The sequence below is a fragment of the Ammodytes marinus genome (assembly GCF_949987685.1).
Source record: "Ammodytes marinus genome assembly, chromosome: 16".
In the NCBI taxonomy this organism is placed as follows: domain Eukaryota; kingdom Metazoa; phylum Chordata; class Actinopteri; order Uranoscopiformes; family Ammodytidae; genus Ammodytes; species Ammodytes marinus.
In genome coordinates, this window is record NC_137220.1 from 19,418,514 (window position 1) to 19,691,114 (window position 272,601).

At 41.5% G+C, this 272,601-nt stretch overlaps 15 protein-coding genes across 21 annotated transcripts; 11 read left to right on the forward strand and 4 right to left on the reverse strand.

The window, feature by feature from the left end:
* Positions 1-9,824: 9,824 nt before the first annotated feature.
* On the reverse strand, positions 9,825-67,513 carry usp43b (ubiquitin specific peptidase 43b; the record flags this gene model as incomplete). The annotated part of the gene is made up of 16 exons (XM_080044116.1): positions 9,825-9,869; positions 10,464-11,609; positions 12,787-12,960; positions 13,436-13,594; positions 14,332-14,683; positions 16,645-16,774; positions 16,888-16,965; positions 19,353-19,456; positions 25,770-25,881; positions 28,546-28,708; positions 33,505-33,649; positions 34,000-34,135; positions 39,582-39,674; positions 46,260-46,363; positions 59,827-59,970; positions 66,887-67,513. The coding sequence occupies 16 exons, from the start codon at positions 67,511-67,513 to the stop codon at positions 9,859-9,861; spliced, it is 3,678 nt and encodes a 1,225-aa protein (XP_079900242.1). The 3' UTR covers positions 9,825-9,858.
* Positions 67,514-95,008: 27,495 nt separating this feature from the next.
* ntn1b (netrin 1b) lies at positions 95,009-137,282 on the reverse strand. The gene is made up of 7 exons (XM_080043514.1): positions 137,186-137,282; positions 135,973-137,018; positions 111,582-111,770; positions 107,023-107,172; positions 105,156-105,209; positions 102,915-102,989; positions 95,009-97,394 (listed from the first exon to the last, which is right to left on the reverse strand). The coding sequence occupies exons 2-7, from the start codon at positions 136,985-136,987 to the stop codon at positions 97,075-97,077; spliced, it is 1,803 nt and encodes a 600-aa protein (XP_079899640.1). The 5' UTR covers positions 136,988-137,018; positions 137,186-137,282; the 3' UTR covers positions 95,009-97,074.
* A 3,576-nt stretch (positions 137,283-140,858) lies between these two features.
* LOC307262499 (phosphoinositide 3-kinase regulatory subunit 5-like) lies at positions 140,859-151,169 on the forward strand. 2 transcript variants are annotated; one of them, XM_080043395.1, is made up of 17 exons: positions 140,859-141,126; positions 142,480-142,580; positions 142,692-142,760; positions 142,995-143,133; positions 143,518-143,587; positions 143,771-143,948; positions 144,041-144,218; positions 146,119-146,187; positions 146,307-147,163; positions 147,665-147,790; positions 148,405-148,539; positions 148,660-148,753; positions 148,880-148,956; positions 149,070-149,163; positions 149,279-149,361; positions 149,456-149,574; positions 150,549-151,169. In XM_080043395.1, the coding sequence occupies exons 1-17, from the start codon at positions 141,018-141,020 to the stop codon at positions 150,694-150,696; spliced, it is 2,646 nt and encodes an 881-aa protein (XP_079899521.1). In that variant the 5' UTR covers positions 140,859-141,017; the 3' UTR covers positions 150,697-151,169. The 2 variants fall into 2 exon arrangements, with proteins under 2 accessions (XP_079899521.1, XP_079899522.1); XM_080043396.1 differs by having other exon boundaries at positions 148,408-148,539.
* Positions 151,170-151,589: 420 nt separating this feature from the next.
* On the forward strand, positions 151,590-158,414 carry pik3r6b (phosphoinositide-3-kinase, regulatory subunit 6b). The gene is made up of 19 exons (XM_080044588.1): positions 151,590-151,692; positions 151,800-151,892; positions 152,103-152,206; positions 152,387-152,452; positions 152,559-152,694; positions 152,802-152,871; positions 153,002-153,185; positions 153,349-153,496; positions 153,580-153,672; positions 153,784-154,120; positions 154,340-154,436; positions 154,520-154,639; positions 155,248-155,358; positions 156,708-156,810; positions 156,933-157,006; positions 157,093-157,183; positions 157,285-157,337; positions 157,470-157,570; positions 157,657-158,414. The coding sequence occupies exons 1-19, from the start codon at positions 151,656-151,658 to the stop codon at positions 157,799-157,801; spliced, it is 2,163 nt and encodes a 720-aa protein (XP_079900714.1). The 5' UTR covers positions 151,590-151,655; the 3' UTR covers positions 157,802-158,414.
* Positions 158,415-159,155: 741 nt separating this feature from the next.
* Positions 159,156-162,743, forward strand: mfsd6l (major facilitator superfamily domain containing 6-like). The gene is made up of 2 exons (XM_080043402.1): positions 159,156-159,263; positions 160,671-162,743. The coding sequence occupies exon 2, from the start codon at positions 160,706-160,708 to the stop codon at positions 162,554-162,556; it is 1,851 nt and encodes a 616-aa protein (XP_079899528.1). The 5' UTR covers positions 159,156-159,263; positions 160,671-160,705; the 3' UTR covers positions 162,557-162,743.
* Positions 162,744-165,020: 2,277 nt separating this feature from the next.
* Positions 165,021-175,309, forward strand: LOC307263440 (bMERB domain-containing protein 1; the record flags this gene model as incomplete). Its single annotated transcript, XM_080044589.1, has 6 exons — positions 165,021-165,102; positions 167,605-167,725; positions 169,865-169,938; positions 171,867-171,981; positions 172,453-172,523; positions 175,188-175,309. 6 exons carry the CDS (start codon positions 165,021-165,023, stop codon positions 175,307-175,309), a joined length of 585 nt encoding a protein of 194 aa, XP_079900715.1.
* An 8,481-nt stretch (positions 175,310-183,790) lies between these two features.
* Positions 183,791-191,575, forward strand: tom1 (target of myb1 membrane trafficking protein). Of its 4 annotated transcripts, none has more exons than XM_080044361.1 (16): positions 183,791-183,945; positions 185,307-185,391; positions 185,521-185,599; positions 185,749-185,898; positions 186,122-186,256; positions 186,366-186,503; positions 186,663-186,779; positions 186,999-187,132; positions 187,222-187,264; positions 187,363-187,501; positions 187,591-187,645; positions 188,659-188,728; positions 189,499-189,564; positions 190,015-190,077; positions 190,647-190,686; positions 190,878-191,575. In XM_080044361.1, the coding sequence occupies exons 1-16, from the start codon at positions 183,894-183,896 to the stop codon at positions 190,970-190,972; spliced, it is 1,461 nt and encodes a 486-aa protein (XP_079900487.1). In that variant the 5' UTR covers positions 183,791-183,893; the 3' UTR covers positions 190,973-191,575. The 4 variants fall into 4 exon arrangements, with proteins under 4 accessions (XP_079900487.1, XP_079900488.1, XP_079900489.1 ...); XM_080044362.1 differs by having other exon boundaries at positions 187,002-187,132; XM_080044363.1 differs by lacking the exon at positions 189,499-189,564.
* A 903-nt stretch (positions 191,576-192,478) lies between these two features.
* Positions 192,479-198,340, forward strand: gcat (glycine C-acetyltransferase). Its single transcript, XM_080044781.1, has 9 exons — positions 192,479-192,731; positions 193,371-193,501; positions 193,641-193,742; positions 193,841-193,987; positions 194,485-194,639; positions 195,296-195,378; positions 195,798-195,969; positions 196,908-197,029; positions 197,561-198,340. The coding sequence occupies exons 1-9, from the start codon at positions 192,512-192,514 to the stop codon at positions 197,710-197,712; spliced, it is 1,284 nt and encodes a 427-aa protein (XP_079900907.1). The 5' UTR covers positions 192,479-192,511; the 3' UTR covers positions 197,713-198,340.
* Positions 198,341-199,168: 828 nt separating this feature from the next.
* Positions 199,169-206,601, forward strand: mcm5 (minichromosome maintenance complex component 5). Its single transcript, XM_080044434.1, has 16 exons — positions 199,169-199,476; positions 200,165-200,291; positions 200,409-200,537; positions 200,668-200,840; positions 201,207-201,362; positions 201,464-201,633; positions 202,033-202,204; positions 202,309-202,420; positions 202,589-202,732; positions 203,319-203,384; positions 203,487-203,663; positions 204,080-204,192; positions 204,304-204,432; positions 204,538-204,680; positions 205,751-205,878; positions 206,240-206,601. The coding sequence occupies exons 1-16, from the start codon at positions 199,304-199,306 to the stop codon at positions 206,339-206,341; spliced, it is 2,214 nt and encodes a 737-aa protein (XP_079900560.1). The 5' UTR covers positions 199,169-199,303; the 3' UTR covers positions 206,342-206,601.
* An 88-nt stretch (positions 206,602-206,689) lies between these two features.
* On the reverse strand, positions 206,690-209,671 carry hmox1a (heme oxygenase 1a). The gene is made up of 6 exons (XM_080043147.1): positions 209,566-209,671; positions 209,420-209,471; positions 209,183-209,294; positions 208,874-209,089; positions 207,811-208,083; positions 206,690-206,969 (listed from the first exon to the last, which is right to left on the reverse strand). The coding sequence occupies exons 2-6, from the start codon at positions 209,467-209,469 to the stop codon at positions 206,802-206,804; spliced, it is 819 nt and encodes a 272-aa protein (XP_079899273.1). The 5' UTR covers positions 209,470-209,471; positions 209,566-209,671; the 3' UTR covers positions 206,690-206,801.
* A 1,263-nt stretch (positions 209,672-210,934) lies between these two features.
* foxred2 (FAD-dependent oxidoreductase domain containing 2) lies at positions 210,935-216,649 on the forward strand. Of its 2 annotated transcripts, none has more exons than XM_080043383.1 (10): positions 210,935-211,076; positions 211,879-212,093; positions 212,221-212,526; positions 212,621-212,872; positions 213,261-213,578; positions 213,762-213,928; positions 214,174-214,339; positions 214,988-215,214; positions 215,307-215,477; positions 215,811-216,649. In XM_080043383.1, exons 2-10 carry the CDS (start codon positions 211,882-211,884, stop codon positions 216,044-216,046), a joined length of 2,055 nt encoding a protein of 684 aa, XP_079899509.1. In that variant the 5' UTR covers positions 210,935-211,076; positions 211,879-211,881; the 3' UTR covers positions 216,047-216,649. The 2 variants fall into 2 exon arrangements, with proteins under 2 accessions (XP_079899509.1, XP_079899510.1); XM_080043384.1 differs by having other exon boundaries at positions 210,943-211,076; positions 211,876-212,093.
* Positions 216,650-216,911: 262 nt separating this feature from the next.
* ankrd54 (ankyrin repeat domain 54) lies at positions 216,912-221,039 on the forward strand. Its single transcript, XM_080043538.1, has 8 exons — positions 216,912-217,553; positions 218,085-218,132; positions 218,224-218,322; positions 218,973-219,044; positions 219,283-219,330; positions 219,625-219,749; positions 219,851-219,958; positions 220,071-221,039. The coding sequence occupies exons 1-8, from the start codon at positions 217,160-217,162 to the stop codon at positions 220,143-220,145; spliced, it is 969 nt and encodes a 322-aa protein (XP_079899664.1). The 5' UTR covers positions 216,912-217,159; the 3' UTR covers positions 220,146-221,039.
* A 275-nt stretch (positions 221,040-221,314) lies between these two features.
* On the forward strand, positions 221,315-227,069 carry hmgxb4a (HMG box domain containing 4a). 2 transcript variants are annotated; one of them, XM_080043361.1, is made up of 13 exons: positions 221,315-221,368; positions 222,076-222,180; positions 222,424-222,560; positions 222,680-222,755; positions 223,067-223,654; positions 224,067-224,270; positions 224,798-224,982; positions 225,147-225,228; positions 225,325-225,389; positions 225,494-225,590; positions 225,714-225,877; positions 226,061-226,183; positions 226,376-227,069. In XM_080043361.1, the coding sequence occupies exons 2-13, from the start codon at positions 222,144-222,146 to the stop codon at positions 226,418-226,420; spliced, it is 1,803 nt and encodes a 600-aa protein (XP_079899487.1). In that variant the 5' UTR covers positions 221,315-221,368; positions 222,076-222,143; the 3' UTR covers positions 226,421-227,069. The 2 variants fall into 2 exon arrangements, with proteins under 2 accessions (XP_079899487.1, XP_079899488.1); XM_080043362.1 differs by having other exon boundaries at positions 224,067-224,255.
* Positions 227,070-227,885: 816 nt separating this feature from the next.
* Positions 227,886-231,843, forward strand: LOC307263324 (GTPase IMAP family member 9). The gene is made up of 3 exons (XM_080044456.1): positions 227,886-228,013; positions 228,455-228,603; positions 229,419-231,843. Exons 1-3 carry the CDS (start codon positions 227,989-227,991, stop codon positions 230,301-230,303), a joined length of 1,059 nt encoding a protein of 352 aa, XP_079900582.1. The 5' UTR covers positions 227,886-227,988; the 3' UTR covers positions 230,304-231,843.
* A 24,416-nt stretch (positions 231,844-256,259) lies between these two features.
* foxd7 (forkhead box D7) lies at positions 256,260-257,312 on the reverse strand (the record flags this gene model as incomplete). Its single annotated transcript, XM_080044802.1, has 1 exon — positions 256,260-257,312. Exon 1 carries the CDS (start codon positions 257,217-257,219, stop codon positions 256,260-256,262), a length of 960 nt encoding a protein of 319 aa, XP_079900928.1. The 5' UTR covers positions 257,220-257,312.
* Between the last annotated feature and the right edge of the window lie 15,289 nt (positions 257,313-272,601).

Genomic DNA, 272,601 nt, shown 5'->3' on the forward strand with positions numbered 1-272,601 from the left:
GCGGTCTTCAAGCAGCGAGTTATCTAGCATCATCTCAGATCCATAAGTGTGATAAAACATGATACAAACCATCAAAACAGACATTGGGAAGGATTTTTACCTGCTCCGCCATTGTAGGCGCACAAACATTCACCCATCTGTTGCTCTGGCGTGCACCGGCAGTGAGACCATGAGTGAGACGGGTCTCGGTTTGTAGCGTTCTCTCTTGTGATTGGATAAACATTTCGGGATCCTCCAATAAGTTTATTTGCCGATTACATGCAGAGCAGCTGACTGAGAGATCGGCTTTATGAAACGCGCACATTATGTAAGTGATCACTGTATGAATAAAGAGCGATTTAACACTTATATTAACATAAATAAACCGCTTACTTCACCTTTAAATCGGGACCACTTTTGGTAGGTCTTGACCACTTTGCTGTCTGGGACCATCCCACAAGACCTGCAGATTTGGAGATGCTGACCCAGTCATCTATTCTAGCCATTGCAATATGGCCCTTGACGCTCAAATCCTTGCCCATTATTTTCTGTTTCCAACACATCAGTTTCAAGCTTAAAATATTCCCTTGCTTCCTCAATACATCCCACCCACTGCCAGGTGCCATTGTAAAGCAATCAGCAATGCTATTCACTTTACCTGGCTGATTGGTGTATGTGACAACCTGAGACATTTCAAGGAAACGTGATATTGAGTCACTCACTGTTACGACCCTGTGCCGTATGTTTCTAGTTCTGTTTTGTTCTGTGCTGTTTCCCTTTTGTTTTCGTCTGAGAGTGGTTTGTGGGAGTGAGACCTCTGTGCGTGCATGAGCTTTTCTATACAGGTGCAGGTGCGAGTGATTGGCTCCATAAGTGGCGGAAGCTGATTGGCTCACTATCAGCCTCCTCCGCGGGATTTACTCAGCCGGTGGCATGATTGGCAGCAGCAGCTCGCAGATTCCCGAACCACTTCCTTTGTTATTCACTATGTGTTAATTATTATATTCAGTTGTGTCCGGTAGGGGTGAGTTGCCATTTATTTTCCAGAGTTTGTCTCATTTGTTTATTCTATGTTAAGGTTAGGGGTTTTGCTCGCTTTTAGTTTTAGGTTAGGTCTTTTTGGCAGTAACTCACCCTGAAGCTTTGGTTGTTTTCTTTCATGACTGTTCAGTTGAAATAAAAGTAATATATATTTTACTTTCGTAAAGTCGGTGCGTGGTGGTTTGGGGATCGGGGAGTGGGCATTTTAGTATTTGTGTTGTGTCTCTGGGTTCCCCTAGACCGGGGCATAACACCCACCCCTTTTATTAAAATGACAATAGAGTATAAAGAGGGACTGAGTGCCCCTTGGTCTTGACTGAGAGTTAACACCTTGATAAGTAATTAGTATGCCTGTGTATAATTGCTTTAAGTGGATTTGTGATTTGTGTTTATGACATTATTTATGAATAGCTTTTAATTGTGCTCGCTGTTTTATGTTGCAATCTGAGTTATTTTGGAAGTTGTTGCGTTTGTCCTTTACACAGTTTGACACTGTAAGTGACTTTGGCCCAGAGACTTTGACCATGGCACTAAAAGCTGGCTATCCTCTGATCAGAATTCACCATATCTGCTCTTGTGTTTCATTGTAAATATCATGGAATCCATCTGTATGGCCTCAAGCTTATCCACACTCACTGTGCTTTGTTCGTGTTTTAATGGTGTAATTCTATCTCTATTGTAGCGGAAAAACTGTGGTTATTAAAAGACCCCTTGGTACTTCACTGCTTGCATGTTTTACACTTCTGAAATGTCAAAAGAAATGTATTCAAACAGCTTCAGGCTGTGCTTGTAGTAATTAGAGAGTGTGTAACAAAGTCACAATACACTCTATCGAAGTGGCTTGTGACCCAGTTATTTGTCTCTGTCTGTTCAACTGGGCATCTTTACTACTATGAAGTTAACACTGAAAGTACTATGTGACACGTGTATTGTAACTTGCTGCATGTTTTATTTGTTACATTGTAAGACCAGTAAAATACTGACCGACAGATATTCACATGATCAAAAGTGATGTCCTGTTTTCGTCATTGATTTAAGGTTGCGAGGACATCCTTATTTGTTTTCGTATCACGTTCTATGAAGAAAATCAGTCAATAAAGTGTTGAATTAAACAGACGGTGTGCAAGGCCAGCTGTCAAGTGGGAAACATAATTTCACCACCGGAAAATAGTAAAATCTTAGAGACTTAAAGGTGTAATCTGCTGCATTAACATCAGATTTATTGTCTTTTAAGTTCCTATCTATCAAACAAATAGTGTGATTGAGCATATGACCCACTGATAAACGCCTGTATTTGCTCCTTTGCCCTGTTACTATTGGAGGGGCTATGCCGTATTAACCGTGCTGCAGCGGTGCATTCTTTTACTCAGGACATAGGAGCTCCAGACTCAGTAGTACTGAGTTCAGACCTGTTTGCATTCCAGTACATCTGTAAGTTTTTTTTTTTTAATTTATTTTTATGATTTAAATACAGTCTATGGGTTGTATAAGACTTGCTCCTAGATCCCATGTTTTCAAAATTGATGAAAAGGTCTTTCTGCACGCTGTATGTGCTGCAGTGTCTGAAGTTCCATATTATTTACGTGCAATCGAACACAGTAGGTAAACCTGAGCGAGTGCTCTCACTGCATGTGGCAACGGCTGTAGAGATACAGAATCGCTCTGTCTGCACTTCTCATAACTTCTGGTTCACAATGTTGGATCAGAACACAGAGAAAGCATTCTGCAGTTAAGAACTGCCAATATACTGACTTCATAGTCAACAATGTTCGGTTTTGAAAGAAAATCTGTCACAGAAGTGCCTGCGTACTACAGTTACGGCTACTAGGGAGCCGGATTAAAACCTTAAAAGGGTGAAAGCAAAATGTTAACTTTTGTTTTTCCTTCAGCCTTTCACAGTAGAAACTTTTTTTTTAACTTATTTTAGTGGTTTTACATTTTTTTTTTTTTTTTTACATACGGACAAAAAAACAAACTAAGTAAATACATAAACAACCCCCACTACCTCACATAAACAGACAAGAAAAAAAATAAAAAAAAATAAAAAAACTAAGACAAAATGATTAAGAAAATAAGCTATAAATACACAAGAAACAAAACAAAGCTAAAACAAAAACAAAACTGGGGCAAACCTCACACATTTTGGTTCCCTATATGCTGCAGCACTGGGCTATATATAAATGTTTTTTAATCAAAGAAATGTATAACTCGACATATAATTTGTGGAGAAAATTGCATAATTCAACACTTGCATTTGTTGTAAGATAGAAAAGTGTGATTTAAAAAGCACGTGGATAGTTTAATTAAACAAATAGGCACATAAAATAACAAGTAACATAAATGCAAGATTTGCCCAGAATGGCCAGTACATACTGGCTGGCTCTTGCTATACAAATAGATCTAGCTCCCCAAGCTCACTTAGTGCGCCGTATTCTCTCAATTTCCATAAAACTGTAAATGCCACTATGAACTTTTGAACTAAAAGAGAGCAGCAGCAAGACAAGACATATCCCTGAGCTGAGATCAGATTTCCTATTCCTGGCTTGTTAAAAGTCATAACAAAAGCATACAATGCAGCAAAAGGCCCTGAGGCAATGATGTTGAAGTTTAATGAGCAGAGCCTCTGTTTGAAGTGATATAGCTGGTAATTTAGTCAACAACAATGAAAAACACAAAGAGAAGCAAAAGTACAAGGGACAGAAAACCTGACACATCCATTGCTAAAAATAATGTAATAATGTGCAATTATGGTAAATATGCACCCTGAAAAACACCAAAGAAGTTTGCACAGCGGAAACAAGCTACTCTGACAAAAACATGGATGGGTGGATTGATGACCACAGATATCCACCTTGTGATGACTAAAAGAAAACTATTTTTGCACAATGCACCTTCCAGTAGAATCCAAATTATATAAACATTTATGACAGTCTCTTGTCTCTGTAGTCGTTGTCTCTAATTTATACTTAACGGTCATTGAACACCCACACACCGTTTGTGAACAAAAACTAATTTGGAGCCATCCCAGACGATCAATAAACAGACAAGGATGTTAGTGCACAGTGTTGCCCATCTCTCACTGTTGAGCCAGAGTGATGATGAGAAATGTTTTTTGTTTAATATGCAAGTGCTAAACATGAAACCTAACAAACGCACCATTATGACATTATGTGATGGCTGTCTGCTTCACTTCACGCTTCATTGAAATAGATTTTAGAACATTCCATTAGGGCTCTTGCTGGAAAGACAAGTAGCTGTCCGCCTTCCATTGGATTTTGAATGATTACACCCTTTGCTGTAGGCGGCAACAGCAGCAATGGTCTCCAGATAGGCTATACTGTATATACCGCCAGCCACCTCGCTGGTCTCTGCTTGAACAAAGGCAGCAATTACCCTTTGCAATAATGAAATTGTTCCAAAGGCAGGAACTGTCCAGGCAGTCCTATCCATATCAAGATGACTATAGGCTTTTCATAACACAGATGTGTTTCTTTGGAGCCATAAGGTAATTGATGTTGCACCATGTTATTAAGCCTGGCAAGCTGTGTGTGGATGTTAAAGAGATTAGCAAATGTAGAATTCCAATCGGTCCCATGATATATTCTTCCTTTTAAATTCAGATAAGTCTGGTTTTGGCCTGTTTACCCGTCTCTTTAATGCAACATGCTAGCATGGGGCTGAATCTCATTTATAAGATGGTTTTATTCTTCAGGATTCCAGCAACAGGCGTCCACATTGCTTGCACGATAAGACATAAGTAAACATGTTTCCAGTCTCATGTCTGCATGAGCAATGCACAACAAAATCCACATCCGATACTAGAACCTCTCAAGCTCAAAATAACACATTATATCTAGTTTGTTTTATCATTGTAAAAAATAAATGCAAAAACAACAATTTTAATGTTTGACAAAAGCCTATGTGCTCACTAATTATCGCATTCATTTAAAGATGTTATCTGCGGCATTAACATCTAATTTATTGTCTTTTAAGTTCCTATCTATCAAATAGTGAGTTAAAACAAAGGTGATTGAGCGTATGACCCACTAAGGAGAACGCCTGTATTTGCTGTTTTGCCCTGTTAGACTATTGTAACATACCCTCGGAGAGGTAATTGTCAGAGGCGCGGTGCATTACGAAACATGTCCCGTGCACGGGAGCCGGTAAACACCCTGCGTTCCTTTCTTTTTTCTATTCTAAGTAATACATCTGATCATAAAAATAATCTAGGATGCAGTAGGCATACACTTTGGACATACTTATACTTATTTCTTTCATCATAACATTGCGCCTTAATCTTGCCTCAGATTTTATATCCGTCGCATCCCATTTGTTGTCAATGTGACGTCACTTCCGGTTTACACTGGATTGTGGGTCAGAATCGCCCAAATAGCATGCTGTTTTCAACACTAAAAATCTCGGCCGGATGTAGTAGACATCCGGGTATTTCTAACCATACTTGTGCATTTTATTTATAAATCCATCATGCTAATGTTTTTTTAACTTTAATGTGCTTGCATCTCATTCCATGTTTCTCCTTTCTTTGCAGGATGAGTCAAATGGATGGCTCTTCAAAAATATGTGGTCACATTTCCAATTTCTTCTGTAGTTTTTTAGAAACAAGGGGTGGCACTACCTCCCCGCTGGCACAACTCACCCCACTCTCCCCTACAGTCTATGGTTTGTATAAGACTTGGTCCTAGGTCCCACATTTTAAAAATTTATGAAAATGTCTTTTTGCACGCTGTGTGTGCTGCCGTGTCTGAAGTTCCCAAAGTCTGGGCGATTGCTCTCACTGCATGTGCCAAAGGCTGAAGAGATACACAATCTCTCTGCCTGTACTTCTCATAACTTCTGAGTCAAAATGTTGGATCAGAACACAGAGGGGAATCATTCTGCAGTTAAGAACTGCCAATATACGTAGATAGTATAGACTATAGATTTCATACAGTCAATAATGTTCGGTTTTAGAATAAGCTCTAACCCAGAAGTGCCTGCTACTACATTTACGGCCACTAGGGAACTATAAGTGATATGCCAATCACTGACAATATGCAGACTGAAATCTAATCAAATCATTTTCAAAATAGTCCGGCACAATCAGCCCAAACCGGAAATGTAAATTTAGTTTTTAACAATCACACAGGACACAACCTGTAACTCAAACCCCAATATGAGCTCAATTAAGCTAACCTTACTAGCCGCCAGCTCTGGCTTCAGATGCATCGTGCTCCTCTCGTCAAACTCAGCAACAAAGTGAGCAGGCATATTTAAAAAATGCGAAGTTTTCCCTAGTTATATTAATTTACATTATATTAAAGTGTGTGTGAAACAAGTTGTTTGCCACAACACTTAAATGTCACATATTAAGACAATTTCAAAGTTAAAATTTGTAATTTGGGTTTTACAAGAAACTGTTTTCATTGTGTGGTTTCCAAAAAACCTTTATATTTCTCAGAGTGCCATTGCTGAACTCCTCCTCTGAGCCTCTGTCTAAAACGCTCCATTTGAGAGCCTGTCTCTTTAAGCTCCGCTTCCCAAAAGGCCCAGTCTTCTCTCATTGGCCCTGAATCTAATGCCTCTTTTCCACTGAGCGGTGTGCTTCAGGGAGACACGGCATGGTTTGAGTCAGTTTGGTGATGCTAGACCTGGCTTGCCTCTCCATCGCCACCTGCACCTTTACTTGGTAGGCAGGGTTTATGCCCGACAGTGATAGCCCTGGCCAGAATATGAGTCAGACCATCGAGCCATTGAACGCCACTGAATAGTACCAGCGAGACACGCAGTGTATTAACAAATGTATTCTGATGGTGGTGCCATTAACCATGACATTTATTTTGAAATGTATTTGACATATTTTTTTGACATTCATGCTTTTTAATGACTCTTAATAATGAATTTACAATTGATAAAAATTGCCCTCTAGGGTCCTGTTGAACCAATGGCCCCCACCTTTTTGCATAAATAAAATTAGTGTTTTCAATTGTATCTTTGGTTAACCATTACTTTTCTTCATACAATATATATTTATACAGATAAAATTCCTCTAAGGTCAGAGGTCAGCTCAGGTGGAATGATATTTCATATATTGCACCAGTCTTGGGCACCAAGCGTACCAATGTTTTTGGTCTGAGCTGAACGCAGTGAACCATAAGAACCTTAGAGTGAAAGGAGATTATCCTTTTTCTTCACAGCTGACCTCACAGTGTGTCCTAAAAGGCAATAAAGCTGAACTATTGTCTGAGAAAGGCAGACACATAAGACAGGCATTTTTTTTTGCTGGCATACGTACATTGTCAATTTGATAAAGAAAAAGAGTGATAATGATGGGGGCGGGACCTGATAAGCCTTTGGCTTCTTCCGTCACCCTTCGGACAACACAAAGTAAGATGTATGAAGATATGAAAGAGAAAATTGTGTATTGGTGGAATTGTCCGAAAGAATAATAAATAAATAAATAAAAATAAATAATCAATATAGATAATATTCCCTTCTTGTGTGTAGCTTGTTGAAGACATGTAGTGCATGGAGGTGAAAGAGGGTACCTATATCCATTGTGTTGGTTGTCCTTGTACTGCAATGTTCTTTTTCTGTATCCAACACCTATTCCCCTGAGCTTTTCTGGGTGTGCACACGCCTACTCTAACCATTTCGGAAGTGCTAATGTGAACGTATAAAAGATGTTGTTTGTAAAATTAAGTGGTAGGACGGGTAACCTTGTTGCAGTAAAATGTTTTAAAGCTGCCCTTATGTTAATTTGGGACAGTGCAAATGTGGTGTTAACACCTCACCAGTTTTGCAACATTTGTGGAATAACTGAAGTGGTTTTGACAATGCCCCCATCTCCCATTGGCAATAAAGTACTATTTACACCATCCATTCAATCACCATGGCAGCATATCAGACAGGAGCCACACTTCAAAAACCAATCAAATCGCTCAGTATTCTGGACACATTTACCCTTGTTTCAGGGCAAACAAGCCACCACCAGAGCAACTGTAGCCTGACAAGTTTTCTGACTTAATTAAGAAGGGAAGCCAATCAACTCGGAGTCGGCACCATAGATAGTATATAAAACGTGTCTTGAATCCTAACAAAATACCGCAGCAGCCTGACGTGAGATAAGAAGGATGAACTCTGGTCGTAAATCATTCAACTCCAACAAATCTGTTCGTGACAAAAGCTGTGTTTAATTTGCAATCCATAAAATTTGCAGTACATTAAGCAGACATTATAGACCAGTCCAGCACAGGGACTTTCTCTGTGTGTTGTGTCCAATTCAACCCCACTTAGTTAAACAGTATGTATTTATCTGATCTTATACAGCATCCTGAAACATACAGTTTTAACCTGGTACTAAAATTACATAGTTACACATCAGGTACAAAATGTAGACTTTAAAAAAGTTAATAATAAAATATAATCTAGCCACATTTCCCCAATAATGTCTCAGAAACATCCTTTGTTTACTGTCATTTTGTTTTGGTAAAGAGTGTTGTTAGACAGTGAATGTTAAGTGACACAACTTGAAAAGGTGAACACAGTGACATTGGATTTTTACATTCCCTCAATAATCCCCATATGAGTAAACAAAAGAGCGCTGTGCAGATACAGACATGGTGAATATGGCTAATGTCTGTGTTTTCAAAATACATTACATACATCTGTGGTGGCTGCTTTATAACAGTTCATGTGACAACAGCTCTAGATTCTCGACTGTCATCACATTCCAGTGGCTGCAGAGAAATAATGAACGTATGTGTGTGTGTGTGTGTGTGTGTGTGTGTGTGTGTGTGTGTGTGTGTGCGCGATATACAAACAAAAAATCCTTCTTTCATTGCTCTGCAAGCTTTTGGTGGTTAAAATATGTATTTTTTTCTTGTATTAATTGGCAAAATCCCACCTACTGTTCTTTATGATGTAGCCAAAAAAAAAATCATAATTTATTCAGAGAACAAACAAACAAACAAAAAAATAAAAACAAGGTAAAAGGAATTTCGAGGGAAGTTTTTTTTTAAACCACCAGTTTAAAAGTGTTGAATGATCAAGCTGAGTTAGTAGGAGATTCTCCTTACATGTTACATCTAGCGTACATCCAAAAACAAACAGTTCATCAATCTGTTGGTTACGAGTTGTAGATTATCTTTTCAATAAATATCCGAAACACAGGGAAAAAAACCCTGTTAAAAATCCTTCTTGTTGCCAATTTTGATTGTAATTACTCCTACTGTAGCATTATGAGCGTGTAAGCTCTGGTTGTGTAGTATACGTAGTCGTGTTGTAGTAATATGGATAGAAGGTGCAGTGGCATTATAACACGATAAAGCAAATGACGTCTGTTGTTATGGCAGCCAATTTACAGTGCAGGTGTTAGTATGTTTTTGCAGTGTGTGTGACAATTTGACAGGTTTTAGCCAACGGGTTATGGTATATCCTGAATGGACTCCAATGCATACCACTCTAACCAACCATGTGTTTCCCTTAGGTTCCTACCTTCGGACCAGATGTTGGTTTACATGAAAGTACAATTGGCCCAAAACAAGCAAACTCACCGAATCACCCTCCACTCTTCAAATAATAAACTCAAAAATAAAATCATGTATTAACAGTAGACTGCTTTGTAAAATTAAAACAAAACGTCACATTGCAGCAGTATATCCCCTTCCTAAATTAAACTCTGCATAGATTTAGTTTAAGACACACACAGGTAAGAACTTAGAACAGTACTATGAAGGGGAGCGAGAAAATGTACTTTCTTTCTGCCTTTTGCTGGGAGCTTCTCCAGGTGCCATCCAATCAGTAGAGACGTCCTTGTGTTCACCAATCATTTTCGGGCTGTCACAGAGGCACTTTAAACCAAGAAAAGCAAACAAACAAAACACACAAACGAGGACATCAGTCACATGGTAACCAGTCACTGAAGTAACCACCAGTATTTAGTTATTTATTCTACTCTACTTTTTCGTCGCCCAGAAGGTGCATTGCCGGCAGACACCCACTAAATATAAAAACGTGTAAGACGGTGATGTTTGCCCATTTTCTGCTACTGTAGAAACATGGCGGTGTATCTACGTAGGTGGCGTGCCCCGCTCCTACGTAGATACAGTATAAAAGGCTAATTCTAAGGTCATTTATAAGAAAAAAATTACACTTATTAAACACAGATACATTTTACAGACTTTACCTTTAAAGCCTCCCACTTATTCATTGTGGCTGGGTTCACGCCACAGTGTCAAGTACTGCAATAGTTATGGAAGCAGCAGGGAAGCTTCATAATCAAACTCTGTTTACATTGTCGTCTATCCTAACGCTGAAGCTAAACTTCCTGACTAATGACTAATAATAATCTTCAACAGCTCCTATAATTCTGTATCTATCATTGTGACCAACTTAGCCTGCACTGCAGCCTCACAAACAGGCCTTGGGAACGTGTGTGTGCCTACCCAGGGAGGTGGTGCTGTATCGTGTCCGCTGCAGAGTGGCGTAGCTGGGCTTTTCCGACAGCAGGATGCGGTGAGCTGGAGGGGCCACTATTTCGCCGTTCCTCTGCAGGGAGGCGCACCTGCGAAAAGTCAGATCCAGCTTGGTCTGGATGTTGCTGGAGCTGTGAGCTCGCTTAATGTCTACCGGGTTGTGATTCCCAGCCTTCCCGTTGAGCAGCTGGACTTTGCAGTTGTGGGCATCGCAGCCCGGGCTGACGCCGGCCCTTCTCTCTTCTAGCGCTGCAGTGGTCAGTGTTCCATTGGAGAGGGACAGTTTGGCCAAATGACATGTCGCCGGCTTCCCCAATTGTCCGTGTCTGCCGTTCAGATGCCTGTCTTGCCCCTTGATTGGCGACCCAGGAATGTCTTTTTTCATGAAACCGGGTTTGAAGAAGGACAGTAGGCTGTCATGGCTGCGTCCCTCCTGTCCCTTATGCCCCCTCCTGTCCTCGGGTTGATTGACCATGTTTAACATGTCTTTCTGGGCCCTGGACGTCCCCACTGTCGGCACCTTGGCCCTTCTCAGTGTGGAGTCCCTGCTCGGAGGTGCACTGTGGCTGATGTGACCCTCTAGAAAGGCTCCTCTCAGAAACTGCACGTGAAGGTCCGGGGTCCTGCCCTGGTCCTGCCTTGTTCTCTTGGACGACCTCGGCCTCAGAGACCCATAATCCCTTGCTTTGAAATTGCTGCTGTTACACACTCCCTGGATGATGCTCCTCTCCAAACACGCTCTGCTCTGTCCCTCTGGTACTTTGGGAGAGTAACACGTGTCGGAGCCGGGTCTGTCCGTACAGCTTAGGCTGCTACCGCTCGGTGAGCTGCAGTCCTGTCCTACTTCCAAGGCTCTTCCATGGGCATTCCTTTGCGGTGGAGTGGCCACCAGCGTTATGATAGGGTCTTTGGTACATCGAGGTCTGCGCCCAGACTCCAGGTACTCCACCAGCTCTCCGGGCTGGGTCTGGGCTGGGTGTTTGATGCGGTCCTTGGAGCCAAAAGACCAGCGCAGAGGCAGAACTTTGCTCAGAGTCTCCTTGGGCTTGGTTGGTGATCTCATGCTGACACTCCTGCCATGGGTCCCACGGGCAAACGGCTTAGCTTCAAACCCATCTGAAGAAAAAGACATGATCCGTTAACACCAACTACCTACTGCTACTTCCGATAGCTACTGGAGTGCTGGCATGTTTCTAAGCAAATATATAAAATGAATGGAATATTGTTAAAATATCTAAATGAAATATTTCACGACTAAGGAACATTTTAAGTAACTTTGATTTAAGAACAACATGTAGTATTCGATCAATATGACATTGTTAGAAAGGATACCTTGAATTATTGAATTTACCAAGCCATACACATACAGTAATAAAATATGATATGATATGATATGATATGATATGATATGATATAATATGATATGATATGATATGATATGATATGATATAGCCTTAATGCTTGTTAAGGGAAAACGTATCAATCGTAAGGCTTACATCCTGAAATCAAAATCAGTTTTGATTACGTACTCTTTTTTTCCTTTAAAAAAAATAAAAAAAATATCAATGTTTGTATTGTTCTTTTAATGTTTCCTGTATTTTATTTGTAAAGTGTATTGGGACCATGCTGCTTTGTGATTCTGAGCTTCAAATAAAGAATGATTGATTGATTGACTTCTAGTTGGCATTTTGTCAGCAATAGCATTCAATGGATTTCAATTCTGTTGACATCCGCCACTCGTTCCCTGGATTTAAATTGTCTTCACATGCAGGAGGGATCCACAGGAAATATGACGCATGTAATCTGGTGTTACTCTTAAGTAGATTTATCTAATTTATAATAACCAAGCTGTTTACTGTTCACTCTACAACAGTACGGGAGTTGTATCTGTTACCAGCCCCAAGTTCTACTGCTGCTAATTCACATTAAGCGCATTTAGATAATGAACCATGGGGTGGCTCTAATGTGAAACAGTCATAGGAAACACAATTGATTTTTCTGCATTTTTTGTAAAGGGCGTTATAGACTAAGAAGGAGCAGAAACAGAGAGCTGTTAGAAGAGTTGCACACCTCCCTCTACTCAGCCATAAACCCAACTATAATTTGCCTTGCGACTGTGTGAAAGACTTATCACAATGTGTGCAGCATGTATTGTTGTTGCCAAATCAGCCAGGGGTGTAACAAGGATTTCAAATACTTGCATTGCTAATACAGAACAAATGTAATGATGTTCTATACACAGCAGCATCAAGACAATTAAAGGTGTGTATGCTACTCCTGATAGTATACCCACTTGTGTCTACTGTTTTGGGGAGCTCGTCTCCAAACACTGGCAGCTCGGGTGACTCTGGGGCCTGTATGGGCCCCGTTGGTCCAGGTACCGGTTCTGCTGACACCACGCTGCCCCTCTCACTGCCCCCCGCCAGCCGGACCAGCCAGTGGTCAGAGGCAGATGAGCTGGTGGAACCTGCAAAAAAATAATATAAAAAATAGAATAGGATTTGAATTTGAATTTTTTTGCACATCATGAATTTATACACATCACCAGGCTTCCCATGGCAAACTTCTATTTTCCTCACAAAAGTCAAAGTGAGAGCAGGGCGACAATCCTGCATCCACACACCGCAAAATCAAATCAAATAAGACGACACAATGCAATCATCATCGCCATTCATCTGTGAATACCCTCATTCTGCTGACACAATGAAGATAAATGCCACTGTGATCCCAGGAAAGGCTGGACTTGGGATACGACATGAATAGCTTTTCTCTACAGCCGTAGGGAAGGCTAAAAACAGTTAACTGATGCTGCTTAAAAGCAGTACAATCAAACAATACTGGAAGACTGAAATAACAGAGGGGAAAAAAGATTTGTCCCAAACGATAAAGTAGATTGGACCTGACTGTTCTCAATACAAAGCAGAGGATTAGAAAGGACTGACCGGTGACTGAGGAACTGGCAGACCAAAGAGGGATGGTGTTTCTTCTCTGATAGAAGAGGATGTAGGCTCCACGTGTGCACACCTCTGCATCTGGAACCGGTTCAGCACTGCTGTCATCATAGCTGTACCACTGGCCATCCACTGAGTTCCTACAAAAGGCTGCAATACAACAACAATAGAAGGAGATTACATAGACTTAGGACTGGAGTGAATGATTTTCATCTTATCATTTGTTGTCTGTATTATCTCAATTAAGCTTTAAAGAAATAAATAAAAGATGTTTTTCCTAAAAAAAAAAAATCTACTAAGTCTAATGTCCGCGCCGGCAGAGATTTTGTTCAAAGTTTGCACAAATGTCCACTCTGACTGAAGAATGAACTGATTCGATTTTGGAGGTCATTGGTCTACGTTTGAGGTCACTGTGACCTCATGAACGCAATATCTCAAGAACGCTTTGAGGGTTTTTTTCAAACTCACACTTAGGTCCAATCCCAATGTAGCCTCAAGCCCTGAACCCTAACTGATATAAACTGACGTCATCTGTAGTGTTTAAGTACTAGAGACTGCAAGGGCTCAAAATGGTAAAATTGGACAGCACTTTGAGACCACGCTACCTTGGCGCCAACAAAATTCTAGCAAGCAAAAAAAAGAAAGAAAAAATACTATGTACAATTTTAGCTTCTTCGGACCTTTACCTTCTTTAAAGCATTGGCTACCACAACTCTACCTCCACCATTCGGGCAATTGGAAGTATAGGCGGTAGTTCTATTTGACTTTTAATTATATTTATTCAATATTTTTTAAATATCTTGTTTGGTTAATGTCATAAATAAAGCAATTTTTATTATTATTAGCCTACAATAGGTCTCTGGAGGTGTTAGTCAAGTCATTCAGACCTGTGTAATGTCCGCCGTGCATGCCTCCGTGGTGGTTGCACACAGCATACAGATCGTACAGGAAGTCTGGAGGAGCCAGGTCGGGTCGTCGGGCCGGTTTCCAGCCGGGCTGCAGAGGGGGTTGGTGGTGGGGAGGGGCGCCCTGGTTGCGGTTCACCATGTGGGGCGCCATGTCCAGGCCGGCCAGCGGGAAATGCACACACGTGGTGAGCTTGTTCCTGCGCTCTCCCACCTGCCTGAAGCGCTTCAGGTGCAGGATGAGGATGTCCGGCAGCGTCCACAGGTTCATCTTCACTGTGCCCTGCTGCAGCTGCTTACAGTGGGGGCACTTCCAGGCGTCGTCTGGGGCCAGCTGGAGAAAAGGAAGACAAAAAAGGAGGACACATGAGCCTTAAAAAAAAATCTAAAATAATTTAAAATAACAAAATAGCTTCTTCACCTCTCCTGGATAAATGAAAGTGAAGATGATGCACAATGGAGATTGGGCATTTTACTCTCCTTATCAGCTTCTCTTGAAACAAGAAGTATTTCATATGGTTTTTATGGAGACTTCCTATTAGGCCTTTCCCTAGAACTGTGCAGTGGTGAATCACTGTATGAAACAGTGCTACAGATTGGCTTTGGTTCTTGGCAAAAATAATTTTTCTTTCGTCAGGGCGAATCGCATGTGGGATACAGTAAGTGCCCAGTGAGTGCAGATATCACTGTGTGTGTGAATGCATTAATGTGGAAATGCAGGCTACCTCCGGACTCAAACTCAAGGAAAAATGGGGACAGAAGCTACTATTTATTACATTATGTACCTCATCTATTATGGCTTTAGATTAAACACAGAAACTTCTCACATTAACGTGAGTGATGTGCCAGTCTGAAAGGTTTCCTTCAGATGTCAGTAGCGGAGAAATGCTCTCGTTGGGATTGCAATATTTATGATTGAATTATTAGATACTTGCTAAATTTGGAAAATACTGCAGCTTAAAAGGTTCAAATGAGTGAATACAGAAGGCTGGTTGCTTTACTTAACAAACACTATTCCCTCCACTTACTTCCCTCTGCATCATGGCACTGGACAGTGCTGCCCTTTGTCACACCTATTATACGCTATAAGTAGTCGAGCTTTTAACAATTGTGTTTCGCAGTGAGACTGATATAAAGGGAATTCAGAGAACAAGGTATCCGTTTATGCTAAAGGCATGCTTTTGTACTTGTCCGAAACCATTAATTAGCCTTCCAAGAACACTTGATCTCCTGAAGACATTCGGCAAATTATTAAGCTACAAAATCAACTTAACTCAAAAAGCCAGTGAAGACTACCGCTGAGCAATTAGGGATGGGGCTCTGTTGGAGCAAAAGTGTGGGTGGCGGTATAATGTATTTATTTAACTGCATCTCTGAAATCTCTATGATTTCTTTATATACCAATAAAAATAGCTTTGTCACAATGTTGAATACAAGTAGTAGTTGCCTAGTAGGTCCTTCATGTGCATGACTGGACTAGGTGCAGACAGACAGTTGAGCCTTCCTCGTGCCAACAGTGCCACTGGGTGGCGACATGAGGTAACAACCATCAGTCACACAACAGCGGTGAAGTTTTTTTTACTCTCAATTCTCTTGGTATATAGAGAAAAGTGTGTAACTGCTGTATATGTTGCTTTCTATATGTATATAAACAAAAATGTGTAGAATAGTCCCTCATTCATTCATTAATAGAAGTATATGGTGGTTTGGACCACGTTGGGGTGATTACTTATTAGTAATGTGGAATGATTTTTAAGACAAGATGAGTAACTATTTAAACCAAAGCTGGATATTGCATTATAGGTTTTCTTTTTACTTTTTTTTTTTAAAACTGAAAACGTATAAAGACGTAACAGAAGGAGTAAAGGCTATTGAAGTACTAACCAAATACGTTTTAAAAAGAAAAAAAATTCTGACTGATTCCTGATGAGAACCGCTAACACAAATGGATGGTTTTACATGACAGCTGTTGTTGTTGAATCAGTAATATGCCACTCAAAACCTGTCCAGCTCTGTCCTTTGCTGACTAGAGTGTGTTCACAGTCTTCATCAGTCAAATCAAGCTCTATTCATCTTAATGATTGTCCAAACATAGTGGAACTACAACCTATCCACATACCTTTATGTTACAAGCTGTCTTTCATTTATTTATTTATTTTCTCTTTCCTCAACATCCATTGTGTACATTGTACATTCATAGCAAATCTACACTGTCCCTAGGTCTGGATAGTATGGCTCAAAGACGCTAAAAAAAGGTGTCATCAAGAATGATTAAGGTGATATCAGACTGGCTACCTGTTCCTCTTTGGTGTAGAGCTGAAAGCACTCGTCCAATGTGCAGCTGTACTGTTGGACGTGCTGCTGCTGCTGGTTCCTCACGCTCTCCGCATCCTTCACCACCTCCTCCTGGATGTTACCAAACAGGCTGTGGGACAGGAGGGCATGGGTTAGTCCACTCAAACATGCAGAAAGTAGTTCTATGTCAGGTAATGACTAGAGTAAATAGGTGTCAGTATGTAACAGATAAAAGGTACTCACCAGTCTTTAATTCTGTGCTCCCACTCGACGATGAGCTTTACGTGTGGAGGTCCCCCTGATCCGCAGAGCTTCAGCGCTCTACAAGATGTAAAAGGTCAAAGGTCAGAGGAAGGAGCCCCTCCACACATTTAATTGACCTGTCCTACATCACCTGTTTGACTTCAACCATGCAAGTCCATGCAAGTACAAAGTTGCACCTGCATTGATGCTTTCTAACCACTTGGTGTCATCACCACCACAGTAAATAATGAAGCATGGACTGCTTGATATACAGGCTCAGACAAGAGACAGATACATGATATGATAAGGCAACATTGGATAATATTTGTCTGTTGCTCATATCTTAGTGTGTGTGTGTGTGTGTGTATGTGTGTGTGTGTGTGCCCATGCGTGCGTGCGTGTGAGAGAGAGAAAGAGGGGGATTTTGTGAGATTGTATTGGGGATATACACGTGGATGTTTTAGATAAACAATAGTTATGAGCTACAGAGAGGCAAACTCCCCTGATTTTGGTTAGAGCACTCAACAAACTCACAGTTCACAGCTGAGCTTCAACACATCAAAAGTAAATAGTCAAAAAGATCCAAACTCAACCTCGTTTCAGGGGTTCTCAATCTTATCTCATGATCTCAAGAGCAGAGATTTACCAAAACAGGCTCCATGTCTGTTAACACAATGTTTTCACTGAACTTTTTCAGTTCATTTCGGCACAATTTAAATGTCTGGGCAATCCGCAGATATGTTTTTGGACTTAAAGACATCATCATACTGTAAAGGAAAACATGTATGTGTGCGTGCCTGTGTGACAGATTGGCCTGCGCACTTGGCAGATGAGTTGCTTAGAGACCCAAGGGAGTGCTGTGCCGAGTGGGAAGTTGTTTGGATCAGTGGCTCTTTAGAAGAACTGCAAGAGCCTAGCCAAGAAGGACAAGAGTGCTCTGCTACCAGAACAGCGCCAAATGACGTGTGAATGGGCACTCTACTCTTGTTTCACTCAAATTCATAGATGTGTACAACATGGTGGCGCTAAAAAGGTAAAAGTATGAAGATCACCAAAGTCAGCACGAGGAATCATCTGGGGACCATGAGTATATGTACAAAAATGAATGTTAATCTATCCAACAGACGTCTGGACCCCAACTGACCTACATCCATAGAGCCCTGCTGCATTGACCAAAATGATCAAATTATAATGAGTCAATTTTGGAAATATGGCATCTGGTATGATAAACATAGTAATGTATATGACACTTCACATAGACATCAACAGTTTACAATGTGTACTAAAGCACTTTCACTAGGACATTCTTATGCTGTTTGATGTGGGTTGACTTGGGAACAGAGCATATCTCCCAAATCTTTAGAGTTCAAACACTCTCATTACATATGCTCCCTAGGATACAGTGTGCTTCACATTTGTATTTCAAAGATTTTCAAAAGCATTTGCCTCCATCAGCACCATTCAAGGAATGAACAAGCTCTTCTTTGCAACTACACAAATGGGAGTCCTTTCAAGACCTTGCCAAAAGGCCCCTTTTGAAACAGCAATTCACTTCTGGAACTGAAAGTCATCCGATGTGCAGTTGCGGAAAGGGATAAAGTGTCTGCCTTGATTAGTCAATACTGTAAAATAAAATTGTGTCTAACTTTAACAGTTGGTACGATATATATAAATAGATCAGCTTCAGAACATCTACAAGGACCGTGCGTGCCGATCGTCAAAACATGCAGGACTTTACAACTTTAACAGTCCTACTCGTGTGTAATGTGTTGTTATGCCAAAGTGTCTTCAGTGACTGGCTGCGAGCCTGTAGTTGTAGCTAGTTGTTCTCAAGAAACACTATTAGATTAGTGAAAAATTGCATTTGAATTGATTACATTAGATCAAATCTGAATGAGCCTGTGGGAACATTCGGTCATTTCAGTGTTGAAAGTGTTTTGACCATAATATCAGTAATTCTACAACAAAATAAGTTACAACACATTAAGGTAATCTAATAATCCTTTAGTCTAATCATAGAAGAGCGTAGTGTAAAGACTGTCAGTTGACTCAGTGGAAAGTGTTTGCACCTGCAGAAATATCATTTTGCAGGATATACATACATGGACGTAGGATGTGTATCAACTCTAGAAATGTGTCCAAAAATAAACCATTTGGATAAGAGGACTTTTTGCATGAATGGTTATGCGCTTTTATTTGGTATAACAGACTTTCAGGATTCAGCGAGTGCAATCAACACCCCCCGCCCCCACCAAAAAAAAAAACTCTTCAGAAAAAAAGCTAATAAAAGTTAAGAAATGCCAATTATAAGCATCTTGAGCAATGGTGATATAGGATGGGAAAATGAATCAGGTCGTAAAGGGCAGCAGAACTTCTTTGAATGTGTTTGGAGACCATGAGAGCCAGTGTGAGCCACTACTCCACCAGAATTAACTCGACGTGTGTTGTATTTTCGACACCCTCACCTGTCGACAGCAGGGTGGTAGAGCGGCCGTCCGTCCTGAGGTGACAGGTAGCTGTAAAAGGCTGATCCTTCCACCACACGCACATTGAACAGCACTCTTGTATTCTGAAAGAGGGGCACAGCAAAAACAATGTTAAGCTATAGACATTGCATCAGGGTTTTTTTATGCTTTCTATAAATACAAACAACAACATTTTAAACTTCCAGGGCTTAGATTTAGTTGATCACACTTTTAATAGTAACTAAACAACACTGGTCTGACATGTCAGATTTATCAAGTGGTTTGATGGACTCCCTGATGCTTTGCTGACAAATATTTGCCCACATAAACCATTCAAACTTCTAATGTGGTAGGGATTTTCCTTCATAATGTGGTGTCAGGTTTACTAAACTGCTTCTGCGTTATATTTAGCCAATGCTGCTAATAAGGCTTTAAAACTGGCAATGCTGGCTGGTCGCTTGATCAACCACTCCAAGATTGAAATATCTCCGCAACGATCCCATGGATAGGATTTTCTACAGACTTTACAACTTGACTTTTTCCTCTAGCACCACCTGGAAAGTCTCAGCAACTATTGTAACATCGTTGTTACACTTGGGATGAATTGGAATCAATTTGGTGATCCTTCGATTAGGTTAAAGATTTTATGATACTTTGCTTTCTGACCAAATATTTGCAAAACTAATGGCATTCCCATCAGCCTCAGCTTTGTAGGCAGTGCTATTGGGAGCGTGTCCATGTTACCACAGCCTGTTGGTTTCACAGCCCGTTGGTTGTATTTAATCTAACTATATATATTAGAGAATAGTATGTCTGTGTGTGTGATTGGATGTGTGTCACTCCTATTCTAACCTCTCCCTGTCCACTTCCCCTAACCACCCAGCTGTGATACCTGAACCTTATATCCAATTTCAGGAACATCGGGCTGTGGGACCATAAGGCTGTGGGACCATAGGGATGACCCCGTGCAATTTAAGAAATCTTTGCATGCGAAAATATCATTTTCAGCATGTTAGCATGCCGCCATTAGCATTTAGATCAAAGCACCTTTCTGCTTAAGCAAAGCCTCACAAAGCTGCCATCGACTTTGAAGTAGAGTTATGGTCTACATGAGTTCTGCCACCACAAACTCATTCACCGCAGCAAGTTACAGTATGTGTAACGTCACTTTTTGTTGTTTGGTGTTATTCACCCATCATGATTTCACAGAACTATGATGTGATGGTTGTTATAATGACAAAAAGAGAACACATAGCTAGGGGTTCTGAAGAAGCTGCAGCAGAAGCAGCAACAATGACTTTTACTGTGCTCAGTAAAAAATGACTGCTCAGTTTGGAGACCTCAGACCATAAAAAATGTGGGCTGAAATGGTTATATGAATGCAATATGTGTGCCCAAAGGAAGATTGACTGCCACTGTTAAGTTTCATATGCTCCCTTTGATAAAGAATGGGCCTTTTTTAGATCTAGATCTCCCATCATAAAACCTGACAGGTCCCATGGGACTTCAGACAAGTTGAGTGATTGGTTTTCTGCAGAAAATAATTATTTCAAACATTTAACCAGTAGCATCAGATTAGCTGGGGAATGTCTTTTGTCACATTTATTGTCCCCCATGATCAAAGAGAGCGACCAGCGATCAAGTTTTGGTCAGTCAATCTAATGATTTGTCTCTTTGGCACACAGAATGTGGCCTCAGTATTGGAATTCTGTGTTGATTCTTTATGGGCATTTTTATGCTTTTATTAGACAGTTTGGAGAGACAAAGTTGAAATGGGACAGAGAGGGGAATGACATGCAGAGAGCGACAACAAGCCGTCTCTGAACCTGCGATCTGCTGCTTCTGAGGATAGAGACTCTATGGTTGGGCGCTCTAACCACTACACTGCGAACCCCCCATACGTAAGCAGAGTTTTACACAGCTTCATATTTAAGTTTTTTGACACAGGCTAAAGCATCACAGAGACACAAGAGACCAAAGTGGGCCATCGAGAAATATAGGCCAAGACCAGCACCTGAAATGTTGAGCACACAGCAGTTTAGCTTGAATCAACATGTAGCGCCTCAATGTGGAGCATGGAGTTAAAGTTTTGTTTGCTTTCAAAGTATCATTTCACAGCGAAAAGAACCAAAAACTCATACCATTCTCAATTGGAACGCAAAGCCCAAAGATAGAACAAATAAGATCCTAACATGCTTTGCTTTTTCTCCTCCTTGAAAGCATTCTTATATTACACCGAGATCCACTAAGCATGGAGGAGCTTTAGGAATAAATGAGCGCTTTGCAAAAAATGAAAGTGATCTACTCTTGTTCCAGTGAAATTTAGTGTGTATGCTGCTGGCTGAGCTCAAACACAAACACCCACTCTGAGTCCTTGGAGGACCGCTCGATCCGGCAGGATCTTTTTGATGGGAAGGAGTGCACCAAAGCAGACAGCAATATTGATATGCTGAACACATGAACCCACTGGAATGCACAACCCTTAGGGGAGGGGTGGGGGGGGGGGTTACACAATGCTTCTGAATTACTGCCTCACATTTGCAATATACAGTACTACTTAAAGTATCAGTGTTGTTTGCACTTGACCAGAACTACTAGATGTATAAGTAACATTTTTGCTTGGGCCTTCCATTTGAGTAAACATGATGCAGGGCGTTGTAACTGAGCTATAGTATCCTCTCTTCATTGCTTCAGCCTCATGTGTTTATGGACACTGCAGGCAGCCAAAGTGCCTGTGGCGCCTAGGTGCACTGTGTTGCTTTTTCAGAGAACTCATCGATGTTCCTTTTCAACCTGCTGTGTACAAAAACAACAACTGAAATACCTCATGATGAGAGTAAACCCAAAATAAGTTTTCTTATCATTACAGACGTGCTTGGGCTGGGCTTATTGTGAAGGTAAAAGGTGAAAGGCTTGTGTGTACAACCTGCAAAGAGCACCGAAAGATTCCTATCAATTACGACTTGGCAGGAATAGGGTTTTCCTGGATATATAATGTATAATCTGTAACTACTACTATATAAGTATATAGTAGTTCTTCATTCGTTACCCAGTAACTACCTACAATTTTGTGTACCTTATTGTAAAGTGTTACCGCCTCATTTTGTTTACCTCTGCCTGCAATCAAAGACCCAATGTTTAAGAAAACCCGCCATGAATTATATAGCAAATCTAAAAAAATGCAAACTGCATAACCAAGTGAGAAAGGAAAGCATGACACGCAGAGCAACAGTAAATTATAAGGTTGCGACTGTTGTGTTGTACTGTTGTGTTTTTGTATCCATGTTTGTGTGTACATGTTAATTTCCTACCCAGTAGCAGATGAAGAGGAATATGTGAAAGTAACACCAGAAAACACATTATTGTGTGTATGTGACGGACAGTAAGTGAGTGTGAGTGAGAGGAAAAATGAACAAGCAAGCATCTGAGATCTGGCTGGCATTGAGCAATGTCACACCCGTTGGCGTGACTGCATAGAAGGGAAGGATAAAACCTGTGAAAATCTCATCTCGGCATCCTGTCGGAAGGAGTGTGCGAGCTCCACGCAAACTGGTGGAGACTCAAACATTTGTAATGTTTCCCCCCATGGGATCGTCCTGGGTCTTGCTTTCAACCAAGGGTAATCAGGTCTTGTGTTCAGCGAGGCCGGTGTGAGGTGAGGAATGTTTGCGGTATTGTTTGAGCCTGACAAGGCAAAAGATCTCCAATTACAGCCCATGCAAAGAACACAGAGTATAATTATTATTCATTGTGAGTTTGAGCATTGTGCATTGTGTGTGTGTGTGTGTGTTTGTGTGTGTGTGTGTGTGTGTGTGTGTGTGTGTGTGTGTGTGTGTGTGTGTATACACTGAAGAGGGATTTCAATTTTTCTGTGTGTGCAATGTCTGGGTCAACACGGGGGGGCCGGGTCTTTGTTTTTGAATTGCATCTTTGCTGAAGCTAAAATTAGACAGAGGCGGAAGAATCCACTTGTGAGTGTAATTCATTGAAAGGAAACTTGAGATTCTATTGAGATGAAAGATTCAGAGCAAACATCTGCTCTGAGCATTGCTCCTTCCTTGGCAGAGTTAAGCTCCGGCAAACTGATTATACAGTACAACAAGCCTGGTTTTAATTAAATGGCTGACAGCGTGGAGCACAAAAGAGACCACAGATCTCCAACAGAGTTACTGAAAATGCTGCACCTGACTCTTCTCTCCCTCTCCTCAAAGAACACTGAGTAATGCTTGCAGAGTAACAGCAAGCTGTTAAACTGTTTGCTTGTACCACCCATGCGCTCTATACGGCTATGGCATTAAAGTTGTGTGTCAGCTTGCTCCACAAAGAGAGAAAGAGAGAGAGAGAGAGAGAGAGAGAGAGAGAGAAAGAAAGAGAGAGAGAGAGAGAGACGCTGATTGGAAATCTGTTTGGCCACATGATTAACAGCATACTACCGCACACGATTACATTGCTCTAAGACAGGCAAGTTTACAATACAAGCAGAAACAAGTTAAAAAATTGTACCTTTTGGCAAGAGTGAAGTAAATAATTGATGTGACACTAGCAGCAGCATACAGTAGTGGTGCATCTAAACACACTATGCTGTTTGCATTTCTATCATTATGCCCACATTTTATAGTAGCAACAACAGTAGTGGTGAGCTAAACAAGCCAACCATGCTTCTTTTTGGCCATACATTCTCATTAGTACATGCTGCCGGCCCAACAGCCTGTCACAGCAATACATATAAAAATAATATAATACTGTATAAAGTGAAAACAAAATCAGGGCACTATCTCAGGATACACAAATATTAAGAAAGGTGTAACATGTAATTGTTTGACCATACAAATGTGTACAAGTGGACAAACATAATGTTCCCTTGACAAACAGACAAAGTGGTTTTCTTGTCCTCAAGGAGAAGCATCTTTGTCCACCATCTATCCATATACAACAACTTCACTCTAAACATGAAAAAGTGAGGAACATTTACATTTTCAAGGTAACTGACTGCATTAGATTTTAGACTATAACGATTTGAGGAAAACTGCCAACATTTAACATTTAAGACAAATAATTATCTTTTGCTGAGATAAGTTATCATTAATATGTAATGAAAATGTATCTTTCATAATTATAACAACTTAAATTTTGAGTTTGTGCCAACTAATTCTTTGTCATACACATAAACAAAACAAGTTGGTCAGAATGTTGATTCAGAAACAGTGTTAAAACTTTCAAAAAGTTATATGATGATAAGATCTAGTGTAGACAGTAGCTTTGAAATTTGGAGCTTCATAATTTTTGAATTATGATCTCTGTCTGTCTTTGAGTGTCTCAATGTGTATCACTGAGTGAGTGTCTCAAACCAGTTAACCAGACTCCAGGTCCAGTATGCCAACGTGTGCAGACAGATTCCTCTCTGCCTCCAGCTGGCCCTTTGAGCTTTTCCATGTGTACCACACGGTGACCTTGTATGGGCATGCTTTGTTCTCTCCCCAGCATATAAACCTGACGTGGAACAGGTGTGCCAGCCGGCACGGCTGGAGGGAACCATGTCCCCTGTGTGGCCGCAGCCGGCACTCAAAACAAGCCCGCCCACATGACACGGCTAATAAATATAAGTTTTACAAGCACCGTGGAACACTTTGTATCGGCTAATTACACAGGACTGTACTGTAAATTCAGTGCAAAGGTGTTCTGGTTGTGGTTGCAATGAATAAAACAGAATACATTAAAACAATTATAACATATAATTATTTCCCTCACTCAGTTGTTGATGTGGCAGTTTCATAATTTACAGTAGATGTCAATGATGGAGTAAACACAGGCCGTTGTCCTTATGACCATCTGTATCCAACTGCATTAACCTGTATATCCTTTCAGCTGGGTATCATATTAAAGGTCACCTATTTGCAAAATGCACTGGTTTATCGTCAATATACGGAGGTCCCAAAAGTATGAGGAAAAAAACCCTCCTACTTATCATCGCACCTCCAACTTTCTGAAAGCCTGTGTTCAAAAACCCCTTCCGATTTCCCTCACCTTATGACGTCATAAGCCGTTATGAAGTCACACACTCCGCATAACTAATCTAACTTAGCACTACCTCGAATTGTGATAATCACTCCCCCAGATACTACCTGGCAGTTAGATCCAGGGCCGATCAGAGCAGACTGGGCTTTAGGGAAGACACCACAACATGAAAACAGTTTCTAGTAGAAACCCAAATAACAATTCTGAACCTGAAAGTGGCATACTATGTGACCTTACGTTTTTTGTCCCTAAGCTAAATTTGACTTGATCATTAGGCAGGGTCTAGGCAGAGGATATGGGTTCTCAATGTGAGTCCCTACAGACAGTTTAGATAAAAACCTTTTCCTGTGTGTGTCCTTGCATTGAGCCAGTATCACATTATTAGTAGTGGCTGTCCAGTACCTGCACTGGCGCTCCATTGATCATCAGGTAATAAAGCTTGCTGAGGATGCTCTGCTGCAGCTGGTCCCAGGAAATAGACCGGTCCTCCCTCATGAGAAATGGAGGTCCAAACCTTGAGCAGGAACAGAAAGTATTTAAAATGACCGCTCACAACACCCCTCCACATTACCTCACGCCTCCTCTTATCCTATTTTAATATATACAATTATCTATAAACATCATCGGCATCGGAGCAGAAATCTCATTACAGCCTCGCTATAGGAGGACAGAGGGAGACAATAATGAGGGACAACCATCCCTCTGATATAATCACAGACCACAGGACGCATTAAGCATGATACACATTTAATTGAGGGCAGCCCTCCATTGTGTGCTTGAGATTTATTAGTGCGAGACCACGTGTGTATACACGTGCGTGAGGAGACAAACAAAAGACACAGGCAAATACACAGTTACTGACAATGGGGTGCTATAAAACGGTAGATTAATCATCAGCGGTAATAGAAGGGTAATTAATGAAAATTAAGCTCTGTCACTAATTTGTAATAGTCTCCCATGATTTTTTTAAATATAATTTAAGACAAAACAGTAACAAATTAAACACATCCGCAATGATGCAATTTCCCAATAACATCCTATGTAGCTACAACAGAGACACTCAAAATGAATAAGGTTGATTTCTTTTTCAGGATGGTAACTATTAACATTCAGTGGTGGTTGACGAGAATGGCTGCAGGGACCAAAACACGGGAGGAAACATTATACACAACAAAATGGGAATGAAAGTTACATTGGAAACTGCTATGAACCAGAGACAAAACAATTCCATACTTTGTGGTTTGGTGCGAGACAAATGGATTTCATTCAAAGGCCTTGAAGAGTTTGTTGGCAACTATCTCCAACCCTCATTTCTCCCAAACTTAGAATGTGTACAGAATGCAGTGAATACATTTAGTGTGAATTTTAACTATTTTTCCTCCCCTTATGAAAGAGATTTTTCATTTGATCATGCATCCAAATCTATTCTTTACACTTGTTTCCTCAAAAACGAGCTCCAGTACTAAGTAAAATGCCATAAAATCAATACAAATCTAATTGTTAACTTTCTAGTTTCACAGGTTTACCAAAGGAACGAAATTGTAGCACTTTCAGACTTTGTTGACTTTCAGAAATGCACCTGGGATGGTATTCCACAGAAAAGCAAAGCGAGAAAACAAGTAAGTGACTCCAATGTCATTTTGTTGGCGCAGACAAGTCCTCCAGCTGTCATCGGATGAGAGCGAGAGAGGGGTGTGTGCTTTGATCGACGACGGAGAGGAACTGAGACACGGATGGGATTGGACTTTCCCCCACAGCCCATGTTGGCGAGCTCACCAATCTTGATCTCTCTGGACCCTGTCAGAGAGACGAATGTCTGATCTCTATATCGTGCCAGATGTCCGATTCCTTAGCCGATTGATTTGAAACTCATCTTGCAGCGAGATGCGAGTCCTTCTTTCTGTAACGGGGAGCTATCATGACCTTGACGCGCTCCACCAGAGCAAGGCTGGGTATAATTTGGATGGAGCGACTGTACATTGAGCTCACATCTGCTGAGAAACCGAGGAATTAACAGTGAAACCATCTAAAAGTGTTATCGCCGACGAGTCAAATAAGCTAAGATTTGAAATTCTGTTAAGCTCCTCAACTCTCCTCAAGTTAAAGATGACCTGTCATTGCTATGCTAATTGTCATTCAACCTTGATTTATACTCGAGAGACCATTGAGGGGTGACCCTCATTTGCAATGATGTTGAGTAAAAAAATAAATAAAAAAAATAAAAATAAAAAAAATAAAAAGCAAAAGCAACAACAACTGATGCTAAAAGACGAGGGCAAAAGCTGCATTTCCAATGCAAAAACCCTCATCCTAACAAGCTGACGAATAAAAGAGCAGCATCAAATCTATAATAGAGCAGGACAGAGCGGCTAATGTTAGCTTAACACAAAAAATATTGTAATGTTGGATTACTATTTTAACTGCACTCATAAACCATGAGGAATATTAGTAAAAAAAAATGTTTAATATATTTAGTTAATTGTAGTTAGATAGTAGTTACTCAATTACTAAATATTAGTTACTCAATAACTACAATTTTGTGTACCTTATTGTAAAGGGTTATCCATTTTTCCTCTGATGACCATTAATGACATGCAACAGCAAACGAGACCATCAGTGCAAAGAATGCTATTTTTATATAGTTTTTCTTCTTCTTGTGGTTCTTCCTCTGTCCGGGTACGCTCACCCAGGAACAACAGCTGGTGTCTTAAAAACACTTGTCAGAATATCTTATTGCAACCTCTAAAATTTCTGTCTAATAAGTATCATGGGAAGGTTATGTCAATAGGAATGGACGTGGGATCTGAACGGGTTAAATGCTGATAGCAGCACCTTAGTTGCCTAAAAGTGCAGAACCTGCACCTTAAGGCTTTGAAGATAATGCTGAGTTACTAGTTACTGTAATTGGTTAGCCAAGCAAGCTAACGTTTGCCGCTTACGTCAGAGCAACTAAACACACAGCTTAATCTTTTCATTACAAGGTAAAAAGGTTAAAAAATAAGGAAAAGACACCACCCTCCAATCTGTTGAGGTACACGAGTAACTCTCTTATTAGTGCCCCATGCACACCAATTTAACATGCAGAGAAACCCAAAGCTTAGTTACGGTTGCTAAGCTATGAGTCGATGTCCACTGTTTGGTAGCGGGGTTTGGCAGAGAGTCCAGTTGACATAATTACCTAACGGTCTGTTGGCCCGCGCCTGCAGCGTTGCACACCAACAGCAGAATCTTCACAGGGACGCCCTGGTTGAGGAACTCTGACGACAACGTCCCAGATGGAAGTAACCTCTGACCCTCAAGACCTGTGGCGTACGGGGACGATGGGAGGCTGTGGTGGTAACCTGGCAAGAGAGAGTCAGAGAAGGGTCGAGAACGCAGAAAGAGACACTAAGGTGAGTCATATGAAGAACGAAAAAGTTTGTTTTTAGGTGCATATACAATCACCTTCTTGATAAATCCTGCTGATCCTGTACCAAATGTAAATTAGTTTGGTAGACAACAGCGTACTTATAAAGCTAAAGACCAATTCTAAAGATACTGATACCGACTGAGATTTGACACACCTGACACGGTATTGCTACACCCTCTCCTCGAAATGAATCGATTGCACGTACTGAAAACTGTATGGTTAAAACTCCACACCTCTAACATGCTGCAGGAGTGGGATTGAGATGTACAAAGTGGCGAGACAGCAGCTTTCTATTTGGGGAACAGTGATTCAGAGGGGAGAGCAGATGGACCAATGGCTGCCTGCACTCTCAGCAGGAGGCATTATCTGATGCATCTTCAGCTCCACATCCTCTGCTGGTGGGGTGCCAAGCAAGCGCCGCTTTTCTCTCCCGTCCCCCCTCCCCCGTCCCCCACACACACACCCCAAAAACCACACACACACACACAGACACAGCCTTTGCTCTCAGGAGCAGTGTGACTGAGCCAAAAAAAAAGTTCTCGTCAGACGGCCCCGCGACCTCCGGGCCCCTCAGAAGTCTGCGGCAATAAATCAAACGGCGAATTAGTCTCGTCGACACAGATGAGAAGGTATTGATTGACCACGGTGGCTGTGTTGTCCCCAAACGTTTCATACCTGACGCCTGATTCATCACTGACAAAAGCAAATGCCACTGCTGAGAATCCCCTGGCAAAAAGCAGCAAGCCTTCTGCGATGGCACATCCCTCCCTCTTCCAGAAATAATTGGGGAGTGAGGAGGTTGGGCTTGTGCACTGCATGAAGGGCGAGACCTATTCAAATCAAAGTCTACATTCAAAGCGCCAAGGCTTTAATGTTAAACCCCCCGCGATTGCTGTGTCATGACCCCTGAGAAGTAGAGTCATGGTAAGTATGCAAAGCGTTTCATGTATTAATGTCGCTCTAACGAAGCGAGTGATAAAACTTGCCTAAATCACGCGCTGCAATTTACATGAGCAGCAGCCTTTGACAGCTGTGGGAGTGATTTATGGGAGAAAATCTAGTTTTAAACGCCCAGTGAAACATGTTCATGAAAAGGCAGTTAAGATGCAGAGATCACCTCCTGGCCCTGTCCCACTAGGATTTATACAGGGATGCAGGGGAGGGGACCAACCTCTCATGACTCATCTATTTTTTTATGGCTTGCTCTCAAAAAAACGGTATTGTTTCGAGAGTCGTCTCCCCCCCAAGGCTCCTGTCACTCCTTTACCTTGTTTACAGGATGAATAATGGTGGCAGTATGAGATGTTAGGTGTGTGATGGTTTATTTCAGCTGCTGTAGTCGTATTTTAACACTATGTTACAATTCCCATAGCTGTACCAAAAAAAAGGTACAACAAATGAAAAAAAAAAACATGTGAAAATGAATATCTCGCACACACATGCCAACGCCAAAACGCACACCACAACAAAAGTTAACTTTGTTTAGCATATTAGCATACACACCTGTTGATCATAATATCTTATTATCAAGAGAGCCTCGAACTAATTATAAGGAACCACAGGAGCCAACTTATCAAGTAGTGTGAATTGAACTCCTCTGCGTCAGACTGAACACAGTCAAACTATAAAAGCCCATCATTAAACACCTATTCAACACGACTACCCCCACAACTAAAGTACCTTGCCCCCAAAATAACATTAACTGTCATATTCAAGTCTTTCAACAAAAAAGACAAAACCAAAAATACTTGCACATGTTATCTGACTATCAGCTTATTTTCATTTTCTAATGAAGACTTATTTTTAGATATGACATAATATTTAATTGGTTGGAAAAACATAATTTATGGACTGAGAATGTGATACATGATATGCCAAAGGAAAGATGAGTGAGATCATGTGATTTAATAAGCACTTGGGTTAGAAAGGAAGGTGTATGCTTTTTGGATCTGTACTCCAAAGTAAACTATTACTCGCTGGGAGATGTGAGGGTAGACTTCATTTTAAAGCTTGGTGTGGGCTGCTTCTCATGTTTGCCCTGTCATTCTTGTGTAATCTTGTCTGCCAAATTACTTGAATGTCACATTTCATTGTTTTCCTGTTTGAACAGAGCAGAGCATCCCCCGTGGGTTGGCTGGATTACACGTGAAAAATCTTTCAAGCACAAATTGGCAACGTTAAGATAACAAATTCTTCAGATGATATCGTAATATTGCAAGATATTTGATTTTATCGCTAAACAAGACTGAGTATACGGCTAGACCTGAGACTACTGAGGCTGACAGTGGGGCTAAATGCTAGCATGCTCTCGCATGTAACATGCTAATGTTCCAAGTTCACGTCTTAGTTATGCTTGTTAGCATCCTAACAGCATGGACATTATTGCTTTTGGGTACTAAGTCATAAACCAAAGCATGGGACAAGTTGAAAGTGTGTACCTAGTGGTGCTAGACACAAAGTTCCCAACGTCACTGGGTTAATTCTATGGACACCTTGAAGGTCAGTTTTGGTGTGAACCAAAGTGGTGGACCGACTGACAGATTGATAGATCAATTGTACTAGCAGGGCTGATCAAAATGATTAGGTATCTTCAACTCATTTAGTCACCTTAGTAGTGGTGCTGCCAAACTGCCACTCATCAAACATGTTTTATACATTAGTTGGACCTGAAATGTCCATATTATTTGGAAACTAAAATGGCTAAAACATACATTATATAGCAGTAGAACTAGATGAAGCACCTCATGGCAGGGATGGTATGGTGGGAAAAGCTCAAGTCAACTTTCCTCTATTTTTAATCATAGTATGTACAATTGTTGAGCAATAAACTGTCCTTAGAATAACAAGCAAAACCCAAACTACAGTATGATAATCAAATTTTACTGACAAGTGACTGAAGAGGAGTAACAACCTGTTCTCTGTTTGTAAGAGTGATTTAAAAAATGTGAAAGCCAATGATCTGTTTCCATATATTCTTTGGCAGGTAGTTCCATATTCAAGTCTCGTCCTTGGCACCAGCACTCCCCCCACAGTCTTGTGCTTATTCATGTCTTTCAGTGCACCGTTGAGTACCAAACATAGAAAGCAATCTCTTTTAGATGAAACTTGTGAACATGGCCTTAAGGATTTTTATACAAAATAATTGTTAACCTAAACCTGGAATAGTTGATGCAGATGGTAGGCACATGAAACTGCTGTAATCCAAATATAACAAAAATATCCCCACTGTCCTGAGGTCACATGGGAGAAACGAAGGGTGTCAAAGTAACGTGAAATATGGCACTGCGGTTCTATAGGAGCCACGAGATGCTGACAGACAGGGTTTAGGACATATAAGTGACCTGAAGGGAGAGAAAATGGCACCTGACATCCATTATGTATAACTATTTATAACCTGAAACTGCAGCTTTGTCCCACCACCATGTATCGAGCTATCTTTGGAAAGTGCTGTCTTTACCCTTTGCCTTTTTCAAAACTAAAAACTCACTAGGAAAGGTGTAAGGAACAGATCAAACAGCGTGTTTATCTGCTCTGATGTAAGCAACATTTGTGAGCATGCCTCGTCTACAGTTTACTGTTTACAAAACAGTCTTGTCATCTCACATACTTATAATTGTAGGAGTATACCTGCACAGTGTATGACAAGAACAATGAAACAAGAAAAATACGTTAGGGAACTTAAAATGTTGTCTATGAAGATAAACAATTTAAAGGTAGCAGTGTGGGATAGAAAGAGGGTTTGGGGGCACAATAAGCCTGTTAGGGAGGTAAGATTGACTGAAAAGGAAGCACGTTCCCCGAACATAGCAAGGGGCCTTTAAAGATTACAATATCGCACATGTATTCTCACGGGGCAAACATAGCAGTGTGACAGTGCAATCTGCAGTGCACAGAAAGTGATGAGTGCTGATGCAGAGTCTCCATGTCAACCTCTGAAGGCTGAGCTAGTGAGAACCCCAGAGGTTTTAGACTGTGCTTGCAGACCAGCCAGACAGTCCTGTCAGGCTGGGCCTCCTTTAAGGAAGCACTGCTCTGGCCGCTCATTGAGAACATAAATTGAAGCACTAAAAGTCAGTTTTTTCGGGGTGCATCAGCAGTGTTGACACAGCACTGGGACTATACAGCCCTGTGAGAGAGGACAACAGAGCAGAACCTATTTGTTTACACCACAAAGCAAGAGACAAGGGGGGATACTATGCGCTGAAGTACACATTTTATATCACTAGCTTAAAGAAGGATGAAATGAAGACAATCAATCTGAGTGCATGGGGGATCTGCACAGCGGGGGAATGTAATTCAGAGAGCTCTGTGTGCAGCTATGTACTTCTTAATGTGCTCCCACAGGGCCCCCCTGCAGTAAGGTGCATTCCCAGAGGGTTTCATTAAGCAAAGTACATTAACAAAAGTGGTTTGTTTGCTTACAGAGCTGTGTCTACAGCCACAGTAAAGTAGGAAAACATATGTGTATAATGTAATGTATGTTATGTTGTGTTGTTGATAAAAGCCTTGTTTCCACTGAGCTGTTGAGTACTGCATGGCACGCATTTATATACGTTTCCACTGTCAAAAGTTGGGAAGGGAACCAAATTAAGCTAATCAAATCTACAGTAGAGTTGCCGTTTCCGTTCTGACCATGCCGTGCCGTGCTGAACCGAACCGAACTGTGCTGCTCAGTGAAAACGAGGCAAAATAAATATTGTTGTACAGGATGTCATGCTTTGACCTCACCTAAGATCCGTGCAGAGCCTCCTCTGATGTACAGGGGCGGAGCCTGGAAGGCGTAGATGACGTCATTCTCAGCTATGCTGGTCAGATCCTCCTCATCGAAGAAGGAGCGATGGAAGCCTGTGGAGTACACCTCTGTCAGGATCACCTGGAGACAAATACAGACACATGTTAGTTTCCTTATTACACTCTACATCTTATATGCCGTGAGAGGGAACTTTGAACCCACTTTATGGAACACCTTGGCAGTATTATTACCCCTAATATCCCAAACAGCTTAATGTATTTCCAGCCAAGCGAGCAAGCGCACATTTCGAGCCAATGGCAATGCAAGGAAAATGCAAATCACTGTAATCACACTCTTGTGCCTGTCGATGTGAGCTGTGCTGCTCTGCTACAGCAGTCTGAGGCTTACAATAAGTAAGATAATAGTATATTATCGTATAATAATGGGAGGAATCTGGGTCCATGCTGTTTGTTCTGGCTTTTTAATGTTACCTGTTCCGGGGAAAGTTTGCCCTCGTCCGCCACCATCCTCCTTAGGAAGCCCACGGAGCCAAAGAGAGGCACAGGCAGCCCAACCCGCAGGTACCTCTGTCCTTTGGTGCTGAACACCAGAATCACACACAACGGCCTGCACACAAGACACACAATCAGAGACAGTGGGAATTATTATTTTTTTTTTTAGAAAAAAATAGAAGCAAATTAAAGAGAGGGGAAAAGAACAAACTAAGAAAACACACAAAACAAGCCCGTACGTAACCGTGCCATTCCTACAGCAGCCCCCTCGTCCACGGCAAGGGAAGGGACAAAAGAAGCCTTTCATGAATAAATCAATACATTTTAACATTAATAATAGATCATTAGAGGCTTCGTTTTTATGTGTGCCAAATAATGGAATCTCTATTGCATTTTTAAAAACGGGGAGCACTTGGCTCCGACCTCTGCAGAGGCAGTGCTGACATGAGCAGGGTGCTGGGACATAAATGGCTTCTTTGAATTACAATACACTGAGGAGATACAGAGGAGCCTTGCCAGGTACCTGTGGGAGTCTGTAGCCAGTGGCGCAGAAAGATAGGGACAAGAAATGTTAATACAGAGAAATTGATTTTTAAGAATTTTCTTTGCACCTCCATATGCAGTTACTCACAGTGTCACAAATAGAAATCCCTGTAACTTTTGAATACAATTAATGCAAGGCTGTAGACCTTTTTATCTTGGAAAATAATGAATACGACTGCAGTCATTCTGCCACACTAACTCAGGATAACCTAGTCTGAAGCCAAGTGCGTCGTTATGTATGTTCACAACGTAAATCCTCTAAATAAGGCATAAATGGAGGCGCTCGTGGTATGGTCGGTATCTCTGTAATATAATGAATGCATTTAAATTATTTAAAAATTAAAATGGCCATATTACATTATATTTTTAAAATGTGCTGCGGGCCAATCAATCAGTTGTGTCACTCCTGCACTAGTGGGTTAACTAAAAAAAAAAAGAAAAAAGAAAAGGCGGGCCGTAGTTTGGACACCCTATAGGCTCAGTCCTCATCGCAGCAGACCCGGTTCGAATCAGACCCGTGGTCGTTTCTCTGCATGTCCTCCCCTCTCTGCCCCATTTCAACACTGTCTCTTCAAATCTATCTAATAAAGCGAAAAACGCCAAAAAAGAATATAGGCATAAACACACAATCTACATGGTTTGTCACGTGTCGGAATTTCAACCTGCAAACTGGTTATGTTTTAGCTGCACAAACTGTCAAGTGACTAAACCAAAGTCAAGCAGGCAGGTTCACTGTGTGGTTCACCCACTACTACCTGTAGTGGTTGGGTTGTTTCTCAACCATTTTTTTCAATATGGGCCGTTTTATTTTAATTAACAATTTCATTGCGAATGGGCTGACTTGTCAGGGACAAGAAGGGCTGATTGTAATTGTTCTGGAAGCTTAAGTCTAAAAGGTGGTGGTGGTGGCTGGCGGGGTCTCCACTGTTTGCAGGCTCACGTGCATGTTCATGTGACTTTCTTTCAGGCTTGACTCCTCTCTCTCTCTATGTATCATCCAAACACACACGAGGCCTCACTCATTGAGACTGAAAATTGACTTTATTTGCTTTGTATTATATTTTAGTTTCTTACTAAATAAATATTTTTGCAGATAGATCTCTCAGCAACACTCTGGTGCTGACTTTATTCCATGTACTTCTTCTGAATGCTGAAACTGGGTAATGATGAGGACTGGTTACCATGCATAAATATACTGAAAATCATTACATTGTTTGGCACTGACTGATGTTCAAAGGTCCGGTACTTGTCCAAAGACCTGGGGTTGAGAGGCCTCTGATTTAAAGGACCAATAGGTTTATATTTCTTTAAGCATATCAGAAACATATTCTGGCCCTAAGCTATTCAATAATGTTTAAACTATCAACAGGCCTTTGAAGTTTGCTCTGTAACCAACTGGGAACCAGTATAAAGATCATAAGTCTACTGCTTCTTGTGAGGCACACCCAGTATTGTTAAATCTGAGTCTCCGGGGCGGAGGGGCGTGCTTAATCCTGTACCACTGATTTGGGTTGGGAACAGGAAACTAAGAAGAGCAGAGTAATTGGCGGTCCTGATCCAGCCACAGCTCAAAGAGGTAGCCTATCCTCCAATTTAAGCTCGATTCATTTTTTATACCAATATGGATGGACCAAACAAATCACTGTAACTGCTGAACCACCCTATAGACGGACTGGATTACTGTTCACCAGTATTCATTTGAGTCAATGATATCTTGCCTACATTGCTTTCCAAATTATTATGCAAATTATATTTTTAAATAGTCGATGCAAATGACAGTCAGTATAATTTTCAAGTCATCAACCGTTAAAGTATGATTCAAATTTTATTGAACAAACAAACCTCCAAATGATAACGGTATTTTTTTCAAAAATAAAAAACTCAAACTGCACCGTTCCAACAGAGTTTCAAAACATTTTATAGGTTGTAAAGAAATAAAAATTGTCATTTGTTGAATTTGCAGGATGTGAAGGTCATATTTAGTGAAATCAAAAGCTATTTCAATCAAAAACATCTTAACAGGCCAAGTTACATGTTAACATAGGACCCCTTCTTTGATATCACCTTCACAATTCTTGCATCCATTGAACTTGTGAGTTTTTGGAGAGTTTCTGCTTGAATATCTTTGCAGGATGCCAGAATAGCCTCCCATAGCTGCTGTATTGATGTGAACTGCCTCCCAACCTCATAGATGTTTTGCTTGAGGATGCTCCAAAGGTTCTCAACAGGGTTAAGGTCAGGGGAAGATGGGGGCCGCACCATGAGGTTCTCTCCTTTCTTCAATGCACCATCTTTGCAGCATGAGATGGTGCATTGTCATGCATGAAGATGATTTTACTACGGAAGGCACTGTCCTTCTTTTTGTACCACGGAAGAAAGTGGTCAGTGAGAAACTCAACATACTTTGCCGAGGTCATTCTCACACCGTCAGGGACCCTAAAGGGGCCTACCAGCTCTCTCCCCATGATTCTGGCCCAAAACATTACTCCGCCACCTCCTTGCTGACGTCGCAGCCTTGTTGGGACATAGTGGCCATTCACCAACCATCCACTACTCCATCTATCTGGACCATCCAGGGTTGCACGGCACTCATCAGTAAACAAGACTGTTTGAAAATTAGTCTTCATGTATTTTTGAGCCCAGTGCAACCGTTTCTGCTTGTGAGCATTGTTTAGGGGTGGCCGAATAATAGGTGTATGCACAGCTGCAAACCTCTGGAGGATCCTACACCTTGAGGTTTGCGGGACTCCAGAGGCACTAGCGGCTTCAAATACCTGTCTGCTGCTCTGTAACGGCATTTTAGCAGCTGCTCCCATAATCCGATGAATTTGTCTGGCAGAAACCTTCCTCATTATGCCTTTATCTGCACCAACCCGTCTGTGCTCTGAATCAGCCACAAATCTCTTCACAGTCCGATGATCACGCTTAAGTTTCCGTGAAATATCTAATGTTTTCATACCTTATCCAAGGTATTGCACTATTTGACAATTTTCGGCAGCAGAGAGATCCTTTTTCTTTCCCATATTGCTTGAAACATGTGGCCTTCTTAAGAATGTGGAACGTCCTTCTTAAGTAGTTTTTCCTTTGATTGGGCTCACATGGCAAACTAATTATCACAGGTGTATGAGATTAAGTTCAATGATCCAAGGCGCCCTGAGACACAATATCATACATGAGTTTAATTGAAAAACAAAAAATGTAAAGTTTATGACACTTCAATCCAATTTACATAACAATTTGGAACACGGTGTATATATGCCTACAGCCCTAGCGTTTATGCTCCGATAATGAACATGTATATGCAGCAAAAAAAGATCAGTGTACAGTTCTGCGCTTTACATACAGTGTAAACTAAAATAATAACAACATTCAAAGAGCACATGGTTGCCAAGGGACAGAGCCCAGTGTTTGGATTTCTGGGCACAGAAAATGTTGGTTTGGTAACAAACAGTATGTGTTTATGGCTTACAGACATGACTTGGCTGGGAGTGAGCTTGAACCTTTCACACACAGAAATGCATTAAACAAAATGCTTAAAAAGGAAAGAAGCCCCATCTGTTTTCTCCTAAATTTATCCCTTTAGAAGCGTTTTCTCGCACACGGTGTGTCACGCAGTAAAACGGTTACTAAATACTCTCCACTTGATAAACTGTCAGAGCCAGGCTTTTAAAAACTATTTCCCAAATTAGAAAAGATGTCGGCTGAACTTGAGTGAACCATTGCTAAGACTAAAATTAAAATTAAAAGAACAACCACTAACAAGAAGAAACCATGGAAAACCTTTCATCAGCACACCTCTGTGTCAATCACAGCATAGTTGCAAAGCATTCGCTGTGTAAAGGGCACATTTTAGCCTAAGAAACTCTGCCATATGCTGATATTAAGATTGTGATGGTGTCCTTGAGGTTAAGAATGAGCTGAACATTTTTACACCGCTCTCACATCTGTTTGTTCAACCTGTAGCAGAAGCTTGCAGCCAGTTAGCTTAGCGCAAAGAATAAGGAAACAGCAAGCCCGGTTCGGTCTTAAGATAACAAAGCCTTAGCCTAGGAAGCTAACTAATTAACACATGACATATTGCTTGCTAGCTGTAGACTCATAAAGAAAGTGCAGAAATGAGAGGATTCATGATCTTTTCATCCAACTTTCCCCCCCGAAAACAAAGAATCGAACTTCCTAAAATGTTTGAAAAAATCCTATTTTAAACAGGATACATAGTTTTGGGGTATGTTGACTTAATTCATACAATGAGAGGTCAAACGTGTAGAGAAATGCTGATGTCCACTGCTCTAAAAGAACAGAAATCTGAAAATGCTGGAAACAGATACAATGATCCTTTATCAGTTGTGTCTGGTAGAAGTGGAGGAGGTGTGTTATGTTGTCTGTCAGTGTGGGTTTAGGAGGACACTGCAATCTGAGTCTGTTTCGGCGACCAACAGCCCAACTCCAGGGGACACGACTGTGGGAGACAAAATCAGTTTCCACAACATGGGGACCAGAGTAAAGACTACAAACAAGTAATGTAAGCATGTTGTGAGTACTTTGGCGAAAGCCAGTGTTTGGACTTCTAAACAAAAGGAAAAAGTTTATGTGTGTTATTGTGTGTGTTCAAGAAAAAGAGACTACTACATAATTAAAGTGAGAGAGGTACTTTAGTTGGTTGGAAAAAGGGTGTGAATGGGGTCTCCCTCCTTGAAAATGTCAGGATTTCCTGCGTTGGCTGACCCTCGTCGACCTTTCATGGCGGCTAATTGGTTGTTGTGATGTAAAATTGAATAAAACATTGTTCAATCCTGAGAGGGTTTTCCCATCAGCTTTTCCTTCTTGATTCCAGGCTTCCAGCTTTACAATTGCTTGTGTCGTTAGTGCATGAACAAAACTGGGTGTTGTCCGGCCTATTTTCTTATTGTATTGTACCCTTTTTTTAAATGCACCAAGCTTAAAAGCTTGACCATTTTCATGAACAATCATTTCAGATGATTCACCCAAGTGCGGCGTGAAAACGTGGCAGTGCTCACCTGGTCTGGCGTAGAGGAATGGGGAGTGAGATGCAGAGGAACGGGTCAAAGGTGTTGCTCTGTTTCAGACAGTGGGGGCATGTCAGTGAAGATCTGAGGAAAAAGAAAGTTACGTTAGCCTTAAAAAAAACCCAGCTGTTCTGACTTGACTACCAAATTAATCTTGGGAGTCTTCCTGAATAAGTCTGACAGGAAAGGAGACGGCTTAATCTTGTTACACAAGTGAACAACATAGTTTAAAAAAAGGGAACTCGGCGTTCCACAGAGAACCCCTTGATCCCACTGTGAGAACGGAAAAAGATGGAGTGATGTAACTGGTGAGAATGAGAGAGACAATGGGTGAGGGTTGGGTGTGAGTGTGGTAAGTAGTAGAAGAAGCCCCCTTGGGTGATAGTGGCTATAAACAGGAGCCAGATGAAGTGCTTTCTATCTTGTTGCATCACCTTCACCAGTGCTGCTAATGCTCATGTGATGCCATTACGGAATCAAGATCAGAGGAAAAGTCGGGAGCCTTCCTGACCTTTCTTCCTCGTAGATCACTGAAAAAGGATATGTCAATGCGCAGTACAGCAGTGACTTTCTACGATCACACATTTCCGTTCAGTCCCTTGTGTTCATGATTACACAGTTTTACAATAGGGAGCAACTTATTCCATTTAGCTAATTGTCTGAACAATGAGTCAGTCAGAGAGCTCACTGAGGTTAATGGACTGATTGCTGGAAGTGATTTTGTAAACTGTCCAGTAACTAAATTAAAGCCTTGGTTCAGTGTTTAGAGGTAATCTGTGTAAGATTTCCTGGATAAACACACAGCGATCAAGTGAATCTTCAACTGGTGCTTTCTATCAACTGCTTTGATTATATGAAGGAGCGTCATTGTGTGTAAACCAAAATGATTTTGTATGGATTTGACATTAATCCGTCAGACAGACAAAGGATTCAAATATACAGCTATATTTAAATAAAACTCACTATTGGCCATCGTCATTTAAACCAGTCATTCCCAAACAGGATTACTTGGACCCCGAAGGGTAGGCTTCTCCTTCAGTTGTCAAGGGGTACGAGGAATGATTGGAATAGCTCAACGAAAAAATATATCCTGATATAAGTAATCTGCAACAAATCTGTAAACACGCTAGCTATGTTTTGGGCTCTTGAATAAGAGCCAATACTTAATGATAGATGGTAAAAACAGACAGCAAGAAGTCACAGAATAACATAAAATAGTTAGCTTAGTAATGAAAGATAAGTTAAGATAGTTAGCTTAAACTAATGAATGATGATACAGTTAAAGTTAGCTTACAGTAATGAACAGGCTAATAGGCCTACGGGAAAATAAACATTTAAAAAAGATAGGCTAAAGGTGATGAATAATAAATGTATATAGTCAGCTAAAACTAATGAATATCAAGTAAAAATAGTTATCTAAAACTAATGATAAACAGTTAAAATAGTTAGCTAAAAGTGGTGAATAATTGGTTGATTTAAATTCATGTCAAGTCATCTACTGTTCCTATGGAAACACTGTCTCTTGCCATCCGTGCACCAACAATGAACCCTCTTTCAAAGTCACTTAGATCTTTTTGTTTGATCTAAAACTGAGCCTGCCCAGAATTTGTATACCTGTCACCGAGCATGATTGTATGCCAATTGCTTAATTGTACAATGCAGTATACCTGTGTGAAAGCGTAGTTATGTTTCTCCCCTCATTTATTCAGGTTTTTACTTTCACATCTTCCATATCTTTAGAATATGATTCACCACTGCTACTGTAATTGGCAAGCACCATGCTGTGCATAAATTGGTAATAGGCCGGTGTGAAGCACAGTGCAGCAGCAATAAAATAGATAGAGTGAAATATTGAGTGTGAGGAGACTTGAACCTCACAAAGAAAAATCAAGAACATTAACTGATTTATTTCAAATGCCAAATTCCCTTTTAGACCATGTCTAATAATACTCCTTCTTTCTCCTAATCCACATACTTTTTACATTGAGACTTTAAATCCCCAAGCTTATGAGTGTTGAACGTTTATGACCTTCACACGCCACACTACCACGGGAAATGAAGCCACAGATGAACTGTTCAAATGTGTTTTCCTTATAGGAAGGCACCTGACAGACCCAGTGGGAGGGGGAGGACGGAGGAGTGAATAAAGCTCTATTCAAGGAAGCCCAGCTGAAACTGGCTCTTAGTGGATCTATCCCTCTTGGCAGAGTAGAATGGCTGCCCTACGGATGTCTTATTCTCGCCAGGAAACAGTGAGGGTAGCTGCACTCCATGCATACAAATGCCACTCAGCCTCCACTAAAACATAGATGTGGCCTGGAACTGCTCTAAAACACTTAAAAAGAGAAAAGGAGTAAAAGGGAAGAGGTGATATTCTGGTGATGCTCTAATGGAGGAAGCGTGCAAAGGTGGAAAGGTATGTGGCCCCCTGTCTTAGACACAGCCAAGCTGAAATGACTCTGAGTTTGATGCTTTGCACCGCCCACAGCCTGCCAGAGCATTGAGTAATGCATCACCCAGGTATCTTTGTCTAATTGATTTAAACAATTAAAAAAACAAAACGTCTCTATAGACTTAAATCAAATAGACGGGCAGTTTAGTTGTCTGACCAGGCCTGGCAGCAATCCTCTGTTGGGGGATGAACAGTAGTTTATTCAACTATTCCTAAATGGAAAAGACATAAACCTTAAAGTGCTCCTCATAATTTACTTATTGAAATTACAATAAAACGGCTGGGCCTGTACACTCCAAATTACCGGTTACCCAGTTCTGCCCTTCAAACCGTAACAAATAAATCAGGAGATATGATCTAAGCAAAGGTCAGACGGTCCGACCGATTCAGAGAGATTAGACGTGAGGGTCCCTGAGAGAAAGTGGCACCGCGGTAAGACGAGCTGCGCTCCCTCTGAAACTGCACCACGTCTGTAATCTGAAACGCTCGGCTGCCCGTCACTTGGCTCTGCCTGCCTGTGATCAAACAATGCTCCACAGACAGGCACCTCAGCGCAGTCCCCACCGACCGACTGCAGCCCACCCACAACATGGACAAAGATCACAGTGTTTGATCTGATTTCAAGATTTACTTAAAAGTGGGTAAAGAGCAATGATTGAATAAATTCTGATCTTTTGAAAAGAGCCGTGTTTTATACTCTTCTTAAAATGCCACTAAATGTAATATAAAATGAAGCCTGGGTGACTGATTTCTTGCTCAGCTTCAGCATGTGATGACAGATAACATAAATAAATTAAAATCGAATAACTCTCGGCCTTGGCTCGCTTAGATTTAATTTGTTTGAACATGCATAATGGCCGTGATGATTGCATTGTGACAAACAGGGCTATTACAAGGATAATTCTTCGCTCTGTCAACCCTACATGTTGTATCACATCGGACACTGAATTGCCAAGTTTTACGCAGACTCCGGCAGTGGTGTGCCCTTGGGACACAGAGGAAGAGAGAGGGACAGGAGTCAAGAAATATTTGTCAAGAGTCCAACCCCAGCAGTGTTAATACATTTCCATTTAGACGTCACAGTCATGTTATGCATTTGAATGGTAAAAATGTACTTCCCTCCGTATCATCTCACCCAGTCAACCTGTGAGAGTAACACATCTCTGCCTGCCAGACAGCTGCTTCCCGTCTAGACACACCCAAGTTGTCATGGCTGAGACATTTAACAGTGAGGAGGGTAGCAATTAAAGGATGCTCTCAGACAGATGTATTACGGGCAGTTGCACAAAGCTGCCAATTTTCCCAGGAATTAACAGATGGAAGATGGTACTGAGAAACAAGATATAAGCAGTTCAGTCTGGAGGGACAAGTAAAAAATTAAAATAAATAATTGATTAAATAGATTGAATTTTTGGTTGATGTTCGATAATCAGTCCTTGGGGTCAGTGGTCTATGGAGTCCAGATGGTGTTAGAGCTGGATACAGAAGGTACTTCTGAAGACAGAAAGATTGGAACGCATTGGTCTAACTGAAGGGATGAAGCAAAGCAAGAGGAAGTGGCCTATACATTATAAAATGACTGGATAAAAGAGTACGCAATTAATTGCCTACGGAGTGCATTCCCCACAACGTCCAGATAAATAGCTGTGAGTACTTGACCACTGTGTAAATGGTTTTCAAAATGACCGCAACAAATCTGCAGTGCAAACTTCCCAATGTTTTCTCGGACCAGACATGGCGCACTGATGTCTTGTCTGGACAAACCTCGACATCACCCAGAAGGCCCCAGCTGACAGATTATGTATGTACTTCTTATGTGAAAACCTTAAATGCATGTTCATCTCCCCTTAATGTAAGTCATGGAACTTCCAGCTGCATAAAAAATGACAATACAGTATGGATGAAAAGCCTTTTTTTTTGGGGGGGGGGGGGGGGGGGGGGGTTACAATGCATCACCACAGTAACCAATAGTAACTGGTTTATAAAAGAAAATACCTTTTTAAATTCTCAACAAAGTACAGCGGTAATAGGTGACCACTGGAACAGCTAATAACCCCAATAACTGTTATTCATACCGCACAAAAGGTAAGACCTTGAAATAGGTGCAAGTACTAAAGGGGCTTTTGTTTCCCTTGGAGAGCTACCAGGGGAGGTTTTTCATCAGACCTTTAGATTATTACCGCTCTTCACTGCTTTGTAATTACTGGAGGGCCTGGGCAAAATTGACTGTTCTTCTAGCCAGGCATATGTGTCTCAGGGGACCTCTGTGTAATAGAAATAAGGACATCTTTATGACATCAGCTGATTAATGAAGCCTAAATACCATAAATGCATGGCCAGGCTTTGTAATGTGTGGTGGACCAGTCTCTACGCAGGTGTCACACAGATATATATTTCAGTCACTTATCCAGAGCAACAGTGTGTGTGTGTGTGTGGGTAAAACATGTTAGACAAAACACAGAACTCTTAGTGGTGGTTTAGGGCTGTGACCTTTTCAAGAGCAGGGCAGTCTGACATTTAGACCATCTGACAACACAACAGTCGATCTGTTGTACAGTAAACACAATTCACAAGGCAGTCACTGAGAGGGAATATGCTGTTTTCCTCCAGATAAAAGTACATCAACATCAACACAGACTGTCAGCAAATTACTAACATTATTTTGTCGATGTTGTTGTGAACAAATCTGTATTAACAAATGCCACAGAGAATGACAAATAATTTAAAAGTTTGTCCATGGCCGCTCTCCCCGTGATGGCATTCCTCTTTATAGCCCTCTCCACCACCAACGCCAGGCTCTCCACTGCACTGCTTAACCATAGTTAATGAATAAGGTATAAAGTATAGTGTTCCTCTGCTTATTTCCGGTGCCCAAATCCCCAAAGTGGAGCTTTATAAATTGAGGCTTAAATATATCAGCCTTTTTCCTGCTGCTAACATCAGGAGGCGGACAGTCTTTGGCTGTAAGGCGTCCGAGATGGCATATATTATAGTTTGTACTGTATTTTTCTAGCATGAAGCCTGGTGACAGGAGAATACTAAACTTTGAGACTCAGCAAATTATTTATGCTGTCTAGAGAAAAAGGAAAATAAATCCTATCATAACCTAAAGATAATGGGACAAATACAGTACAATATAATAAAAGAGGCTTTACATGTAGGAGGGGTACTCGTGTTGTAGTGGTTAGTCATTCCCCTCTATGCCCCATTTCATCTCTGTCCCTCTGCACTGTCAGTAAAAGCATGAAAAATGCAAAAAGAATAATCTTAAAAAAAAATAAAAAACATGGTTATGGGAAACACAAATAGCTCTTTGTAATGAAAAGACCACATTTCGAGGCAATATTTCGACGGAATTGACTACTATTGCTTACTGATTTAAGACCGCTGTAGCTTCTTAGCTAATTATATGTTAGCGGAATGAGTTGGTTAAAAAAGCTTTCTGGCTAAATTTGTAATGTTTCAAGCCGAGTCGATACGAATTAAAACAAATATACCAATAGGATTTAAGTATGAACTTAATGGCTACATGATGTTACGCTTAAAGATTTTCAATAAGGCTGCATCACCAAATAAGCATCCTTACCAGTTGATTAAACATGTAGAAGACAAAAACAATATTATTTTGCAGTGCAGTACAGCTAGTTATTGCTTGTTTTATAACGTTTTTATTTTAAATGTATGTTTTACTTTTAAAGGAGAAAGGCTTTTATGATTGCTAATTAATGGGTTTCGCTAACATATCGCTATCACGAATAATGAGTATAGCTACTAGCTAGGGTTTGCTGGAGTGTAAACTTCCTCCAAATGAATAGGCCTAGAGATAGAGCAAAACAGATCCGCTAACTTTGGCCTACATTTTGATATGGTAGCCTACAAAACAAATGAGTTTCAGAAGAGGTCAGTAAGGCTAATGGAAGTTAGCTGGGCCTGCTAACATTTCCTTCTTAGGGCAAAAAGACATCCCTTTTCTAACGTATTTGCTCTCGTATTTTTGGCTTTGGTAAAAGCAAACACCATCCTCCAAACTCTTTTAAATACAGAGTTTAACTTAAACTTCAGCCTCATCCACACAGCTTTGACCTGCAGAGGAACCCAAAGTTTGACAGTTCTGCCTTGCTGACTGTTGCAAAGATTGGACAAAACAGGGGAATTGCTATATTTGTGCAGTTTTTCGGGCAGGTGTGCGTGTTGTATGTGAGGGAAAGGTGACTCACTTGTACTGTGCCTGGAAATGTTCCTGGACAAAGCTATGCTGGACTCTGGCCTGCTGGGACTGGGATGGGTCAGGAGACAGCACCTCCTCAGCTCCACCAGGACCCTGCATCACAGAGGAAGAGGCCATACATAATAAACACAATGCTGTCACACTCTCAGAGATCCATCACTAGTCGTCATAGTGAGAAGAAACTTATACTGCCTGTAGTGATGGTGCAACATAGAACAACATTTAAAAAGTGGTGGAAAGCACAGACCCAAACATAACCCCCTGGGAAGCCCTCGTCTATATTCTTTTATTGACTCACCTACAACAGAGAGGAAGCTGGCCTTGGATGAAGATGAAAGAGCAGTGGGAAAAAACTAACAGAGATTGATCAATGAAAGACTTACAAGGTCACAAAACAAATGTGTGGGATGGCACACACACTGAGTGTCCCACAAACACTGCTGTGAGTTAATGACACAGAACTAACGGAATAACCTTCAGCAGCAGTTTAACAGAACAATAATGAGGTTTTTATTTATTTTATGACTTACGTATATGAGCCGAGCGACTTTCCTCTGTTAGCCAGTAAGCTATGCTAATTGGCTGATCTGGATTTCGCTCTTTCCAATTTAATACACAGACGTGAGTGTGGTTTACATTTTCTCACCCAGCTCCTCAAAATAATTACTTTTCTAAATGTCAATTTCGTTCAGTTGTGGAACGGTGGCTGTGCAGAGGTCCAAAATCTGAAAGTGCTCAAAGTTATAATAAGCAGCAGTCATATCTCCACTTCACACTTTGTCAGGCGGGGAAGAAAATGTCCTGGAAAAACTTCCTTGCAGTTACCTTGTTCTGCATAAGAGGCCATCATCTGCCATACGAGCACCTTGTTAGCTTGCACGCCATCCGCCCCATAATAGCCCATCTACAAGGCAGGTACTTGAGAATGCATTAAGTCATCATATCACTTCAGCTGTGCTTTTACACCGGGGCCGGCCAGGCCAAACGGAAATGCACTCTCCGAGCCTTCTCTATTGACACACGCTCTCGCTCTGTTTACTATTCCTCTTAGTGGTCCCAGCTCCTGGTCCCATACTGGCTGCCACTGTTCCCAGGCTGGCAGCTCGACCATGACCTCCACAAACAGAGCTGAAAGGAGGTTTACAATTTCTGGAGGGGACTCGGGAAGTTGAGTGTGTGTGTGTGTGTGTGTGTGTGTGTGTGTGTGTGTGTGTGTGTGTGTGTGTAATCATTGTTGGACAGTGACATGCAGAGAGACAGGATGAGTCCTTTACAGTTCGCCACCATTTTCAAATCCCGAGGCTATTCTGCAACGAAGCATTTGAGCTTTTGCAAAGGGCCGAGCGCGAGGAGGACTGAAAGCTGACCTGCTGCACCATGCTCCGGCAGACACGTACAAAGACAAGATCTCCACCCCCTCGCTCACCAACCATTCCCTCTTTTGCATGGATGTCAGGGGATTTTTTCTATCCCTTAGTCATATTCTCCCTACAAGAATGTCAGGACTGACAAAAGGAGAGGTTAGACCCCAGCTGATCTTCTTTTTACTGCTAAAACATGCAACATACAGTGTTAGGAATGAGGTGATGAGGTTAAGAGTACAAACCCCTTCAGACTTTTCTAATCAAAGGCACTGAAATCAGGCCCAGCATTTCACTCCCCTTTTTTCCCTCCACATACTTGGTAATGGATTCCATTGCTATCTTCATGTAGCGATAACAAAGCAACACTGTGGCCAGACACAGTGCAGACTCGGTCGGTCTTATCACTTCTCAGAAATCCATGCCAAGCTCTGCTGTCAAAAGACGACAAGGCGTCAGCGGTGTAACAGTAGCTGTTGACGATGTGGACATTAAAGCACAGCGAGAGAGTGGGTTGGGCTACATCAGTCACTGACATGTGGCTGTGATAAGGCCTTGCCCATCTAAGTGATCGTAGCCAGATAGCAAATCCTGCACTGTGACAGAGCAGGGGTTCCCTCTCAAGTGGTGCCATGTGCCCGTCTCAAATTAAGATGTAAACGTTAAAATTGGTTGTCAGAAAAATATGCCAACTTCAAACTGATAAAAAAAAGCGATTAAACAGGTAGGCGATAAAGGGAGGGGGGGAAAAAATCAGATAAGTTCTATTTAAAGTAAACAGAAAAATGTGAAAAGCTTACGGTGGGTAAATCCTTTTTTTACAGTCGCACATTTTGCATCACATGCTGAAACATATAGAGGTTTGTTATTTGGTTGGTTGGTCTGTCAACTTCTCCTCCCACAACTGCACCGCACACTACATAAAACTTTGATGCAGCTGACCTCCACACCTAAATCATCTCCAGTTTTTGCTCTGCGTTAATTTAATTAATAAGCAACTGCTAAGGTAAGGTCATTATCACTCACTATGAGCTGTTTCGTGATGATTGGGGACTTCTTCCGGGAAATAAATATTTTAGGAGTTAGGTGTGAATTAGCTTGTGTTGCCACCTCCCATGCCAGAAATAGGGGATGCTGATTTGGTTTATCTCGGGGGAGTGAGAGTGTAGATTGGTTTGTTTTATTTTGGCATAGATATTTTGGAGCTATTCACCAAAGTGCTTGTAGCAGCTTTCCATTAGCCGCTAGGCTGCATGTCGGTATGGTGTTTGACGCGTGCCGTGTAGCCTACAGTTAACAGTTGAAACTTTCGAATGTCCACTCGTTCCATAGGTTTTAATTGCTTACTTTTATTCATAGGCTCATACAAACTGCAGGTAAGACTTGTACACACAACTATCATCTGTTTACCTCTTACAGTGCTTCTATTTGTGCCACTCACGTACTTTCCTTCAAGGTAGCTGGTTGGATAGGGAAGCATTTGGTGCCTGTTTGGCTGTACTTAGAGTATATTAGGGTCAGTTCGGGTGAAGGCACCTTTTAGCAGCGGGTAGGGTAGCCCACCTGTGGAGCAGTGAACGTGGGTAGAGCTGTAAGAAGCTTGCCAGCTCTTCACTCCACTCCACTGGTACTTCTCTTATCACCAACTGGCTAACAGTATTGAACAAAGACTAGCCAATAATTGTGTTTCATTTGAACTAAAGATAACTGTGGCAACAGAGTGTAGTAAAAGTGTCAGCAGCTGGTGGAGAAATACTATTTGCCATAATGAGGTTTCTAGAATTTTTATATGTATGGAACAGTTAAAGGCTAATTAAGGTAATGGCCAAACAGAGAGAACCTCCTAAAACCAGCACTATTTTCCGGTCAAACCATAGCAACTCATGTATGAAAGTTTAACACAGAGTAATGTAAACACACATACAATCGCAACTGCTAATATCCAAGATATGTAAAGCCAGAGAATTGTCTACCTTTGTGTAATTTGTCAGCCTCAAGCCAGTGCCCGAGGAGCTGGGAGAAAATTAAAACCTAAATCCCTCACCCTGGCACCTTGGTGTGCTGTAATTGATTTCTGGGATTTAGATAAATGACTAAGATACAGCTCACAACCGAGTGGTGGGCCGGAGCCCGGCCACTGGCTCAGCACCGTCTGCAGGAGGCCAGAGTTCACAGGCTGGGATTTCTTTTTCGCGAGAGGAAGCGCGTCAATTGAATATGCACATAAGTACAATAATGACTAAATAAGTGGTAAAAAAAAATGCTCACGCTTGTTGTTTTTCCTTTTATTTTGCTCAGAGGGGATTCCCCAGCGAGATCAACGTTATTAAAAAGAGATTTGGCAACCGTGGAAACAGCATTGCGTTTATTCATTATCAATTTCAGCAGCGAGGTTGCAAAAGCCGACAGGCCCAAGTCTTCGTTAAAAATCCGAAGTTGTTGACTCCTGGACATCCATACTACAGAGTTGAAAGCCTGAAAACGCAGAGATTAACGGGGCACTCTGTCCCATGGTGGGAGGCTTTCAATAATTCACCCCCAAAAAATGTTGCCGGGAGTGATTTGTCTCTGTGAGTGGACCCATCTCTAAAGGAACTCAGGCACTTTCACTCTCACTGTGGTGAAGATACAGGAAATGTGCCCTCACAGACCACCTGTCTCATCCTGGATGGTGGTGGAAGATAGATTGTAAATGGGGGGTGGGATTGGGCAGGTCACAGTAATGGCCCTGATGTGAATAATTTAAACACGCTATGGAAACACACAAGGATGGACATGTGCTGGAGAAAAGCACTATAAAGAAGTGATCGAGAACAAGAACCAACTGTAACAAAGAGTGAGAGATGGGAGAGATGCTGCATGTGTGTGTGAGTGTGTGTGTCAATAACGTCAGATGGAGATGGAGCGAGAGACAGGAGAGTGTTATTGAGTAACTGAAAGACTCAGAAAGTCAAAGTAGTAAACATATCTGACGTACAGCGCTTTGATAAATAATGGACAGTCTCCTTCAACGCTGCCCCCTGTCGCGTGAGTCCGTCTCTATAAATAGCTTCCAATGATAGAGACGATTTAAGCTATTTTCCCCGACCCCTCGGCCCATTATCCCCTGTGTGCGATTGCTGCATTTGTATAGACATGCTAAGTGCCTGGAGATCGCTGCATGGACTCAAAGTGACCTCTCGGTTGAAACGGAATGACTGCTGTGCCTACAGGAGCTGTATAGTACAGTCTGCGGGGCTCAGTCTGCTCTAGTTTTGACTGAGAAGATGTGGCCCTGAAGCAGCTGGTCAGTTCACCTGTCTAGATAGCAGACACCATTAAGGTCATAGATGTTATACAGTGAGACTTGTGTTTTCACTAAAACAACTGGGAGAATACATGTATGTATACAGTATATCCATAGTCCATCTTAATCACCTCATGGCTGTCAGATGTTAAGTTTGTCTTAAAGTTTCACTATGGGAAAAGTATTATTTTGGCATTATATTGCAACCCGTATCCACCATGGTGATTCCCTGTGTGCAAGCATCGGTTCTGATGAACTGTCTTTGATCAAAATACAAAGTTCTCCAATGGCTCCGTGGATCCTGTTCTGTGCCCTCACCTCTGAGCCAAGATACAATCAACATAATGGATTTCTGCCATTGTGATCAATAGAGTGTCACAAAGTCAAGTTTGTTCACAGAGAAAAGGTGACTTGCCCAGCAGTTGAGGCTTTTTCAGAATAATGGTACGATTGACCATAAAATATGGTATGTGGATGCCGTTGAAAATCTTGTTTGCTGCAGGATGAATTACTTTCACTTTGTTGACCCCTTACATTATTTTAGCATCTATGGCCAACATCCATCGGCCTGAGCTGAACTTTATCTTTTGTTCTAATAAGCAAATCTTAGCACCTAACACACTAACCAAGGCAGTGAATATTAACTGCTTAAAGGTGATGTATACGATCTCCAGAGACCGTTTGTTTGTTTTTACTCAAAAACAGGGGCAATATTTGACGCTCAGAGCGAGTGGCCCGGGCTGTCCTCGAAGCATCCATCCCCGACATACTGGTTGGCTGCCGGCTTCAAGCAAGGCGCTTAGATTGCTGTTGACGGAGCCGAGGCTGTGTATAAATACCCAGCTATTTTTCATAGTGCACACACGATGGACAGGTAGAGAATGGTGAGTAGATATTTGCTGATTTTGACAAAAAGGGTTCTGGATTACGATCTCTGAGCATGCCTTTAACATCGCATCACTGTGTCAGTATTGTTAGAGTAATTGTGTTAGCATTTGAAGAAACATTTCCAAGAAATTCCAATTAAATTCCAAGAGAAGAGAAATAAAGTACATTTTCAAAAAGATTGAGTCTTTCTGAGCAACGCATCTGGCGGAAATGTTCAGTATGATTTAAAATCATGAAACTGTGAAGCGTCAGTCAAAAATAGAAATGAAGTATGAAAGTTTTATCTTTAGTGGTAGCTGTGGTATCTTGTTTTATCATGTTAGGCGAGCCACAAAAGGCTCCTCAATGAATCCTACCCTTAGTGTTGTTTATGCTGCCTCTTCAAGCCTGAGAGCAAGAATCTGAATGACAAGAGAGCGACGGCCTCAAAATGGATTTCATCATTGCCAGATGGAAATGAAATTCTGAAAGCTTTTAACAAGACAGATGAAATGAGACAGAGTGAAGGGAATAAAACTGTGATGGATCAGACAGACATAGTGACAGGAACAGAGACAAAAGGAAGCCAAGATGCAATCGTCAGGGAGGGGGCTCTGTTCTCTGGGCCTAATAATTCTTGATGCTCCGTCAACACGCTTTCTGACAGACTGTGTGGGTGAGAGTTGCAAATAGCCCTTTGTTTTGGGATTGAGCCACATTTTAAAAGGTAGACATAAGCTGAGCGTTGTGATTGATGACTGTATATGCCATAGACTTGAAGAACATTTCTCTTAACACCCAACAGATCTGACCTAGGACTGAGTCAATCCATAGAGGTAAGAGATAACTTACTGAGAATGTGTCTGAGTAAATATAATGATTGTGCTAACTTCAGACATGGGAACACTATGATGAATCTTGGCAGCTGGCCTCTCTAAACCTTTTCCTCTACACCCTTTCATTTTTCTAAGAGCTATTTGTTCTCAGTGGATATATACTCACAGTAGGAACAACCAAGACTTTATTACCTGACCCCTTTTTCTCTGTCTGAGTAAAGGCACTGCTGGGTTTTCAATGTTTCTTATCACAATCCCATAAAAAAATAAGAGCCTTCTGGTATTCTAACTGTGATGGACTGGCGCCTTATTCAGGTTTGTATTTTGTACAAAGGCTGCAGTTGTATGAGTTTGTAATAAATAAGTACTAATTTATGGAATAGTTTGAGTTTTCTTGCAGTGTAAGATATGTTTGACACCAGTGTTATGTCTGTCTGTATGGTAAATATGTTGACTCCAGCAGCTGTTAGCTTAGCTTAGCACACAGATTGGAAACAACAGGGGTCTTGTTGCCACAGCAAGGTTGTGACGTAACCAGCTGATAAAGTAAGAGCTGTGTGTCCTCATTTTCAGAATTAGTGCTAAGCTATGCTACATTTGGACGTGGCTAACGGTACCCAAAGTTTACTACTAATAGTTTTTGTACTTAAGAGTAATTAAACAATCATGCTGAGTGATTATTTTAGACAGAATATATTTTTTATGAAGATCAACCACACTTGATAAGAGAAAACAATTCTTGTTAACTTTGAACATTTTGCCCAAATTAAGCAAATTTAAGCAACATACTGGAAGAGTTACAGTTTTTGCAGGTAGGTTTTGGTTTCGGGGGTAAAAAGAATTTGAGCCCGAAGTGTCCAGTGGAGTCAATCACTGCTCTCTGGCTCCCTGTTTATTTGCCTCTGTACAGTACAACAGTATTATGCTCAAACGGGGGGCCCAAACAGGGACTGTTTAAACAGCATTCTCTCAATATCCAGGAACAAACTTGGGAGAAATTTACTAGAAAGGTTCTTGCAGTATGTGACTTTGTGAGATGTCTGAGAAAACGCATCCCGTCTTGAAGAGAGCAAAAGGAGAGGCTGAGGTGGAAATTAATTCTAATGAAAGCGGGGTCAGCCTCCTGAGCTGATGAGGTTTGTTATTACCCTCCTGTTTCTGTGGCTGCCACTGATGAATGTGGTGCCACAGATGAGAATGAAATGACTACACACATCAATCGACTGAGGCATAAAGGAGTCTCTGGTCTGCCTCGTAGGTAGAGTTTTAATGGATACCACAAATGGCAATAAACAAGTTCAAGAAAATATTGAAATACAAACTTTGCTGTAGGTACTTAATCAAAGCTCTTTCTCTAAAACTGGCATTTGTCGGTGGAGCTGGATAGATAATTATAATTTATTTTTCAAATCCATTTATTTTCAGAGGCAGATTCAATTTAACCCTAGATAACACATTAAAAGTGGACCCGGCGTGACATGAAGGCCTCCCTGTGTAAATTATGTCTATCAACAACTGTTTAAATCATCTCAGTCAGCCTGGTTTCAGGCAATTGAATTGACACACTCTCTGGAAAGCCTCCACTCAGCAAATCCGAATCACTTAAATTGTTGGGGTCTGCCAATCCAACACAGCAGGGTTGGGAATAATTTGTGTGTGCGGGAATTTCTTTTTACTAAATAACGAATCAGGCTGCTGATTTAACGACATTTCTCTGGAAAACAAGGTGCGGAGTTTTTTTATTCTCCTCGGGCAAAGCACACATGGCGAGAAATCCTTGAGAGTTCAAACAGTGACTCATAAAGCTTTGCGTGCTGCTGATTTATAAATTTGAACTGACGGATATTTAACTGTTAAAGTAATTACACTTACGTAGCCTCTCTGAGGTGTCAAAATCCCACAAAAGCAAATGGTAATTTGGTTTCCTTTTATTTTTTAAAAGCACTTCACAACTTAATGAGAATGAAAATGTTTTCCGGGCTGGGCTCCCTCTAGAGCGTGCAGTTTATAGAAATGTCCATTAAGTGTTCTTTAAACTAGTTGTGATGTTGTCTGGAGCAGTCAGACAGTTGAGGCTTAATTGTGTCTGTGCCACAGTTAGCCAGCCCCTGACAAATAAATCAGCATGGTTTATTTGAGAGAGAGTTATGTGGAGCTGATAGGCTTAATCAACTTTTCTGTCAACCCATTTGGCAATTGGCTTGAATGTAACTGACATTCATTTATACGAAAGAGTTACACACTATAGCTTTAAGGCTTTCAGCCAATCAACACTGACTTGGGTTAGAGGTGGGACACCTCAAACAGAGCAGTCATATTCTAACCCTTCCTTCATAGCTGCTTTTCCAGCTGGGTGGCTCTGAGCCACAGGAAGCCATTTCAGCTTGGCAGGGCGGCCAGAATCAAAGGCGGAGCGGAGAGGAAACATACACAAAGCAGGAAAATAATACAAAATTCACGAGAACCATTCGTGTCCAGCAGGGTGGAGTTTAGAGGTGCATTTCCGGGCACGTGAATAAGAAGTTTCAGACCTTGGTACAATGTCTTGATTGCCGTCTGGATGTAAGGAGAGCACACTCAATGCACAACAAAGACGGCCCCTATCGTGATTGTTATGCTGAAGGAGGATGAGGAAGCAGCTAATCCACCCATATCAAGAAGTCAGTCCTGCATTACTGGGAACATACAGTACAGACCTGCTGTCTCTGAGAGCTAATGTACAGCTGCACTTCATATACATTTGGAAGTCAATAAATAATCGAATATTGGTTAATCGCCATTATTAATTCATCATGACTGTGTAGTGAGACATCCGTCCAATCTGGAAACGTGTTTACAGTCACTGGGCCGACATGAGACTCAGCGTACAAACAGCACTCACCCAGATCAAACTGAACTCAGAGGTTGGTGTAACCCATGTAATGTTATGTACTATAGGTATTCAAAGCTACAGCCCTTGTTTGTTGATCCAAGCAAAATGTTATTAGAATATAATGTGATTGAACTGCCCAGCATGTTCATTCTCATCTAGTTAATGTCCTCCAATCCAATTAAGCCTCTAAATTGAGCAGCAATACAATGTTTTACACTTTGTCTGGCCTGTTTGTTAAAAGTAAATACACTCATTTTCTTGTACTTTCCAGTGATTACTGGCCAGATGAACCACCTATCGATTGCTAACAAGTTCAATAATCCATTATAATAATCCTTCCGCTGTCACCCTACTATAGGTGAGCCCTCATAAAGTGACAATAATTCAATTGCAATTCAGTCTATTAACCTGCTCCCTCAAAAAAAGACATTGCCACACTATTGCAGATAACTCTGTCTCACCTCTCCCTCTCTGTACTATGGGTGCACAACAAGTGTCTCTTTCTTCCTGCCACTTACAAAGAGCCACATTCATAGAGAGAGAGAGAGAGAGAGAGAGAGATAGAGAGAGAGAGAGAGAGAGAGAGAGAGAGAAGGAAAAAAGCAAGATTCGCATTTGCACTGTGTCTCCTAAGTGAAAAACTATCAACAAACCAGGAGAGAATGTGTGCTATCTGAGCCATGGGGAGTCAACGGTAAATCATCGTGAATGTGTGTAGTAGTGTGCATCTTCTTTTGCGTGTGCTGGATTTTGAACTGTCACCCTCCATTACAAAAACAAAATACTTTCGCTCCAACAACTCCGACACTCGCGAATACAAAGCCAGCCCAAGCGAACATAGAACAGGGCTTTTTCACCAAGCTCCGTCTCTCCCGTGCTAAGTGGTAACTAACAACACATGCTTAAAAGCAATTAGCAGAGGCCCATGGGCTCCTGAATTAGCTGCGGAAGAGGATGGAGTTGCTGACTCTTTGGCTGTGAACGTGCATGGACTGGTAAACGGGGCTGACGCCTCCCATTGGGCTGGCTGTGACCCTGGATGACTCTGCAAGCATCACTGCAGCTCCAGCAGGGGTGGCAGCAGAGGAGATTAACACTGAGGTGAACCAACAAACAATCACAGACTAAAAAAATTATCCTGTGTGGTACTTTTAAGTTTCAGTGGAGTGCGATTTAAGCGGCTGCCCTTCTCCTGCCCTCAATGGGGCCCTCTCTCTGCCCTCACAAAGCTCCTTTTGTGGGTGGAGCACTAACAGTGGACTGCATACCACAGCTTTACTGTACATTCTTACAGAGGTACAGTATGCGAAAAGTTTGAAGGAGACAAATCAGAGAATAAGGCAAGGAGTAGACTGTGATTCATGGGGAGACGGAATTACTGGAATCATTTCCCTCCCGTTCCTGATACTGAGCAGAGGCCTATCTGTCCGCATGTTTCCTCACTGATAGAAACTAAAATCCATGACAAGCTCGGTGTCTGCAAAGAGCCCACACTGGCGGATGGCACATGGCCTGGACGAACATAAGAGACAACTGTCACAAGACATTTGCTGCTCTGGACTGAGGCCATGGAGATTCTCTTCCCTTCCTTCTCCCTCTCAGACTGTAGGGGATATTTATACATATACAGAATTTTCTATCACAGCACTATATTATTGTAAAATAATCCCCAATCAAACATGTCAGAGGTTTTACAGTGCCGTAAATTGACACAACGTTTACCAAGGGAATTGACTAATCATAGACTATACAAAGCGGCTAAGATGACTGTTTCATATACAGTAAAGCTGTACCTCCAGCAATTAAGACCAAGAGCTTATTACGGGCATCTGCTGACTCTTTAAGAAAGATACAGCATGTTGCTTTTAATGCATCATAAAATGCAATCATGACAGACTTTGCGAACTTAGTCAGCACAGTCTGACTCATTTCATCTCAACTGCCTGTATCTGACACGTCTTTTCGTCAAAAGATTTAGTGCAGGTTACGGTTTGCTGAAGCCAAAAGGAAAACATCATCTGCAAAGAGAATACCACTGACAAACTAGACAATCTCTTCTAGGCCTTAGCTGTGTCTTGATACCTTGTACATGAAAAAGAGTCAAACTACATCATATGAGCATTGTCAATGTGAGCATGCTAACATGCTGATTAAATCAGGTTTCATTTTTATTATGTTCGTCAACTTGGTTTTAGCCCATTAACGTGTTAGACATTTGATAATTAGCAATATAGATAATTCTGTTGAGAATATTGTTAGATTAAATATAAACCAAAGTATTTGAAAAAATAAAAATTTGACCTGATGATGAGGCGCATGTGTCATGCCAGTCCTTCTATAAGATATTTCATGGGATAGGTGCAAACCTAAACGTACTGCTTGTGCTAATTGGAAAGGTCAGGGGTTCACTTACGTCATTAGGCCTCTAGGCTATGTGGATATCTATACCTAATTCCATCCAACCTATATATTTTTTAATTCCAACCTCAAAAGTTTATCAAATGGGATCAAATATGTCAGTGGGGTTGATCCTCTGGGGACAATGAATGTCAGCACAAACAAATGGTTCTGAAAACATCATATCTCAGGTTCCAGGATAAAGGTTATTGAAAGGCTTGTGTCCTCCACACCTCAAGGGTGTTAAAAGGTGCAATGACAATTTCTCAGGGTGCTGCAGACTCATCATGACAGGCCTTATCAACAGCTCTCCAGTCCCAACCTGCTGTGATGTCCTCTGAGGAGCCATGTGCACTCAAAGACACATTCCAGCTACTCCACTACTCTCAAAACCTCGCCCGATCATTCATTCTCGTACCGAATTAAGGGCCAATGGAAGCTTAGTTTATGCATATCAGAATATTCTGTAGTTGTGTGTAAGATTTGCATTGATACAGGGGAGCTGGAATCCCACAGAGGATGGCAGCGAACATTGTCCACACGATTCCTGTTAGACAGTCACACGCACACAAGCGTGCGCGCACACACACACACACACACACACACACACCCACACACACACACACCGTATCACTTCCTCTTAATTTGTCTCCCTGCCTCATTTAATCACCCACATGCTAATGGAGGGATTGAGTATCAACCGTGTTGGAATAAACTAAGCCAGAGACTAGGGGCTGGGTGTACTTCTGCAGACTAGCCAAAACTTTCAATATGACCTTGAGTGTTATTCTGTGCTGACGGTGCACTCCTGTTCCTTGTAGAAAATATTTTCTTCCTTTTAGTTGATACAAGTATTCAATACGGAGACAATGCATGTGGGTCATACCAATTTCATTAAAAAAGAAATCTTATAATATCCTATGTAGAGCCTTGGTAGTGTGAGACTTCCTGGTCTCGATACCTCCCGATCCAACATTGATGAAACAACAGAATAAATCGTTAGAGTTAGCGCCTCAGGGAACAAGGGGCACCAATTTTGAGTGGATGTATCTGGAATGACTCACGAACAGCCAGTGTAGCACTGCTCATAAATTATGCCGCTGGTTATTGCCCCGATAGAGCCACAAAAACGTGGGATGCCTAATTCAAAAAGTAAAAAACATTTGTTTAATAATACATGCAAATTCTGCCTTGCTCGCTCACAGCAGAGTAGTTTAAAGTTGCATTCAAGGATTATCAGGACGGGTAATGCGTTAGACACAGTGCGATGCTGCCCACATTGAATTATCACATTGGTGTGTAGATAAATGAAAACCGAGCACTGCAGAACAAATTTTGACACCAGGTGCTAATCTGGAGAGAGAGAGAGAGAGAGAGAGTTACTTTAACTATGTAGAGGCTATCTGTCGAATTATCAAAACATTTCAAGATGTCCTTATCAGTGTGGTTAGAATTTATTATTGATGGACATTTGTGATTTGAACGACTGGAAGAACAACATCTGTAAAGATTTGCCAGTGTCTACTGTTCATCTTAGAGCATCTATCATTGGCGACATTGCAAATACAAGAGTGGGGAAAAGTGAGGAAATGCACTGGCCTGAGAAACTTACCCTTTTAAAAATAATATAATTACATGTTAATTAATGTGTGCCTTAAGCGTGATTTAACATTAAGAAAATGATGATCAGTTAGATATCATACAATCGCTTTGACTAACAATAGCTTCGCCATACATCACACCAAAGGAGTTCTCGATATATTATGCATTAATTCATGTATCTAACCCTAATGAGTCATGTATTAGTTATGCATCAATTGGGCATGCAGTTTGAACCTTTATCATAAAATATTACAATAGGGGCAAATATTTCCAATGACAGTGGATGCTGTTTTTAGTGAGAAGCAGAATGATTCAGAAGCCTGCTTGGTTCTCACCTTTCCGGGAGCCTTGGTCTTGTTGTTTTTGTGGGTGGCCAGATTGACGTCTTCATGGACGCGGTCCAGCAGCCACAGGAGAAACTCCAGGGCGTCGTGTTGGGAATTGCCTCGAAACTGTGATCCATACTTGGACACTATAGTCTAGAAAGGGGAAACGATTAATTGATTAAAGTTTCATCTTTCTACAGCTACATAATTATGAGCAATCAGTTCATTAGGTTAATTTCATAAGCAAGGAAAATGTGTTGTTGCCGTCACACTGACACTGATATCCATTAATCCTATTCTGATAATCCCAAATTTGACAAAAAAAAATAAGTATTTTTTTTAATTGCCTTTTATAATCTGACAGTTTGTCAGAATTGAAGATGTCGTGGCTCCCTAAAGAAGCCAAACAAAACTGCCTTGCTCAGATAAAGAATTATCTCTCTCTCGAAAAAAAACTGGGAATCTCAAGCCTTCCTGTTTACTGGTTTTGACAGCTCGGGTGTGCTCGTTAGGCAGCTCTAAACCTGCCTTTCACACAGAATGCTGATCAGAGGAATCCTAGAATTGCAAATGTGCGCTAATAGTCTTCATGCTCCCCTTGTATGCACCTGGCCAACGCTTTGAGTGATGCTAGAGTCATTTCAGATATGCAAATCAAGCTAAATTTGAATAATTTAGAATTAAAAAGGGAGTTGTATATAACATTATTCTTAAAAGTGGGTTGAAGACTACTTAAACTCACACACAGTATTATGTGACTTCAGATGTGATGGGCACCCAAGTCAATTAGGCAGGAATTAGCCGTCTGAACCGCATCGCAGGCAGTGATGAGAGATTATACCAGAGGGAACAGCAGACTGTAATCATTGCTTCATAATCCACTAATATGTGATATGGCTCTTGTAGCCGTTACACTATAACGTGATTTCTGACGACGAAATTATAGGCCTGCCACTGAAGACCTTGTGCTTCAATTCACAAAAACTGTCCTAGAGCAATTCATGCAGCTCAATATTTCTCCAGCTCAGTGCCACATCAATAAAAGTAAATTAGAAAAAACTCAGACTGAAGTCAACTCTTCTTTCAACACATTACAAAATATAGCTGCCCAGTGTGTCCAGAGTAGTAAGTAATTGAAAGCAGAGACTACAGTACATGACAACATAGAAATTCATAAAAAAGAAAAAAAAGATGCTGGTGAAGTCTTGGCAGAGCAATAAGGTTCTCTTATCATCTTGACTGATCTTGTCATGAAAGTGACAGTGCCCTCTTAGTTTATAAAGTCAAAAAAGTGAGGAGTGTTCATCTGGAGCCTCACAATCATTCTAAAATAAGTTGGGTCACAAACCACAAAAGAAAAAAGTAAGAGCTAACAAATAGGAGTATAGTGTTTTAGCCAATGCAAGTGGACAGCTGTGTGTATCTGATGACCAATGTTTTATTACATCAAGAGAATTTGAACAAAGAGTCAGTCATTGAGACTTTATGCCCACACATGTATTTTTTCCTTTCTTTTAAATGTTACAATTCTGATTTTGGGAAGTCTTAGGTTTGCTCTGAATGACAGAATATAAAATTCATACAGTATGTGTTTACATATTTTCCAGGTATTGTGGATGTATCTTAAACTATGATCTTGACACACACAAATAGTCTATATTGTTCAATATTGTAGAGTTTGATAGTTTGATCATGTGTAACATTTACCACTGATTGGGGAAATGTTCAACACATTTTGATTAAATTGATTAACTTTTAAAATTCTGAATTGTTTCCTATAAATGCTCTGACATTAACCATGAGAACCATGGACATGTGCGAGCCTAAAGCTGTTGTGCAGCAAAGTAATAACAGTAATTAGCATCGGCCTCTTGAGGGGGCCAATTGTCTCAGTGATATAATTGAGGTTGTGGGGAATGCCTTGTTTTTATTGCTCTCTGTGGCATAATGGCCACTGGCCAGTTTGTTAGTGTGTATCATCTAACTAGAAGATAATGACAGAGAAAGTAAACTCTCCATCCTATTTCAGCCAATGTTTTTATAGCGTAGTATTTATCTATTAGCCTATTTGTAGCTATTCCAACTGTGTTTTGAGCTGGATAGCTATTTATTTCAAACATTTAGGCCTACATTAGCTTCTTTTACTTTTAGCTAACATTATGCCCTCTTAAGGAAATTATTTTCTAAAGATGGCGCAACTAGGCACAAACTTTGCGCTCCTTAATTTTCTTTGAGCCACAAGCCAGTCACTTTGCATCGTTTTGTGGAATTCTTGGTGACATAGGAGTGACCAGCCATGGGAAAGGGAAGGGTCAAAAGTTTAGTTATTAAACGCCTACATTCTGTCTCTTGCCTCCAGTATTATACAAACATAATATGAAGTGCTGTTTGGAAGTACATGTTGCTAATTCACACAATGTTTGCTAATGAGAAAGCTACATGCAAGCTTTTGAGCGATGAAACCCCCATAGCGACAAGCAGCTGAAGCAATGTTTCTAATTTTGTTTACGTTCACACAAGTTATTCAAATTTTACAGCTGATTCAATATGTGGATAAATATTTGTTGATAGAATCAATTGAGGTTATACCATAATTTCCCCATGTAAGCCCTAAATCCGCTGTAGCTCTAGTTAGGAATCACTTTAATCATTAAAGATCAACATGGAGATGGCAAATATTGACGCATACCTGTGAGCAAGGCCCACTATCGTAACATCATGTAATGATCCTCCAAATTAGGCCTATTAGTATACGCTGTAGGTTGGGATGACATTCCTGTTCAGTCATCGAGCCTGCTCACTTCAACTCCCTTCTTCTCAGACCTCGTGTTATGTTACCAATTCAATTGGCTGTTGAGTAACTGTTTGAGTTTCAGGATTGTGTCCCTGTCCAGGCCCCTCTATGCAAACACAACCTCCTGCCAGGGGGGATGCAGAAAACGCTAAAGAACTGTCCAGATGAAAAGCCCACATGTGCTTCTCAGGTTGAAGAAACCCCAACCCCTAAAACTGCAGTGTCAGAGACACATCTGTGAGAGGGGGAAGCTCACAACACATTGGCAATGTAAAATATCACACAGCGGCTCGATGATACTTAATCTTTGGTGAACATTTCTAAAAAGCTGCTTCTCTCCTTCTATTCCACCTCTTGTGTCCTACAAGCCGGGGGTTACTGGAATGTGGCAGAGTGCCAGGTAGCCTGCAGGATTTTGTTGTTTTGTTTTTTCTCCTGACTGGGAATCTGCAGCCAACTGACCAGTGAGGAGGCCCCTGCTGATTCATTAACATTGAAAAACCTCTGATCCAAAGAGGATGATTCTGCATTTAAGGATAGGTGTTCATGAACAGCATTATTCATTTAGATAGATGTACAAAAAAAAAGTCCAGCACAGTTTAGAACATGCTGAAAGGGTTAAGTTGACATTAAAAATAGATGCCTTTCAATTCAATACAAATTGTTATCATTGCTAACCAAAGTTTGTTTGATGTGAATAGGAACTACACATAGTCTAGTCATGTTGGGTCCTTTTAACCTGAATGTTCTAGCTCAGTGGTTCTCAACCTTTTTTGAGCAAACGCCCCCCTAACCTTACCGAGATACTCTAGCGCCCCCCCCCCCCCCAAAAAAAAACATAAACACACACACACACACACACACACACACACACACAATTAAGAATATGTTTTGGCTACATCCTCTATCAACAATAAAACATATTTTCTGTGCTGTTTTGGTTTCTTATAAGAATTATTTAAAAAAAATCCCAATATGAGCCTGTTCTATGATAGGCAGATTTAACCCACTGTCAGGTGGCTGGTTGCATAAAAAGAAAAAACACTATCAGCATTGGTTGTAATCAGGGGTGTAAAGTAGCGAATTACATTTACTAATTACATTTAGCCTACTACTTACATTTACTATTTAGGCTACTTGTAATTTTTTAAGTGATTTTTAAAACCTATACTTTTACTTTGAGTATGTTTATTGTGAAGTATTGTACTTCGCTACATTTTATAACACTTGCGTTACTGAGTAAAAAAATAGATAGGGAAAGGAGAGAAAAGAAAAGAAATATCGCGGGGGGCTTTTATTTTTACGGCACAATACCGGAAACTAACACAGTGAATGATCGACAGGAGGAGAGCACACATTGCGACTACATGATAACAACAAACATTGCTTCCCTTTATCATTAAAACAAAATAATCCTAGTTAAACTATCATTGTACCGCACGTGAAGACGTGAAGGCTTTTAAATGCAGCAAACCTTTCATCCAGCCGTGCGATCGGCCCCTCCCTCACCTGATAGTTTAGCTTTCAGTTTAACAGTGCAGAGTAGGATGGAGACGGTGCGTGTTGCCAGGGCTGCTGTACATGCTTCAGTGAGCCTCTCGCGGTGCACAGCGTTACGTCCCTCTCCAACATATGAGGGTTGTGTCTTTAACATGGTTCTGCTTGTGTGTTAGTTAACTCCATGCTTTGGCTGATTACTCTGTGTTTTCTCCACCTCAGAGACAATAGTTAGTTTAAGTTTGAATCTCGCTGCGCTAGCATTAGCAATATCAGTAAACGTCATTATACTAGTCTGTGATTGGCTGATTCCTCTGCCGCTAAGGCTTTGATTGGCTGGTTGTTCTGACTCAAAGACCTCTGATTGGCTGTCTGCAGAGCCTTCTCTTTTCTAAGGCTGTGACAGTCAGCAGACCGCAGAACATTGGAGAGAATATTTAAAAAGAGGTCGAGGGGTTAGAAACATGTAAAGTTAAAATAGGCTGTTTATTTCAGGTAACCTATTTTTGCAGTCAAAAGATTTATAAGATTTTTAAGAAAGTTTAAAATATATTTATTAAAAAAAAAATTTAAAAAAAAAAAAAAAAAAAAAAAAAGCTCATGTGTCCCAGCCTGGTCCCAGCGCCCCCCTAGGTTGTACGAACGCCCCCCAGGGGGCGCTACCGCCCCCGTTGAGAAACCCTGTTCTAGCTGAACCTCTCCAATGTCCTTCTGACTAACACCTGACTATCAGAGGCCTACAGCGACCGATAATCAACTTACAAAAGCAGCGGATAATTAAGCAATCAAATACAGACAGATCTTTTTGGGAGAATTGTTTAAATGTGGTATGCAACTGGGAGCTATTCTTACCTCTCAGACACAAGCCTCAGAGCTGTCTGATTATTTTATAATGCCTCCCTCCAGACTGCTGTGGTCTTACTCAACAGGCAATTTCAGAAGGCCTAGGCTGCATGAACCCTGGACCTCCTACGGTCACAAACCCAACCAAGAGGCACAGCAATGTGTGTGTGTGTGTGTGTGTGTGTGTGTGTGTGTGTGTGTACGTGTGTTCAACACAGGAAACATCTCATCACATAAATGGGGTAGTGTTTAGTGTTTTCCTTCTGATCTATCTTTTAAGCTTGGCAAGATGGTTCCATGCTGTTCCCTCTGATTGCTCTCCTGAAAATATCTGATATCGGAGTTCCATGAGATATGATGAGCGGCATCAAAGTGTGGAGTTTCGGGAAGTATTGTCAGTAAGGGCTTAGGCTGACAAGGGAGGAGAGTTTTTCAGAGAGCACAACAGATAGAGCAAAACAGGAAGGAAATAATCATATTAAAAATTGATTCTGAAAGGTAAAGATTTGGCTTATTCTTTACAATATATTCAGGATCGACATGAAAGTGTCCATACAGTAGGGTTCAGGATGTTCCAGTTAGCCATATGTATCCTTTTCTTACAGAGTAATTAGCATTTCCAAGAATAACCACAATGCAGAGTTTCTTTGTGCACTGCTCCATATTATCTACTTCTTGCCTTGAACTATGGCGTAGAGAAATCCAGAGCAAAGAACGGCAAGCAGACAGAATATACGGTTGCCTCCCCCCACCAGCCACCCATCTTTAGCGTGGGCAGAGTGGGAAAGCCTGAGGGTCTCCCAATAGGGCTTCTCACGCGGCTGTAAATCCTCAGGGAAGGAAGACGCTTAAGTGGAAAGTGTTACAGTAAACCGCCTACTTCCTGTGCCGATATACTTTGCATCACAACAGTGGCATAGCTGAAATGTCACCTGTACCTGCTTCTTCAATCGCCATGCTGGAAGACGAATTGAAACACTTCCAAGTTATTTGGGGAATTGACGATTAACTTGATCACACAACTAATTAGTATGCTCATAAAATGATGTTAGCACAAGGTGTGGACCTTAGGTTTTACAGTGTAATGTAAGTGGAAAGAGTCCAGCGCTGCACTTGAGTGAGGCACCTGCCTGCTGACCCCGTGCCCTAAGGCTGCAACGAAACTGAGCAGCAGCCTCATTATCACCTGGCAGGAAAACACTGAGGGCGCAGGGCACGGCGCTGGGCGCTTGTTCAGACCACGTGAGGAAGAGAGTGGCGGCTGCTGTTACCGGTAGCAATTACAGCAAATGATCTGAGACGTGTGACACATGTTCTGTCTGAACATCTCATTGAAGATACACTGTGCATTTAATAGCAGTGTTTATGGTATACTTGTGCGTAACATGTGATTAAGTTTAAGTCAGTTGGGGAGTAGTGAACTACCTTTAAGGTAGCCTAAATAAACTAGTTTAACTACATATTGCAGACAGTAGCTTGCTGATAGTTCAACTACATCCATAGTGAACAATTATAGTTAAACCTTTTTATATATATTTTGGGTACAAAGTAGGCCTAGTTTGAACTACTTATTCTAAGTAGCTGTCGTTAACTCAACTAGATTTCTCCCTAGGGAGCTTTGCTGTAGTTCAACTTATTCCAGTGTGAAGTCATTAGTTCGGAAGAAGCTTTCCCAACACTGAACATCACATTCAAGCTTCGCAGGGCAGTGTTTTTTGTATACTGGTGCATTACATGATGTGATTTCAGCCAGTAAAGCTTACTATGTACTTTAGGTACCAAGGAACTAATTAGTGTCTAGTGAATGATACCACTGAAACTATAAGACTTCCCTCCATCTCTGAACCCACTCTGCGCTATAGTGCACTGTGCACCTATTATTGAGCTCACATCCATGTGTACAGACTGTGTTTCTGGACTTGTGTTTAGTTTTACCTTGAAGTCCACAGACAGCTGTGGGGTGTACTCCAGAGTCCACAGAGCCCTCACAAGTGATGCCAAATGCTCCGTGACTTCTCCCTTGGCAAGCCTCATCTCGTCACCCCTCACCACCCCGTTCAGTCCGGTCTGACTCAGGTCCTGCTTGTATCTCTCCAGCCCCAGGTATTCTGCGAGGAGGTCGGTGTTGCTCAGACACTGCACCACGGCGTTCATGAAACAGGTGTTGCCGTGGTTTTTCAGCCCCAGAACACCTGGCACTTTCTCTCCGTACTGGTAAAGGAGTTTCTCCCTGCCAGTGCACAGAGAAGAAGACGTGCTCGACGTGTTCTTCCCCACGCGCTCCCAAGCCACCTGTACGTCCTCTTTCATGACTCCCGAGCTGGCGCTGAGGGTGCAAGGTGCGCCGTTCCGAAACCCCCCGTCGTCGTCCTCCGCGTCGCGTGCGTCAGCGTCTCCAAAGTGCGTAAAAGTGCCCAAAGTTTTCATGATTCGGTTCATAAAGCTCCCCACGGACTTCAACGACTTCTTTCTGAAAAGCTTCCCAGGTTTTGGCTTCTTCTCCTTGCGTTTCTCCTCCTTCGCTGTTGGCGTTTCCTCCCTTCCTCTGCTCTGTTTCTCCATGTCAGCGCCCGGCTTCTCTACTCCCTCCTCGTCCGTCTATTCTGAGACTGATAATTGTGTAAATTCCGACGCCGGTGTGTCACTTGTTCTGTGCCAGTGTCCCCTGTCCGGAGAGCGGAGGGAAAAGCGCACAACAGAGGTGACACCATCGCGGAGCCAAGAGGAGGCACAACGGCACACTGTTGTTATTCCACCGCGCGCTGCTGACGGTAAACCTTCCTCATCCATCCCAGCACTTACTGAAGGCGTTCATTCTTTCACCCCGACGCCACCGCTGTCACTAGCAGCATCTCGTCTCGTCGCGCCCAGCACAACACGAGCCGACACTGCTGCTGCTGCTGCGCTGCGCCGTCCAGCTGCGGCACTGAGCGCTCCCCTCCCATCGCTCCCAACTTCGACAAGAAAAAAAAAGACTTGCGATTGTGCGACTGCCCCCTCCCACTACTCCCACTGCTCAAGGAGGAGATAAGAGAGCAGTGTAGGCTACGGCCCCATTGCTTCACGTGGTCAGCGTTGAAAAAACAATCTGTCATAGAATTTTTTTTATTTTGCTTTTGCGGTGGAAAAAGTAGAACCGTTAGTATAGGCATCCAAAACCGTAATGTGAAATAGTGTTTAGCGCGAACAAGTAGGCTACAACTACTTAATTCAAAATCATCATTAAGCACAAGTAGTCCTATGACTAATAGGCCTTCTGTTGTATAGGATTTCGAGGTGGGGTTACTTTTAATTACTTCATACGGTAGCTCCGTCAGTAGGCTAGCCTACAGTCCACAATTTATGTGATCACAAGTTAAATCTGAGCGGTCATGAGATGATCTACAGAAAAGCAAGATAGGCAGATTTCTATGAAAGTATTGGATTATTTGTTCAGTAGGATTTAGGCCTCAAAACTGTCTAGATATGAAAACATCAGAATGGGATTCCTTGTATGTCCATTATGTCCATGACACCCTGCCAAGGTGCTCAATAGGAAGGAACAGCATACAGAACTATAACTAACAACGATAAGAAAAATATATAAAGTAGAAAAAGATGTGAATTATAATTATAGAAACAATACAGCAGCATAGTAAATGTATAGGCTAAATGAAGTGCAAATGACTAAATGAACAGAAGGTGCACTGAAATGATTGTAATTATCTATAACATTTGTAAACAAGGGTTAGTTCAGGTAACCTCTCCCTTGCTAGACACCGCTTACAGTTCGGAACTACTGTACCTCTGCTCCTGTAGATGTAGCATTACGGTTATTTGCCCTGAAATGCCAGGTTTTGAGTCTGAATTAAATAACTAAATCGTTTAAATTGTTCGCATCGTGGAGTCATTGATACACAGCCTTACTACATAATGGACTCTTAATATTGTTAATAATTTTTAATTCCTCCCAATTCTTGTCTCACCTTAAGCAAAACTGAAAATGGTTATGTAGTCCATCATTTTTTTGGATGATGATGACACCAAATCCAACTGTAATTGAACCATTTCTATACAGGGGATGGTGAAGTGTCACAGGAGTCTTAATGTAGATAAGGGAGCTATAATGAAGTCAGTTGTTAAATGCAGTGGATGGTAATAGATATGTAAAAAATGGATATTGACACATTATTTTGTTCATGTAATTCTATCTGCCAGATTGCTTTGTTGAGTCAAGTGTTGCATTGCTGCTAGTGCAGTGGCAGACAAAGACACTTCAACCATATAACTTATTTTAACTTTGAACTGTTTAGACCACTCGCTCACTAGAAACTCTCAATCCCATGGTGTATAACACTGGATTTACAATGTGAACATGTATTTAAAAACATAATTATTTTACTTGTTTTTGCCAATTAAAAAAGGCCTCTCTTGGGAAGATGGTGGATACGTGTATGTGACCCCCATAGACTGTAAATAAAAGACCCCAGCATCCTGCAGAGGAAATTCATTAGCTTAGCCTTGGAAGGATTTAATCAAAGGTTACAGTGTACCGGATTATAACTATTCCTTGGCTGTGACGTATAGAAAAGCCAGAGAGCTTATCTCCTTTGCTCACTCTATACTGTGTGTATAATCACACGAGACTGTCTTACTAACACACAAAAAAAAATGCAGCTCTATTGCAAAATCGCAATGACTGATTCTCCTCTTCCTAATTCAACTTTAAGAGTGAGTCTCTGAGCTAAGCCTTGGCTCAGAGGTTGAGCCTCCTGCTCTGCTGGCCTTCTGATTGGTGCTGATGATGGTACTGTGTATGCATGTTGCTGATTGGTGCTGATGATGGTACTGTGTATGCATGTTGCTAACTAATCTACCAGCAGGCTCAATTTCAAGAGAGAGAGAGGAACCTGGAGAATACTCATGACATACTTTAGGCTGACAGAGTGGTGCACGCAGCAGATGGGCCAGCACTGAGAATAACCACAACATGCAACAGACCCGAATTGAAGGGCCAGTACACAAACACGCAAAGCCTCAACTCGCCAAAGGCCTCTGCAACGAACCAACTGCTCATGAGGAAAAAAAACACTGCAGAAGCAACTTAAAGGTGCAATGTGTAATAACGTGTATTTTGGCGTCAGCAGTGAAAGTCCAAGATCGCAACTCTCGCTCCCGTTCGGAAAATTTACAGAAGCTACAGTGGCCTTCAAGGACAACAAGCTAGTTACTTAAGATGAAATCAGCACCACTGCCCCAAGTTTTAACAAAACATCAAGTGACAAAGTGAAGATGTATTTAGTTATTTAAAATGTTATGCAATAGTTCTCATTCTTTGTCTTGCAAAAAGGTGCATTTCAGGCGGACACCTATATCAAAACTCGTAAGGCCCTTAAGTTTGTCCGTTCTGCAACTGTAGAAACATGGCAGTGCAACATGGCGGCTCGCCACACTCTTATAAAAGGCTCATTCTGAGATAATAAAAGAAACAAAAGCTTTTATTTTCAAGTGATTAAACACACTAAGAATATTATATTCCATTTATTTCAAGTCAGTTCGGAAAAAAGCCAATTCCATTTACACACTGCACTGTAGATCCAACTTCCATGAAATACGTAGGTTTCACATTTAACCGGTTGTGCCAACGGGTACAAGCTTTCCTTGCTTTAAGCCACTGTGATATACAGTGCCTGGGGGACTCATAGCCGACGCCCTGCATGTCCTCCAGCATTGGACATCAAAGATACAATACCAAATGTAAGGCTCCAATTCTTTACTATCCTGATATACGCTATGTGGACTCTTCAAATCCAACTCCTTACCACCTGCTTCAATGCACATTTATGATGACTTCTGACAGTACCAAAAGGCAACAGACTGGAGTATATTTTCATTTGTACTCCAAAGGACTTGATGAAAATGTGTTACTCCTGCAATAATGACCTGCAATTCCTCTGAGCTGCTCCTTCATATACAGTATTGCATTGTGCATGTTTGAAAGTTTGTGGCTGAGCAATAAGCCAGCACCCCTGGGTTTGGGAGTTGTCTTTTTCTCCCTTTTGCCTCCTCTTGCAATTGTTATTTGATGTTATTTTTAGAGCAATCTTGCATTTGCATTTCCTTTCCAAAGCCAGGTACCTTTAAGTATTTCACTTGCAAAGACGATTCCTTCACGGCTAACACCTGATTCCTTGTTGTGTTCACAAGTTCTTCCCTTACTCTGTAAAGGGGAGTTGCAACATTTTAGACATACTGTAGATGCATTTGTTCCGTATTCAGCCTACAATTGTCTTTGATGTGGGGGGAACATCATACGGAGCACAACCCTTTGAACATTAATGTAGTAAGAAACAGCACATAATAAGATAAGAGTTGCTGCTATTTGGTAGCCCAATAGTTACGTCATGTTAGGCCTATAAATGGAGAGGTCATTTTGCCTGTGACACTCTTCTGTGCAAAGAAGGAAATGTCATCCCCAAAGATGAAGAAAGGCAACAGAGACCATCTGGTCGCCTGAGTCATATATGCCTTCTGCTCTGGGAACAAACACTCCCTTAGCTTACAGAACAATGCACTGTGACTGTCACACTACCCTGGCAAAATATGACCAAAGGCAAGAGCGTCACACTACATACGTTTTGTAGGTTTTGAGCAATTGTTTCATTTTAAACACACATGTAAAACAGCACAATGAAAGATGGGAGGTTTCTTCTGACTGAATTTCTGAGCACCTAGACGAGGACCCTAATCAGGACTTAATTGATTTAACCATTCCACTGATGTGAATTAATTTGAACAGAAAAGAAACATAAGGGGTGGAGTGGGCGAGTGCTGGCTTCCTCCAGGTCCCAGATTATGCAGGCCCCATCTGAGCTGGCAATAACACATTCCTTGTCAATGCCTTTAATCTTAATGCCGTTGGCAGAGACCGTATGCTTTCTCATGGATTCCAGGAGCTTGTGGGTCCTGGGCAGGATCTCCCTCTCCATCTCTCTCAAACACACACACACACACACACACAAACCTGGATGGAGAATAGACATCATCGGCTTAACAGCACACACACGAGGCAACTGACACAGCACTCCCTCCAGAGACAGTTGGAGCCAAGGCTACTGAGCTATTTCTATTTCTGCCCTATTTCATCCACAACCAGTCCTACTTTCATTTGATCTGAACCGTTATCATTTACAGCAGGAAACTAAACACACACACACACACACACACACACACACACACACCACCAGCTCACGTTCAGCACTGCAGCAGAAATGAATTTTACTCCTGTCTCGTGGGGGCAGTAGTCTAATCATGAATATTAATTTCCTTTTTTTTGTTGGTTAAAATCCCTTGGTGGGTTTGTATCTCCCCTCCCTCATTATTCTCCGTCTCAGGTGGTGGCAACAGCTGACAATCCATAGCTGTGTGGGGTTGTGTGAACAAGAAGCATCCCTCTGACCAGTTCCTAAACACATGAATTTTCAATCAATTTACGTTGCAAAAAGACAGGACAGGTGATGCCTGTTTATATGTACATGTGAATACAGGAGGGTTGTTTTGAGAAAGTTGTTGTATTTGGGAATGAGACGTATACAATGAGTGCTAACGCAAAACACCCAAATGGCAATACAATCAAAATTGCATTTATACTTTGGTAAAAGTAGCCATTGTAGTTTAAGAGTATTGAAAGGTTGACTATCTATCATAAATACAGTATAAGCATGCAGTATAGGTCTGTGCATTCAAATTCCTTGTGTTATGGCTCCCTCTACTGGTAAGCTTTGGCATGCCACTCTTCTCATTTTAAAGAAAATAAGTTAAATATGAACGCTTAAGATGATCAGATCCAACTGACAATATTCCACATGACAGCCACAATTTTCACACTGTTACTCTACGGTGGGCCTATTTTTTTTATATTTGGCACCCATGCACAGGTGAAGATTTCAGCTGAATCAGCATGTCTAACACCTGCAACTGAGCTGGTGCAACAGAAATACAATACACCATGTGGGTCATACACTGCCGCAGCGAAAAAGTGCAAACCAATACAGTATGTTCTATAAATCAAGTACCGTTTTGGGGCGCCCTTAGCTCAGTTGGTAGGACAGTGATTAAGCATATACTACCACCATGAAACTGCAGCTATATACGTACCTTTTCCTACGGTGAAACGTTCAAATGCTTCTGTGAAAAAAGCCTATGTGTATTTTAAATTAATGTTTCTGAGTCAGCTAGCGGTGTGAAATCAGGGTTTTCTACTTTCCGAACGGAGCAGTGAAGCAGCAGTTTGTTCCCTAAATAATTAACTGTAGTATTTAAAACTGTGTCAAAAGCACAGTTGTGAACCTATGACTGCAACAATGTGAACACAATATTGTCATGTCTCATAGTACACAACATGATCCTAAACTGAGTTTTTGCAACACTGAGAAGCACAACCAAAGCCTGGTTTTGAATTTCATACAAAAAACGGCTGATCATGATAGCTGCTATGATGCCTCCTATTGACTGAAAGAGCTTATTATCTGCAAGAAAGAAAGTGAGGAGTTCCAAACAAAAAATTACAATGAAAACTATACTCGACAAACTTCCCCAAATCACTAACTAAGAGATTTCCCTTTGTCACACAGTATTTTATTACTAACAAAACATCAAGTTTACATGCTTTAACTGGGTTGTTAGTATTGCAATACTGTATTGTCAAACTAAATCTTATTGAAAAGCTGCATTTTATCATTGCCACTGACACTTTAAATACATGACACATGCACACATCAACCCCAGAATAGGATGTACACGGACCGATAATATAGAGTTTGTTACAATATCTCAAGTATCCATAGGCCTCAAGCCCACAGCAATTGTTAATTGGGAACCAATACACTAAGGCAGGGGTTCTCAAACTTTTGATAGCTGAGGGCCAATTTAGGAACCCAACATTGGACCGAGGGCCGCCGAAGGAAAACAATTGAAAAAACTGAAATCATTTCAATGGCCAGTGTGTGGCCAATGTATTGTATTGGTCTGCATCCAATAATGTGTAATTAACACATTTTAATTAATAAATGAAGGGCTAGGTTTCATTTCAACATTGGGGGACACACATTAATAGCGGGGGTCTGGGCGTTGTCCCCCAGAAAGATTTGAGGTTCGAACACTTCATTTTGTGCATTCTGGTTAATTTTTATGCAGTAATTTGTGTCTTCTGTATTTATTTATGGTGGACATGTTAAGGAAAAGACAACTAGCTCCCATTGACGCAAATCTAATGGAATATAAATCAGTAAGGCACTGAGGCATTCTGTATTGCATTCAAATATTTATTCTACTTTATTGTTCACAACTTTCTGCACATTGAAAACGTATCACCTTTTGGAGTGTTTTTTTGTAGGACTCACTACTCATGATGCAGCAGCAGTGTTAACTATTATGACACTATACATTGGAAATAAACAGGATGGGCTATCAGCAGTCAACTAGGCAGATAGTTCCATGGCTATCAGCAGCTAGCTAACGTTAGCTTGTTAGCTAAACTTTAGGCAAAAGAGTTAGAAACCAGATAATGTTAGCATCCATCCTTAGACACTTGACCTAATCTAATTCACCTTGAAAGTGAGAAAGTGCATCTTATTGGGCTTGACAAGCTCACTATCTAACAACTTACATTGGGGCCACTACACTGCCTGATGCACTGCGGGAGGCTGACCAGCCGTCTGCAACGAGAGGCAGGCAGAGGCCAGCCGAACTTCGCAAGTTTAAGATGGTACGGCCCACTGTAGGGGTGTTATTAGGATGGATATTACAGTGTTTCGACCCCTGTACTGTTTTTACTGTTACGGGGGACGCATCCCCTCCGTGCGTTTCAATAAAAAATTTAATTAAATTAAATATGATTTATTTATTTTAATAGTTCATAATTCAATGCGGGCCGCCAGATATATTGGGCCGCACTTTGAGAACCACTGCACTAAGGATACCTGACTTTAGTAGCCAAATAAACTGCTGTGGAGTAAAACTTAGGCTACCGGTTTGTCAGCAACAACAGTAGGACTAGCCTACATATCCTAACACCAATAGGCTAATTTAAAAAATCTAAATGTTGTAGGAGGCCTAGGCTATAATTAGCACAGATGGAAGAGTTTGTGTGTAGACTACTGGTAGGCGGGCTATGCCCATGGACATATAAAGATGCCATGCGTTTGCAGGTATAGGCTAGGCTACATAAAATATCGTGCAGCCCCATTTGCTCGCGGGCTCCGACGTCAGCACCTGTTTTTAATTAGCTTAGCTAACTAACAACAACGTCGCCCTACTAGCAGGTAGATTATACTCGAGTCGCCTTCAATTTCTTATCTTTTTTTCTAACCAAAATGTATAATTTGCCGTACTTATATCAACAGTAGAAAAAAAGGGGCGAGGGAAAAAGTATTATTAGCTTCTTCCGTCACATGTTTAGCATTATGCTAATACACTCGTGAAGGCCATGGACCTATAAAGAAGTGTAGGCTATTAGCGTCATGCTAATTCACGCTAATACAGTTAGAGGAAGGCCTAACTGTCATGGCGTCTACCTGGACCCTGGGCCTGGTTTTAAGTCGATACATTATTTTAAAACTATGATGATGAGTCAGAATCTCTGCTTTTGAAAAAGGGATTTCATTAACAAATGCAACTTCCCTCGAGACAAACTGAGTGGCATAGCCTAGGCTAGAAGTTGATAGCCCTAGGCATTTTCTCATGATGTAGAATAGCGTAGGCACACATTTCATACTCACTCATTTGGCGGCTCCCAGTAGACTGTGCCCCTCAGTCTGAAAATGTCCATGGTCTGTCTGTGCGTTTTGTTTAGCTGTCATAAAGTGTAGGCCAGTCCAGTGTGTAGGCTACAGTGCCCCATCACTCAATGCATGCTGGCATAATTACAGTAGGATGCCCCCCCCCCCCCCCCCCCCACACACACACACACACACACACACACACACACACCTATTCAGTAATTAACTATCTAAGGCCTATGTTAAAAAAAGTCCTAAATTAAAAATGTAGACATTGAAAGGTGATTTATATGCATGTATTTGTAGAAGCATAAAAGAGCGTAATAATTGTGTTACTCTAAAATTGTTCAAGTGCAGACACTTTTTTGGAACAATTTTGCTTAATTTACTCCTGCTTGAATACATTTATAAGTAAAAAATAGATTAATGTGATATTCTGATTTGCAGGATGGCGTTGGATCCCCCTCCGCCTTGAACAACAAGACTCCATGTAATCGTCTAAATGAGGGTGAGTTGACGTTGAGATTCAGGGGGGGGGGGGGTTAGTAGTCCATCAGTGGGGTACAGATTTAAACATTAATGCATAAATAGTCTCAGTATTCTGGAATCACTGCTGCCTGGTTTACTTCACTGATTACTGATCCACTGGCTGGACTTTCCCCATCTCTGTCTGTCGACCTCAGCTGTTTGTTTGAAAAAAAAAACACTTTTGTAAATCATAATAAAAAACATATTTAAAAAAGTCTGATGAAACATTCAATCTTCATCACATGGTGGCTACTGCAGTGCTTACCCATGTAAAAAACAAAGAGAGATATTGACACATCTGACACATTTTGGTTTTCAATGTTTGTCATGTGCTTTATAAACTGATTTGGCACAAACGCCAAAGAAAATGTTCATCTTTATTCCAGGACAAAAAGATTGCAGTCAGTGACATTTCATTTGATATGATAAAAGTCAGCTGTGATTTATTTTAGTAGAAAACAGACCCTCTATTTAATCCTTTGTGTTTTGCATAATGTGGTGTGAATCGTTGCCCCTTGAAACTCTGACAAAAGTGAGGTTCATGCTAGAGCAGGCGCTGTTCCGAGTCTCTCGGCACAAAGGTCTTTATTGGGGTCACATTCAGCTTGGCAGACCACCCAGCTGTGTGGGTGGAGAGGCATTCATGACTATGTACCCGGGCTTTGCCATGATGACAAATGAGGAAAAAATAGTCATAATTCTCTCTTAGACATAAATGACCTGTGGCACCATTGCTCAAAGAGTCTTCAGTCTCACTCCGCAGCTGGGCTCGGGGGTGGCATCTTAGCAGGGAGAGTTATGCTAAACATGAAAGGCACAAAACTTCAATTCAAAATGCCTTTAAAGCTCCCTGCATGTAACGTCAATCTCTAAATAGGAAACATGACTGACAAACACTGTCTCCCTTTATGCGCATCAATGCAAAAATAGGCGAATTGTTCCCATATTGTAGACTCACACCACCTTTGTCCTGCAGAGGGCAGTATTTAGAAGAGAATGATGACCTAACGTTACTGCCCAAGGAGACTTCTTTTGGATAAGCCTATGTTACTGGGAGTAGTAAAAACCAAAGAGGTGGCCCAGAATCACCATGTCAAAGGCTCTGGCACAGCTGGTTTTCTAACTACGAATAATATAAGGCAAATTGTTATTTGAGCTGCTAGCACATCAAACACAGTGGTTTGTCTTGATTTGTAAGATGTTTCATTGACCCCTAAGTGTCATCCATCTTTATTATAATGCTGTGAAAAGACAACAATATGAGTGCAATAACTCTCCCAGTTGTGTGTACTGTTTAGAATATTTAGTTTCATTGAAACCTGAAATTCTGTTTAAATCCAACATGATATATTTGTATAGAGTAGAGTGGATAGTGTAGTAAATGAATTAGAACTCCATACAAGAAACTTTTTTCCTGCATTTATTGGATTTATATATGTTTCCACTTTTTTTTTTAAAGTCTGGATAAGAACAATGAGAAAGCTAAAAGACACAGTGTGGGGTCTCTCCAATAACACTATTCACGCTTGAATTATCTTAGCTTTCCGCTCTCTAATACTTGAGTTCAAAACCAATTTGAGAAAGTCGGCGTTAATCGAATATTGGTTTGTGAAAAACAGAGCACACCAAGTTATTCCAGAGTTTAGGCCTCTAACTTTTCTCTGATCTGTGGCGGCCCAGCAGCACTTCAGTGTGGTCGTGGCCTTTGGATGTGCCTGATTGGCTCAGTCGGTCTTAGCGAAAAGCTAATTGGATAAGCCTCTAATCTTCACACAATCGCTTGGTTGCTGGATCCTAGGTGAAGGATTACATTGTTGCCCCTGAGTAAAACTGTTTGTTGAATTAAACATCGACCGTACATTTTCTTAGAGGATAATATATTGAGCTGTAACAAAGAGGTTGTGCAAGAAACCTGTGGCTTGTGCAGTGTTTCAATTGTAGTGTTGCCATTTTATTTTAAACACGTCAAACAATGTGATGAGAGATTAAAATCCCAGACATGACTTTTTGAATCTGTGTTTTCAGTCTGTATTCTTTGGATATAGGTATTTAATATTATATTGCAGGACATAAAGCAGATACTGTGTGTGTTGGAAACTATGGTATGCACTTCTATCACCTCTGTTTACAAAGAATTTCACATGATGTAGTGGCAACTCAAAGCTATGTTTTTTTAAAACCACAAAATAAGGTTTTCTTTATTGGCCGAACTACAATAGATTACAATTTACCAGCCATCACTGACGAAACACAGAGATGTTTATGCAGTAAAATCCATGCTTGTAAAACATTGTGATCCATACCTGTGATTGCCTCTACCCTGTTTGGTTTTGTTATTATTACATGCTACACTCCTACTCTCAACACTATGTAGGGGAGAGTGGCCTAAGTTGTGCATTTTGGAAGTTGTGCCACCCCTTGTTTCTAGAAAACCTTGGAAGAAATTGGAAATGTGACCACATATTTAAGAAGAGCCATCCATTTGACTCATCCTGTAAAGAAGGGAGACACAAGGAATAAGACAACTTTTTTTCCGAAAGCTATATTTCTTCAACAGTTTATTCCAGATCCAAAGTTTTTATTGCCAGGGATGCACAACACCCTGAAATATATGTACATATTTGAGTTGGAGACTTTACTGTCAAGGCCTTACTTTAAAGTCACTTTGAGTGAAAAGTTGCACAACTTAGGCCACTCTCCCCTACTAAAAGCTATTGTTAGGTGCACATGAAATTTAGAAATATGATATATATATTTTATAATAAATGCAATAATAGATATGAAGTATACTGGCCAGGAATGCCATACTAAGAGCTTGAACTAGGAGATCCTTGTAAGGTATTTTCCAGTATGAAAGTGTTGTGTCTCCTTTTCCATTTCACTCATTTGTTGGAGGGGTCGTTGTGAATATCTGTATAGTGTGCGGGGAGAAAATCCATCATAAGCAATTTTAAGTAAATTTCACCAAGTCTTAAAGGTGAAGTAAGCGGTTTATTTATGTTAATATAAGTGTTAAATCGCTCTTTATTCATACAGGGATCACTTACATAATGTGCGCGTTTCATAAAGCCGATCTCTCAGTTAGCTGCTCTGCATGTAATCGGCCAATAAACTTATTGGAGGATCCCGACATTTTTATCCAATCACAAGAGAGAACGCTACAAACCGACACCCGTCTCACTCATGGTCTCACTGCCGGTGCACGCCAGAGCAACAGATGGGTGAATGTTTATGTGCCTACAATGGCGGAGCAGGAAAAAATCCTTCCCAATGTCTGTTTTGATGGTTTTTATCATGTTTTATCACACTTATGGATCTGAGATGTTGCTAGATAACTCGCTGCTTGAAGACCGCAGTGCATTAATGTGGTGACGTAGGGACGAGCGAGGGGACTGCTAACTGCAGTAACTGACAGGAAGTTAGCTAAAAGAACCATTCCACTTACAGCACCTTTAAGCGAGTTGCATGAGCATATTTGGCCAGGCCTTGCTCGAAAAAGAGGTCATTTGACCTCAAGCTATTTGCCTGGTTAAATAAAGGTTAAATAAAATAAATAATATTGGTAATACGGGGGAGGCTGTGGCGAAGTGGGTAGGGCGGTCTTGCACTGGCTTGCAGGTCGACGGTTCTATCCCCCGCCTCCCTGCTACATGTTGAAGTGTCCCTGGGCAAGACACTGCACCCCAAATTGCCCCCGATAGTTCAGACAGCGCCTTGCATGACAGTTACTGCCATCGGTGTAAGAGTGTGAATGGGTGAATGTGGTAAGAAATGTAAAGCACTTTTACTGAAGTTGCGATCACACTTGTGATAACACACAGCTTTTTAAACCCATTAGCATGGCTGTATCCTCTTAGATTTGTCAACATATGTTAATGGCTGAATCAGCATCCAGCAATGACTAAGAAAAAATCTAATATTTTCAGTTCATACGCAAGTGCTTCAGTAGGTGTAACTGACTCTGAGCCTATGTCTTTGTTTGTGTGTTGGGATATGTAAAAGCAAACTGCAGAAATCAAAGTTTATTTGTGGCATCATGTTTCTATTAGTGTGTTTACGCTGTGTGCACGGAGGTCTTTGAGGTATTTCGGGAACATAAAACTTGTCATTAATGAACACCATTAGAGACGATCGTTTAGAGCTCACCAGCAGCTAGGTGCAGCAAGGCATTGCAAAAGAATGCAAGATGTAAGTCCAAGCTAATCAGCTCCTCCACTGCTTTTCTTGGCGTTGGCCAGGCCCACCACAATTCCTTAGCCCTGGAGGACAGCATAATTACAAGCCGCTATCTTGCTAAATAGGGCCTTTGCTCCTATGCAGAACAGTGATGACATGATTAGTGTTTTCCTGCCCATCTAGGCCTGGTGAATGGCGATGATGACAAATGTGGCAAAGAAAACAGCGCTAGACCGTTCCTCAGCCCCTAAAAACACAACACCTACCACAGTAAATGCTTCTTGTGTGAGCTGCAGAAATAAGTGGTGGCAGAATAACAGCAATCTGTCTGCATTCCCTTCATAATGAAGGTGAATCTGCGGTTTTTGGTATCAAAGGATACATGATTGTTGAGGGCAAATCAAGACAAACTGTGATGTCCCGTGGATTGATGAGTATCTTTGCCGCACAGTGTATTACTGACGTCTACCCTAACACAGATAGGATTTTAGTTGAATTGTTTCAGTAAGAATAACAGGATGCTCCAAGAATATAACTTAAAGACCAGATAAAGAACTAAACTAAATCAAAAGCTGACCACAAAGTCTTAAAACAAACCTGCAGAGATGCTTAATACACCAAATAGTTTGCCCTTGGTTAACAACACCATCTTTAAAAAGTCAAGCTCTTAAAATCTTCTTTTGCTCTATATTGTATATTTCCTGTCTGCTTAAAAGGAACTTTTATGGGAAAACTTACAATACACCTTCAGAGATATTAAAGGGGACTTTGCACTCCATTAAATGGGAGGCCCAGTAAGGAAGTGGGAGATTCAGTCATCAGAGTAAATCCTCTATGTGCAGGAAGGCCTTCACCCAGAAAGGCCTGAGCTGGGATCTGCCACAGTGTGAGTTACTGGCACTCTTCTCTGTCCTGCAGGTGCTAGTTTGTGTAGCAAGGAGGTGGTTGGAGCTGACGGAGGTCAGTTGGAGGGAGTTCTTGTCGGGAGTGAGTGATGTTTGATCTAAACGGCATGTACAAAGAAGTTAAAAGGAAATGGTTTTGGCGTGAGCTGTGAGGAAAGAGGCTGTTAATGGTGTGCTCTAATAATATTTCCATTAACGACTTCTCATTAAACTCCCTCTGTTTTGTTCCGCTAAAAGAGACTCTAAGCTCCCGGCATTACACTGCTCCATTTCAAAGTTTTATTAAATATAAGGGCTGGGGGTAGTTTATGATATATAACCCTCTCTATCACATAACTTGTACAATTTTATCTAACACACACACTTACCTGTAGAGTGGATGAAATGTCTTTAAAGTGGTTTTACAGTATCAGTGTAATGCAGAGGTATTCCATCCCAGGCAAGATTTGCTCCTGTTATTTTTAAACTCCAGAGGTTACATCGATCCATAAATCACCTGGCCCACGGTGTCTAAACGTTCCGGCACAGCGTGCCTGTCCAATGGTGGATTTATGATCCGCGGGTGTAGCAGCGAGCGCCGGCACAGTCTCCTCTGGGCTCACTGGCACTCTCCTGTGCACTTGTGTACATATTTAGAAAAAGTGTGGGGTGGTTGAGTGCTGTTCTGTTGAGGGTCAGACCACCAGAGCTATGTTATGATGCTGCTGCACCTCTCCGCCTGCTTAATGAGATAAAACACTAAAAGCTGGACACAGATCCCTGAAGGAATTTTTTTTATAGGTGGGAAGAATCAACAGTTAAAGACTTCAGAACAACCAGCAGTACAATATATAGAGCTGAAACCTGAGGGAGGGCTGGGTGGTGGTAGAAGCTTTGTCATAGAGGCTTTTTTCAGTTTCACATTCATCTTGTGAAACTATGCGCTTTCAACAAAGCTTGGCAAAGAGGTAAATAGCAATAAAAGGGATTTGGAGTGTACAGGTTTCCCTTGCCAAGTGTTGGAAAAAATATATTCCCTACATTGAGCGTCTGGCAACAGTGCTTTGGCTGGTGATGTCATCCCCAGGTCCACAGTTTCTGTTTGTTTCACCTCCATTATATGGGAAGGTTCAACAGACCTGATTCTCTAGTGGTTCTACCCTGAGACATATTTTCCTTTGTTTGGTGTCCAGTTCAGGCCTTACAAGGCTTTCAGGTTGATCAAGAAAAAAGGGAATAAAGTTCACATACAAATGTTTCTGTAGTTCCATTAGCTGTGCCTCAGGAAATTTGGATCTGACATGTTTATTTGCCCAACTGATAAAATGACATGCCTCTCTCTCCACTGGCGATTAATTAAGAGCAGAGACTTGTAGTGAATCAGTGTATAAGAAGAAATGCATGATAGGTGGCTTTCAGGTCCACAATATCAAGACAAATACAATGGGTTCACAGTTCACCATTTTCATCCAGAATTAAATATCCCAACATCTTCCAGTTGTATGTGCTCACCATTTTTACAGAATTAATGGTTCCTGGAGGATGATTAGTAATGACTTTGTTTAACTACTTTTCCTGTAAAGCCATCATGAGGCTCATGTTTGTAATTTTTTTAGTGAAATGTCTTGACAGCTTTTTGATGGATAACCATGAAATTCATTAATGTTTCTCTCAGAATTAACTGTAACTCCTTTCCATTCAATTCTTCATCTACCACCTTCATTGAGTCAACATTTTAATTCGCCTATTACCTTTGTTTATCACCAAATACCTTGAAAACTAATGCTATTTCTTACCAATGAATGATTTCCACCAGCCACAGTTGTTCTTTGTGATCAGTACTAAAGCAACATTTTGTCATTTGCATGTTAATATACTGTACCTGTTGAACATCTTTACATCATATCCTGGTATTGTCATTGTGAGTATAATAGCTTGCATGACGTAAGCAAACAAGCACAAACACTGCTATAATGCCTGTAGACATTCTTTTTGAAAGATAACACGTTTAAATAGAAATGAAGGATATATTTTTTTTTTCACCACAATGGGTTACATTTCAAGCAAGTTACTAGTTTTCAAAGCAGTTTTCATTAATTTCTCGAATGAAGTCAAACTGATGGTCACCTTTATGGCTGCTGTGATGGTGAAAAAGTAGTAGGTCTACCATGACGAAAACAAGGGAGGTTAAAATGATGATTGTTTCTATTTCCTCAATCAGTGCACTGCAATGTGTTAAGCCCAAACTGCCATTGTCACATTGGAACGCGAAGAGCACATTTAAAAAGGTCCTACCCCTGGTGTCAGGAAAAAAATGTACTTTGCGCTGTACTGTGTGTGTAAGAGGATGTATGTTTCCTGTCAATGAAGAGTAGTCGTCTCATTTCCTATGTGGACGTTTTAAGCTTTTCTACACAAACATTTTCATTGGCCCAAAGCTGATTTTCACCACAAAAAGCTTGAACATGCCAGCCAGAGTGTTTCCTCAGCTGGTGGATAACCTCCACTCCTCACGCATCTCTCCCTCTGCCATCCATTTCCCCCTCTCTGACTCCTACTGGCTCATCCATCAGCACCTGAATGGGCAGGCAACATGACTGACTGTGGCACACACTCTTCGCTATGAGCTAATGTCAAACTAAATCAAATATGATAGAAGGAAAAAGAAATGTAGAACGAATGCACCGTCTAAACTTCTCCAGACAATTGACAATTTGCTGAAGCTAAACCCTACGAACAAGCTGTAGTAAGAGCAATACTCTGAATCTAAGAGCTTATTTCATGGTGTGTTTTGGTTTCATTACAAAAGCATGATGAGCGCATATCACGTGTTTTACACCTGCATGACTTCATTATTATAACACTTGTATCTAAATATATAATATCTTCGGTTGTAAGTATTCCTAAAAAATATTCCTTTCACTGTTCTTATAAAGTTATTAAACATTTTGAGAAATCTGCATATCAACATATTCACAGTAGTGCAGCAACTTCTGTTGTTTCCTACATGAACACACTTTCATTTCTTTCTTCAGCATCAAAGCACTCCTAGATACCCATCTCGGTGACCTCACCCTGTGTATGCCTCACTCTAGCTACAGTCAAGAATTCAACTTCGTGGCAGGTTAGAGATGAGGAAGCCAAGGGTGAGAACAACGGTCTGAGTGGTAGACTTTGAAGTTCCTGCATGCTCTGGAAACAGGGCAAGGAATCACCTGCCATAAAGAAGTGTGCGTAAGCGCCGGGCTATTTGTTCTGGTGCCTGGGTGGTTATGGGTCCCCGGGGAGGGCTGGCCCGGGCCCCTGTGAGATCAAATCTGTTTGGATCGGGCGGGAGTCCACCCGGAGGTGGAACTAATGGGCCCATGTGTTCGCAGACACTTCTAAGAGCCAGATGCTGGGAAGAGAGACGTCCATCGAGTTTTTCACAACACCTTCCCTGGAGAGAGGAGAGGGGAACCCAGTCAAGCTTCACACGCACATTGGACATTGAAATCAGTGTAGATGCAAACACTATGTTCATTTGGTTTGTACAGTCAGGAATGCTCTCTATTACACACACACACACACTGACATACCCGCACCTTTAGTTTGTTGAGTCTACAAGGAGGCTGTTTTCACTCTGCTTCTCGTTGATGCAGCACGCAAGGTGAAATAGTCTAATAAAAGGGATTTGGACTCTCATCTATCTATTCCATATGATCTGCCTGCCCCAGTAAAAGTCACGTACAGACTCTGTTGCCTGGTTCGCCCTGTTATTGATGCAGTCTTGACCTCTAGGATCTGACGTCTTATTCAAAGTGGTTAATGATTACCATCTTTCAATGTGTTTCAGCTCTCCCGCCAGTAATCCCTCCCTATGCTCCATCAGAAGGATTGTTCCTCTGGATGTCGAGACTGGAAATTGTTTTGATCTCATCCCTTCCTCTTAAGTCGACACAGAATGGTAAGTCATTAGCTCATCCATCGAATCAATGTTACAGAAACAACATATCTGATACAATTATATGAAGTATAGATTAGACTCAGGTTTATGACAAATCATTTTATTTATTTATTTTATTTAACCTTTATTTAACCAGGAAAGTCTTATTGAGATTAAAAATCTCTTTTACAAAAGAGTCCTGGCCAAGACAGGCAGCAGCACAGTTAGTTACAGACACTCATATAAAAACAACAGAGAACATAAAAATAGTCACAGTCAGAACATCATCAAACAAAGCATGTACAGACAGAAGAACCAGCTTCAACATTATTAAGTAAGGATTTAAACATGTTTAGAGAAACCAGCTCTTAGAGTAAATGGCCACTTTGTTAATTTTTTTACAAAATGAGCAACACTCCATGACTACAGAATGATCAATTCTGTCAAATGCTTACAGACAAATTAAAACATGTACTGTATAATAAGTTTGGAAAAACAAGACATCCTGACCAATGAAAGGCTGTCCCATCCCATTAAGTGGTGATGTTGCCAAAAAAGTCCATGTGGGGGAATGTGACTGTCCCGGTCTGTCCCCATGCCATCCCATCCAGTCCAAACCGGAAGACCGGCACAGATAATGTGACGCCACCCTCTTCCTTGCTTGTGTATAACATCCTCTAGATCTGTCTGAATCAAAGCAGAGACAGATCGCACACATCCTAAGTAAACCCCACAGACTGTCTTTCTGGGGGCCACTTCTGTGTCAGAGAGGGTTAGACGTTAGAGAGAGCTATTTTTCTGCGCTCGAGAAGGGGGTTGGCTACAGAAAGTGGTGGAGGCGCCCTGCATGGAGGAAAAACAAGCATTAGTGAAGGAAGAGGTCAGTAAGGTCTCTGTAATGACTTAATAACAAAGACAGAGGTGAGAATGAGTCAGAGAATGAGAAACAGATAGGAAATAAAATGTGACTCAATCCTGATCCATTGCTTATACAAACTATACAACTTTCGTAGGGAGTAGGGAGTTGGGTTAGAGACTTTGTAACTGGGGAGGCACATTTATAACATTTTAAACATGTATTTGCAGTTTTGCTTTGTTGTTGTTTTGTTTTTTTAATTAGATTGACTTCACAACTAGAAATATTAACAGTCACACAACACCAGCTGGAACGGTAATCCATTCATGATACATCTATTACATTCTGACTCTTGTACAGGGGCACCATTTTTGGCCAATCAAATCCCAGGGGTTTGCCTATGGCCCCACCAATGACAACTTCAAGCTCAATTATAAATTAATAAAATTCACTAGGAACTAAGTGTTTTTAAATGAGATTTTAATTCCATTGTTTCAAATGCATCGTCGTTTTAATAATATAATCAAATTTTTTTTTATTTACAGACTTAATTTGGGGTAATTGTCAGGGCAAATGCATTTGAACACTGCTTGTTAGGGTACTAACAGATTCTCAGCTCCCCCTGTGAGATTTACATGCATTGAGATGCACCGACACACTCTGGTAATGGGTTCGTGTCATTAGAAATATTTGGTTTATCAATGTTTCCCTCAACTGCATAAGAACATCATAGCTGTTAAATTGGTCTGAATGTGGAGTGCTTGTTTTCAGAAGCAAAACAAATTTGGGACCTGTTGATTTACAGGCACGGCTAGTTATCCTGTGGCTGCATGTAACAGCCTGTGTGGCAAGTCCTGAATTACACATGCGCTGCCCGTTGCTGTAGTATTTCACAGTTCGGATGTCTTTTTAGATTAGTATAATGGTTTCAATTTCCATTGCATTCTGTCCTCTTTCATCATGGAAAAGGGAATTTTTTTTTCCCAGATTGTTGCAGACCGAACACATTACTCGGGAATCTTTTTTTTTTTTTATATTTTTTTGGCATTTTTATGCTTTATTGATAGTGTAGAGACAGAGTTGAAATGGGGCAGAGAGGGGAGTGACATGCAGAGAACGACCGGGGGCTGGAATCGAACCCGGTGTGCGCTGCTGGCCGAGGCCCATGGGGGGGACGCCCTACCAACTGAGCTAAGGGCGCCCCATCACTCAGGAATCTTAAACAAAATTGGATGAGCAGACAATGTGATTCAAGAGCACTGAGTTGCTTTGCTTTCCTGGCTGCAGAGAATGAGTTTAATGCCAGGGGCTGGACGGGTCACAGTGCTTTCCTTTAGATGTGCCCAGAGGATTTTTTATATACAGTAGTTATTTTTAAAGATCCCTTGTTGTACATTTAATGCTGCACATTTAAACAAGTGTACCTGCACCTACATTATCTCTTAATTGGAGATCAGGAGACTGCTGACTGACCGAATGAAACAGTTCACTTAATGACACCAAAGATCGGTGTTATATTGTAACTGAGAGAATAATTTGGCAGATGGTTAGAACATCAGTATGTTAGTGAAAAGCATGGTTTTATGAGACTTAAATATCTCAACTACTACAGGAATCACATGTTAGGGTCGTAACCAAATACCTGCAACACTAACGGCATTCCCATCACCCTCTGGGTTTAGTGCTAATAAGCAAATTTTAGCCTGCTAACAACTAAGAAAGCCCTGTCGTAAAAATCCAACAACGCTGAGAATATTAGCCAAGGCCAATGCCATCCAAGCAGAAAAATTCTCAAGTATTGAGGACCTGCAATTATTGTTATCCACCATTCTTCCACCGTTTTTCTAGCTCTAATTCCTCCCGCACCATTACACTAAGAATGCAATTATTTCACAGAACGTGCGTCCCTACTCCAGGGGGTGTGCTATTATTAATTTTTTTAATTTTTCATAAGGTGAAGCTGTTATTAAGCCCAGAATGAAAAACGTCTGAGAGGCCACGCCCCTCACACAGTAAGTCCTATTGACTATACATTTCTGACACAGGTCCACGTGAGGGTGCTCTACAAAAAAGCCTCTGGGACAATATACTGTAAGTCCCCCCGGAAATATTTTTCACTAATTTGCACAAACTGAAAAACAGGTTTTTCACCACAACTTTCTCAAATGTTAAGCAATCAACACCAAATTGATCGCGAAGCACCGGGATAATGAGATACAGATGGCCGAACAAGATTAGTAGGATAGCTTGAAAAACATGGCCATTGACCAAAACGTTTACGCGGGGTGTTAGCAGCTAATTGGCCATAATGGGCCAATTTATCGTTCTTTGAAAATATCCATCCAAATACTGTAGTAATAGTCCTCCAAGGTCACCATCCTAAAGGTGAATCTGTGTGTGTGTGTGTGTGTGTGTGTGTGTGTGTGTGTGTGTGTGTGTGTGTGTGTGTGTGTGTGTGTGTGTGTGTGATGGCTGCATCTGCAAGTATGTGTAAATATCTTTCCACCTGGCTGGTGGTCTGACACAAGTCCTCCTCCTGTGACCCCTTGGATGATTGCTGTGAATGAGATGTGTTTGATCCCAGTGTTGATGCTGGGCTTTTGATGGGCGCCCCACTTTGATTCCGCGACGAGATTGAATCCAGCCACCCTGTGTGACATACACACAGTTGACCAAATAGCATGTATCAGGCCTTGTATCTAAAACGGCGGGGCTTTTTCCTTTTTCTCCCTTTGATCCTGAGCATTGATATTTGACAAATTTCCAACATTTTAAATCTACAATGGCTTCAGTGAGGAAGGATTTTGGCTGTAAGCCTCACACCTCAGAAATCATATATTTTATGACATCTCTTATTTCCTGCTGACACAAATTTGTCTTTATTTTGACTAATTACAGAAAATACAGAAAGGTCTTGCAGGTCGAGCAATGGTTTTTATATCGCGCCAAATCACAACAGAAGTAATACATTTTTTCATTTAGAACAGGTCGAGACCATAGAGATTAATTTCCTGTAAAATAGAAATTCTTGCCTTTAGGTCTCTGCTGCTGCTTCTATACAACTGCTCTGTTTCCTGGCTGTTTGATGTCTCTCTGTATTAATTTTAGAAAGCGAGGAGCTTGATTTACTAGCAACCCAGGACCACTTCACTTTTACACGTTCACGTTCTGTACGATGGAACAACATACTGACTAATGGTGAAAGCAGACCCAAACTTGTAAAACATACAGCCTGTTAAACTGCAATTCAACAGTTTCTGGTCATATAGTCACAGTACATGAAGACATTTTCATTGAATATGATTTACAAGTTTTTGGAAATGTGCGGTTGTTTTCTGGCAGAGAGTTACAAAAAGATGGATCATTTTCATATTAATACAAACCTGCAACCGAACTTTAGAGGTGCTGCTAAGTGGATTTTGTTTCCATTGTGCGGAGCAAGGCTATAGCTGTTATCCCCTGTTTTCAGGCTTTGTGTTAAGCTAAACTGCTGAAGCTTCATATTTAAACAACAGACATAAGAGTGGTGTCAATCTTCTTCACAGAATAATGAATATTGACAATTTCCTAAATTATCATTCACAAGAGAAAAAGTTTTACATTTATGTTGCTGTCACTCGGGAAACGAAAGCGAGAAATCCAGAGTGTGACAGATCTACCCCGTCAATATGAACAGTTTTTCCAACAGTAAATCTCAACAATGGTCAGCGCTCTGTTTTCCTGCTCTGCATTTCTGACTCACACTCGACCCAGAACTGTCTTGTAGCTTCTCAGAGCTCCATGGATGGGCAAGAGCAAAGAGGGAAAAATGGCGATAGAAAAGGTGATTGTAAAATGTGGGAGCAAAGAGTGTTTGGCAGCGCTCATCTTGTTTGCTCAGTAAACCCCAGAGGCCTGTGTTTTTTCGCTGAGGGAAATACCCACATTGTTGGGCCCGGAGACCGTGGTTACAGGCCAGCCCGGGGCCCAGCCAGGCAGGTTAGGACAAACAACAAGATGAAGGTCAGCTAATATAGCAGTTAATTCCACTTCCTGGTCCCCATGACACCCAGGCAGGGTTTATTTGAAGATCCCAGACCCTGAAGTCACTTTGCACTTTGTGTAGTCCATAAGTATTTTTGGTCTGAGCCAACTTTTTCGGATACTAATTTGGATGTGAAGGAAGGATGGGTGGATAATGCCAAGCAGTGTGAAGGAAAACTTAAAATGTACACTTACCTTTACTTTCTGATTGGTAGTGTTTGTGACTAAATTGCATCATCTGTTCCATTAGACTTGCTTACATACCAATATAACCTAATCAAGATCAACATCAAGGAGAAAAACACACTGCCAGAATGTTTACCTGTTGAAAATTTTAAGTTGAAATGCTTAAAATGTAAATACAATTTAAAAAGTACACTGGTTCCTGGTTATGCCTTTCACTATAAGTCTGCTCGTGTTTCGCTGGTTGAATGACTTTGTACTGCAGTAGTAGCTCTGATACTGCTCTAAGAGTAAACGGTATCACTGCATTACATGCTGCTGCTAGGCAATTTGAATCCAGTAGGGGAATGGCAGACTTCACCATGAACATTTTATAAATACTGCATTGAGAGATAACCATTGAATGTAAACACATTTAATAACTAGTCCAAAAATTAAGAATACATACTGTACATACCATGACATACATGAAAGAAATAGTATTAAAAATGCTGTGTTGAAGTTATAATCTTAAGGATTAAAACTTTGAAGTCCCATTTGAACAGCATAGAACATTTATTTTAGTGTAGCTTTGTTTGGTTTTGTCCTGTATCTTTTAAAGCTTGGAGGGTGAAAACAGGGCTTCACTGTGAGGCAACTGAAGGACTCACCTCATGTCGCAGACTCCACTGAGATCTATACATCCTCTGGACACAGCAGTGTGAGTGAATAGACATTAAATAGGGCCAGTATATGAGCTAATTGTCCTACCAATCATTAAACTTGGACTTTGAGAATGCATTAAGGGGAGGAGGAGGGGGATGGGATGGGTGAAAAATATAGTACACACCATCCAAAAGCCAAGTGGCTTAATCCTGTATGGGAATGTGAATGAGAAAAAGAGGACTAACTCTGTGTCTATGCACTTTTCATCCAGGATGGGATGGAGGCCTCTCTAGTGGGGCTTCTCGGATGCACAAGAAGAGCCTTTGTGCTCCAATCTAGTAAGCCACAAATACAGCTTTTGAACCATGCGCATTGCAAGACATGGGGGAATGGAGAGTCAGTTTGGGTGAGGGTGAATGATCGAGTGAAGGGTCGGGGGGTTGGGAGGGCTCTAAAGGTGGTAGTGTCAAAAGCAGAAGTTGTAATGCATTTGGAGTGTGAGCTTTGTGTCCGTTAGTGTGCGCAGACATATATGTATTTTGGGAGTGTGTTTTTGCATGTGTGTGCCCATGTATGTGTGTATGCGTCGGCCACTTTGGGCTGATATCAAGCCCCTCTTTAAGCCCTCCTTCCTTCTCTAAAGGTGCTTCACTCTTTTATTTCATGGAGCCCCATTCCCCCATTCTGCTAGAGCCTGACTGTTAATGAAGGCTGGGAAGCAAAAAGGCGACCATCGAAGGAGGGAAGACAGCGCTAAAAAGGGGAGCGGAAAATGCAGCTAACAACCTGGTTAATGGATGAATAGATTGAAGTCAAATAAATGAAAACATGCAGGGAAGGAGAAGTGTGTTGATGTCACACATAAAGTCCAATAGGACACAATCTGCGGTTTGTTTTGATAGTGCTGATTATTGTTTATTTGATTTGTTCTGGCAGACTTCATGAAGATTTGCATTTGTAAATTGTATGATTGTTTTCCCCGTCTTCGGGCCGGCTAAGTAAACAGAGCTTGGAAATACATCTAGTCTGCTGAGAAAACACAGTGTTATATTGTTCTCTGTTTAGTTGGTACTTAGGAGCAAACAAAACAGCATCTGTGGTGTGGCCCCGGTTTTACAGAAGGTTGAGAAGAAAGAGCAAGAGGCCAAGTCGGTTTCAGAATTTATTTTTATATCAAGTAATTTTGTGACAGTAGTCAGTCCACCTGAGGTGCAGGCCTCGTCTGAGAATTGAGATTAGAAATAGTGGCTCTACAGGTCCGTGGCTGGCTGGTGGTTAATGCTAATCATTCTTTCCTGGTATCCTCTGGTATTCCTCCTTCCTCCTGAACAACTAATCCACTTAAATATCACAGGCTTTTCCACTCTCTACACAACCTCATTTGGGAAGACCTCAATAATTAGTGTCCCGTCCCTGCATAATAAAACGCCAGTCATTGTCATTAAAACATTGTCCATTACATTGAAGTTAATAAATGTCTTCTCAATACACTCTAATTACCTTCTTATTGATTGTTTTGGTCAATTTGCTCTGTTCATGGGTGTGTGTGTGTGTGAATGGGATTAGGATGCCTGGGATGCTTCCTGTCCAAAGAAGGTAATTTGTCTCCATAGATTTTTAAGGGTTTTAGATTTGTCCATTGATTTCTGTACTCATGGTTTCAGACAAACAACAAATGTTTCCCCTACAGATAAACCTTAATATGAGACTCTACTGTAGTATAAGGCAGAACGTTTGTTAAGTAGTCCTGCCACTTTGGTCTAGGGACCTGAGAGCATAATGTTAGTGTCCTTACAGGGTTATAAAAAGCAGCTAAATGCATGGAAGTCACGTAATCCCTGAAGTCATGTTGTTTTAACATAGCAGACAGCCGCAGCAGTCTCGTAACACTTAGGGGGGGTAAGGAACAATATGGAAAAGGTAATAAATTCAAATCCTCCAAAGGTTTTTATGGGCTCAATCTGACAAAGAAATCAAGGTCTTTTCCCTCCTGTTCTCATCAGCAGTCATATAGAATACATGTCATGGGAGTTAAGCCATTTCACCCTACCACTTGCTGTTTCCATTTCCTGCCAGCTGTCAGCACAGCATACAATCAAAGGGGCAGAGGGCCAACCTGCCACCATACTAAGGACAACCTCAGCGTGTCGCATCATCAGTGCCACCCTGCCTGACGTAGTTTTCCTAGGAGTTCTCTCACCGTTAACATGGAGACAATGGCAGCAGAGTGACAGGGGGATTCTTCCATGTGGAAAGTTCCAAGTTGGTGTTTCTGAAGGAAACCTGAACCCTGCATTCGGCCCAATCTGCGTATAGTATGAATGCCAAAAACTTTGGTCATATCACGGCTGCGTGTTTGTTGTTCCATCTTCGTCTTTGCACGTACAGAGAGGGAAGTTCACAAAGGCCCAGATCTCTTTTTCCTATTCCGCCCGAATCATGGGAGAAATCACAGTCCAGTACTAGTGAGCTTGTGCAACAGTCGGCCTCGATGAACTTAAGTGGAATTGTTTGTGTCTTGTGTAGGGTCTGAAATACATTGTGATCTCATTGTAGTGAAGCCAGAGAACCTGAACAGGCATGTTAAACACACCTACAACAACATAACCTATCACAACTCGATCATGCTCTCATCCACGGCCCTCTTCATCCCTCGCCTTCTCTCCTTCTACCAACACTTTAATTGGTGGTAACCCTGGTGGCCTTATATTAATGGAGAACACAGCTTAAACTTTCAGCAGTGACTGTGTAATTGGTTGGCCCCTTTGGGGTATTTTGTGCTGGGCATTGCGGGAGCAGTATATCAATACCCTGTCCTCAAGCCAAGACAGATGGACTCTCATTTGGAGCAAGTTCAGAATTCTGTGTTTTTGTGTTCAAGTCCCACAGGAATAAGTTAAGGGTTTGCACTGATTCCAAAGCCTCGCAGCTACAACAATAACATCTGCCGTTTGGATTAGACACTTGGTGATATCACCCTTTTAGTAATATGCCTGCATTATAGCAATCTAACAGCCAGACCTTATTGTCTGTGAAGTTTATAGAGGCACAGGATCCAACACAAATTATGATCAGCACTGCACGACATTGTTGAAGTTCTTTGGCAGCAGATACTGTTTTAATTCATTTACCGCTTATACTTAACCATTGACCTCCCTTTAGAGAATTCACATATTTTTGGATATTTCTCTCCTGCACTTTGAATTCTAGTAGATAAAATATTGTAAAGCTTTAGATCACAGCTTGCAATTTACAGTGCACATATATATTCTAGGCTAAATAAGGAGGATCAGTGAAATACTTTGTGGGTCCCAATAGGTACAAGAAGTAGGACTGAAGTAGTAATGAAGTAGGAGAGGAAATAAGGGGGTAACATATTTGCATGGACCAAGATTTAAATTATATGATCAGGGGACCAGCATGCTGACGCTATATGTCTAATAATATAACAGTTTTGATTATTAGAGGGTTATGAGGTAGAGATTGGATGGAATCCCAAAACTACATTACCGTTCCCCATGTATTTCATGATCATATTAAACTGCTATGGCTGTGGCTTTTAAGGCTCTCTGTTTTATTTTGTTTGTCAGCAACAACAATTATGTTATTTGCCGTTTGTTATCCAGAAATAATACTGCACCCTTACTTAGTGTAATTTATTCCTATCATTCCTCCTAAACACATGTTTATTACCTCCTTATTCTCAAACCTTGTTTCTTCTGTAAACTGTACATACCTAGTAAGTATTGTATTAATATCCTCTATGGAATGTTGTGCAGTAAATGTTTGTGGGCTTTCTGTAGGTAGTTATTTTTATTTGAGTAATAATATTCTAGTTGTATGGCTAGGATATTATTCTAAAAAGTAGCAAACAGTTACAACTGTGTGTGGTATGTTGCAATGTTATGAAAACAATGACACTTTCTGATAGGAATTGAATGGGAAATGGAATTTCAGCTGGGATTATCCTCAAGTTTCTTTTTTTACACAGCTTTATTTCAGATGAATTAATTTTCAGTTCTATCAGGCTGTTCAATAGCCAAACACTTATCAACACTTTTCATTACAGCCGTCTACAATTCAATGCAAAAAGTAAAAAATAAAAGATCAAAAATTAAAACCACAAAAGCCACATTATTTCATGTGTCATTAAATATATTCATTTGTGATAAACATAATATATTAGTATTACAAGACATTACACAAACATTTGCAATGGACACTGCTAAACAACATTTACAAGCCAATGTATAAACATTAGCAGATAATTCAGATATATTTATGGAGAGCAAAAGTCTGGTAGGGAGTACCTTACTCCATACGCCTGCAAAGAAGTGTGTCAGTACAGATGTGTTTTAGGTGCATTGTAGGTTTTAAATACATACAGTATGATGCACAGAGTACAGTACTGTACCCTTGTGTTTGTGTGCATGTGTGTGCACATTTGTGTATTGGTCTGTGGTCCTGCGTGTGTGTTAATGTTTGGATTTTGTGTATGTATAAACTTAGTTATAGTCTCTCTCTTGGTGTGTATGAGAGAGATATTCTGGGAGCTCACATAAAAACATCTCACTGACATTCATTTATTTTTTCTTTCCATTTATTAAGCCTCTAGTATTTAAAACTCTGGTTAAGTTCATATGGAAATAGATCTAGTAAATGCTTTAACAAAAAAATAACAAAAAAAAATAATACTATACAGCTATACAACATGTAGACAACTGGTCATGCCTGTTTGTCGAGTACCACGTCTTGAAAATAGAATCCAGTCCTCAAAAAGGCGCTTTGAGGCGAAGAACATTTGACACAGTGTGCTGAATGCACTGAACAATAAACATTTCATATTTTATCACTCCACAGGTTTTTTTTCCCCCACAACATTGAATACTGTATACAAATTAAATGTGTACATCAATCACAATTGTTGTTAGCTATCAGTTAGCTACAGTAAATAGTGAGCATGCATTATGTAAGTGGTATGAGGATTGGTTGATAGGTGTTTTTTTGATTAGGTGAGATGGTTCACTTCAGTTCTCTCTTGCAAGTATTTGGGACATCCAACATACATTTAGTACTTCTAAGAAAATTAACACTGGATTCTGAGTTATCTGTAGTTGTGACAAACTTAAACAGGATTTCTAATGTTCACGGAAACATGAGTCATCCGGGAGGCAAGAAGACTTTGAACCACTTTTTAAATTTTTTATATATGGCACAGTATGGGAGTTTTTCTCTTTTTGGATGCCACTCTAAAAAAGTGAACATATCTCATATGTTCTAAACCTTTTGACTAGTAAAAATAAGTGCATGGTTTACATGTCTACTCTACTTCTAGTTGAAGCCATGGCATCATCTACACAAAATAATGTCCATGTATGCACGTATGGTTACTTTACATTGCAGAGGTCACAGCCACAACATTCGTTTATATATCAATAAGCGCTGAGCAAAGGCTTGAGTGTAATTAAAATGTGATCATTAAACAGAACGTGCAGAGGATCATTATGGCATTTTGTTCCCACAACATGGGTTGTTTTACTTCGGTAACACTCATATGAGCAGGGAGCCCTCACAGTTGTGAATAATTTCACAATTTTTTTCTTTTCAGCTGTTGGAAATAGTTTATCCAAAGTTTGTCAGGTTACAAGAGCAACTTATCATACATGAGTAGATTCCCTCAATGCCATGTAGTGTCACTTCATTTAACTTGATGATGCTTTATACAGCACAGTGGAAATAGATCCTCTATACAAAAAGGCGACACAATTGATGCATTCCTCTTTAAAACAACTGGACTGGGGACAGTAATAAACGACAGCATCATGGGTAACATAGTCAGGATGAGACATATCTGTAACATTAGGTGCAAACTCTGCAATTACACAACAAAACAAACCTGGAAAGACAGAGACAGAGCAACTGTAGAACAAGCTCCTTCACAAAAGTTCCTAAAAACACTAAACTCTTCGCTCTAACTCAGAGCAGCAGCACTCAACAGTCATTCCTCCATCCCTCCTACTTTTCACCTGTGTCTTTCTATCTTATACTCTTCCAGTTTATGTATTTTTTCCTTGCATTCATCCCAGTGGAGACGTTACTTTGTCTCTCCATCACTCTCCCTCTCCTTCTCTCCTCTCCAGAAACTTTTAGCACTTTCCCCTCTTGTCGCGCTGTTGGAACTTCCTCAGCCGGCGACCCCACAGGTCCTTCCAAGGGATGAGGAGGCTTCCCTTATCTGCCACCACGCCACTTTGCCCAGGGGAATCATCGTCTGTACCCAGGAGCAGGTACTTCTTCCCTGGCTTGATCTTTGGGCATTTGCAGGCCACATCCTTGGCACGCACCCACAGCAACTGGTCCCCGCGGCGGATGCGGTGCTCACCTTGTTTGTAGACAGAAATTATGTTGACGGTGAACTTCCACCACTCGCCTGCCTTGTCTCCTTTTAGAACGTGCACTTGGACAGCTGTTGGAGGGGAAAAGAAAAGCCAGGGGTTAGATCAACGACTTGAACATGTTTTCAAATCATAAACAGTGAATCCCAACTAGTCTTGTATCCCTGGCTATCCTTTATGTAGCCTACTCCTAGGTAAATATATCCACACATTATCTGATGTATCACCTGAATACCAAATGCTGAAATTGTGTTGGCAAGTGGTCCCATCTCTAAATTGTTTGGTTACTTATGCCTCGTTTCCACCGAGTAGAGCGGGTCGGGTCGGAGCGGCTCAGAGCGGGACAGCTCACTTTTAAGAATCTCGGTGGTGTTTCCACCGCTGACCCTACCCTTACTGGTGGGGCGGGGTTTAGGCTGGACTGCGATAGCCGCCGCCAGAATGTGGGTCAAACTATCGGGCCGTGGAACAACTGTGGTCAAGCCAGCGGTCTCTCGTTTTTGCTTGGTCAAACCAGCCGCTTCTTTATTTATTCCCCCCGTGTTGTTGTGAGCACAGAGACGGCTCGGTGCAACTGATAGAGACAGTGAGCGAACAGCGCTGGCTGCGGCAGCTACGTTGACATAGCTGTGGGACACAGTGTAGCCAACTGATTCATTTAATGACGACGAGGAAAAACACCACACAATATGCCGCGCTCACATTTAAGCCAAAACACAAGACTCTCTTCACTCTAGCCGAGGTGACTACACACGGCGGAAATGATTCTTTCGACCAACTGTGGTCAAGCCAGCGGTCTCTCGTTTTTGCTTCGTCAAACCAGCCGCTTCTTTATTTATTCCCCCCGTGTTGTTGTGAGCGTGTATCTACTAGTATCTATGGCGTATACACACAGAGACGGCTCGGTGCAACTCATAGAGACAGTGAGCGAACAGTGCTGGCTGCGGCAGCTACGTGACTAGCAGTGGGACACAGTGTGACCAACTGATTAATTTATTGACGAGGAAAAACAAAACACCACACAATATACAGTGCTGTGCTCACATTTTCGCCTAAACACAAGACTCTCTTCACTCTTGCCGAGATGACTACACATGGCGGAAATGATTATTTCGACCAATCAAATGACGGCAGTGTGTAGCTCCGTCTTTTCGGCACCCTTTCAGGCGGCTAGTACCCCTACGGAGGAGTACTGAGATTTGGAGCGGCTCAGAGCGGTTAGGTGCGCTTAAACCGTACCCTACCCAACTTTTGGCAAATGAAAAGCCAAACTACCCGGACCACTCCGATCCGACCCGCTCTACTCGGTGGAAACGAGGCATTAGCTAAAAGTAATAGTTAAATGGTTAAATGATTAGCTTAAAGGATATAGCAAGTTGAAGTATAAATGCTGACTTGACCAAACTGACCTAAAAATTGACAGTGGTATCAAAAAAATATTGTTTGAATATCTACTAAAAAAATGAAAACTAAAAAAATATCCAGTATAAAAACGAATACATTTATTAGATTTGGAACATGGTGTAGTGCTGATGAACGGGGTTGGAAACCATCTTTTTTTTTTATAAATCTATCTGAGCTAGCAGAAGGTCCAATACAACCTGCTGCATAAACATGACACCTAAATTGCTGACTTTGCTTGGTATCTCCCCTCATCTCTGACCTACAACCTTTCCTTGTGGTGTTGCTCTGCATACCCCCCATTACAGCAACAGTTACCATAGCACTCCCTTTCTGAACACAATGCTTCCTGACAACAAGTGAGAGCATCTCAAATCACACTTTCCTATGAGGGGCAGGGAAATGCTTTTCTTTCTTGTGACCAGGCTGACGCTAAAGAGGAAGTGGTGGATACTGAGTTCTTCTTGCAAAAATATGGCCAAAAGAGAACTTTTATAGAAAAAAAGCAAATCTGCCAACAATAAGAACCAAAGCCTTTCCAATCGGTCTATCAGAAGATTAGCTGGACTCCGAACATCTGAACATTGACAACCTCAGGCTAAGTCAATTTAAACCTGGTAACTATTGGAACACCACTTGAAACTTTTTTTTTAAGGAAATGAATAAAGCTCCCTTCGCAGAAGTTCCCCTGCACAGTTTCTCTGTCAGACTATTACTTCATCACACCGATTGCAACAAGAGGAAAACAGCTCAACTGCAATGGAGCTAATCTGTGCTTGAAGTGAAGTGCCTTACCCCGTGGGTTTAGGTAGGAATGTGCTATTAAGGTTTAAGTGTAGATGTGGGGGTTTGTTAACAATAGTGAGAATTAATCGAATCTGGATGGAAGATGGATCAGATGATGGGAAAAAAACTCAAAGATGCACTCAATTAATCAGTTTGATATGCTTGTAACAAATTAATCTATTACTCATTTAATGTGTTAACAGTAATGTTCAAGCATTTTCTGTGGTGTTTTTGTTTGTACAAAGGTCCTGCATCGTGGACACATGCACACTTGCTACGTTTACAAACATTATTGTCAAAATAATATCAAAAATGTATTTCCCTATTTTATTCAGATAGCTTGGTAAGTTTGCCTCACTTTCAGTGTTCATCGGTCGTCCCTTAGTACTGCCAAGAATGAAGGGACCCAGAGGAGTGTGGAGAGTGTTTAAGTGTGTGTGTGTCAATGCATGGTGTGAGCAAATTGCACACAATTTCAGAAGAAAGAAGGTTTGTTGGGCTGAGTAGAGCGGGCTCTCACAGCCCTGCCATTCATTGCAGCCCTCTCCTTCATCCAGACACATAAAGGGTGTGTGAGGGGGGGAGGAGGGGACACTATTTGTCTTCCCAGCCACAGAAAAAGTTCCAGGAGAGTCGGGATGTGTTTCCGACCTCATGAGCTATCCGTGTTCTGCTCCCAGAGCCCCATCCAACTTCACAGCGTGAGAATCCAGTGGAGATGGCGCTCTCCTCTCCAGGCCGAAGAGACTCGGTTACAGCATCCAGGCTCAGGCTCAGACTCTTTTTCTTTCTTTCTCAAGTATGTTCTCAGTCTGCCTGGTGTGTTTAGACACATAAATACACACGCACACACCTTCTGACATTCGGTTTGAGCTAAATAGACACCGGAGTGAGACTGAGAGCGCAAAGTCAAACAATCTATTACAAAATAGTGCATACTGACACTGTTTGGTGAGGCAGACGGTGTGAGATGGTCCTGCACTCACACAATGGCTGCCAACCGAACCTCCCTCTCAGCCAAATTTCCAACTGGGTTTATCTTCTTTGGGCAGTGTGCTGCAGCTTGACACTGCATGTCACCAACAAGCAAGGGCTAATGAAATTAGAGCTTGCTTAATTACCGCACTGAGGCCCCTGTCCCCTCTGGTTATCAGCTGAGTGAATGATCAGGGACCTGTTACCCTTGGGTGAGCAGAGGGGTGGCCAGGGAGGCAAGGGGGGGCCCTGCCTTTGAGCACTATCCCGGAGCGTCGGTAAACACGCGGCCCTTTGATTCATTGTCCTCCTGGTGGCAGGGAGAGGGAGGGTGCGTGTGTGCAGAGGAGGGTGTCAGGCGAGGATATAATCCCTTTGTGTCCGCCGTGGCCATAGCTACGCCAGTGATGAAAAACAAAAATTGAATAAACAAAACATATTTCTTTCTCTCCAGGGTGGCAATCCGTCACCGTCTGCCTAATTTACCACCTGTTTGTGCCCCGAGGAATGCTCCGTGCCGGCAGAGTGCACAACTGTGTTTAAACAGAGGGCCCCTTCCCGTGACCCCCGGGGGCCTGCACCACCACTCACACATGGGGGTTGTGGCCCCCAAAGAAGAGAGAAGAGACTCTGAAGCCCCACAAAAGCAAGACGACAGGCCTGAGAAATGAATTAGACAGAGGCAGAGGGAATGCATGCTAAGCAATGGTGTCTGCCATACTCCCTTGGCGCGGCTCAGGCAGAATCATCTGCTTCCAGACTTTTTAGAGGAACTTCAGAGAAAAGCAGCAGGAACCGCCTGCTTTGCTAGAATCAGCCTGACTGATTTATAGATGCAGAGCCTGTCTGACTCAGCTATGATGATTAAGATTTAAATCAGTGGAATTATGAATATTGGCTGTATTTGGCTTACTATCTTAATGCAACAAATGGCCTGAATTATTGTCTACTCAGCTGTAAGCGGGAATAAGATTTATTTGGCCAATCTTCAATTGGAAGTTTGTAAAATATATACAAAAAGTTTCAGTGATGATGATTTTGAATCTCAAAATGTCTCTGAAAGAAATTTGTATCGTCAAACATCGCCTTTCCTGCTTGTTCCAAGTTGTTGATTTGTGACCAAGATTTTAATACATCATATAAGACCAGTAATTCATGTGTTTTTGGCTTGTCGTATTGGTTTGGTGTTTTTCTCTAAAAGAACTGCACAAAGTTTATCCAACATGTGTGTGCGGTCTGTTCCTCTTCAACGGGCTCTACGGTGTCTACAGGGGGGCAAGTCTACCATATGTGCTCTATATAGATCAGACATCTACACTTGACTCTTTTATGACTGCATGGCCCGAGAAAAGGTGGTGCAGGGCGGGAGAATAAGGAGGTGCAGATGCCTCTATTCGAAAGCAGCACATAACTTAGGCAATCCTCAAAGGAAAAACTACTCACTACTAACTACTTATTAAAGTATTAACACACTCTTCACTCTATGGTTCCAAATTATTCACAGGTTATATCACATTATATTTTTCGCAGGGAGCAGTTGCCAGGCAACCTGCAGAGACCAAGTCACTGAGCCTAACCAAGAAAACAGGAAATTATCATTTTAATATTTTAATTTTTTTGTACTTGTCAAACCAACAAGATGTAATAATATGTTATTAATGATTGTGCCAGTTGTACCCTTTGGTCAGAGCCAGGCTAAAACATTATACTAAAGCACTGTGTAAATGTGTTTCCTATTCTATCAGACAGCCAAAACCACACTCCTAAGTGCTGGGCGGTATGACAAAAAACTTATATCATGGTATTTTTCAAAATTATGCCGGTTTCACAGTATACCACGGCATTCACTTGTTTTTGCGTGATTGGGAATAGGTATGAGCGTTTTGAATTGTTTTGTATTACTGTTGGAGATTGGTTTATAAATAGCTTGTCTACTGTCAGAAGGACTACAGAGTAGAGCCCTAATAGTGATTTGATCAAATGTAAATGCTATCTTACCTATGCTAACAACAATTCCCATGAATTGCATAATGCCAATGATCTGTGTGATCCGATCAGCAGAACGGCAGCTACAATATGAACAATTTTAAGTGACAGAATGTTGGCTGACAATCTTAAAAGCAAATTTTTCCCTGCAGACTTCAAAATTAAACACTCCGTGGAATGTTTTTGATACCCTCTGTCTTCAGGGGTGAGAATTGTCTGCTTGGTGTGTGTATGGAAGACCACAACAGAAAGAAAAGATATGTTTTAAGATTAATCTGCATTAGCTGCCTTTGCCTCAGGCTGTGTAATAAGTAAGCCATCACAGGAACACAGAGAGCTGCAGCACGTTGTGGATTGGCTTCGGGATCAGATTGAGACATCCGATCTCTTGACTGCTGGTTGACGTCTGCCAACACACATTCCTGAATATTGGATTCACTCACCGTAGTCTTTTTTACAGTACTTCTTCATGGTGATCTTCATCTTTCCCTTGGAAGCTTTACAGTGAGATTCACAATCTAGAGACAAAAGGTGAGAGCAAAGGGAAGGGTCAAAGTTGGAAAGCAAATTTCTATCCTGCAATATGTCAGATTGTGTTTGAGCATCACCGGTCAAGGCTCCAGCTGTGTATACTTTAAATGGGGTCCCTTGCGTCACACTATTTGTGCCCCCGAGTCTCCAAGATGCCTTCACAGTGCCACTGTGAAACGGATTATAGCTTACACAGGAGGTCCTGTGTCTGTCAACACACTCACACTCCTACTACTCCTCACAACTTTTCCACTCCAGCCTGCTCCCTCGTCAGTGTCCTGGCATGCATTGTGTTAGCGCCCGAGTGCTAAAGAGGTCACTACTGCTCAAAAGAAGTTCAAAAGGGAAAATTAACTAGTGACCTACCAATAATTAGCAGGGACCCTTGGCAGCATCTCTATGCCTTGCGAGGCGAGAAAGTGAATAATCTGACATTGGCCTACACTAAAATTCAGTGGCCCCTAGAGAAAGAAGCTTGCAGACTTATGATTAGTGTCTTAGCAGTATTCCTTTTACACCAGTGTTCTTGCACCAGGGTTAGTTCGAAACAGGGCTTTATCGATGGCCACTGCAGTTGTGCTGTCACTGTGCCAGGTACCTTATGTAATGAGCGAGCTGGTGGTGGGACCAGAGGTCAAACTGAAAATTGAAATCATTTGTTTCCTACACTTTCCACTGACTGACACAAATTGGAACCAGATCAACAGTGAGTGTTGTCCCCCTCCCACTCCACCTCTCCCAGAGCAATAAGCCTTGTGCTCTTTTCTGGGGTTGGGAGGGGTGGGGGGTGAGGTGGGTCGGGGGGGTGGGAAAGCTGGGCTGGGCAGTCTGAAGAGAAAGGAGGGGGCAGTTAGGAGAAAGAGGGGACCTTTCAGCTTGCCTGAATATGGACAAACTTCATTATTTCTTCCAGCCCTCTGTCCAGTCTTCCCCTTTCTTTCCCATTATACTCTGTGTGAATGAGGTTGCCTGGGTAATGATTGAGGAAGAAAAAAACGCCCCTCTCCTCTCTCTCAAAAAAAAAGAAGGTTTGGGACGTGGGTTCAGGATCGAAATTCATGTATGTAGAGAAAGCATTTCTGTTGGAATGCGTTGGCTGCTTTCTGGTGTGGCAGGAAACATAAGAAAAGAGGAAATCCCAAAGTAAATGAATTTGACGAGTCCATATCGAGCATGCCTGATTTCCATGTAAATTAAGTGCTGAGGGCGGGGGGCCTCTTTATCTCCCGCTGGCCCCTGGGGGCCTTTATCATACATCCCTTTGATAGCTGACGTTACCCATTAGCCCCTTAGCGCAATCGCAGCACTGGGCCATTACACCCGCAGCTCTCATTAAGGGCCAATCTCCTGCTGCGAGGACAAACGCCCCCTTTGTGTGTCCCTGCAGCAGTGCCACAGTCATTCTGCGGGGTCCCCGGGGACCACACTGCTCCTAATTTGGAGGGTGGTGACTGAAGAGTTTCTGACAGGAATCCAAACTCCACACAGCCTCTGCAGTCACTATAGTAGGAAGTGGGACTCACAACAAAGCTGAATGAAGTCAGTGGCGCCACTCTTATGGGACATTGATCGATGACCAGAGGTGGCTCAGCCTTTTCAACTAAACCTGCTCCATGGTAAAAAGACAAATTGATTTACCAGCATATATACCTGTTGCTTAGGCAGCTGTAACAGGTGTATGGCCTGTTTAGTCATACTTGCTAATAACATATATGAAAACATCATATTCTGTCATTTAAGGCCAGACACACAAGTTATACTAAAGGCGGCAGGTAAATACTTTTGTTGCACATTATCTAATGTCCGCATTCGAAGATGGAGATCCCTGACAGAGCACATGGACAATAAGGTCCGGCAGGGCTTCAGTGCCGGCACAGTCAGCCTTGATTGAAATACAAACTGGTGTAAATGAAGCCTGTAATCAGATTAGGCCTGAAACCCCGGGGAGGCTGCTGGGTAGGCTGGGAATACAGACAACAAGGCCACAGGGAGCACTGGCAATATATCTGGATTTTACATCAGCGACAGTTGACAGCGTTGAGGAGCAAGACTCTGAGTGAATGGAAAAACGAGCATGTGCTAGAAATGCTCATATAATTAAATGTACGAAGGAGCAGTGACTTTATTAGCAGAACATGTATTGCATTACTCACCTGAAGGCTCCTCATAGCTGGTGTAAGTTGCTGTCGGAGATGCAACTGGAATCTCTGTGACAAAGAGAGGAATATATACAGATTTTACGTTGTAATACATTTATAATAAAATGTATGTGATGAGGAAAAATATGTAGCTCAATATCCTAGTTATTCTCATAAGAGCAGAACTTCACCACATGTAAAAAACCTCAAAGGGTATATGAATTACACTTAGGGATGGATGTATTGGGTTTTCTTGCTAATGAAAGCCGATTCTGACACACAGATGTGCTGAAAAATGTGTATCAAGACTGTTGGTTTCCTATTAATATTCCGATACCTCCTGATTATGGTATGTTGTAGGTGCAGAGCCAAGGCCGCTGGTCTTGTTAAAGTTGGAGCTGGCAGGCAGTAAGATATCACAAAAATGTAAAATCATACTATTAAAACCAAAATACATTATCTCAAATCTTTTTTTTTTACGAGAAACCGCATATATTCTCCTCTTCAAAATCCTCATTTCCTCCAACTTTTACACCACATTTGTTACCTTCCAAACAAAATGAAATAAATCCTGTTCCAGCAGGTTCATGGGTTTAAATTATTGTTGTGGATTCTGGCCAAACACATCACTCTGATTCTCCACAGAGACCATGTCCAATTTCCACACACAACTTTATCAGAGATGACAACCCCAGTATCATGGTGGACAATTGTTAGTGTGTCCATGGCCACCCTGACATCCCTGCTATCTTATCTGTTCATGCCAGCCAGCTACTTGATGCTCCTAGCTTTAAGCAGTTAGTGACCCATCTCTGTTTTCTGTGAGGCGTTGGCGTTTATTGCCTAGGGCCTGGAAACTGCAGGCAGCAGATAGGGCCAATAAACATATCAGCCATCATTCCCTTGGACTCATTCTCTGGATTTATTGTGAGACTGACCGTTAACATTGCTGAAGGCACACAAGGCCATGTTAGGCAAGCTTTAATGGTCTATTTATCCAGGCTCTGGTTCAAAAGACCAGATATCCATTAAAATATTTTTTTAAATAATACAAGATGAGTGTAGTACATGAATAAATGCATAACGAACCTGGCCCTGTCCTTTTCAGGTCTTCTCTCTCTCTCTCTGCTTATCAGGACTTTCCATTGCTGATGGAGTCTAAATATCCACGCTTAGACTGTAGGATTTGGCGAGACTAACTTGGCTTAAGACATGGTAACATCAGCTATTTTAAATTAGAAATGTTTTGCGATTCATTCAATTCTATATTATATAAATAGAACCCCCACACATATTGCAATGCGTTCACAGAGGTGGTGTAAAACTGCGTTCATTATTAAGATCAGGCTAAACTTTGGTGAATTCTGACCCATGAATTTTCACCAGTGACTAATAGCGAGCTGACACAGTTGACCTATGAGGGAATAGCTGAGAGTCAAACAAAGAGTTAGCGGTTAGCTCCCAGCTACAGTAGTCCCTATGTCCCCCATTGGTTCCACATTCAATTGTAATGCTTTTTAAATTGTAATTATAATCAATCAAAATTAATAACTTTTAGTTTACTAGGTTCTCAAAACTCCTCTTGCATATTTAGCAGTGACTTTTTAGCTCTCCTTAATTCACCTTGATTGCATTTTACAAAGTAAGGAACCCACATCATTTTGCTTATACAACAAACATTAATTACTGCAGACTTGATGGCTTTTTGAAGATGATTACATCTCTAATAACACATTTGCAGTAACCGCTAATAAGTCTTTAAAAATGTTTTATTAATCATTCATGATGAGGCAAAGTGCTAGTCAAAAATAAGGACATGCACCTTATGAAATGCTTTTTTATTACTGATCTATAAAGTATACATATGACGTGTGGGCCTTACTGATGCAGGGGGCAATGGGAGAGCGACTCTGCTGATAGCCCTTGGCACAGCGGTTACATGTGATTCCTGTCACTCCATCCTTGCAGGGGCATTGGCCTGTTGTCTGGTTACATGTCTTCCCTGCTGCTCCAACTGGATGGCAATCACATGCTATGGGACAGAAGGATTCAAAATAAATAGCACATAGACATTAAGCTGGCTTCTACACAAGTACACAATGAAAACAAAATGAGTACCATTACAAAACAAGTACAGCTTTTAAATGACTACAGTATGTATCTGGCCTTTACTCTGCTGACTCAACATATTCCATCCATTAAATAAAAAAATCTTAGCACTAAAACCTAGTTATAGAAATCATTCACATTAAAGCTGGCTGTGTTTTCCATCCAGCCCATCATCCATGAGGAACTGGGCCTTGCACCAGTGTAAAACCTCAATCAAATTACATTGCTTGCCTCCACCCATAATGAGCATAGGATTCTTTATTAGGTCTATAGGCACGCACAAGAGTAAATAACTTGATAAATGATGGCATTTCTGTCTTTGTGCACATTATCGGTCTAAATGGTACGAAAAATGTATGTGGGTGTGTGTGTGTATGTGTGCTGAGCTTCTTGAGAGCAGGCTTTGTGTCATCTGCAGAGTAGTGATCAGATGGACTGTGTGCTCTTCAGATTGAGTTTCCAATGTAAAGGTTTTTGGCAGAGAGTTCCTTGCAAATACTGCCTGAATAATGTTTCCCATTAATGGACAAGTGGAACGCACTTCAAAGTCTGTTTAAGCTGTTAGTTGGGGGGGATCGCAAGTTAAATGTGAGAAATTCCTTCTCATGTGTGTGTGTGTGTGTGTGTGTGTGTGTGTGTGTGCGTGCTCTGCCAAACGTTTACCATAAAGCTAGTGTTTGAAGTGGAAGCCCAGCCTCACTATTAGGCCTCCATGCGTTATATGTACCGGCAGAGTCATTTGAAATTAGCTTGAAGTGGTCCAGCAGAAGTTGGATTTGCTTATAGTTGGAATTTATGGAGCTTCATGAAAATAACAAGATGCTTATTAAACCTTTTTTTTCAAGCTCTAACTTCCTTGTTTATCTACAACTTTATTTTGTATCAAAAAAGCTTCTTCCAAGTATATTTGTTGAAATAGAATAAAATGGTCACATTATTAAGGATCCAGTTATTTTCCTGAGCTTTCTACATGAATATGTTTACATAAAAATGATGGAGGATGGTTTAATGGAAACTAAGTAAAACATATTCTCATTGTCCCGGTTGCCAAGAGTTATGTGTGAGGATCCACAGGGCTCTCATATCTTTCTAGGAAAAGGACAGAAAATGTAAAGGTTCTGCTACACAAGTTATAGAATCCATTCAAACAATGTAAATAACTTAAAAATCCAGCTTTAGATCAGAGCCTTTTTAACAGTAGGGGTTCACTCCATAAGGACGATGATTAATCTAAGATTGTTGGACGTCTCTGTGTGTAATAACAGTAAAACAGACGACTGAACAGTGTACATGTTTTTGGACTGCACCAATCACATGCAAAATCATGACTTTGGCTTTCAGGCTATACAACCAGCATTAATTAAACTTAGCATATCATACTTTTTATCCCTGTAAAAAAAATGTATTGTGTATCTAATAAGAAAATAAAGGTGTTCAATTAATGAGAGCTGGAGGTGCTGATAAAAAAACAAAAAACAGAACCATGCTAGCTTTTTTTCCCCCGTTTTTGTGCTAAACTGGGTTAACTGTCTCCTGACAGTATTTTTATAATTACTGTAAAAACACAAGAGTAATATTAATCATCTCATCTACCTAATGGAACAAATGCGAATAAGTACATTTTTCGCAATGTAAAACTTCTCCTTAAAAAAGGGGCAAAAACAATGATTGATTTAGTATACATACATGTGATGAATTCATTACAGTTTAGAAATATCTAAATGCTACATCACCTACTGGCACTTTGTAAAGTTGTTTTGGGTTTCTTTGTTTTTTTCATAAAATTGTATGACAGATGTATTAAGTACCACTGCAATCTCAAACGTTCCCTAACACCAAAGCCCAGCCTCACTGCCTTCGTAGGGGGTTGCTATGAACCGTACACATTAATTAATTTCACCCTGCAGTGGGGGACCTGTGGAGCTGAATGGGTTTGGAGTAGTGCGGTGCATTGAACCATGTACTAGCTTCATCTCTGTGGACTGGCTGAGCCTATAGTTAAAGGCCTAGACTGCCAATCGTACTAGAGGACGGGAGGAAAAAAAACAAACTGTTAGGGGAGGTGGGGGGTGTACACTGTGGTTCTCCAAGAGCCGTGTTTACACTGCGCTTGATGAGGGGTGAAGTTGTTAATCTGGGAAATAAAGCATGAGGCATTCTACGCTGCCACTGGAGATGTAGGCGCTGTATAGTGCATAGACATTTTTTTCAGTAAACCTCCCAACTATTAAGCGAATCGTTGAGAGCACATTTTGTTGAGAGGTGGAGTGTTGGCGGGGGGGTTAAGGAATGGGGAATGAAAGCAGACTTCCTCCTGGCTGTGTTGGCACAGCGCTGTATTTCCTGTCCAACAACAGCAGAACGGGATGGTTGGCTGATTTGAACAATAAATATGGTGGATTCTAACTGATGTCACAACGCACTGTTTTTGTCACCTGAGGAGAAAGGCAGCAATCAGGCCGTTTGGGTCTGATCCCAGAGCATAACGCTGGCTGTATGGAGGGATGGGGAGAGGGGCTTGAACTTTTCAAGTTACTGATCCAGCTGTTTGGAAAGGCTTTGCAGGGATCTGTGGACATTGCTACATCATTAGGCAAAGTGAAACCTCTATTACACTAACCTGCTCCCAGCTCTGTCCCCCTGAACCTCACCACTCCTCAAATATAGCTTGTGAAAATGTTTACGCTGGCAGAGCGGAACAATGCTGCAATGGACCACGAACAGATGATCTATCCAGCATGTGCGACATGCTGTAAATCAATCCCAGCGCTCTGTTTGAGAGTGATCTCTGTCACTGATGTACTCTGAAAAATACTTTTGTTGTCCACGTTGCTCATTCCTTTTCTTTCATTTCATGCAAGTTGAAAGAGGCATAGTGATTTAGGAGGGGAGGACTGTGGTGGCATGCAGTAGGAAATATAATGTTGTTCCTGTGATTAAATAGCCAGCGGTAAACCACGGATAGGGGCACCGGAGGATAGGCAATCCTGAGACCCTGTTACCAGCCAATCACAGCTCAGCGGTGAATGTGCTCAAGGCCGCAAAATGGGTATATTCCCAAAATCGCTCATTTGTTGTTCTAAATTCTAAAGTGAACCAACAATATCATCCAATATTGTTTAAAAGCAAAAATTACCGCCACAAGATTAGTAACATTTTAAAAGTTTTGTTTGGTTAACTTGCCACATGTAAACAGGCTATACAATTAATTTCCCTAGAAAAACAACAATGTTTGGCTCACATTAAAATCACTGTTTGTCAGCATTTGTAGGAAAATGTGCTGCCTGCCACATAGACAGTGGCGGGCATAGATGTGTACAAGTACTCTCTGCATCTATGGGATATTTTGCTGGTGAGTGTATAGCCAGAGCGATTGAGTGACAGCAGTTTGTTTGCTCAGGGCCTCGCAGTCTGTTTTTGCTCCCCGAGGTGCTGCGAGACAGAAGGAGCTCAGCTTTTGTCTCCCTTGCACATTAATCCTCTGCCGTTCGCTCTCAAACCAACATATGTGCTCACACCTGTGTGTGTGTGTGTGTGTGTGTGTGTGTGTTCCACTTTTTGTGCCGATGCTGTGTTGTAAGTACGAACAGGGGAGAGGGACGATTAGCAAGTTGTTTCCACTGCTCTGTTCAGCGGATCAGCTCACACCTCTATTCTGTTTGTTATGTTTGTCTTGTCAGGGATCCACAGAGGAACCCAAATAGCTTGGGAGCTGCACGGGTCAGTGCACAGACACCAAGACAGGTGGGCGCCTTTCTCCACAACTTTTTAAAGAATGCCTTTAATACCTGAAGTGTGAAACTGACAGTGGTGGAAGAAGTACTCAAATGCTTTACTTCAGGGAATGTACCTATACCACAATAAAAAGGGTAAATCATTCAAAGTAAATACCCTGCATTCAAAATCCTTTTTTAAATAAAAGTATCATCTGCAAAATGTACTCAGAGTAACTCAAGTAAAGTACTGGTACATACAGTAGGCCTACATGTGGTTTAGTCCAGTCTCTCAATTCTCAATCTAGAGGTCACTTTTCTCCAAAGAGTCACAGGATGAATTTAAGGGGGGCGGGAAATGATTACTGATAGAATAAATAAGAATAACAGTCTTCTAATAAAAAAAGCAAAGAGCACGTAGTGAAGCAAAGAGCACGTACTTAAAAATGGTTCTGATGAACACTACTAGAGAATATTGACTCTTTCCACCACTGGAAACGGAAAACTGGTGCAAAGCAAGTGTATACAACATTACCTCAACCCTAACTTTAGAGGACAGTGTGTGAATCTATTGTGCTCAGACAATGTTCAAACATCCAACGTTGTTATATACCGTTACCTTTGCAAGCTCTCCGGTGAGAGATGGACTTAGTCATGTCCCTGTAGTAACCCTCCTTGCAGTAGTGGCAGTGGCGTCCTGCTGTGTTGTGACGGCAGTTGAGACAGACGCCGCCACTCCTTCGGCCCGACAGCTTGTACAGCTCCATGTTGAAACGACAGCGTCGGGCATGCAGGTTACAGTGGCATGCTGGGTAGAAAGTGATAAAGAGAGAGAGAAAGACTGAAGTTCTGCCTTGATATTTTGCAGATCAGCTAGTCACACTGTCTTAAAATGAAATAATACATCCAGCACTCAAATTTAAACAATCCCCTGTGGCGCTGTTGTCATATGAAAACCATGTTGCCCAGTTTTGCTGATTTTCATGTTTTCACTCCAGTTGCATTGTTACATTGTCCCACGTCAGTTGAGAAACTCCAAACTCTGATACTAATGAAGCCAAATGCAGTGTCATCATATTGCAAAACAGTGCTGTTTTTTTAGCTCACATTCTCTTACTCTTACATTTGGGAAATATGAGCTTGCGATGAACTCAACACACATTGTTTACCAACTTTACAATTTTCAATAATGGTGCGTGCAACCAACGTGAATGCATTCATTTAAGATTCTGAGGAAACGCATTTACTTGAAAGCCATCGGAGAGTCTGAATCTTCTGGTGTGAGGTTGTCATATGCAGACAACAGGTTATTGAAACAGATGGCGTGGCTCGGCTTGCTTTGGTCTGGCTTGAGAATAATGGAGCCTCTAAAGAAACGTCCGGGTTCAGGCTTTCTTTCTCTCGGCCACCTGCTTGTGAATTTAACCTCTGAACCCCCGGTGATGTCAGGCAGGAAAACTTTCTTCCGCTCTCCCACACATCTGAGCGACTCGTGATTTATTGTCATTGCTATATTCACTCGTTAATACTGGCCCTGGAGTTCATATTCCTCACGCACTGATTCACTGCCATGATTTCAGGCCTTTACCCGATTTTTCCATATCGAGCCCCAAAGTGTTAGATATTAAATCATTGAAAAAAAGACATACACACATAAATGAAACACGTTGAATATGTAAATGAACTAACAACTCAACAAAAATTTAAGTATTATAACTCCTCTTGTACTATAAAATGTTATAAATGGCCCTTCAAAAAAAAGTGTCACTTTTTAAGTCAGTGTGATGTGACAGGTCACATACCCTCTAACCTTTTTAAGCTAACAAGCTCAACAAAAATGCAACTAAATGTAGCCAGATAACTACACCAACAATGTCAAAGTATTCCATCAATGCTTTGAGTTATAATCTCATTATGGTGTTGGGTGAATAATCAATTCTCCCAAAACAAAAAAAAAGGCATTAAGAAAAACTATGTAAAAATACAGTTCTTTGCACTGATGGTCTTGTTTGCTGTTACATGTAATTTATGATCATAAGAGGAAAAATTATGCTGTTACAGAAATATTAACAAGTTCCTCATAGCACCATTTACCTGGTAGGAGTTGTTGATTTCAATATTACTACCCAATCATAGCTGATGAGATGGCGGTTACACCATGACTCCTTGAAATGTGCATCATAAAATGAGGCGAAATGGAATAAAAATTTAAAAATGTAATTTCAGAGACAAAACTATTGAAAATTGTATTTTTTCCCGGATATACAGTATATGCTGTATATATATATATTTTTTTTTTTACAATTAATTCATCTGATTTGTGATTTCATAATTAGGTTACTTACTTTTGTTTAAATTGAACACTTATGTTCTACAGGTCACTTGTTTTTCCATTGTAAGGCTGAATCAGGCACACCATTCATACTTGCAGCCCTCACATTTCGCTAATCTCTCCATCAATACGCCCATCTTAATGTTATTACAGAGATGCAGACGATAAGACCGCCACATATGCTCCACGTTCATCAGTGGTCTGAATCACGTACAAACCAACTCCTGCCATGACAGACCAGAGCTGGCAGGTGGTTGAGATTCAGAAACACTCCTTCTGAATGGGGGGCCCAGACGTACGCACACACACACACACACACACACACACACACACACACACACACACACACACACACACACACACACACACACACACACAGAGGTGTTTGGCAGCTGTCACAGGCTTATCTCCCTCACTTCCCTCCCCTGAGATGGTCCAACACACACTACACCAAAGCTTTGAAGTACACACACACACACACACACACACACACACACACTCTGCCTCCTCCCTTTCCCTCTCACTCTTTACTGCTCTCTTATCCCAGATGTTATCTCCACTTAAGGGAAGTGTGAGCGAAAATGCAACGGGACTTTTTTCATGAATAGGAAATGGAATGCTCTTAGTTTCTGGCGCTAAAGAAAGCCGGTGCGGGTACTGTTCTTTCATCCTCCAAAATATTCACACAGAGAGATCCGGTTATTGTAACAATGCAGCCGTCACTTCAATTCAATTCAACAATTACTTTTATAACAAAACGCCATCATTTTTTTCATTTTTATGTTGTTTGATGCCAGCGTGGAATCTCAAACTGTCTCTTTGAGGACTGGTGTCAAAGGTAAAAATGTACTCGTTTGTCATGTGTGAGAGTGTCATGAGATTAATAAGCGCTATCTGCACAGCTGTCCCCAGGTCCTTCTATCGAACGCTGTGCTATCTCACCCACACCCCCCCCCCCCCACCTCCCAGCTCTACTCATATACTTGCAGCAGTAGTTGTCCAGCAGTGACAATAGCTTGAGCACTGATAAGCCATGTTTCGAGCAGCAGGCTCCAAAATGACAATCGCAACATCTGTTGCACGTTCGCCAAATAACTGAATGTGTTTACCACTTAAAGGTCAGGCAGGCCACATATAATATAACCCTTTCTGCTTTTGTTCTTCTGCAGTTTGTGCTATATATAAAGAAAATACTCGCCAAAAAGTGAAGTTACATGCTGAAGATGTGGTCCGAAATACTTTTTTCCCCTGTACATAGAATAATTTGACTTTTTTGAGCTATAATTTGAGCTACTCGGTAATCTTTCCCTGCAGAAAGGCCCTACTGGAGTTTAAGTAGGGTTGGGAAATTGGGAATCACCAATGCCGATCAATTGCATCAAACTGGTTCAACTAAAAATATTTTCCTTTTTTACCTGCATATATGCCTTGTTGTGTGTCTTGCACAAAAAAATCCTGTAATAATGTGGGGCATTTTCATAATAATAATGCAACATGATAGTAATTCAATTTATATGGACTACGGGAAATGATCTGTTTGTAATATAGGGTAGAACGAAACACATGTAGAAAAGTTTGCCACAAAACTAGAACTCAACAAAATACTGCATGTCTTCCACCTCTCTCTCCCCTTTTATCTCTGCACTTAACTATCAATAAAAGGTGAACACTTAGTTAAGATTTAAGAACTTGCTATGAGCCAAAGTAAAGAAGGATATACATGTACATTATACTCAACACATGCTAACATGCTCCTATTCTAAGATTACAACAACATTTTAGATATAAAGTGAGTTTCGATGGTTGCTGCAAATCAGCTGCTTAGTGTGATTTTGCACTGGACATCCAGAGTAACACGGTGTCTTTTCTGGGTCTGCTTTCATTTACTTTCAAGGGCCTACTTAAAGCTACGCTATTCCGATCTATTTATGTACAAGTGCCATCTATCAGGCTTAGTGAAGGAAGCGCTCGTGGTGGGTGTGCATATTGGATGAAAATTATGCATCCCACAGCTCGGTGGAGGCGGTTTTTCGCTCCGTCTACAGAGGAGAGCACACTTCAGAAACAATCAAACGTCTGTACATGATGATCAGCACTGATGAAATCTGGTTCTGGATGGTTTGAAGAACTCAACGCCACCGCAGCAGAAATGTACCCAGCCTCATCAACAGGTGTCACATATTTAACCACACAATATGTGTATGTGTTTCAAAGAGAGAGAGAGAGAGACTTGAGACAAGGCCTGAGCGTGATCTGCATTGAAAAGAATGCACCACTTCTTCAGAGGCGGAGAAAGGGTGGAATTCCAGCACAATTGTTGTTTATTCAGGACCAATTACTCTCTCACTGTGTATAATCCTGTACAGTCACTCACATCATGAGCTGATGATGTGTGCCAGATCAAACAGGGTTCGTCACAGCCTATGATCTGAGGAAAAGACAACACTTGGCCCTTAAGAGATTACTGAGCCATATTTCATGACAACAGTTGGTTTAGTTGTTGGATATTTCAAACACATGCACTCACAAGAAAACATAGAAACTAGACAGTTTCCTGTGTGTCTTTAAGGAGGGTGCATATTTTGTTATTTAGTGTGCGATAGTAGTCCTGGCCTCACTAACCCGGTCCCTGAGCTTTCATACACACATATTCAAGTACATCAGATACCCTTGATTCTCTATATGCTTTGCTCTCTCTATATTCTCTATATTGCAACTCAATAACAATTAAATGGATATGCATTTTTTTATTTTTCGTCTGTCAGGTTTGATTTCTCTGGGAATCGTTCCCGATCACATAACATTTATAATAATTATTTAAAAATAGATTGTTTTCACAGATTGTCTCGTTTGCCGTTACAGGTCATTTATGATCATGGAAAAAACGTTTCATATATATTTAAAAGTTCCTCGTTGGAAAACACAGTCCGTGAACAATATGACACCCAGTGCCCTTAGACCCTTGACTCAACTGAGTAACTCGCCTTACTTTAATACTTGCAGTGTTAAAGGCATTGTGCTGTTTTACAACCCACATACCCTGGACTTTTACAATATTAAGGGAGCTTTCCCACATTTTCAGTCCTTTGTCCCGGTGGTAGTGTTAAATCAGTTATAAGTAACGGACATTATCTCAGCAGGAAATTGAATCACAAGACATAAAAGCTGTTCCAGGTGGATGTCTAACATCAGTTTTGATTGAAAGTGATTTTAGAGCAAAATCCTACAATGGATCCTGAAACAGGATGACTATTTCCCAGCTTTTTACCATCACTATGAAACCATGCACAGAACAGTTTTGTAGCTTCAGCTGTAGAGGTACACACTTGTTCCCAGGTGTGCCCTAAGGTTTTGTTCCCTTTAAACTCTTTACAGTGGGATTTCCCACAAAGTATATTTTCTGCTATGTTCCACACATGCATACTACAAAACAAGATGGCAACCAAAGACAGCAAGATGAAGAACTTCTTTGTTTGTTGTCGTTGGATGAACGACATGAAAAAAAGAAAGAGAATACACGAATAGAAGCAGGATTATGGAATACACACTATATCAAACAGTCATCCAGGTTTCTTACATACACAGTCCGACACGTATTTGTCCTGAGGTATCATGCACTGTAATGTTTGGTTTGTTTTAAGTTTTACCTAAAAAGAACATTGTAATGGAGCTTTGATGGATGAAGTCATGGCTAAATATTTTGCTTGAAACTAGGATGCTGTTTCTCTTGCTAATCAGGCAATGATTAAGTCATTGCTTATGTAATAAAAAGGAAACCATTGAGGGTCACTGAACGCATCATATTCTATAAAAGTAGATGGCACGAATATATCATTATAGTACTTGAAGGCTAAATCTCAAAGGATTTCTGCTCTCAATGTTTAATAAATCTCTGGTGTGAATAGATTTTTATAGAAAAGTGCTATCAGCTGCCTAGGCTCTAAAATAGTGCATGGAGACTCATCTTTATTGAGGCCAACACTCGTTTCTGTCACACAGCCTGCGTGGACTTTCACTGATGAAGCCCATTTGACTCGGTAATGCACAAACATAAAAAGCAAGTGCTACGATCCGTCACCCTCAGCTGCTTCCAGGCTTGCTTCCACCAGACGCACGTTTCCCACAATAAATATTTCGATCACACATCACTGCAGCAGCTGCAATTTGATGAGGGCGAGGACAACAACAAAGGACTTCTGCAACAAGATCGCCAGATGATGAATCCTTTTACAAGTTTCCAGACATGCTTTTGATGATTTTGACTTGAGGCAAAAAAATGTAAACACAGACAGAAAAACAATTGGAGCTGTTGCAGAGAGATCCCTATCTCTCAAAGGAGGGAGCAGGTTTACGCAATGACCTTTTTGAGGACGGCTTCATCAATAGCAACCCCGGTCACATTGGTGTCACGTAAACAAATCAAAGCATCAAAACATGTGTGGCAATATGAAAATTATTTAAAGACCTTGTTCTTTGATCAAGACGAAGAAGAGATGGCATGGCTAAGACAAACAACAGAGATGGAACATAAGGAGTTAGTCTATGTGACGTGGTTGTAATGAGACACATATTAAAGGTTGGAGGAGGTTTTCAAAAAAAAGGATACTGGGTTCACTTCTCTGCACCTGCCTCCGCGCTGAACAGGGCTGACAACAGAGTTTTGTGGGATTTTTTGGAGACATTTTTATCACGTCATGCCATCAATGTATTTCAGATGTCCTCAATTGTCCCTCTGGGACAGGAATAGGCAGCATCTAACATCACAACACATCAAATAGTGATTCATTTTCTCTGGCTGAAGGTAATCATTAAAATTGGCTGCTGTCTTCTTTGGTTGGAATGAAAAACAAAAAGTAACTAACTGGCCACTAGTCCACAGAACAGAACAAATACAATGTAGACTATTCTAAAGTGCATGCTGCTTCTTACAAAAAGTAGAACCCATGGCAGGGAGCAGTAGCTACAGTAAACAGCATTTACACTATGGCCCGTAATGCAGCAAGTGGCAAGTTAATGTTAGTGAAAGTTAAAGCCAATCTACAGGTGCCTTAAGATGCAGCTCCATTTCACTCAGGAACGGGAAGCTAGTCAGCTTAGCTTGCTTGTTAACAGCCTAACCAACACAAATTGCTAGGTGTTGGACCACCACGTGCCACCCGGACAGCATAAGTGCACCTTGCCATTGATTATACAAGTCTCTAGAGCTTGAGGAGGAATGAACACCATTCTTCCAAAAGACATTACCTCCTTTATTTTTTTGATGGTGGTAATGGAGAGTGCTGTCTAACATGTCAGTCCAAATTCTGGTGACTGTATAATTCATATAATTTGCACACCATTCAGTGATCCCTCGTTTCCTATGGATTGGGGAAGAGACCAGTCCCATCAAAATAGAATTGTTTCATAATAGGATGTTTAATTAATAACTTATAACAACTTTATTGTCCTGCTATGACCCTTCCCTTTTAAAGGGTCAAATGAACCCAGACCATGCGAGCAAAAAGCCGTCATTGCAGAACCCCCAGATCCCTCACTGTAGGGGCAAAGCATTCACACCTGTATCGTTCTCTTGATGTACGACACACATTAACTCGCCCACTTGTGGAGAATACCGTCAAGCATAACTCATCTGACCATATTACTTTTTTCCACATCTTTGTAGATCAGACCCAATGGTTTTTGCACGACTCCACTCTCAAATTTGCATTCATCTTTGTAATGAGGGTGTTTGCTCTGCAGCCCTACTGTAATAGCCCTCTCTATGATATTGTTGATAGACTGTTCTTGCTGACACACAATGGTTTCCTTTTCATGTCCATTAACATTCTCAGTCACCTAATGAAGAGTTGCTTTAGTTTTTCCTTCCATATCCGCACTAATGCTCCATCAACACGCTCATCAAATGTGCGCTGTCGACTACAATTTCGACCCTATTTACAAAAGTCTTACCCATAGATCTAAATGAAGATGTCGCTTTAGTCACTCTCCCAATCAAATTTAGCAATTTAGTAGTCTTTGTATTGTAGAACTTTTCCTCTTGCCAACTGGGCCTTCTCAGCATTGTTGTATGCCAAAGGGCATGGTTGGATATTAACTGCCTAATAGTGCTATGCATCGCACCTATGTGAAAGCATCTGCATATATGTTTTACCACTCGTTAATTCAGTGTTTTCCAATTATTTGTAACCCTTCTGTATTTACTGAACTTTGACCAAATACAAATGTTACATTTACAGGTTGACTGTATGCTTGAATGACTGGTCTCTCGGGCTATCACATTTCTTGCCAAAGCCCTGAAGGGATTTGTGATATTGGGCTATATAAATAAAAGTGACTTGACCCAGCCCACTGGGGTTGACTGCAGCTAACTATCACAGTTCTCAGCTTTGTAGTGGCACTGAGAGACCAAACTAAATATGGCTGCCGGATTCGTTTTGGGAGTGCAGACTGAGAATCTGCCCCTCTCAGCAGCACTGGTTTAGGGCCAGAGTCAACACATTGAGATGTCATGCTGGAACATTACTCATTACAAGTCTGGCTTGAGTCCAGCAATTAAGCAAGCCTGATGGCGATGCAATTTTGTCAACCTTGGCCTATTTGAGTTTTGTGTTGAGGCGGCTGACTGGATTTGACGAGCTGTAACCACACATTTTAAGACTTCAAAACATTCTTTCAGAAGCTTCAAGTGGCCTCACAACTGATTTTTCTGACAAGAACCATAACCATTTTCCATTGCAAAACTTATATCAAGGGCAGAGGGTAACAAATTAGTTTAGCTGCATCTGCCTGGTTTGTATCAGGACATATGCCATTATCTAATGATGCCATCATGGCCAATTTGGCAGCAACACCTCTGTTCCCTGTGGGGAGTTGTGACTGCTGTGCTACCATAACAGCCTACAGAGAAACATAATGACCCATCACTCAGATCACCTTTCACCTCTGAGGAGCTGTCAAACCACACAAGAGTGCACTTTGTGCCCCGAGACCAGATAAGACATAAAAAGGTATAAGCTGAGCTAATGAATTGAGTTATCCCCGAGATGAAAGGCTATCTAAAGCCATCTCACCTTTCTACTTCACCCAGGTCTTAGCACAGTCTGATGTCTGTGTAAAAAATCTGCTGGTCATTGTGTTTGCCCATTTTTAACCATAGTGTAGCTATACACTTATCTTATCAGTGTTTAAGCCATAACTCAAAAAACAGAAGACAGGCTGAGTTGAAAGAAAAAATAAGGGAAGAGGTCTTGAAACAGAATTCAACTAGGATTATATGAAATTAAAGTATAAACCCGAGACCCTTCTATACTCTTGTAAATCACTGTAACCACAACAAGAATATGGCAACAGTAATAAAAATGAAATATACAACCCCATCTCCTTTAAATTATGTTTATACAACTAATTTGCCACAGCAAATGTGTTTGGAAGGAAATGTAATGCAGACGGCATTACGTTTTCTATCAACATTATGACCTACTGCCAACATTTCTAATCTTGCATGCATATCCTCTTGCAGTAACTACAACATTATTTCACTTTTTCATGGTTTTGTTAAGGCACTGGCAGCACTTGGTTGAGGCTATGGAAAGATCGTGGTCTTCTCAAATACAGAACCATGGCCATGACTAACTTTAACAGATCAAGTATACATGTAGTGCTTCATTCACTCAAAAAAACCTTGCCTCCACACATTATGTAGGCAGTAATTATATGTATCAGGACAGTGTAACTGGGAATACAATTTAATAGCTAATTGCAATTTCTAGAAAACAGAGTTGATATAAAATATAAATAGATCACAAATCAACAGGGTGGCATAGTGTTTAGCGTAACCTCTTTAACCGGACAACCTGAGCTCGAACCCTCATGACAAAAAATACCTACCAGCTCCTTAGGAGCTTCGGTAGACAAGTTTAACCTCTGACCTCCCAGGAATTTATTTTTGTGTATCAAGAGTAGTCAAAGTTTTGGTTGGTAAGGTCCCCAAGATGGTACTGTCAGCACTTTACTGTAAATGATGTGGCATAACAAACATTTCCGAGGCTTTACAGCTCATGTGTATGTAATTTAGTTTTTTACTGTGGTCTGAAAGTTCGTCTTTATGCCACCAAGACTAGTATCAGAACACTCCGTATAATCGAAATTATTTGTGTAGTTTAGTTTAGTTTTTACTGTCAATTAATAGTTGCATGTACTTTTGTGTAATTGTGTCTATGTATGAATGTGTGCTGTCCAGTGACACTTTGTCCTTCCTCTCTCTGCAGAGAGTGTGGGAATTAGTCTCTCTGCTGACTTGCACGCCTTGTCTCACCGTGCAGCATGTGGTGATGTCATGGGAGGCGTTCCCTTTCTTTACGAGCCCAGTTCTGTGATCTCTGGTGGAGATCAATTAGCTGAGCAATCAGCCCGCCCCGTGCTTTTGTGTGAGTAACTGGTCGTAAACCGTTTGGTTGCCTGGTGATTGGAGAATGCACTCCCTCAACATAAACAGCCACCCAAGTCAGCTTGGCCAAATTAGCACTCCAGGCTCCTACTCAGTACAGTGTACTGCATGTTATTAGGTAATGCAATATGACATCAATTCATGCAATGCACCGTTAGCCAAGTAATTTAAGATTAGCTGGTAATAATGTGTGCAGGTCATAGTTAGTTGACCTGTTAGCAGCCACAAAAACAGTAGTTCTCTTTATTAATGTTGCCAGGAGCATCTGCATCGACTTTTCTTACAACATACTGATATGTCCTCACAGTGTGCTACATTATCAGAATGTAAGCCTTGACTGATCTAAAGCATGTCCCCTTTTACATTAAATAGTTGACATTTTGTAGCAGCAACATTTTGTGATTGTGCAATCAGTAATGACCAGTTATTCACTCCAAGTTCCAAACAGCCGCTGCTAGGTGATGCCAATGAATAATAATGCATAATGGCCAGCATATCATTCTCAGCCCATTTATCCTCTTGTTGCAGGTTTTGGAGCGGTCTAGGGGAGGCGGGAGTGGGTGTACTGCCGGGTTTTCTTTGCTTGAGTATTTGTGTAGTCTTTCTACTTAACACTTGCTCATTAAGGCAGCAATGCCATGAAAAAATAATAATAAATAAAATAGCAGCAAATCAGATAAAGGGTGACAACAAGAAGAGGGTAAAAGAGAGCATATGTATTTTAGTGTCAGCTTTTAGTTTTTTCTTTTAGCTTTTCCTCATAGGTCCAGGCCTTTTCTCAAACTAATTAAAGCATAAAGCTGATGGATTGGTGGAGGAACATCCTGCTGTCAATGGTTGGAAGGGGCGTGTGTGTGTGTGTGTGTGTGTGTGTGTGTGTGTGTGTGTGTGTGTGTGTGTGTGTGACATGCATTTCGTCAGCAATAACACACGCCTACTGTAAGTGCTGTTAAAATATACTCTTGAGTAATAATTTCATAAAAGCTTAAAAGCTTAATCATTTCTGATGTAGCTGTGTGTTTGTGTTTGATGCCTTGTATATTTTTCATTGATGAACTGAAGAACTCTCACAGTGTAGGTGTGGAAAGAGGCTGCAGTGCTGCTCCTTTCCTTCCTCAAGTTTATTTCCTCAAGTTTATGGGAGAGGTGATGAAAAGGTCCATGGTCATTAAGCACGATAAGCAAATCCAGTCCCTTCTGTCCTGTTTCTAAAGGAAGTTCTTACTGTATGTGCACAGCATTGATATAAACTGGTTATAAGGCAGTGCTTCGATATTTTTATTTTTTAGACTTCGACTCATACCTCATTAATTCAACTGTTTACCCCTTACTTTTAGCTTACTGGTTTAACTTTTATCCATCACTTACAGCCAAACATTCTGTCATGCCATACTGTAAGGTAACTGTTGCATGCATGAGATGGTTTTTGCTAATTATTGCAACCATTATCTGAAAACTGTGGCTGACTATTGCAACCATGTATTTAATGCTTTTAGTTTACTATTGCAAACGTTTACCCCTTACTCTTAGCTTACTATTTCAATTGTCATCCAATACTTTTACCAAACTATTTCAACAATTTATTGAGTACCTTTAGCTAACTTGTTAAACTGTTAACAATGCTTATGGCCTTAGCTTATTGTTTCGACTGTTATCCAATAGGTTACCTTAAGCAAACTTTTTCAACTGTGTATCCAATCATTTTAGCAAATGTTAAATTGTTTCTTGGTTACTAATTTTCGCACACACTTCATCATTGCACAAGAGGTGCTCAGATACGTAAGATCTGACTCAATAAGTAGACATACAATCATTAATCGAATTTAATTTTCTAAAGTAAAGCTAACTTCCATAATCCACAATCCCCCACCTGACAACTGCTGAAGTAGTCCTTCCCTCCTTTTATAGAACCATATTGTTTCTGTGCCTATTCTACCCTTTGTCTTTGTGTGTTACAAGTTATTTGGATAATAAGGATTTTAGTTTGAGTGTTGATGCAACTGGGAGACATCTGAAAATCACCCACTTATGTTATCTGTATACACCAACTTGAGGCTGACCTGAATAGTTTTCTACCAGAAGGTAGCTTGTATTTACAGTCAACCTGAATGCAGAATAATTTAGCTTGTGGTCATAGGGTACGTTCTCCAGACTAAACCTCTACGAAACCTCTAAACAGGGCCAGGTTGCTGTGGGACAGTGTTAGGCTGAGGTCCAAATCTTCCCCATAGAGCAGGGAGGTTATTTTAACACTCCGGCGCGTGCTTTCGCCGCTGTGTTCCCCCATGCAGAGGGAATAAGGGACATGGAGGCAGGAAGCAACCTGGTTGTAAATCATAAAGCTGAGGTGACAATCCATCTTTCTTGTGACATGTTTATTGTGCTTTTCTCCCATTTTCTCCAAGGGCCTATTTATAACAAGCCACATCCCTGTGTCAAACATTCTCTCCCTTGTGTCTTAAGATTGAAGCAAAAGCCTTTAAAACAAAAAAATCTGTATCTCTTTGAAGTTTAATTTTAAGTGCAGTTATTTTCCAATTCTTATTCAGTTTATAAAGACTTTACTGAGTCCTTGCACTAATATAACGTGTGCCCTCTATCCAAGTCCATGCGACTGAAATCATAATGTGACACTCAGGAAAGAAGGCCCAGCCTGAACACTGTGGTCACATTTTCTCTGTGTAGGAAGGAAAAAGTTAGGGAACTAATGGTTAATGATTGTTTTTATGGAAACACTGAGCGCTAAATGTTTTTTTTTAACTACTGCGTTTTTAATCCCAAAGTTTGTCCTGGTTGCTAGGTGGCTTCCAGGACATGGTTCTGTGCTAAGGAGGAAAAGGCTTGGTTCTTCCTGAGGCACGCCAACCGTTGGCCAATTTAGCAGGAACCCAGTGAACCTTAAACGACAGTAGTAATGAGTTAAACAAATGCTATGCTTTGAACCCTCAGATTAATAAAGACATTCGGTGTGACGGGCCTCTGCTGTCAATCAAAGCATGTGACTCTGCCGCGTAGACTGTTGTATCTAATCCAGTCCAGTTTCTTCCACGAAAAGGAAGGACTAAACGTGTAGCTGCATGTAATTGTACAGTATGTCATTGATATCAGCCATCGTTAGTTCACAGAATAATTGAAAACTTTCCTTTTAGCCATTAAAAGCCAGCAGATCACTTTTAAATGTTGCAGGGAGTAATGGAACAAGGAGCAGACCACAGGCTCGGCAATGAAACCAACTTGCTACTGCTACTGCTCTGTATGGAAGAGTGCTTACACACCAAGTGTTTGTTTGGCTGCATGTTAAACAGACACACTAGTTGCGCTTATGTTGTATCTCTGTCTAAAGTATCCGCTCCAGGAGTCTTTGCTGTGGTATTAAACCGCATTTGCTGTGACCACAACAAACCACGAGTGTCGCCAGATCAACCAGCCAACTCTGTATATCTAACTGTCTTCTGTTCAGTCCGACAGCTCCATTGTTTAGGTATTTTCACATGAGCTCCCGTCACATAAAAACCTGCTGTAACAGAGTCCAGCCACTGTTAACATCTAACATGGTGTAACATTTTCCCCCAGCTGTCTTACCTAAGTGGGAACCAGATACAGCGTGTTATCTCTGACTCGCTGTCATGAGAAATGGGGCTTCACTATCTGTGTAAATAAACCACATGGCACATTCACATACACACACACTCACACAGACACACACACATACACACATGCAAGTTCTAAGCTTCCACGTTCGCTGAGTTTACATGGAGCTCTCGGCGCCTGAGGTTTGCCCGCAGGCAAAGAAGGGAGGAAACCGTGTGATATATGTCTGAGGGCTCAGCCGATCAGAGGAAGGAAGTGACTTTCTACTGTTTGGTGTGAGAGTGTGTGTGAAGGAGTCGAGAGCCCTGTGCTCCACAGTAGCTATGGTGACCTGGACAAGAGATGAGAGGAGGATGGGAACAGGCGACCCGCTCTGTGCATGTCCACGCAGACTGAAAGAGTTCTGGGAGACAAGAAGGCGGCGTAATCCTCTGCCTGTACTCCCCTGTCTGACCAAGATATCAATTGATGAATCCCTAGGCTTTTCCCTCCTCTGAGCAGATGTTGCACCCTGGGATATTTATAGTCATGTAGGGGCCGCTGTCTGGTCGCCAACGTGTTCTCCTCTCCTCCATCTATCCTGTTGGAGATCCCCTTCAAATCCAATAAGTGGTTCCTCATTCTCTCTCTCAGAGAAGAATTGGCCTACTGGGGTATGGGAGAGGCAGAGCACAGGAGGATGTAGAAATCCATTATGGAGCAACAGAGACCCTTGGACGGGCTCACACAGGAGTTTTATGGAAAAATAAATATGAAACGGGAACCAACAAATCCTAGGAAGTCTTATTATGTCTACACTTTTGTTGGTTTTAAAGTGTTCTGAAGTTAAGTGTTGGTTTATGAAAAGAGGAGCGGGGTAATTAGCGGCTGACATTCCTGATGTTTGGTGAAGAATTAAGAGGCACTCACATTAAATTTGAACGTTCAGTTACTACTTGAGGTGAGACACTGCAGGCAAAAGTATAATTTATTTTGTCAATTTTGAGATTTTTGGCTATTTCCATAACAGCCATTATCTTATTTGTTTTTTGTAATACCCTGAACAACGATTGTCTACTTCTAAAGCACTTACATCAACTAAACTTTCCATAATCATTCTTAGCACTATTCTGAAGGATATGACGGAAGGTTTGTTTATAATTTTTAATTGTCTGATTTATGATACATTTTGTGCTTAAAACAATGCTGAAAATGCAAATTTTTTGACAATTTTATTTATAAAATGAAAAAAGGTTGTATCCAGAATCTGTTCTCTAAAACCTTTAGATACTGATCTATAGTAAAAATAAAATTAAGTTTATAACTCTGGCTTTATCCAGATATTTATTTTCTTTTAAATTCAAATGTATGCATAATTAATTAGATAATGCAATATTTATTGAAACATTTCTCCAAAATGTGTAATGCAAAAAAACATTATTTTTATAAGAAATCAACTGCCAAACTTTCATGATGATATATATAAGTTACAATAATGTACCCTCATATCTCACCTTAAGTATAAAACTATCTCAATTTTCCCTTAAGCTGTGGGAGAGTCCCTGCAAACTAACTGTAAATCCCATAAAGATTAAGACATTATTCAACTATAACTGATCCAGTTGTCAGTTGCTGCCTTTGTCTTCCACTAAAAAGACCCCTGTGTCGACAGCGCAGCAGGGAGGATGTCACCAGCCAAAGAAGCTTATGCCCCCGCTGCCGAGTTCCTTAATGCTTTTTTGGGGGAGAGGGGGAAGTGGCAGAGGGGGTAAGTTGGGTAAGTGACACTGAGGGAGTGTGTTGTATGTGGGCGTACACACAGCAGTGTCACTGAGCTGATTGTCGGGTGGCAGCGCAGCAGGGGAGCTGGCTGGAGGTCTGAGGCTGAGCTGCGGAGCGTGTCACTTCGCTGGCCCATTAATCATTCCCAGCCTGCCCATGCTCGGGCGCCTCAAAGGGGCTGGATGCGCACGCACTAGGTGGTCCCGGTGCCACCCTGGAAGCCCCAGCAGTGGGATCCATGTAGACAGGCAGGGGGACACAAAGAGTAGACCATCCACACATACACACAAACATGTGCATCTATTTCATCTTGGCTCAGTGAACAATAAGGCGCCACATGGACAAACTAAAATAAACAGCCAGGAAAACAAACAAATTGAAATGTCCCAGCCATTCAGGATCCACTTACCACATCATACGATGTTGTCTGTTGTGTTTGAGTGTGCACAGACAAAACAGAGATGGAGCCCAAAAAACTGCATTTAAGGTCACCGTTTACATTAAGTGTATTTTATAATTTTCATATTAAATCATAGGTTAGTCTAGAACGCTTCATTTTGTGTGGATGTTTAAACCATGTACCAAAATGAAAGGTTGAGTCAGCGATTCTGTAGAATGCTTGTCAAAATCTATGTTGTCAAAGTCAGTGAATATCTCTAAACGGTCTGCCACCTGTCTGTACTGTGTGTGCACTGAAAAAAATAGGGTGTTAATACACAGCCTAGGCTCTGCAAACTGGTATGTGAACAAGGGGCAAGCAAAGGGTCTCAGACCGTCCCACTGTAGCTAGCAACATGCCCGTTTACAGAGCCTAGGCTGTAAACTAGCGGATCGTGAGGAGATATTCACTGATTTTGACAAAAGGTGATAAGACAACAAGCATTTCCCAGATTCACTGACTCCATCTTTTTAATAAAATAATGAAAAACATAATTAGTATTTGACTCCCACCACCAGCTGCTAGTCAACATCGACAGCTCGGGCAAGTGGATAACACTGATGTTATTTATTCAACTCTGATGCTGAATGTTTGCTCCCTCAAGCCAGATGAATACTGAAAAATATTGTGTCAAGGAGCTCCAAAAATGTATTGTGTTGAAAACACTGCACAAGCATCAATGACACACAGTATGAATAATGATGACACAATAAGGTCATCAGCACACACCATGTGTTAAAGCAAGCTAACCTACTCCTCTCAAAACATTCAGTCACCTCTCCAAACCGCCGTCCACAACATAACAGAACAGGATTTTTCAGTATGCACTTAAAAGCCTGAGTGAAACCTTTCTGGCTCAAACCATCATGTCTGTCTTCAATTATGAGCTCAACAAAACAAAAATCCTCAAAAACATGCTGTCTTTACCCAGAGGACTCTGGATTGTAGATTGTTTGAGACCCCCCCTCCCCCCGAAATACATCTCTTTGTTTTATGGTTTGGTTGTATACAGAGCAACCTCTTACCAAAGTCACATAGGCTTATGTTGCAAGAAAGACCGGAGGCAAGAGAATAAAGGCCAATTTCAGAAGTATTGTTCTTCGCTTGCAATCGTGACAGAGTTGAAAAGTGTTTTAGGATAGGTCCCAAAACAACGGCATGCTATCACTGCTGTGTGCGTGTGAGCAAAATCACAGAAATGTACATGTAAGTCCTGGGCACAGCTTCTGCAATGTAAGGGTATTGAGTGGATATCAGTACTTCACTGTAGGATCTGTATAGAAGAGTCTCATGTGACAAAACAAAGATCAAGTAGAGAGCCGCAAGTACAAAACATGGAACAGTTATGGTAGAGTCACCACCAAAACAATATTTTGGCACTAAGGGACTGTATGAGAGTTATTAGAATTATTAGGAAGAAAAGCTTGTCCAATTTTTTTTTCTTGCTATTGTTTCCTCACTCCTGATTTTTTATAATAAAAAAGTAGTTATAAGTGATGGCTTTATTGTGCACAATGACGGAGTCATAAGGGCATGTATAGCCCTAAGAAATCATTTCCCTGATGTTGAGTCAGGATCAAATGGTAGCTCATAGGAAAATTATGTCAAAAACACAAAAAACACTGTGGATATTAGTGATTAAATATTATCTCTACAGAGAGTCGTACACACTTTGGCAAACAGTTTAAAAGGTTCTATATACCATTATACAGTACGTTCGCCCCTAATATTGGGCTGAGCTTTGTTTGTAGCGTTTTATTAAGAAACTTATTGACAAGAATATTTATCATTTTGTTGTTGGCCATACATTTGATAATTGCTAATAGAAAATGACGTACAAGTTGTTGGCTTTGTGAAAATAATTTTTCCAGGGAATTATTGTGGTTCAAATGAATTTATGCCGTCTTAAAACGCTTTGTCTCTTTGAGTATATAATGAAATTAGATAGACCAATTCAGTATTGTTTTATTATGTAGGGCCAAGTTAAAATAAATATTGAAACTCCATAGGAGGACCATGCCTGTGCCTGTTTAATGTAAGGCATGCCTCTCCTACCCCAATCATTTCCAAATAATCCCTGAGGCATGGCAGTACAAAGCCAAAGTACTAAAAAATACGAGACAATTTCCTCTCAAATATGAAAACTGATATAATAAAATATAATACGAGACAAAATAAATCTGATGAATAATGAGAAAAGTAAATTAATTTGATTATTTGTTTCAGTTGTTGGAGCTTTGCACATTGAAGTGACAAGATCTTCTAATGGAACCTGGACACAAAATGGCAATACACTGAATCTAAAAATTAAAATGTATGCTTCGGAAATGTTAACAGGTATTGCAAAATATAGCTGATTTGTAGATTGTTGGCTATTTTTAAGTCAAAAGTATTTTCATGTGTATAAAACTTTAACCAAAAAAACGAAGGTATTTAGCCTTTTCAAACATCAGCCCATCTTTGTTAACATGAACTGGAGAATATAACTCGTCTCTATGCTGTGATGTCGCACACACGCAAATCTTGAGCAACTTCACTGTGACTGATTTGTGAGAAAATAACAAAGTTTGCCTGAATCCCTGTGAGTGACAATGGATCCTGTCACAGTTTCCACAAAGCCCATCTCCAGTGTTCTGGTGCTGGTTTAAGTCTGTTAGTCTCCAGAGGAGGCTGTCACGCGAGCCCTAATAGTTTCTCAGTCAGTTGCATTGATATCGTTAGATACTCTCTTAATTAGAAAAACACACACGTTTCTGCTTATTATTTAATTTTTTTGTTGATTTAAACTGATTGTCTTATTATATTTTTGCTTCAGGGTCACTGCTTTCACTAAACTCCGTTGATCGAAACCATGGGAATTTTCCACCGCAGTGCCCCTGAGCTTTAATCAACCCCGGACATGTTCTAGAGGACTGAGACTTGTCAGTCCATCTGACTGGCATGGTGACCTTTCACACTTATCCTGAACCTCTCCTAAGCTACAACACACCTGTTCCCTGTTAACCAACACACCAAATATCCGCATACTTTCTGATCTTATTCTTACTTTCTTCTAATGCGTTAACTTCTATTTCCATCTAACCTTTATAACATGCAATTTGTAGTGTTGGGTTCAGGTCTTGGTCTTATTTAGACTATTTGGACAGCACATCTGAAGGTTGTTGTAATGTTGTTTACAGGTTGATGTGAACCCCTGGGAGAATGGCTGATACCTCTGTAATCACTAATGAGGATCCAAACAAACAACCCACAACAAGAGCAAGATGCTTATAATCACATTTATTATTTTTCATTTTTGTTTTTCCTCTAATTCACTGAAATGTTTCAGACAAGAAGTTTTTTTTTAATGTTTACAAATGGATGTGGGTGAATTTGTTTGTCATGCTTAAATTCCTCCCCAAAAGAGATATTTCTCATTGTCTGCAGTGTCAAAGCCTGAAGACCTGAGGAGGACTCAGTGCCACAATAACTATTTGCATGGATAACTATTGGCCACAACACATTAAATATTGTTGATATATGAATTGACCACCAAAACAAATACATCCCTCCCTTCCTGCTCTTTCAAAGGCTCCGCCCCCAGACGCTGCTTGCCTTGGCAACAGTAGTCAATAATACCTTTATATGTCCATGAATAATACCTGTCCAATAGAATTGTTGTTTGTAAAGTCTCAAACACTGCCAGTCCCCTGGCGTTGGCACACATTAATGGGCCGGAGAATGACATGTAGGGTGGAAAGCAACGGGAGGGTATAGAATGAAATAACCAAAATTCCACAGGATGAGTGAGAATACCTATGACCTCATGCTTTACAGTAATTCCTCTCTCCCGCCACACGGGTTGCTGTCTTGGAACTGAAATGGGACCCAGATGTTGAGCAGGCCTGGCATGGCCCAACCTGGCAACCAAGGGGAGGCACATTTAACGTCAGCAGAAACAGTGTCAATGGTCCCAGGCAGCCACATGGACAACGACCAGTCCAGCAACGAGAGACTGTCAGTCTGCATCACTAAAAGCATCTCGTGATTCAAATCATCAATTCTAAACTATAGGAGAAAGCTAATGTCAGATGTGGCGTGGCTCTGAATAACGGACCGTGGTCAATGTGGTGTCCTTTTACTGAAAGGGTCTGGTTTAATACTAAGCATGTTTTTTCTCTCTCCGAGCTGCTTTCATGAAAGTGGCTTGTGGTTGAAATAAAACATTTTAAAAAGCAGTTCTTCTCAAAACACTTGACGTGATTTGACGTGTCTAGACTAGTGATTCCTGACCAAGAGTGAGATTATTGAATAAAAATCAGCTGTATAGATAAGTTTAAATAATTAGCAATTAGTAGCAATTAAGCAGTTTGAATAGTTAGCTAAAAGTAAGGGATAAATGGTTGAGAGATAGTAAGCAAAAAAGCACCAGGTTAATTGTCAATATAGATAGCTTAAAGTAGAATACAAACTATTGAAATGTTTGGCTAATGTTAGCTAAAAGTGATGGAGAAACAGTTGAAATAGCTTGGTCTATTGATTAACTTTATGGAATTGTGTGTGTTATTGAACTGAACTTTGATAATTCAATTGTATGAGAACAATATTTTAACAATATCAACTCTGATATATTGAGCAGTTTAAAACAACTTATTTCAAACCACTCTAAAATTAACAATGAACACTTTTGAAACATGAAGATGAAGGGCCGTTGGATAACGTCCGACAGAGGCGTTATGAACCACTGGTCCAGACTCATTAAACAATGTAAATGTAGTTTTGTTTTGATTTGAACCTACAAATGCCCCCTTGCATTTGTGATTTGAAATCTCCATGCTTATCACTAAACCTGCTCTGTTCTTTAAAAATGTGTGAGTGTGGATTTATATTCTGCTCTCTATTTTTAAAGCTGTTGGAGAGAGTACCAGTATGTGCTTCACAGACTGGGAGTGGAGCCAGTAGGCAATTGATACAATCATATCCTAATTCAGTTCACTGTGGGTGGCAAAAATGTCAGCTCATCCTAATAAAAATGTGTGTATAGGTTTAATGAATGCTAAAATACTTTGAGCAGAGCACAAAACAAAATGCTCTCTTCGAGGACGGCTAGACACTAACTTTGTGATCGGATAAGATTCATAGATTTTTATCCCCACGATACAGACGACGTATTGAAAGTCTCTCTTTTAAAATTTTCTTTCACATCAAATACAAATCTAAAGCCAGATAAACCCCTGCCAAGTGTAAGAACCGACATGTGAAGGTAAACGTTTACCCTCAAAGCATCTCCACAGTGTAGAGAAACAGCACTGATTGAACCTCCAGCTGACTCGCCGCCATTATGAAGCAGAGCATCGCATGGCAGGATGACAAGAAAAACAAAGTTGAAATTGGACGAACGTGCAAAATTACACATATGAGTGACTACGAGGCCACCATTTTCAACTTGCCTCAAAAACACACTTGGCAAGCAGAGATTTCCCACAGTTCCCTTCACAGCCCATCAGTCAGGCGGGGGTCTGACTGTCAGGGGTCAGTGCTACGCTGAACATGGAGAGAATATGAAGCAGCTGCCTAGGACGGGAGAGCCTTACTCGCCACTGTGTGTGTGCGTGTATGTGTGTGTGTGTGTCGGTGTGTTGCTCAACCTTATTCCTACATTTACGTGAATGATTATAGGTTGTGCTCAACCTTCATCATGCCTTTTATGTATTAAACCAGTAGAGCTTTTCATATGCAGTGGTTCGGTTTAAAAACATTTCTGTTGGGAAAATTGAATATGAAGTCCTTATTCTTGGCAACGATAGACTTACAATATTAATAGTTTCATAACATTAAAAAATTAACATCAAGAAAACAACTAATATTCATATCACCTACAATAGCCTACAGCACGACCCTGGTCCCAGACATGTAAAATTGGCCTCCCACCCTTTTTGTATTTCTTTGTAGTTGTGCGGCGTCTCTTTCTGTCGGGTTGTTTTGCATCTCATTTTGTGTCTCTTTGTGGCCAAATTGCATTTCTTTGTTGTCATTTGTGTCCCTTTGTGTTTCTTTTAAGGCATTTTCTGTCACTTTGTATTCATTTGGTGTCCCTTTATTGTTATTTTGCAGCTGTTTGTTGTTATTTTGCATATCTTTGTAGTGGTTTTGCGTCTCTTGGCGTTTATTTGTGGTCATTTTACATCAGTTTGTTGTCTTTTTGCATCTCTTCATAATCATTGTGCGTCTCTTTGTTGTTGTTTTTTGCCTCTTTGTTGACATTTTACATCCCTCTGTTCAACATTCCAACAAGGAGTGTTAAAAGGCACTTTAAAACAGAGGTTGTGTTGCTGGGCCTCCTGGCTCCATCCATCCTGCTGGATACTAACAAGCCAACTACTTGTGATCTTCTGACTGTGGTGGGCGGCCAATCAGATTCCATGGTAGAGCCACATGCCACCCATTGCCACCCCTTGTGGCCCCCGGGCCTTGTTTTGTAGACAAATTTCCAAGTCATGCAACTCTGCAATAGGAATGTGAAAGCTATACTGTTGCCAACATCGATGCCTCTTGACAAAATTATAGCAACCCTGCATGCAAAGTCATGGGAAATGGACTTTGTCTCACTTCCTTGATGCCTGCCGCCTGGCGAGTGAAACCAACTACTGGGCCACAACCACACCTCTTTTTCTCCTTCTTTTCACCGCATGTGATTGTCTTACAGCATGGGAGGAGGAATCCAGACAGATCATTCGCACCATCCACTGTGCATGCCCACTGCCAGACCATATGGACCCCACCGCTCAATTGAAATAACCCCTCCCCATGGGTCTTCTTTCATGCATAGGTGTCAGGCCACCCTTATTATTTCCTCCTTGGAGGACATGCTCAGTCTGGCTTTTCTGCATGTTTTATCTGATGACATCGACCACACAAAAAGCAACATGGTGAAAGGGAGTGAAAGGGAGGGAGGGTCTCTCACAGACAGGGAGATGGATGCCACAAGTGACACTCCTTTTGTTTTAGTAAAATACACTGAGATGCTGGCTTAGCAAAGGCCAAAAGGGAACAACTTGTTCACTTGTTCCGTTTGATTGAGCGAGCCATGCATGGCACTGTCGTATAGGCCTACTTGTTACTTTTCCAGGTTTGTTTCACTGTTCAGGGGTCTTGAGCTGTTGATAGAAGCCTCCCCATGCTCTGTTGAAAATAAGCATCACAGCAAATACACTCGCTCGCCCTCTGCTAGAATAAAAACTCAGATCTGGCTTCAAATGACCTCGCGCTTTGTCTGCCTCTCTGAATAGTTTGCTGGCTCCAAAGTGGCAGTTTATACTCTACGTGCCAAAAATGTCAATAAAACCGCCTTAATCACCCATCCGATCCGTAATAGCACCTGCTTATGGAAACACAACACGCCCCTGCAGTCTATCTCGGCAGCAGCAAGGTTTCCTTCCTATTAGACCACTACTACAGTCGGAAACGCAGGTCAAAGCACAATTACGCATTCGGACAGGCGCACTTTGTTTTTTCAAATGCCTTCCTGCCCATTCTTTTCTTCGGAATGTTGATTTAATAAAAATCTGTGCATTCACGTATGTTTTCACCGGACAGAATACATAGTGTCTATAACTGTGGAAACAACATTTACTTTTTAATCATTATTTTATTATTATTATTTTATCTTGGCTTAAACGACGAGCATGGCACTATCCTTGTTGGAAACATCAGTCGGATACATGGGGTGCATTAAAGTCTCTTTATAAAAGGTTTTTCCGATTTTAATAATTCTAACATTTAATAAAAAAGGTTAGGCTACAAAACTAAATGACCTAATTGAACTATTTGTAGAACCTATTTTCAATTCATTTTAAATTATATTTAATCTATTTACATTAAGATAATTTATTTAATGGGAATGCAATTTTCCCCGTGCTTCCATGTGTTAGGGCAGTAGATTGGTTTGGACATATAAAGCGCTGTAATTATACCAGCAGAGACGGATCGATTTTCGAGTAATTAAGTATTAAGTCGTCAATCAATTTAAGTAAGTTTAAATGTTTAATTTAATTGTACGCCTCATTTAACATTTTGCTACTGGGATTTTTAGCTCGATGCCTTCTTCTCCCCATCTGCCTCAGTTGGAATTTATTTTGCCAAAACCAAATTAATTATTACCTTGTTTATGATCACCGCCAAGCAGAAATAATTCTTCAGAACAAAATCAAGAACATCGTGTTTTACAAGATAATTATATCTGCATTTCATTCCCAGTTTGAAAAAAGAGTAAATTTCACTATAACGAATAAACACCAGGCTGGTGCGTAATGATGCGCGTAACGGCAGAACACAGTGATCACCAGCAATTACATATTTTCAACACCCCCTTTAACATGAATTGAACAATATAATTGAGTCAAAACAGATAATTTAATCTAAAATAATTCTACAGGGAATAACAAAGTAAGGGGGTGACTTACCGACACACTCGTTGGCCTCTCTGGCCGTGGCGCGCTGCCATGGCCGGTCGTAGTGGAAAGGTTTGCACCTGTCGCACTCTGGTCCCGCCGTGTTGTGTTTGCACTCGCAGACCAGATTCCCCTCTCGGTCTTTAACGCACTTCGAAGCGTGTCCGTTGCACTTGCACCGTCCTCCGACCTGCAGGTCCGACACGGCGTAAAAGTAGGAGTCGCGGGCCAGCTCCGAGTCGTCCTCGTTCTCGTCTCCGAAAGTGTGGAGCCGGCTGAAGCTCACCTTGATGTCGGTGGCCGTCACCCAGTCCTGCAGCACCGGCGAGTTGTCGAAGTCGTGCGCGGACGGTCTGCCGTCCAGGGTGCTGAAGGCGATGAGTCCACCTGTCAGAGGGTGCATGTCTGTGTGCGAGTCCGTGCAGATGGCCTCTTGCTCGTTCTGCTTGGTAATTGCTGCCTTGTTTTGCCTGTTGTACATTTTCTTGCACTGAGTGGAATAATACTGAAACGGCACCCAGGACTTGCCGTAGTCCATGGACTTGTAGATCGCCATCGACTCGGGTCTAGGTGAGCAAAACTGCAGGCTCACGTAGGTGACCTCAAACTTTTTGCCGAGTGACAAGGTGAGGGTGACATTCTGCGGAAACTGCATGTAGTTTTCAGACTGCCAGCAGGTGAGGTTGTGCGGGTTGTTGAGGTCCGTCAGATACGCAGGTGGATGGGACTTCTTGGGGTCCCCGGCGTCGCACGTGTGACAGTCCCTCGCCCTGTCCTCTCTCTTCTCGGTCACCACGCAGTACCTGGCGGTGGGGCTGCCGCAGGTGCTGGACACGCGCACGTCCTTCCCGAAAGCGGAGTTGACGAAGTCGGGGATGCATCTCCGCGAGTTCCCGTTCTCGTCGTAGCACGGGTCCGGAGGGGAAGACTGTGCGGCGAACATGCTCAGCCCGTATCCTCCAAAGACGCCCTCGGTCAGCGCAGAAACTGTCACCAAGGTGACCCAAACCTCCAAAACCCTTTGCATTGTAATCCTTTGCACCGCAGGGACCGTTGCGCTGAAATGCAAAGGCAAACACCATCAATTAATAACACTGGAATGAATTATAATGAGTCAAGACACGCGTAAAACAGTTAGAATAAATGATGCTCGGATGGAGAAATGGACAAGTTGGATGCACCAGCGCAGCATGTAAGATACTAAATGTGTATGAAATATCCTTACGAGGAAAAGAAAAGTCCACCCAGGACACTACCTCCAAATAAACTGTTCAGTCGGAAACTCCTAGGAATTTGGAGAGCGACCTATACCCGTTTATGCACGAAAAACTACTGCTATAGACTGTTTCAGCTGTTTCCCCCACCCTCTCTCTCTCTCTTAGAAATCCCGATATAAAAATAAGAGATGGCAAAAGCCCAGCTGGCTGAGTCTGCCTCTGTCTGTCCACTCAGTCACACCTCTGCCCACCTCTATCTCTTGCTGTCCCATTCGCCCGCTGTTATAATAAGGAAACGGGGGTCCACTCATTCACAGGGGAGAGAGGTTGGTGCCTTCAGAGTCACTGCGGAGGGAGAGCGAGCGGCGACATCTTCCGGTAGATTATTTACAGTGCATATTAGAAAAGACATGAGCTGAGTCCCTTTCACTGGGCCATGATAGAGGAATATAAGTGCTATCTTGAGATTCAATTATTTATTTTGCAGATTCCTTTTCATCTTTCATTTTACAATATCTCCTAGGATAAATAGTGCCTTACCACATTTTTGTTTACAACATCAAACTACTTAAATTCCACATTTAATAAGGAACACTGCAGGTGAATTTTCCAGTTGATAAATTGCATTAAAACAATTCTTTTTTTGTATAACAATTTTCAGAAATATTTGAATACATATGCAAATTTGGGAGTATCTCACTAATTATGCTTACATTTAGATCAATAAACAAAATCTGGATGTTGGAAACATTTTGGGTCTTTAGTTGTAATATTAATGGTAAAGATTAATAGTTCATATATGCCTATCTTGTGTATCTGTCTCTCAGACTCTAGGTCAGCCTTGGAGCCTGTTAGGAGACACTTAGGTCAGTTGTATAGATAAAGTCTCATCTCCTTAGACTCCAGAATGTTATGGTTCACTGTGTTCAGCTCTGAACCAAAACATTGGTACGCTTGGTGCCCGAGCCGGGGAGGTGTTAGAGATAGCGCAAGGTTAATACACAGAATTGAAGTGCAAGTCACGAGAGTTGCAGTCCGGTTCTCCTTGGCCAAGTCTGTAATAAATATTGCTTCATAATTCATCCAAGTCTCCTGAAATATTCTTCCACCTGAGTTGACCTCCAACCTTAAAAAAACTTCCTTCACAACCAGTGCCTGAAAAAACAATGCTTTTGCCTGAAGTGTCTCGCCTTAGGCATAACAATAGTAAAACGATATCTCTTCTCTGTAGATACATACATTTGATGATAAACATTAACAGTCTGCACCATCAGATTCAGATAAGGCCTTGTGTTCTATCTAAGCAATAGTATCACATTAATGACATCTGTCATATAAAAGGCTCCTCCTCTGATATTAGTGGATTTAAAAAAAAAGTAAACCCACCCCAACATGAACCCTCAGTCAGCCAGTTCCTGTTTTGCAGCGCATGCTCTCCAGACTCTGCAGTTGGAGGGTCTGCTTGTTAAATAAGCACCAACACAGGAGGAGGATGTGGCCTCTGTATTGTTACTCTCCGCTGGTGGGTCTCTCAGCTGTGGTGGCTGATCTGGGATGATCTGACGACTGATAAGGTAAGACTTATTTCTCTCGCTTCTGCTTTTCTTCTTAATTTTTCATCTCTATTTTGTGTGTGTTTTTTAGTTTTTTTTTACACAATCTACACTGCTACAGCATGTTTCACGTGTCTGCATGTGTCCCCTTGCATGTCTCAGATTGGTCACTGGTGCCATTTTTATATATTTTGAAAATTTCACTCTCTCTAGATCTTACTTACTTACTTACTGCCCTTTATGCCTAGTGGCATGTAGGGCAGCAACAAAGGATCATCTAGATCTCTCTAGATCTAGAAGGGAACAAGCTGCTGTTACACAACTTATCAGATCAAACTGCAAAGTGAGCTCAAGCTCTATACATTTCCTGTTCCCTTTCTCTTAAAGGCTGCTGAAAGATATAAGCGCATTCTGAATTACACAGCACTATGTTTGGTATTCTATTGATTAATGTGGTGCTGAAGAAACTAAGTCTCGCCTTATATTCTTTGCTCTATTGAAAGATAAAGTGGGCGCTCCGGTGGCGTAGTGGATAAAGCGCGTAGCATATTGGCTCCGGCCTTCGTTGCAGTGGTCACAGGTTCGAGTCCGATCCGTGGACCTTTACTGCAGGTCATCCCCCTCTCTCTCTGTCTCCCCATTTCAACTCTGTACTGTCAAATAAAGCTTGAAAATGCAAAAAAAAATAAAAAAAGAAAGATAGAGTGATGAGTATAATAAAGTTTATAGGTGGTAAATTTAGATAAGTGGAGACTAGATTCCTTATTCATCCTGAGTTCCAAAATCTTGTGTGTAAATCTACTGTGGCGGTAACAGTCACGTTTGCATGGCAGTGCTGGACAATATAGTCTAGAAAACATACAATGGGCTAACACACCTGCTTCCTCAGTAGACAATTGATGGATGGGCTGGATATGCCAAGTCCAGAGCTGCTGCACATACAACATGCTTGTCTCCATGGCAAAATATGCTGTGGGAGCATGTAATCATTATGTGCTTTGCAGTTTGAATTAATGATAACAATTAATACATGGCTAAGATTCATGGTTAAATAGTTACCTATAAATAGCTTATTGTAATTATAAATAAACGGTTTGTATACAGTTTGCGGAAAGAGAATTGGATTAATAGTTGGAACACGTTGTTTCTGCCACCAAAACAACCGAAACACTGAACATAACTTGGTGTTTACAAAGTTGTACTGGACTTAACCAGAAAGCACTGTGTAGTGGGCGTATGTTATGTTTAAAGAGAAGGGTTTTGAACCACCGCTCTACTGAGCAATCCCTCCTCATTTAATGTTGATTCCAAAGTTAGATGCTGTTTCTTCCCCTTTCTGATCTGAATAAAGTATAGTTAGAAGGCACGAAAGGAACAGAAAAGGCCTTTTTCCTGTTTTGGTGGGCTCAGGTGACCCCATTCTTCCAGTCCTGTCACTGCACACATTACTCAACACTGGTCACAGTGACACATCTGCCACAGCTGGGCACAATCACAGCTTCCGTACGCACAGCAACATCCTGGACGCCAAATATACATCCAGAGAGTTGTATGGAAGAGATTTTTTCTCATCAAGAAAGATGTCTCATGGCAGTCTTATTTGAATTTCTATTAATCAAATGCATCAGGCACTGAAACAGGCCCTGTCTTGTTTAATTAGACCAATTTGATACTACTGTTTCTTAACCACAGATGCCATGTGATGTGAAGTCAGCATATCCAAGAAATAAGTGGATTTGTTCCTAACTGTCATACTTGGTTGTGTATTTTTTTATTTTGCTTGAACATGGTCGAACGATTCTTTAATCTTTGCCCTAAAACTCTAACAGACTTTTTCCACGATTTCAAATAGGAAGTTGTCCTTGTGCAAGATTCATTCCCAGCCCACTTTTGAGTCATATGAAATGTGTGAATTTTTTAAGAATGAAAAAGTAGAAGTTGTGGCTAAAGTTTTCGACCAGCTCATCTCTGGTCCACTCACGCAGTCTGTGACTCACTGGTTTTTGGTAGGAAGTGGCCGGCTCTATTTTCTTCCCCTCACGTCTTTCGCTGTGGACACTTCTTGTCTGTTTGCATTTCTGTTTTTTGAGAGACTGAGAGTTTTACACTGGGTTGCGTTTGATTGTTTTTCTGGAAGGGAACAATAATGATTATATCGTGTTGGCAAAAGCAATAACAGGAAGTCGGGGACCACTTACGAGACATAATATATTGGCTAATTGTTATTTTGGGACTTCCTGGTGGTTTATCTGTGTGTGTGGATGTTTGCATGCCCCTGTAGAAGAGCATGCAGAAGATGGAACAGAGCTCGTGCACGGAGGATCGTATCCAGCATGTCCTCGAGCGTTGCCTCTGTGACCTGGGACTCAACACTCCTGACAAACAACTCTGGAACGGTAAGACCCAATCCCATATACCTGCCTTAATAGTCCAACTATGATGTGGTTTAACACAAGCCGGCTCCTCTGTTCACACCAGAAATCTGTCAGAAAAAAAAACCTTGTTATGTAGATATCAGTGTTGTTGAAAACAGTTTGTACACGCTGTAGTTATTTGTTAATATATGAATACATGTCACTGATTTTGACGAAAAAGTGTTTTTGACAACGCGTTCTAGAGTATCGCTTGTTCCACTTTTAAATCATGAGACACAAACCTCACTCACAACTGGGAACACATTTTCCATATAGAGACATTTTGTATCATTTTGTATTATTTTCCACATAGATATTATATATACAGTATATCAATATTTAAACATATTGGCCAAATTGGAACATATAACGGTAACACTTTACAATAAGGTACACAAAAGTACCTACTACTTAGATATGTGTTACCTACTACATAGGGTTTTTTTTTGTGCTACCTAACACATAGGGTTTTTTTTGTTGTTGTGTTACCTACTACATAGGGTTTTTTTTGTGTGCTACCTAACACATAGGTTTTGTTTGTTTTTTGTGCTACCTAACACATAGGTTTTTTTTTGTGTATTACCTACTACATAAGTTTTTTTTGTGCTACCTAACACATAGGTTTTTTTTGTGTATTACCTACTACATAAGTTTTTTTTTGTGCTACCTAACACATAGGTTTTTTTTGTGCTACCAAACACATAGGTTAATTCTCTAAACTGCTGCCTAAGATAAGTCAGGATGGTGAATCTTATGTTAGGTAGCACACAAAAAAAACCTATGTAGTAGGTAACACAACAAAAAAAAACCCCTATGTGTTATGTAGCACAAACAAAAACCCTATGTGTTAGGTAGCACAAAAAAAAACCCTATGTGTTAGGTAGCACAAAAAGAAACCCATGTGTTAGGTAGCACAAAAAAAACCTGTGTTAGGTTAGGTAGCACAAAAAAAACCTATGTAGTAGGTAACACAAAAAAAAACCTATGTAGTAGGTACTACAATTTTGTGTACCTTATTGTAAATTGTTCCATTTGGAGACATTTTATTATATATTGGAACATATTGCCCATACAGAGACAAATGGGAATTGAAAGTGATGACAAACAGAATGCAGAGTGACAGACAGACAGCACCATGTTGGGCAATGCAAGTTCAGTTTTGAATATACCTTCAAACATTACTTTCATTGGGCACTTTTCTGATAATAGGCTTTCAACCGGTTTAACTTAGAAATAGTGTGTTGTGTTACCGCCTTCTGTCAGAATGAAACCAAAAAAAAAAGGAGAAATAAGCGCTTGGTTCATGTTTTTGTGTTTTTCTGTCCGTCTGACTAGCCGGGCTGTGCATAAACCGCTGGTGTTTGGAGGAACTTGTGAAGAGAGATGCCCACAACTTCCTCATCCTTCTGCAGAAAGTGCTGAAGAAAACAAAGGAGGTCAAAGAGCTGAATAAAACCAACATCCATTTGATCCATTCTCTGTTCCGTGTATGGATATGTGATGAATGATGGTGTGTTTCAATATAGGGTCTTTCCCTGTGTTTCCAGGTGCTACAGCAGTGTCAGTATGAGCTGGTGGTGCCCCTCACTCTCCTGTTCTCATCAACCCTCCTAAATGTGAGTGACTAGAGGAACTATTCAGGGGGTTGCTAGACAACCTTTTATGTTGTTGTTGTTGTCGTCGTCGTCGCTGTTTGTATTGTTTTATGTTCTTTTGTATCTGGACTTAGAGTGTAATAAAAATTATCTATCTATCTATTCAAAATGTCAGTGTGGGGTGTTTATTGCCACATTTCCATTATTCTATTATTTAACCAGGTTAGTTGTTTTTCTTCTGTGTTCTTCTTGCAGGCTCCCTATGTGGCTTCAGACTGTGGCGTGCTGCAGGAGGCCTACCTGTTGTTTAGCAGCTTTCTGGCCTGGCCTGAGCCCTGCTGCTCTGCCAGTAAACGCCTGCTGAATGTCATCCAACAGGAGCTCCGAGCACCAGGTAGCATTAAAGCTCATATACTATATAAAGAAATAAGCCTAAACATCACCTTAATGTTTGCTTTCAATTATTGGAAGTACAGTGTGAGGTGGTGATTCCCCCAAAAAGGAGTACTTAGGGGTATCTTGCAAGGTACGTGGGAAGTAGAGTACTTTAGGGTTAGGGTAAAGGGCTAGGGTTAGAGTTAGATGGAGAGAAAAGGGACCGCTGTAGCACCTGAACAACATATCTTGCAATTGAGAATGTGTGTATGTATGTAGTGTTAAATACAGTTTAACAGTAACATGACTGCTGTTGATTCGTCATGTATCAGTGTGACCATATGGGGGCAGTGTTTACCTGCTGGAATATATACTCAACAGTGTCTGCCTGCCCTTGCTTTAGGTATTTCTTTTCAAAGACTCATCAAGGCGGAGCAAAGTGTCTCTCCTGAGCGTCACTGCTCTAAAACCATGTAAGTTCATTCACACTTACAACAATTAATACTATGCTACTGCTATTAAAAATGATTTTAAGACTTGACTACAACGTCTCAACATCCTAAGCTTCAGTTAACAGTTGAGATCTTGAGATCAGTTTTTTTCCCATAATTCCTCTGCTTGTATATGTGTTGGGTGTGTGTATTTGTCTTATTCAGAACGGTGCTGTTAGTGGGCCCGGATGAGGACGTCCCTCCAGAGGTGCAGTCCGTCTCTGAGCAGCTGAGTAGCACCCAGCACTCCAACAAAGACGTCAGCATCCTTCTCATTCTGCACGGCTTTCAGGCTGCTCTGGGCACAAAGCATGACCTGCAAGCACTCCACACAGCCCTGCAGGTGACTGGCACAATGTGTTTTGGATCCATAACTCCTTTTTTATACTTTATCATTTTCATTCCAAAGCAAAAATCGATTTACTTTTGGTCTAGACAAAGCGGCCCGAGGAGTTGGAGCAGCTCATGGAGGCAGTGACTGACAGCATGGAGGCAGCAGCAGCCTCTACAGCAGATCTCAGCACAGCGAGACAGTCTCTACTACACAGCATGGAAAGGCTCAGAGAAAGCCTAGCTGACCCTGCTGCTGCTGCTAAAGGCTGCACAGATACTGGTGAGAGACAAAAAAATATAAAAAAAATGAAATGCCATGGACAAAGTGGAGACTAGTTTCCATATTCACCCTGCGTTCCAAACCGCATGCTCTTTCTTTTTACTTTTCTACATACTACAGCTGATAATAAAAAGTATGTTGTTTGCATGCAGTAGGCACACAATTGGGACATAGTTCTACTTGTCTTTTGCATTGCAGGGGTCAGTGCTGGGACCACTGTTATTTAACTTGTACATCAATGATATTTGCAATGTATCGAAATCTCTAAAATTTATACTTTTTGCGGATGACACAAATATACTGGTTTCTGGGGAAAATTTGCAGCAACTTCTGTCCACATTGACCGCAGAGATTAGCAAACTAAAAAAATGGTTTGACAGAAATAAGTTATCTCTAAACCTAAATAAAACTAAAATTATGATATTTGGAAACTGTAAAAAATCAGAAAACATTGAGATACAAATAGAGGGTGTAAACTTAGAAAGGGTATATGAAAACAAATTTCTGGGGGTAATCATTGACGACAGAATTTGCTGGAAACCTCATATAAAACACATACAAACCAAACTATCAAGAAGCATTTCAGTCCTGTCCAAAGCTAAGCACTTCCTGAATAATAAATCACTCCATATTCTTTATAACTCATTAATATTACCATATTTGTATTACTGTTCAGAAATCTGGGGAAACACATACAAAAGCTCTTTACAACCGTTGTATATTCTTCAGAAGCGAGCCATTAGAATAATCCATAATGTAAATTATCATGAACATACTAATCAACTATTCATACAGTCCAAAACTCTCAAATTTCCTGATCTGGTTGAATTCAAAACTGCCCAAATAATCTTCAAAGCCAGAAATTATATGCTACCAAAAAACATACAGGCAATGTTTTCTGAAAGGGAGGGACGTTATAAGTTAAGGGGACAGCTGAACTTCAAGGTCCACCACACACGCACAACGAAAAAGAGCTTCTGTATCAGCATCTACGGAGTAAAATTGTGGAATAAGTTAAGTGTGGAAGTACAGAAAAGCCAAAACATAAGACAGTTCAAAAACAGATATAAAGACATCATCTTCACAAAGTACAGAAATTTAGAAAAGCCTTTATAACATGGACATATGTAGACTGTAGTTTTGTAGAATACATGGTATTTGTATTTATATTTGTAATATTTATATATGTATAGTAACTTACAATATACATGTATGGGTATTTATAATGTAATATAAATAGTTTATAGTATATATATATATGATTGTTTATTATATATATGTATATGTGTGTGTGTATGTATGTATGTGTATGTATATATATATATATGCACAAAATGATTCGGTACTCATGTATATATGCATTATTATAGCTTTTTATTATACTGACATGCTAATAACATAATCTATCCAAGCAAAATTGATCTGTTAAGGGGTAGGACTAGATAAGTTTTTTACTTCCTCCTACCCCCTTTCGAGCATGTCTGTTTTTCTTTTGCTTTTTTTAATTCTATTTCTTTGTTTTGCTTTTGTTTGTTTGTTATTTATTCATCTATTTTTTTATTGCATGTTCGAAATAAAGACAATCAATCAATCAATCAATCAATCATTCATAGCATGGTGCCATAAACTTACTGCTAAAGTGCATGCTGATTTCCAAATTTTAATTTATGACTGGATGTTGTGTAGGACATGTAAGGGGTATTTTTAAGTATGCTGCATCTGACCACATGTACTGTATATACCATACTGAATAGCAGGGAAGTATGTATGAGGATTGGAACGCTGCCTCAGTTTGTTGAAATGATGAAAAGTAGTTTTCTGTTGTTCTGTTTTTTGCTGAATCTGCTTTCTCAAGATTGTTCTCAGACTGCAGTGATTTTCTTAACCCTCCTCTCCGTAGGGGCTGTTGAGACCTTCACGCTGCCCTCCCCCAGATGTCACACATGCTCCTGGGAAAGTGACAACTTTGGTAAAAAAAAAAAAATCCCGTTTGAACATCTCTCCATATGTCCGCTTTATTACCTGGAGTGAGATCTATCATTTCCATTTAACTACTCTTAAAATGTTTTCTTCTTTGCCTTCACGCAGATATACTGAATGGCATCCTGGCCTGTGAAGCCGACCTGGACTCTCCTCCGGACTGCTTCCTCAAGACAGAGCTAGAAGAGGAGGAGAGCAATGACACCAGCGTGGACGAGGAAGAGGAAGCGGACATAAAGAGGTTGGGCGGCCGTGACTATCAGGACCACCGCATCTCCACAGCCTCCTCTTCCTCCAGGGACTCCGGTCACTCTCTGTCCTCCAGCTGGTCCGTGGTCTCCAGCACCTCCTCTGGCGTGGAGAGTGACTTCAGCGAGGACACGGCACACGAGGACGCGGAGGAAGGAGGACCACAGGAAAGCCCGCCCAAGCCCAGGAAGAAACCCAAGAAGAAGTCCAGGTCCCTCATAGGCGTCGAGCGCTTCTCCATGCTTTTCAAGACTCCCGGTAGCCCCAAGAACTGCCGCCGCGTCCAGAGCATGGGCTACCGCGAGGACATTACCAAAGACTTTCAAAGAACCGGCTCGCGGCTCAAACACACCGGATCCCTATCTAGACAAGTTCATGTGTCCACCACTACAACCGCCCCACTAGATCCTCTCTCCCCCCAGAAGCACATGTGTGTCCGCAGGAGGCCCATCCTGAGCTGTGACGAAGGCGACGTGGCAGTGGTGCCCACCCTGGTCAAGGTGGTGGTGTTTGGAGGTGACAGAGAGGCTGGCAGGCTGGCCAGGGCCTACAGCGACCTGCAGCAGAAAGAGAGCAAACGGCCCCGACTCACCAAGACGTGCAATTTGCAGTTTTACCTGGTTCCCACCAAGAGGAGAAGTATAGGAAGCCCAGGAGGAGGACACACACCCACTGAGGGGCCGGTAGGAGCTTCATCAAAAGCTGCTACTTGTGTGGTGAGGACATCTGTCATTGTCACCTGTCTTCAGCCGATTCAGCCTTTCACCTCTATATGTATTCAAAGAGACAGCATAATGCTAATAATAAAGCACCTTTTAAAATGGTTGTAGGCTTACAGTTGTAAGTCATGGCTTTATTCGTAGTCATAATTTTTTTTTATGCTTAATAGACCAGTTATTAACAATTATTTAGAACAATTTCTGGGTTGCCAGTTACGAAACATCTCTCTGGCTTGTGAGTCATAACAAAGTCTTCATTTGCACATTTTAATTTCATTGTGAGGAGCATAAACACCAACCAGAGAGATTGTTCACAACCTGGCAACCCAAAAGTTGTTCTTATTATTCAGGATCATCATCAGGTGTATCCCTATGTAGGGTTTCACATGCAAGGAATTTCCCTTGATGTTTTGCATAGACCTGCTAAAAGGAAACTATACAGACGTGATAAGTGCATCCTTCAATGCATTAACACCTTTCATTCTGTCATGTCGACAGGAGTCTAATGGCAGTGCGCTGGAGGACAACACCACTGATATAGCCCACATGTTGGGCATGATGGACCCCTGGTACGAGAGGAACGTCCTCAGCCTGCTCAGCCTGTCCTCTGATGTCCTCTGTCAGGTACTGTCCATACTGACATCACCGCCTTTACATTACAGTCAAGAGAGAGGCTAATCATGTAACTAATTCACTAAGTGTCCCTTAATGTTTTTAACTTTTTCTCTTCAGTTATTTTCAAATTGTTGTGACTAAAGCCAAAAATGCATCCATGTTTAAAGGTGCTACGAGGAACTTTTAAATATTTCTAAAACAGTAATCTCTCATGATCATAAATGACCTGTAACAGCAAACGAAACCATCAGTGCAAATAAAGCTATTTTTATAAAGTTCTTCTTAATGCCTTTGTCATGGATACGCTCACCCAGGAACAACAGCTGGCGTAGTAAAAACACTACCACTTTTGTCAAATGGGGTTCAAGAATGAACACAATCTGAAAGTTCCTCAGCGCACCTTTAGTGACACTTGGAATAAAGACCTTGACGTCATTCTGTTGAAGTTAGCGGCAAAAGACACAAGAAAAGAATGCCTTGTTTTATTTAATAAATATAGAAATTATTTATGAATAGTTTTCCCCATCAAGCAGCTCAAAGTGGGTGCTTTTTGTCATTTCAAAGATGAAATGCTTGTTGGTTAAATCAATATTCTTTGAAATTCCTACGTGTTCTCCATGAAGCAGAATGGCTGTAAGGAAGGAGATGTGTCAGTGAGCTGTGGCAGCGTGGAGAGGCTTCCCCTGCTGGCAGACTTGGTGCTTTATTACTGTCGACATGCCGACCAGCCTGTTCTGGTGCCGCTCTACCAGGCTGAGGTGAGAGGAGGAAAACACACACACACACACACACACACACACAAGCTCACACAAGCACACACAAACACCCTCTTGTCTGACTGAATGAATGAATGTTGCGGTGTCCTCCTGCACACATAGCTGACTCTGGCTGGAGGAGAGAGGAGACGGGAAGTGTTCATTCACTCACTGGAGCTCGGCCACACTGCTGGAACCAGAGCTGTTAAGGCCATGGGTGAGTCACAGTCTGACACACGTCCCCAGACAGACATAGCCACAGACACACACACACACACACACACACACACACACACACACACACACACACACACACAGTCTAATGTGTGCTATCTTTTTGTAGGTGCTGCCAGCAAAAGGTTCGGAATAGATGCCGTACGGGAGGCTATCCCTTTACCACTAAGTGTTGCCTACAATAAGGTATTGTTTCCTGCTGTGGGACGTCCACAGATTTCCTGCAAACAATAATGCATAGATTGTTGCTCACAGCCGCAGCTATTTTTAACATCGGCCCCGTCTACGTTCACACACAGGTGGCTGTGAGCGGCAGGAGTCAGTGGACTCAGACTGACATGGTTTGCACGTCGATAAATCTTAACAAAGCCTGCCGGAAACCAGAGCAGCTAGGTGTGTGTGACACTGATGCAATAGTAGTCCCAGTCTTTTAAGCATGTTTTTGGAGTTTTCATTCTATTTTGTATCTGCATTTTGATGTCAAATTAAAAAATCAAATGTTGTCCAGATTCGAGGATAGAAAGTCTACAGCTGACAATGACAGAAGTCCTGAAGAGGCAGTGCTCCAAGTCTAAAAAGGGCTACAACCAGGTGAAACTAAACACATAATCTCATGAACACCCTATATCCTATTGAAAAGAAAAAAACTCTTCCTTACACTTGATCTCCCTCCATTCCTCCACAGCACATCTCCATATCAGAGGTGAAGGTGGACAAGGTGCAGGTGGATAGGGGGGAAGACGGGACAACTTTCGCTGTGTGTCTGGACCAGGATGAGAAGAAGTTCATCCAAAGTGTTATCAGGTACTCCCTTCAAAGTAGACATAAGGTTAAAAGTACCAATGACTCAATGTAAAAATGCTCCATTACTAAATTACAGGTCTACATTCAAAGTCCTACCTAGTTTGATGTTTAAGGGAAATACGAGGCCTGTCCCCTATATTGTGAAGAGTAAGATCAGACAATTGATTAAAGGTTAAAGGTGCACTATGTAACTTTGGGTGTGTCAGAGAAGCTTTTTATTATAAATGTGTATTATATTCTCATAACTGAATAAACAAACTTGACTCACCCCAAACTGGATCCCTGGAACACTGTTAGAAAGTTAGAAAGCTTTCTACAGCAGCAGGGCCCACAGTTTTGTTTACAAGCATATTCAACACTTACTTTTGGTTCCAGGTGCCTCAAAATTATTTTTATTTATGACGATGAATAAATGGATGCTTAATTATAACGAATTATTCAATACCAAGATTTACATGTAGAGTAAATATATTTTGTAGACTTAATGTCGGCTCTAGCCGGGTACCGCCCGCCTATGTACTTCCGCTCAATTTTCATTTCCCTTCAGTAGTTAGTCTGGGCCTGTGGTATATTTTTAGGTTTTCTCCGGCAGATTTCTAGCCGGTCCAATCGGCGAACAGAGGGAGTGGCTCAGAAGCCTGTGCATGACATATGACCAAATGTTATGCGATTGGCTGGCAGATCCAGAGTGGCACTGGGCAGATCCAATAGTTTTAAACTTCAACAGACACCCGCCTTCAAGTGAGTTAACGTTTGTCAATTGAGCGATTCCAGACCTTCTGTACAAATGAAATGAAGTACGACGGTCTGGTAGGACCAGGCTATGTCGGCTCTACACATGTAAACAAATCACCCTCCCCTGAAACTGCATAGTGCACCTTTCATGTCTGTCCGGTAATGTTAGGCTACAGTCTCCCATTTATTGTACCCACATTGCGGGGATTCAGTGTGTCTGTGTCTGTGTGTATCTGCAGGTGCGAGGTGTCTCTGTGCTGTAAACCAGGAAAGGGTTCAGACTGGAAGTCCTACAAGCCCTCCCCCGGCCAAGTCCAGCCCCTGCACCCGTCCTACTGCTCCCTGCTATGTCTACCCATCACCTCTTTCTCTGCCTCATGTCCCTAACACGTGTTTAAACTGCACTGTATCAATCCATGGAGGGGTTTTGTGTGTCGCTAACACCCCAGCAACACGGGATTCAGAATATTTATCCTGAATAGACCGTAAAAAAAAGGAAATCTACAAAAACTATTTGCACAAAGTTTAACTATATTGTGACATTTACTTACCCTCACATATTTCAGGTTGTCCTGTACAGCTGATGGCAGGGTGCATGAGTCACATTGTTATAAGAAATATACGTGTTTGATTCTTTAGTTTAGATGATTGATTTCCAGCTTTTGCCTTTTCCTTATTTCCTTATAACATATTTGATGTCGCACCTGAATCTGCGAGCAATTGAATATATTTGTCGGCGAAATATCTTGTTTTTTCAAAAGTGAACTTTATGAAATATTCATAAGTATTGTGCATTAATCGATGTGGGTGTTCAGTGGATTCAGTGTCTCGTGGGCTTTGAAGAGATGTTACTTTTCAATTGTGACAATTATCTGCTGTCAGTAGCATAAAACTGATTACTTGATTACTCTTGTGTACGTTATGTTGATCCATGATACATTTAATGTGTAATAAAATAAGCTATTTATTTTGAGGCGATATCAATGAAAACTTATTATTCATTTTGTTCCAAAAAAACACATTTCATAAAGTTTTTCTTCTGTCACACAATTGCATTTCAATCCCACTCCAACAGCCGAACCTGTACTTCCTCTAATGAGTCACAACCTGTCTCACTTGCAAACACAAACAATACACACACAACCTTTATCCATTCATTTCACTCAGGTGTGGCAGCAGTGGAGAGAGAGAAGAAGAAGTTTTTTGAGTCAATCTTTACATTTAGTTCTGAGCTTTTCAGGGACAAATGCAGCCAGGTTGAACTTTTTGCTGACGAGGTACAGACATCAGACGTGAACATCTGTTGTGAAGATGGCAGATTGACTTTTCATTTTCCTGGTTTCTGAATGAACAACTATCCAGAAGAGATGGCAGATCCTACAGGTAAGTGCCTTTCATTTGCACACACTTGTTTTTGCTGATTTATGCTTGGAGGAGCAGAGTGTAGACTCGACTGTGGTCATCATCAACAGTTACATCTTCATTTTTAGCTGACGAGGCTCTGTCGCCATTGGAGTCCAACCTGTACAACACCGTCCAGAATCTGCTCAAAGAGACAAACTGTCGCAAGGCTTCACAGAAAGGTATAGCTGCTACTGAACCAATACAAAGCACTTAAAGGCAAAACAAGGTTTGGACCAATAACATAGTTAATAACTGGTTGAGGTGAAAAACGTATTGATAAAGGTAATACGATCAACACAACATGCCCCAAGATCAATATCTTGATTTGGTTCAGCGAACACACTGTGTAAGATGCATAGTCAAATACAAACAGTCCCTCCGCTCTGCAGGAATACTTCGATGGAGTCTTCAGAAGAAGTTGGAGATGGATCAGTCCTGCAGTGTTTCATTGATCAGAGTGCTGCTCAGAGAGTTGGAACAGAAGCTAAAGAGGGTTAGCAACTTTCAAAGTTAGATTTAAAAATTCCAAGTGGTCTTCCAAACAAAGCTTGTGCGTTTCCATCGTCATGGATGCTTTCATTCATGCCTGCATGCTCTTCTTGTGTTGAAAATAAATGTTTGCAGAAGCTGGAATAAAACTCTTGCATAACTCTTTGTTTGACAACTGATACAGACTTCTGAAAAAGGATACACGCACATCATCCCATTGCTGCACACTCTATACTATGTGGTTATTCAGGTAGGACATACCTGCGTGACTTCTAATAACATTTGCCCATTCATTGCAATCATGGAGAGATGAAAGACATTATTGTTTTGCTATTTTTCTGTATTTATCTTTCCAGTCAGGTGCCATGATTCCTTCAAGCCTTTACCAGACAGTTTATGAGTGTTTGATGAAACTGCTCATCTTACCGTCGCCTTATTCCTCAGTGGCCCTGAGCACTCTGAGAAGCATAAAGATGGAAATGATCACACCAGGTATTAGCCTATGCATCAATGAGCACATTTCCAGAAAACAAGCTGAAATCAATACAGTCAGTGCATTATGATGCTGTAAAATGAACACCTAATCTTTCCCTCGATAGGCTCCCTATATCAGAGGAAAGTCATGTCGGAGCAGAATTTGAAGAATGAGCATTTTACCTTGCAAGAAAAGTACATAACTCCTTTGAAAGGCTATCAACTTGTATTTAAAATGGTGCGCTGTGTGAGTTTAACACTGAATAAACTGTTGTTATTGCATCCATTGTCTTGCTCCTTCTCTGTATTGTTGGTTTCCCTCCAGGGTGTTTGTGCTCGCTGACCCAGCTGTGTTTTCTGCTCCGCTGGAGGAAATGGTACGAGCACAGTTGCAGGTGTCCAGTTTGCTCACGGACGCACAAACCGTGGAGAATAACTTTGTGCTACGGGTGCTGCTGACAGGGCTTGGGACCACATGCCAGAGCTCCAAACTGGCTGAGGCTCTGGAGGTAAGCAGGTTTATGGAAATGCTTTGGACCAAGTAAGAAGGATACTTCTATATATGCTCACCCAGAATTAACACAAATTGAAAGTTCCTCGGAGAACCATTAACAGCATCAATAAAAAAAAATGCTTTTAATTTAATTTTATTGTGGCTTTTGTGTATTTCAGGCCTTAGAGGACCATATGGCAGATAAATATTTCCAGGAAGTGGTTGTAGCCGTGGAGCAGAGCATAAAGTGTGGCACAGGTGGCTGCGCAGCATATCTGAAAAAACTACAAAACATATACACAGACATCTTGGATTCCTCTAAAGAAGGTGTGTATGCATCACTGCTGTCTTAGTCCAGTTTAATATGAACACACAGCGATACAAACACTATCTGTACCCTCTTTTCACAGATTCAAACAAGGTGGATGATGGCTCTGTGTGTGCCACTGCAATGCCCTTTCCAAAGATCAACTTCCTCTTGTGGAGCGATGATGAAGATCTATGTGAGTTAGACAAACAAAAAACTGCCTCTACTTGATCTATTTCTGTTAAGAGTGAATAGAAGGTCCAATTGTCGCGTTAACATATGTACACTAAATGTATCTATACTCAAGGGAATCTGCTGGCAAACTTCGCAGAGGAGAGGGACAAAAAAGAAGATTCAATTGGTTCTGACGACAGGAAAATAGAACAAGATCTGATGGAGAGTGACTTTGATGACACAGAGGGGTCTCCAGTCAGAAAGCCAGTGGCAGCGTTCACACGGAGAAATGCCTATAAAAGCCTAAAGCCAGCAGATAAACTGAGCCTAATGAGGGAAAAGATAGAAGCATTTCCTGGAAGCGCTCCTCCTGTCACTTATGAGGACAGCAGGCGACACATAGCACGGGTCGTGGTGATGGGGGACGATCGTGTGCTGGGAAGACTCACCAGGGCTTATCACTCTATTAGGTGAGCAGCTGCTTTTTTTAAATTATAAATACCTGCTTCTAAATAGTGCTGCAGCAAAGTGCTGTAATTCCATTACTGTGTGTGTGTGTGTGTGTGTGTGTGTGTGTGTGTGTGTGTGTGTGTGTGTGTGTGTGTGTGTGTGTGTGTGTGTGTGTGTGTGTGTGTGTGAAGCCGTATATTCATATTTTAAGATGTTTTCTATGATGGATTTCTGTACAGAGAAAGGGAGTCTAAACGTCTTACTTTGACCAAGAAACTGAACCTACGGCTGTACTACATCCCAGTCACTGATGTGGAGGCTTCGCTCAGCTCACCTGTGAGTCACACATGGCTCACTCAAAGCGACACTGGCTGCCTGGTATAAAAAGATTCTCTACATGACCCTGTTATTCCTCATAGGATAGCCCATGGAAAGATGGAGGCCGACTCTCTCTCTCCACCTTGTTGGGAAAAGTGGATCCATGGTACAACAGCAACATCAACACTCTGGGAGCTCAGATCTCTAAACTAGCTGGAATGGTAACCACAGATTTAAGCTAAACTAAAAGACTAGCAGTTCTGGGAGGCTGTATAAGCACAAGGGCTTTGAGCTAATGCTACAAAGCTAATAGCTGCTGATTTTAAAGGTGACATATTGTGCTCATATTCAGGCTCAAAAATGTCATTTGGGTTGATCTTTTCAGCCTCTTTCTGAAGCCCTTCGTGTTATAAGCCCGCCTTCCAAAAATACCATTCTGCTCTGATTGGTCCTGAATCTTACTGCCGGTTTGAACCAAACTGCCACTTATATGCTGGGGTATCTGGGGGTGTGCGTATCACAGGTAGAAGTAGTTCTAGTTAGTTTGGTAAGGTGAGGGGGGCATTGCATCTCCCCTTATGATGTCAAATGCGGAGAGAAATCTGACAGGGGGTTTTGAACACAGGTTTTCAGAAAGGTGGAGGGGGAGAAAAATAGTGTTTTTTTCTCATACTTTTGGAATCTCTAGACGCACAGAGGACCAATATTAACATGAACAAGTGGATTTTGCACAATAGGTGTCCGTTAAGCAGGTAAAATGTTTGCCATTGTCAACATGTAGTGAAGTGTTGTATGGGTGTTTATATGACCCTATTTACTTCCATTTCAGCACTTTGTCGACAGTGTGCCATTGAAGCAAAACGCCTTCCTACTGGACACCCTGTGTTACTACCTTCGCTGTGGGACACAGCCAGTTCACCTGCCGCTCTACTCGGTCAAGGTATCGTTAATTTGCATATCAAATGTATAGATATTGAAATTTACATGCATGCAAGTGTGGTGCTCTGAGTAAGGTTGGGTATCAATATGTCAAAAGAATAAGCAGAAAAAACAATTGACCAAAGCAGTCATTTTCTTTATATCAACAATTGATTAAAGGTTCAGTAATGGTCAGTTTAGCTAACTTCCTGCAGTTAGCAGTCCCCTCCCTCATCCCCGCGTCACCACAATAATGCCTTCAAGCAGCGAGTTATCTAGCATCATCTCAGATCCCTAAGTGTGATAAAACATGATAAAAACCATCAAAACAAGGATTTTTACCTGCTCCGCCATTGTAGGCGCATACACATTCACCCATCCGTCGCTCTGCACATGCACCGGCAGTAAGACGGGTGCCGGTTTGTAGCGTTCTCTCTTCTGATTGCTTATCAGTAGTGGGATCCCCGAAAAGTTTATTTGCCGATTACATGCAGAGCGGGTGACTGATAGATCGCCACAGCTTTATGAAATGTGCACACTATATAAGTGATCACTATATGAATAAAGAGCGACTTAAAGGTGAAGTAAGCGGTTTATTTATGTTAATATAAGTGTTAAATCGCTCTTTATTCATACAGTGATCACTTTCATAATGTGCGCGTTTCATAAAGTCGATCTCTCAGTCAGCTGCTCTGCATGTAATCGGCAAATAAACTTATTGGAGTACCCCAAAATTTTTATCCAATCACACGAGAGAACTCTACAAACCGACACCGTCTCACTCATGGTCTCACTGCCGGTGCACGCCAGAGCAACAGATGAGTGAATGTTTATGCGCCTACAATGGCGGAGCAGGTAAACATCCTTACCAATGTCTGTTTTGATGGTTTTTATCATGTTTTATCACACTTATGGATCTGAGATGATGCTAGATAACTCGCTGCTTGAAGACCGCAGTGCATTAATGTGGTGACGTAGGGACGAGCGAGGGGACTGCTAACTGCAGTAACTGACAGGAAGTTAGCTAAAAGAACCATTCCGCTTACAGCACCTTTAACACTTATATTGACTTAAATAAATCGCTTACTACACCTTTAAATGACCATGTGTATAGTAAAGAGGATGACACCTTTGTAAGGTGATACATGGACATGTATGTGTTTTAATTTGTATGCTGTCCCCTGGTGGCCAAACAAGATAAACAGGTTCAGTTTTAAGGAAATAATTAGCACCTTTTATCCATTAGTGGTTGAAACAGTGTACAGTGCAGTGTAGAGCCTGGTACTGTAGAAGCTGGTAGCCGATTATGGTAATGATATATTGCTGCTTCATGCTTGTTTCTTCTTTTGACTGCATACACTGTGTGTTCAGATGACCCGCTTTGACGGAGACGTGGTGGAGGAGGTGTTTGTGTCCCATCTGAAGGCAGAATTCCCAGAGTTCAGGCACCTTAAGGAAAAGAAAAAAGTCTCAAGTATGTTTCTCAATGTCTTTCAGTGTCTACTTAAGTGTGATTGTAGAAATACTGTCTGCCACTGACTGTGAGTCAAATGAAAGTCATGCACTGACTTCACTATGGTGTTGTTCCTTTGACAGACGAGCCTTCTTCACGACGTAAGAAGTCAACAGTGGAAGTCTTTGGGGCCTTCATCTCCGTCTGTTATACAAAGGTACACTCCTATAGCAATAGTGATACATTGCATTTAGCATTAGCATCAGCAGCAGTATTTGTGGCTAACGTTCACATTCTCAACAGAACTCTTTAAGCAAAAGAGAAGTTGTGAAGAAAGATGCACCCATGATATGTGGCGTGGAGATTACATCGGAGCCGGCAGCTGTAACATCAGGTTCATCTTTTTATTCTATATTTGAGTATATATTTAGTTGATAGAATGTATGTTGATGCAAGAAGAAAAAATGTAAGAATTATCCTTGGCACTGTGTCCAGGTGAGAACTACCTTGCAGTCATGTTTGACAGTTTGAACCCAGGATCCATTACAGTAAGAAGTCATTTACTTCTTCCTTATATACAAAAATTATATTGTATTATTGTGAGTGATTATTTCAAGGAACTGAAACTTTATATGAAAACTGTTAGGCTTTTCTAAACCTTTTGTGTTTTGACCATGTAGACAATCCGAATTCAAAACATCTGCATAAAGACAATGGAGCACAGAGTGCTCTCTGTGTGCCTGGACCAGGACTCACGCAGGACGTACGCTGACATCCAAAGGTCACCCATTGCCTAGACGACTGACATTTCTGTTTCACCTTGGTGTACTGTACCTTTAGAAACAATGTGATGTCATTCCTCTGCAGGATGGAGATCTCTCCTTGTTTGGACCCGGGGTGTGGCATCCGCTCCAAGTTTAGTGTCAGCAGCGACCGTGAGCTGCCGCTGAGCAAGTACCTGAACAATGCTCTGTCTCTGCCCGTATACACCTTCACCGGTGTGACCCCCTGACGGACGAGTGCTTCCCCTTTGCATGAGTGCACATAATGCATTCAAAAGCAGTATGTCAACAATAAATAAAAAAACACACTATAATTCAATTGTAAGCAGATAGATAACCCTAACCTCAATGTATGAAGTGACTATGAGTTGACATTCTGTTACTGATGATCCATTTAGTGTAAACTCTCATATAAAGTCATACTGACTTGAACATGACATTTAAACAGTGACTTATTTCATTAATTCAAGTATGTTTTCCAAAGTAGTAATTCCTTATCATGCTACCTAATACTTCAACTTCACAACATTTCAGAGGGTAATATTATACCTATTTTAACTCCACTGCAATTATTTCAAAGCATATGTAAAACATATGACACAGTTTATAGAATAGGCATTTATGGATTACAAGGTTGTTAAAATGATCTCCACCTAGACATTACTAAGATGCATCCATTGAAATATTGCAATAATATACGTATTTATTATTATTTGTATTATTATTATTGTATTGTACCATAACTCTCTGAATGGCTTCCTTTGATTATTTAAGTATATTTTGTTGCTAATACTTTTATACTTACTGTACTTTATCATTGTTAATACGTCTTTTGAAGCTTTATTATAATATGTCAGTTTTAGTATATTTTTTGTAGATCTGTATAACCCATGTGTATAACCAAGTGTCATAATTATGATGTTAGTTGAATTTGAAAGTGTGGTGAATAAACTAACCTTCAACTGCTTTTTTGTGTTGATATGTCTAGTATTGACTTGTGCTCAGTTTATAAAGAAGTTCAATATGATGAATTATACAGGTGAAACTCGAAAAATTTGAATATCATGCAAAAGTTAATTTATTTCAGTAATTCAACTTAAAAGGTGAAAACTAGTCTAATATATTATATAGACTATTTACATGCAAAGTGAGATATCTCAAGCCTTTATTTGTTATAATTTTGATTATTATAGCTAACAGCCTATGAAAACCCCAAATTCAAAATCTCAGAAAATTTGAATATTACATGAAATCAATAAAGAAGGGATTTCAAATACAGAAATGTCGGCCCTCTATAAAGTATAATCATCCATATGTACTCAGTACTTGGTTTGGGCCCCTTTTTCATTAATTCTTGCCTCAATTCCAATTCATTTTCCATGATATTCTAATAATACGAGTATCACATTCACCTGTATGTTAAACTGCATTGGATGCAGTTTTTGGGTGTCGGTTACCTGCCACGCACAGAGCCTCCGGCCCGTTAGGAGGCGCTGCGGTCCTGTAAACCCGCATCAGGTGTTAACTGTAACTTTAGACACAGTAGAGTGCGCTCACCGTCCAGACTGCAACAGGTGCCTTGCCCTACGGAGAACAGAAGAGAACAAACCGTTGATCTCATTGCGGGAGTTAGATGGTGGAACATGACCGGTAGAAAAGTATAAAGAACTTCAAGCGGGCAAAAGTCAAAAGGTAAATGTTAATGGGCTTTTTTTTTGTTCTTATCTCACACACTTGACGTGACGTGGACATGCGCTCCACATCCCTGTGTCCAGGTGCGTCCAGCCGCACAGGTGTTCAGTTTCCTAGTGGTTGTTTTATCTGCTTGGTTGAAGAGTAGTACGCTAAGATTAATCCTGAGGACGCTCGTTATAAAATATTTCCATAGTTAAAATATGTCTATAGTGTCCCTATTTATCTGCGTTGTGCCTCCCTCTTAACTGAGTTGTGTTAGAGCCAGATGCTTGGTTTCCTCATGAGTAAAAGGGAAATAAATTATGATATTTTCTTAACCCTTCTATTAAATGTTGAAGGATAAATTAGGCAAAGTGGCACAATGAGTCATACAAACACAGACATACTGGGAGCCTGAAACACTTTGATAAATGTAGATTTGTTTTACTTTACCCCACCATGTAGCCTTATCAGTATTGTCTGTAGGCCTATATGTAGAATAATCAGCTAATTCTACTGACAGTTTCAGCAGTCAAAGTCCTCGTTGTGCAGTAAAATGTTCCCTGTCAATGTTTGACTTCGTAGGCCAATCTGATGTTTCTGGATTGATATATTAATATTTTGCATTAATGTGTATGTGGCATTTTACTGTCAAGATGTTTAAGATGGTGCTAATGTTAACTCCATTATAGACTGCAGTAATGCATCATATTATATTAGATCATCATATAGGCCCTACTAGCCTATTAAATGCGACTAAAAGGTCCTTTTCATGAGCTCAGAAATACATTTTTGACTATGCATGTTCTGGCTGAGGGTGGTTTGAATAGTTTATTTAGCTTCAGGAGTGGGAGAATCTTCTCAACACGTGTTTCAGTTTATCAGCATACACTGGACAGGAAGGGTTTGAAAAACATAATCTGTAAAGTAACTAATGTTTTTAAGAAGAAAATTGTTCAATATTTCCCTAATGAAGTGTACTTCATCCGGTTAAATTCATCCTGTTACATTCAGATACTGTCATATTTGTTTAAATGTTATTCTCATTCATTTCAAACACAGTAAGAATTCATGGTGCTACTTTGCCACTGTCTTTTTTACTGTACATATGACAACACTTATCTTGAATCTTTCAATACTTTAAATTTTTAACTTATGTACCATACTTGATTCATTCAGTTTAGTAAAGATGTTAAAATGTTAAAATTAGATCTGCCAGAAAAAGGGCCAAGCATTATCTACCTCCAGCCACTGAAATGTGAGACTGTGCGGCTTGCCTTTATCACAAATAGTTGTGAATTGAATCTCTCTATGTGCTCTCTCTCTCACTCTCACTCTCACTCTCACTCTCACTCTCACTCTCACTCTCACTCTCACTCTCTCACTCTCACTCTCACTCTCACTCTCTCTGTCTGTGTCATCCAGGTGGCGCTCCATGTGAATCCTGTCCCTCAGAGCCCATGGATCTGCCCAGGAGGACCGGTGTCATGAAGAGGTACAAACAGATTGACATCAAGCGCGCCCTGGCTCTGTCCGGCACCTTCAACTTCCTGTGCTGCTGTGCCAGAGGCTGCCTGCTGCCCTTTCTCACCCTGTACCTCCGACAGCTGGGTCTGACCCCGGCGCAGACCGGCATCGTAATGGGAACCAAACACCTCATAACACTGGTGTGGAGACCCGCAGCGAGCCTGCTCTCCAAGCTCTACAACAAGAGGCGGGCGGTGATAGTCTGCTCGCTTCTGTGTTCTGCAGCGGTCGCTCTGGTCCTGCTGCTTGTCCCCCCTACGGATGTTCATGCGCAGACCGACACATGCAACGTGTCTGATCTGAATGACAATCCAAACCAAAGTGCGGGGGGTAACCTGCTAGTGAGCAGCGTCCTACCGGCCACGTCGCCGGCAATAACTGGACCTCAAATCAACACAACTCTTGTTTCCCAGTCTGCCGTCACTCTACCTGCCACGACCCATGCTGATTCTGAATCTGCCCCTGTTTTGACAAAGACTTCCCTCAATACGTCACATCCTCAGCTGTCACATCCTCAGCTGTCACAAGAGAACTTGTCAGTGGTGGTAAAAAACATTCCTAGACAACCGAGTATCAGCATTCCTGTCACGCTCCAGACCTCTAGCCCTGTGGCAGCTCCAGTGAGGAAGAAGAGGTTCAAATCAGGCTCAGGAGAACAGGAAGAGGTAAAGGAGGGCCATTTTGAGTTCCTGGGCAGCCTGAAGGTGATGGACCCCCAGCAGCAGCTCTTCTTCTTGGTCCTGATCATCGTGTCTGTGTGGGAGTGTGTGTCGGCCCCTCTGGAGTGGACGGCGGACGACGGCCTGTACGAGTATCTGGATTTCGCCGACGCTTCTGACCGCTACAGCGGCACCCGGCTGTGGGGTTTACTGGGGGCAGCGTGTGGGGTCGGGGGTGTGGGCTTGCTGGTCAGTCAGTTAGGATGTCTCATAGCTGTTCTGGCTCCCAGGAGCGCATTGCATTTCTACTGCTACGCCGGTGTGGTGGCTCTGGCCCTGCCCATGGCCACTTACCTCCCTCTGTACCTTAATAAGAAGCGGGACAGGGCCAACGGGCTCCTGAAAGCTGCACAGCTGGTGCGTGGCTCCCCCCGCGCTCTGCTCTGCGCGGTCACAACCCTGCTTGTCGGGGTGGTGGTCTCGTCCGTGGACAACTTTCTTCTTTGGCAGATGCAGGACCAGGGCAGTGGCGTGCTGCACATGGGGCTGACTCTAGCCCTGGCTCTGCTCTCACAAGCCGCCTTTCCTCTGCTGGCCGGCCGACTGTCCAAGCTCCTCAGCCCGGGGAGGGTGCTAGCTGTGGGGGCGGCGGTCCTCGGGTTGCAGTGCTTCTATTACTCCTTCCTCTGGGGGCCGTGGGCCGCGCTGCCCGCTCAGGCGTTCAGCTGTCTGGGCAGTGGGGCCCTGTGGTGGGCCGTGGAGGTCCAGTGTGAGGGTGTGGCCACGCCGGGCGCAGAGAGGAGTGTGAGGAGGATCTACAGTGTGCTCTCCCTTCACCTGGGCAGCGGGCTGGGGAGCTTTGCCGGAGGCTTCGTGGTGGAGAGGTTTGGTTTGTCCTGGCTGTTCAGAGGAGCAGCAGTGGGACTGATGGCCTGGTGTGTGTGTCTGCCTCTGCTCCAGTGGAAAGCCCCTAACCAGCGCAGGATTAACTACTCTCGGCTTCTGGCGGCCGACGCGAGTGAAGCCAGTGACTCTGAGTCGGAGCAGGAGAGAGACTGGCTGGCTAAGGCCATGGAAGACGACAGAAGCAATAACAACAACTATGGACGCAGGGTGAACCACTGAACCTCTTCAAATGTGGACAGAATGGACCTCATGAAACCAAATCATTGAGTAATTTATATCAGTATGGAAATGAGAATGATCATTCCCCGACGGGTTTGCTTTCTCGGCCTAACGCGAACACGTCACTCTTCATCATCAGCCACTGCTTTCCTACTCTGACAGGTTCTATTCAAATCTCCATGTTGAATTCTGACTCTCATTACTGCTTATGAGTTCTTGATCAGCATCCAGTGTTGTGGCGTCTCAACAGGCAGCTCCACTGATGGACTTCCTCCTGAGAAACAGCAAGCATTTGCATGAACAATCATCCTTTTAGAAAGCAAACACGGAAGCAGTATTATGGGGGAGCAGATGAAGGACTCGGGCGTTGTGACACTTAAAAAAACACTGAAGCTTCTCACCAGGAGTGTCGACGTGTGCACAAGGTGGGGCTAAACTTAACCGGAATCCTGCTTCTGTGCACCCACGCTGTTTATCTACGGATAAAGTCTCATTCACTGTGTTTGTGCCTCATTATCCATGTGATCACACCGGCTGCAAAGTGCTCAGACCTGTTTATCTACATTTATGACTAACCTTCTTATCTGTTAAAAAGAAGGAAATGAGTTGTAAGAGTATTGTGTTATTCAGCTGTGAAGAAGGACTGTGTAGAATATCTGTTTGCTTCCGTGTTGGACAATGTTTGCCTAATCCTGTATTTTCAAAGTGAGTTTGCTGAACGTACCTCATGTCAAGTGGTACATGTTTACCTGTCAGGAGACATCTGAGAAAACTCTTTCTCCCTCAAACGAATGTCAGAAGGTGCATGAAGTTAGAAATTCTAAATGTGGATTACATAGACTGCAATGTCATGCAATAAGGTCAAAATGAATACTTATTTAAAGGCTTCCTTATGTCATTTATTTTTGTTCCTTTTATTTTTCAGAGTCATCAAAGTCTATGGCTATGTTGTATTTGCATTTCTTTAACCTGTTACAGGCCTGACTGAAGAGTAACCTAATCATTGTTATGGGCAATAAAATAATACTCATGCTGAGTATGTAAAGCTTTTGAAAAAGCGAAAAGTTAAATCTTTTTTCTCTGAAGTGTACTTCACTACATTGAATCCGTATGTAGCCTACTGTACATGTTCTTGATCTATGAAGTTTAAAAATAAATGTTTGCTTTAGATCCAAATCGTGTGATTTCAGAGCCATCCAGTCAGAAGAAGTTATACACCTTGTGGCCGTTATGTAAATGGTCTGGCTCTACCTGTGTACACACAGCTGAGGTATTAATGAATAAAGGTAGTTGTATACGGGGATGGCAGCTCCTATGTACGCATGTAGAGACAGATGCAGGTTTTACTCCCTGTCCTGGACATCTTGGGGGGGGGGGGGGGCTCAGGGGGCCTGGAAGTATGAAGTATGAATCAAGTCTTCCTCGCTTTGACGTCGAAAGCTTAACTCATTTGGTGGCAATGCAGAGACTGCTCGTTTTTCCAGTGGAGATGGCTGTTGTGGTGGTTAGAGCGCAGCCGTGCATCAAAAGGCATACCTCTGTTATTTTAATCCTTTGTGTCATTTGTTGAATAGCGTATAGGATTTTCCGACACAAGCAGTTTTCTGCTTTGAATCTCAGACGTTCACAGAATAACTATATGGGACCTCCCTTTCTACAGCTATCTTTTCACAAACATGAATTTCTCAAGTTAGGTTTTTTTTTTCTTGTCATAGATTTTCTGGGATACCGTTGTTCTTTAACCTTTATTTATACAGGTTGTGTTGTTTACTGTTGTATTTACATTTGACAATGTATTCTTTTACTTAAATAGAACGGGCATATTGTACTTTTTCTTACTACTTTTCAAACCCTTCCTGTCCACGTAAAACTTTATTTCCAAATTTGGGGATATTGATCTTGAATCATGCTAATAAATTGACTTTGTTAGTTGAGAAAATGTCCTTACTGCCTAAGCTAAATTAATTATTTAAATCTTCCCTTGATCAGCTATAATGCATTTTCACAGCTTATTATTCTTAAAGAATATAATGTAGGCCTTTTACTGTATTAAACTAACCAACGGTTTATAGAGGAGTTAAAATAAGCTCGGTCTATAGCATTTTACTGCAGAATGAGTATTTTAACATATCCATCACTGTTCACATGTAATTCTCCAGGTTTTTGTCCTCTTCTGTGGTATAGGGTATGTGCTGCTGCTGCTGCTGCTGCTGCTGCTACTACTGTGCGTCATACTGCATGTGTGTCAGCAGATGGCGCCACTCAGCCTGAGCTCCCCCGCGCTCACGTCCACCTCTGTCGGACTCGGATCAGCATCTGTCGCCAGCTCTCCTCCCGTTAGAGATCATCCACTCACTGTGCGCGGTCTGTGTCGACACCTTTTGATAATAATAAGATAACTTTCAGGCTGCATTAATATCTCTGTCTGAAAAGGACGAGAGAGCGCTTTCTTTCTTTGTGAAATATGGAAACGGAGAGAAGATCCTCCAAACAGTACGGCTCTTTTGAAAAGACGCAGGTGGACGCAGGGACGGAGAAAGCAGCAGGTGAGTTTTAAATAGCGTCCCAATCACACGTTCATGCTATCTATTTCAATTTGAAATGGATATGTGCTTGATTAAGTCAACCAGAGTGAAGTGAATACAGAAAGAAAGATGGGGATATGTCACATTGCACCAACTTCCAGATGAGATAATGAATGCTTCAGGTCCCTGCAGAACCAGCATTTTAAAGTTACCTTCAGAATGGCTGTAGACTGGGTTTGAGATTGCTTGAAGGGGACAATTATTTTTCTTTTTGTATTACAATTTGTAAGAGGCTGAGTTTGGAAGAAGAGACAGAACGTACAAAAGTTTCTAAGAAGTTTCTGAAAATCTAAATTGTTAATTATTATGTATGCTGTTTTGATAAAACACAGTCGGTCCTTCAATTTATTCAAATCTGGACTGCTACTAACTGTAGTGCTCATAATCTATTAATCTGGCAATTTCTAACTCAATAATTTTTTTTTATAAAATGTCAAAGTAGTGAACAATGTAGGCTATTTTATACGCACCAAATTAAATCTTTTTTTCCAGGACCATTTATTACAGTATTATTTGCGTTTGTTTTATCTTCACCTTGATTGGGAGATTTTAATTGTTGGCGTTCCTCATGGCTCAGTTCTTGGTCCTATGTTATTCTCATTGTACAAGTTTCCTCGGTTTTACCTACATGTGTCTACGATTTTTCTACACTTATATTATGAACACACACAGGAACACATCCTTTTTTATTTTCTTGTTTCTTATCATATGACCCATGCACCACTACGATTGACTTTCAAAGTGCCTTAAGGGTGTGACAGCCTATTACAGCTTTAGGGCTTAACAGAAAGCAACAAGAAGAAATGCATGGTGTTTTTATTTTATTAAAAGAAAACACAGTTTGTATGAGTAAACAATAGAAGCTGTTTATTTAACCACGTCATTAAATATGAGTGAGAATAAAAAGCCAAGAACAATTTTGACACATTTCTTGTAGCCTGTTGGAGGGCATAAAGTGAATGAATTCAAACAAAAAAAAAGGAGCACATGCAGTGTGTTTCGGACGATTAGTCACACAATCACTTGCTGGTAATACATGATTATGTGTGCGCATGCAGATGGATAAAGTTGTGTGGAGGTGTGGGGGAGGTTGGGTGACAGTGTGCAGCCCTGATATCCCCAGTTATTCATGTGTGTTTGATTGTGATGTCGTTTCACACAAGGTCAGGTAATTAAAAGCTGATCCAAGCTCTGCTGGATGACTCATCGCTCCTGCTGAGGAGTAGGAGGATGCAGGGTGGGTGGTGGTGGGGTGGGCAGTGCAGCTATTCACCGATGCTTGAAGACTTGGCGAGATTACTGTGTACTACTGGGTAGAATCCACAGAGCTGTGGTCAGATCGTAGCAGGGTGGTGGTTAGTTTCATAAATAGCAGTTTTTTAAATGTTTAGAGCCAAAGAAGGATCATTCTAGGTTTGATTGTCCTGTTCATAATTTCTTGAGCTTTTTTTTTTTTTTTTTTTTTGCCTCTGGATTTGATAGTTTCACATCAATGTGTGATAAGTCTCCAGAGCCTTTAAGCATAAGACTGGTGGTTGATTGAACATGATGAGTGCAATTTTTCTCACATTAGGCCATGTTGCACTTTGGTAATAGAAGGATTGAAGGAACCACTACATAATTCGACTATTTAATCAACATGTTTTAAAACTCTGCCCTTCATATACACATTTAAATATTGTATATAGGCCTATTGTATAAAACAAACATAAAACGTGTTTTACTATTGAGCTCAAATCCGGCTTGTTTTATACTGTTTCCAGTCGTTATGCTAAGGTAAGCTAAGCTAACTGGCGGCAAAGTCATATTTTTGCACATAGAAATGTGAGTTGCATATGCTCTAACACTCATACAGAAGGCAAATTACCTTATTTCCCGAAATGTCTTACCATTTCTTCAAATCATCAGTGTTTACTGAGTAGCCTACTGTATGCTAATTTGCATGTTCCTCTTTCTGTTTCTCTGTTGGATCAATTAGAGCAGTTTACCAGTCTGTGGCCAGTGAGCACATGTGGAGACCATGTGAAAACAATGGACATGCTTCACAGTTAACTTGTCCAGACACGGCGTAACTGCTGTCCTTAATGACAGCTGAGTTCCTTTAAGTGCTCCTGTGTGTTAAGCCATTGAGCCAGCAAGCAGCACTGCCAAAGTCTGGGACTGGATGACTTAAATAGACTGCAGTCGTTAATGAGGTTATTAGTTACACCTGAGCTGCTGTTACATTTCAATATGTTTGCTGCAACATAGTTTATAAACATCACTTCACATATGGCAAACACCCATTCTCCATGTGAAGGCTGTTACATTGCATTTGAAATGTTAAAACAGCTGATTTCCCAAATCGTAGAGGAGCTAATGTTATGTTAAAGGAGTTTCCAGCTTAAATTTCACCTAAAATCAGAGTCTTTTTCTTCACTTTGTATCTCTTCTAAACAAGTATTGTTCTTGTCTGTCTCTCAGAAGAGGACGTCATTTCCATGGCTGACTCCACGATCACGGTAGAGGACATCGAAGGAGAGCTTTGCAAAATCGAGCGGATACGAGACATCCTCGTACGGAGAGAATCCGAGCTGAGATACATGTAAGATCAACTTCTTCTCATTTTCACCACAAATCAAACACCAACACAAACAATAGACACACATTTTAGTCTCAATTGCTACAGACCTTATTTTTTTTGTTTTGTTAAAGGTTTGCTAACTGACACACACACACACATGCATTGGTGACAGGATGACATTAGGCCCCCAGAGAACATGCCTCTCTCGTATTGTGTGATGTTCCACTGTTTGCTCCTCTGCACCCACACACACAGTGAAAGCTCCGCTGCACTGGAATCTAAACACACACCCGGATACTTTGAACAGCCCCTCAGGAATAAGACATGATGCACCATGACTGTCAGCCAACAACACTAGGAGTGGCCCTATAGTGCATGATGACACAACGTTGTGTAAGAAAGACAACAGCAGTGCTATTTAAGTTCTCAGCAGACTAGCATCACACAACGCACACAGATTGTTTTTTTTCTTCTTCACAGACCTCCAAAGATACCCGTTTTTCTTTCTCTCTCGTCCTTGCTTTGAATTATTTTGCTCTTTTTCCTGTGCATGTGCATGTGTCCCCTCATTATTTCGACACATGAGAAACAGCGACCTGCACTGCACAATGTGCCCATATGATGAATCAGAAACACAGAGAAAGACCACCTCTGCTCTATGGGTTAGTGTATTCTTCCGTGTGAGACCTCCAGCATGTACAGTCTACTAAGTGTTTATGATGATGACACCTTTCTTGTTTCATATCATCTTCTCAAATTCACCCACTCCCGATGGTGAGAAGGTGGAACGCAATCCCACCCCGATAATAGTTTTCACTCTTGTCTCTGCGGGCCTGCATGTGTTGACATGTAGCTTAGATAAAAGGAACTGAAGCAGACACGGCAACTGAAGCTCATCCACTGAGATTTGATCAAAACAACAGTAGCCTATTGTACCAAATGAAAACAGGTTCAATCAGAACTGGTGTTCTCATTAAAGGAAAACAAATTAGAAAATAACATCCTTTTTCTTTTTCTGGTTTTGATTTAAATAAGAAGATTGATACCACTCTCACATTTCTCCGGCTAATCTTCTCCCTTCTGTTTTACCGTGTCTCTCGTTTGTATTTGCGTAGAGTCGGTAAACTCCGTCGGTGGCCTGTTGCTTTAAATCTGGCCGCCGTAAAGGCTAATAGGATACAACTATCTCCTTTCCTTTCGTAAAGGTTGGTCAGGAGTAACCTATGCTAAAGGAGGGTTAAATGATGCATCAAGGCCATGATCAAGGCACCTTTCCTAAGTATTTTTAGAATTCGAACCAACTTTCCGCCCAGTACTTCCAGGTCATCTCGTTAGGAAAGGAAATTTCCTATGCAAAAAAGAGAATCCGTAGAGGCCCCCAGGCTAGCTGTTCCCCCCTGTTTCCAGCCTTTGTGCTAAGCTATGCTAACCAGCTGCTTGCTCTAGCCTTTTATTTAGCCTACCATGCAGACATTAAACTGGTGTCAATCTTCTCATCTAACTATTTGTTGAAAGCAATTACACATGTTTCCCAAAATGTCATTCTATTCCTGTAAGAATTTCACATTTAAAATTGTTTTGTATTTTTCTCATGCAAATACATTTTGAATATACACTCGGCATATGACTCATCCAGAAATATATTCAGCTGAAGTTTACTGTAGTGAAACATATTTTATTAAACAAACAGCTCAGAGTACACATTTTTACACATAATGTCATCATTGTTATTGCACGTGCGCGCAAACGCCCCTGATGTTTTGAAACCCGCATCAGAGTCAGACAGTGAAATGAGATCCGACACTGTCAGGTGTGATTCATTCACCGAGGGCAGCATGGCGGTGTTATTTCAGCTAATAAAGTCACGCACCTCGCTGTTGTCTGAGGCCCAAAATCAGAGTCTAGTGTTTTTCTGTTTGTTAAGCCCGTACAATTTCACACTGACGCTTTATGTAAAGCCAGGGATGAAATTGCTTTGCGGCCATTATAGGCTACAAAATGTGCTGTATATGTTTAAAGCTACTTAGAGCCCTTTATTCAGTCAGTTATTTTAGCCAACACATTCTCAAATAAGCTGATTTTTTTAGGTCTGGTATACCTATGTTTTCCAGCAGATTCCCTGCAAAATACCTGTTGATAGTTTGTTGTTTTTCCACACAGGATGGATGACATCCAGCTCTGCAAAGAGATCACTAGGCTGAAGACAGATCTGCAGAAACTTGTCTCCATTCCAGGTAAATGAAAGAGTCACTGTCCTCCTGCAGGGCTTTTGTCACATTTCAATCAACTTGCTGCAGACATTTATGGCATAAAGTTTTTACTTGCTGTATTTTCATTGAAAAGATGATGTGTGGCATTGTGTTTTCTGTTTTGCCGAGGACTGCAGGGGTTTCAACACCTCTTCAGAATGCGATGATTTTGAATAAAAAAACTTTTAACAGAAAACTTTTCACGTCAATTTACCAAAAAGCACTGAACACTCTCCCCTCTTAGAATGAAATTTTGATTTAGTATGTGAAAATACTCCGATCAATGCTCTGTTCCATGGTTTGGTTAATGAATAAATTGAAATATTGTCTTTAAAACTCTTGTTCTGTGAAACACAAGTGCAGCCGCATGAGGCATACAGGTGATACTCATATTATAAGAATATAATGGAAAATGAGTTGAATTGAGACAAGAATTCATGCAAAAATGGGCCTAAACCAAGTTCTGAGTTCATAAGCTGTAAAGCATAATAATCTAAATTATAACAAATAAAGACTTGAACTATCTCACTTTGCATGTAATTAATCTATAGGGGAAGGTGGGGTGATTTGTGCAACTTTTTACTCAAAGTGATTTTAAAGTGAGGCCTTGACAGTTATGTCTCCAACTCAAATATGTACATATATTTCAGGATGTTGTGCATCCCTGGCAATAAAAACTTTGGATCTGGAATAAACTGTTTAAGAAATATAGCTTTCGGAAAAAAAGTTGTCTTGTCGCACAAATCACCCCACGTAGTGGGGTGATTTGTGCGTCATTGTGTCACAATGACAAAGTCACCATCATCATCTTTCTGGCCATCTGAACTCTCATCAGTGGTGTCGTTAAGTGGAATTGAGATGTCACTCTCTCCTGAGCTACTGTAGACTATCACTTTCTTTTGGTGACCAGCGTATACAGCCATGCCACTGGCACAACTCTCAGAAATGTACTTTGCACTAGTTGCTCCGTGCTTGTGGAACCAACTGCCACCTGACAAATGTGATTCCCCCTACATTTCTGCCTTTAAATCAAGGCTCAAAACCCATATGTACACCCTGGTGTTTCCTCCCCATTAACCTCTGCACTACTTACTTACCTCTGCACTACTATCTGTGTTTATGTGGATGTATGGGCTTTACGTCTTTTATTTTGGTTATTGTTATTTTACCTTCATTGTTTACCTACTGAATGCACTATGTACAGCACTTTGGACAGTGCAAACTGTCATAAATGTGCTTTTATAAATACATTTTACTTACTTACTTACTTATAACTCACCCAGGCCCTTGCGCACAAATCACCCCATCCCCAGAATTTTGGATAATAGGCATGATGCAGCAATTTAGGGTTGACATTGTGCTAACTATATAGACTCAAAGTGTAGCATACCAAAGCACTAAAACATGTGTCAAATGTTTTCAAACGTGTCTATAATTGTTCAGACACAATAATCAAAAAACCTTGATCATGGAAATTTTACTTTGAAAGGCAAAACACAGTTTTTTGAGCTTAAATGTGCTTATATCTTATTCCTTGTGTCTCCCTTCTTTACAGGATGAGTCAAATGGATGGCTCTTCTTAAATATGTGGTCACATTTCCAATTTCTTCCTCGGTTTTCTAGAAACAAGGGGTTTTGCAACTTCCAAAATGCACAAATCACCCCACCTTCCCCTATAATATATATTTTTCACATTTTAAGTTGAATTACTGATATAAATGAACTTTTGCACAATATTCTAATTTTTCGAGTTTCACCAGTAATGTCTGAAAATAGTATTATTTCAAATACCTCCCGAAAACAACCCACCACAGCAAGTAACATGCCCCTAACTGCCCTTGAAATCTAACAGTCTAACACTGCTAAGATGCTGGTATGTTCCTTTGAGGCTTGTCTTTTTGACTGTTGAACAGACAAGGACAAGTCCAAGGAGGACAGAGTGAAGGAGGAGGAGCTGCTACAGCAGATCAGCAAGCTGGTGGAGACCAGGGATTTTCTGGTGGACGATGTGGAGTTTGAAAGGCTGAGGTGAGGTCATTATTTATACCTATGGGCACAATAGGTTTTTACAATTACCTTCTACGTTGATCAGCCTGAAGACTCTCTAACTTTAGTTCAATACCTATGCCATGGAACCGAATCTGCTAAAAAACTCTCCTGATAGTCACAGCTCTGCTCTTATAAAGCCATGTCTCTGTGTGTTCTGTGCATCTTCTCTATTTATCTACACTACATTTCAATAGAGAGTCCGCAGTATTCCGCATTTTGATTGGATTTGCAGGGGATGTGGGAGTCTTCCGCTCTTCATTATTTTGTCATTGTGCAAGGAGACATGTTTTGAGGAGCAGCAGTGTGTGTGGATTCACACCATGCTCAGTAAATTCAAATCGTCTCTAGGGGTTTGGTCAGTCCATCATGTGTCACTCAGGAAATTTGCAAAAAATTCTTGAAACCACGTTCTTGACAAAATAAAACTCAAGGACGTTTTCTCGTCCACAGGGAAAGAGAGGAAGACAGAGAAATGGCATCCTTCTTACAGTCCAAATTTCCCAAGACATTGGCTGCAAAAGGTGAGTCTAACCAGTAGGCTGTTATCTCGTTAGGCATTGACACTTGTTGTGTAAAGGCCAGGACACACCGGCCCGATTATCGCCATCGGAGAGTCTGGAAGGGGCGGGGACACAAATCTGTTTGGTGTGTGCCGTGAAGTCGGTCGTCGTAGATGTCGTCCGGCTTCTTTAGATGTCGTCCGGCGGGCAGTCTTTCAGTTGGAGCAATTTGATTGGTGGAGGGCTAGCGAATCAGTGAAGCCCGGAAGTGAGGCGGGTAGCACAAACAGCTAACAACAGCTAGCCATTGTATTAATGTGTTTGTTTGTTTCGTTCAGCGAGTACTCACATGCATCAACCATTGTTGACTGCTCGACACCATGCTCGACACTCTCTGCTAAAAATGGTGCTCTTTATGGTCCATAAATATAAATACGTATTTCTATCTATGTTTATGATTTAGAGAGTTGTCCCATCATTTCCGGCCTCCGTATTTTTTTGGGCCACAATACAGATTAGCGCCGCCTGCTGTTATGGAGACATTACGTCCCGCGCAAGCGCAGAGCGTACGGAATGTCAGTAGTCGGCTCGGTGTGTTCTTGGCACTTTTTGGGCCCCGACGGGCAGACTGGAGCTGCCTGAAACGGCAGACTCCTTTTTCGGGTAGTCGGACCGGTGTGTCCTGGCCTTAAGAAGATGAAGACAGTTAGGTGGAGATACTTTTTCTGGTAGTTCAGTTGTAACATTTGCACCAGCTGTATGTCTCAACCAAGGATGTCTGATCCACACAAAGAGCTTCTACAATCTCATCGCTGGATCACTGAAGTCGCTTTGGATGAGCACATAACTAAAGCTGCATCAACATTTTTTAAGTTATTGTAAAACCTTGAGGTGTCTTCTGGTTGATCTAGTGACACAGTTACTGGTAGAACAGCCAAGTGAAGTTCAACACTATGCACTTTAAGCAGGTTCTGTATCTGAAATATACAGTATCTCACAAAAGTGAACACCCCTCACATTTCTTCAAATATTTCATTATATCTTTTCATGGGACAACAATGAAGGAATGACACTCTGATACAATGTAAAGTAGTCAGTGTACAGCTTATATAACTGTGTAAATTTACTGTCCCCTCAAAATAACTCGACACACAGCCATTAATGTCTAAACTGCTTGCAACAAAAGTGAGTACACCCCTAAGTGAAAATGTCCAAATGGGGCAATATTGCAACATGATAACGACCCCAAACACACCTCCAAGACGACCACTGCCTTGCTACAGAAGCTGAGGGTAAAGGTGATGGACTGGCCAAGCATGTCTCCAGAACTAAACCCTATTGAGCATCTTTGGGGCATCCTCAAACTGGAGGTGGAGGAGCGCAAGGTCTCTAATATCCACTAGCTCCCTGATGTTGTCATGAATGAATGGAAGAGGATTCCAGTGGCAACCTGTGAAGCTGGTGATCTCCATGCCCAAGAGGGTTAAGGCAGTGCTGGAAATAATGGTGGCCACACAACATATTGACACTTTGGGCCCAATTTGGACATTTTCACTTATGGTTGTACTCACTTTTGTTGACATCAGTTAAGACATTGATGGTTGTGTGTCGAGTTATTTTGAGGCGACAGTAAATTTACACAGTTAAACAAGCTGTACACTGACTACTTTACATTGTATCAAAGTCCCATTTCTTCAGTGTTGTCCCATGAAAAGATATAATGAAATATTTGAAGACATGTGAGGGGTGTACTCACTTTTGTGAGATACTGTAGCAGTTGATGCAGCTGTTTACAGTGCAGACAAACAAACCCATGTTGCTTTAATATTCAGTTAGAATGACTTGAAAATATCTGGTTTCCACTCCGCAGTGTGTGGCACAAGTAAAGGTGTTGATCAGCTTGCCAAGGAGTTGGATGTGTGCTCAGTGGGGCAACTGAAATTTCTATGCTGCCTGCTGTATATACCTAGCTAACGTGTGTGTGATTAAACATAAAAGGTTTGGTTAGCGTACAAAATAGATCACTGAGGCAAAAAACATTTCTCTTTCTATTACTTCATAGGAAAGGAAAATCTAAAGCTCAGTTAAAGCTTATTTATTAACATGCCACATCATATCCATGTGAAAACAGATGGATAAAAGCTATACAGTACAGGGGGTGAGGTACCGGACTTTATTGTCAGGACCAAGTTGCCTGGCAACCAGCAGACAGATTAATTAAGAGAGATGTAACCTTTCATCAGAGAGACTCGGTAGCTGAACGGTTACAGGAAATGCCACATAACCCTGACGTCCAGTTTAATTTAAGCGGGGGAGAAGGGATTTACGTACGCTCTACTTGTATTCTGTCTGTCTGTTTGCTATGGGCTGTGTAATGAAGACAAAAGTGCCAAAATAAATAAAAAACAATAAATATTTCAAACAAATCTAACATGTTAATTAGTTAGCTTTTGAGGTGGATGGAGGCAGTCTAGATGTTTTCCGTTGTTTCCCATCTCTGTGACCTAAGCTAAGCTAACAAGCTGCTGGCTTTAGCTTCTTATGTATATGGCACTTTTGATAGTGGTAGGCTATATGACTCTTTGTGTGAAAGTAATGAAGCTGTCCTTAAATATGTCCTAAAATGGCCAATTTTTCATTTAAGGTTCATAAAGTGTTTTACTGTCATATCTTGTTTTCATTCAGATGCCTTGCAAGATCAAAAGGTGGAGTCCAAATCCCAGCAGATGTCATCATCACCATTAATCACTAAAACTGGACTTACGCTACTAAAAGACTGCTGTGGCTTCACCTGCTCCGTCATGTAACACTGTTTGGTAGAAAAGAGGTGTGTGTGTGTGTGTGTGTGTGTGTGTGTGTGTGTGTGTGTGTGTGTGTGTGTGTGTGTGTGTGTGTGTGTGTGTGTGTGTGTGTGTGTGTGTGTGTGTGTGTGTGTGTGTGTGTGTGTGTGTGTGTGTGTGTGTGTGTGTGTGTGTGTGTGTGTGTGTGTGTGTGTGTGTGTGTGTGTGTGTGTGTGTTTGCCCTACCTGATCAAGGAACATCTGCATAAATCTTCATATGCTCATGTCCTGTAAGAAATGTGTCTTGTAATATATGTATGATGTTAGTTGCTGCTGTGAAATACTGTGTTTACATTGACTTGCTGCAGAGGAGACTGACTGGCCTATGGATAAATGAATGGTATCTGTCCAGTTAAGGTGATTATGTATTATTTGTGATGTATTAGACACTGCACAAGTCGATGTCCCTGAAGAAACAAACTTCACTTGCTACCTTCCTTTTTTGCCACTTGCTGTAGTGCTGTATCAGATAATTTTAATACACATTCTATAGGACTGCAAACAGTGATATAGGAGAGATCCAGTTAACAGAGGTAGCGTAACACTGTTTCTGGGGATCATTCAATTTAGACAGTTGAACAAATGCGATCCAGATGTATGCAGACGGCTTTCCTAGTGTATACATAGTGTACATGAATTTGTTTATTTGTTACTCAGCAGTCCACAACTTAAACCAAAGTCTGAGTCTGAAACGGATATAATTAGTCATTCAGTACAGATACAATACTATCTGTGTTTTGTAGAGATAGATTTTCACATATATGGTCAGTAAAATAAGAAATCTACTAGCATTTGCGACCGTAAAACGTATCATCTTTGCAATGCTGTTATAATAAAGTTGCTTAAAACTGCTCTAATGCTTCAAGGACTTTAATGCTTTGAATCATTATTTTCCAATGTTCTGATTTTAACTGTTAGCTTTTCACCCATTCACTGTTCATCAATTTCCACAAAAGTGTGTTACTCAGGACTAGGGTTGCAAAGGGGTGGAAAGTTTCCGGTAAATTACCGGAAAGTTTCCAGAAACTTTCCACGGGAACTTTCGCTCGGGAATTTTGGGAATATTCAAAATTGGAAATTATAGGAATTAACAAAATGGCGGTAATTTAAACTATTTTTTTTCATAACCAACCATAAATCTAAACTTTTAAACACTATGTTTGGTCATAGGCAGACATCCATGCAAAATAATACAATCAAAAAACATTACATTTGAACAGATTTATTTGTAAGAAGAACTTTATCAAGTTGATTATTTTATGAACAATCAATAATTTCACTGAACAACAAAAAGATGAATGTTGAGTAAATTATTACTCATCTGTCTGACCCCACCCATTCAATAAATAAAGTCAAATGCCCCCCCCCCCCCTCCCCCCTCCACACCATGTGATGGAGGAATGCACAGAGCATGTAGGGGACGTGGACTCAGTACCCATGCAGTAGGATGTGTGCTATGTGCAATTTGCCAAGTGTACTTGCATAAAATCTGGTTGTTTTAGTCAAGATTATGCTAAAATGTATTGTCCCCAACTATATTTAAAATCAAAGCTTAAGCATCTGTAAACCTGGTCTAGTAAAAATCAATTTATGATATCAAGTTGGGTATCTCAATAAACTTTAAAAAAAATCTGATTTGAAATTAAATGTTCATAAATATATTAAAACTTAGTTGAAAAAACTGCTTTTTACAGTCTAGAACGTTTGCCTGGACTGAAATAACATAGTTAGGAGAATGTGGTGCATTTGGGCTGCTTTAAATTTAGTAAATTCCCGTTTATTCCCGTTAATTCCCAAAATTCCCGTTAATTCCCATAAATTCCCGTTAATTCCCATGGAAAGTTTCCAACTTTGAAAATTCCCGGAATTTTGCAACCCTACTCAGGACTTTAAATAGTCAACTTACTCCAAAGAGCATCCTGTGTGTTACTGCCATGACAACGAGATGAGATGAGATGATGGTATGTGTGTGTGTGTGTGTGCGTGCGTGCGTGCGTGCGTGCATGTGCGCGTGCTTGTCGAGGTTATTATTGTTCACTGTGGTGAGGAGAAACCCAGATGGTTTCAGCTCCACATAACACACACAGTAAAACACACACCGCAGCTGCTGATGAGTCATACAGCGGACCTGGAGATGCAGTGCCCCCAGTAGAGAGACCACTGTCTTCAGTTTGTCCTTTAAATGACTCCTGGTGGAGCATTGTGTCTATGCAGGTAAATACAATTTTTGTTTAAAAAAAAAAATTAGGACAAGTGAAGTCAAATAAGAGCCTGATTGGTATGCTTGTTTTTCCCCTTTCTTCATTATGCACATGGTTTCTTTCTCATTCCAGCAGATAAAGGCAGTCACAGCTGCTTGCAGATTAAAGGACCTCTGCAAAGGCGAGCGACGCTTCCCTCTGTATATCATATGCAGGCTGAGGAGACTAATCAGGGGGCTACACGCTGTGAATTTAGAAAAGTTACTGCCAACCCACTCTAATTGGATGCATGGTTAAAAAGCTGCTTGTTCTTGAATGCAGCGTCTATAATTCCCCTGAAAGGTGATGTCTTGCTCGGCCAATTACTTTCTTTTTTCTTTCATCCAGCTTTGACTCTTCTAATAGCAATTTGAAAATCCCAGCCTCAGTCTTCTGTTCCTGTACATATATATAGAGTATGTAACGGCTGGTCGGCCCTCCAGTGGTTTGTATTTGGTCCTTCTGGCAGTTGTCTCAGGCAATTTCCTCCAGGGAAAGTAAAAGGGAGAGATATGTGTGTGATTAGGCCTACGCGTCAGCCCCCGAGAGCTGTGAGAGGCAATGAAACAGAGAGTGGTAAAAGGTTAAAATATATGGGGAAAGAAAAAATTGGGGGAAAACAGAGAGAGGGCAGAGAAAGGGGAAAGCTGTTGGGAAAGAAATGGAGAAAATGGTCTCAAAGTTTTTTTTCACATATGCAAATAAAAAATCGACTTCTCTTCCAGCAGTGTAAAAGATGCTGAATGATGGTGAAGTTGCTCAAATGTATGCTTATATGGACATGCAAGCTCAGGAGCTTGAAAGCCAAACCACTTTACACTACATTCTGTCACATGAGCAGCCAGTAAGAAAACATCCAGCTATGTGCAGGGCCGCCGCACAGGCAAAGGCAGTTAGTAGGATATTCTGCAATTTTTTTCACACGTTAAGCTGTTCTTTCTGTTAGTAAATGCTGTTCGCAAAAACTCATCAATACAGCAAATGTGTCAAAAGGCAGCCATAGATATCTTGCAAGGGCAAAACATTTTCGATCTTGGTGTTTTTCTTTTCTGGGGGGGTGGGGGTGAGGCATCACTGACTATTTAAGCTTAGGGCACCCAAAAGCTTAGCAGCGTCCCTGGCTATGTGTCTCATAGCGAACGACTATGGTTCAACTTCTGCAGAAGAAATCAGATTTGACAGACAGGGACCATGCAGCCTCTGAGTTGCACGGAATCCGTTTATGTTTCCACTTGATGTTTATCAGATTGACAGTGATGATGTCTGTGACATTTCAGCCCATTGGACGAACAACACACCGACATTTCCAGTTCCTCAGGTGTGGCATGTCAGATGCTATTAATGTTATTACTAACATAAACTATTAATGATCTTATATATATATAGGCCAAGGCCTTTTTTATATCGACATGTACTGTGCGATACTGAAGCAGAGCATGATCCCCTCCCTTCGTAAACTGGAATGCAGGGCAGTATTGCAACATGATAACGACCCCAAACACACCTCCAAGACGACCACTGCCTTGCTAAAGAAGCTGAGGGTAAAGGTGATGGACTGGCCAAGCATTTATCCAGACCCAAACCCTATTGAGCATCTTTGGGGCATCCTCAAACGGAAGATGGAGGAGCGCAAGGTCTCTAATATCCACCAGCTCCGTGATGTCATCATGAAAGAGTGGAAGAGGATTCCAGTGGCAACCTGTGAAGCTCTGGTGATCTCCATGCCCAAGAGGGTTAAGGCAGTGCTGGAAATAATGGTGGCCACACAAAATATTGACACTTTGGGCCCAATTTGGACATTTTCACTTAGGGGTGTACTCACTTTTGTTGCCATCAGTTTAGACATTAATGGCTGTGTGTCGAGTTATTTTGAGGCGACAGTAAATTTACACAGTTATACAAGCTGTACACTGACTACTTTACATTGTATCAAAGTCTAATTTCTTCAGTGTTGTCCCATGAAAAGATATAATGAAATATTTGAACAAATGTGAGGGATGTACTCACTTTTGTGAAGTACTGTATTTTATTCCCAATAGAATGTTACAGTGATTCGTCTGTACACATGGCTACATTTGCCCACATTTAGTCCCATAGCAACCATAGAGGTAAAACCTCTTTTATTTACAGTTTCTGGGTAGAACAGGCTTGTTGGACAGCATGTAGCAGCATCACTGCACAGAAAGTAATGGTGTTGTATTAAACCACTACTCAAGATTGTGAAAGATTTAATCACAGTTACCTCAGATAATAATAGACCCCTGGATATCTACCCCCCTAATCTTCTGCAAGAGATCAAACAATGAACTCTATCATAGGAAAAGCTTATAGGCTAGGATTAATAATTGGCACCATCTTTTCTTGAAGGACAAGATATGATTAGAAATGTCTGCTTTTTCATCTGCTCTGTGATCACCCACGTAAGCCACACACATGGTTCTTTTTGAATGGAAAGTGCATGAGCTCTGCTGGTGTAAACAGAGGAGCTGGTCGTGACAGTAAGAAGGACATTGGCTGTTGCTCGCTGGGCTGTGAGTCACTGTCTCTGAGCAGCACATTCACTTCTATCCTTGATCAAACACAGCAAATGTGCCTCTCGGTGTCACCGATGGCATCATTTCAGAGAGAAAAATGTAATTTGAAAATCAGCGAGCTAATATTTGCATTTTATTGACTTTACGGGTCTTTAAATTGAGATAGATGTGTTTGCTTTCCGTAAATAGGACTAGAATAACCTGTCTTGGCCCAACAATGTAGCTGCCCTGGCCCCTATTGTTGTTCCCGTATCTATGATTATCTCTGGTATGCTATCCAACCCCTGTATAGTAACTTCAATAAACAGCCAATATGCAACATAAAAGCCCTACACTGAAATAATGAAGGTTTTAAAAACTAAATTTTAATACAGATAGGGGAGAACGGGGTAATTTGTCACATGGGTAGGTTGTCACAATCGTTATATCTCGGAACCACAAGGCGCTGTCTGTGAAATTGTGGTATGTAAATATCCAGAATTGGGATCAGAGGTCACCTACATAGTCTTCCTTGGAGTTAGACTGCTGAATTTGAGGAGAGACGACTGTTTGTGTTTTTCATGTCAAATTGAAAATATTTAGCTCCTCAGTATTTTTCTTCTAGGCTTTTACACAATGGGTTCATAACAAAACACTTGTTACCCATACAAAGTGTGAAGGGTAAACTATAGTTTAGATTGTGGTTAGCAAGCTAATTAGTTTTCAGATGGTTGTTGGCCTTGATGCTAGCAAGAAATTCAAGTTGGGGTTGGTCGTCACATTTTTTGGGGGGTTGGTTGTCACATGTTATCCAAAGGCTGCAGCCAGAAAAGGAACCCAATAACGAAATAAATTGTCAAGCTGTATCCTCACTGACACCCCAGAGAAGGAAAGAATAGAGCAGGAAAAGGCAGCTAGCATGCAAACGAAAAAAGGGCAACAAAATCAAAACAAACCGAGTGCATCCCAAACTAGACCAGCTGCCAAGGCTACAGTAAGTTATGTAGGCCTATTTGTCAACTTGACAATGCAATTAAACTTTCAAATTTAGTTTTACTTTCTTGCCTTCTTTTTAATATTATTCCCATTAAGATAACATTGTGACAAACAACCCCATAGTGTTTGACAACCGACCCCTTGATGGGGTTGGTTGTCACAATGTGTAAGGGTGTCTTTGATGATTAATTTCTTCTTTATTACAATAAGATAGAAAAAGTGAGGGGTACACAATTCAAGCCAACACCTCAAGCTTCAATTTAATGTAGGAATGATTATTGAAAGATGTTTAGGTGATGAGCAATTCTCACTGGAGTAAAAAGTGTGCCTACTTACCCCGTTCTCCCCTACCGTCTTCGATAAAGAGCCTCCTCATGAAGTAAGAAATCATGACCCACCTTAATGTGTGCTGTTTGTATTATTGTGCATTAATGTTGCATATTCACAATCAGACTTTCAATTAAATGAGCACAAACCAGTTTCAGAGTATGCCAAAAGCTTTCAGGGCCTTGGTAATTGGGAGTAGGAACCTGATCTATGTGAAATCAAACAGTGCACCCATGTGGCAGAGAACCACACAACACAAGCGTGAGATACAGTTGTGTTCATATATAGCAGTGTGTTTAAAAAACAGTACATTTTGAAGACAGTGAAGCATGGTGGCACAGACATCATGTTATGGGGATGTTTCTCATACTTTGGTGTCGGGTCTATTCATCGCATACCATGGATCATGGATCAGTTTGGATACATTAGAATACTTGAAGAGGTCATGTTGCCTTATGCTGAGGAAGAAATGCCCTTGAAATGGGTGTTCCAACAAGTCAACGACCCCAAACACACCAGTAAGCGAACAAGATCTTGGTTCCAGCCCAACAAGATTAACGTTATAGAGTGGCCAGCCCAAACCCTGGACCTTAATCCAATAGAAAACCTATGTGGTGACATCAAAAATGCTGTTTTTGAGGAAAAAACAAGAAATGCAGAGGAATTGTGGAATGTAGTCCAATCGTCCTGGGCTGAAACACCTGTTCACAGGTGCCATAATTTGGGTGACTCCATGCAACACAGATGTGAAGTAGTTCTCAGAAACAGAGGTTCTACAACTAAATATTAGTTCAGTGATTCATAGGAAAGCTAAATCTTCATGCATTTTTCAGTTGATACAGTAAATGTTTGAGTTGTAAAGAAAAATGCAGACACTGCTATTTTTTTTAACAGTCTAATATTCCTTTTTCTTCACTTTCTGTAAAGATGAAGAAACATTTGACTAAAGTTTCTTCATATTTGGAGTTGGAATTGAATGTGCAATGTCCCCAATGCATTTTTGTGTATGGAAATAAAAGCTATTATTAGGATTTTGATCTTTACTCAATTTTTTAAACACACTGCTATTATTTTTAACACAACTGTATGTGAAAAATGTGTTCTACCCTGTCTACCATATCATGACCTATCCATCCAAATTCATCATGCATTTTTTACCATAAAAGCCTATAATCACGCATAATGAAGGTAAATGTTTGCCTTAATAGTCATTTCTCTGCCAAGCATGAAAGTTCACTCTAGGAAACAGCCATTGTCACCTTCATCAGAATCAAGCAGCTGTAGATATAGTGTGTGATTTTGTCTAAAGCTTTTTAGAACAACAAGGATGTGGACCGTGAGTTCAGACTTCTTTGTCAAGCCTCTTAGTTTTTTAACAACAAATAGCCAACTATAGAAATGTGCTTCTTATGCTAAAGGGGCATTCCACCATTTGAAGCGATTTGCTGGTTAAAAGCATAGGTTAAAAGAAGATTTCCATAATTAAAGAGTTGCATCATGGGACTTGTAGGATCTAGTGTTACTGAGGTAGACTCATACCAGAAACCTAATGTAAGGATATCTCATCCTCGGCTTGTTTTTTATAGTCAAAAACATAACTGGAGCATGACATAAGTAACATAATTAATACTAGAACAGTGCAAAGTATGTACTCTTTGCATATGGGTGACTATTTGGCAAACAAAATAAATATGTTCATGCATAACTATTAATATTTATATAGGCATATATACTGTATATATTAATAGTTTTAGTTTTGTGAAAAAGTATTATTTATGTTATGCATTAATTGTGTCATTTTTCATCAAATGTGCATGGGAAGGGTCAGAACTTCAATATTTTTCTATTTATTAGTAAAATAAGTAAACTTAATTAGTTGTTGTAAGTAGCCTATTTAATACATTTTGCAGTTATGATAACTAATTTGACACATAGCATACACAGAAAAAGATGAGGAACCCAATGTCGTAAGGTAAAACCTAAAACTGACAAATCAATGTAGACTAAGTATGCTATATTTCCTATGTCCTCATTTTAAATAAAATAGTTTTATAGGCTACATTTTTACAAAAACATTTGTCTTGTGTTACTCCAGTCTTCATAGGAACAGATTGTATTCTTCATGCACGTGTATCGTCCCTAACCACAGCAATAATAGGCTATTGTTATTATTATCTTCTCAAGTAGGCCTATTTGATATAAGGACAGATCACATTAGGCTACTTTTTAACTTAGAGCACTTAACCGGTGAGTGCGGAGATGCAAAGTGCTTTTATGGATCGCTATTATTATTACCTCGGCCCTAGGCCTATCATAAAGGCGTGCTACTTTCCCTTTAAAGTATGACGCAGTTCAACTGGTGCCCCACTTTGTTGTGCGAGCAGCGGCAGACTGCAGGAGCTTGCGGGGCTGGACGTTGCGTAGGACTACGGCTCGGCCCGGGGACGTCGGTGCTGTGCGGGGCCGTCATTCAACATGGAGTTTTTATTGGGGAACCCGTTCAACACGCCGGTGGGACAGCGGATAGGTGAGCTGTGTTTTAATGCTATGAATTTTTTATGAACACCGCACATCGTTACATTGTAATAAACGCTTCAGTCACCTATGCTGGATTGGATCATCTCATTCTCAATCACCTTTCCCACGAACTGCTTCCTTGTGTCTATTATAAAGACTTTTTTTCTGTAGCCTATCGCACGAACCTATGCATTTATAATGTCAATGCATTAAAATAACGAAGGAAAGATAAATGGCAAATGCCCTGAGACTGATGGCAGAGGAGCGGCGGTTTAGGGGTTTGATTGACGCTTTCTACACACAATGATTTGGGAGGGGCGGGATTTATCTGCGGTGATCCTCAAGCTGATTGGTCATTATCGTGTCTGTTTGAGCTACCATTAGCTGGGCGGGACGACCAGTGGCCGACATCCTCCTGACCTAAATTAGATGCATATCCGTCTCGCTGTGGCCTGATGACTGCACATGTGTTTCTATTGACCGATGGAAATGTAGCATTAGTCGTTGGTATAGCGTTAATCGTCTGAATAAACAGATAAGAGGGTTTAGTTATAGCACATAGATTACAGTAGCTTATTGGGCATTATACAAACTAGGGTACATTTATTAAAAACACTAAATACACCCATCCATGTGTCCTCTTTACATAGGCTATACGTTAAAGCTATCTGCAATAATTTTGAAAGAATTTTGATTTTGCCTATAGGATTATTCTTGTGCTTGTCTCTATACACTCAAACACATTTAAATGTATGCACACATAACTTGCTGATTAATACTTAACCTTGTTTTGTATGATCTGTACACAAAAGGAAAATAAGCTAAAAATACATGACATGCCATTTATAACATTTTCTTGAAAGTTACATTGAGAAAAGGATACTTTCTATTGACCACGTAGTTATTTACTAAATATATTTGGTTGCGACTGCATTGCAAGTGATGCAGTATAGTTGCAACCAAGGCAAATAAAAATAGATTCAAATGTAGTATATTATATTTTCTACTAGTAGCCATGCACACTTTGTTTTTGATATGCCATGACTAAGCGTGTTTCCACTGTTCCACTGCATAAAGAAAAAGCTCACAATTAACTTCAGATTTCATATCATTTGCATAAATGAGGATGTATAAGGGTCCTAGAAATTGATCCCTGTGGAACACCAAACATGACCACAAACCTAATCTAAAGTGAAGGCTGCTGTAGCTACGGCGAAGTGCTATGTCTGTTATTGCAAGGAGACATTATTATTGTTTTCACAAAGGCAAGCCCTTAGAGAAGGCCTGGAGAAAACTCAAATAATCATATCATATATTTTGCTTAGCAGTTTCATATTATTCAGCAATATTTATTCATCTTTTCCTTAACAGAGTGTGCGACCGGCTCCAGCCTGCCAGCAGAGGACTGGGCCCTTAACATGGAGATCTGCGACGTGGTCAACAGCTCAGAGGAAGGGTGTGTGTGTGTGTGTGTGTGTGTGTGTGTGTGTGTGTGTGTGTGTGTTATCTCTTGGCATCAGTTACAAACTAGTCCTCAGAGCTTACATGCCTGTTGTTGACTGTTGAAAAAATCCTTTGATTACAGACCCAAAGATGCAGTCAGAGCCATAAAGAAAAGGATTGTGGGAAACAAAAACTTCAAGGAGGTTATGCTGGCACTCACTGTGAGTGTGGTTCCCTTCATTACTCTTGTGCATGTTTGGCCGCCGCCCTGTTGACCCAGTTAATGCCCTCGTCACTTGGTTTCAGTTGTAAGATACAGACCTTTATACAGCTTTGTCTTGATTCTCCCCGTCTCCTTCTTGGGCGTTAGGTCCTGGAGACTTGTGTGAAGAACTGCGGCTACAGGTTTCACATCATGGTGACCACACGGGATTTCGTAGAGGGGGTTCTGGTGCGGTCGATCATCCCGAGAAACAACCCTCCATTAATTCTGCACGACAGAGTGCTGAGCATTGTACAGGTAAAAGTAAAATCCCTTATTCTGGATGTATTTTTGCATATATGTGGTTTGATATTTGTAAAATGTGCAAAAAACCCAATAAAAATTTAAGTTTAAAAAAAAAAGTAAAATCCCACAGTTCATGTTTGGCAACAATGTGTGTGTTACAAAAAATGCTCTTGGTGCTGTCACGTACATTTGATCTGCAGTCTGTTCATTATTTGTGGCTTTGTCTTTTCTCAAGGCGTGGGCCGATGCATTCCGTAGCTCACCCGACCTGACGGGCGTGGTGTCGGTGTACGAAGACCTGCGGAGGAAAGGCCTGGAGTTTCCCATGACAGAGCTGGATGGTTACTCACCCGTCCAAGCCCCTAAAAAGGTACAAACAACAGCTGGTGCCCTCAAACTGCTCATCTTTCGGTGCTGTATCTGTCATCTTTGGTCACTTTCCTTTTCGGGGTCTTTTCTGTGCTCTTTTGCTTAACCAGACTGTGCCTGGGAACGGGCCTGCTGTCACTACTACACTGCCTGCTGTGCACCTACCTTCCAGACCGCCGATCACTCCACCCCAGACGTGCGAGCTAAAGCTGGCCTTAGAGGGATCCAATGCCTTCACTCCCAGTCAGGTGATGGGCCTTGCTGTGCTTGAGAGGGGGATATTATTCTATTCGCATTGCACTATAAATGCTGTCTCGCAGCTCCTTCGTGTCTATGTTTCTCATTTTAGCCTCAGGCACTTATGAAATCAATATTTGCATAATAATGAAATATCGTTGGTGTTCCAGGTGACGCAGCTGAAGACAGAGCTGGGAGTGGTGCGGAGCAACCTCACTATGATGTCAGACATGATGAGTCAGCTGGATCCTGTCACGGTAAAGCAGGCAGACATGGAGCTGCTGGAGGTAAAAACAAACAAGAAACACACACACACACACACACACACCCTCTTTCTTATTATTGATGTGAAGTATCCTATGCAATAAAATAATTTCCTTTTCCTCCATATTGAGTGACTGTGATTGACCCTTAACTGATCTAGCACTTTATGCATTTTGTGTTGCATCTGGCCCCTCAACCTCCCCCCACCCACCCACACATTCTTTGTCTTATTGTGTCATTAGCAGTTATACACAGTGTGTAAGGAAATGCAGGAGAGGATAGTAAAGATCGTACCCAGGCTCAGTGAGGAGAAGCTGATTGAAGAGTTGCTGGCAGCTAACGATGAGATGAACACTGCCTTTACTCGCTACCAGAGGTTAACTACTAATTATTGTTGTCACACAACCTTTTTTGTGCAACAGGTTGTACTGTTTAATGATATGATTTTTGTTCTGCTGTTAACAGGTTTGAAAGGCGAATAACAAATGGTCAGAACTCAGCAGAAAAGGTAAAGAACATGGCAGTTGGTCATTATTCTTACTTCACAACTCAACACTCATTCATTGCATAGTGGATTTTCAATGTATTGTTCCTGTCCCCCTCCAGGGTCACACATACGTCAACCTGACAGACTTCGATTTCTCAGCAGAGCATTTCAGCCAATCAGGGGTCAAATCAACAACCACTGACAGCTCACCCGACCAGTCAAAAGCTGAAAGTTTGTCTAGTCAAATGGCAAGACTTAGTAAGTAGCCTAGTCCTAGCACATGTAATATATACTGTATGCCTTTACTTCTTCTACGCACTGTTAAATAGTTGCTGTTCTTCTTGCAGGTGCGAGTGAATCAGATGACTTATTATCACAGAGAACAACTCATCAAAGACCAAGGTACAGAAAGACTATACAATTATTTGTATGACCTTGCTTGACCACATACATTTCACAATAATCACACATTGCAAAGAATGTATTTTCGATATTAAAGGTGGAGTCAGCAGTTATGGGGGCGCTCGTGGTGTAGTGGTTAGAGCGTTCTCCAGGATCGCTGACTCCACCTTTAAAGCTAAAGTGCGTAACATTTTCATATATACATGAATGACGGTTACTTTCAAACCATTGCCAAACGAGTTGACACAAAGTTGATTGAGACAATCAGCTCCACAAAACTCACTGTATTTGTAAGTATGATAGCATTTACAAACTTTTGTCACTCCCTGACACTGGCACAGGAGCTCAAGAAGCGGCCACGAAATGTTTCTTCTGCTAAGAAAAAACCCAGGCGTACAGCAGAAGGAATAAAATCCATGCGCGATCACTGAAGGCGTACCTCATGAAGATGCGCTATCAGTGTTGTTGTTATTACTTCAAATTCCTCATGGGGTCAACAGATGTTACGTTCTATAGCTTTAACTAAAACACTGGCTGCTATTGAGGGTACATGAACAGACTGAAAATCAATTAGCAAGAGGCCAGATAAGTCCAAACTGTGAAAAGGAATGAATAAACGGTAATAATATGTGAATAAAAACAATATTCACTTTTTTACACTAGCAAACCATTTGTTCTCGGTGTAACTTGGTGGTGTTGATGAAGGTTTACTTGAGGTACTATGTGGGGTTACATCAGGTAAAAAAAGATTGTTGAACCACTGAACTAAAACGAAAGCTGTGTGAAGCTGATTTGTTACATCACAGTCTCACAGAGTCATGCAGCTCCTTCCCGAGCAAATCCTCAGGAATGGCATTTGCAATGATTGCGTGGATGTCGATCTTTGTTTTGGAGTTTAGTTACGCTGAATTCCCTCTAATTCCTTTTTTGTTGTTTTTAAGATACGTGCCAGGTTTGCACTGTGTGAATTAGCCTAAATGGCAGTTAACCAATATGCAAATGTGGTGTTTCAGTGGGGAGGGTGAAGTTCCAGTGGACGGCCTGGCTCAGGCTCAAGACATCAGACTACTGAACGCTGGCAAGGTAAGCTAATGTGGCAAAGGCGTTATTCAGTTTCTACACAGTTTGACTGATTGTGTCACAAGATTTCCTGGTGGACATGATTGAATTTTTCTTGAGTTGTTTTCTTGTCTTGATTCGTGATACCCCTGGGATATAAATGATTAATAATTGCTTATTTGGCTTGAGAAACTTTTCCAACGTTTGCTATAAAAAACCCTAAATCACAGCCTTTACGTTTGGTACCAACTTCAGGTCATATTCTGTAACTTTATCATACTGTGTTGATAATAGTGGTAGTGTACACACTAGCTGTATTTGTAACTGGGAGTGTGGGGCTATAGGTACTGCTGTCAGTAAGGATGACAGAGTTAAATGGCCTATACATTCATTTTTATTTAACTTATATTTATAATCGAGAGATCAATTGAGGGGTGACCCTCATTTGCAATGATGTTAGGTCAAACAAATGCAAAGCAAAAACAACAATACAAACACAATATACAATGCAAATACATCAAATACACGACAAGCTGATAAAGAGACAAAAACAATTGAAACATTTAGACAGCAATGCAGAATGCCTGCAATTATAATAAAATGGGTGAAAGAAAAATGTAGCCTAATTAAAACAGTTACAGGTAGAGTTCGGCAGATTTAAGATAACATGTCTGAATTTGTTAAAGGATAAGAAGGTATATACAAGGTCGTTTCTTGAGGGAAATGTGTTTGTACAGTATGTTGCTTTGTCTCAGTAACTGTTTTCCTCCTGATTGAACTGTCTGTGCATGAAGGATGGCAGCCCAGCCTCCACCTGCAGCTCCTCGCCAAAGTTAGATTGGATGATTAAAAGGGGAATGGTGGGTTTGTGTCCAAATTGTGTCCTGGTTTTATACATGAGTTCACCTCTCCTCGCCCTCTGTCTCATGTATTTTTATTTTTGTCATGCAATTGACTTTTGCCGTGGTGTGGATTGCTTTTGTTCGGATCATTTTTTTTTTTTGTAATTGATGGATTAGGTATTGTGATGAATAATGGTTTGCATGCTCTTACATGTGGTGATGTTCAAGTTGTTGTTTATTTGAGTTTACACTCGTGCATACGCCTTCCACGGAGCATGGGAATGTTTGGGTTGCACTGTCCTGATATGCTACATGGTTGTCATAGCTGTCATGCATCGCTCACAGACATGTGGTTGTTCCTTTTGTGTTTGTTTCTTTTGGTGGTTTGATAGCCTTTTTTCATCAAGACTTTACGAGTTATTATGTTCTATGTTTCATTGCACTCACTGGACCCTTTGCTTCCCTTAGATTCCTATCAACCAGTCCAATGTCATGGATGATATTGAGCAATGGCTAACGTTGGATGATGAGGTAATTGGTTGGATTCTTAAACCTATTCAATTTTTTTTTGCACTTGTTTTGGATGGGTCACTTCTTGATTCACTAAATGAGTTTTCCTTCACTGTTTGTGAACTCACTGTTCAGTTACAGTACTGTCATGCTGTGTCTTCTGTGCATTCAAACAGTCCACGTAATATTGGTTTGAAGTCTGCCTTGCGCGGTGATTTAACACTTAAGCCAGCAATATCAATCAATTTTCAAAATGATAAGATTAATTCACACAAAGCCAACCATTTGCACCTCTGAAAAGTGGATTACTCATGGATGAAAATTGTTTATGAAATGAAAAGTACATAAATACATACTTTCAAGCTGGAGTGGCAAAAGCCTGATTAATGTGTTATCAAATGGATTTTAATTCATCTTGAAATTAATCTTAATTTAGCTAAGCAGTTGAGATATTGATATCATTTTCAACACAGTCATTTTGATGGCAAAATAAGTAAGGCTATCCTAGAACTATCTACAGTATGTCCGTTAAATGTATGCTTTACTGTATGTAAATGTAAAGCAAAATATGTATTTGCTGTTTGTTACAGCTTGATGACTTTGAGGATTCAGATGGAGTGACCAGTGAAGGTAAGGGTCTTGACAGTTAAGTGTCAGTACTAAGTAAGACTAGTAGGCAAGTCCAAACAGTTTTTTCTCAAATAAATGGAATAATAGTGAAAATGCTTATGGTACAGAGTAAATTGTTAAAATAGTTACTAAAAGTAATGAATTAACAGTTAGGTGTTTTCTTTTCTAATCCTGTTTCTCTCCATCTGCAGAATTCGACAAGTTTTTGGCAGGAAGGGCGAAAGCAGCTGAGCGTCTGCCGTCGCTGAGAGCGTCCTCGCAGGATCACGACCACTCAGAGTCTTAAGCTACACACTAAACCTGACACACTAACAAAACTCACGAGGCTCCCGCTCCATCGGCGGAGAAATGGAGATTTCTCTTAGGTGAATGGCACATTTGTCGTGGGCAATACAACCCGTATCTGAGGCAGATTGTGTGTGTAAGCTGCTTTCTACTGGGGAGCAAACATGGGTTTTAAACTGATAAAAATAATTTTATTGGATGAAGGACAAAGGTTTTTACTTGATATTGGTATGAGGGTTTGTCCATGTGTGGAATTGCAAACATTTGCACATTTTATATGGTTACATTCCTGCTGTTGAAAGAGAGGGACAATATTGTTACAGAAAACCATTTTTTGCAACATAAATGTATGTGTTATATATATATTGTCAAATATGATGATGTAAAATGAGACGACCCTGTCAAAGTAGCAAACACTGTTAAGTTAACTCAGTTATTGCATAACGGAGGAGTTAGAAGCTTCACATCATTGCTGATGTAGGATGTCAAAGAAAACTGAGTTTTTTTTTACATCCAGCATTTCCTTGTGAAGATGTCTTACTTGAAGAGTAACAGGAAGTCATGACAGGCTGCTGTCATATTAAAATAAGACTATTAACTGGAAGTTTGTCTGTTCTCATTCTTACCTCAAAGAGCAGTGCATTATGATTACATTTCCCATTGGGGGATCAATAAAGTAAATCTATCTATCTATCTATCTATCTATCTATCTATCTATCTATCTATCTATCTATCTATCTATCTATCTATCTATCTATCTATCTATCTATCTATCTATCTATCTATCTATCTATCTATCTATCTATCTATCTATCTATCTATCTAATCTGGGCTAATTAGACCAATGCAAATCTTTGTTAGTTCCTATCTGCTTTTAAAAACAATTAATGTATTGAAAACACATTCCCGTTCAGGATTTTCTTAATTTATTTTTAAAAAGCAGACTTTCAGTAGCCTCATACTATTTGCTGTAGTATGATCTGGCCTTGCGAGGCCTAGCCTGATAATTTGTACCAAGCCTACTTAGCCTACATTTTATTGTGAAAACTCACAGAGGGCAAACAGGTTCTGTGTGTGTGTGTGTGTGTGTGTGTGTGTGTGTGTGTGTGTGTGTGTGTGTGTGTGTGTGTGTGTGTGTGTGTGTGTGTGTGTGTGTGTGTGTGTGTGTGTGTGTGTGTGTGTGTGTTTGGTAGAAATGTGGTTTTAAACAATTATGACAATAAGCAAGTTATAAATGAGTGTTGATACGCGATAGCAGACAGCAAATAAAGTATGGCTGTGTACGCTATATAAAACTTATAATAGGTCCATTATAAAAGCAACACGTTGCTGCCATAGTAAATCTGAACCCGTGAGTAAATACTTTCTGAATGAATTCTGATTGGACCAAATAAGCCACTTGGCAAGCGCCCCGGCCTCTGATTGGTCCTCGGCACATACGCCTACCGTTGTTACGTGACTCAGCCACGCCTCACCACCTCCGGTGTTTTCTGCTGATCAGCTTCTGCTCTGCATACATTGAACACACTACTCTACCGTTATGTCTCTCGGAAAAGCTGCCCGGGGTTTGGTGAAGCCTCTCCGGGGCGTCCTTCGACCCTCGGCCTCGGTTCTGAACCGGAGCTACGCCGCCGTGGCGGAGGCTAGAGCGGTGCTACAGAATGAACTAGACGGCATACGAGAAGCGGGGACGTGGAAAGCGGAGAGGATCATCACGTCAAGGCAGGGTCCACAAATCAACGTGGAGGGCAGCCGGAGCAGTGAGTGAAAGCTGGTAGTTTACAGTACGCGATGGTAGCAGTGAGACCTAACTAGAGAGCAGGGTTGTTTGCCTGCCAAGGTGTTATCTTTTTGAACTTGACTCACACTACAGTTACTAGAGGGCACTGACTAGAGCTCGCTGGCGTCTGGTTTCACAGTGATAGGCTACCTGTCTGGAAATTCAACACACTCAACTTTTCAAAAGCACACGTGTCAAGCTAACCTCAAATACGTCCCAGCAATTGTGCAGTGAAAGCTCTTTTTCTTTGTGAAGCCCTACAAGACCAGCAGTGAGGTGACTACTGTCATCATAGCCAAAGGAAACTGCTGTTGGATCTTTAGTAGCCTTTGTGCAGCAGCAGCTGTTGAACCGTTGTAAAAGACAGATTGCTGAATTGTGAATGGCCATTTGACTTTTGGGTCATGACCCCTCGTGCGTGAATGCATTGTGTTTTTCACTTGCCAAAAAAGAGATAAAAGAAAAAAATACAGAATTTCTATTGCAGAGATAGGGTTACTCAATGTGCTTATTACCTCACTGATTCTAGTTGGTAGCTGTGTAATAACAAACTCAAACAGTGGTGCTTTTTCCGCCATTTGGTTTGCTGTTCGCCATCTAATCTGTCTGTCTGTCTCAGGCATTCTGAATTTCTGCGCCAACAACTACCTTGGCCTGTCCAGTCATCCAGAGGTGGTGCAGGCTGGCATCGAAGCTCTTCAGACGCACGGGGCCGGATTGAGCTCCGTCAGGTTCATCTGTGGCACGCAGGTACCACGGCAGACTCACCACCGCTCAGGCAGCACATGCATGTTGTTGATACACAGCTTTACTGAATCTCTCTCTCTCTCTCTCTCTCTCTCTCTCTCTCGCTCTCTCTCTCTCTCTCTCTCTCTCTTGTGTTTGATAGGACATGCACAAATACCTGGAGCAGAAGCTGGCCGAGTTTCACGAGAGGGAGGACTGCATCCTGTATGCTAGCTGCTTTGACGCCAACGCTGGACTGTTTGAGGTGTGTCTGTTGTGCTTTACACATCTAGAGCAATAGACTGAAAAAGCAGCACCCTCCCGATGATGACCAATAAAGTGTCATATCACTCTTAATGGCAGGTTCTGCTGGGCCCAGATGACGCAGTGCTGTCCGATGAACTGAACCACGCCTCCATCATCGATGGGATCCGGCTGTGTCGGGCCAAGAGGTTTCGCTACAAGCACATGGACCTGGGGGATCTGGAGAAACAGCTCAAAGAGGCTCAGGTGTGTGTGTGTGTGTGTGCGTGTGTGTGTGAACCACTTCCATAGAAGCTACTCTTGTCTCCCTTAGTCTGAAATCAAGGAACCGTCACTAAGAATTCCTGGTGGTAAATCCGCCTCTGTTATACTCATTGGAAGCCTCATTATTTGCAAGAGCAGAGAGCTTAGGCGTAGCAACAGTAAATAAGGGGAGCAAGGCTGGGCGATTGCTCTGAAGCAACCAAGGCATTTCCTGATTTACTCCAACTTGATATTTCCCAGTATTTGTTCTGCATCATGTGCTGTGTGGGTACTCTGAAGGGTAAAAAAATGATATTCATAAAACATGTCAACAACAGTCAGAAGAGTTCTTACAGGTCAAGTCTTTAGCACGTCCATGCTTCATGATGCATTCATTCTATGTTACTGAGGTGACGGGGGTCAGCTGAGGGTTACAGTATTGATTAGACTGCTGCGTACACTCCACTGATCATAAGGACACTGTCTATTCTCCTCCTCAGTCATCTCGTATGCGGCTGGTAGTGACAGATGGAGTCTTCTCTATGGATGGAGACGTGGCCCCTTTAACGGGGATCTGTGACCTGGCCGAGCAGTACGGAGCCATGGTGTTTATAGATGAATGCCACGCCACAGGCTTCCTAGGAGCCCGGGGCAGGTGGGTGAGATGCTGATAAAGCGGAAAAAAATCGAAAAGCATGCATTTCTTTTTGTTGATCTTTTTACTTTTTTACATTTCTTTGTGTGTGAAATGTGCAACTACATAGTTTAACAGGAACATGAGTGCCATATTAGCTGTTCAACTTCCTATCTTTCAGTTTTTCTAAGACACATTAGTCACAAGAATTTCTTAATTTTTTAAGAATAAATCTGCAAAAGTTGGACATTTTTATCAAATATTATGAAAACTTTTAACAAGAGTAAATAGTGTTAAATAAATAATACTGCTTTATATCAACTGGTAAGTTCTTGATACAGTGACGTTACATTGCGTTAATATGACAATTATATCATGGACAATATGTATCTTAATATGGATTAAGGTTGTTATAGTAATGACAAAAGTGGGAGATGAAGTGTAGCATAATTAAATAGAGACAGGAATAAGCTTTCAAGGTTTGACGTCCCCATTGTGTAAAAACATACACATTACTTAATGAGTTCAAGGTTTGTTTACTGAAATATACATTTTGAGTCGGGTGAAACTTAGTTCCTGTCCGAAACTTTTGTAAAAGTGCATTTTGTCGATGTGGCCAGAAGGTGTCGCCAAAGAAACGTAAATAAACTAATGGTCTGACACCCTATGATCTGCAGAGGAACAGACGAGCTCCTGGGAGTGATGGACAGAGTTCAGATCGTAAACTCCACCCTGGGGAAAGCTCTGGGAGGAGCAGCAGGTACGTCTCCATCTACAAGTCAAGTTCTGCCTATTTATTGCATAAGTGTTATGTGTGCTGCTATGTGCCAGACTATTTCTTGGCTGTGAGCAGTTGCCAGGTAACCAGTGGAGACTCCAGGAAGTTCCTGCTCTCAGCCAAGAAATGGTCAGTCAGGCGTATATCCTCCATGAAACGTCTAACAGAGCAAGGCTAGCAGTGTCCCCAATGTATGCAGACTTAATGCTAAGCTAACCAGCCGCTGGGCTAGCCGTAGCTTTATTTTTATTTTACACCTAACTCTGCCAGTATAATAATAATACAATAATGTGTTTTTAACGTCAAACTAGACCTTTAAAAACTGCTATTATGGTATTAATAACAAGACGTCACTGTTCCATACTTAACAATTTCTCTGTGTTATCATTGTCTGTTTCCAGGGGGCTACACAGTGGGCCCCAAGCCTCTCATTGACTTGTTGAGGCAGCGCTCGCGGCCGTACCTCTTCTCCAACTCCCTCCCTCCTCCCGTGGTGGGCTGTGCCACCAAGGCTGTGGAGCTGCTGCTAGCCTCTAACGAGATCGCACAGAGCATGACGGCCAAAACCATGAGGTATGTTTCTTCTAAGGGAGGGTGCTTTCACATTATAATTACTAAGTTACTTGTCAGGGAGACAACATTATTTTTCTGAAAGCCTTCTTATATTTTTTATATTTATTTTGTTCACACCTATTCAAATGAATGAAATGTCCTTAAAAGACTTAAAAGCTCCATTTGGCTGACGGAGGACTACAGAGTGGGGTTATAAGTCTGGTTTTCTCACTATGAGCAGTCCTTTCTCTTCACACAGTCATTTGATTAATTGTTGAATTTTAAAGAGCAGAGCTCAGATATACCGGTGTGCCTTCAGTGATACAGTTTTCTGCTAGGGAGTAAGACATTTGTGTGGTGCTAATTTTCTCCTCACCCGCAGAGCTCATATTAGCACACAGTTTTTCTAAATGGGTCGGTGGAATAAAATACATTTCCCTTCTTGTTTGTTAACCTTTATCAGTGACGCCCACATGCTGCCTTCAGGCCACATTATGCGAGTGTGCCAACGCATACATTTTTGAAAATAGTCTTATATTCAGATATACAGCAACATAGGCATTACTGTGAAGGCTGTTGTAATTCATCCTGGATATACACAAAACACACATTGAAACATGGGCTAACAAACGTTCCAAAGGTATGAAAAACAGCCAGACCTAGTCACCTTATATTACAATTCGATATTTATCGGGACTTATCAACACTTCACAATCTCAGTGAGATTACTAGTATGGCCGATTGTGCCCAAAGAACAAACACACACAGTTTACCTGTCCTGAGTTTACGTATACTGTAACAGAGACTCTTTATTTAGTTTTTTCTGTTCCCAAACTGGCACCGTTAGATTTCGCCCATTCACATAAGATACCATATGCTTTAATTGGTGTGTGCACACTTAAACTGCTAGAGTCTAGCAGTTAGACTAATGTCATGTGTCTTCTATTCTGTCCATTCAGGTTCAGGAACAAGATGACGGAGGCCGGCTTCACCATCTCCGGCTCGGCTCATCCCATCTGTCCTGTGATGTTGGGAGACGCTCGGCTGGCCTCTGTGATGGCCGATGATATGCTGAAGCTAGGTCAGACATGTCATGGATACATAGCTGAAAGAGTTCATATAGTGATTCCATTTTTGGACACAGCCTCTTTTCATTTTTAAAATCAAACAATACTGTGTACAGGTCTTAATGCATTTTCAGCATGTTTTAAAGAACAAAATGTCTCATAAATCAGACTTGTAACAACATATGAACAAATCCGTCTGTGATAACCTTTAATATACTGCTAAGAATTATGTTGGATGTTGTTGATGTAAGTGCTTTAGATGTTGAAAGTTTGGTTAAGAGCATTGGAAAAAAACTTATGTTAAGATAATGGCTATTAAAGATGGTTGTATAGGAGAATGTTCAGTCAATTAAACACCAAAATGTACCTTTTGAACCTTTTATTTATACTAGTATGAAAGAAGACATGTTATGGAAGCGAAGTCGAAGTAGAATTAGTTGCCTGCAGTATCTCACCTTAAATTAGAAATACACTGAAAAGTTAATGAACCACTGCTACCTCACTAAATGTTTGCAGCTTTGTTAACACGTGTCTTCCCTCCACAGGAGTGTATGTGATTGGATTCTCCTTCCCGGTGGTACCAAAGGGCAAAGCCAGAATCCGTGTTCAGATCTCGGCCGCCCACACCGATGAAGACATCGATCACTGTGTGGACGCCTTCATTCAGACCGGCAGGAAGCATGGAGTCGTCTCCTGAATGAGACACGTGAAGATTCTGCAGCATATTAAATACTGAATTATTGCAGTGCTTCTGCAGATCGTGCCTGTTACCTATGGAACAAGTAATGCGGATGGAAATGTTACACTGCTGGGTCTACGGAGGGCTATTGTTGTTTGTGTTTGCTTTGCTGAATAAAGCACTGTTGCAATAGGGCTGTCAAACAAAAATGCATATGAGGGAGAAAATGTTTCGAACAAATCCTTGTATCTTTTTTAAAAATAGATGTTTATTTTGGCTAGTCATTGATCTGTTCTATAGATTGTGGTTTGAATGATTGTGAAGGTAATTTAATTCTAGTTATAGTCACTGCATTACCAGCATTCATCAGTGTTCAACTCATCCTGCAAGGCCATGGAAAAAAACTGATGCACCTGGTTTATGCTGAGTAGTGAGAAAAAGATTGTAGTTTACTTATTTTTCTCAACTCCAACATTTCTGAACTTTTGACATTAAGGGCTTTGATATTGTTCAGCGCACCCAAAGGTCATGTGCTGTTGTCTCTACTCAGGAGGAGAGTTGCTTCGCCTTTTCCCTTCAAGAAATGCAACAGCAGATTTCGCAAATGTTTGGTATGGCAGAATGTAAAATAAAGTGTCACTCTTTGCTTAGCAATATTTGTTTTGTTTTCCATATTTGAGGTTCACTGTGCCGAAAGCAGTTTGCACTATTGTTTCACATTCACCTGTTGAAGTTTGTCTTCTGCGTTTGTCTTCTGCGTTCACCTTGAACAACCTGAGTATGGGTTTTGTGTGAGCATTACTCGTGACATAACTATTTTTGAAGATATGTTGTAATAAATCAGTGAAGTCAAATATAAAACGTACACAAGTGTGAAGGAGAAACCTCAAACCTCCAGTGCAAACACAGATTACAATGGATGCACTAGATGTTGGGGGGTGGAGGGGGGGATACTTTTCTGCCTTGAATATTATGGGGATACAATTATTTTGTGCATTTTATTGTTCTTTCAGGAGAGCTTTCTCAATAATAGTAATACCGATTATAGCTAAGTCACAACATCTTAAATTTCACATAAGAAATGATTACTTATGCAAAGGCCTCTTAAACTGCCCTTGTTGGTATGTTATTTGTTACCCACAGTTAATACGGATAACACCCTAAATCCTATCAAGCATGATAGCTTGTGTTTAGGCAGGTGAGACTGTGTTAATGTTTTTAATGTTGTATTCATGCTTCTTTATGGCACACTGTTGCTGATAGTCACTCACCATGCGTTCATTCCTCGACTCCTCCTCCTCCTGTTGTCTATTTCGCGCCATTAGAGCTCTCAAACTCCGCCTCGACATCCAAGACACGCCTCCACAGTGCCGCTCTGACCAATTAGAACAGGTGGTAGTGACCCGCAGCCAATCAGGCGACAGGAAGTGGGCGTTACGAGGAGCAACTCGCGGGAAACAGACGGGAAGGAGTTCAGTTTTTGCCGCGAAGCAGATCCTGTAGACAGCTTTGTCTCTGGCACTTTACAGCCAACGTGTTTGTCTTTTAAACTTTGAAAAATATAGTTCACGCTATCTAATTTAGCTTTTTGCTAGCTACCTGCTTTAGTATGTCTGGCTTTGACGACCCGGGAGTGTACTACAGTGACAGCTTCGGAGGTGGAGAGGGACATGGCGTGGATGAAGGCGGACATAAGAGGGTGCAGATCAAGAAGCGGTTCCGCGAGTTCCTCCGCCAGTTCAGAGTTGGGACAGACCGCACCGGCTTCACTTATAAATACAGGTCAGTTCATTATATACACTATCATGGGACATCACCGTTATTATGGTAGACTACTTTATGGACATGAATGAGTTGGGGAGGATCATCTAGGAAAAAGAAAATGGGTATAAAAACCAGTGCCTGTGTGTGTGTGTGTGTGTGTGTGTGTGTGTGTGTGTGTGTGTGTGTGTGTGTGTGTGTGTGTGTGTGTGTGTGTGTGTGTGTGTGTGTGTGTGTGTGTGTGTGTGTGTGTGTGTGTGTGTGTGTGTGTGTGTGTGTGTGTGTGTGTGTGTGTGTGTGTGTGTGTGTGTGTGTGTGTGTGTGTGTGTGTGTGAAGGAAATTAATCTTAAAGGGACATTCCACTGATTTTACATGTGAGGTCGATTATTCATAAGGAAGGGGTAATTTGGCATGAGAAAAAAAGTTTTATGTGCATCTGGAGAGTGATTGGTCTGGATAAAAACAATCCCGATGACGTCATCTGTCTCATTTTATGCTCGACTTAAAGGTTTAGTGGAACGTGTTACAAGATTAAAGTGTGCACTCTTAGCCTTTGTTGTGAACTACTTTGTATCTGAAATTAGTTTGGTATATGCCCATCGCTTTTTCCGTCTTTCCAAAGAGACCCCTTAATAGAGTAAGGGCAACACTAAACCGCTGAAATGCCCCCTGTGTAACTTTCTGTGTTTTTTTTGTTTTTTTTATCAGAGATGATCTGAAGAGACACTACACCCTGGGGGAGTACTGGGTGGAGGTGGAGATGGAGGACCTGGCCAGCTTCGACGAGGACCTGTCTGACTGTCTCTACAAGGTGCCCTCTGAGAACCTGCCGCTGGTGAGTGTCCAACTGAAACGCAACGCAATGAAACCTTGAAGATGATTTGACCCTGTCTGTTTACCTTATTGTCATCCATGATAAGTCTCCTCTTTAACGATCCCTTCTCATTCCCAGCTGGAGGAAGCAGCCAAGGAGGTGGCCGACGAGGTGACCCGCCCCCGGCCTGTAGGGGAGGAGACGGTGCAGGACATCCAGGTCATGGTGAAGAGCGACGCGCATCACGCTTCCATCCGCTGCCTCAAGGTACAACACACACACACACACACACACACACCCACACCCATTCACCTCTCGAGTTCTCATTGTTATTGTCGACCCATTGATCAACATCTTACCATTTAAAAAAATTAAAATAAAAATCTCCCCTCTACAGTCTGAGCAGGTGTCCCGTCTGGTGAAGGTGCACGGCATCATCATATCGGCCACCCCAGTGAAGGCCAAGGCCACCAGGGTGTGTCTGCAGTGTAGAGGCTGCAGAGCCACACTCAGCAACATCCCTCTGCCTCCAGGCCTGCAGGGATACGCTCTGCCCCGCAAGTGCAACACGTGAGTGAATTTTTCCTTTTTTGAAATGATAAAGAGACACTTGCAAGGTGGTACACAATGTAAACTAATAATAATAGCTTAGTTTTATATAGTGCCTTTGGGAAAACAAAAGTACAGGGGTCCCTGCAAGGGGATGAAACTAAAGTAAATTCTGTACTTTGGTTTTTAACTTGACCTCTTTACTTGAGTTTTTATTCAAAATGAACCAAACCACTGACATGAAAACGATCTTGGGGAGGATATTAAGAACAAATATGAAATGTAAACCATAATCCCATGTCTTCTACTCCTCGAGCAGAGCATTCTAAAGCTTTAAGGAGGCAGATATTTATGTCCTGCTACTCTTCTCTCTCTCTCTCTTCTCAGCGAGGCTGCTGGCAGGGTGAAGTGTCCCATTGACCCATACTTCATCCTCCCGGACCGCTGCGTGTGTGTGGACTTCCAGACCCTCCGGCTGCAGGAAGCCCCTGACGCTGTGCCCCACGGAGAGATGCCCCGACACCTGCAGCTCTACTGTGACAGGTAGGCAGCCCGAAACAACTACTTCAATCCTGGATGATATTTATCTCTATTGCTGTGCCCTGGTTCAGAACTGATTTTCCTCCCTCCTCTTTGTCTCCCAGGTACCTGTGTGACCGTGTTGTCCCAGGCAACAGAGTCACCATCATGGGAATCTACTCCATCAAGCAGGTCGCGGCCACAAAGACCAAAGGCAGAGAGAAGAGTGCTGGAGTGGGCATCCGCATGTCCTACCTGAGGGTGGTCGGCATCCAGGTGGACACAGAAGGAGCAGGTACAGAGGAAATTCTGCATTAAAGGTGTTTTGGAGACTGTCAAAATCACCGAATATCTCCCCACGATGCACTTCCTGTCTGTACTGTGTGTGCACTGAAAAAATATCCAGTGTTTATACACAGTCTAGACCCTGTAAATGGGCATGCTAGCTACGGTGAGCCCCCTTTGTTAACATACCCTTTGTTTACATGCCAGTTTACAGAGCCTAGGCTTTGTATTAATAAAAAAAAAAAATTCATTGCGCACACACCTGCAGATTGTGAAATATTCACAGATTTTGACAACAAGCATACTCCAGAATCATTGATGCCACCTTTCTGAAAAATGCATGATATAGGATAGAAATAGGACCTGGTTACATTTCAATATGTTTTTTGTTTTTTTTTAATCCTTCCAGGTCGTGGTGCCACTGGCTCGGTCACTCCCCTGGAGGAGGAGGAGCTGAGAGCGCTGGCTGCTTCTCCCAACGTCTATGAAGCTCTGGCTCGCTCTGTGGCGCCGTCCATCTTTGGCAGTGATGATCTGAAGAAGGCCATCACCTGTCTGCTGTTTGGAGGCTCCAGGAAGAGGTGAAGCTACCGGCCCTGTGCTTCAAACCAGCACAGTTCAGTGCATCACCTCCTCAGTTCTTGTTTTTAGTAACATTTTGCCTCCCCGCCCCTCCTCTCTGCAGGCTGCCTGACGGTCTCACTCGGAGGGGAGACATCAACCTGCTGATGCTGGGAGATCCCGGCACAGCCAAGTCTCAGCTGCTCAAGTTTGCGGAGAGATGTTCGCCTATCGGGGTAATTATCCTCTCTCCTGTGCTCCATGGAGCTTCACTGTTTCACTGAATTGTTCTCATCATAGTTCCCTTTATCTATCTGTTCAAGACTGTTTTTATGTATATTTGAATGCTAGAATGTGAATTTAGTTTCTGATTGTGAGCCTTTTTTGTTGCTGTGTGCCAACAGGTCTACACCTCTGGTAAGGGCAGCAGTGCAGCCGGTCTGACTGCGTCTGTGTTGAGGGATCCAAACACTCGTGGGTTCATCATGGAGGGCGGAGCCATGGTGCTGGCCGACGGTGGAGTGGTGTGCATCGACGAGTTTGACAAGGTAAAAAAAGATCCCTTCTAGCAGGAGTTTAAAGGTGCACTATGCAGTTTCACCGGAGGGGGTTATTTACATCTGTAGAGCCTGCAGTTGGTTTACAATAAATGTTTTCACTACATGTAATTCTTAATTTGGTATAATCATCATAAATCAAAACTAAATTATTTTGAGGCACACATTAGAATAGGATATGTTTGTAAACAAAACTGTGGGCCCTCCTGTCGTAAACAACAACATTGAAACATTAACTTTTGAGGTAGCTTTCTAATTTCAAAAAGTGTTCTAGGGATACAATCTTTCATATAGGGCTGCAACAACGAATCGATAAAATCGATTACTAAAAGCGTTGACAACGAATTTGGTCATCGATTCGTTGAGTCGCGCGATTAATAAGTCACTTGTAGGCGCAGCACTGTGTACATCCAGCCGCCGAAAGGTTCATGCATGCCCACAGCGAGCCTTCCGCGCGTATTTTGTTGAATCAGTTATGAAATTACACCTTGGCAAATGTTCACTTCTCTGACACACCCAATATTACGTGGTGCACCTTTAACGTTTGACCTCATCTGTATCCCCCCCTGTTGCTCAGATGAGAGAGGACGACAGAGTGGCCATTCACGAGGCCATGGAGCAGCAGACCATCTCCATCGCCAAGGTATAACCTTATTTGTCTATCTTTTATTAATAGCACAATTCCTTCACTGCATTGTGTTCTTTAACCTGGACAAACCTAACAACTCTTCACTGTGTTATACAGGCTGGCATCACCACCACTCTGAACTCGCGCTGCTCTGTGCTGGCTGCAGCTAACTCTGTGTTCGGCCGATGGGACGACACAAAGGGCGAGGACAACATCGACTTCATGCCCACCATCTTGTCCCGTTTCGACATGATCTTCATCATCAAAGACCTTCACGACCAGCAGCGAGACATGGTAAGCTGTTTGATACGTTAGGCTATATATTGTAGCATTATTGCACATATTCTTGTACACTTACATACTTCTTTCTATATATTTCTATTCTAAATTGGAGCATCTGTAAACTTCCCCCTGGGCACCAATAGTATTTGGGGAGCGTGTCTTATGTTCCCACAGCCCGATTGTCCTACTTTTTCTAAGTAATCTAACTATATAATAGAGGTGTGTGTGTGACTCCTATTCTGACTTCTCCCTTCACCCTAACCACCCAGCTGTGATGCCTGAACCTATTTGTCAATTTCAGGAACATAGGGCTGTGGGAACATAGGGATGACCCCAAGTATTTCTGATTGTCTGGATTGAAGTTTGCCCCTTTGTCCTTTTTTTAAAATCCTTGAAATGATTGAGTGTGATGTTTTGTGTGTTCCTAGACGCTAGCCCGTCACGTGATGAACGTCCACCTGAGCGCTCACACACAGACAGAAGGTGTGGAGGGAGAAATCACACTGGCCACCTTCAAGAAATACATAGCCTACGCCAGAGCGTGAGTCAATTTTGTCATTACTTTTTAATTTTGATCTTGTTTCGAGTCCAAACTGTGACACATAAACCAGGCTCACCAATATAATTCGATGTTGGTTTTTACCGCTTACAGTAAATGCGGCCCTCGGCTCTCCGCTGCCGCCGCTGAGAAGCTAAAGAACAGATACGTTGTGATGAGGAGTGGAGCGAGAGAGCACGAAAGAGAGACGGACAAAAGGCCCTCCATCCCTATCACCGTCAGGTAAGTTTTTTTTTTTTTTTTTTTTTTTTTGTCATTCACATCAATCCCAATTTTTCTGTTATGTGAGTGATCTAAAATAACCGTTCTGTGTCTGTGCTCCTCCAGGCAGCTGGAGGCCGTCATAAGAATCGCAGAGTCTCTGGCCAAGATGAAGCTGCAGGCCGTGGCTGGAGAGGAAGAGGTCGACGAGTCCCTCAGACTCTTCCAGGTTTCCACACTGGACGCTGCAATGTCCGGCAGCCTGTCAGGTGTGTGTGTGTGTGTGTGTGTGTGTGTGTGTGTGTGTGTGTGTGTGTGTGTGGGGCTGTGAATCTTTTGGAATCCACGGTTCGATTTGTCCTGGAGTCACGATTCGATTCAAAGTCGATTTCTTGATTCGGTTTAAAGAGGATTTCAAGATCTACTCCAGTCCACTGTGTGCTAAGAGGCGTTATGGCAAATAATGGACAAGCATGGAATCAAATACAAGTCCATGTCTTATTTATCTTCATTTAAGTCTGTTCTAATGTGAAGCTTATCATTTTAAGGCAAGTCAACATTACCGGCTGCAGCAAAATACTTAAAAGAAAAACGATTCTGGCAAATTATGAATCGATTTAAAGGTTCAGTAAGCAGAATGGTTCTTTTAGCTAACTTCCTGTCACTGACTGCAGTTAGCAGTCCCCTCCCTCGTCCCGACGTCACCACATTACTGCACTGTGGTCTTCAAGCAGCAAGTTATGTAGCATCATCTCAGATAAGTACGAGTGATAAAACATGATAAAAACCATCAAAACAGACATTGGAAAGGATTTTTACCTGCTCCGCCATTGTAGGCGCATAAACATTCACCCATCTGTCGCTCTGTGCGTGCACCGGCAGTGAGACGGGTGCCTGTTTGTAGCGTTCTCTCTTCTGATTGGATATCAGTTTCGGGATCCCTGAAAAGTTTATTTGCCGATTACATGCAGAGCGGGTGACTGAGAGATTGGCTTTAGGAAACGCGCACACTATATAAGTGATCACTGTATGAATAAAGAGCGATTTAACACTTATATTAACATAAATAAATCGCTTACTTCACCTTTAAATTCGCAGGACATAGGAATCGCGATTTTTACATGAATCGATTGTTTTCACCACCCCTAGTGTAGTGTTTAACTAGTCACCACGAGTGTTATTTTATCACTTGAACATACAAACAGCGAAAGGCATAAACTGCAGTGTGCCAGGATCAACATTGGTGCTGTTTAATCTACCAATCATAATTTGAAAAGAATTGGAAACGCCAGTGTTAACTTCCTCTCCTATGAATGCTAACTTGCTCTTTTGTCTGTAGGAGTGGAAGGCTTCACTTCCACGGAGGACCAGGAAATGGTGTCACGCCTCGAGAAGCAGCTGAAGAGACGCTTCGCCATCGGCTCCCAGGTGTCTGAGCACAGCATCGTGCAAGACTTCACCAAACAGGTCAGTGAGAGGGAACCAAATGAAATCACTTTATTTATTAATTGCACAATGTTGTACCGGGGTATGATGAGTTTACCGCTTAATGTGCCAAAAAGCTTGTACTGCTCTCTTCCTGTTCGTTACCTGTATGGCCACTACGTATTAAACAAACGTGGATTTTGCATCGTGTGCTTGTGTATCTTGCCTAGGCAAGACGACAAAGACACACTTTATGCTTTCCATGGACACGAAGCAACATTAACACAGAAGAAATCAAAAACACATCCAATCCTATAATAAGAAAGCAGCAGAGATAGAAAATAAAAATGTCCTATCTAGTTTTAAGTTTAATCTGGGTATATTTCTCCCTGTGCTTTTACAGAAATATCCAGAACACGCCATCTACAAAGTGCTCCACCTGATGTTGAGGAGAGGCGAGCTGCAGCACCGCATGCAGAGGAAAGTTCTCTACAGAGTCAAGTAGAGCCAACTGTTCTCTAATGCACTTATATATAAATTGCTGATTGTAAATAGTTTTGAGCTGCGCATTCGTTCTACTCAGTTTTTGCCAATGGACTCCTTAGAATATCTTCTGATCTCAGACATGGTGGAAACCGTTTACTCCAAACTTTGGATTGATGTAGGAACTCCCATTTGTATTCTAAAACAGTGAAAAATGTTTATGGTGTCACCGTTAAGATGAAATCAAGTGTCTGCATAATGTGTAAAAGAAAAAATAAAGTATTTGAAATCATATTAAGGTGTGTGTGTAAGTCATCACATAAATCTAAAAAAAAAACTAGTTTGACGTATATCTTCCTGTGTAGTTTTAATAAAAATCGTAGAAATTACCAGTTTAGAAAGTGACAGTTTCAGTCTAGATTTCACATGTTTACATTGAGTGTTTTATAAAGTGCTTATTGGTTGGCGAAGCTGGTTGAAGCCTACATGGCGTAGATTCCGATTCCGATAGTAGTCACTGCAACGCACAATCCCACGGTGAACCGCATGAATGGCGATGATGGGAACAGGGCATTTTGGACTGCTCTGTCCTCCGATTGGTCTGCGGTTTCCGTGGTGACACTCAACATTTTCTGCAAGTCATCAAAAACCTATTGGGGGGGGGGGGGGAAGGCATAAAAAAAATCAGCATGGTAGCAGATTCACTTCCTCTAGTTGAACTGCTTTCTGTGTGACTTTAAAAACAATTCTCTGTGCCATAACGTGACATTGACACAACGCTGGGTTACATAGGCCTACTGTCCGTACTCTTTAAGACTAGACACTGCAGGGAATAATGGGTAACATTTTAACATAAACAAATCCTTCCATAATAACTTTCATGATACTGCTTGGAACTATAATGGAAAGTTAAATTGATGTTAGGGCTTTAGAAGTTGAGATTTTCAGTTCAAAAGTTGAGATAATGGTCGTTAATGATGGTTGTGTATGAGAAATATATAGACGCAAACGGACAAGGTTTAGTCAAATAAACATTTGAACACCCATACGGAACCGGCATTCTATCATTATAAAATCACTATTATAATTTAATGAATGAGCTTTTTCTTCCCTCAGTCTTCCTTCTGTCTTCCCTTGGCCCAGCTGTCCTGTTAATCCTAACCCCACATTTTCCCATGTGTGATGTCAGGCATGAGAAAATGTAGGGTTAGAGAGTGAGACCACAAAACACTCTTTCTGCCTTTTCTCAGGCCAGGATGAACCGATTTCTAAAATGTTTGCACATTTATACAACATTGGATCTCAGAGTTCAATACACCTTCATATTCCCACCGGTGAAGTAGGTCTTTAAATGTACATTTTGAATTTTTTATTCATACCAGCATGATAAAAGTCATGTTATGGAAGCAATGTAGCCAGACAAATCAAAATTGTCAAGTGCTTGAAAAAATTGTCCTATTGATTTGGCCCTGCAAATCCCTCGGTTCTCACCTGGATGTTGCACTCAAAGGCAGCGACGGCCTCATCCAGCACCCGGGCCCTCTCCCTCTCTGTCAGCTCGATGCTGTTCATGCGGCTCCTGTACAGCTGCTTGAAGCGGTGGGGGCTGGTGACGCCCGGGAAGGAGAAGAACGAAAGGCCCTCGTTGCTGCGCAGCCCTAGAGACTTCTGGGTAATCTTCCCCAGTACTTGACCTCCTGACAGATCCCCCAGGTAGCGAGTGTAGGCGTGGGCGACCAGCAGCTCTGGACTGTCTCTACCAACCTTTAACAACAACAAGAACACATTTTCAAATTCAGCTCTTTGTATCCTCAACTGAGCCTAACTCTGATTGTTCATTCTTCCAGGATATCCGTGGGTTCTTAAAAGTGTTTTTAATATTCTTAAAATAAGGCCTTAAAAGTATCGAACTTCCTTTACAAAGGTCTTACATTTTTTGATTGCCCTTTTGTAGGATACAAATTAGTACTTCAGAGAGTGGTCCTTATGTGACAAATAAGCACTTTTTGATTGTGTTAATATACACGCACTTCACAAAGCTATTAGTACAGTATATCAATCTGAGTATAGTATTGATGTGAGTTTATAATGAGATGTTCTTCAATGTGTTATATCCTTCCTACTTCTGCCAGTATGGCCTGAATTTGGCATTACATTTCATTTTAAGTGGCCCTAAAAGGGTATTAAAAAGTCTTACATTGTATGGTGCACTATGTGGCTTCAGAGGAGGGGGATGTGTTTACATTTACTGAGTCTGCAGTTACTTTACTAAATGTAAACTCTACATGTCATTCTTAGTATTGAATAATTCTATCATCATAAATCAAAACAAGCTCATTTTGAGGCACCATGAACCAACTGTAAGACTAGAATACTTGTGTAGACAAAACTGTGAGCCCTGCTGCTGTAAACAACAAAAGTAAAACAGTATAACATTTGTTTATTCAGATATGAGAATATACCATTTTTAACTTCTCTGACGTACCCAAAGTTACATATTGCACCTTTAACTTGGTAACCCTTAGGATACCCATGTCTTCCTCTGTCCGCTCACCTTGCGTAACCTCTCCCCATATGTGTGTGTGGCGGCGGGGACGACCACCCTCTTCCTCCAGTCCGAGCCAAAGAAATGCTCCAGATCTGTCTCCAGTGACTCCAGGCGGGCTAGTTCCTGAGGGAAGTATATGGGCGCAACGGCCGGATGGGAAGAGTTTCTGTCCAGCTCCTCTTCCAGCACCTTGTAGATCTCGTAGAGGGAACACAGCAGCACCTATACAGAGGCATATAAAAGATCAGCATCCACATACTGTTTCTCTATGATTGTGTTTCACTGGAGGCCATGCTGGAGTGTTAGAGTCGTCACCTTGTACTGTGTCAGGGTGATCTGTCCTTTCTGGTAGCTCAGCATCAGCTGTGTGTTCTCAGCCCTGACGTGGTTGTCTTTAGTGGCCGCTTTAATCTGCTCTGATAAATCACTGACACACACACACACACACACACACAGAGAAAAAGACGATTACTTTAAAATAACTTTAGAAGCTTTAAACAATCAAAAAAGCCCTCTGCGAAATACATTTCTGTTTTTTAAACTTTTGGTTACCTGCCAACGTCTCCTGTATAATTTTTCCTCGCACTCTTCATGGTCTCCATCTCTGCAAACAGTAACAAATGATCCACATTGGTTCGATGAAACACATTTATTATGAATAACCATTTATGTGTGTAACACAGCTGCATATAACATACCTGAAATGAATTTTGGTCTTGTCCTCTCTTGTGTTGCTTGGCCCCTTTGACTCTTGTTGCCTCCACTGAGGCTCTGGCAGCTTCACCCTGCCTCTTTTATACAGCCTTGATACTCTGTAGCAGCTGAGAGGGATTTTTTTAAGGAAGTGAGACTGCTGACTCACGTTAATCCAGACTTGCTGAGGCGTTAACGTGACAAAGCAAGTGTGTAAATATGGTGGAGAAAAATGAGAGAAACATGACAAGGCTAGAACATACAGTGACAAGTCAAAGGTGGAGTCAGCGATTCTGGAGAATGCTTGTTGACAAAATCACTTTTAGTCAATATCAGTGAATATGTCCTCACGATCCGCTACCCGTCAAATACTACATACACCTAGGCTCTGTAAATGGGCATGTTGTCTAGGGTGGGCCCCCTTTGTTTACATATCCTTTGGTTACGTACCAGTTTACAGAGCCTTGGCTGTGTATTAACACTGGATTTTATTTCAGTGTGCACACACACTACTGATAGATAGCGGATCATGAGGAAATATTCACTGATTTTGACAACAAAAAAATATTTTGACAACAAGCATTAACGATGAAGAAGATTCCAATGGATTAGTTTAATATGTTTAAGAGTAAAACGTATAAGATCGATGTAATTTGAAAAGCCATAGCCTATTGCTTAGTAATATATCAATAGTAACATAACAACATATGGTCCAAGTGAAAAGGCCTGTTTGGCATCCTGTTAACAATTTCCATCGGAATACTACTTGAGGTATGGGTGCTTGCTGCTGAAACATTTATACTTTGAAATAGATTAAATACTGAAACAGTTAGAAAGTGAATTACAGTGTGGATCATACACTGAGAGATGCAGCTTTTTAAGTGGAGAGGTAGGGAGTTGAAAATATATAATTAAACATATTCTTATGTTCCAAATTTATTTTAATGGGATACATTTAATTTGTTATTGTCACTAGTTTATTTTTATTTGTTTTTTGTAAAATCATATCAGAAAATCATTATTATCCAACAGAGTATTTGTTATTACATTTGTTTAAATAAATATAGAATACCTCTTGAGGGAGTCTTAAAGTTAATGTATAAATATGGTGCATACCATATTGTTTTAAATGCTTTTATTCTCATTGATATTTTTTATTTCTTTTACTTCTCATTAGCACTTTGAGATTCTAGCAATATAAAGTGCACTACAAATAAAATGTATTATTATTATCATTACACAATAATCTCAACAACCACTTCATCTTCTATTCTATTATACTCTATATTCTATGGTATGTTCTAATCACGCCCCCCTTATGCAAGCAGCCCTCCATTGGTTTTGTGTCGTCCAAGGGAAAAGTGGGTTGTGCTAGTGGGATTTTCCAAAGGCAGTACACACACACAGACACATAGCACGCTTTACAATACTAAATAGTAAACATGTAGCAATCTCGACAGGTCTGCTACACGCCAAACCACAGATGTTGCGCGCGAGGGATCGACTCATGTGAAAGGTAACGTAGCCTATTAGTTCTCAGTGTTTAAATATTCATCTATCATAAGTGCATTAAACCGACCTCACATCTGGTTGAGCGGGCGAAGGCAGCCGCCGCATCCTCAGCAGAGTGTTATTACATCGGCTGTAGAGTTCATGAAGAACCGGGGTGGTGATCCTGAGCCTTAAAAGCGGTCTCTCTTTTTTTTTGCGTGTTACTACATGTTTTAAGTCGCTTCTAAATGATCTGATTCGTAACTTACACGTCTGGTTGGACGCCATAATAATTTTGGGCTGAGTTTGTATGTGCTCCAGAGAGTTGAGTCACAGGATGAAGTCAGAGTTGCCAGTTGCCTAACCATGGCCCAAATGCCCATGCAGGGCAGGAGGAGCCAAGTATATAATAGCCTACAAGTAATGCAACTATATCTCGGAAAATTTGAAAACAGCCCTATGCAGAAAATAATGTTATGATTAGATGCAGATTTAGTTTGATCATAATAATGATCATCTTACTACCACATATAAGTGCATTAACTTGTTTTGCACTGCAATAGGTTTCTTCTAGGGCTTTGTAAAAAAATCGATATGGGCAGCAATATATCGTGATAATAATTTTTCGTAATGTAGGCCTATGTATTATACCATCAGCCCCAAACATCCACTTCTTTAGATGTTGAAATGAAGTTGAATTAAAGTTTTGAAATAAATAGATTTGACTCAATCTATTTGTATTATTTGTTTATTATGTGTATCATTGATTTATTATGTTATCATATAATTACTTAAATGCTTTTCCCACATTACCTCATGTCCAGCAGGTTATGGATTCAAACCTTCCCTGTTACATCCTCTTCATTTTGATTGGCTGTGTCACATGCTCCTTTGATAACCACCACAATGGCACCCGCCGCTACGAGTACTGCGTGCTCGGAGCCGGGCCCTCGGGGCTGCAGATGGGATATTTCCTCTCCAAGGCTAAAAGAGACTACATCATCTTGGAGAGGAACTCCGGACCGGGCAGCTTCTTCTACAAGTAGGGAACCATATACTGTACAGGAGACTCGTTAGTGTTGGAATTGGCACGAGAAAATTGTTCTTTTTTCTGTCCTCTTAAACACATGTGACACGTTTGGCTTCTCTGCTCTGTTTTGTACACCAAGGTATCCCAGGCACAGGAAGCTTATCAGCATCAACAAGATCTACACGGGGAGGCAGAACCGAGAGTTCAACCTGCGGCATGATTGGAACTCGCTGCTGAGTGATGACCCTGAGCTTCTGTTCAAGAGAGTGAGCAGTGAGTTTTACCCTCCGGCAGACGCCTTCCCACTCTATCTGTCCATGTTTGTGGAGGAGCTCGGGCTGAAGGTCCGCTACGGTGTGGACGTCGGAAGGATCAGGACAGTTCAGTCTGACACTGGCAGGACCTACATCCTGACTGATCAACATGCGTCGGATATCACATGCAGGTACTTTGCGTCACACTGAGCCCAAGAGCAAAGTGTCGCATTGGTTTTGAATGGAGCATTGCACTGTGTTGTTCTTCTGTTCTGTCTCCCTCAGCGTGCTACTGGTAGCCACCGGTCTGTGGGTTCCTCAGAAGGTAGAGTTTGTGGGTGCGGACCTGGTTGAAGGCTACGAGTCAATCTCCACTAATCCTGAGGACTACAAGAACCAGGCCGTGCTTATCCTGGGCAAGGGCAACTCGGCTTTCGAAACAGCCCAGAGCATCTTGGGAAGTGCAAGTCGGGTGCACATGCTCAGTTCCAGCCCTGTTCGACTGGCTTGGCAAACACATTACGTTGGAGATCTCAGGTAATGCTATATATTTAGTGATCATGTCCCAGATCCTCTTTGTCGCTGTGATTTTACTGTACTTTTACACAAGTGGTTCCCAAGCTTGGTTACATGCGTACTATTACCACCACCTGAATTATCAGAGGTTAACTATTCATCGATTACATTAAGCTAACCATTTAACTAATTTACCAATACCTTAAGGCTTAAGCTAACTATTTGAACTAGGTATTTATCGGAAACCTTTAGCTAACTATTTTCAGAGACCTCTGGCTAGCTATTTAACTGTCTTTTAATAACATTTTGGTTGGGTCGAGCATACTACATATGTCAACTTTACCAACTGTTGTGCATTGGAGCTATCAGCATTTCTTACATTAACTGACCTGCTGTTTTTACTTTTCAGAGCTGTGAATAATGAGCTTATAGACACATACCAGCTGAAGTCCCTTGATGGGTTGGTGGAGGCACGCCTGGAGAAAATAGTTATCGCTAAACAAAAGGAGCAAGGCAGGAAGAGATCGGGCGGAAAGAAGAAAGAGAGGAAGAGACAGTTGTACCTGACTTTGAAAAAGTACGTACAGAACCAGGAAAACAAGAACAGCTCTGATGTGACGGGAGAAGAACTGCCAGGATATCACATTGATAACTTCTCTATGCGGAAGCCCTACGACCGCGTGATTCGATGCCTTGGTTTCCGATTCAACTTCAGCATATTTGACAGGTATACATTCATATATCATGGTAGGCTTGTTGTTTTGTGGTCAATAATATCCATGCAATAATGACATATTGTGTACTATTTGCCAACAAATGCCCCTCCCTTGAATTATATTACTATGTATAGAAAAGCTGTTTTATTTACAGTATATAATGTTGACATTTCTTTTTTTTTTTTAAATCCTAGCTCTACCTGCCCACCTAACAGTGACAATGCAAAAGGGAGGTTGCCGGGGGTGACGGCCTGGTATGAAGGGAAGAACACCCCTGGCTTGTTTGTGCTGGGAACCGCCGCTCACTCCAGAGACTACCGCTCGTCTGCTGGCGGCTTCGTCCATGGATTTCGTTACACAGGTGAAAGTCCAACAGATGTTTGTAAAATTGTGACATTTGGAACAAGCACGGCTTGTCTATAAAGGTCCAAGTCTTCCTTGGCCAGAGCATCCTTTCTGTCACAACTTGGTCTGAATCCAGGTGCAGGACACAGAATTGGACTTTGTCTTTGACAAGTGTGCATTTTGCAAGGTCAGCGTATTGTGCCAGTATGCCATATAGTCAGGGGGATATTGAAACAACCTGTATGGATTTTCTTGCTACAGCTCGAGCTGTACATCGTGTACTTGAACAGCGCTACCATGGCAACCCGTGGCCATCGACAAAACTGTTGACAACGCAGCTGCAGTCCTGGATCCTGAAGCGTGTTGGCGAGGCCTCTGGGCCATACCAAATGTTTGAGGTACTCGGGGATGTCATACTTTTACGTGGGTAAGCACTTGTTCTTTTAATATCACCAGTGATAACCTTTTCTCTGGCCACTCTTGTTTTAATGAGTTCAGGTCGTTCATCTCTCCCTTTTAAGTAACGCGTCCTGATCAACTGCTTTTCCTTAGCTCTTTGTGTCAACTGCTCCTGGTAAATCCCAACGCTCCCATTCTCTGCCAGCCAGGTCAGCTGGGTGTGTCTAGGCTTGTTCAAGGGTGTCCTCTTCTTATTTCTCCTTCACTTCAAAACACCTCTGAATGGACGTGGCCACTGGCCAGGAGGCATAATAACTTTAACTACTTTGGCTTCTTTTAATTAATGTGAGAGGGCAGTGGCTTAATGCCAAGGGAGCTAAATCCTCAGTGAACAAACTTGACAAAATAACATTCCCCAGTATCACCTGTTAAGTGTGTAATTAACAAGAACTACATTGTTACACACTTTCACTTAATGATACATGTAAAAATAACAACTCAAAATAATATGTATGTATGTGATAATTCGATTATAATATGTCATTTTTGCATGTCTTTTTTGTTATTCGAACAAACAGTGACTAGTAAGTCCAGGCAAAGCCTGATTTGACAGATGATGTTCAGTACAGTACATCCTTGTTGTATATTTATCCTTTCCTTCCTCTTTGGTTGTAAGCTCTCACTGTGAATACATGGAAGAGTTTCCACTCCAGGCCTTGCCTCAGTTCGCATCTCTCTCGGGCCACGAGGTCTCCAGCCAGGGACTGATAGTTGTGCTCATGCAGTACGGGAAGAAAAAGATAGACTATCTGGGGCGGAGCAGGGCACACACAGACTGGACCAAAGCTTGGAAATCCAACTTTCTGCACCCTGTTTTATACTACTATGATTCGCTCCCTACCGGTGAGTGGAAATGTTGCTACCAATACAAATGGAATTTATTTTATAGGAATAGAATCACTAGACAATTTCATATTTATTTATTTTTACCCCAGAGGAAGAAATGAAGCTCCGTCCCCATGGCTGGCCTTTACCGAGACCCAAGGCAATTCATCACATGGTTGAGGACTTCCTCACAGAATGGGAGAGTCCTTTATCTCATATTCAGCCACTGCGGCGCTTCCTGGAGCACTGTGTCCAGACCGACCTCAGGGCATTCTATGCAGGTAAAGTGCTAGCCCTGTAAAATATGTTTTTCTCAGAAAATGCCTCCACTAATTGATAGCAAACAGCACATTTCTCATTTCTGTATTAACCCATACATTTTTTCTGATTTTTTTTTATTTTATTTTTTTATCATAACAATCACCAGACAATACGATGAAAGTTACTGCTATTCTGCTTAGCCAGGCTAGATAGAATAGCTTTGACCCAGGCCTTTGTAACAATTTTTTTCACCATCATTGTGAGATCTGGTTTATGCCCGAGTGATATCACTGATTTTATAGTAGATGACGATTTGACTCATTCTTGTTTTTTTTCTCATGTCTTTAATACAGAGTCGTGTTTCCGCTGGTCCCTTACCCACCGCAAGCCGCCGCTCTTCTGTCAGCAGGGATACTTGAAACAGCAGGGCGTGGCTCAGAACGGCCAGCTGCGGCAGAAGGCTCAGGACGCTGACATTTTGCCCACAGAGCAAGATGCAGCGGGCACATCAGGGTCTGACCCCGCATTCCCCAACTACCTGGCACAAGCTGGAGCATCCATGTCTTCAGGACTGAAACTCGACTTCTGATTGTTTTTACCCAAGTGTGTTAAACCTTGTGGCTATGGGTCCTTCAGACTTGCTACCTCCTCCTGCACCCATAATAGCTCTCTCAGCAAGACCAAAAATGTTTGACCATCCTGTGCTTTCTGACCTGTGTTCATTTTCACTTACAAACCCTTTTCGCCAAATGTAACTGTCTAACACTTGACTATTTCAACCAAAGAGATTTTCTTTTCTTTATTTTAAAAAAATGTAAGGGTTCAAAGATGTGAGATTGTCCAGTTATAAAAAGAAAGAAAGACAGATTGGAGAGAAGTCTGAAAGAATAAGCATATCAAAGTGTTATCTATTTCCTCACCTGGTTCATCTCACGGCTTCTCAGCCTTTGTCATTATGCAACCTCTCGGGGGGTTGAACATTGCTGCTTTTCACTGTCCCTGGAGAGGAACCTTGTCCTTTAAAAGCTCCTTTTTTGTGTTTCCTCACAAAAAATTGTTATATGCATTAATATGCCATTTTGTAATGGCTATAGGCCTATACAGCTATATGAAGCTATACAGCCTAGGAGGTGGAGGGTGGGTGCAAACAATGAATATGCATTTTACATGATGTTACTTGATTAAACATACATTATAACCATACAGTGTCTTTTTTTGTTCCAATATACCTGTATATGCTTTCTGGACTAGCATTGAGTTTTAACTATGCGCATGCGCAGAGCACGAGGACCGTGTGATTGGCTGTCCGGTTGCGTAGATTCTATTGGACGGGAGCTGATGAATAACACTGAATCGGATTGGTCGCTACTGCTTTGTAGATGTTGACTGTACAATGGGCGTGCCTTTTACTACTTTCACACGGAAAAATGTGTAATAGGGGACATTTTGATGCTGTGAAAGGAAGCTGTTAAAATATTCGAAATGATGCAGGATAGACGGACTTTAATGGGAGAGTTTCTGCGCTGACACGTGCCGTGCAATGCCCCCAGGCGTCCGAAGCAGAGGATATATTCAAAGTTGACGTACCGATATCAATGAGTGCTTTATTTATTTCCTTGTAGCTTTTGGCAGGAGTAGTGAGGAGGAAGACCGTGTGTAGAGAGTGTAGTGTAAACACAGCATCCTTATGTCACTGTAGAATATGGACGGGTGGAGCCCAATCGTTGCAACAGCCTCGGACAACGAACGATCCAGCTCCGAGGGGGAGTACATATTGGAGCCCGGACGCGACGATGATTCTCGGCTGGAGGTGGACGGAGAGCCCCAGGGGAACATGGAGAGGATGGATGACGGCGGAAGTAGCGCTGCGGTCGGGTTCGGGATAAGCGGGACCGGGGAGGGCAAAGTGGTGTTGGGTCGAGTCGGACAGAGAGACGACAAGGAGCTCAGGTACCTGCACCTGTTGTGGGAGCCGGGACGGGCAGAGCATGGCCCCGGTGGTGTGGCTAGCAAGCTGGGGAAGGTGACGGGGAGCAGGGCCAGGAAGCAGCACAGGGCGGTGCGGAACCTCGGTCCTATTGGGAAAGATATTTATGGTAAGGTTACTCTCTCTCTGTCTGTCTGTCTGTCTGTCTGTCTGTCTGTCTGTCTGTCTGTGTGTGTGTGTGTGTGTGTGTGTGTGTGTGTGTGTGTGTGTGTGTAGTTTTAAGTTAACCTACAATGCAAAAACAAGCTATGTTATTATTTAGACTAAAGGGCACAATGGTAAAGCTATTGTAGCCTACCTATAGCCTATAGGCTCACTCAACCAAATTGTTATAAAGTGATATCACAGTGTGGACACTGGACAGCATTTAAGTTATGTCACAGTATGATAGTAACCAGAATCCCACTATCTATCTAGACTTATCTCTAACTATCAATTACATTTTTTCCCCCTCCATGCCCTGCATTACACTGCTGGACAGTGTGCAGTTGCATTATCAGTTGCTGTTCGTTCCAAGCACGCCTCTTAAAGTGTGAAAACTTGTGTCCCTGTGAATTGTGCCTTATGTTTGTCTCTGATGGGCACGCAATCCGACCCCATTCATCCAATACTTGTCCCTTTGAATGTCTTATCTCTGCAGCTGTGAAAAGGCTGAGGGAGGCAGCGAACAGCAATGACATCGACACAGGTACGAGCACTGAGCAGATGCAGTAAAATGCCTTGCAAATGTTGTAAGGGATTCATGATAGTGTTTTACTGATTGAGTTTTCTCTTTGCAGTTCGAAAGCTCCTGCAAGAAGACATAGACCCCTGTGCAGCAGATGACAAAGGGAGGACGGCCCTCCATTTCTCTTCCTGCAATGGCAATGAGTGTATCGGTAGGCTGGTGATAAGAATGTCATAACTGTGTTGTATGAAGTAACATGGTGCAGAGGGTCAGCTGGAGAGAGCATCCTGCAGCTTCAGAAGCAGGGTGCTCACCAACGTGTTGGCCAAAATCTATCCTGCTGTTGCATAATTGAACAATACCATGAACAGCTGTGCTGTTATGTAGCTGACCCTTTAGCTTGACCTCAACAAAAGTAAAAATCAGTGAATATCTCCTCATAATCATCGTCCTGTCAGGACTACTGTGTGTACGCTGAGAAAAAGCTGGTGTTACACAGCAATAGGCCCTGTAAACAAGCATGTTAACATAGGGGCCCACCGTAGCTAGCAACATGCCCGTTTACAGAGCTTCAGCTGTGTATTAACTCTAGATTTCTTTTCAGCACACACAAAGTACGGACAGGTAGCAGATCATGAGTAGATACTAGATATTCCCTGATTTAAAAAAAAAAGGGGGTTTCGATTACACGCATTATCCAGATTCACTCACTCGCTAAACTTTGATCAGTTTCCACTATCAGTTGTTCAGGAACTTCTTTATTGTAACCAACTATGTTACAACAAAGCCTTCATTATCACAATTTTAAGTGTATTTTTTCACTTAAATCTTTTTTAAAACAATCCTGTTTTGTGTCTGTAGTGCAATTGTTGCTGAGCCACGGCGCTGACCCCAACCAGCGCGACAGTCTGGGGAATACCCCCCTCCATCTGGGTAAGAAAGAACAACCACCACGTCCTGTAGCCCTGTGATCAGTGATGCTTATGACGGTGGTTTCACACACAGCTGTTCAGCTGCTTTAGGTCCACACCTGTTCAAAAGAACAGATACAGTGCAGAACATAAAGCAAAGATTATCTATCGTATTTGTTTGCATGATAGAGTTGTTTAATACAGTTTTCTTCATTATTTAGCATCGAAACTTGCCCATTTATAACCTGTGTTTTCTGCAGCGGCCTGTACCAACCATGTGCCTGTGATCACCACATTGCTGAGAGGAGGTGAGTGCACTAGGAGTTCTCTGTATACATATACCGCATTACTAGAATATATAATTCAGGTGAAGACTATAACTTGATAGATAGATAGATAGATAGATAGATAGATAGATAGATAGATAGATAGATAGATAGATGGATGTCTCAGTACATGTTGCTCAATCTATATCAACTCTTAATCACAATTAACAAACCTTAAAGAGAATACATGTTATTCAGTTAGAATTAGGACTTGATTGACACTTTTTAGTAAGCATGCGTATCACAGAGATCTGTGCTCTTATTGTCTCTGCTAAGGAGCCCGTGTTGACGCCCTGGACCGAGCAGGCAGGACCCCTCTGCATCTAGCACGCTCCAAGCTTAACATTCTGCAGGAGGGAGATTCACGCAGCATAGACACTCTGCGGGGGGAAGTCACACAGGTAGAACACGCGTTAACCCACATGGCTTAAAGAATCAAGTCTTTTGGATCCTGATAATGGATCGTCAACTGAGATTGTTTGTATCTGACTCTCCCTTGCAGATAATACAAATGCTGAGGGAATACCTGAACTTAATGGGCCAGAGTGAAGCTAAAGAGAGGCTGGAGCACATTTCCACACAGCTGCAGCACACACGCACCAAAGAGCAGGTGAGACACACACTCACTCACTCACTCACTCACATGCATAAAAACCTTGTTTATATGGTTGAAAATAATCTTTCAAATGTGTTTCTAATACATTTGTTTTGCTTTTTTTCAGGTGGATGAGGTGACAGATTTATTGGCCAGTTTTACATCGCTCAGTCTACAGAAACAGAATTTGGGCGATAGGTAGAATCATAAGTGTATAGAGATCTGAAATCCGGCTTTATTTTCTTTATTTCAAGCAATTGCTGAAACATATTGCTGGGTTTCTGACCGTATTCCAATTTAAATATCCATCTACAGTTTTGATCTGCTGGACAGTTATGTTTGAACACCCTGCAATTTTTTACCATGATAAGATGATGATTAGTTTATAGCATGTTTAGCTCTGCTGAGGGTTTATAGTGGATCTGTGTCAGAGACTAATATCCTAAAACTAGGCTATAATTGTTCACCTGGATAAAATGCAAATATGCTCAAATTTGATTTCCTGGTACTGAAATGTAATAGATGTCTATTAACCGTATGGTAAATAGTGTATCAGGTCAGGAAAGGGATAAAACAGATCCTTAAGGGGAAACCCATCTTGAGAACCGGAAGCTATTGTGACAGAAGCTAACCCCAAGGGGCAGTGGAACCTCAGTTCTCTAGTGTGTGTGTGTGTGTGTGTGTGTGTGTGTGTGTGTGTGTGTGTGTGTGTGTGTGTGTGTGTGTGTGTGTGTGTGTGTGTGTGTGTGTGTGTGTGTGTGTGTGTGTGTGTGTGTGTGTGTGTGTGTGTGTGTGTGTGTGTGTGTGTGTGTGTGTGTGTGTGTGCGTGTGTGTGTGTGTGTGTTTCACAGCTGTGTGTGTGCTGACATGTTTTCTCGTTGCCTGCAATTAATTAGCTGACTTCTATGATAATTATGAAACATATTTGTCATGAAAGTATTAGAAAATTTTTCATGGTTACACTTTTGGTTTCAACAGCATTTTCGTATCAAGTTGCCTTTTCTATTGTGCCGCATGTTATGTTTGTAAAGTGAACTGTTCTGTATAAAATTATTTGCCTGTTGTTGGGAATGGATGTAGGCTATGTGAATCAATAAATCAATATGTTTGGCTATAATTGTGAAACATGGTTTTAAACTATTCTTTATAAAATTGTGATAAATAATTGTTTATCTGTCTGTGTTTCTTTTGCAAATCAAAGTACTTTTGTTACTTCAGTATCAGCATATTAAATGAGAGGGCCTTTCGTAGTAGTTATAACTGTAGTAGAGTAGCACACTTTATCACAACTCTGGCGAGTGTATTGCTATGGCTCCGCTAATTGGCTGCCTCACCAAAGCCCCGCCCCTACGTAGACACGTATTGTTGTTTCGCCGATAATAAAAGATGGCGGCCGGACCCGCGTAAATTGGAGACCCAATAGAGGTAGTAATATTTAATAAACACATTCTTTCTCTCCTCTTGGTGTTAATAAAATACACACGCTGTCACCCCCAGAGGAGCTGAATACATTAGCAGAGTTCAATGCATGTCCGCAACGGTATTTATGTGTACTTGAGGCGACCGAGGCCTAGCTGTGGGCAAAAGCCTCGAACTTTACTCAGCCACTTTGACCAGCGAGCTGAGGGGAGGCTCGGTTAGACCATAAATTGTATAGGATGAGACGGACTACTGCTGGAAATGTTGGGATGCTAGGTAGTCAAAGTAAACTGAGAGGGGGTGTGTTTGTGTATGTTTATGAAAGTAGGCGGGAAGTTTGTGTAGCTATATTTAAAACATATATATTCTAGGAGCCAGACCACATTATTATTGCAGTATAACGCATTTCCCCCTCAAGAACAAGCCAGTCACGGAGCACTTATCCACTTTCAGCTTAAGTAGCGTTATGTCCGTCTTATTACATGCAGTTCCAGTGTTGCTTGGACTGCTCGGAGCAGGAATAGTTGCACCACCTACCAAAAATTAAAGTGCAAAGATCGAAAAAGAGACTAAATAATAAAGGCACTAAGTGCTACGTTTGCATCCTGTTTTTGGTTTAATGTTAAACTTCGTTTTTGTCCAGAAGAGATTTTATATATTCATTGAATATCTTAACTTGCACACTAATTGTTTTATTGGTGTTTTCTTCACAGGCCAGTATCTTGCCTTATGTTGTCCATGACATACTGTCACAAACAAACGTGTTGACAGAGGACGAGCCATGGCTTTTGAGGAGATCAAGGGTAAAGGAGGAACGGGTAATGTTTGCTTCTACATTGCATGTAGTCTATTACTATTATTGTGTTCATGCTGTTGTACAGTATTATCACACATTCATCTGTTTGTTTTTCCTCTCAGAAACACTAGTTTTCACACGAAAACATGTTGAGAGACAGAGTTGAAAGAGTCACATTGTATAGGCTGTGTTAACTGTTCTAATTTTTTTATCATATTTTGACTTCTTTAGATAAGGATTATAATACTAATTTCATGTATTCTAGATGCTGGATTAGAAGGAGAAAGGGGGCTTGTAGCGGGTCGCAGTCAGAGAGAGAAGAGGAGGTCGTATAAGGATTTGCTAAGGGAGGAAGAGGAGATTGCGGCTCAGGTCCGAAAGTCTTCCAAGAAACGGCCTAAGGTCAGTGATTTGTCTGTAATGGTTTTAATATAACAAATTATTGCACATTTTTATATCTTTTCAAATTCAGTGTTACTGTGAAATGGTCATTTGAGAGAAATTGTGGTGTTCCAAATTAGGATTCAGAACTTTTCATGCTTGGAGGGGACTCGCACAAAAAGAAGAAGAAACATAGTGATGACTACTATTACAGAGGTGAGAGGGTTATATATTGTAATAATCTTTTAATAAAAGGTGGCGCTAGCAATTCTGGAGAATGCTTGTTGTTAATATCACTGTGTGTTCGCTGAAGAAAAACCCTGTGTTAATACACAGCCTAGGCTCCTTAAACTAGTATGTAAACAAAGGGGGCCCATCATAGCTAGCAACAAGCCCGTTAACAGAGCCTAGGCTATGTATTACATTTGAACACTGGATTGCTGACTCTACCTTGAATTTCTCTCAAATTACGCGACTGCAACTGTATTTACTTTTTTTATAATTTCCTTTCATCTACCCTGTTTCAGACCACGACGGTTCCGGTCCACCTCCCCACAAGAAAAAGCACAAGTCCGCAGACCGCTCTCCTACTATGACTTCCCCCTCATCCTCCCACCCGACAGACACGGCCATGGGCCTGCTGCAGGCCATCACCTCTCCACTGGCCACAGGGTCCGACCCCAGCCCCCACTTGCACAAGAAACCCTCCTACCCCTCCTTCTCCTCGCACTCTTCCAAGGACCGCAAACGTGACAGCAGCGGGGGCGGCGGAAGCAAAGGCAGCCACTCCTTCTCTCACTCCCGGCCCCCCTCTTCGTCATCCTCGTCCTCCAAGAAGCACTCCTCCTCTTCCTCCAAGTCCTCCCTGTTCCACGGTGGCGCTCCTAAAGAGGAACCCTTGACGCTGCGCGAGGCTGACGGGCTGAAGATGAAGCTCATCATGTCGCCAGAGAAAGAGGAAGGAGAGAGCTTCCCCTTCACGCCCCAATCTTCCAAAGGAGGCGTAAAGAAAGAGAAGGAGCGAGACAGGATACAGCCCTCAAAGACGCCCAAGAAGAAACAACAGCAGAGTCGAGATCCACTGCCTGTAGTGGGGAAAGAGGTGGAGGTGGAAGGTAATTATCTTAAAGGGAATGCAACTTATCTTTTCTTTCTCCTAGTATGGCTGGAATAATGCTTCTCTGGGCTGCACATCGTCATCAGGACATGTTCACAGTCACACATGTATGCATGTTTTATAGGCTTATGATCAGTGTAGTAATAATGAGTTAATTCGCTTAGCTTTTATCCCTAATGCATTTCGTGACTAGTTAGGGCATTAACAGTTTGCTGATCAAATGAGTTCTACGGACCTGTGTAAAAAGTAAGCACTAAGGCTTACTTCAAGCAACAACTAAGGACCTGTATTGGCACATACATGCTGTTATAGACATTATTGGTGCACTTCCCAACACAATCCTAAATCCTTCAGACAATCATGTTTTGTTTTGTTTATTAATTTTAATTGCTGTGCTCTCTGTTGTACAGGTCATTATGGAGGTGGGATGGGAGACGATAGCTCCTCCTCTGGGGCTGAATTGGAGGCTGGTGAACTGGTTATAGATGATTCATACACACACCTGTCCAAAAAGAAGAAGAAGAGCAAAAAAAGCAAGAAGAAAAAGGACAAAGAAAAAGACAGAGACAAGGATAAAAGTGGGAAGGACAAGAAGCACAGTAAGGGATTTGGAGGTGAATTCATTTTTAAAATATATCAAAATGGGTCATCCAAGTGCCTTTCTTTTGCTGTGGCATTTATTTATGTGAACCATTGTTTTTAATGAAATCTTCAATAAATCATTACTACACAACATGTTGCTTTAATCATTGGAAAGTATACCTTTGTTAAACACAACTGATTACTCAACAATGATTTTTATTATGAAGAAGAATCAAGATGTGTATGCATATGCATATGCATAGCGATTACAGCAGTAATCATTGGCAATGCAATTCTTAAGCCCAAGGCTCCTCTCAACAATGTTATAGAAGAAAAAGAAAAAGTTCAGAGAGCAACGCATAAGACACACATAATAAGAGACAAGTTGTTGGAATCATGTGTGGCAGCATTCGGGTCACCAGCTTTTCAAATGGCTGCTACCAATATAGGGTCCATTTCCTCTCTGAACCCACAATCAGAGATCCAAATGAACCATTAGCTGGATGTGTCAATACAATACTTAATGGCCATTGCTTTTCCCATGTATGGCATTCTGCAGACTCATCGAGGGGACACAGCCACACGCATCCTCCCACTGTCACTCACAGCACTGTTGGTCCAATGTATGCCATGGGCACGCCCGTCCCTCCACACCACCATCAAGGCAATGAGGGACCAACAGAGAATAAGAAGAAGAAGAAAGAGGAGAAAGATCGGGAAAAGCAAGATAAGGACAAAGAGAAGGTAAGACACTGTCAAGTCATGATCTTTAACTTGTCGGTGTCAAATACACGAGACCAACCTGTCTGTCAACATCACCTGAGAAAACCAACGAAAATCTGTTACGGGCTTTTTCCATGGCGCATCTGTGTTTTGCAATATTGTTTAATATCTCTGTCCTCTCTTAGCCCAAGAAGAAGAACGCATCCGCATATCAGGTGTTTTGTAAGGAGTACAGGGTCAACATAAATGCGGAGCAGCCAGGACTAGGTGGGTCTTGTAATGACACTCACTGACATACTTTTGTTTCAAATATCTCTTAAAAAAACACATTTTAAATTGTTATTTTGTTTGTGTAATCTGCAGTCTTTGGTGAGCTGAGCAAGAAATTGGCAGAGGTGTGGAAGGCGATGCCAGAGAAAGACAAATTGGTGCGTTTTTTCTTTCCGTATTTGTAATTTCCTTAAATGGTAAACTTTGAATATCACTGTTGTGCTTGCAGTTGTTTTAACATCATGTGTTTTCTCCTGTGCAGGTTTGGAGGCAGAAAGCTCAGTATCTGCAGCACAAACAGAACAAAGCAGAGGCCACCACCGTCAAACACAAGAACACCAGTGAGAGCAAAAGCAAAGGTACCTCTATTTCTGACCAGCTTTCAGCCAATTGATAAAGAAGATGTATCGTGACTCAACACTGTTGCTTCTTATTGCTGTTTTATTGCTGTTGTCTTTAAATTGCGCGTTTTCTCACAAAAGCTGTAGGAACGGGAGCAGGGATGGTGTCGCCAAACAGAACGCCTGGCACTATGTCCCTGTCCCCAGCACGAATCCCAGATGTGGATCCTATTGACGCAGCAGCTCACCTGCAGCTGCTGGGAGAATCCCTGTCTCTGATTGGCCATCGGCTACAGGAAACAGAGGTCAGTTCACACATGCCGCTACGTGTGTGCATTCTCTGTATTTACAGGCCATTTTGTTTTCAAAGTTTAAGTAGGAGATTTCTTTATTTAAAGAGTTTGACCACATCTTCTGTTTTAAGTGTGACATGGAGATGTTTCATGGTCAATGCAGTGGAATGTGTGACTGATGTGTCTTTGTGTTAGGGGATGGTGGCGGTGTCTGGGAGTCTGTCTGTGCTTCTAGACTCCATCTTGTGTGCGCTGGGACCGCTGACGTGTCTCACGGCTCAGATACCACAGTTAAACGGATGTCCCCGAAATGTCCTGGTAGAGTATTAGCATTTATAAATGTTTTAAAATTAAATGACTGACTTTGTCTCAATTAGCTTCATAACTTCAGGATATATCAAATGTTTATACTGTATGTACTGCAATGTTGTATACATTCAGATGTTGGCAATGGCCATGTGTATTTTTATTGCAGTTTTCTTATAAAGTTTTCTCTTCTCTTTTTTTCAGTCAAATACATTGGACAACATAGCCTACATCATGCCTGGGCTGTGACTGAAGGATTATAATCAATGACTTAAGTGGTCTTTTAAAGGAGTAACCCATTGGACTTTAATTTAAGCCACTGCTTGGCATCAGAAAACGTGGATATTTTTAGTCTCAACATGTTTTTAAAGTATTTTCTTAAGAACCCCTGTTAATTTTCTAATTGTTATATTTTTAACTGAAACATTTCACCAAACTTTAATCTTTTTGAGCATGTCAGTCAGCTTAGTTTTACTGTTACTGTACAGTGTGTTGTTGTATGAATGGGTGTGTGGGCGTTGGTACTCTGATACATTCAGAGCGCGTTTGTTTAGCTGTGAGGTGGGTTTGACTGTTATGTAAATGTCTACGTATTATGTTTTTTTAACTGAAATGTACAGGAACATTTTCGTTGTCATTTGGTCATCATCAACATAACGTAATATATTTGACACCTGTTTAGTTTTCTCTTTTACCATGTAAAAAATACTGTCATTACATGCTGTTTTATACATTTGATATTTTACTGTGTCTACAATGTTTAGATTTTGACTGCATTGTAGGATTTCCAAAGTGATATTAAAAAAAACTCTTTAGGAGCAACACTGTTGTAATCAATACCTGTTCAAAGTCATAGTCATTAACGGACATTTGATGAAATGGCAGAATAAAAATACGATTTGTTCCCAAATTCACCTTCTGTTTTCTTTCTTTTTTAAGAAGCCATGTTTCTTGGTCTGGCTCAGTTGATGGCAATGCCAGTCAGTTGGTTCATCACTTTGATCCAAGCTGAAATATTTCAACAATTTTCTGGATGGATTGCCACAACATTTTGAACAGATATGAGTATTCCCCAGAGGAGGAATCTTTGTATGACTTTATTGTTTTTTGGCTAAATGCTTTTAGTGAAACTTAAATATAGTGCAAAGAGAACTTGCTTAAATCAACATTTCCTCACAGGAAGAATGATTTCAGCCCCAGCTGTAAGCCAGCTACAAAGTGAGTGTATGCTATCATCCTAAAATAAGATGGTTAACAAACTTACCAGCTTAACTTGTCGTTGTAAGCATGCTGAAATTAGCTCAAATAAGAACAGCTAACAGCTGCTTAACTGTAGACCCTTCTAGTGATGTTTTATTAAAAATAGATTACCGGTAGGCTGGTCTCGGCTCGCTAATAATAGCATACAATGCTTGACTGTATTACACTATGGAAATCGTATTAAAATAATGTATTGGATCAAAACAAATTCATTTACAGCAGACATGTGAGTTATGTTGGGTTATTATAATGTATTGATTTAATTACAACCACTGTCATTTTTTTTCGGTTTCTATCCAAGAAATGTCCCCAAACAGCACCTAAAGCCTGTGACCCAAAAAATTACTGGGCTGAACTGATTTAAAAAAAAAAAACAGTTGAGTCATTTTTGCCTTTGTACTTGGGCGGGTCCTCGAGGGAAACAACAGACTGAGCTCTGTTCACTGCTGCAGGAGTCAGTGGAGTTGAGTGGAAAGGCAACGCTGAGTCAGTCTGCAGGAACGAGGAAGTGCGATCATCCCTGGTTCGTAACAACACGGTGGTGGACGGGGGAAGAAATGTCGGCATCCGCTTCACAATCAGGTAGGCTGGGTCACAACATGTAAATGTACCCTACCTAAAGCTATATGGACATGACAGTGGGGGGAAGTCTGCGGGCAGCCTCCATTTGCGCTTTTTCTGTTTTTTTTTTGCGGTTTGAGTTCTTTATAGGTCCATAGGTTTGAGAAGAGATGCGAGGAGACAGCTGCAAAGGGCGCTGCCTGCCACAATTTATTCATGTTATGAAATGCTTATATCAGCTGATCCTTATCAGTAGAGAGTCGAGACTCCATGCAAAATAAACAGCAGATAACCTTTCACGTTGACATGCGCCAGCCAGACATACTTGTTTTTCTTTATTTTTGTGCCACAAGTACATTTTGAAAAACTTTATGAATCATAGACTCACTGCACACAGTCTTACATACAAACAAAGTACAGCATCCATAAAAAGACCATAATTGTGTGTTTCCTGCTGAGCAGAGCTGAGGCTAGTGGTGCTGGGCCGGACCGGGGCAGGAAGGAGATCAGCAGTCAGCACTATCCTCGGCCTGCAAGACTCCCAGCAGGGCACAGAGACCGAAGACCTCCAGGAATGCAGCAAGCACAGAGGAAAGGCTGCAGGCAGAAAGGTAGTGATGAAATACTCACACTCACTGAACACAACACTGCAACGGCTCAATAAGAGAGTAAGTTTTATGGGTTCAGCAACTCACAAACAAAAATCACTTTTTGTCAAATGAGTCTATATTTGCTTACAATTTGCTATCTCTCCCTACTGTGTGTGCACTGCAAACAAATCAAGAGTTAATACACAGCCTAGGCTCTGTGAACTGGTATCTCTAAGGGAATGTTAACAAAGGGGGCCGGCCCACCTTAACAAGCACCAAGTAGCAGATCGTGAGGAGATATTCACTGATTTTGACAAAACGTGTTTGTCTACAAACCATTCTCCAGGATCCCTGACCCCACCTTTGAAACTGGATTTAATAAAATAAGTGTAAAGCCAGTAAGTGTTGGAAAGGTAATTATACAAAATGTTTTACATGAAGTCAAATATAGCTTAATAATATAAAATAAATATACTGTAGCTAGGCTTCAAATTATTAAGTTTGCCAACTTTTCTACTTTATATAACATATAACAACCACACTTGTACTACACTTATTGGTACTGTACATGCATATACATATGTAACTCCTTACGTATCATTATATATATTTATTTTACTACCTGTTTATAAGTTGTTTATAGTACAAACACCCACGGTTACACTGTGCACCTTCTAATTGTAATTGTATACAGTCTTACTTGTCTTGTGTCCTATTTCGCTACAGTAATGCTTACATTTTTTGCATTTATGCACCTGAAAGTAGAACAATATACACAAATTGTGCAAAAACACTCTTCAACCATGATGTCATGTTTTTTGCTATCTCTTGAACAGGTGGCGGTGGTATCTGGTCCGGCCTGGTTCGGCTCGGGATGCGAACCAGTGGAAAGGAGAAGACACGTATCCTCCATGGTGGCCTTGTCCAGCCCCGGGCCACATGCGTTCCTGTTGTGTGTCCCCGTGAACCAGCCGGCTGATGAAGAGGCCCAGGCTCTGGACGTGCTGCAGGAGCTGTTTGGCCCCTCTGCGGTCAGCTCCAGCACTTTCATACTCTTCACCCACACAGAGGAGCTGGAGGAGGACGAGCAGCTAGACGATTACCTCACCACGTGGCGCAAGGACCTCGGGGAACTGGTGAAGAGATGTGGAGACCGCTACCACACCCTGGAAGCCCGCGGTGGAGGAGAAGAAGAAGAAGAAAAAGGAGAAGAACCGGTAATGAAAGCTGTGGAGGGGCTTCTGGAGAAGGTGGAGCACGCCTTGGCAGAGAGCGGGACGCAACACTTCAGCTGCCCTCTGTACCAGGAGGCTGAGGAAAGAGTGAGAGAGAGGCAGGAAGAGATGGTTAGAGAGAGGAGAAGAATGGAGCCTCCAGAGGAATCACCACCACCACCGGCAGAGGAGAATGTGACAGAGGAGGAAATGGAAGCGGTCCGGGAAGAGGCAGAGAAGAGCATAGGTGACTTGAATGTGGACGTAGAAAGTATTTTGCCGGCCCCTGCCATTGTCCCTCCTCCTCCCTCCAGCTTCCTGTGGGGCCTGTGGGAGAGGCTGACAGGCTGGCTGAGGTGGCTGCCCACTCTGGTGAGGAGGGAGGCCCTGCTGGGAGCCCTGGTCGGCCTGTTTGTGGGGGGGCCGGTCGGAGGTACGTTGGGGGCCACGGTGGGATCAGTGGCTACTGAGGTGAGCAGAAGGAAAACGACAGAGAAAACCAAATGAGAGATAATGTCATATTAAAGGTGCATTATGCAGTTTCGGGGGAAAGTGGATTTTTGTTTAGCCTGCAGTTTGATTACAAAACATCCTTACTCTACATGTCATTCTTAGTATTGATAGTAACGAAAGACAACAATATGCGTATAAACAAAACTGTGGGCCCTGCTGCTGTGAACAACTTTTCAGGTAGCTTTCTAACTCCATACAGTGTTCTAGGGATCCAATGTCCTGTGAGGAAAGTTTATTTTTTCAGTTATGAGAATATATCTTTTTTCACTTCTCTGAAACATCCAAAGTTACATAGTGCACCTTTAATGTGTCATGTGTTAAATTGCACCTTTAAGTCACTTCACTGTGTTCAGCAACCCAATGTATTACCAGCTGATTAGTATTTATGCTTGACCACAGAGCACCTGTACCTCCTTTCTATTTTATGATGTGTACCTATCTAAGTAGAGTTCTGTACAATATCAAATGGCTTTAATAATTGTTAATATATATATCAGTAAAAGTCCATCAATAAGAACAAGGTTTTGGTTGCCAGGTTTGAAACATTGCTTTGGCTGGTGTCTTTACTCTGCTACTGAACAGGTTCTAAATTTAAATAATTAATTCGGTCGTCTAGCACAAAAGAAGTCTATTAAATGAGCAGATGTAAATTTAATCAGACCCGAAATAACTGATTTGTTTGGCCACTTGGGGGCAACAGAAACACAGTAAGTTGACATGACAAATGGGTAAGCAATCAGTTGCCTGTTTAAACATTCAGTAGATATGCAGCAATATTATTATTAATAATTTGGAGTAGGCCATCTCAATTAATTTTCCTTTTAGCTCTGCTTTTTATTGAAGCAGCCATGGTCATATATTTTTTGAATCCTTTTACCTTGTGATCACAAAGCTGGTTTCCCATCACAACCACAGGTTGTGGGCCTATGTTCCTTATCTCGTGATCTGGAGAAAACAAAGCTTGTTTGAAAGACTGAACCAAAACAATAAAGTAGTGGATCCTAGAATCAAAAACAATAATAAAAAAAAAATAAAAAGCTGAAAAGAACTGAGAGCAGTTCATTGCAGTGCAGTGGGTGGCAGGTGATAATTATCTGTGGGTTCATCATAGTGTGATTCACATACAAGTAAGGATTTTAACAATTGTTAATATTGTCATATATTAAGTGCACCTTAACTAAAAACCAAAGAGCAAGTGTCATATTGTATAGGGGGATATACACCAGCCAGATCTTTCTTGGCAACACAAACGATTTCCTTATGAGTGGATTATTAGTGATCCACAAATTATTAACCATGGAAATGTTATTAGTCAGAACTTTGAAATCATTTTCAAAAGTGGAAACGCAGATGGTATAAAAAAATAAAAAAAGTAACTTTTAGAAGCAACGCTAAGAAACATCCACAGGGTGGAGACACTGACCTTTTTATTGGAGAAGTTTGAACTTTTGAAATGTACTGACTGATACCTATTCACTGCTTACCAAGCAAATAAAAGCTGCCCTCTGAAAGTACAATTCACTTTTATTTCTTTTAGATCTCTTAATCTAACTCATATGTTACAGAGTGTGATCAAGTTACGGGAGAGGTTTGATCTCATTTCAGGACGTCCAACATATAGCAAAGGCAAACTTTTTGTAATCTGGTGCTTTATTTTCTGAGATGCATTTCTAGGCAGCATCAAATATATGTTGCAGGATGAAGTGAAATAAAGGATAGAGATGGCTGGGCAGTAGGAAACAAGAGCCCGTGATTGGTTCTGCATGATGTCTGCTGGGCACCAAAGCAAGCAAAGAGTCCCTCTCAGACTCTCTGGTCCTTACACAATGGCAGGTTATGGCTTTGACATTGATGTAATTGATACTCAGCTAAAACCGTCAGTCATAACCCATCCTTACATCTCTCCCGTTTGCTCTGCCTCTGTCTCTCTAAACTGCTGGCGGCTCTGCCTCAGGAACAGCTAGGCGTTTCCGAATGTGGGTGGTCCGGCCCGGGGTGGGAGAGAGAGAGAGAGGGAGAGAGAGAGAGAGAGAATTAGCCCAGCTCTCATGTTTCCCAAAAAGAGAGAGAGGGGAGGGTGGGAGGGAGGGAAAGATGCGAGAAAGAGAGAGTGAGTGGGAAGCAGTGAGGGAGAGGAGAGAGAGAGAGAGAGAGAGAAAGAGCGAGAGTCAAAGGCGGAGAACAGGCTTTGGGACTACATCTGTCTTCCAGATGTGGCCTCCACAGTTGTCTGAAACAGGAAAAAAAGAAGGTTTTAAAAGTAAAGGAAAATTGGTGCTAAACAGTTTTTTATTGTTAGGGATTACACATTCAGTATATAGGCTACAGTACACAGCCCCGCTTTGAGAATCCAGCAGCCAGGATGTGCTGCCTTCTTTCTTTCTCTTTATGAAACTGCAATGAAATAGCACACTCCTCGAAGTGAATGTATATATGGAGGAACACCTGTCCAAATATTATTCAGTCTGGATTCACACCACGGATGAGACGGAGAGAGCAATGATAGAGTTGGCATTATGGAGAAAAAATTAATGAGATTTTACTTTCTTTTTTTTTATTGGCCGGGAAATGTGTTTCTTCAGGAAGATATGGGACGAAAATGTATCAAAGATCAAAAATGGCACAAGTTACGGCCAAAAGCATTGGCCGCGAGGGGCCAATAATCAATTGTGGAGGAATGAACACCATCAGGACACAGACAAGGGGGGGAGAGAGAGAGAGAAATGGACACAGAGTTTGATTTGTGCCTGTGTGTATAAGCGAAGCCAAAATCTGAACAAACATGTGAGGGAATCACCAGTGAGCCATCATTAACACACATGCTGTAACTCCTGCTCCTCTCCCTCAGAGCACAAATGTTGTTCTTAGGGCCTTGTGGTCCCTCTGTGGATTGTGGGGAGGGGAGGGGAGGGGGGGGGGCAAGTCCACTGCGAGACGTGGACGCCGCAATATTTTTTGTTATCATCGCGCCCTATGGGCTGGAAAAGACAGCAAACCAAAGGAAAATAAACAAGATGACACACTTTTTCCTCAACAGCACCGGGACCGTTTCCTCCCGCTGCTGGTTTACACGGACATAACACTTTATCATGGAATGCCCCAAATTGTTTTCCCCCCAGGAGTGATAATAGGAATTTGAGTTTTTACAGACCTGGATGGTTTCTTCAGAGACCAATATTTAACATTGGGACATGCATCCTAATTCTGTGAACCCGTTTGATAAAGGGCCCCCTTGAAACTGAGATGGTAAATCCCAAGGGGTTTTATTCCCAAGAAGAAGAATTTCCAAGAAGATTAAACTGGACATAGGAAAAACTTTAGAGCTGCTCTGGATGAGAAACAGCCGCTCATGCTGAAAATGACACAATTATAGAAATCAGCTAAATCAGTGATGAAGCCCAAAAACACTTGCAATCAAAGTTAATAACTCCTGACAAAAGAATAAAAACATATCATTTCATAATTTTTTAATACAAAGACAATGATATTGTCCCACTTTTAAGCTTTTAAAATTATTTAAAAAAGTTATATATACAGTATAAATATTTATATATAAATGTATATAAATAAACGTGACATTGATAATGGAATACTAACATTGTTTATTTTCATTTGAAAGTTTAAAAAATGTTGGTGAAAAGACATCAGCAAAGAAAAACAGCAATAGCAAGAGTTAACGGTATGCTATTGACGGGTACAAAACCACAAGAATGCGAAAAAACAATGGGAGTCACGAGAGAGAAATGAAAACAATACATAAATGCCATGGATCAAACGTGTTATATTCGAGCATTTCAGGTGGACTATAACAACGTTGCCTCAGGCACTGCAGTCGTCTTTCTATCTGATCCCGGGCTGTTAGTGTGTGCAAAACAGGGCTGAGACAGCGGTGTCCAACAGCCGGCTCTCTCCTCCTCTCTCTGGGTGTGCTCACTGTGAGCCCTCTCATCTTTTTCCCATTAGTGCTGTTTTCATGTTCCTTCCTAGCGTGAGCGTGTGTGGCTGCAATTGTTTATGGGGCAATGCTTGCCCCATCCGACTGTGTGTGTTTGTGTGTGTGTGTGTGTGTGTGTGTGTGTGTGTGTGTGTGTGTGTGCAACATGGATCTATGCAATAAATTACCCATACTGTTAAAGAATAAAAATCGTAACGATTGTATGTTTAATTATATTTATTAATTAATATTATGTAATAACCTAAGCTCACAAAATGTAATTTAGAAATATTGTATAAATTGTTTCAGCACCTCGAGAGCCACAATATAAGATGCAAAAAATGAAAGCAGTGGTTCTGAACATTAGCTCTCCGTCGACACTTAAAATAGGCTTAATGTTATTTACCTTTAACTATTTATTGGTGCATATTGTTACTATGCTTTGGTTTGCTTGGTATAGTTTCATAGTTTACATTCATATTACTAGGGGCAGAAGTTTCAAGTTCAACTGTTAATCATGTACTTTTAGCTAACTATTTTAACTGTTTATCCTCTACTCTTAGCTAACTTTTAAAACTTTATATAGGCTATTACTTTTATATTTAACCTGTTTATCTGTTACTTTTAGCTAACTTTCTAACCTATTTAATCCACTATTCCCCTGCTAACTGCTGCTTCAATTCAAATTCAAATAACTTTAATATTCCGTGAGGGAACTTCATATGTGGTCAAGCACATTCAAACACAACAAACTTTATAATAAATAATCAATAATCATACAGGAGAATAAATAGATGCTTAAAAGCTAAAAAACCCTGTGGTTATAGGAGTAGAGGGGTTACATCAACACTTGTTGCTAAATAGTTTTCAATTGTAGCTTGTGGTGTTCAGGTGTTACAACTGACTCAATATAGGTCTATGTATCATTTTAATCAAATCATAATTTCCAATATTTATTTTTCTATAATTAGTTGAATATGTACTCCACAATCTTTACACATAGCCGTGGCAACTGTTAAAGTACAAGCACCCTTCATTGAAACCAAGAACCATTGAAAAAAGGAAGAAATTAGCCTACTTTGGATTTAAAGATAAACTCACTTTAAAAATATCCACAATTCTTTAAAAAACAACAGGCATGAATGTATCTTTTTTTCCTTACACCAAACATAAAGAATGCATCTGTTTAGATGATTGTGAATGAGAAAATCAAATACTGCAGCGTTGTAGCTGATATAAAGCAGCCCACGTCCCCACCACACCGAACAAGGTGTCGGGACAAGAAAGAAAAAAAGAAAAATAAATAGCCTAAAAACAGGAAAGAAGCCTCTAGATAACATGAATACAAAATCACACACAGCTGCTGAGGTTAAGGCTTGGATGGACACACACACACACACACACACACACACACACACACACACACACACACACACACACACACACACACACACACACACACACACACTGCAACCAGCCGCACATGCAGCTGAACCGCTTGTGGGGCAGGGGAAAGGAGAGGCTATAGAGATGTGCTGTGCGAAGTGGCCAGCGTGAGAGTCACCTTTCATCCCCTCACGCCGGGCCAGCCTGACCTCAGCTCGGTCCAGATGTGATGGAGGAAGTTCTATCATGGACAGAGGCCGGAGAGGAGACGGAAGAGGAGGAGGAGTGAGCCTTGGATGAAGTTGTGTGGTCTGGTTCAGGTTTGCGCGCTCTGCCGTCATGTGTCTGTTTAAAGGGGGGGAAATTCTAAATATGGTCGCCACATTTGTGTCATTTACTTTCACCCTTACAACCTTAACATACGTTCTGTCACTTGGATACAAAAAAAAAGAAAGAAAACGCACTCGGGCTTAACTAATACCCTGTGGCGACATGTCAAAATCGGATGACTTTAAATGAGTTCCAGTTTGCAGCATCGGTTTTACTTGCCAAGGGATGGCTAAACAGCAAAGTGGGAGGGTGAGGTCGTGGACTTGTGTGTGTCTAACACAGCCTACTGTGGGACGTTTCAGAGTAAAAGTGAACAGGACGAGTGGAGGGGCTGTGGATGGACGAGGATGGCAATTACATGAGGAAGAAGGGAGCTAATGTGACGCTTAACGCACACAGAGGAGAGCCCCAACTTACAGGAGTCTGAGGATCTCTTCAGAAGATGTGGCGAGATAACGCAGCATGAAAGACGAGGGGAAAAGCCGGAGTTCTGTTTGTGTGACAGCTCCGAGGACTTAGCGGTCTCACACCACACCTCCTGAAACAGATGGGCTTTGAGGACTGTAGGGGATGAGGGGAGGGAGGGAGTGGGCTCCAGTCAGAACAGAAGACAACTCACTACTGGTGGGGCTGTGGTGCCGGTGTTGGATGGCCCCTGAGCTCACCATAATTGATGAATAGTGTGGTCCACATTAAGTGACATGCGCCGTTGGCTGTAAGTGGGTGCGATGATTGGGAGGCCTTTTGAAGCTGGGGGCCGTGGGCTGTGTTTGAACCGTCAACAGAGACCCCTCTTCTCTGTAAAGGACACCAGCCTGTGGTTTGGTCGCAGTCTCCGAACAGGCCAGACACACACAACACACACACACACACACACACAAACAAATGCACGCATACGTTACCCTTCAGTGGTATTACAGGGTTTTGGTGGGAGGTGATTGTATTATTCCTGCTGCAACACTGACTTAATTCAAGGCAGATCTGACCCGAGCTCGTTCTCCTCCACTTCTGCTCCCCCGGATCAAGTCTTAATCCAAGCGCCTCGCCACATGAATGGGAGTCCCGAAGAGGATCCGTGCTCGCTCCTGCCACATGCATCAAATGTCACTCAGGTCCATATGCTGTCATGCAGCTTCTGATGGGTATCGCCGTGTCATGTGAAGGCTGAGGGGAGCTTAATGGAGGCCTTAGGAAGGCCCTGGAGCTGGAGATTGACGAGCTAGAAGATTAGAGCCACGTCTCGCGCCGATACAGTTTTTTCACCGTCAACCTGGCATTGATCTTCTGTTGTTTTCACAGATCCACAAACCCCCACACATCCTGCACCAGGAAAGCCAAAAGGGGCTGACCCGTGATACCACTTCAGAGCTCCCGCGCACAAAACAATCTCCAAATAGGAGCGTCTTAGGAGACACTTACAGTAAGCTGTGACTAACAAACCCCAAAGCACCTCAAAACAACTTCCTTTAAAGGCAACTCAAGCTCAGAATCTCAGCCAAACACGTAATAACTCCTGCTCAAGGGCCCGTTATTGTCATATATTTTCAAAGGGTGCCAAACCCAAAACACACGCTCCACTCACACTCACGTCCTTGAGCTAACAAGGGATGCAGGCGAAGAATCTTGGGGCCCTTTTTTTCCAACTGGTGCGTCCAACGCAGGGGTAGAGGCACTTGTGGTGGTGGGCTCAGGTTTGGCGTGCTCCCGCACAGTGGAAACACAGGGGCCCCCAGGGCGGAGGGTGCTAACGGGGCCCCCTGATCCCCCACCGACGCCCCTGGGGCCAGACTTGCCCTTCAATCTCCATCTGAAATGAGAGACAGGCGATCGGTGCACAGGGATGGGCCTCTTATTTGTTCTGTGGTCCCTTTGAAACCATGCATCCTGCAGAAGAGAGCAGAGAGGGAAACATGAAGTAAACATGACAAGGCAGGAGGAGGAGAAATAAGATGAAGATGTGCAGCTGCAGTGGCTTTGCTTTGCCCCTGAGAGGACAGTGGAATCAATGTGGAAATGATCAGGTATAGTCTCCAGAAGTGGGGGGGATTTTATTTTACATGCAATGATGCTATCTCGTCATCCTTTTAAGCTCATATAATATTATCTGTCAAAGAGGAAAGTAATATGGTGAGCATGTTTAATGTCAAACAATGTCAGAAAAATAAATCACAAATGTTTCTCAACACTATTTTGGAGCGGATTTGCTGTCGCATGGACACTGATCAAAGAATACGTCCAATCCCTCCCATAACACACGCTTACACAAATGTGTTTCAGTTTGTGCATGGTTTGTGCACAGGCGTGGGCCAGGGACAGCGAGACGGAGTGTGTGAGAGACAAATCGTGAGAGAAACAGACAGATTGTGGCGGCTTTGATGGTGTGCCCGGCGCTCGGTCCTCAGAATAGATACTAGGTGGAAAAAAAGGCCATTTTATACGACAAATGTCTCTCAGCAAACCACTACAGTAGAAGAGTGTGTGGGACTGTGTGTGTTTGTGTGTGTTTGGTGCTGTAATGCGAAAATGGCTTGCACACACTCATTCATGTGTGCAGACTATCGAGATGTCAATCACCAAGAGTGATGAAGCAGAAAGAAGTTTTTTCTTTCCAACATCCTCAAGCAGGGCAGACAACTGACACGCCTTTAAAGGGAAACAAAACAGACCCTTACCACATCTAAATCTTGTTGTATTCTCTTCCCCTTTAGAAGGAACTTGTATGATCAAACCTCTGCCACCAATATGCTCCCCATATGTCCAACTACACGCTTTTTTTTTTTTAAAGGAATTTGGCTTTCGGGCACATATCTATTTATCTGCTCTCCGCTCTATGTATTATGCTTATTAAAGGAAGGCTGCCTGTGAGTGAATGCTGACAGCCCGTCCCTTAGCACCGACTTGATGGCTTTCTTTATCAATAGCACACACAGCAGTATTAGATATAGCCTATATACTGCAGAGCCTAAATCGAGAGTTCCTGAGCTTTCTTTCTTTTTGGTCTCTCGTCACAACCCTATCAGATGAACTAAAGTATAGGCTACACTTTCGTCAGCACCACCAGCAGTCATGTTACAAATATTTAATTTCACTTTTAAATTGAAAGTGGAGACTGTTACTTTTTTCAATGTTTAAACTTGTTAATGAAGTTTGCACACTAGCCTACCACGCCACCATTGGCTATAGCTTTTTTTCATTACTTTAAGCTATTTCAACCATTACTCAAATATTTTAGGCATTGTCACTTTTCCTTTATACTTTTAGCTATTTCAATTGTTGCTTTGATTCTTTTTCAACCATCAACTGACTAATTGTAGCATTTTCTACTGTATTTGTATCAATTTAGCTAACTTTAGCTAAATTTCAGTCATTATCGGTCACTCTTATTCTGTTTATCAGTATTCTTATCTTACCATTTTAACTGTTTATCCATCACTCTTAGCTAACTTTTCAGGTTGTTATTCATTTTAGCTAACTATTTCAAAAGTTCCCTTAGTTTTTCATTATTCTCATAATGTATCCAATATTTACTCTCTGCAACCATTTATCCATGACAAGTAACTCTTCTTAACTATCCATTAATATTAGCCAAGGGACGGCTATATTAACAATAATCTGTTACTTTAAGCTATATTTGAGCCACTCGTCTTTTACTTTTAGCTAGCCTTAACAGTTTTTAAGTTAATAATCCATTACATTTAGCTAACTGTTTAGCTATAACTGCTTATTAGTTGTATAGGCCTACTTGCAATTGCATCATGTAGTGTAGTGTCCAGGTTTCGAGTTGAGCCAATTGTTGAACAATGCACATTTTGTTACTTATTTCTATTTGTAGTTTTCTATTTCAGTTTTCTATTGTGTAGTATTTTCTTGAACCCCGCTTCCAGGGACCGGCCTGAATGGGCCCAGACGCTAAGACTCATGGCTTAGCACTGCAAACAGGCCCTGCAGATACGAAGCAACGTCAATGCTTTTCCAATCTATTCAAGCATTACTTCATTTTTCAGCCTGTTGCCAGACCAAAGTCACAGCCAACATCTGAATACACCATCACTCACTGAAATATAACACACATCAGATACTCACACAAGCAGTGAGGATTTGAGAAATGAATCCACGCATTCACACGGCCCATCTTATAATTAACGGATGCTGTGACTCAACATGGTCACAGCACAGTAATTATCTGAGGAGGCTGTCATATTTATTTAACTAGGAAGCTAAGTCCAGCCATGTCGTATGTTGGATCGTGTCAGATTGAAACCATGCCACATTAGGCAGATTTCTTCTACCCCCTCCCCCCTCCACTTTTCTCTCTCTCTCTGTTGAGGCAGGGTGGTCCTCGCTTTGGCTCCCGCCTGGTGTGTGTGTGTGAGAGTGTAAGACTGTCACAACAACATGACCCCCAAAAAATCTGTAACATACTAATACTGCTCAGACACGCACATCCAGGCCAGAGACCTTGCATTTAAACACACACACACACACACACACACACACACACACACACACACCAAACTGTCCCGTCTGCAGGGACAGAAACAACAAGGCCGCCATTGACACTAACCCTAACCTCCATCCCATCTCTCCGTCCCCCAGCCCTCATCACCCTCCCACGTTGCACCCTGATGCTGGCCACAGTGCAGAGAAATGCGGTTCAGGTGCAGGCCTCTGCTGTTTCCAATTAGCGGGGTATAAATTAGCATCACTCTCTCCTGTCCTCTCTCCAAACATTGCTGTCTCTTCATCCTTGTCGACCCTCCACACTTCACTCTGCCTCTGACCTCCCGCCTGTATCGCTGCGACACATAAATTCACCTCCTTTATGGCTCTTGTCGGCAACCTCTGCACTCCCCTAACTCATGCTTTGGCGCAGTTAATGTGCAGTGCATTTGGTGTAAAACCCTCCATTTCAGTCACGACAGTATAAATCCGTTCACACATATCTGGCTTTGAAAGGAATATAACTTCTGGTTTTACTGTACAATCTGGTTACTGTAACTGAGATATTTCACAGCACAAAAGGGCATAGCCTGACACATGCGCTCCACATTGCAGCAAGGCATGCACTGATAAGGTTACGCTGAGATTCAATTACCCTGGGGGAGGAAATGTAGCTTTATTCCTGGACTTATTACACAGTGCGTTTGCAAGCTTTTTCTTCCACAGGTCAGTCTGTTAAACTGAGTGTTATTTTTCCAGGGCGGAGAGATCAGCTGCAGTGTAGCCAAGTAGGACCTGAGGTCACCCTGGGACTGAGAGTTCACATCTGTTCAAATAAATCCACCATCGTGCCATCAGCAGTAAAAAAAAACACACACACACACACACACACACACACACACACACACACACACACACACACACACACACACACATATGCATGTGCGCAGTGGTGGAATGTAACTTAGTATCTACTTGAATACAAGTCTGTACTTTCTGCTTCAACTACAATACATATCAAATATTGTAGCCTAGTTCTTGCTCTACAACAGTTAAAGCTTTAGTTACTATTTACTTTCAGATTAAGATTGCATTTACAGGATAATAAAATTAGATTATAAAATATGATGCACGGTTATAGATTTAACCAGTGATTTCCAAGTTACCAGTGTTACTTTTGCCCCAGGGGGTACTTCAGCAGTGTCCGAGGCCCGAGGGTAAGTGGAAAGATTGTGATTTACCGCAACTAATTCAAAATATTATAATAAGGAATATTTTAAAATTTCACAAGGTGAGTCAGATGTAACACCAACACTATTACAACACTCCATGTTGCAATGGAGAGTGTGTGAATACACTTAGCAATTTAGCAGAAAAGTTAAACGGCTAGCTTAAATGGTTAAAATACCTCGCTAAAAGTATGTAGTATAAATGGTAGTAGTATAAATTGTTGAAATTATTAAAAGTAATGTATACATTTTTACAATAGTTAGCTAAATGGTTACAGTAGTTAGCTAAAAGTAATTTATAAGTTATCACAATAGTTAGCTAAAAGTAATGTATAAGTTCTTACAATAGTAAGCTAAAAGTAATACATTTCTAGAATAGTAAGCTAAATGTTTATAAAATGTTTATATTTAGGTATAAATGTGACAAAGCTAAAAAAAATACTAGCAATATCCACTTGTATATAGAGTATTTGATATTGTTAACTATCCATCCAGTTTAAAATAAAATGCACACTTTAGTAACACAATTGTTGTTGTCCATGAAGGGCTTCTTGAGTTACATTGTAAATGTAATTGCATTGCATCATTGTAAAAAGGTTGGGAATCAGTTTACAATATAGTTCAAATGAGCTCCAACCCAACAAGGCAATAACAATCACATGGGACATTTGTATGTGCTGTATTATACTTATAAAGTACATTTAGCTATTAATAATGATGTATTCTGTATACTGTATATATATACTGTATATGCATAAACAGTATATATACACAATCATTATTAGCAATATATATATATATGTATACGTATACTGTATATATATAATTATATTGCACAAGTGCTTTTTTTTAATTAAGTAACGGTCTGAATACTTCCTCCAACACATGGCTATATAATGCATGCAGAAATGTTGCTGTATATCTCACTTCACACACATTCTCTCACGAATGCACACATGTCAACCAAAAAAAACAAAAACATAAAAAAAACAATAAAAGCTTGGAAAGTAACAAGCACGATATTTCATCATTCACTTTTTTAGCATTCCTGGTGTTGGCACCTGTCATGTGTGTGGTTTTTCTTTTCTCTTTTTTACAAGCTAGGGCTGCTGTTACAGAGAGCACAGCACACGGGAGGGAAATTTACAGAGCGTGTCCTCCCCCTGGTTGTGCAGTGTTCACAGGGATCAAATACTCCCAAGGTGTAGTGTGTGTGTGTGTATATAACTCTATATTCCTCTGCACCGCAGCTACCACCACCAGCGCTGCAGCCACAGCTTTTATTTTTTTATTTTTTTACAGAGCCCAGGACCTCAAAATGCCCTCTGAGCATTTTCTTTATGAGCTCTAGCTCATCTCTCCACTTGTAGAGAAAACAAGAGCAGAGTGAGCTTTTATAGGTCTCCTGGGGAAAACACAAAGAAGGAGGAAAAAGACGGAGAGAAAGTTTAGAGGAGTTAGTTTAAGGCTTGTGCTCTCTGAAGGATGTCAAGAGTAGGGCTGGGTATGGAAGTGTAATACATTTTTGGCACCAACCTAAAAGTCTTGTTACCAAAGTATCAAAAAATGTCTAGTCATTCAACGTCAGTGAGCATATAAGCAAGCATGCTTGATGTGCCAAGATCTAAAAGTGCTGGTGATTGGCTTTGTGGAGGCAGCCAGAAAAAAATACATTAGGTTGCAACATGGGTTACACAGTATACATAGGTGAGCCTTACATTTTGCACCTTTTAGTTTTGCACTGATATACAGTATTGTTTATATTTTGTTTCCTTTTGCTTGTATATTTTGTTGGAGCTGCAGTGGCTCAGGAGATCGGGCATTTGTGGGAATCTGAATGCAATTACTACTAATTTGTGCTGTGAAACGATTAAAATATTGAATCGCGATTAATTGCATTAATGTCATAGTTAACTCGCGATTATTCGCAATTAATCGCATATTTTTATCTATTCTAAATGTCCCTTGATTTCTTTTTGCCCCATTATTTTTTCTCATTTTAATGCTCTTATCACACACACTCTAACCTTGTGTATTACAAACTACAAAACAACATAGGCTATATAAAACAAATAAATATTAAGTATTAAGGCTAAATTAAACTGGTTGCTGCCTAAATCTTTTGGGAGTTGTTCCTCCAATCAATGCTTATTTCAGACTGTGTGTGGCCTCGCACTGTAAGCCTGTGTGCCGGTGGTTGCTATGGCGCTGCTGCAACCGAAGGCACTCCAGTAGCGAAAATGAAAGTGAAAATGAATGACTTGCGGCTGCCACTAACTTAAATGAAGCTTTTGGTGTGCACGCAGTGTTACAAGTAGTCATATTGCAAATAATAATAATAAGGCTATCTTTCCGGTTCTTTCTCCGCGTTGTCCCTGAGTCACAGACTGAAGACTCTACCAGTGAAGGAAGCGCAGCCGGGGTAGGGGGCACTATGTTCCGGTTTCTGCTTCAAAATAAAAGTCAAAATTGACTTGGCTTTTTGCCGTTTTGCCAAGCCCCAACCACAGCGAGTTCTACCAGCATCCAATGCGGAAGTGACAAAAATTGCAGTTCACTGAGTGGCCACTAAGGGCAGGTTTCAAAACAGTGCAATTTCTCATTGACTCCCATGTTAATTATGCCGTTTTCACAGCATTAAGGCCTGGTACAAAAACACTTCTAGTCTGTATGTATAGGTCATATCTCCATGACAACACTGAGGGGGGTGAATTTTTTTTTAACGTCTATTGGAGGTTAAAATGTATGAATAATTAGAGGTCTCTTGAGTGACAGCTAGCCGCTTGTTAGCCCTCACTTCGACTCAGAGGTATACGTCAGCTAGATGGGCGTATCTCCTTCCCTCCGACATCACATCAATGCCCTTTTTCGGTAAAAGGAAATTAGGTAGAGTACAAATCTGACAAGATGGCAACGCGCATAGGCCAGGACAATTGGATGCAGTTGGAATAACTGAGGTCAACTCGGACACATCCATTTTATATACTATCTATGCGTTTTGCCAGTTAAATGATTTTAATGTGAAGTTACGCTGTAGGAAATGTTCAGTTTGAATTAACAGTAACTTAACTGCGAGCTACATGTACAGTTTGTGGTGTTGTAGTTTTTCTAACATTACTAGTTGTTGCAACAGCATGTGAAAAAACTACAAAGTTTGTTAAGCCAAAAAGAATGTTAATCTTGCAATAAAAAAATTAACGCAGTTAAAATGTTTTTTTGTTTGTTAATGCCGTTAGTAACGCGTTAAACTGACAGCACTACTCCTAATATTTGATCATATTTAGTAAAAAGTATAACATTTTTGTTTTTTTGCCATAATTATTATGTCATCTTCTTAAAACAGATTTCATCAAATTGCTATAGAAAAAAAAATCATCTTTTGGGAACGGGTATCAAGTCAAGGTATCTGTATCTGTATCGATGTATCGATATATCAGCAAATGTTTAACTATACCCAGCCCTTTTCGGGAGAGAAGATTCTGACTGACTGGATTGCAGCTTCACCTGTATATTGGAAACATTTTAAAAAGACACGGAGCAAATGAAGATGAAGAGAAATTAATGGACAGGCACGAGGAAGGGTATGAACTTTTCCCCCAACCGACGCAAGCTCACTTATGTGGGCTCCCTCCTCAGCGGGGGTCCCCGAAGATAAACGCGGCTGTTCGTTTAACATCTTTCACCTCTTCCTCCTGACCTCACTCCATGCCTCCTTTTTTCACTCTCTCCAAAGATGTCTCCCCTTCACTCCTCTTTGTTACTTTCATTTCTCGCTCTCTGTCCATCCAGATGTTTGGCCCAGCAGCAGAAGCAGAAAGAGAGAGAGAGAAAGAGAGAGAGAGAGAGGACTGGGGGCTAAGTGGTGGGGATCTCCAGCGTGGACTGGAATGCTGACCTTCTATCCATCTCCATCAGCCGAGACACATTTGTTTGACTTGAGATGTGATTGTGTTTTCTCTTCCCCACACCTGCAGCTTCCTCTGAGCACCCCCCTCCTCTTTTGTAGGACTCTCGTTGATCAATTGCTATAACTCACCAAAAACAAAATACTCATCCAGCTGCTACTGCTTTTCCTCGTGTGTTTTATTATGTGCTCGTGTTCCTTCAGGACCGACCAGCACAAAGGAGGAGCTGCAGTCGCATCTTAGGAAAATCCCAGATTTGAGGAAGTATCTGAATCCTATGAAGTCATGAAATAAAGCAGACAGGCTCATTCCATTGACAGCTCCTGTCTCTCTAGGTTGTTTGTTGTCACTTCTGCTCTGATTGACTGCCTTGAAAGCAGGCCTCTTGGGGGGAGTAGCTGCGTTATCAGAGGCAGCTCATGTGGGATATGCATAAAATAATAAACCTTCTCTGTCTTACGATTGCTGTTCCCTCCACTCACAGCTGAGCAGGCATTGTGACTCTGAACAAACTGCGGTTTGGTGAAGATCAGACGTGGCTCTCACTTTTTTGGATTTATCACATAGCAAAAACGCGCCCTCATTAGTCAATGGCACTCAGCAAGTTGTAGCGTCTAATGCTGCGGGGCCGCCCAAACTTATCACCCTTCATTTCAACATGGTGGGCTGCCCTGCTGCTCGAGCCCTCTCAAGCCGTTCCAGACATCTGACAACAGCCCCATTTATTTATTGACTTCATTTCGCTTACAGGGCAGCCTTTACAGCTCCCTTGAGTGATGCAGAGTTAATGTAGAACTGTTCATTGCTCGTGAGCGTTTTTTTTTCACTATAGTCCTCCTCCTCTGCCACCACCTCCCCTCCCTCCCTTTAAACTGTTCTTAAGTGTTTAAACACTCGGGTAATGACGTGCCGTTGTGGAAGCGAAAAACCATGTGGGAGGAGAAAAAAAAGGAAAACATCCATGTGGGCTATTTCCCCCATGAAGAGAGAGGAGCGAGTGAACCAGCGAGGATGGGTTGAGAGTGAGGAAGGCCCTGTTAATCAAAATGAATGAGCACCTCTCAGGGCCCTTGTGTTGACGAGGCCACCGAGGATCTCTCAGCCCCCCTTTGCTCTGGGCTCTGGGTGTAAAGAGAGATCCAGACGCTTGCTGCAGATATTCCACAACTTACTTCCTGCTTGCTCATTTTTCCAGTGTTGTGTAGACAGCAGGTCAGAATAACTGAAAGTAATATTTTATTATTGTTATTGTATGTTCCATTATGTTTGTAGCAATTCTGGGTTTTGATCCAACTGCAACCTGATCAACACCACCCGTCATGCTCCAAATATGATCATTTGAAATGATTTTAAACTGGATGTTTACTATATAAAAGTGCATATTGCATTCAATACAATATGTTTTTCATACAGTCGAACTGCCAATGTTTCGGTCAGTTTGCATTTGTACTAAAACCACTTAGTGTGTATGAAGATTGACATCCCAATGATTTATTCACTGCTTTTACCTCTTTCAACCACATCCACCACTTTAACTATTTGAACTGTCAATCTGGTTAACTGTTTAGACATCTCTGCTGGCTTACCAACTAGTTTACAGGTTTTACAGCTGACTAAATGTTAAGATTTTCTCATGTCCACTCATAATTGCTATTTGTTCATGTTTGCAGATGTTTTTTCTGACGTTAATTTCCCCAGAATGGCTTTTTAAATAAGGATATACAAATGACTCAGTCGACATACCCTATTCCAACTCCAAAGTTTATGTTATTCCAATGGAAATATTAAGCACAATGAGGGATGTGAGTTTCCAACTAGTGTGAGTCTAGTTATAAATCTCAATGTCCATTGAAAACACATTGTGACACTGTGGTGATTCATTAATACAGGCTACAACAAATCACCATAATCAAAAACAAGCAAAGATCTGGTGCCCAAAAAGCCTTCTCCTAGCTTCAAAAGAGAAGCAGGACTTTGAGTGTCTAAAGTGAAGAGTTCAGACTTAGTTTCTGACCAGGTTTTAAGCTTTTTGCTAAAAGGAAGAGTTCAACATTTTGGGAAATACCCCTATTCCTTATGTTGCCAAAACTTGTGTTTGTGTGCTATATCAAGCTACCAAGCGGAATAATTAAGCTTACATTGAAGACTATAAAACAAGGGGAAACAACTAGCTTGGCCAATGGTATCAAAGTCCACCTGGCATCTCACTAAAACATGTTATATTTTGTTTGGTTTAACCCCAACAAAAAACAAAGTTAAAAATAAGTCCTGTATAGCTGTTTCCGTTCTTTATGCTAAGCTAAGTTAAGCGGGATAGGGAAATAGGCTACATTTTCCAAAATGTTAACCTTTTCCTTTAAAAAAAGACATTCCTTAAGCCAAATACTTGATATACAGTATGTATTAGTGTCCACAGGCTTCGACCTATAGGCTATACCATTAAAACCATATCAGTTCAATTTTATTTGCATCCGGCCGCAAAGAGGTCTGTGGTTTATGAAGTTTACCGTGATGAGAAGAACCGAAGCTGGATAAAACTGGACCATTTGCATAACAGAGAGTATAACTCCTGTAGACATTGACACAACAATGATTTACTTAAGGAGAAATAAAAACGGGCCAAGCACAGAACCATGAGGTGCTCCTTTGCCAGTTTAACCTGCAGGCAGTGACATTTCCTTTCCTCCTACCTGAGAGATAATTACTAAACCACCCTTCTTTTTGTAATCAAATGGCCTTAATGCATACTCAACTGTTTTCTTTTACAGATGGACTTTCCTTGTCTTTTTTTGCAACTGACAATCTGGAGAGCTGGAGAGTGTTTTTGTCTTTGGGAATTTGAGGCAACCAAACAACCTAAAATGCAAGACATATGAGCTATTTCAGCCAAGAAAGTCTGATAGGAGCGCGAGTGTTTTCACAGGCTACACAGGAATCATATTAACTTGGAATACAAGAGGAGACATTATCGCCATAATTTCATTAAAATAATTATTGGTGGCTACGGCTTACATTACCCAATAGTTATTATTTCATTGCCGTCTCCTGCCTTTTGGGGCTTATCATGTTTTTGCTCTTTTTCCTTTTCAACTGATTGATTTAGGCCCCCTCTCTCTCCCTCTCTTTCTCTCCCTCTCTCTCTCTAGCTCTTCTCTCCCCATTGCTGCTCCTACCGCGTTTCACAGAACGCCTTCAACTCAGCAGCTTTTTTAAATTTGGGGCTTGCGACACTCAGCCAAAAGCCGCAAATTACCCCCCTCTAGCAGCAGCGAATTAGGAACAATTTTGTGTTAGCTATAAAAAAAAAGAGAGAGAGAGAGAAGTGAGGGGAAAATATAGCTTACACCCGGGACCACCAACAGAGGCAGCATGGGATAAACGGGCTCGTTGGCCGACAGTTTGGGTGGCAGGGCGGTGCTAAAAAAGCAGCCCCAGTGATCTCTACAGCAATCAATCCTATCATATCACATCTACAGTGCATAGTATGGCACAACATCCATTACCAAACACAAAAGCCTGAATTAGTGGATTTATGTTGCCGTTACAGGATGTTTGCAGGCTTGTGAATTGGCTTTACAGTTCCCTGAGCACATAGAGACCTGCAGCAGTGATTAAAGAAAAAGTCAGGCCTGTTCTCTGACACCGAAGGCCTTCGCGAGCACCCTATGACATTCACCATGTGACACCGGAATCGTATGAGGTGACAATACACCGCCTGAAAACTTCATTCTCCCTTTTCGAGGGGAGGGTGGGATTTTTTGATCTACCCCCACGATGCGGTTGGTCTTTAACTCAGAGCATTAATGTATAAAAGGTCTCTCTTTTTTTCGTGTTTCTTACAAAGCGTGAGGTTTGGCATGCCCACTTAATCGGCTTCCATTGAGCCAATCCATGTTTTTCCCATTCTGGCACCCTCCTCTACTCCCTTTTAAAATCCACTTCCAAGTTGTAATATGCCACTGCAGACGTTATTGAGGAGAGAAAAGCCAAATGTAATGGGGGAGAGAGGTGGAGAGAGAAAGTGCAGACAGAGAGAGAGAGAAAGTGAGGTTTTCAGCTCTTAACTGGACGCTTTTCAAACGTCCCCTTGCTCGTCATGGCGATGCCTGCTGTGGAAGGCAGACCACTTTGTCTTCTTCAGAGATCAGTGGAAGTGGGGCGGGCTGCAGCCAGGTTGGGGTTACTGACTCTCATTAGGCCTTACACACGACCACCTGGCCTCTATACTGTAATAAGAGCCCGCACGGTTATAGCCTGACCCCGCTCTGACACATCTCGGCCCTGATGTTAATTGCGCTTCCTGCTCCCCTTTTGATTAAATGACAGAGACTTTTAAGTCTTTGTTTGTGTGGCTAATGGCTCTCATTTAGTGCAATAAGTGGTTTTTTGAGGCTGGCTGCTGTTGGGTGACATCACACCCTTGCTGCTTTTGATTGCGGGCCAGTAGAGCGGGAGGCCTTCTACCTGGGCTATACAGTAAACCACACACCGCAAAGCCCACGCAGGCAAGTGGTGCTACAAGACAAATCTGGGTACCGCCAGGCATTATGGGTAAGGTGAGGGCACAGGGCACCCGGAGGAGCAGTAGTGCACCAGGAAGATAGAAAAACCAAGTACCACCCCTGTGAAATACAGGTTGGCCGCTTCACAGGCTCTTGGAGAAAAAACAGATGTCGCAAAGAGGATCGGCTATTAAATCTTGGATGCAACTGCGGATTTTTTTTTGAAGATGCCTAATGGAGCAGTGCATTTCCTCCAGGACTTGGCTGGCACAACCAAGCCACGGTCTTGAGGGCAAGCATAGAATATCCAAGAGATTTAAAGTTTGGTTTATTTGGAAAGTATTGGGACGCAATGTTCAACTATAGCAAGCAACCTAAATTATTTAAAGAAGTCACAGGCATATTTGTGGTTCCCTCCGCTTGCAAAAGCACCAGATCCTTCACCGTTTGCTTCCAGACATTGATGTTTGTCTTGTTTTCTTCCTCTTCCACCTTTTCATTTCTCCATCCTTGCCTCTTTTCATCTTGATTTTATTGTCCCCTCTGCCCCCAGCTGCAGATCCCTCCTCTCTCTCTCGCTCTCTTTATTTTCTCCCACTCCCTCGGAGCGCGTGGCTGAGGTGTGAGATCATTCTCCCTTCTGGGTGGCTTTCCTGCTATATGTCACTGTCATCTGTTGGCACTGAGGCTTGAGGGGGGGTCCCCTTTTCCAAAAACACTGCCGCTCACTCCGCTTCGCCACCCTGAGCATAATAAATTCTTGGGCACGAGACTGGAGAGGGGTGCACCCATGGAGCAGCGTGTTTTACTGGGCTTGGCAGGCTAACACATAGACCTGTGAGAGGGGAGAGGGAAAGCAGAGAGACGCAGTGTGTGTGTGTGTGTGTGTGTGTGTGTGTGGGGTGGGGTGGGTGGGGGGTCAGAAAGAGAAGGGTGGAAGATTTATAATTGAATAACTCCCCGAAGCAGGGCAGCGGGGATTGAACCGGCCAGGAAAAGCAAAAAAGCCAAAGGAGAGAGTGAGGCCTGTGGAAGTCTGCCGTTAAAGCGAGAGGAGAGCAAACCTCGGCTGAGATCAGAAAGGTGCGAGATTTACTCGCGATAACCGAAAAACCACATCACCGAAAGCCTTAACAAGATCCTATGGCTGCACAAATCACCCTCTTGGAGCACTTAAGCAAACACAAATCGGTCTTTGGCAATAAGAGGGGGTTCAGTTACACACTAAAAGCAGCTGGGGTCAAAACAATGCAAGGTTAACTTCTTTGCTTTGACCCCAGTGTTATTGTCATATGTTTTTACATTGCAGTTGAGTTCTTTGCCCAAGGGTTAGTGTGACCTGGCGTTAAACACAAAAAAAGTCAAGTTGTATCGTCAAACTGTCGCAAAGGTGGTGTTGGTTGATGTGTATGCGACTCTCAAAAGATAAGATACATGTATTACAATATGTAACTATTAGTAATATATAAAGAGCAAAATTATAGCAGATTATATCATTTGATTCCATACCATATTTTGGTTTGGGTAAGCTATGTGTAGGAACTAAGCTTTATTTTAAACCAATACTGGTAACACTTCTGTAAGTTAATGCTTATTTAATGCGATCAACGGTTAAGTAATGCTAATTAAGCATTAAGTAACCGTTAATGTTGAGTTATTAAAGGTTGGCCAATGCTTGGTGAAGCATTAACTGTGCTTAGTTAAGTAATGCTTACTTAAGCATTATGCTTAGTTAATGCTTAGTTAAAGGAGCGGTAAGCGGAATGGTTCTTTTAGCTAACTTCCTGTCAGTTACTGCAGTTAGCAGTCCCCTCGCTCGTCCCTACGTCACCGCACTGCGGTCTTCAAGCAGCAACTTATCTAGCATCATCTCAGATCCATAAGTGTGATAAAACATGATAAAAACCATCAAAACAGACATTGGGAAGGATTTTTACCTGCTCCGCCATAGTAGGCGCATAAACATTCACCCATGTGTCGCTCTGGCGTGCACCGGCACTGAGACCATGAGTGAGACGGGTGCGGACGGGTGTCGGTTTGTAGCGTTCTCTCTTGTGATTGGATAAAATTTCGGGATACTACATAAAGTTTAATTGCTTAGGCTACATGCAGAGCAGCTGACTAAGAGATTGGCTTTATGAAACGCGCACATCGTGTAGGTGATTAGCCTACTGTATGAATAAAGAAAAAAAAATTATATTAATATAAATAAACCGCTTACTTCACCTTTAATGTGTATTAAACATTAACTAAGTGGATAGGTAATAACTGAGTTTTGGGGTTGTTAAAACATGTGTACGATACATGGGTTAAGCTACATAGGAGCCGAGAGCAGCTATGCTCATATTTTTTTTTATCCTGTTATCCTGTGATCAATAGATAATCACCCCAGTACAACAAAAGGTTGTTTCCTCTTACGTTCATTATCTTGTCATCTTGAGAAAACCACACTCGTTTTCTCCTGTTAACGAGTAAACTCATGATTTTGAGATAACAGCCTACAATATCATATGTCTTGAGTGAAAATGAGCTTTGTTGAGATAAATATCTTGTTATCACGAGATACTGGAATGTCTTTTTAGCATGACTGTTCTTGGCTTCAATAAAGCAACACTGCTAATATAGCCTACATATTAACACTCAGCATAACTGCTGCCATATTGACCCAAAGTTTTTAGAGAGCCGTGAAAAGCTCATATAAATACAAACCAGCAGGCTCCAAGAACAGGAAAAATATTTGAAGGGAATCTATTCCAAATTAAGCATTTCAAACCCTCTGCAGCAACACAGGCGCATTGTTTTTCCTGTCCCGGCTGAACTTGAAGGGGTGATCCCAGAATGCATCACTCTGAGACTTTGGGCTCTCTGCAGTGGAAGCAGAAGGAGCAAATTCAGGCGGCGCGACGGGGGTTTGCTCCACGAATGAGTTTATCTTGCCTGTTTGGCTTGGCGTCTTTAGGTGGAGAATGAAAGCATGGCACAGCGGCGCTGCATGAATGGAGGCCTGACCGAACCCACCCGCCTTTTCCCAGAGAAACACATCAGAAGAGAGTTATGAGTTGTGATAACTCAGAACTGATAATCCACGTGGAACTGAGCAGAAACGCCGCAGCGGTGTAGCCTACGACACGGCACGCACCATTGACGGGGTCGTCACGTCAACGTCCATCGATCACGTCTACTTACGTGATGAATCATCTTGACATGACACTGATCAAAGTAATCTAAGTTATCTTTTATTTAAGAAGCAAACCTCTGTGACATTGCAGTTTGAATTAGACCTTTAAGTATACTTCTGGCTGAGGCTGAAAACGATAAAGTCTTGCTGCCACCAATCATTAGGCCTACACAAAAATAGGCTTTAAAAAAAGTAGGCTTTAACAAGGGTGAGGATTTTAATAAAGCATGTCACAGTCAATGACGCACAAAGGAAAAAGGAAAGTAAAACGACTTGAAATGGTGGACTGGCAACTTTTACCCCCTTCGGGATGGAAAGTTGATGTGCGGTCACAGCTACACACACACACACACACACACACACACACACACACACACACACACACACACACACACACACACACACACACACACACACACACTCCTTATTTTATCAGGTGCAAAGCCCCCCTTCTCAAAAAGAAGACCCTGATTCCACCCTCCTTCCTCCCCTGCTGCAAATCAGTGTCTGTGACAGTGTTTGTCTGTTTCACTTTCTCTTAACGTCCCCCCCCCCCACCCACACACACACACCAGCAAAACCAGCTTATTATGAACAATGTCAGAGACGTCTCCTCCCAATGCATTTAGACGATTATTAACTTTGTTGTGTCTTTAACTCACTCGACCACGATGTGTTGAGTCTTACTAATCTGTCAAATCCTGTTTGAGTGTATGTGTTATGAATGTGCATAAGGTGAATGATGATTTATATTTATAGTGGCTGCTGGATCACAAACCGGCTCAAACAATAAGACCTTTGACCTCGCACCTTCAACATATAAATCTAAAATGGAAAAACCACACATGTTCATCTGTAAATTTAATCATTCTAATGGCAAATATGCTGTGGTGTAATAGCCGCCCTATGATATGAATCTGATGTCGGATCACTTTGACCACACTTCTTGCCGCACTGTTTAGGATTAGCGGTGCAAATATTAGACATTTGGTTATGACAAAAAAAAAGACAGGAAAAAAAGAAAGAGAAAAACCTCAGAAGAGAGTGAATGAAATGAAAACTGGGCGCATGTGTATCCTCTCTCCTGAATGGAGCAGGGAAAAAGGGAATCAATGAGTAGAGTGTGCTCTTCTTCTCAGTGGGCAGCCGAACAAGCTCACCATCAGGTAACAATCTTTTTATTTGTTTCAGCCCCTCACTGGGTGCCAAACTCTGCCAAAGGACTGAGCGTGTGGTGTGATCCATCAGCCCCGTCCAAGGGCTTCAGCGCGGTAATCCATCTAAAGCAGACTCAGAATAGAATTAAATAAATACTTCCATGCACCGAAACCTAGAATTATTTGACTTCTGTCGCCCCTCGCTGCAAAAGCATGGTGCCGCGTCCGTCCACCTTTTAAGTGGAAAAGAAAATGGCCAAATAAATCAGATCATCTGAATTTCAGGGCGAATGAGGAAAGGGTGGGTGGAAGATATATAGATTAAGTGATCACACATATATTTTGAATGATTTATCTCCGTTTAAATCACACTGTCTGCTTCAACAGGAAAATATGATTTGCTCTATAGGTTTATGTTACAGATTTTGCTTCGATTTGATAGTTTGATTCACAACATTAATACACCTAAGGAAGAAAAGAAAATCGTTTTGGATTCTTCTTTCAAATGTTACTTGCAGTGTGTATTAACTGTTTCTAAGCAAAAAGTACCCAAGACAAAATAGTATTTAACTGAACTGATGGATTATTTCTTTAAAATAACAATAATAATAATACATTGCATATATTAATAATATAATATAATAATTGCTGCATCTATTTACATCATAACATAAAACCTCCTTCAGGTGGTTGCATGATATTTAAATAAGTTACCTCTTTAAAATGATTGATTTTCGCAAAATTTTCTAGGACTTTTTTTTTGATAAGACGAAAAAATAATAAAGGTCAAATGTCAGCAATATTTTCAACACAACTTTCTCTCCAATAATTATGATAATTATTATAATAATAATAATAATACAGTACAATGATAAAATAACAATATGTGGTTTACTGAACAGGCTCCCTCGTGGGAACAGAAGGCGGCTTTCTAATTAAACAGATGACAATTTATTTGACATGAAAACGTGTTGCACAGATTTTCTCGCTGGAACAGGCGGAGACCGCGCAAGTATGTGTGTGGCCCTGCAAAATAAGGCAATTATATTTCAAGCTTTAGCCTATATCCATGAACACAACACACACAAACACAAACCTTTGCATTACTATAGCGCCTGAGTGCCTTTGACTTTGACATCCAACACAGTTGCTTTTCCCGTGTTTTTAACATGTTTGGCATTGTATTCTCCAAACATATTAAATTACTCACATATTAAATACATGGGTATTTTTGAATGAGTCATCATCAATCATTGTTTTTTATTTTATTTTGTCGATTATTTGATGCACAATTTTAATGTTGCAGGCATGAGAGATAATTTTAATTATCAAATTATTATTCACCATTATTCGAAATGATTTTCTCTGGTTGTTTCTCATTGTGTGTGAAGCAATCCAACACTTTTTTATCATCTAGATAAATGTCACTTTGTTTAGACGACATAATTATGTTTTAGGGCCTAATGTTAAAAATAAAAACTGTAAACACATGAAATATAAAATGATCTGTGACTTCAGACGTAAAGTCTGGTGTTTTTTTAATGAACAACTTCACGTTGGATCTGTACAGAATATACAACTGAACGCAAGGCTTAAATATCAATTTTTATTTATTTCCAAAAAATAAACAAGTGTAGGAAACTCGTCATTTAAATATTATAACAACATATACTAATTCATGATGAAAACAACAACAACAACAACAATAATAAAAAAGAATTTCTTAAAATATCGTTTTGCCATGAAGTGGGGATGGAGGGAGAGTTTTTCTTTTTCTTTTAACATATCTACAACATTCTTCCAAAGCATTATTCCGACACATGGAGAAACTGTCAGCTTCTGCTGTAAATGTCTCTGTTACCTGAGAAAACACGAGTTCGGTTTGCTGCTTATTCATTGGTGGCAGCGCTGATGTGTTTGGCCAGGTCCATGGTACCACGGTGTAGTTTCTGATACTCCTGGTGCAAAGTAAGGAGGTGCGGAGACGCCGCGGGGTGGAAGAGCGCAGGCGACGCTGCGTAGGCCAGGGGCGAGGAGTAGGCAGTGCACGGGGCCGTGGAGAAGGCTTCGACGCCCGGCTGCGACTGGAGGAACGCCTTGGCTGTGAGCGCGCTACGGGAGAAGAAGTTAGAGAGGGCGGGCAGGATGCTGCTGACAGGTGGGATGTTGGCTGGGCCGCAGTGTGAGCTCGGCGCGTGGTGGTGGTGGTGATGGAGGTAGGGGTAAATCTCCAGACTGGGCAGCTGCAGGGCCGCACCGAGCCCGTATGGCGGAAAGCCGTGCAGTCCGCTGGGCTCCAGGTGCTGCTCCTTCAGAGGGTCGAAGCGAAAGTGCTGCCGCTTGAAGCGCTTCCTGCGCCGCAGAAAACTCCCGTTCTCAAACATGTCCGAGGAGTTGGGATCCAGGGTCCAGTAGTTGCCCTTCCCGGGGTTGCCGGGCTCTCTGGGCATCTTTACAAAGCAGTCATTGAGCGACAGATTGTGTCTGATAGAGTTCTGCCAGGCGGGGAACTTCTCCCGGTAGTAAGCAAAGCGCTGGCTGATGAAGTCACAGATCTCGCTGAGGGTGAGCCGTTTCTTCGGACTCTGCAATATAGACATCGTTATCAGAGCGATGTAAGAGTACGGAGGCTTCACTGACGCGGGGCCTTTGCTTTTAGCCGGAGGACACGGCGGTTCGGGGCTGTAGCTGTCCCGCTCTTTGCTCTGGCTGCTGGAAGTCTCGGTGCTGCGCTCCTGCTCGCTCAGCGACTCATCCGAAGGTAAAAGCGACTCCTCGGCGCTGTCTTTGAGTCCTTCCCCTACCACGTCAATTACAAAATCCTCCATGATTTCCAAACCCAATGTCATAGTAGATGTCCGCGGGTAAAGCCAACACCACCTGCCAACAGGTGGGAGAGTGACAGCTCTGCTCTGAAATGCAAAGAACAGAGTTTTACGCACGACTCATCTCCATTCACAAAAAAAGAGAAAGGGATGAAATTCCAAGCACAGCCCTCCTCCTTCTTTTCTAGAAGCACTTTCTTTAAAACCGCAGCGCATCCGTGCAGATATCCTTTATTTTGGTGCCTATAAAGCGCACGAGGAGCGGTCAGCGAGCGAGCGATCGATCGTGCGTAAAAGTGTGTGCGTCCTCCGAGATGTCCAGCATCATCTGTAAACTCCGCTGCTTTCCCGTGGGTCGGGTGGATGTGATGTCACGGCGAGGCACGAGGAAGAAGATCCCGACCAATGAAATCCAGGCAAAGGGTACCAATGAGGCCTGTTGGAGCATGTGCACTCTCATCACCAGAGCATCAGTGCCAAGTCCACGCGGACACCAGAGAAAACATCCCCATGAGCAGGAAACCAAAAGAGGACTGTTTTTAGAGAGGAATTCACTTTAGGATGTTGATGTCAGAGCTGCGTCAACAATCTTAAATTGTAACAAGCAATATGAATAAAAAGACCTAAACATAATAAAAAGGTATTTTACTTTTTGCATGGTATTCCTAATATAGGCTACAATGAACAGTTTTCAATCCTTTTTTGTTACGTTACTCGTACCCCCAAACGTCAACTGATCTTCGAGTAAAAGAAGATCAGGTTTTTTTTTCCGAACCCTTAAAACAGAGAGTTTAAAATGGTAATGGAAATGGAAAGATAATAAAAGGACCGTCAATACATATTTTAATTTCAGATTACGGGAGACACTTTGTTGACATCAGATCATCCATCCTGGATTTTAAGACTCAGGGGGAAAAATCCCCACCAAACACTTACGCGAGGCAGAGACTTAAGACTTAATCCACCTCGAAGTGCAGCCGCTCTTTACGCACACACTTGTCTCCCAATTACACGTTTTCAGACGAAACAACAATAGGAAACACAACAGCAATGACTGATTTGGTGCTGCTGATATAAATAATACTTTCTTGCCTGCGTGGAGACTTATTCGGATAAACGTATGCGTGCCTCTTTTGTCAACGCACAGAAGTCATAACCCGGGCAGAGAGAGCCTCTGGTAAATATCCCCATGTGTGAAAAAGGAGAAGAAATAATATTTGATGTGCCGTCTGTAGAATCTGAGCTCTCTGCGTCAGAAACCCTACACTCTCTGTTCTCCGTTTGAGCGCAAACCTATCAAAGCCCGCTATAGCCCTGTCGGATTATCTTCTTTAATAATGGGCAACTGAAAGCAGAATGGTAATATTGGGATGAAAGTAATAGATTTTCACTTGCTGAGACATAAAAGAGGAGCGAGGAGAGGAGGGCGCTTTTGGTATTGTTGGGAGGCCTCTGGTTGTTTGTGTTTAATGATGGAGCCCTTTGTTGGGGATTCCCACATTTCCTGCCTCTAATCGTATCGATACCTCGGGGCACAGGGGGACTGGGTCCGGACTGGGTGGGCTATACGGTACCAGCAAGGCTGCAGATGATTTCCCAAATTCATCACGCATGTCGTCAGATTGGAAACAGGCCCCCGTGCGCATTGTGTGGTTTCAATAAGGCGAGATCAGGAGCGTCAAATCGCTGCAAAAGGCTGAAGGTATATGGCTTCGCGTCTCCAAGATCTTCTGACACCTACAATGTGGAGAGCCACGTGTTGGGAGTCACTTCAGGGCGCAAACGTCTCCGGGGTCGGTGATGGAAAAGACACTGGCGGGGCCGATACGCAATTGGCACTGAATGCATCCTGATGTTACATTTACAGACGTGCCCTTCACATTTTATTTGTGGTAATTTTATAAGAAGCCCCATCATAAGAAAAAATATGCCACATTAAATTGGAGGGATTAACAAGGTGAAACATTGTTTCTTTTTATGAAATACGTGCAATGTGGAAACGTTCAAATACATAAAAGTATTTTTTTTTAAACCCAGAAGACTCATTACGCACACATTTTATCAATAAGAAAATCTGCTTATCTAACACAAACGGCCATTGTATAGATCTTATTTGTTTTGTACAGCAGATGAAGAAGTGGGAGAGGAGAGGACTCGGTGTAATAACATCATTTGGCAGGAACCAAGCGGGCCCGGGAGGGATATTCTGGATCATTCTGGATAAACGAACATACATCCGTGCAGGTCAGAAAGTGGGATTAGATGAAGCTGTTACGGGCTACTTCAGTTGAAATGTTTTCTTATCTCAGAGGAAGAAATTCTTTAAAATATCGCATGATTCAGACAGCGATAATAAAAAAAAAAGTGTGTTTTTCATTGGGAGAGGTTGAGACAGCTTCAAAGAAGATAGCTTGTTTTTTCACCATGGCCCCCCCTCTGTCATCTTGATTCCCTTAAAAATGTTGGCAGTGCAGTGGACAATAATATAACGTGTAATTTAAGGTATCATGAATCATAAGTGCAAGTCACACACACACACACACACACACACACACACACACACACACACACACACACACACACACACACACACACACACACACACACACACACACACACACACACACACACACACACACACACACACAGTCAAAGGGGAGGATGGATGTGTACATTTCACGAGCCCAAGAACTGGTCATTAACACGATATTTATGGGCTGACAAACTGCTCCATAGCATAGAAAGTGAAGCAACCTGTTCCCTGTGTCACTCTGCTGCTCCTGCTCCTGTCTGTAAATACTTTACTCAACTTTCATTGCTCCACTCAATGAACGTTTACGAGGAATGACGCATCTGATGACGCGACTCTGTGGTGACACCTGGTGGCTGCATGAGTGAAACGCACCCTAACGGCAAACCATAGATATAATATACATGTATACGTATGTCTATGACGGCAAACGGTAGGCTACATCATGGACCTTTAAGTGCTACATCCCAGTCTGTACAAAAAACAGTCAAAAACCTCGGTAAAACACCTTCAAAACGGAACTACGTAACATTCATAAAGTGATTTAGTTGATATGTCAGAATGTTAAACTAGCTGTAGCCTACTATTTTTTTTTAATAAAAAAAAAACATTTTAGTCTATAGCCATACGCAGTCGGACAACCGAAGTCTATCTTTACAAACTTGAGCTGTAATTTAAATGAAAGTGAAATTAGTTTAGCGTTGCCTATCTATATGAAACGTAGCGTATTGGTTGTATTACTTCACTCAGTGTTAGCTTTGTTAGTGTCATTGGAACAACACATTTAGGTCTATGCGGGATTATGTCATGACGTTTGGATTATATTTAAGTGTTAGGATTTTAAAGGTGAAATAAAAAATAAATACAAAATAAAATAAATATAAAAAAATGCATGAATAACAAATAACAAAAGTGTGTACCCTTATGTGCACGTTAAGAAACCCATTCAATTTATACAATTATATGAAGTCTGGAATTTTTATTCAAAACTTTTAACAATAGGTGGAATTTGATGGTTCATTCAAGAGTTATGCTAAAACTAAGAATCGATACAAATGGAGCAGTTTAGCTTGATTTGAATACATTTTTATCTTGTAAAAGTGTGACAAACAGTGGAGTTATTTAAACCGAAAATTATAAAATTATAATAATTCTGCTAACAACATTTTCACAAATCATTTTTTGTGCAAAACAACATCAACTAAAAAGGAACCGAGGTAGTCTCACAGTATAAGCGATTACATAAACATTTGCATAGCACGGAAAGCACAGGTGTAATTAATAACATTAATCATGGCCACATCCCATTTTTAAATTTCAAGCATTGTGCTTGCTGGCTCACAGCGTGGGCACCTAAATGGAATAGAGCGGTTGATACTGTGATGTTATACACCTGTGTTTATCCTGCTGAGACATGTCAGAATGTCTGCTGTCTGTTGTTATAAGCCATCACTTACCAACTTAACTGATCGTGACATGAGACACACATGGATTCAGCTGAACAGTTCACTGGCTTCAAAATTTGTTTTTTTTATCTGCATTTCTGCATTCCCTTTGGATGAAGATAATAAGATGGTTTGAAGGAGAAGATGTTGCCTATATGTTTATCTTGTGTTACTTTTTTCTTGAAGGTTCGTTAGTCTTCTGTCTAACTTTACTTGTTTGGGCCTGGAGAAGTCCCACAACACTTTGTGACACTCAACAGAAAAAAACAGGGTCAAATATCACTTTATCCTCAGCCTTACTCATGAATATGTTGATGAATAACATAGCCTACTGTCAGTCCTTCTTCGGTTAAAACATGAAAAGAGGCAAACACCAAGTGGAAGTAGAGGAAACATCTTGTTTTTGGAAAGAAAAAAGGGAAAACGTCGCTGATTTTCAACACACAATTCTTTTTCCATTGTAACTGTGTGATCAAGCTTTTGAGTGCTCAGAGCATAGTCCCCTCTCTCATCTGGTTAATGTTGGGGTTTTACTGATAACAAAGAGTTCCCCTACTATTCCAACAGAGGGAGCTCTTGCACCTACAATGAAACATTATGGATGTTCAAAGACACTCGTAATTGCATCCACTTTTAAAACTGGGCTGACACAAGTCTTTTTGTAAACATGCTTATTTGCAGTGGTAACTTCAGGGTCCAGTTTGGGATTTTGCGTGCGAATGGACTGGTGTGGAGTTTCACACAGACGTAACATAACCAGGCTGACAAGTGAACCTATAACGCCATGTTAGACACAGCAACACACTGCACTTTGGTCAGAATCCACCAGTGCTCCGCTGACCTCAGTGAGCAGCATCATTATTTCTGTAAGCCTCAACACTGAAAACTACTGTGCGAAGCCAAATGCCTGTGGAAACGCTGGGGCAGAGCATTTCCAGCATTACTTTCTATTGGGACTGACAGCGGCGGTTTGTCTGCAGTGTAGTGTTCTCCCCCTGAGCTGCTGTCAGACGGAGAGAGCCGGGGATGGAAGGAATGCAGATGTTGTGCACATACCATGCTGAATGACTGTCAGGGGTTATAGGGCTCTGGCTGCAGTGTCTGTGTACGGAACACGGCAAGCCATTAAGCCACAGGGTGTAATGAGAAGTTACAGGAGCTGCACTGACACGCAGCGATGCAGACGTGCGTGTGACACATTTGAGCCCCGTTCAAAAGCCTGTTGACTTCCTGTTGTCTCCTGCCTGCAGCTTCAGCTGGGATGCTAATCTTCCACTGTCATCATCATGTTGACTGCTGGACTTGCCCTGACAGCGTGCTACAGCTTGTCCAGAAAAAGGGGACAAAGAGGCCTTTCACAGGAAAACTGTATCTGGTATAAAGATAGTTTTGGTTAGAGGAAGAATCTCCCAAGAAAAAAAAGACAAGATCTCATAACTGGGCAGATGATGGGAATTTTGTGCAATGATTCTCCAGAATCCAGTGCATAAACACACCCATAAGGGCTGCAGCCACACACTTTCTTTCATCAGGCTTTCCCAAACATTTGGATGTGAGAGCTCTCAGAGGTCAGTGGGACCGGACCACCTGGCTTTGGTAATCCGTAAAAACATAAAGTAAGATGATTTTCTATGACTGAAACTTCTCCACTTACTCACTGAGCACATTTTTCCAAACAGCTGCAAGACGGAGGGTAAAAAGGGACATAGACATATTTTCAAATGAGGGTCCTGAATGTGCATTCTACGTATGATTTTTTCAATCTTGTAAAGTCTGGAGGATGACTTTTTGTCAAAATCAGTGAATATCTCCTCATGCTCCGCTTACTGTGTGTGCATACCTTTGTTAACATACCCTTTGTTGACATGCCGGTTTACAGGGCCTAGGCTGTGTATAAACACCAGATTTCTTTTCAGCGCGCACACACAGTACAGACAGTTAGCATATAGTAAGGAGATATTCAAACAAAACAGTAATTTTGACAACAAGCGCTAACAGGATCGCTGATTCCTCCTTTAATTTACACATCAAGCAACTTACTCACACACAGACTCCTTTGATGAGGTGGCGGAACACTTGTCAGAGCTGCTGCCGAGTCATAAAAGGGCAGCAGTATATTATTCCCAGACATCTGAAACAAGTGTTTTTGTCACATGCTGTGACCCCGTGCTCTCTTGCGAACAGAGAGGGCCCACGCAGCAACTGGTCCCCGGACAGCCCAGTGTCACGACCCCTGGATGCTCTCCTGTGTTCCTAGAGGTCAGACAGCTACATTGAGAGCCTGCTGTTCTCCCACCACGGACCCCGTTCATAATCTATCACGTCCCCTCCGAGGCACATGCGCACGTGCGGATATAAAGAAGCACATGCCTTATACTTTATGTTTTCATCATCAAAACCATCCCACACTATTTGGCAAATAAACACCAGGCTGATGTACCATGTATGCTACAGGTTTATGTTACAGGTTATGTGTATTTTGCACACACACGCGCACACACACACACACACGCACACACACACACACACACACACACACACACACACACACACACACACACACACACACACACACACACACACACCCCAGTCCTGCTCTGCCAACTGACGGTGACACCTTCAGCTGTGATGGTAACACATTCCAGGGGTGATTCCCACCGGACAAGTTCAACGCTGACAGAAACATTCCTTTACTGGCATGCCATCAGGGAAACCCACCTGGTCTCTCATTCAGTTTCCATGTGAGTGTCGGAGGCCTGCTGTCTCACACTCTGCTGCCGGACCGTGACCTTTGAAACACAGGTGGAGCGTGGATGGATTTACACCCACAGAATGGTTGATATTTGTTTCATGTGTGGATGAACTCGTGCCCGGCCTATTGGCTAATAACAACTAATGTCCTGAGACGTGTATTTTTGTTGGAATGCCACTGTTTGCTCTGGAAATACGTCAGCGGTGCAGGATGACAGATGAGCGGTGGTCCAAGATTTCTTATACTGATCTCCGGTGAATTCTTGCAAACCCACATGCACATAGTAGGCCCACTGCACTATAGTTTGGTCCGTGGCAGGACGTGAACATTTCACGGACAGTGTAAGATGCAGCTCATGCAGACTGGTCCACATGGCTCCGGATCTGTTGTTGAGCCAAACGGCCTGTTGTTGAAAGACTAATGTAGCCTAAGTGAGTGCACAGTGTTCTCACTCAAATGCTCCGGTTACAGTAAAGTCACTTTGGCTAAAACATGTAATATCCGTAAACAAAGCAAAGCTGTACTTTTTCATATGAAAGTTGTTTAGTTATGGACCGTTTGCCACACCCGGCCTCCCTTCTACACTCTCTGTGTAGTTTTAAAGTTTTACTATTATAAGAGAGATTTAGTGTTCTTCAATTCTTCTAATTCTTCAATATCAATTAGATTTTTCCATCTGAAATGATAATTGTCGCAGTCGGATTTATTTTTTGTAATTAACTTTCCTTGGTTAATAAAGCTGACTAAATAATTTTCATTCATTTTATGTTTTTATGGAAATTAGAAACCCTTAAAAGTGTCTTAAACATGCACTCGGATGCTACGTATCACATCATGCCTGAGGCTTAAGCTAATGGGTCCTCACCTGTTAATGATGTATGATTACATTGAAGAGCCAGTTAGTCCTTGTATGACATATCATTTTAATACAGCTGCTGTGTGCCTAATATTATTTACTATCTATGGCCTAACCCTGTTTTGTGATGAGTTTGGTCACTGTTGCACCGAGTAGAGCGGGTCAGATCGGAGCGGTTCGGTCCGGGTAGTTTGGCTTTTCATTTGCCAAACGTTGGGTAGGGTACGGTTTAAGCGCACCTAACCGCTCTAAGCCGCTCCTAATTTCGGTACTCCAGGACCTGTATAGGCCTACTGGCTCAATGCTACACACTAGACTTGATGGTTCCCAACTTTCTTTTCCTTTATGTGACTGGAACTTCACAAGATAATGTTGTGTGACATAGCCCTGTAGTCAAAAACGGGAAATGCTAGTTTACTGCTATAGGTAGTAGGCTAATTAGCTGGAGATTGCTAACAGTTGATGGTGACATTGTAGCATATAAACACACTAGGAATGTTATTCTTACACTTTATGTATTTTAGGCACAACGCACCTAGTTGCGGTTGCTAAGCTATGATTGGACAATCACTGCTGGAGGAGGAAAGGGAGAAAATAGTCTTTATATGCTAACATAACAAGCAGGTAGCAAACATTTCCCCAACTTTCCAAATTGAACCACAGGGGTTCAAATGTCATTGTTTTGTAATCTGTTGAAGCATGTGACTTCGGAGACATTATTTCTGACGGAGGGAAACTCTGCAAATAGCATGTGAACTATTACTGCAGGTGGCCAGAGCAATGTGTTATTACCAACAAATCACTGGATGTGTGTTTGGAGAGGTTGCAGTGTGTCAAAGGGCTGATGATCAGTGATGAGTAGGTATGCTGACCGACCTGCAGCAGCTTCCCATTCTCCTTCCTGGGGATGAGTGTCCTATGATGGGAAATCCAGGTCAGCTGCCCACTCAGTCCCCGCTACGCAAACCTGAATATAGGCATGTGTTCACTCACGTAGCCACATGTAAACGCACAGGTTCGGCAGCTCTCATGCTGGACTCTGATGAGAACTTTTTTAACTATCAATGTGGCCAGAAAAGCCTAAAAGCAGTAGGCGGATCCACCCATTATTATGACACATCATTTTCAAGACGCTACTGTTGACAAAGGGCACACAGGTGCTGACAAGCCCTACGTGTTTGAATATTGACACTATAATTACTTACAAGGTAACGCAGGAATATTTCCAAAGAACTATAGCTGGAAAGAAAGAGATTTATGACCAGCTCTGACAGCTCTATTGACAGTAGGCTTTAGAGTCGGAATGCCTTCCAATTGTGTGTGTGGGAAAAACAGTGAACCCGGCCATGAAAGTGACCAAAGATATGCCAATTATGAAGAGTGCATTTCCCTAAGGCTCCAGTGTCCAAACGTATTGTTGCCTGTCCAACTGGCTGACAGGCCAAGGAAAACAGGAACGAAAGGGAAGAACGCTTATCTTCTGTGTCTTTAACTTCCAAGATGTTACTGTAAACCATCTGGCAGTTAAACCGACTCCTATTTTCTTAAGGATACAATCTTCGTTGCATTTGGTTTTGATTGACAGTTTCACACTAGATGATCAAGAAGTAACAACAATGATAATACAAACACACTTAGGTGCTTAACTATGAAAAAATACTACTTTTGAAACTGTCACATTTGTGATTGAGATAGATAGATAGATAGATAGATAGATAGATAGATAGATAGATAGATAGATAGATAGATAGATAGATAGATAGATAGATAGATAGATAGATAGATAGATAGATAGATAGATAGATAGATAGATAGATAGATAGATAGATAGATAGATGGATTAATTAGATAACATATCTGAACAGACTCTCCTAGATATAGCTTTTTAATTTATTTTTCATACCCGAGTTGGACACCAGAGAACCTGATCCGTAACTATGATAAACTATAGCTGAGCATTTTGTAGAAAAAAAAAAAAAACTTCTGTTTGATTGACGGTTTTATTGATCACTGAGATAGCATTGACTTGGATTGAAGTTGTTTCAATGTAAAGAAATAAATCTTCATACATATGCGCAAAAAATACTTTAACATAATAGATAGATGATGTATTATTGCATGAGCTGGCAAAGCTGCAGGATTTTTCATACGCAAGAAGAATATTAAGGATGGTGTTTAAGCAGTCTTAGTGCTGCAGCCACGCAAAATGATAGAGTGAAGCTTGCTCTGATATGAAAAGGTATTTTATTGTGCTTGTCCGTTGTATGTGCTGTCCAGGCGTACATGCCCATGTGTCTGCTCTGCCCTTTCTAATCCCTTTGGAAAGGGGATTGAGTATCGCCCTGCACACCTCCTTATACAACACATGTGCTCCAAGCACAATGAAGACATTGAACGGAGGGATGGTCCCCCCTGCACTCCTGGTGCTCATAAATCTTCCTCGTGGATCAGGGAAGAATTCCTGCAGACAGTCTGGATCTCACTGATCATGTTGGGCATAAACAGTCATTTTACCACTGACCTCATGATGTCTTTGGAAGTTTGAGCCCTGAGAAAACGTTAACAGGCGGACCAAATGTTGATAATAAAGATGTCAGACAGGACCCGAGCTGTTATAAATCATCTTGAAGCAGATGATGATGCACACAATGTGTGAAGGCCTGTTCAAGTGGTCACAGACTCAAATGGATCTTATCGAGCGGCTCTCAGCTGGAAGTCACAAATCAATTCAAGCGCCGCTGTTCAAACAAAACCAGGTCCATTTCATCCGTCCTCCAAATACACACTCTAATAAACATATCAAACTGATGCACACACACACACACACACACATACACACACACACACACACACACACACACACACACACACACACAACCCAAGAAAATCTTTGCTTTTAGCCTCTTGCCCCCTCTGTGCTTGGCGGCAAAGCCTAAATCACACGATACCAAAATCCCTCACACGCTGCACCAGCTACATGGGCTCAACATATTTTCTAATGAATTCTTTCTTTTGTGCAACTCCAGCTTTGTGAAAAGCCAGAATGTGTTTTTCCCCCCATCTTTTAAGCCCCTGACTTCATAAGAGTAAGTCGGAGTCATGTGAAAAGGGAAGCAGAACAGACCACAAGTTCAAATAAACCAAACATGTTTGAAGTCTGAGTGGCTATACATCACCTATGTCAATGCAAAATATTGAAATATTTTCTCTGACCACAGCTCAGCGACATGTAAGTGATGTTTCAGTCCCAGTGGGTGTATTTCAAGGACTGCACTCTGTCTTCCCTCACTTCTGATGAATGTGTTGTTAAATAGCACAAAAGTATCCAATGAGGTTGGCAGGAATGTGTGTGTATGTGTGTGTGTAAAAAGACAAACAGTATATCCAGCATTAAAGCCACTACGAGTAACATTTAAATATATTTTAAACAGCCTCATGTTTTCTCTGATAATCATAAATTACCTTTAACAGCAAACGAGACCATCAGTGCAAAGAAAGACGTTTTTATATAGTTTTTATTACTGCATTTGGTCTGGTCGTACACCCAGTCCGATTTTCGGTTTGCGCATGCAGGCTCTATGGTCACATATTCGTATTGGTCGCAGATTTCAGTGTGGCGCAGCAACGCGATTTGAGAAGCCTATCCCTCCAGGTGAGGGAAGGGGAGCGGGAGCCTTGTTTGAGACAGTTATTTGTCGTCATAATGACTGATAACAGGGCTGAACCATCAAAGAAAAAAAGAGAATGCAATGAAGAAAAGCTAAAAGGGAAAGTGATATACGGGCGGGAGGAGGACGTTGCCAAGCAACATGTACACAATTTCACGGGAGCAAACTAGACTGCAGTGTTTACTCCTAAATGAATGAGCGGTACTAACACAAAGTTTACTTTGCTTCACCATCATCAGATGACCATTATTCATCTGAAATAGTCATTATTTACAACAACATAAACACATTACCTCATCGTGATCCATACTAACTGCCGTCTCTCATTCATTCACTTTCTGTGAGGACACGGAATCTTTCAGCTCCGTGAGAGTAGTTAGGTGACACTGCATCAACTCATTGCAATCAGGTGTGTGTGGCACTGACTGGCATTAGTTGATGCAGTGTCACTAACCACTCTCACGGAGCCGAAAAGACACACAGACATGCACTGCATGTGCCCTAACCATTTGACACTCGCACGCCCGGCATGAGCTAGAAAACAGCTTTACGACAGCGGGCGTCATAAAAATACTACCGCTTTTGTCCAAAGGGGCCGCCAACGGACAAAGTTACTCGTAGTGGCTTTAAAGACTTGTCCCACAAAAAGTGTCAAACAGAACATCACCGGTCAAGAGTGGATTGTGCAACACAGCTAATATGCTACAAACATTTATGAATTCTGCAGCTGAATTGTTTCATATTCTGCTGTGACGAGGCCTTTGTGTTTTTCACAGCATACTGTAATACTCTGTGTTACTACAAAGGCCTGTGTATTCAGAGTGTATGGTATTCCGCAGTGTGTTTCATTGTGTGAGCATGTAAAGTGTGTGCTCCATATGCGGGTTGAGGTGACGGTGATTACAGGGTGGCACTGGCAGTGTTCCCCCCTCGGGGCCTTTTTCCCCTGTTATTTTCCCCCTCGTCAGCACGTGCCCTCAATAGGGAGGGTGGGTCCGTGACCTCCCTCCCACGCAAAACCGCGGGAGAGGGAGGCGCCCGCTTCACACACCCCCTCTTAAGAGTGCACAGAGGAGTGGTAAGGAGGCCCCCTTCTAGGGCCTCCACAACCCCCCGGCAGAGAACTCCACATTTCTCATGAAACAGAGTGTACCGAGGGCCTGGACCTCCGGGCTGGATCCTCCACTCCCTTCTCTGACGTCCATAGAAAACGTGCTCTCGTCACGTCCACTGCCGGTGTTATGACGAGTTCTGCACGCCTGCCGAGAGTGGCATGCCCCTCAGCTGTAGGGGGAAACTAGCAGACATTGTAGTGATTCTTAAGGCTCAACTCTGTTTAAAAATATATAATCTTATTTGTCAGGTTCATTAATGATGTTTAATGATCTATTGGGTTTTTACATTTTGCATGTCACTATTAGGCAGGCATGCAGAACTCGGCATAACACCTGATTCATGGAAGTCATCAAAAGCGACAAAGCAGTGACGGCAGGGTCGAGGCAAACTTTAAAGGATCTTGGCTCACGTCCCTTTAACTTTTCAAACTCCAGCAGATAAATCATAGAGATAAAGAGGAGCCAAGAGACGACACAAGCAATACGTCTTTGAGAGCTTTTCTTTGGCATCCTCTTCCTCTTGCTCCCCCTTTCTTTAGACCCTCTTTTTCTTTTCTTCTTCTGGCTTTTTTTCTGCTGTTTTTCCCTCCCTGGTTTCCACTCGCCGCATTCAGAAATGCTGAAAGGGAAGGCACCACCGTAAAACAAACAGCCCAGGGCCTTGTTTAGCCCGGGCTGCCCTGGGAACCATTCTAATGGAAGAAGAAGCGAAGAAAAAAACAATCATAAAATCGTGGTGGGGATTCACACAGTGGACTCTGTTGTGCTGAATGTTTGAGGTTTGGGTTCATTAAGCTTTAGAGAGAGTTAAAACAATTCCGGACAGTAGAGAGACTGTGTTAAATGGCAGCACAATGGCTGGCAGACCACTGTGTAGTCCTGCTGTCTGCACTATGCGGTCTGATGCTTCCAGCCGAACAAACGGTTCAAACTACCATAGACCCTCACCCAGTCACACAGAACAAAGCAATGAATGCGACAGAGCTGACACAAACATTTATGTGCAGCAGTAGCACTATTTGCAAGTCAATATTACTCATTTCCTATCTGATTTATCGGATAGGTTTCACGACAATTGAAAACAACGACCGTGTTTAAATGTCTGCAGTCTTTGGCAGAGTTCACAATACAAGAGATTATTGTAAAAAAATGATAATAATTATGTGAAAATACTCACATAATCCCGGATTTAAAATGAGCCGTTTGAAGTAGTGATGCTCTCCATGGGAGCCAACCTGCACTTTAAAACATCAGATCAAGTTAGCATGGGTTTCTATTTAGCTCAGAGGGACTGATTCACCCCCCTGCAGTCAGGGGACATTACCATGGTAAATGTTGGGGTTTTCACCTTCAGGCATGATAGCATCACCACAGGACACTGAGCCTGTGCTACTTACAGTTAGGCAAATGCCACAGTTGAAGGATACCATGGCTTTGTAAATGGGGTTGGTTTATTTAAAGGTTAATAAAGCTGCACTAGTTTACATTTGATGCAAACAGTAGATTACGTGACTATTTGTAATGTGAAAGGATTCTGCAGTTCCCCTAGGTTCTGTAGAGACTTCTAAAGCCTATCAGATCAGTGTTTGGGTTCACTCTCACTTAAAAGACAACCTCGTTTCCTGCAGCACACAGGTTTTTTTTTTCAGTGAATGAACTTACTTTGATCAATCCAGTGTACACGACCTGCAAAGTTGGCTTGTAAAAACAGTGGAAAAATGTTGCGGCTAAAAGCAAGATATCTTTCCTATTAGCAGAAACCAAAACAGAGCTAAAAGAACTCTGTACATCGGATTTACACGCATCGTCTATGTTGCTCTGTGTCAGCTTAGTAAATAGAAGAAAAAAAATTACATTACCCCTTTAAAAGATACAAATTAAAGACGGTCAAAGAACCTTTGGGTGATTATGAGCCAATTGTTTTTTTTGCTGCACAGGCAACAAACCCGATTATATATCTTTAGCTAAACAAAGGAGTCATTCTGTTTATCATTATTCAGATGGTGGTCAGCACAGTCCAAGAATAGTTAGTGCTTTGCAATGAGGAAATGACATCTACTGAGTGCTTCACATTGAAATAGAATGAACAACAAGTAGTTTTATGTTGAGGAAAAACCTTTCAAGAAATGTGTTATGTCTTCAAGCATCTTTAAAAATATCACATGCAGCATGTAGTGCATCCATTACTACTTTAATAGTAAACATCTACTCTTGGAATTGTTTACATGAAAAAAACATGTTGACTATGAGGTTTGTTAATAGATTTAAATTGCATAGTTTAGTAGAAAAGAGGATTGGTGCTGTCATTCCCACTTTGAATTCTTAAAAAACGTATGGAAGAGATTTGCCACTTTCCCCACTTCTGAAAATTGATGAAAACCAAGTCAACATTTAGTCAAATATACAGGCCCCCACGGTCAGTCCAAACATTCCTGCCACGGCATTTCCCAGACTCCCACTGCTCCACAGAACTGTTAAACATCATAGGAAACACTAAAATATACTCTCCAGAAACACCACTAAAAACACTTTAAAAAACTCTCCTCCCACTTGGCTGCCTGGGAAAGACACGGATCGAGCTGACGAGGGAATATGGCTGACTAGTGACATAACTCTTCTGTGAGAATGCTATTTTAATTGTTTCCACAGTTAGCCAATATGAAGGCTGCATCTTTTCGCTAGCCCTCAGAGTGCGGTTGTCAACTTGGCCTGTTGTTCAGTTTCACACACACACACACACACACACACACACACACACACACACACACACACACACACACACACACACACACACACACACACACACACACACACACACACACACACACATGTTGGTACGGCTACACCTGTGAGGACACTCAGATAATGCATTCCTTAACCCTAACCATCAAAGCTAATTGCCTAGGCCCTGACCTAATTCTAACCTGAATCTTAAAACCATGCCTTGTCCCTCAAACAGCCCTTTAAAGGCCTGCCCCAAAGTGAGAACTCACTTACCAAAAATGTCCTCCTGTAAAACTCAAATTTGTTCGCACAAAAA

Excerpts from the sequence above, each read along its gene's own strand:
- tom1 (XM_080044361.1), top strand. The coding sequence starts at position 183,894 with ATGGAGTTTTTATTGGGGAACCCGTTCAACACGCCGGTGGGACAGCGG. Across the intron at positions 185,600-185,748 it reads AGGTTATGCTGGCACTCACT|GTCCTGGAGACTTGTGTGAA; the intron begins GTGAGTGTGGTT and ends CTTGGGCGTTAG. Across the intron at positions 187,265-187,362 it reads GTCAGAACTCAGCAGAAAAG|GGTCACACATACGTCAACCT; the intron begins GTAAAGAACATG and ends GTCCCCCTCCAG.
- ankrd54 (XM_080043538.1), top strand. The coding sequence starts at position 217,160 with ATGGACGGGTGGAGCCCAATCGTTGCAACAGCCTCGGACAACGAACGA. Across the intron at positions 218,133-218,223 it reads CAGCAATGACATCGACACAG|TTCGAAAGCTCCTGCAAGAA; the intron begins GTACGAGCACTG and ends TTCTCTTTGCAG. Across the intron at positions 218,323-218,972 it reads CAATGGCAATGAGTGTATCG|TGCAATTGTTGCTGAGCCAC; the intron begins GTAGGCTGGTGA and ends TTGTGTCTGTAG.
- hmox1a (XM_080043147.1), bottom strand. The coding sequence starts at position 209,469 with ATGGAGACCATGAAGAGTGCGAGGAAAAATTATACAGGAGACGTTGGC. Across the intron at positions 208,084-208,873 it reads ATGGGGAGAGGTTACGCAAG|GTTGGTAGAGACAGTCCAGA; the intron begins GTGAGCGGACAG and ends TTGTTGTTAAAG. Across the intron at positions 206,970-207,810 it reads CCTTTGAGTGCAACATCCAG|GTTTTTGATGACTTGCAGAA; the intron begins GTGAGAACCGAG and ends CCCCCCCAATAG.
- pik3r6b (XM_080044588.1), top strand. The coding sequence starts at position 151,656 with ATGAACAACTATCCAGAAGAGATGGCAGATCCTACAG. Across the intron at positions 152,695-152,801 it reads GATGGAAATGATCACACCAG|GCTCCCTATATCAGAGGAAA; the intron begins GTATTAGCCTAT and ends TTCCCTCGATAG. Across the intron at positions 157,184-157,284 it reads GCCGGCAGCTGTAACATCAG|GTGAGAACTACCTTGCAGTC; the intron begins GTTCATCTTTTT and ends CACTGTGTCCAG.
- gcat (XM_080044781.1), top strand. The coding sequence starts at position 192,512 with ATGTCTCTCGGAAAAGCTGCCCGGGGTTTGGTGAAGCCTCTCCGGGGC. Across the intron at positions 192,732-193,370 it reads CGTGGAGGGCAGCCGGAGCA|GCATTCTGAATTTCTGCGCC; the intron begins GTGAGTGAAAGC and ends TGTCTGTCTCAG. Across the intron at positions 195,970-196,907 it reads ATGACGGCCAAAACCATGAG|GTTCAGGAACAAGATGACGG; the intron begins GTATGTTTCTTC and ends CTGTCCATTCAG.
- mfsd6l (XM_080043402.1), top strand. The coding sequence starts at position 160,706 with ATGGATCTGCCCAGGAGGACCGGTGTCATGAAGAGGTACAAACAGATT.
- ntn1b (XM_080043514.1), bottom strand. The coding sequence starts at position 136,987 with ATGCAAAGGGTTTTGGAGGTTTGGGTCACCTTGGTGACAGTTTCTGCG. Across the intron at positions 107,173-111,581 it reads TCACCGGAGAGCTTGCAAAG|CATGTGATTGCCATCCAGTT; the intron begins GTAACGGTATAT and ends TCTGTCCCATAG. Across the intron at positions 102,990-105,155 it reads CAGCTATGAGGAGCCTTCAG|ATTGTGAATCTCACTGTAAA; the intron begins GTGAGTAATGCA and ends TTTTGTCTCTAG.
- hmgxb4a (XM_080043361.1), top strand. The coding sequence starts at position 222,144 with ATGGCTTTTGAGGAGATCAAGGGTAAAGGAGGAACGG. Across the intron at positions 224,271-224,797 it reads GCACAGTAAGGGATTTGGAG|ACTCATCGAGGGGACACAGC; the intron begins GTGAATTCATTT and ends GGCATTCTGCAG. Across the intron at positions 226,184-226,375 it reads GATGTCCCCGAAATGTCCTG|TCAAATACATTGGACAACAT; the intron begins GTAGAGTATTAG and ends TCTTTTTTTCAG.
- mcm5 (XM_080044434.1), top strand. The coding sequence starts at position 199,304 with ATGTCTGGCTTTGACGACCCGGGAGTGTACTACAGTGACAGCTTCGGA. Across the intron at positions 199,477-200,164 it reads GGCTTCACTTATAAATACAG|AGATGATCTGAAGAGACACT; the intron begins GTCAGTTCATTA and ends TTTTTTTATCAG. Across the intron at positions 202,733-203,318 it reads GCATCGACGAGTTTGACAAG|ATGAGAGAGGACGACAGAGT; the intron begins GTAAAAAAAGAT and ends CCTGTTGCTCAG.
- LOC307262499 (XM_080043395.1), top strand. The coding sequence starts at position 141,018 with ATGCAGAAGATGGAACAGAGCTCGTGCACGGAGGATCGTATCCAGCAT. Across the intron at positions 144,219-146,118 it reads TAAAGGCTGCACAGATACTG|GGGCTGTTGAGACCTTCACG; the intron begins GTGAGAGACAAA and ends TCCTCTCCGTAG. Across the intron at positions 148,540-148,659 it reads TGCCGCTCTACCAGGCTGAG|CTGACTCTGGCTGGAGGAGA; the intron begins GTGAGAGGAGGA and ends CTGCACACATAG.
- foxred2 (XM_080043383.1), top strand. The coding sequence starts at position 211,882 with ATGGATTCAAACCTTCCCTGTTACATCCTCTTCATTTTGATTGGCTGT. Across the intron at positions 212,873-213,260 it reads CATTACGTTGGAGATCTCAG|AGCTGTGAATAATGAGCTTA; the intron begins GTAATGCTATAT and ends TTTACTTTTCAG. Across the intron at positions 213,579-213,761 it reads AACTTCAGCATATTTGACAG|CTCTACCTGCCCACCTAACA; the intron begins GTATACATTCAT and ends TTTAAATCCTAG.
- LOC307263324 (XM_080044456.1), top strand. The coding sequence starts at position 227,989 with ATGTCGGCATCCGCTTCACAATCAG. Across the intron at positions 228,014-228,454 it reads GGCATCCGCTTCACAATCAG|AGCTGAGGCTAGTGGTGCTG; the intron begins GTAGGCTGGGTC and ends CCTGCTGAGCAG. Across the intron at positions 228,604-229,418 it reads GAAAGGCTGCAGGCAGAAAG|GTGGCGGTGGTATCTGGTCC; the intron begins GTAGTGATGAAA and ends TCTCTTGAACAG.